The 288,358-nt window shown below is 38.5% G+C and overlaps 12 protein-coding genes and 4 long non-coding RNA genes across 91 annotated transcripts in view; 11 read left to right on the top strand and 5 right to left on the bottom strand.

Moving 5' to 3' along the window:
• usp15 (ubiquitin specific peptidase 15) overlaps positions 1-12,140 on the top strand; it is a 17,787-nt gene extending 5,647 nt beyond the window's left edge. Inside the window, exons 4-22 of one of the 8 annotated variants that reach the window (XM_051891437.1) lie at positions 2,106-2,232; positions 3,397-3,542; positions 3,628-3,689; positions 3,823-3,912; positions 4,802-4,949; positions 5,122-5,295; positions 6,162-6,320; positions 6,915-7,139; positions 7,213-7,296; positions 7,370-7,464; positions 7,542-7,730; positions 7,825-7,937; positions 8,100-8,378; positions 8,456-8,526; positions 8,604-8,719; positions 10,164-10,313; positions 10,410-10,513; positions 10,828-10,916; positions 11,101-12,140. In XM_051891437.1, coding sequence (XP_051747397.1) covers positions 2,106-2,232; positions 3,397-3,542; positions 3,628-3,689; positions 3,823-3,912; positions 4,802-4,949; positions 5,122-5,295; positions 6,162-6,320; positions 6,915-7,139; positions 7,213-7,296; positions 7,370-7,464; positions 7,542-7,730; positions 7,825-7,937; positions 8,100-8,378; positions 8,456-8,526; positions 8,604-8,719; positions 10,164-10,313; positions 10,410-10,513; positions 10,828-10,916; positions 11,101-11,316 — 2,637 coding nt within the window. In that variant the 3' untranslated portion in view covers positions 11,317-12,140. Of the gene's footprint in view, positions 1-2,105; positions 2,233-3,396; positions 3,543-3,627; positions 3,690-3,822; positions 3,913-4,801; positions 4,950-5,121; positions 5,296-6,161; positions 6,400-6,914; positions 7,140-7,212; positions 7,731-7,824; positions 7,938-8,099; positions 8,379-8,455; positions 8,527-8,603; positions 8,720-10,010; positions 10,314-10,409; positions 10,514-10,827; positions 10,917-11,100 lie in introns of those variants that run through there. The other 7 variants (XM_051891438.1, XM_051891434.1, XM_051891433.1 and 4 more) reach the window with 7 other exon arrangements.
• A 1,037-nt stretch (positions 12,141-13,177) lies between these two features.
• Positions 13,178-50,620, top strand: LOC127511058 (neoverrucotoxin subunit beta-like). 7 transcript variants are annotated; one of them, XM_051891416.1, is made up of 10 exons: positions 13,178-13,287; positions 19,918-20,010; positions 20,201-21,898; positions 38,755-40,493; positions 40,691-40,755; positions 41,033-41,297; positions 41,436-41,572; positions 41,669-41,692; positions 41,903-42,176; positions 42,320-43,171. In XM_051891416.1, the coding sequence occupies exons 2-4, from the start codon at positions 19,920-19,922 to the stop codon at positions 38,820-38,822; spliced, it is 1,857 nt and encodes a 618-aa protein (XP_051747376.1). In that variant the 5' UTR covers positions 13,178-13,287; positions 19,918-19,919; the 3' UTR covers positions 38,823-40,493; positions 40,691-40,755; positions 41,033-41,297; positions 41,436-41,572; positions 41,669-41,692; positions 41,903-42,176; positions 42,320-43,171. The 7 variants fall into 7 exon arrangements, with proteins under 7 accessions (XP_051747376.1, XP_051747378.1, XP_051747377.1 ...); XM_051891418.1 differs by lacking the exons at positions 41,436-41,572; positions 41,669-41,692; positions 41,903-42,176; XM_051891417.1 differs by lacking the exons at positions 41,033-41,297; positions 41,436-41,572; positions 41,669-41,692; positions 41,903-42,176; positions 42,320-43,171 and adding an exon at positions 50,369-50,620.
• Positions 50,621-53,064: 2,444 nt separating this feature from the next.
• LOC127511230 (uncharacterized) lies at positions 53,065-56,637 on the bottom strand. The gene is made up of 4 exons (XM_051891999.1): positions 56,205-56,637; positions 54,974-55,027; positions 54,753-54,884; positions 53,065-53,709 (listed from the first exon to the last, which is right to left on the bottom strand). Exons 1-4 carry the CDS (start codon positions 56,635-56,637, stop codon positions 53,423-53,425), a joined length of 906 nt encoding a protein of 301 aa, XP_051747959.1. The 3' UTR covers positions 53,065-53,422.
• A 7,726-nt stretch (positions 56,638-64,363) lies between these two features.
• On the top strand, positions 64,364-193,153 carry LOC127511118 (gastrula zinc finger protein XlCGF8.2DB-like). Of its 27 annotated transcripts, none has more exons than XM_051891691.1 (4): positions 64,409-64,443; positions 91,066-91,217; positions 111,124-111,229; positions 111,693-113,357. In XM_051891691.1, the coding sequence occupies exons 2-4, from the start codon at positions 91,194-91,196 to the stop codon at positions 112,640-112,642; spliced, it is 1,080 nt and encodes a 359-aa protein (XP_051747651.1). In that variant the 5' UTR covers positions 64,409-64,443; positions 91,066-91,193; the 3' UTR covers positions 112,643-113,357. The 27 variants fall into 27 exon arrangements, with proteins under 27 accessions (XP_051747665.1, XP_051747649.1, XP_051747651.1 ...); XM_051891696.1 differs by having other exon boundaries at positions 64,416-64,443; positions 91,083-91,217; XM_051891695.1 differs by lacking the exon at positions 91,066-91,217 and adding an exon at positions 109,218-109,369 and having other exon boundaries at positions 64,429-64,443.
• LOC127511163 (gastrula zinc finger protein XlCGF57.1-like) lies at positions 81,568-87,390 on the top strand. 3 transcript variants are annotated; one of them, XM_051891822.1, is made up of 3 exons: positions 81,568-81,681; positions 82,334-82,536; positions 85,404-87,390. In XM_051891822.1, exons 2-3 carry the CDS (start codon positions 82,458-82,460, stop codon positions 86,732-86,734), a joined length of 1,410 nt encoding a protein of 469 aa, XP_051747782.1. In that variant the 5' UTR covers positions 81,568-81,681; positions 82,334-82,457; the 3' UTR covers positions 86,735-87,390. The 3 variants fall into 3 exon arrangements, with proteins under 3 accessions (XP_051747782.1, XP_051747783.1, XP_051747785.1); XM_051891823.1 differs by having other exon boundaries at positions 81,635-81,681; positions 82,379-82,536; XM_051891825.1 differs by lacking the exons at positions 81,568-81,681; positions 82,334-82,536 and adding an exon at positions 82,567-85,287.
• LOC127511113 (gastrula zinc finger protein XlCGF7.1-like) lies at positions 108,729-221,596 on the top strand. 29 transcript variants are annotated; one of them, XR_007929839.1, is made up of 4 exons: positions 209,678-209,802; positions 211,098-211,249; positions 218,939-219,027; positions 220,143-220,290. XR_007929839.1 is itself a non-coding variant. In XM_051891652.1 (3 exons), the coding sequence occupies exons 2-3, from the start codon at positions 204,760-204,762 to the stop codon at positions 208,049-208,051; spliced, it is 1,197 nt and encodes a 398-aa protein (XP_051747612.1). In that variant the 5' UTR covers positions 108,729-108,763; positions 204,693-204,759; the 3' UTR covers positions 208,052-208,944. The 29 variants fall into 29 exon arrangements, 28 of the variants coding, with proteins under 28 accessions (XP_051747612.1, XP_051747613.1, XP_051747625.1 ...); XM_051891652.1 differs by lacking the exons at positions 209,678-209,802; positions 211,098-211,249; positions 218,939-219,027; positions 220,143-220,290 and adding exons at positions 108,729-108,763; positions 204,693-204,844; positions 206,940-208,944; XM_051891653.1 differs by lacking the exons at positions 209,678-209,802; positions 211,098-211,249; positions 218,939-219,027; positions 220,143-220,290 and adding exons at positions 129,482-129,509; positions 204,693-204,844; positions 206,940-208,944.
• Positions 120,196-159,960, top strand: LOC127511409 (oocyte zinc finger protein XlCOF6-like). The gene is made up of 5 exons (XM_051892219.1): positions 120,196-120,270; positions 121,037-121,158; positions 133,385-134,347; positions 156,980-157,081; positions 158,992-159,960. Exons 2-5 carry the CDS (start codon positions 121,068-121,070, stop codon positions 159,831-159,833), a joined length of 1,998 nt encoding a protein of 665 aa, XP_051748179.1. The 5' UTR covers positions 120,196-120,270; positions 121,037-121,067; the 3' UTR covers positions 159,834-159,960.
• LOC127511197 (gastrula zinc finger protein XlCGF8.2DB-like) lies at positions 141,533-145,682 on the top strand. Of its 2 annotated transcripts, XM_051891919.1 has the most exons (4): positions 141,533-141,606; positions 142,070-142,300; positions 142,527-142,652; positions 144,202-145,682. In XM_051891919.1, exons 2-4 carry the CDS (start codon positions 142,135-142,137, stop codon positions 145,059-145,061), a joined length of 1,152 nt encoding a protein of 383 aa, XP_051747879.1. In that variant the 5' UTR covers positions 141,533-141,606; positions 142,070-142,134; the 3' UTR covers positions 145,062-145,682. The 2 variants fall into 2 exon arrangements, with proteins under 2 accessions (XP_051747879.1, XP_051747880.1); XM_051891920.1 differs by lacking the exon at positions 142,527-142,652.
• Positions 171,168-174,023, top strand: LOC127511090 (protein NLRC3-like). The gene is made up of 2 exons (XM_051891562.1): positions 171,168-171,426; positions 172,140-174,023. Exons 1-2 carry the CDS (start codon positions 171,168-171,170, stop codon positions 173,969-173,971), a joined length of 2,091 nt encoding a protein of 696 aa, XP_051747522.1. The 3' UTR covers positions 173,972-174,023.
• Positions 174,098-183,539, top strand: LOC127511407 (stonustoxin subunit beta-like). The gene is made up of 5 exons (XM_051892218.1): positions 174,098-174,107; positions 174,228-174,420; positions 175,770-175,943; positions 179,323-179,369; positions 181,431-183,539. The coding sequence occupies exons 1-5, from the start codon at positions 174,098-174,100 to the stop codon at positions 181,952-181,954; spliced, it is 948 nt and encodes a 315-aa protein (XP_051748178.1). The 3' UTR covers positions 181,955-183,539.
• A 3,795-nt stretch (positions 221,597-225,391) lies between the features above and the next one.
• LOC127511296 (uncharacterized) lies at positions 225,392-229,340 on the bottom strand. The gene is made up of 5 exons (XR_007929977.1): positions 229,130-229,340; positions 228,818-229,041; positions 228,562-228,733; positions 228,297-228,424; positions 225,392-227,507 (listed from the first exon to the last, which is right to left on the bottom strand). It is a non-coding gene; the product is annotated as an uncharacterized LOC127511296 (long non-coding RNA).
• Positions 229,337-231,169, bottom strand: LOC127511304 (uncharacterized). Its single transcript, XR_007929986.1, has 5 exons — positions 230,529-231,169; positions 230,130-230,255; positions 229,845-229,995; positions 229,550-229,686; positions 229,337-229,425 (listed from the first exon to the last, which is right to left on the bottom strand). It is a non-coding gene; the product is annotated as an uncharacterized LOC127511304 (long non-coding RNA).
• Positions 231,170-241,083: 9,914 nt separating this feature from the next.
• Positions 241,084-266,562, top strand: LOC127511069 (NACHT, LRR and PYD domains-containing protein 3-like). Its single transcript, XM_051891462.1, has 7 exons — positions 241,084-241,597; positions 241,967-242,017; positions 243,880-245,683; positions 246,062-246,235; positions 248,696-248,869; positions 259,732-259,778; positions 265,236-266,562. The coding sequence occupies exons 1-7, from the start codon at positions 241,339-241,341 to the stop codon at positions 265,763-265,765; spliced, it is 3,039 nt and encodes a 1,012-aa protein (XP_051747422.1). The 5' UTR covers positions 241,084-241,338; the 3' UTR covers positions 265,766-266,562.
• LOC127511297 (uncharacterized) lies at positions 245,493-261,098 on the bottom strand. 2 transcript variants are annotated; one of them, XR_007929979.1, is made up of 5 exons: positions 260,678-261,098; positions 257,920-259,476; positions 257,675-257,774; positions 257,279-257,561; positions 245,493-245,609 (listed from the first exon to the last, which is right to left on the bottom strand). It is a non-coding gene; the product is annotated as an uncharacterized LOC127511297 (long non-coding RNA). The 2 variants fall into 2 exon arrangements; XR_007929978.1 differs by having other exon boundaries at positions 257,675-259,476.
• A 121-nt stretch (positions 266,563-266,683) lies between the features above and the next one.
• On the bottom strand, positions 266,684-270,655 carry LOC127511306 (uncharacterized). 2 transcript variants are annotated; one of them, XR_007929989.1, is made up of 3 exons: positions 270,325-270,655; positions 270,114-270,218; positions 266,684-270,039 (listed from the first exon to the last, which is right to left on the bottom strand). It is a non-coding gene; the product is annotated as an uncharacterized LOC127511306 (long non-coding RNA). The 2 variants fall into 2 exon arrangements; XR_007929988.1 differs by having other exon boundaries at positions 266,684-270,218.
• A 10,517-nt stretch (positions 270,656-281,172) lies between these two features.
• Positions 281,173-288,358, top strand: part of LOC127511061 (NACHT, LRR and PYD domains-containing protein 12-like) — a 99,634-nt gene continuing 92,448 nt past the window's right edge. For 3 of the 4 annotated variants that reach the window (XR_007929828.1, XM_051891430.1, XM_051891432.1), the window contains exon 1: positions 281,175-284,152. The gene's annotated coding sequence lies outside the window, so the exon portion shown is untranslated. Of the gene's footprint in view, positions 284,153-288,358 lie in introns of all 4 variants that reach the window. The other variant, XM_051891431.1, reaches the window with a different exon arrangement.

Here is a 288,358-nt window from a genome sequence, read left to right as displayed (position 1 = left end):
GTCAAAGGTAACGACTTTTTTCATATTCATAACTCCTGACGCATAGGCTATTAACAAATTACGGTCACTATAAGAGTAAAACAGAGATCAAAATGTGAAGCTTGAGTCTTAGATCTTTTTAATGATGTATAGTTTGTCAACTGCACATTAACAAAGTATATTAAAATAGAAAACCATTATTTGGTTAGAGACTTGAGACTTCTTGAGATCACAAAAATCATGTTTTTTTTGTCAAGAGTGGACATTATATTTACGTTAATACAGCTGATATGATCCTGTTATCAGAGGGTTTTTTCACATAGCCTACCTGACTGAAAGGGCTCATTATGCGGGTCATTGTCTTCTCAGGTGTGAATCACAGCATTATTCATGAAGATTCACGCCTTCACGCATACTGTGTTTCCTGACAAAAAGTGTCTTACAAAATATTATTTTGTTTATATAATTGTTTTATATGAACGAGTAGGCAGGATAATTTTTACATCATTTTGAAGCAAAAACTCTAGTCTACAACCTCCAATACCCAGAAGTCTTGTGAACACATATATAATATTAGTTTTGTGGCCTTATTTCAGTGACTTAAGTTTTTTGTTATTTCAATAACCACGCATAAACGTTATTCCTTCAAAAAACACAAACACGTACATACATGTTCCTCACATATTAATGGTAGCCTAGTTCCTGCTGAATACAGTGTAATGACACTTTTTCCATTAATATGTTTATGAACTGAAAAAAGCACAAATGTCAGGGCATGTCAAAACTTCTACAGAGCCCCAAAAATCCTCAAACCCCAGAGGGTTAATGATGCCGTTTAAGTTATGGTCAAGTTATGGACATCATTATCACCTGACTCTCTGCATATTTTCTGTGTTAGCTGAGAGATGTGCCTTGTGCTGCACCTGATGTGTGTCTAAATGAATCGATATTGAATGTAATCACACACTGGTGAATGGGAATGAATGGTGAAGTGTGTGTCAGTGTCCGGCTCTAGTGAAGAGAGAAGAAGAACAGCAGTGAATCAGTTCATGCGGCTGGACTGTGATCAGTTTGACTCTTCCGCTCTGGCTCAGATCAGCAGGTGATGATGGCGGCTCGTCCACCGCCCCCCTTCTCTATATATGTGTGTGTGTGTGGTCTGTAAGTGTGTGTGTGCTGAGGGTGTCGGGTGGCTCTGAGCTATTTCTGTGCTGACCGGAGCAGCACATGACCGACCGCTGGACACATGGACTCCAGCATGCAGCAGGTTCGGACACTGCTTCCTCTCTCTTCTGGGCTTTGGGACGAGGTTCGTGCGGGTCCAGGGAAGGTCGCGGTGGCCGAGGGCGGAGAGGGAGGTCTCTGGGTGAAGGAAGGAGCAGGCGTCCTGATAGAGAGAAGAGCGTGGGGTTTTCCTGCCTCGTTTCAGGCCGCGCGAAATAAATAGTCTGGAATCCTTCAGCTGTTGAGCTTCAGCTGCTGCTAAAATAGGCGTTCCTCCAGCTCGCCTGTACCAACACACTGACGTCTGGAGACCCACGACTGAGAAAAACCTCTGATTTATCGCTCTTTTCTGATGTTCTTCATCACGTTTCTGTCTTGAGTTCCAGTACAAACATCTAAACTTGAATCAAGATACTTTTACTGAAGCACAATGAATCAAAACGAATGAGTCTGAACAAATATCTGTCAGTGGAGTCAGAAAAATCATCTTGTTTTCCCTTTGAATTAAGTTTTTCTGATTGGCAGATATTTGTTCTTGTTTTAAGCACAAACTCACTTCATTTTGATGCATTTTTCTTGTATCCTGATTTGAAGAATGTTTAGATATTTGTGCTGGAAAAACCCTGAGGAAGAACATCATGTTTAACAGTGTGACACGCAGAGACGTCACAAATGATCTGAGGACTCGAGTCAGCTTTATTTCTACAGGCTTTATACAGAACAGATCGATTCAGAGCAGCTTCACAGTGATGAACAGGAACATATGATGAAAACTTCCTACAGAAGATAATAGAGTCATTATTCAGATCAATCTGACCATATCAGCAGTGCAGTCGAACCTGTCATGTGACGGATGCTGATTGTCTCTCGTTGTCCTGTGTGTGTGTGTGTGTGTTCCTCAGGTGGTGGAGCAGGGCATGTTCGTCAAACACTGTAAGGTGGAAGTCTACCTCACCGAGCTCAAGCTGTGTGAAGACGGAAACATGGACAACATCATCACCAGACGCTTCAGCAAAGCAGACACTATAGGTACTGAACTCCAGTCTGAGATCCTGTCGATCATCTGATCCACTAACACAGCGTCTGATTTCAGTCAGTAACTGTCACAGGTTCTGCTTGATAAAACTCACTGCTGAAACTCCTGATGAAAATCCTCTCAGAACGCTTTATCTTGAAGTCATTTATCATCTAGTTAGTTTAATCTAAAGCTACTATAGTTCATTTTTTGAATATGGAAACACGTGTTTCAGTTCAGATGTGTGTGTCAGACAGTGATCTGGTTAATGAATGTAATTGTTCATTAAAGTTAAGAATTGTCTTATGTTAGCAGTAGGGCTGTTGATTTAACGCATTAATTAATTAGTAATGGGAAAAATAACGTGTTAAAATTATTAACGTGTTTAATGCACTTACATTTCATTCAGCTGATTGATGACGAATGTGAAGCAGGTCCACAACTCTCTGTGTGATGAAGCCTGTAGAATACAGTTATGACTCTAAAATTCAAGATATCAGGGCAAAAATGAGTGTTTGTGTCATATTTATGTCATGATATAGTTAAACAATACAACACGAGTGCAAATGTGATGCTGATTTCATACACCAGTTCAATAAATAAGTTAATATTGTGTTATATTTTAGACACAATATTGTCTGTTTTTTTTAAAGGTATAGTTTCAGAAATGTAATTTCTGTCATTAATTACTCACCCTCATGTCGTTTCACACCCGCAAGACCTTTTCATATTTTCATATTCAGAACACAAATGAAGATATTTTAATGATATCTGAGAGATTTCTGTCCCTCCATTGACACAAATAAAACACTTCATAAAGAGATGGTAAAACTAATCCATGTGAATCGAGTGGTTTAGTCCAACTCTTCTGAAGAGACACACTCACTTTATATGATGAACAGGTTGAATATAGGTTTTTATTCACATATAAACACTGATCAATAAATATATGCTTAAACAGAAGCTCAGTGTGTTTGTTTGATGAATGTTTGATCTCTTTATGAACGTTTTGAAGAGACAGTGATAGTTGTGTGGACAGAAATCTCTTCATCTGTGTTTCTGAAGATGAATTAAAGTCATGAGGGTGAGTAAATGATGACAGAATGAACTAACCCGTCGTCTTTGAGTGGTGGCTGTCGTCCCGTGTGGTTGAGATCTGCGCTTCTCTGTCCCGACAGACACCATCGAGCGAGAGATGCGGAAGCTGTTCAGTATTCCCGACGAGAAGGAGACGCGACTATGGAACAAGTACATGAGCAACACGTTTGAGCCGCTCAACAAGCCGGACAGCACCATTCAGGACGCCGGGCTCTATCAGGGACAGGTGAGACGCTTACACATGTTTATAGTCCAGTCATAATAAAGTTCGGTGGTGAAATGTGTGTTTTGAGCATGTTTTCTGTTCGCAGGTTCTAGTGATCGAACAGAAGAATGAAGACGGCTCGTGGCCTCGTGGCTCTTCGGCGCTCAAGTGAGTCACTGTGACGTACGGATCGTCACATGGATCATCAGATGCTTTGACTCTGGCTTGTTTGCTTTCTCCTTGATCTCTTCCCAAGGGTTGCGTCATTTCCTGTAACTCATGCTCTTCTTGTCTTTTGAAGGTCATCTGGTGCTTCTTCTCTCTCTGCTTTACCAAAGATCTGCCCTTCATCTCTCACAAACAATCATAACAGCAGCTTCAGCGGCCGCAAGTAAGCCTGTGGGGGAGGGGCTTATGAGTGTGGCTCAGAGGAGGGGCTTATGGGTGGTGGGTGTGGCTTGGGGAGGGGGTTATGAATGGCTAGGCAACGTCGGGTCTGGAGAGGCGCTGTCCTGCAGAGTTCAGCTCCAACCCTAATCAAACACACCTGAAGATACTCAAGGTCTTCAGGATCACTAAAGCTATAGGCAGGTGAGGTTTCTTCGGGATTGGAGCTGAACTCTGCAGGACAGGAGCTCTCCAGGACTGACATGACCTGGGTTAGGCTAATGAATCACTTCCAGTTTTCTCCGTTTCTCTCTTCTGCACTGAATTTCTTGCATCTTTTGGGTCATTATCATGTGGAAACATCCACTTCCAGCTCTGCTCCAGTTCTCTCACAGATGTTCTCCTCAAAGACTCTTCGGTGTAATGTTGTGTTGAGTGTGGGCTCGTTTGAATCCAGACATGCTCGTGTTTTACATCATCAGATTGTGATCAGCTCATGAGAATTAGTGATAGTGATACTGATCCTACTCTCCGGTCGCTCTTTTGACCTCTTGGAGAGACCATGTGACCAAATCAGAGTAGTTTATATAAGGCGTGGCCTTCCTCTTCAGTTGGTGTGCTTCTTTTTAATGTCAGACCCATGATGTAGTGTTAATGTCATTCATCTGTCAGCGTTGGTGAAGTGAATCCAGACGACACTCTTGGTGAGGCGTGATTGTTGTGATGTGTAAGATCCGTCAGGGAGCGGACAGCGAGGCGTCTCTCTACTGATTCTGGTTTACGTTGCTTTCCCTGCATGTTTTGAGCTGCATGATCCTGATCATCTGCTTTCACCTGCTCCTGTAGCTGTATTGGGTTTCTCTCCATGTTCAATTGTCTGCGTGTGTCCGCAGCATGAAGAACTCCAGCTACGGCCTGCCGTCCTACCCGCCGTACAGCAGCAGCTACGAGTACTCGGATCAGGGCCGGCGCTCCGAGAAGGCTGGCCTCTGCGGCCTCTCCAACCTGGGAAACACCTGCTTCATGAACTCGGCCACACAGGTGACCCTGCCTGACCTCCTCATGTCCTTCCAGTTATAATCTGTGTCAAATGACTGATTTAAATACATCCTGAGCAAATGAGTTCATCAGCATTTGCAGGGACATGTATTTCGACAGTATCCAGCTGTGCTTCAGTGTCCATTGTTGATTTGAGTGCATGTTTGTGTCGCAGTGCCTGAGTAATGTCCCTCCTCTGACCGAGTTCTTCCTGAAGGACAAGTACCAGGAGGAGCTGAACGAGGACAATCCTCTGGGAATGAAGGGTGAGATCGCCAAGGCCTACGCCGAGCTCATCAAGCAGCTGTGGTCGGGGAAATACAGCTATGTCACGCCAAGACCCTTCAAGGTAAAGATGAGGGGTTGTTCTGACATCCACAGATACAGATGGTAAGGGTTAACCAGCTGATCCATGATCCGTACGGACCAGGCCCCACGGTTCGACACGCATGAGATTCACGGGTTGATTGCAAAGATTAACTGTCATAGAGTGAAAGTTCGTCATTTGCACGTTTTGTCTTGCCAGTTTACACCTTCAAGCGATTTCAACCAACTCTAGAAGAAGAAGAAGAGGCGAAAGAGAACTGAATTCAGTACTCACACACTGTAATCTGTGCGATAATGCAAACTTCATCTAATATGAGACAAATTCTGCTGTGAAGCAGAGACAGAGTCATTATTCACATCAGTTCAGTTATATATTGAACACATGTGCATTGACAAATGTACATGTTGCACATAGACTAAGTAGATCAAAATAGACCTGGGGCCGGCTGCATAAACTGCTAAGTCTAGTCTTACAAGTTAGTCATCAAATTTTTTTCTTTAAGACTGTTCATAACTTTTTTAAATCAGTTACATAACTTAGATTGGTCTAATTTAATACCGAAAAGTAAGACTGATTACCCCTAACTAACTGTTAGTTCGTCATACTAGTTCTTAAGACACAGTCTTAACATAAATGGCTATGTTTATGCAACTGGCCCCTGATATTATCTTATTTAATTATCTAGAGAAAAATGATTCATGTTATTTTTGGTACCGACACCTGTATTTAATGCAACACTATCACTGACCCAAAAATTACATTTTTCAGCCATTTCCATTTTCTTCTTTCCTACCTCCATTGTTGGGCTGCTGAATGTTTGTTAAACGTTGAAGCACATGTCATTGGTTGTTCAGACTTGATCCCTCGGTGTTTGTGTTTGTTTTTAGACTCAGGTGGGGCGATTCGCGCCTCAGTTCTCGGGCTACCAGCAGCAGGACTCTCACGAGCTGCTGGCCTTCCTGCTCGACGGTCTTCACGAGGACCTGAACCGCATCCGGAAGAAGCCCTACATTCAGCTGAAGGACGCTGAAGGCCGACCCGACAAGGTCCATCATCACACACGCATTAGACACAGGACGACATGAGCCAGACGCTAACTAACGCCTGAGCTCACACACAGATATGGCAAGAACACGCTTTCACTGTCCCTTCATGAAGTAGATATTAGAGTACTGATGAACAGAAGCACATCTGAAGATTTATAAAGTGCTTTTTTATGATCAGTTATGATCTCATTCTGAATATGTCTCAGTTTGTCAAAATTGTGACAAATGTCTAAGTTTTCTCTCATAAACACACCGTCTTGAGTTTAAGTAGATAATATCAGTTCAAAATCAAGGCCAAATGCTAAACATTAGCTTTAAAGCCCAAAAATGGCCACTCAGCTTAAATTGTCCTGTGGATTAAAAACATTTTTCAAGTGAAAGTTGAAGATAAAATCATTTGTCACTGCAGAAGAAAGTGAAAACCAGTGAAACCTCAAAGTGAATTGAAAGACGTAAAGCTTAAAGAGGACGTGAAGCAGTCAGTCAAGATAATATTATTTACTAAATGGATTTCAATCACAGTAAATGTAAAGTTGAGTGATGAGATGCGCTGGTTTCCGGTGACGTGTGACGCTGTGACTCAATCTCCTGCAGGTGGTTGCAGAAGAAGCCTGGGAGAACCACATCAAGAGGAACGACTCCATCATCGTGGACATCTTCCACGGCCTCTTCAAGTCCACGCTGGTCTGTCCCGTGTGCGCCAAGATCTCGGTGACCTTCGACCCCTTCTGCTACCTGACGCTTCCTCTGCCCATGAAGAAGGAGCGGACGCTGGAGGTGTATCTGGTGTGGCTGGACCCTCTGACCAAACCCACGCAGGTACCGTCCGTCAGGATCTTCTCAAGCGCTGTGTGAACCTGTGTTACACATGTGACTGATGTTTCTGTTTCAGTACAAACTGACGGTGCCTAAAGTGGGCTGCATCTCGGACCTGTGCGCGTCACTCTCGGCTCTGTCGGACGTCCCGGCTCAGAAGGTAACCGTCGTCGGCATGAAGAAGGTATTTCATCTTCTTCACCTCATTCACTGTGTTTCCTCTGCCCGTCCAGATGATCGTGACGGACATATACAACCACAGGTTTCACCGGATATTTGCCGCCAACGAGAACCTGAGCAGCATCATGGATCGGGACGACATCTATGTGTGAGTGAGCTCCTGTCATCACTGAGGTCACTGAGAGGTCAGTGCGTGTTTCTGATATCCGTGTCCGTGTGGAGCAGGTTTCAGCTGGCCGTCAGCCGGCAGGAGGACACGGATCACGTGGTGATTCCTGTTCATCTGCGGGAGAAATACAAGCAGTCGGGCTTCAACCACACCAGCACGCCGCTGTTCGGCCAGCCCTTCCTGCTCAGCGTCCCGCGCACCATCAGCGAGGACAAGCTCTACAACCTGCTCCTGCAGCGCCTCTGGTGTGTACGGCTGCCCACAATCACACGAGCGTATCACAGCGTTTGATTTAATGTGTAGTTGATGGGAATGCTTGTTTGTCTGGTGTCGTTTCAGTCGTTTCGTTCGGCCGGCCGCTGAGGACGAGGAGTCGGAGGAGACGTTCTCGCCCAAACATCACTCCATCAACGGCAACGCCACCAATGGTATAATGGAGGAGGGGTCGCCTAGTAAGCATGCTGTTTGACCGCATCCGCTCTCACACACGTCATGTTCATTTCCACATTCACTAACGAACAGAGCGTCCTGCGCCGCCGTGTGTTGACATGTTTAAGAGCTGTGAGATAGGAAACGCTGTGCGCTGCCCGACTGAAGTCTGGCTCGTCTCACAGGTGAGATGGAGACGGACGAGCCGGACGACGAGTCCAGCCAGGACCAGGAGTTGCCCTCGGAGAACGACAACAGCCAGTCGGAGGACTCGGTGGGCGGCGGGGACAACGAGCTGGAGAACGGCGTCCTGCCGGAGAACTGCAGCAAAGGCCCGACGCTCAACGGCCAGAAGAAGCGCCTCTTCACATTCCAGTTCAACAACATGGGAAAGACCGACGCCAACTTCATCAAGGGAGAGGCGCGGCAGATACGCTTCGACGAGGACCACATGAGACTCAGCGGTGGGAGCCGTGTTGTTGTAGAGAGCGTGTGATTTGGTGTTGACCGTGAGCTGACATGTCTGCTTGTTTTCTTGCAGATAGATGCTATCTCTCCTTGGACTGGGAACCAGAAATGAAGAGGAAGTACTTCAATGAATCGGTGGCTGAGGTACATCTTCTCTGTTTCCAGTCAGAAGTCATTAGTGTCATGAGACGCTCATGAATCCTTGACCGTTTCCTCCGCAGGACTTCGATAAGCACGAGAGTATGGAGTATAAGCCTCAGAAGAAGAGCTTCTTCAAGCTGAAGGACTGTATTGAGCTCTTCACCACCAAAGAGAAGCTGGGAGCAGATGACCCGTGGTGAGGCTCAGCTCTGTTTCTCATCTTAACATCGCTTGAGAAACATTGTGCATGTGAAACCTCCAAACAAACTAATAGTAAAGGTGTGGTCACCATTACTGCTGTCATTCTAGTAAAAATCCAACAACCGGGAGTGTAGTGGTTCATTCGGTCATGTGATTACACCATGTTGGCCAACAGAAAGCTGCTTGGTTTTCATTGAATTCTGTGTGAGCTGTGCTTCATGCAACGTTTTTTAGCTTTCTTCTTCTCAACAACATTCAGATATTTAAATCGAATAAATCATCAACATTAAAAATAACTAGCTAGGTCAGCTGATTACTGTAAAAGTCCACAGATACTGCTGTCTGTTCGTACTGCCCTTAAAGGATCAGTTCACTTCAGAGTTAAAATTCCCTGATAATTTACTCAGCCCCATGTCATCCAAGATGTTCATGTCTTTCTTTCTTCAGTGGAAAAGAAATGAAGGTTTTTGAGGATTCCAGGATTTTTCTCCATATAGTGGACTTCACTGGGGTTCAACGGGTTGAAGGTCCAAATGTCAGTTTCAGTGCAGCTTCAAAGAGCTCTACATGATCCCAGACGAGGAATAAGAGTCTTATCTAGAGAAACCATCGGACATTTCCTAAAAAAAAATAAAAATTATATACTTTTTAACCACAAATGCTCGTCTTGCACTGCTCTGTGATGCTCCACGCATTACGTAATCATGTTGGAAAGGTCACGCGTGACGTAGACGGAAGTACCGATCCAGTGTTTACAAAGTGAATGTCAAAGACTAAGTCAAACGACCTTTACAAAAAAGGTAAAACAACGAGGTCAGACGATTTTGAAGTTGGAGGAGAAAATGAGATGGAGTTTTTCGCCCTACCGCGGTACTTCTGCCTACGTCACGTGTGACCTTTCCCACATGATTACGTGATGCGTGGAGCATCACAGAGCAGTGCAAGACGAGCATTTGTGGTTAAAAAGTATATAATTTTTATTTATTTATTTATTTATTTTTTTTTAAGCAAATGGCCGATGGTTTCTCTAGATAAGACCCTTATTTTACTATTACACTACTTTAATGGCCGTCTTTATGGGCAATTCTCAAAACGCCCACAAGATGGAGCCATTTATGAGTGAATCCGATATTACAAAACCGATACCCGATTATAAGAAAATGCTGGAATATCAGGAAAAATATAGGTAAAACTGTTTATCTGTCGATCTCTTAATAAAAACCTGGGCCACACACTTGTGTCTTCATATAATGACAGATCATGATGTCTTATGATGTTTCTAACAGGGCCGATATGAACACATGAGACTGTGTGTGAGCAGTGAGACTCAATGCGACATCTGAAGACCTGATCTGACGCATGAGCCTACAGGATGCCCCTCTCGTCACGTCCTCATGTCCTCTACCTGTGACTGAGCGTCCCGTGTGTGTGTGTTTCAGGTACTGTCCCAACTGCAAGCAGCACCAGCAGGCCACGAAGAAGCTGGACCTGTGGTGTCTGCCGCCGGTGCTGGTGGTCCATCTCAAGCGCTTCTCCTACAGCCGCTACATGAGGGACAAGCTGGACTCGCTGGTGGACTTCCCGCTGCGGTACGTCACGAGTTCAAGCACGTGCTGTACGGCTCAGTGTGACACAAGTGTGTGTGTCTGTGTGTGTGTAAACACTCTTGCTCTGTTGACCCACAGGGATCTGGATATGTCGGAGTTCCTCATCAACCCTAACGCGGGGCCCTGCCGCTACGACCTCATCGCTGTGTCCAACCACTACGGAGGCATGGGAGGAGGACACTGTGAGTATGAAGAGCCTCACCTATCAGTGCACTTCAGACGAGACCGTTAGCTCACGAGAATGATGACGAGACAGTAACACTCGAGCACTGTAGAAGGTTTCGACACACACTCAACTGACTGCTGCTCTCCTGTATGATTTCAGTCTCTTCAGACCTTACTGTAGATGATTCATGAGCTTCTACAACTTCTGACCTCCTAACTGAACTCCTTTCCACAAATTGATCATAGAAATAAAAATAACAGTTTTCTCTTAGTCTGAACAGAGCTGATGTGACGGTACTCACAGCAGAAACTGAACTGTTGATGATTTCAGATACCGCCTACGGCAAGAACAAGGAAGATCACAAGTGGTACAACTTCGACGACAGCAGTGTGTCTCCAACCAACGAGGACCAGATCGTGGTGAGAACCTGACAGGATCCTCTGAGAACAGTGATCGTGTCTTCAGCGTTCACTCGCCCTCATGATCTTCAGTTTGTGTCGTACAGTGACGTCAGAATAGGGTCACAAACACTCGAGTCATGAGGCGAGTGAACGCTGAGGGATTTCATCAGTCCTGAATGACGTTCTCTGTGTGTCTGTTCAGTCCAAAGCAGCGTACGTGCTCTTCTACCAGCGGCAGGACACGGTCAAAGGCACGGGCTACTTCACCCTGGACCGCGAGGCTCCCGACGAGACGGACGCGCCGCGGGACGACAGCGCTGCGGCTCAGAGCGAGGAGGAGGAGGAGGATCTCAACGACAACGAGCAGGAGGAGGAAGAGCTCGGGCCCAACCGCGACGTGTCCATGAACACCAACTGAGCAGGTGACGCGCTCATCCAAAGCCATATCTGCACCCGACGGCGGCACGAATGTACTGACGGGGAAGCCGTTCGAGCCGCCAAAGCCTAGCGTGAAGAAGTGCTGGGATCGCAGCACCTGTACGAATGTAGGCGGCGTTTCTGCTCGGGTCTTTAGTTTCGCATGAGTGAAGAGTGAGAGGTGCCTCACTCCAGTATCTAGAAGAGATTTACATGTACGCTTGTTTGATCCTGTATATAACACTAAATAGACGTGGAGGACTACTGACTGCTCTGTTTCCTGCACAATCACTCATTTGTTTGGCGTGTCAGTGTGTCGTGAAGCGTGTTTGTGGAAGCGGGAGAGTCGAGTCTTGATGTTCTGACACGTTTTCTTTCACCTCAGCCTTAACTATGCTCTCAGACTGTTGCCTTTCTTTGCACAAGTCTCACTGTCCGTAACTCATCTGAGCTCATTACACAGATGTGTGTGTCCTGACGGAGCAGCGATTGGTGAGGTGTTTCCCGCTCTGCCTTTGGTTTAATGAATGTTCTCGGTCGGTTCCTCGCCTTCGACGACGGCAGACACGGTCCGACAGGCTTTGGCTGCTTCGGCTCTATAAATACTGTACATAAGAGTTCACTCTGTGAGTGCACATTTGATAAATCTATTTATTTATATGGACGGCAGGAGATGTACTGAACGTGGCTTTGGTCGAGGACTGGATCATCTGACGTCCTGCATGATACGGGGATGTGGTGTAGCTGCACTTGAGTTCACTCTGGTTTACATTTGAAATGTGCATGTGTATTTATATACAGACTTCAATAAACTGGTAAAGTCTTGTGTTGTGTTGGATCTTTCCTGATCAAGCTCTATCATGGGCACTTCCTGTGAACATGTGACTTGTGTTCCTGTAGATCTGCTGCTAATGTAGTGGATCTAGCAGGGCTTATAGCTCATCTGAGATTTATATGGACATACACATTAAAAAGTGTTTGACCACTTATCAAAATGACCTGCTGGCTTATAATTGTCTCTGTCACCTAACTACTGTTTCATTTACGTGACTCACATTCATCACAGTTCATGTGCTCCTGAGGAATCAAACCCATGGCCTTGTGGTGTTCGTCCCTTTCTTTACCATCTTTAAGGGATAATTCACCCAAAAAAAATGAAAATTCAGTCATCATTTACTCACATTGGTGTTGTTTAGTACACTTTATAACATGAGCAAACACAATGTATGCAAAGAAGAAACAGTGGAACATGTTACTGTCAGAAACATGAGGATGAAAGAGGGATTCTGACTGAAAATATCACAAAAATGCAGTTTAAACTAGTAGATACTCTACAAGATAACTCAGGTAATGATTGTTATAGATTTCCTCTTCAAAATCTTACTAATTAGTGGCAGAGGATATCGAAGGGGAATGGACAATGTCTCGTTCTGCTCCACACTCATGCCAGTCTGGCTGTAATGCACTGGTTCTGCCAATAAAACATCAGAAGAAGAGTCTGAAAACAAACATCAGAATAGGTGAGTCCAATATTCATGCACTAGATTTAATTGTGCAGATGTCATTACAGTATTAATCAATGCAAATGAGTTCTTTACTCTAGTTCACAAATGAGTCAAACATACCAACAACAACGTGTTCAAAAACAGCATATAATATAAAGAATTTAAAGATGTTTTTTTTTTTGTTTGTTTGTTTGTTTTTTTTACTTTTTTATCTCATAATTCGGACCTTTGGTTCTCAGAATTATGATATATGAGATGAGTTATGAAGTCGGAAGTGCGAGATATAAACTCTCAGTTCAGCTTCTCGTCAAGTCCAGTTGGAGGTGGTAATGAACTAAAAACTGTTTTCACTCCGTCATTAAACAAGAGAAGAAGAAGAAATTGAAACTGAAAGTGTGCCTTCATCTTCAAATAAGACGCCATTTTCAGTCTAGCGAAAACCAAAACACATTCCATCCTAACTATTGGTAAGTTCAGTAATGTCCTTCTCATAATAACTAACATGATGTTGTGATGTGTGTGTGTGTGTGTATATTAGATAATCTCTGTTTTTCCTAACGAGCCCGACTGTGTGTTAGATTATGGGAGGCACTTCCGGTTTGGGGAATTTCTACTCAAAAAGACTGAAACAAATCATAAATTTGCTCAACAAATAATCCCCATCTGTCAGTTTAACGGAATGAGCTGTAAAATTTCCTTCATGTTTAGACTTTAGGAGAATGATATATAGCGCTGGAAAATCAGATTTATTTCACTGAATCGGTTGTATGCATGTAGCTTCTGATTGATTCTAGCGAATCGGTTCATCTAAACGGTCCTCCTTAATATATGTGTAGCTTTGGAAAATCTGATTCCTTCTAGTGAATCGGTTCGTTCAGAAGATTCTTAATGAACAGATTGACCGATTCGAGTCCCTTATGGCATTTCAGATCTTTTTCTGTAGCAGAATATTTAGTTCATCATGTCTTATTAAATATTCCAGTTAAATATTCTAGCAGTATTATATATATATATATATATATATATATATTCAAACCTATAATTAATTCAGAATAATTAAATATTTTTAATTAGACTGCACTGCAGCAATATCATTTTGTCAGAATCTATAGTTTCTTATATTATTTTGTTTGGTTGTCTATAAAAGATCCAGAAAATAATCCAGAATCGTGCAGCTCTAAAATAAAGGTATGTATTTTTAATCATGTTAAAATGGTGTTAGATTTATGAATGTGATAATGTACTTATCCATTTCGTTGCGAATGTAAGCTTTTTGTTTTGTTTTTGCACACAAAAAGTATTCTCGTCTCGTCATGACAGCTGCGTGGCGTTCCTCTTCTCATTGCTGCTCCCCCAGGATACCACAGCATAGAAGAGGACGCTAGAGATGACATAACATCTGCAGTAGCTTCTGACAGATATTAGGACCCCAACCTTCTCATATCAATAAACAATATCATATTGAAACACAATAAACTTGATGTTGATAACGATGATAACTTATCTGGAAATTTTTGGGACACACCCATTCATATTGCACATTATAAGCTATTGGCAAAGAAAACTCGACACGAGGAGGAAAACATTTTCTGTCTCAAATTTGCAGGCTAGAGACTCTGGGCCTCATTTATAAAATCATTTGTAGAAACAGTCCTAAATTTGATCTTACGATCATTTCTCAGATGTGCGTACGTGTGATTCATAGAATGAGTGTAAACACGAGTGTACGCCTCTCTTTCAGATGTGAAATCTATAAATCACAAATGATCTTGAACTTGCGCACAGCCAGGGGTTAAACTGGGGCTGAGCCCCGGCACATAGGCTTATCAGGGCTCGACATACGCTTGTCCAGGACTGCAGGACAAGTGGATTTTTTGAAGTGAAAGACAATTTTACTTGCCTGACCAGATAAGTAGGTTGATTAAAATGTCAATAACAACCAAAATGCGAGAATGATTCATTTAGCTTAAGTGGTGATTGATAGTGGATACTTGTAATGTACTGGCAGTGGGTGATATTGCGCTGTTGAGGCTCACGTAACCTCTTGAGGAGGATTCAAAACAAATGAGCTCTGCTCACACAAAGAAACTCAGTTATCATGTTGCAATACAAATTCAATATGTGGGGTTTTTATAGCTAGATATTTACGACATACGATAAAGTTAAGCATCACACGACCGAAAGTGCTGAATTCCTGAATATCACCTCGATTGAAATTGACACTAATTTCATACAACAGTTCAATAATGTCACAGACCCGCCAGGCTCATCCATCAGCCAATCACAGCGCACTCCTTCACCTGAGTTCTAACCACGCGCACCTGATCCCCATCACCACGCAATCACCGCCAGACACTTAAGCACAGCACTCACCTCAGTTCACTGTCCGGTCTCCATTGACACTAGGACTGCTACTCGCATGCTCTTGCATCATGAGGACTACTTACCTGCTCTATCTCAGGGATTCTCCTGGTCTCCGTGTAAAGTGTCTGCGTGTGTGTACTCCTACCGTTCCTGTTTGGTCCGTCCACCTCTGCACTAGCCATCCGCCACGAGTCACTCACCTGCAACAACAAAGGACAGTATTACCCTTCATATCTACCATCACAAGTATCAACTTAATAGTCACTTACCTGGTCATCTGTTCATCCCACGCTGTTGTATCAATAAAGTCACTCTTCATACTAACCTGTTGTCTCCCGCTCCTCTGTCCGTAACAAATAAACAAGTAGTTAATATTAATCACTTACGTTTTAGGTGCAATATTGCCTGTTTTTTGTTATATTGTTGCAGCGAAAATAGTTCCAAACAAAGCAGAATCAGCGCATCTCGCAGCTACACTCAGCCGTTTCAAATGATTCAGCGATTTGAACGAATCGGTTGAGTGAAGATTCAATGGCCCAATCATAAACAACTGCTTCATTCTTGATTCAGCCTTTTGAAGGAATCGTTTGAATAAATGACTCAGTGGCTCACTCATTAAGACGGTCTCTTGCCGCCATCTACTGGCGGTTCAATTTCATGTTTAAAAGTATAAATTTCCCACCAACATTTCTGATTTGCATATTCAAAAATATTTAAAGAATCTCATAACATTATTGAATGCAGTTGTACTTTTTCAGCGTAAATTATTTAATTTGGTAACAGCCCTATTTTAATTTATCAAATGTAAGAATTTGAAATAAAAGATTAAACAATTTAATTTAATTAGATTGGGGAGGAAATGCCCTTTATAAAGGTTAATAAAATACCCCCAGGGTAAATAACATAAATATGCAGATTTAAATATGTCACTGCTGATAAAACACTGATGAGAATGTTGCTTGTTTCAGAATAAATTATATTTAACACACATACACACACACAAATATCCTATTTTTTTTTTTTTTTTTTTTACAGGGAAGCTAATTTTTTACTCTGACAAGTCTTGTCAGAGTAAAAAATTAGCTTCCCTGTAAAAAAAAAAAAATTGGTCCAAAGGACAAGCTCAAAACAAGGCTTAATGTCGAGCACTGTATTTTGTATTTATATTCTCTCCTTTAATGGTAGCATCACTCTTATATTTGATACTGACACAAAGGAGAAGGCACAGGCCTACAGAAAGACTTTATTGTCATCAGATGTAGCTTTGCACACTACCAGCATCTATAAAATGATTTTGATCAGCATTTTATTGTTCATAGCAGAGGGCTCCCTCAACTTGTTATATTTTACAGTTTGTCAATTGATAACATTTTGTAGTCTTTGCATACACATGCACCCCTCAAAAGCCTGAAACCACAGAGCCCCCAACATAACAAATCCCAATTTAACCCCTGCGCGCGGCTGAATGGTTTCAGTTCTCTGCGTTGTAAACCACATCTAATTAATGTCATTTAAATAGGGTTATTTATATATAGATTTCCAAAAACTTGCAGTAATATGACCAGGAAAAGTGTGTACGTCTGCTCAGACCCTGACGTGGCGCTAAGCACTTTTCCACGTCAAAGACCGTTTTTATAAATATGAGCAGTGGCGTGGATTTAAGCGATTTAAGATCAAATCTGTGAGTATGCACGCTTTATAAATGAGGCCCTCTGTTTCTGTCTATCCCCTTACAAGACAGGCTTGTATCTGTTAATGTCTCCGCTTTGCAGGGCCGGTACTCAGAACTTGTTTCTGTTGCTGCCTTCCCTGTGCAGAGCTGCAGACTCAGAACAAGGAGTGTCAGCTGAAAGGGTACCTTTATCCCTTTCCAGTGAGGAGGAGATTGCAATTTGGCACTCCTCCATTCGAGTGCTGCGATTGGCTGCTGGCATCAGAGGGGACAAACACACACAGAGTGCTTCTCATTTCTTATTTGTGCATCCTTGTTTCCTTTTCTCGCTTCCTTACCTAGCGTCTCAGCTCCACCCCGTAGGATGTGAGGGAAGGATGCAAGGAAAGAAAACGAGGACGGAGGAATTGAAGGAAATGTTATTTGTATATTGGAATGTTCTTGATATCTTATATCTTCTGTCTTGCATCGGACTTGCCCATATCAGATCACAAGTTAATATCACTCAGTGTTAACTTAATGGTAGAAAAAATCAACATGGTTCGTTCCATCTCATTTCAGAATATTAAGAACATTGATCTATCTGCTCTTTCTGATGGACTTGAACATTTCTTCAAGAGCGATGCCTTTTCTACTCCGGATGACCTGGTTTCCTATTATAATGATGGACTGTATAGTGTGCACTTGCACCTTTACAAACTTTACACATTCTGCACCTGCACCTACACCTGAACTGAAACAACTTAAAACTAAGGGACGTCACTTGGAACGTCTATGCTTTAAAACTGGACTCACTGTTCATAAAGTTATGTATGCAGATCACATGCTCAATTACAAGAATGCTCTATTAACCACTAAATCTGATTACTATTCTGCTATAATTAGGTCAGATGAAGGGAACACTAGATCTTTGTTTACTACAGTAAATAACATCTTACGGCCTCCTGATACCTTTCCTTCCCACCTATACTCTAGTGATTTGTGTAACAAATTTATGATCTTTTTTATTACTAAAATTGACAATATCTATCAACAATTGACTCCTCAAAATCAGATGACATGTGATCTGTCGTTTCTGTTTTACCATGACTCTCTTCTTTTTTCATTTCATAGTTTTGAACTTCCGACTGTTGATGAAATCCGACAATCTAACACCTGTCAGTCAGATCCAAGATCAAGAAACCGGGTGCTGATCCTAATAACTTTTCCAACTTTCGCCCAATTTCCAATCTACCTTTTCTTTCAAAAATCTTGCAAAAGCTTGTTGCATCTCAGGTTCATGCTCACCTTTTAAAAAATAGCCTGTTTGAAAAATTCTAGTCCGGTTTTTGTCCATTGCATTGTACAGAGACTACATCATAAAAGTTGGTAAAACAATTTGTCCAGCTTAAAAATGTTAAAATATTAAAAATCTGTTACCACTGGTGTTCCTCAAGGCTTTATCATCCAAGCCAAATTCTACTCTTCTGTCTTCCTCTCTCTCGGATTGTTTAGAAGAGATTAAATCCTGGTTTTCACACAATTTTCTCAAGTTTAATACTGATAAAACAGAGGCTCTTCTTGTTGGCACTAAATTTGCTTTGTCAAAATCCAATAGCTTTTCACTTTCCATTGATAATTCTATAATCTTTCTATCTTCTCAGGTTAAGAGTCTGGGTGTCGTCCTTGATAATACTTTGTCTTTTGAACTGCATGTGAACAATATTACTAGGTTTGCATATTTACCGTAAAGGTGTAGCCCAGGGACCTCTGGTTATCTTAATGTGCCCCTGCCCACGCCATCAGGTGCACCCTTACCATGGGCTTTCTCAGGGACACTCCAGGGCCCAATCCCATTTCTACCCCTTACCCCTTCCCCTACTCCTTCGTTTTGTGCGTTCACGTGAAGGGGTAGGGGTGTCTCGATTCTCTTTTGGCTGGAGTGGTAGGGGTAAGGGGAAGGGCCAGATAGCTCTTCAAATGAAGATTTTCGGGGACCACACTTCGAACGAAGGGGTATGAGAAATTTCCCTGCATACACCGACTACCGTGCTGCTAGAATGCGTGTAGTGATCATGGTAGTGATATTTCCACTCAGGATCGATCACTTGTGTGTTACCTGGCTGCCAGTTTCTCCGTAACTTGCTGAACGCGCTATTTGAATGATGTGAACACAAATGAGTGATACAGTTAAAAGAAATATCTGGTCATCCTTCATAGCGCAGTCGCTGTTTGCATCCCGTATCATCTGTAAACTGTTGCGTTACCAAGGCAACAACTGACTCGTTTGTATTACTTTGCAAAGAGCTCCGTTATCACAGCACCACAGTAGAAAACGAAACCATATCCATACCGGCCGGCTCAGCACAAAATGCAACGGTTAAACAAACAGCTTTGCCCGATGGAAAAGCGGCTTCACCAGTCTTGGGAAACTCAAAGGCTCATACGTTTTCTAACTGAAACCGAGCGCCGTCCAAAATACAGTGCAAAACAACGTTGGGAGTGAGTAATCTGTTAAACGTGCTCACGCCTGATTTCTTGATTTCCTGATTTCTGATTTCGTTGATATGCGCACTTCATTGCTGTTCATACTGGTTAAATGTTACAGGACACTAATAAAAGAAACTAGGTAAGATGACGTGTGTAATCGTGTAGTAGTGGTGTCCCATTTCTTAGGGGAATATTTTCACCCCTACACCTTGCCACTCTGTTGGTCACCCCCTTGAACTCCAAAATAAAGGGCAGTTTGGTCAGGAGATCAAAGTTGTGCTTATTCCTATACTGAGTAACAGGCCCATCACTCATGAAGTGGATGGTTGTAAGAGCGGGGTTTTGCTCCTTCAACTTCTTTAAATTTGGCTCAATGTGTGCCCACACAGCTCTTTCATCATGATGTAGGCTGTCTGAGATTGTGCCTTATGATTGACTCCCATCTGAATTAGATTACATTTTAAGGAATTTTAAAACAATGTGAGAACTTAATGAAATAAGTAACAAGCAAAAAGAATTTTAGAATGATTAGTAGTCATTATTAAACTTAAAATGTATAAATATCCCCATTGTTCATTGTTATTTACTGCAGTCATGGCATCAGAGACAATTGAAGTGGCAGCTCTAGGAAGACCTCTGTTTCCTGGTATGCTGTATGACTGCCGCAAGGACACCTTCATTCCAGGTGCTGTAAAATGCTTTTTATTCCCTTTTTCACCCAAATGTGAATCAACAAAACAGTACATGTGTGGTCATTTTGAGACATAAGATGAAGCACACAAATATTAAATTGTTAGTCTTATAACATCAGCATGTTTACTTCAACAGTACACTGTGTCCTCATGCGTAACTGTTAAAGCCATTTCTCATTTCAGGTGTTACTCTGTGGGATAAGAAGTCACTTAGTGAAGATTTGGACAGTCATCAAAAGCCCATGACAGATTTGAAGTTCAGTAGCTCCGACTCTCTCTCTAGTAAGTCCAGTGTCCTGGATGTAAGTGCTTCCCTGAAGGCCAGCTTCTTGGGAGGGCTGGTGGAGGTGGGAGGATCTGCCAAATACCTGCGTGACACTAAATCCTCAAACCAACAGTCCAGAGTTACAATGTATTACAAAGAAACCACAATATTTAAACAGCTCACCATGTCCCAGCTGGGCCAGATCACCTACCCTGCGGTGTTTGAGCAGAAAACTGCGACTCATGTAGTCACGGCTGTACTGTACGGAGCTCAGGCCGTCATGGTGTTTGATCGGACATTTTCAGAAGAGGAAAACAAGCAGGAGATTGAGGGAGAGCTGAATATCATGGTCAAGAAGATTCCTCTATTTTCCATTGAGGGAAAAGGAGCTTTAAATATGACAGATGGGGATAAGAAAGTGACTGAGAGCATCTCCTGCACATTTTATGGTGACGTCCGCCTTGAGAAGAGCCCCACCACATACATAGAGGCCCTGGAGGTGTACAAGAATCTCCCCAAAACAATGAAGGAGAATTCAGAGAAAGCAGTTCCAATAAAAGTCTGGCTCTATCCTCTTTCTCTTCTGGATACAAAAGCAGCTCAGTTGGTGAGAGGAATCACCACACGTCTGGTTTCCTACACTGAAGATATAATAGAGGGGCTGTTAGAGGCAGAGAGGACATGCAACGACCTCTCCAATAATATAGTGGTAAATGATTTCAAAGACGTCAAAGAGAGGCTCAGTTCATTTCAGGGCTCTCTTAACATTTACAAATCAGTGCTCATGAAAGCTGTGGCCAGGGTCTTGCCTGCTATACGAGGAGGAGAGATGGAGGAGAAGTCACTGGAAGACATCCTGAAGATCCACTACAGCTCCCATTTTAAAGCTGACATGCTTAACCAGTGGTTAGATGATGCCAAGTTTGAACTTGACCTCTTGAGTTCTCAAACCAAGAAGCTGGAGGGAATCAAAACTGAAGACTCAAACCGTCTCAAGATCCTCCTCTCTGATCCTGATATTGATGTTTTGGTGTGCTTGACCTTCACATCTCTGAAGTATGAAGACCAGTATCTTTCAGCTCTGAAGAAGTTCCTAGAATCAGAAGAGTTCAAGAAACTAGAAGTGGTAGTGAAAACGTGCTCTAGCATGTTCATATCAGAAGAGTGGTTCAACGATCCTGATGTCATCTCAAAGATGAGAGAGAACTTATCTCTTTTCAAAGGTTTTTCAGAGGCCTACAAAGATGAAAAGAGATACCGATTCATTATTTCTGCCATCTCCGATCCATCCAGTCCAGGCTCCTCCATCTATCTGTATGAAAAGGGGAAGCTGACAGACACACAGTTCCAGCCCGTGTTGAAGCCTCCCCCACCAGAAGTGAAGGATGTGAAGGAGCGCAGTGTGTCCCTGAAACTGCAGAAGTCCCCGACTGGAGAAACTGTGCAGTACAGAGTGGAGTACAAGCAGGTGAAAGAGGAAGAGTGGCATGCCAAAAACACAGCTGATGAAGACTTTACTCTGACTGAGTTGGAGCCTGAAACACAGTACTTGATCCGCTACAGGATTGTGGGTAAAGTGGGAGTGAGTGAAGCCAGTGACACTATCGGCCCCATAGGTAAGTGTCATATTTTGCATTAATCTTTATCTTTTTTTAAATATATATATATATAATTTGCTTCATTCACACAGTCAATGTTTGTCTTGACAATCATATTTTCTAACATGTGTGGCTATTAATAAATGTGTAACATGTTGAAAAGTGTTTCCCATTTGACTGTATATATGACGTATTATTTCCTTCGTTCATGTTGTTACAAACAGTCCTTAAAAACACAGAGTATATTATGTATTTAATGTCAAATGTAGGCTACTGTACTTAATCATATGAAATTCACAATAAACAATACAAAGACTTAAACAAGTGAAACATACATTCTCTGTATGAAAACCAATAGGACATTTAAACATATAGCTAACATAAAAATAATAATAAAAAACAATAAACAGCTCATAATTAAAACAAAACACACACAAACAACAAATAATCAACTTAAAACACAAAACCGTTGACTCTTAAGCCCACTGTGGCATGGCATTTCTGCAGAAAGATTTCAGTCATCCCTGAAAACATAATGATTATTATTAATATAAATAATATATTTACTCTAAGTAAAGGCAAAAAATCTCATAATTTATATTCTTTAATAATAATCATTATTAATTATTCATAATAAAATCAAGGTCAAGTCTTTGATTTAATCTATTGATTAAATACTGTAGCCTATATCTGACATGTCCAGTCTACTTTAAGTTGACACTATTTGTAACAACTATGCATTTGTGAACATGAAGGAAACACTGATCTGTATAAATGACTCTATATAGATCAGTGGAAGGAAATAATATTAGCTTTCACATAATACAGTAAAATGGGAAACATTTTACAATACAGTTGCTCAATTTATTAATATATTTTGAAAATGAAAAAGTTAAAAGTACCCCATTTGTTCAAATCAACATATAATGTAATCATGTAATCAACATATCTACCCAATCAGTATGAGTACAGGCCTATATATAATCACAGTCAAACACACCTAAGGATCCTCGACAGTTTTCAGCATTTGGCACCGCCCTAAGTTCCCAACATGTCCGATGAAGAATCTTTGACCCTCGCGGAATCTTTGCCACAATCCTCTGGCCTTAGGAACAATTATTCTTCGATCCCACGGCATTATCTCGAGGGAGCATCAGCCCAAACAAACGGGTCCCTGCATGCCAAAACGCCGAGGCCTGTCACCACCTTCGAAACATCTGGAGGTGGTGACCCATTGTCTGTGGCCTGTAGACCCTAGCGTGAGGATGCCTCTGCTAATAGCGCAGGCCCAGATGCTTTTTTTTTTTCTCCCCAGCTTCCCTCTTTTCTACACTTCTTGTTCCTTCCCAGGCTCCAGGGCCTGACCCGAACATGAGGCTGCCTCCGCTAGCGGCGCATGCCCAGATGCCTTATTCTCCTTCCCACTTTTCTATCCTCCTCATTTCTCCCCAGGTTCCAGGGGCCAGCCCGAGCGTGAGGCTGCCTCCGCAAGTGGCCTCAGTCCCAGCCATTCCTCCAGCCTGCCTTTCCCGATTTTCTCTTCTCAACATTACTTTATTTATATCTCATGTAAACAGCATTAAGAACCTCCAGCAGACCACTTTTCCAGTCATTTGTTCCACATAGGAGCAGCAACCACAGCTGCCCAAAAAGGCCTTTCCCAGCATCAGATTCAAACACTTGGTCACTGGTCATCAGAAGCTTTTAAGAACTACATCAGATTGCTTCCACATTAAAGAGCACATGTCACACCTCTCTTCATCAGTTTGCATTGGCTGCCAGTAGCTGCTCGCATCCAATTCAAGGCTCTAATGTTTGCCTACAGAACAACCACTGGCTCTGCACCACTATACCTAAACTCACTACTTCAGACTTACGCGCCCTCCAGAAGCTTGCGTTCTGCAAGTGAACGGCGTCTTGTGGTGCCATCCCAAAGGGGCACAAAATCCCTCTCACGGACCTTCTCCTGGTCTGTTCCTGGTTGGTGGAATGACCTACCATGCTCTATCCGAGCAGCTGAGTCTCTAGCCATTTTCAAAAAACTGCTAAACACATATCTTTTTCCTCAACACTTGACCCAGTAATATAGCACTTTTTTTATATTTTACTTTTCGTTTTTCGCTTTTCTATTCTTTCTTCATATATTTGCGTATATATTTAAAAAAACAAAAAAAAACAACAACAAAAAAAAACCCTAGCTACGAGCACTTTACTGATGAAACTGTGACTGGACACGGCACTTACATACTGTTGTACTCATGTTGATTTGATTGCTTCTACTATTCTCATTTGTAAGTCGCTTTGGAGAAAAGCGTCTGCTAAATGACTAAATGTAAATGTAAAGAAGCCCAACAAACACTTATCAGCTAGGTTTTCAGCTCCAGCTCATTCTCTCACACATACCCGCAAGCCAACCATATCCAACTCAACTAATACCATCATTCCAATAAAATGGGCCACAGCAGTGATGTCGCCTCAGCTCCCGCAGGAGCCCAGCTCTGCCTGAACTTGCCCTCATCCAATGTTGCAAGAAATCTCCCGGTCCTTCAAACTAACCCTCCAAACTTCACAGACAACTTAAACCACCCAGTCAAACCTCAAATCAGTCCGGATCCAATCTGGCATTTCAGCAGAGCACTTTTCAGGCCACTCTTTTCACATAGGTGCCGTAACTACAGCTGCCCCAGAAGAAAAAAAAAAAGAGCTCCCATAAGAACCTCAGAATCGGCCCAATTCTATTCTCGTTCGACTCTGGCGGGGCTTACCCGTCCGATCACTACGAGTATTGAACTCCTGTCGGATGGCGCGAGAGCCCTCCCAGTCGAAAATAGCTAAACATTTTGCGTTTACTCCAGCGGGGGCTTACCTGTCCGATCGCTGCAAGTATTGAACTCCCGTCGGATGCCGTGAGAGCCCTTACCAATCTAAAATAACTAAACGTTAACCTCACTGCCAGCGGGGGCTTACCCATCCGATCACTGCGAGTATTGAACTCCCGCCAGATGGTGCAAGAGTCCTCCCAATCGAAAATAGCAAAACATCTTTGTGTTTACGTCAGTGGGGGCTTACCCATCCGATCGCTGCGAGTATTGAACTCCCGTCAGATGCCGTGAAAGACAAATTTTCATCTGCCTTCTGGCCAAAGCTTACCCATCCGGTCGCCGCAAGTATTGAACTACTGTCGGATGCTGTTCTTTCTCGATGTTCTGGCCGGTGGGGTTTACCCATCTGATCGCTGTGAGTATTGAACTCCCGTCGAATGCCGCAAGTGCCCCCGGTCAAAACATCTAAACCTTATAGTTTGCCGGTCGAAGAGGTTTATATTCATCTGTTCGCCGTGAGTATCGAACTCCTGTCAGATGCAGATGCAGGTCCGGCAAACAGCTTTCTCCTTGCAAACACCGCAAACATCAGCCTCGTTATTTCTATATTTTGGGGGGTACAGTTACAGTTCCTGGCTGCTGTCCGTAGCTAACATTTTGCATTCTTTGAGGTTACTGAGCTCGGAGCCCTCTCCCCGGACAGCACGCCAAATACGTTTACCAATTAATTTATCTGACTTATTTGTAAGTGTGAACTCGTGAACTGACGCTTTGCATTGCACTTGGTGATGTAAGGCTTGGATGCAGCTGCTCGGCCATGGAAACCCATTCCATGAAGCTCTCTACGCACTGTTCTTGAGCTAATCTGAAGGCCACATGAAGTTTGGAGGTCTGTAGCTATTGACTCTGAAGAAAGTTGGCGACTTCTGCGCACTGTGAGCCTCAGCATGCACTGACCCCGCTCTGTGATTTTACGTGGCCTAACACTTCGTGGCTGAGTTGCTGTTGTTCCTAATTGTTTGATATGTATGATATGTTGATGTATGATACCACTAACAGTTGACCGTGGAATATTTAGTAGTGAGGAATTTTCACGAATGGACTTATTGCACAGGTGGCAACCTATCACGGTACCACGCTTGAATTCACTGAGCTCCTGAGAGCGACCCATTCTTTCACAAATGTTTGTAGAAGCAGTCTGCATGCCTAGGTGCTTGATTTTATACACCTGTGGCCATGGAAGTGATTGGAACACCTGAATTCAATGATTTGGAGGGGTGTCCCAATACTTTTGGCAATATAGTGTATGAGGGAGAAGGGCTTCTAGAAGCTGTGGCAAATATTACACCCCAAATAAAGCTCTTTTATTGCTTAATTAACAATGTAAGGCACTTCCATTGAAACAAACATTTAGTTTACATTAAAGAGAGAGGGAAAAAAAAAACAGCAAGGATGAGGACAAAGAGGTAGCCGATGTAGACATCAAAGAAGAAAGGAAACCAAAATAATAGGTATTTTGACAATAGAAAATCTGAAACATTATGTTTATCTTTATGTTTTTTGAAGCATTTGAAACATTTTAACCAACTCACATAAAAAATATATTAAGTATGGATAGGATATGTACCCATCAATAAAACAAAATTAATAACATCAGAGAAGGATGAATTTAAATCATGCTTTAAAAAAAAGACATCTTGTTGGGTTATAAAAGGAATTGTCTCCATTTTTACTGACAACCAGCTATGTATATCAAACCAAAATTTAAAAATTTAGAAGTAGCATCACAGTAGAAGAAAAGGTGATCAAGTGTTCAGGAAAAGAAGAACTAAAACCACCTCAAACTAAAGGGTCCACCTCAAAATGAAATCGTTTTTTCAAAAAAACATTAACTGGGTAAATCCTGAACATAATTTTGTAATGAGTCTCCTTGACGTTTGGAGCAACAGGGTATGCCATATAACAGGTAAAAGCTTTATCCCTTAATGAAGTTTCAACATCTCCCAGAAAATAATGATAATCACCAGTGATGATACGTTTAAGTTGTTTGTAAATACGTTTATTACACTTACTGTCTAAAAGGTCTACATTACATATTTTTAAAGAGGGAAGAGAAGCTACAGGTCTAGATAAAGGATCAGAAAAACTGCTTTGGATTACTCTTAACAATCCAGTGGGTATAACACTGCATACCTTATCATAACCTTTTATTGTAATTCTAACCCTGTTTTTATTAATAAAATCATTATGAGATAAGAAATAGCCATTATCATCTAATAAATCATGAATAAAAATAATGCCTTTGTCATACCAATCACTTTTAAACAGAGATTTCCTATTAATAACTACAGCCCTATTGTTCCAAAGAGTAGAGTTATGAGGGGAAAAGTTATGGGTAAATATCATTTTTTCAAAAAAGCAGTACTTGTTTATGAAAGTTTGACACCTTCAAAGGAATTTTACAAAGATCAAGATCACATCTTAACACAAATTCAAGGCCGCCAATGTTTTTAAAAATGTGGTTAGGAATATTGTACCATATTGAGTGTGACTTTGTTAAACATTCTTTCAGCCATTTTATTCTAAATGTAAAAAGAAGATATTCAAAATCAATGGCTCTCAATCCTCCATGTTCATACTCTTTAACCATATGGAATTTATGTAAATAATGTGTTTTTTTTTGTTTTTTTTTTAAAAACTGTACAAAAACAAAGAATAATTAAAGCTGCAAGCAGCGATGAAAGGGCCCTCGCACCCAGGCATACTGCCACCCGTTGGCCACAGGAAAACAGTGAACAGCTAAAAAAAAATTATTAAAGCTAAATAGCTGCCCAACAATTATTTCAAACCAGAAGTTAGCACAATCAAATGTCATTTGGTCAAGAAAAAAAGAGCAGAAAAAGACCACCAAAGAAATGAACAATAATTGTGCAGGGGCTGAGGCTTTTTATGAGGAGAGTGCTGCCAATCAGAATCACACCCACAAAGTTCACTGTAAATAATGACAACAATAATGACAACCCTTGGTGAAGCAATTCAACCAAAAGCTCCCAGCATGGTGTCAAATTATGTACTCAAAATAAATATTAAATAAATAAATAAAACGTGCACATTAAAGAAAACGGTCACAAAAGTGTAGAGATCACACCAAACTAAAGATAATTACATGAGGTTGCAAATGACCGAAACCACTACTACCGCATGGCAACAATCGATTCAATTGATAGAGACTGTTGCAAAACAAAAAAAAACAAAAAAGAGGTTGGTGACAGTAATACAAAACAAATCTAAAAAACACAAATAAACAATAAAGAATTAATACCAATAATAATACCAACAGCTAAAAACATGCACCTCTGTAGTCTGTAGCAATGAAAGAAAGAGGAGGGCTTTTCACCATGACACAGACATACTCTGGGTTCGGCCCACATTCTGAGCTCGGAGCCCTCCTCTGGACAGCACGCCAGACAAACTTTAATGCTGTTAAAGAATTGAAAAATTAGTTGAAAACTGAGGAAGTTATGGTGTTCACAGGCTAGTATAACCAGGTTTGTGCATTGAAAATCACAAGTGTACTCAATTAATGTTTCAGCGATCACAGGTTTTCTAACTTGTGTGAAGTGATCAAATGTGTGTTAGCTTTTGTTGCACTTTCTACCTGTCAAATATGAATGAATTAAATTATTAATAGGTGATACAGTTTTGAATCATTTGACATTTTAGTGATATTGCACAGAGTTGTACTCACTTATTTTGTATACCGTTTTTATAAATGGACGTACAAACAATTATTTCCTTTTCCTTTAACCAGCAGAGATGGAAAAAAGTCAAAAAAAGACAATTAGACTGTGCCAGTCTGCTGTTAAGGACAATCTTAAAGGCTTAAGGGTTGTACGTAACATAAAGAACAACTGGAGCAGTAAAATAGCTGATGGAAGTAATGAAAACCTGCCCATGTTTAAACTCAGCCTGTCTGAAACATGGAAGAACAGAGATGGATTCTGCAGAAGAAGCACATTTGGGAAGAACGTCACAAAACAGAACAAGACCATCATGATGATCGGAGCCACAGGTGCAGGAAAAACCACCCTAATAAACAGCATGATCAACTACATTCTGGGAGTGGAATGGGAAGACGACTTCCGGTTTGTGCTGATAGATGAAGGGAAGCAGAAATCCCAGGCTGAAAGTCAAACTTCAGCGATAACGGCATATCAAATCAATTACATGGATGGTTTCCAGGTCCCTTATTCTCTGACCATAGTGGACACACCAGGATTCGGTGATACCAGAGGAATCTCACATGACCAGAAGATCATAAAGAAGATTCAGGAGTTCTTTTCAGCTCGTGGAGGGATCGACCGCATTGATGCCGTGTGTTTTGTAGTACAGGCTTCACTTGCCCGTCTGTCACACACACAGAAATACGTCTTTGACTCCATTCTTTCCATATTTGGGAAGGATATTGCTGAAAACATCCTTGTGCTGGTCACCTTTGCAGATGGGAAAAGACCTCCTGTTCTTGAGGCCATCAAAGTCTCTGAGGTGTCCTGTGCTACCAATGAGTCTAAAGAGCCTCTTCACTTCAAGTTCAACAACTCTGCTGTGTTTGTTAATAATAATGAACCTGCAGAGGATGAGGACTCTGACTGTGAAAACTTTGACCAAATGTTCTGGATGATGGGAGTTTCTAGCATGAATAAATTCTTCACATCCCTTAACACGATGCAAACCCAGAGCTTGACTCTGACACGGGAGGTCCTAAAAGAGCGACAGCAGCTGGAAGTGCTTGTGGAACGTCTCCAGCCCCAAATCAATGCTGGTCTGTCAAAACTGGATGAAATCAAGAAGACAAGAGCAGATCTGGAGCAGCACAAGGCTGAGATGGATGCAAACAAGGATTTTGAATATGAAGTAGAAGTAACTGTCCCAAAACAGATCAAAAACACCACTGGTTACTACTTGATGAACTGCCAGCAGTGTCACTTCACATGTCATGACACATGCGAAATTGCAGATGACAGTGAAAGATATAACTGTGTGGCCATGACAGATGGAAAGTGTAGGGTCTGTCCTGGAAAGTGTGCTTGGCATGTGCACTTCAATCAGAAATACAAATGGATTTATGTCCCAGAAAAGAGAAAGCAAATCTATTATGATTTAAAAAAGCGATTTGAGGCTGCACATGGAAAGGTCACGTCAAAAGAAAAGATCTCTGAAGAACTTGAAAAGGAGCTCGACATTGTCCAGGATACTGTGACTGGACTAATTAAAAAATCTCAAAATTCTTTGGAGCGACTGCAGGAAATCGCCCTCAAGCCCAATCCTCTGTCCACTCCTGACTACATCGATCTGATGATTGAGTCTGAGGAACAAGAAGCCAAGCCTGGATTTAAAGATCGCATTCAGTCTTTGATGGACGTCAGGAAGAAGGCAGAGATCATCAGTAAGGTTTCCACAGGAGAAGTGCTTCCAGAGGATTGGAAAACATACAAACTCGCAACAAGAAAAAAATAATCATCCTATGAGAGAACAGACCTGAATTATGTTCAAAGATATTCAAAGTGAAACTTTAACTCTTTATCTACAATTACTACGACTATAAACTTAAACATTTTTATTAAAATACTTTAGTACTTTAAAAATATGTTAGTTTAACAATGTTCTTCACCTTCATTCTTCACATGATGTACAGTACATATCTGTATTATTGCAGCTTGTTACATAAAGAGAAATCCATACATCTCAAACTGATTTATATGATACTGAATGAGCTGAATATGAATATTATCACGTATCACAAATGATCAGAATGTATCAGAATGCTGTTTTGGGATGATGTAATTTTACTTTCATTGATTCCAGTTATTCATTGTGCATGAACAAGAAAAAAAAAAAAAAGAAAGAAAACATGCAGGTAAAGTTAACTAAACAGTTCTCCCATTGATTTTCCCCCATTGATCAGTTGTTCCCAGGTGTGTACTGTTAGCCTGTTACTCTTGTGTATGTTATCCTCAGTCAGTCATTCTGTGAAACATGGAGGCAGACAGACGGAGATGATTTTAATGAAATCAAAGCCAAAACAAAACAAGGGAACATGAAGAACTGAGACCTGAGGAACTGCAGTCAAACACACACAACATTAGCTGCAGCATCACTTACAGACAACAGAACGTCTAAAGGGGACCCTCAAAATAAAGTGTAACCTTTTATTTCAAAATGATTTATTTTAATTGTATATTTTTATGATTTCATTAAAAATACACAAATGTTTTCTTTACTTTCAATTTATTTTTTTTTCCTGTTCATGAACTTGTTTTATGTATTTACCACTGAAAATCAAATAATGTATTTAACAATTGCTTTATCTTGTTTCATGTAGTATATTAAAATACTCTTAAGTACAGTGAATAGTCTGTCCATCCTCTCCTGTCATAAAATGAGAAAAAGAAAACACTTCTGAAACATGTTTCATGTGTTGGAAGCAGGGAAACGTACAATCAAAAAGATCTGCGTGACTTTGACAAAGGTCAAATACTGACGGATAGATCACTGAGCATCAGCACAGCAACGTGCAGTGGCTAGTTCTGACCAAAAGTGTTGCCAGAAGGACAACCGGTGAACCGGAGCCAAAGACCAGTGCTGGAACAAAGTACACAAATACCAGATGTAACAGGGTTAAAAATGTTACTGTAAATGTTATGACTTTCACCAAAATTACTGTGTTTTTGTTCATTTATTAATTGTTTGGAGACCCCTTGTGGCGACATTAAGTAATTAGTGGGTCATTTGTCTTTCGCCCCCACCCCCAGCAGAGAAGTTTATCCGATGCTGAGAGGTGGTAGGTAAAATGTGCTCCGGTGAAATAAGATTTCTTTGTAACTTAATACTTGTTTATTTCACAAATACTATTAACGCCCCTTTCACACTGCAAGCATGAGCGTAACTACATCACCGCAGCTGCAGAGACGCACGTAGGGTGACCACCCGTCCCGCATTTTGTGGGACAGTCCCGAAATTGGAAGCTTTGTCCCGCAAGACTTAAATAGTGTCCCGCATTTCCTTTATGTCTGTATTATCATTTTTTTTTTTCATTCCTGAAATTACAATACCACAGTAAGACATATAATAAAAAACTGTGACTGGCATTTAAAAATCTATTTGTCAAGTATATCTACTGGGTGGTTGTTCTGCTCGCCTGATAAATAAACTACAGCTCGTACAAAATGCAGCAGCTAGAGTTCTTACTAGAACCAGGAAGTATGACTATATTAGCCCAGTTCTGTCAACACTGCATTGGCTTCCTGTTAAACATCGTATAGATTTTAAAATCTTGCTAATTACTTACAAAGCACTAAATGGTTTAGCTCCCCAGTACCTGAGCGAGCTCCTAATTCATTATAGTCCTTCACGTCTATTGCGATCTCAGAATTCAGGCCAGCTGATAATACCTAGAATATCAAAATCAACCGCAGGCGGTAGATCCTTCTCCCAAAGTTTAGCCAGAGGAGAACTGCCCCCTCGACTGAGCCTGGTTTCTCCCAAGGTTTTTTTCTCCATTTAAACACCTATTTGCCACTTGTCTGCCACCTGATGGAGTTTGGGTTCCTTGCCGCTGTCGCCTTTGGCTTGCTTAGTTGGGGACACTTGACTTGACATTTGATATTCAACAGTGCTTTGATCTGCCTGCATTGACACTATTCTTTAAGAGCTGCTGTGCAGCCAAACAATGTACCAGTTATCAATGTAAAGCTGCTTTGACACAATCTACATTGTAAAAAGCGCTATATAAATAAAGGTGACTTGACTTGACTTGACTATTTGTGCAGCCGTCATGTTCTAGCTGTGAAAATAACTAACCAACGCAATCATACAGAGAGGTTTTCCCGCTGATGACAACTGAGTGGACAGCGCAAAGTGCGGGCCTCATCAGAGTCGGTAAACACAGTTACAACAGTAGGAATTTCATCTTTTCTTCTCACGTTAATAGTTCATTTAATGTGGAATCTTTGGTGTTATTATAATGAAAAAATGTCGAGAGCGCATTATTGTAACACGAGCGCACATCAAATGCGCGAGCATGAATCTCTCCGCTCACAGGGATTCTGGAGGCGCGCGCTCTCGCTCAGATATTACATGTGCATTGTCCTCCTGCATGTGCAGCCATGAATCTAGAATTGTCTTCTCTCCAGGATTTAATGTTGCCAGAAGCACAACATTACAATGTGGGCACCTGTGGTGTAGCGCCGATTCCTGGGCCCTACGCAAAGACAGTGTGTGGGGGCCGCTTAATATATATAGTATTATATTTTTTTTTATGTCACACTTTTTTAAATAATAGTGTACAATTATACACAGAGCACTCACTGATAGAAAAACAGCTGTACTATATATCATGTAACACTCTTGTGTTTGAATTGTGCTGTAAATAGAGCATCCCAGAAATATTTGACATAAAAATGACAGTTTTGTGTTTTATTAACAGACATTGTGCCTTGTATTCCAAAACATTATAATCTTTCTAAACTATTTAACACTGTAGGTGCCTCTACAAGCATGATGAACACAGGTTTGATATTATCCTGAGCCATATATGTCTGATATTTAAGTTATCATAATATGTGTATTGTTTAAGAATAGCTGCTGTGTACAGGTGCTGGTCATATAATTAGAATATCATCAAAAAGTTGATTTATTTCACTAATTCCATTCAAAAAGTGAAACTTGTATATTATATTCATTCATTACACACAGACTGATATATTTCAAATGTGTATTTCTTTTAATTTTGATGATTATAACTGACAACTAAGGAAAATCCCAAATTCAGTATCTCAGAAAATTAGAATATTACTTAAGACCAATACAAAGAAAGGATTTTTAGAAATAATAAAAAATATTGAACCTTTTCACAATATTCTAATTTTCTGAGATACTGAATGTAGGAAAACACATGTAGGAAAAGGCAGACTCCAGTTCAGCAAGCATCTATTTACACAACATAAACAGCGGCATATAGGTCGCCGTCGCCTCGCTCGAACAATATAGGTTCTCACTTGGTCTCTTTGGAAAGAAATTTATGAGGAATTGTTTTCCCTTACTGTTTACTTTTTGCCTGATCTTAGCTTGAACGACGACGGCGGTGGCGTGATTCGAAGATCACCACACTCAGGAGGCCGGCGTGTCCGCTCTCCTCACAGCCATTCAGCGCTTTGCAACGTTCCTAGACAACCAATCAAATCATGCGAATTGCGTGCATGCTGTGCTTGTAGGGGGCGCCTACACGGACGTGTGCCAAAGCTTGCGAACAGAGAAATAGCACAGACACCATGTATATGCGCACAATTGTATAATAATAATAATTTCAGGATTGTTGAGGGCCCCTCACACGCCAGGGCCCTATGCACTCTGTCACCCTTTTCCCCCCACTTACGACGCCCCTGGTGGGCACTCACCGCCAGAAACATTAATCGGCGCATATGCCAAGTTTGCCAACAAATGTAAATAAATATTTACATAGCGTAGTAGTTGTAAATTTATGTCTCACACGTGTCCTACATTGTCCCGCAAAATCACATCTACTGTCCTGCAACAGATCAATAGCCAGATGGTCACCCTCACACACTGGAAGCGCTTGTACAGCGTCACAGCAGCGGGTCCAAGCTACATATAAGTGAGCATTTCTTTACAAAGACAGCTATAAATTTGTTTTATAAGTTGGTCATTTATAAACTTGATAGCCCTGAAAGTTTGTTAATATATATGCATATAAACGTAATAAATAAATAAAAGCCTTGTGTCATCCATTGCTGCACACGAATGAGGTAAGCTTTCCCCTGAAGCCTTGTTTACACTGCACACGTCTGCGGCGCGTTACGGCTCCGGCGAGGTTTTGTTCCGTCCTCTACTACGCGGTCATCTCACACCAGAAGCATTTCAGAAGCGAAGCGGCTGGATTCGTAAGACCACTAGATTTGCCCGTCTGACGTTTTTTCCTTGATTTTTTTTTGTTTTTAATGGCTAAATTGTTATATTTTGTCCGGTTTAATTGTGTTTATTGCTATGCCATAGTTTATTTTGCTGTAGCCTACAGACGAAGTTAATACACTTAAAAGTCCAGTTATGGACAACAAGAACAAAAAATTTAAAGTTTTTCAACTTCGAATCTCTTGTCGTCAGTTTCTGGCCTCCTGGTGATGTGAAATATGTTATATTATATTAAATCTGAATTATTTAAAAGTAATTGTAACAGTAATATAATAACATTATAGCAATGCAGGCTGCATCTTTATAAATACATTCATAGAACCATACGACTGACTAATTAATACTTATAAATCAGTGTATAATGGATTATGAACATGCACATTGAAAAAGAAAATGCATGACATATAAGTAATTATAAAAATAATAGAAATGTAACTATAACTGTTCTTATAATGCAGTACAGGTCTTAATGAGTCTTTATAAATATGTTAATAAAATAGTAATACTTACTTATAAATAAGTATAAATGGAGCTATAATTGATTATAAGCATGGCAAAGTGTTTTTTTCTTTACTCAGTTTATGTTTCCGTCTCCTCTGCCCGTTTGCTACTGTGTCTAACTGTCCAGCTCAACTACACGCCGCAGAGGTTTTCAGTGTTTCTGACTGGTGTCTGTCATGTTTGGTGGAGGTGGAATGAAGCACACAGCAGAAGGAGTGAGAATACAAACACAGTTTAATAATAGTTATAATCCAAGGTCTTAGTCCATATGACCTATGATCAGTCCGTACATACAGTTGAGCTCAAAAGTTTACATACCCCTTGCAGAATCTGCAAAAATGTTAATAATTTTAACAAAATGAAAATTGCATGTTATTTTTTATTTAGTACTGTCCTTAATAAACTATTTCACATAAAAGATGTTTACATAAAGTCCACAAGACAGAAAAATAGCTGAATTTATTAAAATAACCCCATTCATAAGTTTGTGAACCATTGATTCTTAATACTGTGTGTGGTTACCTGGATGATCTACGACTGTTTGTTTGTTGTGTGATGGTTGTTCATGAGTCTCTTGTTTGCTCTGAACAGTTAAACTGAGCTCTGTTCTTCAGAAAAAATCTCCAGGTCCTGCAGATTCTTCAGTTTTCCAGCATCTTTTGCATATTTGAACCCTTTACAACAGTGACTGAATGATTTTGAGATCCATCTTTTCACACTGAGGACAACTGAGGGACTCAAACACAACTATTAAAAAAGGTTCAAACATTCACTGATGCTCCAGAAGGAAACACGATGCATTAAGAGTCGGGGGGTGAAAACTTTTGAACAGGATGAAGAGGTCTAAATTTTTCTTATTTCGCTTGAATATCATTTTTTCTTCATTTAGTACTGCCCTTCGGAAGCAACAGAAAATACTTGCATGTTTCCCGGAAGACAAATTATATACAATTTACCTTGATGTTCAAATTCAAAAGTTTTCACCCCCCGACTCTTAATGCATCGTGTTTCCTTCTGGAGCATCAGTGAATGTTTGAACCTTTTTTAATAGTTGTGTTTGAGTCCCTCAGTTGTCCTCAGTGTGAAAAGACGGATCTCAAAATCATTCAGTCACTGCTGGAAAGGGTTCAAATATGCAAAAGATGCTGGAAAACTGAAGAATCTGCAGGAGCTGGAGGATTTTTCTGAAGAACAGAGCTCAGTTTAACTGCTCAGAGCAAACAAGGGACTCATGAACAACCATCACAACAACACAAAAAAAAACAGTCGTAGATCATCAGGTAACCACACACAGTGTTAAGAATCAATGGTTCACAAACTTATGAATGGGGTTATTTTAATAAATTCAGCTATTTTTTTTGTCTTGTGGATTATATGTAAACATCTTTTATGTAAAATATCTTACTCAGGACAGTACTAAATAAAAAATAACATGCATTTTGTATGATCTCTCTTATTTTGTTAAAATTATTAACATTTTCACAGATTCTGCAAGTGGTTCACATACTTTTCCTTGCCACTGTATGTCATTAATTATAATCCATTGTAATTAATTCACAATATATGTGCATAATTCCCTTTTTGGTCAATTTGTATTATAATTGATCATAACATACATATAATGCATGATATTGCTGTGGACATATCTCAGGAGTACAGCCAAAAAGTGTTACCCAAGACTTTTCCCCGACTCATCTCACTCCACTGTGCAGAATGAGGTCTCCGTAGGCACTGTCCAGTTCGTCCAACAACACAATAAAACGGCGGTGCGTTAGAGGGCGAGCTCGAGTGAAGTTGACCACAGCGCCCATAACCTCCATGAGGTCTCCATCAACTAACTTGCTTCACAGTGCTCTCTGGTGCACAATACAGTCAAACGCCGACAAATCAGGGGAGATCTTTGTGTTTTCCCATCATTGAGGTGCACCATCAGTAGTGATGGAGACACTGAGGATGTCGGGATGTTCATGTCTTCACACGCTTCACTAAGTGCTCTGTGAATGTCCTTGTTTCTTCAAGTAGCGATTTCAACGCCAGGAAATCTTCCGTAACCTCAAAAGTTCCTGAATTCACACATCTCACCCAAATCGTCTCTGACGTCTGTCGATTCATCCGCTGCTAAACTGAGTGCTGATGCAGAGGCTAGTTTAGTTTGTAGTTGTTCTGTCAAATCCTCAGATATTTCAGAAATTCTGAGGATTTCATAACTTTTTATCCTGCGGATATCTCGCTCTTGTTGCTCAGGTCATCAAACAGACATTGTGATTCCAGAGAACAGTTCTTCACCAGCTCCCCATCACTGAACGGCGTGTTTGGGAAGGAACCACGAAATTTTGACCGTTGCTCATGTCACGGTCTGGGACACTTTTAAGCTACCTCGCATTATTCTGTTCAGTGATGGCTTTTCTTCAAGACTAGTTATCTTGAGATCTCTTTCCTGAGATCCAGGTGGATATTTCTTGTCAAATGTTGCATGGGTGGTATGGAAATGTCTTTTGACATTGTAAGTTTTGCCCAGTGTTTTACTGCAGAGCAAGAGAAAGGCTGGACACTTTTAAAGGGTTAGTTCACCCTGTCATTAATTACTCACCCTCATGTCGTTCCACACCCATAAGACCTTCGTTCATCTTCAGAACACAAATTAAGATATTTTTGATGACAGAATGCTGTCAGATCTCCTATGGAGCTGGAAATATGACAATATGATCTGAATTTGAATTGTGTTCATTTGAATTATTGACATCTAACAGAATTGAATATTGTCATTTTATATAGTTTTGAATTTGAATTTATTATTAAAAGTGAATCCTGGACATTTGATATTTCACAAAATTGAGTTTATGGTATAATTTTCCACATATGTATTTTCAAACAGCTTATTTTTTGTTCTGAATTCTTAGACTGCAGATATTCACTTAAAAATACAGCTTCAAGTTTCAACAAATTAGAAACACCAAATTCAATATTCTAAAATTCAAAATGCAGAAATTCAGATCGTACTGAAAGCAGGTCAGAGGTCCAACTTCCACAGGGAAGAGTAGAGGATCTCGGAAGAGTCGAACGTCACATTTTGGCCAATCACAGAGCAGCAATAATCCTCAGCATGAGACATTGATCCTTTCTGTCTTTCTGGTCATTCACTCCATCAGTATATAGTGTTTTAAATTCTACATATATGTATTTGTTTTATTTTTCTGCGAGTAAAAGCCTAAATCAAATCTGTTCATCATAACAAGCGATCGATTCTCTTCAGAAAATCTGGACTAAGCCACTCGATTCATATGCTTCCATTGTCAAGTAGCGTGGTATCGTCACATGACAGCATTTTGAACCCATGACTTGGCAAGATGAATGAGAAGGTGAACGTTAAATGTCATCTGTGACTCGCTGTATAAGATCTGAAACCTGAATATGAAATCAAATCTCAGCTCTGTTGATTTCACATGATTTTAGTTCATCCTTCAATGGCTGATACAAGAAGATGGTGATATTGACAAGCAAGATGAAAATATGTTTTATATGAATAATAACATGACTGTATCATTTTGATTTGACTATTTGTAGTACAACTATGGATGATTTGGGAGAACCTGGAGAAGAAAACGTTCATGGGTCTGGAGTGCTGGAGGTGAAGGACACACGTTGAAGACCAGTACTGATCAAACACCGGTCCAGAAGACATCTGCTGTCCATCATACAGAAGAAAGTAAGAACTGGGACTCAAGTTCTCAGTGATTGCTGGAGGGAATACAGTACAACACCGTTCATTCATTATCAGCAGAACCACAGACGCTCCTCCATCCACACCCAGCTCATATAAAGAACATATATATCGTTACAGGAGAAACCTCACCAAACGTTCATTACAAGGAAATCTACTGGCTTGGGAAGGATCACAGACATTTACCCATTGACTGCTTAATTCATGACATTAAAAAAGTATATACATTTAAATGAAACAAAACGAGACTTTAGTCATAACTGGAAGAAAGTTCTTCGTCCTTGTGTGATAATCTTTATACTTTCACGTACTGTACAAAAGTCTACTCACCCGAGTTATTGTTATATTTTTTTAAAAACATTGTCTTTTACTGTAAAATGCCAATTGACATAAAAACTGTGTAAAGATCAGAAATTATTCGATTTTGGTTTCGTACATCATACAACCCTTCCACATGAAACTGGAATCTTGCCATTTGACATGTGATGTCTATACTTGTTTATAAGAAGATGAATATTGCATTCACATTCAAAATGAGTAAAGTGTGTCTTACACTGGTACATTCATAGAAATGATAAACAGGCACAAGGTATGTTAAACCAAGTCGCTTCGGTCTGTTTTTATAGCTTTAGTCGAAGTGGAGACACTTTTGAATACTTATGGTCAGATAATAAACTTTTATTGGATCGGAGCACATTCTGCTTTAACTTAGAGACAGCTCCTCCAATTGAAATTGTATTATTCCAATTCAAATAAGTAATTTTATAACTAGGTTTAAACTTTTTATATCTTTTAATTGTTTAGGTAATTTTCCTCTTGGCTTTTACTGTGCAGGGAATTAGTTTGCTGTTGATATGTAAACTGCCCTTCATTACACATACAGCCACCATGTTCAATTCTCATCATCGTGAAAATTATATATAACAGAAGTTAAGGAACAAAAACGAAATTGTTTGCCCCCTGGTGGGCATTATGTTTTATTTCATTTAGCAGTTCTGGACGTAAAACATGTAAAATGTAAAGCATAATTACATTGTTGTGTGAGTCGCAGCTCTGTGGTGTTGTGGGAGAAAGTTGGAGGGAAACGATCTGAACTTTCCACTCAGAGTGAGTTTTCCAGGAGCCAGTGTATTTTCCCCAATAAATTTTAAAAAGTTAACATTTTTATTCAGCAAGGAAATGCATAATAAAAGTATTAATTTCATGAATTAATCAAAATTGTAAGTAAAGACATTTACAGTGTTACAAAAGGTCACTTTTTCAAAGAATCATTTGGCAATACTTTCATTTCTGTTCATGTCACCAGTGTTTGGGGAAATAGACGAAGCTGCATGTGCAGATAAGAAAATAAGTTATGTAACAAACAACAAATGTTATCTCTGGTATTTTCTTAACTTGCTTTTTTCCATCTCATATTTTGAAGCAGAAGTGGGTGTTATTGACCCCCTGTGAGCAGTTTATGTTATTTTGCGATACATCCACCACAAGTACTGTACGCTTACATGAGATTACAGAAGAACCACTTGTGTGTATCGCCGTCATTCAGGCTGTGTTCGAGCACACTTACCCTGAGGAGAGACAGGTAAGGGCCGTGTCTGATCATGACGTTCATCGCGACTGAATGTATGTGTCAGACACATTCACTGGGGTTAAAGATGTATTTCTAATCTGACACAGAGTGAGCAGCAGACGGTCATGACATTGACGTAATGAGGTTAATTCGACATTATGATTGCAGGTGTCATAATAATCTGTTCATTTGTGTGTGTTGTGTTTCAGGATGGATGTACTTGTGATGTTGTTGGTCTTTCCTCTGCCTGGACTGTGTCACGCTGCATTGACAAGTACGTTTAGGGCCGTACAAGTGTATTTGTTACTGACGCCATGTAGTATGTCTTGAAGTACTGAATTTTGAAGAGAAATAGTTCATTGCTGGTCACTAAAAGCTAAAAGCCTGAGCTAGGACACAGGATTAGGTTTTTAACTAGATTAATTGGCATATAATGGCAGGTTATATTCTGGATATCAGGTCATGAACTGGAATTGTTTGGTTGTACAGTGCTCAGGCCTGTTTATTGATGGGTTTTCATTTGAAACTGGACGTATTTATATCATTCCTAGAAAATGTTGCTCTTGGAGCCAGTGCTGTCCAATCTTCCACATACTCTTCCTATGGAATGGCAAATGGAGCTGTAGATGGAAACAGAGATGCAGATGAAATGTTGTGCACTCGTACTTCACTTCAGAATGACCCTTGGTGGAGAGTTGACCTGAAGAACGTCTACCAGATCAGAAGGATCATCATCACTAATGGTGGATTGGAGATGAGTGGCGCTGAGATCCGTATCGGCAACGGATTGACAAACAACGGCAACAACAATCAGCTGTAAGGGTCGTTTTCTCTCTCTCACACTATTCACTCAATTGAAAAGGCTTACAAAATTTATTTTTACTCAGTCAAAAACCTGGTTAGAAAGAACACAAATAGACACTGTATGTTTTCTTCATGTTTCCGTGTGCACAGGGCTGCAGTGGTCTGGTCCGTCCCACCTGGAGGCACGAGAACATGTGACTTTAGGCCTATGGAGGGGCGATACGTCAACATTTTTCTCCATGGGATGAATAGAGCTCTCAGTTTGTGTGAGGTTGAGGTTTTTGCAGGTAAAAGACAGAGAGAGAAGAAACATCTGTGATTTCATTTGTTTCTGTATATATTAATGAGTGAATAACACTTATTACTGTCATTTTTATTAACAGAATATGATCCCACTTGTGTTCCGGGTGAGTGTATATCTAACTTTGAAACTGCTTTTAGTAACACACACACACACACACACACACACACATATATATATATATTCTTAAAAATATTTCAGAAATGTCAAAGCAGTCCAAAAGCCAATACTCCAGAGGTTTGCTCATGGATTTAAGAACAACAAAAGAAAATATGTTCTTTTAAATGTTGTTTTACTTTTTTTTCATGGGATACAGGCAATCTTGCTCTTGGTGCCAATGCCGTCCAATCTTCCATAATAGTTGGACGTATTGCCCAAAAAGCTGTAGATGGAAATAGAGATACCAGACACGAGTCATGTACTTTCACCAATTTCGGCAGACCCTCCTGGTGGAGAGTGGACTTGAAGAAAGCCTACAATATAAGAAAGGTTACCATCACTGTTAATATTAGTACTAGATATATGGAGTTGGAGGGGGGTCTGATCCGTATCGGCAACAGCCTGGAAAACAACGGCAACAACAATCAGCTGTAAGTTTTCATACATGTTTATGCATTTGTTGTCAGTCCTGTCCAGTAGAGGCGTGTCCCATAAATTCAGTGGTATTGAATATGATGGTTAATATTTGGATAAAAGCATGCCTCTGTCTCTCTCTTTCTGTGTTTATCCACAGCGCTGCAGTACTTCAGAGCATTCCTGACGGAGGCACAAAATCGTTTGAGTTCGCACCTGTTAACGGACGATATGTCAATATTGTAGCTAAACTCCCATATCTTGCTCTGTGTGAAGTTGAGGTATTTTGCCAGTGAGAAATACAGAGATGAGAATGTTTTTATATTCAATAGAACAATGATGTTTACATTACATCTCAACTTTTTTGTTTCTTAATTTTTTAAAGATTTATTTTCAGTATTTTTGCCTTTATTTAGACAGTAGAGCAGGAGATTCCTTAAGAAGGAATCATGTCTCTTGCTATTCTTTATTATTTTCTTTCTGTAAATTCTGTATGTATTAAAAGAAAATGCAGTACACCCAGATATACGTCCTCACCATTTAGTCATCTTTTACCCTCATGCCGTCCGAGATGTATACAACTTTCCCTCTTCAGATGAACACAAACAAAAGTTTTTAGAAAAATAAATAATCTCTGAGAATACACTCATGTGTTCCTAAAAGTCCAAGCTTCAAACAGCACAAACAGCAATAACTACAGTAATCCACACGACCCCAATGGATGAATCAGTGTCTTCTGAAGTGAAACGATAAGTGTTTTTAAGAAAAATACCAAATATTTTAAACATTTTAAACTGTAGACATGGGATTCCTTCTTAAAATTCATCAGTGGAAAGATTGAAAAAGGAGAAAAGGAAGAAGAGCAAGAAAAACAAAAAAGGGACAAAACATGCTACTTTCTGTATTTGAAATAAAAAGTTTATTTTAAAAAATGTTTTAGATGAATAAGAAGTGTTGTAAATGTGTTTTGAATTAAGTTGTTTTTCAAATAAAGGTTTCCGAGTCAGTGATATCAGATTGTGTTTTATTGTACTTACCCTGTAACTACACGAAACAAGAGTATATTTCCCCAGTATTTAAAAAAAAAATGGCAATAGTTTTAGTTTTACTTGCCTTGAAACATTTGAGGCCAAACTAAAACATTTATACAGTAAAAAATTACTGTATAAATGCACAGATATGTACCCTGTAATTTTTAAAGCACCTACCCTAGTGAAAAAAACAGTATACTTAAGCACAATTTATTTGTATGTACTTTAGTATAACTAAATGTATTTGTGGCACTCTATAAATTGGTATACTTAAAGTCTGCTAAATTGGAACAACTAATTTTGTACTAAATGCATTTTAGTTGTCCAAAAGCAGTGCTGAAGTTCAACTGAAGTTGTATTAAATATACTTGTTTGTGCTAAAGTGGAACTATTCCAAGTATACTTAAGAACACTTTAAATATACTCTTGTATTTAAGTTTTGAAATGCAGAAATCACTCAGCATAAACTTCAAATGTATTTTGGTGACATTAGAATTGCAATTCAATTACATTGTAAGAGTGTTGAACATACATTAATATTATACTGATAACAAACTTTTAGTGATTTTAAAACACATTGCAATGGCATTCTAAGTTAACTTGTAGTGTGCTAATGGCATCATTATAGTGTGCTTCAAATAGGCTACAATAAAGTAATCTTTATAAATAAAGTTACAGCTTAAGAATATGCCTTTTACAGACAGCCCCAGCATACCAGTAACTTACTTATCCAGTGAACATCAGTGAGACAATGGGAACAGATTTATATGTATATTGAATGCAGGATCCAGTACGGGCTGGAGTCGAACCCGGGTCACTGCCACACAAGAGCACTTGGCTTACCTGTTGCGCCACCACACAGATAAAGTCTACGCTAAACTGGGGTTACTTTGCGTTCTCTCTATAATGTTACAAGTACAGCTATAAGCGCACAGACATTATTAATGACAATTATTAATGACAGCACAAATTATATGGATTAAAAGACTGTGAATCGCCGACAAAATTATTAATATAGACACAGTAATGGGTGAGTGAAAATAAACGTGAAACGGCCTGTTGCTATACAACACGAACGTGCATTAAAATTTAAGCTGTTGAAGGAATAAAACCAGCAGACGCAACATTAAATATCAAGAATGTTTTGCTTCCCTTTTACCTGACGTTATCTGTCATTAACACAACACGAAGCAATTGCATTAACCGGCACATTAGTTTTATTCTTGTGCACGCACTAAAACACAGACAGTTCTGTTCATTGGTGGAAAAATGTGAACGTGCAGAACTGCTTGTGTTTCTGTGTGCGCGGTTGAAATATAATCATCCGTAACATTCCTCTGCCGATTGTCTGCGCGTGTCACGATCACTGTCTGTTCCTGTCAGTTCCTGGACTCCACTTCCCATAATCCTCCCTTCCAATCACATGCACCAATCACCAATTGCCACACACACCTGCAGATCATTACCTGGACTATTTAAGACACACACACACACACACCCTTTGCGAAGTCTTGATTTGCCCCGGTGATCACTTCTGAGCGGTTTCTTGTGGATTGTATTTCTGTTGCCATTGGACTGTTTATTGGACTGTGTTTGTTTGCCGCCTGCCCTGACCATTGCCTGTGACTTTACTCTGCTTGTCTGCCGCCTGCCTCGACCATTGCCTGTCCCTGTTTGTGTCTCTGCCTTTGCCCTGTCTACTCTGTAAGTACTTTTAATAAACAAGCTGCAAATGGATCCTCACGCATTCGACCCATCATTACAGAAGACTTCGCCATCAAACGATCCAGCAGCTTCTACGAGCGCTTCCAACCTTAGCATGGACCCAGCAATACGTCTCGTCCGCCTTCGGCAAGGTAATTGTACACTCGAGGACCACATTCAGAAGTTTTTAGACATTGCCTATTTCTCTGACCTGCCTGACTGTGCCCTCATTGACTTCTTTGGCTATGGATTAAACGAACCATTGAAGGACTACTTACTTATTAATGGTCCCCGAGGGTCGTTCGTGGAATTTCTGGACTTTGCCCTGCTTACTGTTGGTTCACTTTTTACTGTGGGTGTCGCGGAGGAACGCGACACCTCGTCCCCCCATGTAATGGCTGCCTCTAAAGAGAGCCTGCACAAAATGGCGGCCACAACATCATCACATCATGTCTCCGCTGATCTTCCAGAGCCAAGTCAAGTCTCCGTTGATCCTCTAGAATTACATCACGTCTCTGGATCTGTTTGGGAGCGGAGTGGGTTGCGTTCCAGTGTGGCTGATCCAGCGCTGACTTCAGTACGAGCGGCTGGCATTCCTAAGCCTCTGCCGGCCGCTTCACACTCAAGCTCGCCGGTTGCCACGCACTCAAGCTCGCCGGTTACCACGCACTCAAGCTCGCCGGTTGCCACGCACTCAAGCTCGCCGGTGGCGAAGCACTCAAGCTCGCCGGTGGCGACGCACTCAAGCTCGCCGGTGGCGACGCACTCAAGCTCGCCGGTTGCGACGCACTCAAGCTCGCCGGTGGCGAAGCACTCAAGCTCGCCGGTGGCGACGCACTCAAGCTCGCCGGTGGCGACGCACTCAAGCTCGCCGGTTGCGACGCACTCAAGCTCGCCGGTTGCGACGCACTCAAGCTCGCCGGTTGCGACGCACTCAAATTCTCTGGATGCTATGGACAAGATGGCCGCTTTGCCAGTGCCCACGGGCAAGATGGCCGCCCCGCCAGTGTCTGGGAACATAGGGGTCGTTCCAGCCAGTGAGTCCACTCCAGAACCAGCTCCAGTCCGCGAGTCCGCTCCAACCCGTGAGCCCGCTGCAGCGCCCTCAGAGGAGGTAGGCATAGAGCCACCGCCTCAACCATGTAAACGGAGGAGGAGGAGGAAGAAGGCTTCCTCCATCCCTCAAGGCCCGGAGGCCTTCCCAGAGCCTGCTGTAGGCCCGGAGGCCGTCCCAGAGCCCGCTGTAGGCCCGGAGGCCGTCCCAGAGCCCGCTGTAGGCCCGGAGGCCGTCCCAGAGCCCGTTGTAAGCCCGGAGGCCGTCCCAGAGCGGTCCGCTGCCGTCCCAGAGCAGCCCGCTCTTCCTGATACGGCCACGGAGGCCGTCGCTGAGCTCCTCGCCCTGCCGGCGCCACCCGAGCTCCTCGCCCTGCCGGCGCCACCCGAGCTCCTCGCCCTGCCGGCGCCACCCGAGCTCCTCGCCCTGCCGGCGCCACCCGAGCTCCTTACCCACGAAACCGCCACGGCCTCCGTTGAATTCCCCAAGAACTTTTTGGGGGGGGGCCATATACCTGAGGGTGGGGAGCTTGTGGGTGGGGACCCTGCACGGCCGCGATCATCAGCGGCCTCCGAATTGCTTGAGCTTGCGGGTAGGGACCTTACACGCCCACGGTCTTCAACCGCCTGTGAACTGCTGTGGCCGGCTACGGACCCTGACCTGCCGTGGGCGCCCAAGCTACCTGACCTACCGTGGCCGCCTAAGCCACCTGACCCGCCGTGGCTGCCCGGGGCACCTGACCCGCCGTGGCTGCCCGTGGCACCTGACCCGCCGTGGCTGCCCGTGGCACCTGACCCCCCGTGGCTGCCCGAGTTCCTGGACCTGCATTGGAGACCCCGTTCCCGTCTGCCAACAGGTCTCCAATGTACCCACCCCCCCTCCCTATCTGTGCCATTTACGCCGCGAGGACGCGCCTTCCGGAAGGGGGGCGTTATGTCACGATCACTGTCTGTTCCTGTCAGTTCCTGGACTCCACTTCCCATAATCCTCCCTTCCAATCACATGCACCAATCACCAATTGCCACACACACCTGCAGATCATTACCTGGACTATTTAAGACACACACACACACACACCCTTTGCGAAGTCTTGATTTGCCCCGGTGATCACTTCTGAGCGGTTTCTTGTGGATTGTATTTCTGTTGCCATTGGACTGTTTATTGGACTGTGTTTGTTTGCCGCCTGCCCTGACCGTTGCCTGTGACTTTACTCTGCTTGTCTGCCGCCTGCCTCGACCATTGCCTGTCCCTGTTTGTGTCTCTGCCTTTGCCCTGTCTACTCTGTAAGTACTTTTAATAAACAAGCTGCAAATGGATCCTCACGCATTCGACCCATCATTACAGCGCGCTTCATCTCTCAATGCACCACAACTGCTCCTGACAAAAACACAATGAAATGATTTGGCGGTCTCGCATTAAGCTGCGGATTTATATGTCATGCATAAATTAAAATTATTTACTTTTCATGCAGTTAACGTTTCTGGAATTATTTGACATTTTAACTTTCTTTTTTTTTCTTTTTTTTGCTCAGGATCAGTTCAATTATTAAATTTAATAATTCATAATATTTCAAGTCCATATTTCAAAGTGCAAATAAGGGCCATTAGTAGCATTAATGGGAAAAGTGTATTACAGCAGGTGCAGTGAAGAGCATTGGAAATACACAAATGTAATAAAACTTCTGATCAGGTTCGTAAATTTCACCATTTCAAACTGACTATATGTTGTTTTCTTTATTTGTCATAATTACAAATATTTACTTATGTAACTACTTTCTATATGTATGTATATCTGCATGCAAAATTGTGAAAAGTGCTATTGAATTAAATTAAACAATAGCCTACCTTATATACAAAGTGTGAGCAAATTATTAAAAAAGGTAAAGGTCATAATTATAAAACTTATGATTATTTTTTGCAACTCAAAACACATTTCCTGTAAATTTTCATCTAGGGCAATACTATGTTTTAAACAAGTAGAACTCAAATACTGTTCATTGAATTGGACATTTAATCATAACAGGTCAACATAGTATTCAACAAAAATAAATTACTGAAGTAAAAATATAACAAATGAAATCATTTTATTTGCAAATTTCTCATGGTTACGTCTGAGCTGTAGGCAAAAGTTGGGTTTGAAAATTCTGCCCTTACAGCCAGTTAGCAGAAACAAACTAGATGTTTCAGTTCATACCTAATGTTTTCTGTGGTTTGCACAAAAAGAAAGTCTCATCTAAAAAATTATATAGCATCATCTAAAAATAATTTGATCATTCTCAGATATGAAATACATGGTGAGACTTGTGTCTATAGCTACAATGACTTTCTAGACTCTAAAGTTACACAGATTCCCAATAGTGTGCACTCCAGCGAGTTCGGCTGTTTAGCAAAAGTACAGCAAAACCGATTGTTGGTGAGTGTGATGGCACTGGCTTTATGGCGTGTTCAAAACATATCAATCATTGTGGTTCAACCAATAGTAGGACGCTGGGGCAGGCCAATGGGGGTCAAGGTTTAGCTTCAGCAGTTACAGTGTCTTCAAATCATGTCAGAAAGAAAGTATTTAAAATGCACATGAACATCAGCACAACTCATCATTATGAGTTTAGGTTTTCTTAAGAGTTTCCGAGTTAAGTACGTGACGGTGAGAAAACATGTCAGAGGCAATGGATACAGTCTGCCCTAGTGAAAAAACCCTACCAAAATGTATTTAAAATAGGCCTACATTCATTTCACACTAACTAAAAACCCATTAATATACAGTAGTCAACATTTGAAGTGGATCAAAAAAGTTCATCAAAGTTGTCCTTAGAAGAAGTTTTTAGGACAACTTTGATGAAGGGTTTTGATCCGCTTCAAATGTTGACTATTTACTGACATAAATATTTTAATTAAACTTTATTTGGAGTTCTTCTTTATATTGCACAATGTATATTTCTAAATATTAAGCCTAAAATATGTTTAATAAATGTTATAAAATAAATGTATTACAAATAGATTTTAGTATATTTATTTTTCACTAGGGTATATGTGTTGGTACACTTATTTAAAAACGTTACGCAATGTATGTTCTCACTAAATTGCTGCCAAATGTAAGATTGTTGTATTTATTGATTGATTGTTGATTGGTCTGCTGCGTTCTCATGTTATTGTATGTTTTCTTTCCAATAAATAATATACTTTGCATAATAAAAGTATTAATTTCATGAATTAATCAAAATTGTAAGTAAAGACATTTACAGTGTTACGAAAGGTCACTTTTTCAAAGAATCATTTGGCAATACTTTCATTTCTGTCCATGTCACCAGTGTTTGGGGAAATAGATGAAGCTGCATGTGCAGATAAGAAAATAACACGTTGTTGCTGTAGCGCCCCCTATGCCCTGACTGTAACCAGAGCAGTGCACCGGGCTCTTGAAGTGTCTCTCAACTATATGCACTAATGCTATCCTCCCCCTATATCAGCTAGGAAATGTCACTGTATAATGACTTCAATCAACACAATGAGGTAAGTATAACAAAATTAACCTTTAGGTTTATTTATACACAGTAAAATAAAATAAATAAATATGTAAATATGTGTTTAAATCTCAAATGTTTAATAAACTCCAAATTAGGCAAACACTTGTCTTGTGTCTTTCTTATTCTTTGAGGAAAAATATGCAATCAATTCAAATAATTAATTATGACAGATCAACACTTCCTTAATATCTCAAATAAACCAATAATATCAATACAAAATATTTGTCTCAAAACCAATAGTTGAAACAATACCTTTTTGTACCTTTTGAGTGGCCACTCACATACGCACTCCTCACCAGTCCCAACCCCTCCCCGCTGCAGGCCTGGACGTTGCTAGAGATCGTTGGGGCCGTGAAACAACAAATGGCCACTTCACTCTATTGAGCAAATGAAATGAAATAAGATCACCTGAATTCCTCTTGATTAGCAGCATTCTCCTCAGACGCCTCCGAAACTCGAACACGCGCTCTCTCTCTCTCTCACGTGACGATGTTGTAATTGAGGTTAATGATTGCAGGTGTCATAATAATCTGTTCATTTGTGTGTGTTGTGTTTCAGGATGGATGTACTTGTGATGTTGTTGGTCTCTCCTCTGCCTGGACTGTGTCACGCTGCATTGACAAGTACGTTTAGGGTCGTACAAGTGTATTTGTTACTGACGCCATGTAGTATGTCTTGAAGTACTGAATTTTGAAGAGAAATAGTTCATTGCTGGTCACTAAAAGCTAAAAGCCTGAGCTAGGACACAGGATTAGGTTTTTAACTAGATTAATTGGCATATAATGGCAGGTTATATTCTGGATATCAGGTCATGAACTGGAATTGTTTGGTTGTACAGTGCTCAGGCCTGTTTATTGATGGGTTTTCATTTGAAACTGGACGTATTTATATCATTCCTAGAAAATGTTGCTCTTGGAGCCAGTGCTGTCCAATCTTCCACATACTCTTCCTATGGAATGGCAAATGGAGCTGTAGATGGAAACAGAGATGCAGATGAAATGTTGTGCACTCGTACTTCACTTCAGAATGACCCTTGGTGGAGAGAGGACAGGAAACAAAGACTGCGCTTAAAGAAATTTTTCACATTTCATTGTTAGATAAAATGGGACAAGATATAATTTTCAAAACAATAAAGTGCATTTCAAATATCTACTTTTGCATCAGCTGTTTTACACGAGCACAGAACTAATGATTAACTAAAACGACACTCCCAACGTGGTTGATGATGATGAATAATGCTGATGAAGGTTTTGATCACGCCATCAACAGCTTCTCAACTCCATGAACATGCTTAAGCGTCAGGTGACCTGCTGTTTCCACTCTCCATTTACTGATTTTAATGCTGTTCAAGACATCTGACAAACTACATGAATCCAAAAGAGGATGCAATAGACAATAAAATGTTTTCATCATGAAATATTCTAATTTTAGCATAGTCATGTCACTCACGCTTTTGAAATATAGTTATTCCTCAAAGTCACAAACCATAGTCGACAACATATAAAAATGAGATAACCTTTAGAATAATTTTATGAATAAAGGTGGAAAAGGAAAAACAAGTTGTAAAAACAAAACATAATTTCAATCTGTGTCAACTTAAATTCCAGAGCTGTCGTCACAGATATGTTTTGTCGTTTCTGTTCTGAGACTTTGATTAAGAAGGTTTTTTTTCCATGGTTTCTAATTAATTTGTTTCCATAAAAACTGATTCGGTGTCTCATTTAGTTCCTCACCAATCTGTTTCATCAGTTGACTTTCGGTTATTCTCTTTGCTACTAGTTGTGTGTAAAACTGCTGTTTTCTTCCTGTTGTAGTTTATGTAATGAAGTAAGCTGAAGTGATGGTGAAATGAAGCTTTGTGAAACAGGTTTTCCCTCGAGAGTATCGTGAAGTGATTCATTCTTAAAGCTTTTCAGCACACACTAATGACATCTGCTGGTCAAAATGTGGAAAAGCTGCCTTTGCGTTCCAGAGGACCCATTCGTTTATGATAGTTTCATATAATAAAGCACTTTGTGCTTTGACAACTATAAAAGCAATAAAATAATCAGTTTTTCTATGTGTGTCAGTATTGATGTATTTACACAATGAATAAATTCATGTTCTGATATCAGAGATCTCTACAGCCTTCAGATGCTCCTCCAGTGTACCAGAGTATGGTGATTTACCCTAATTAGCTGATCATTCTGATTATGTTCAAGATGGACACATTTCTACCATAGCTCTCCTCTGAGAAACCTAGTGATCAGGTGTTCAATCTCATCTGAAATGAGCAGTGTTTTACTTTCTGATCTAACAAGTAATGCCTTACAAGTAATGAACATTGTAATCAGATTACTTTTGATGTAATAAGTAATGCATTACATCACATTCATTATGTAAACACATAACTTTTTTGATGTTAATGAAAATTACATTCTAAAAACACAGGGTACGTTTCTGTACCGAAGACAGCCTTAAATCGATCTCTATGCACAGTCTGTGTCTATATTTGTTCTTCATGCTAGTAAGAGCTAAACCCCACTTTAAAGGTACAGTAATTACACGTTGATTACTGAACACTTTTTATCGTGTTATTAGCTTCTTTGGTTATTGTATGGCACTTTCCAAATGAACCGTTTTGTATATTAAAATAAATATGAACTTTTCTGTCATTTTGGGGTGAACCAGCCCTTTACGGTAACTTTAGTGCCGTTGAATGACTGCTTGTGATGTGGATGTTCCTGTAATTGTGAATAGTTTGTCAAAACATGCTGTATAACTTGAAATACTGGTCAGTATTTTGTACTTTGGTCAATAGCTCATTCTGTCAAAATTGTGGTGTATATATTGTATTTATTAAACAGGCTCAATATGCATTTATATCATTTATTAATCTTGCGAAAATGTTGTGTGTGTTGGTAGTTTACTGTACGCGCAGAAAATACTGCAGTGAAGCTGAAAATGCAGAGTATTTGTGATGGGGTAACGATCCAACATGTTAAAACCTATTACAACATGTGGAAAAATGTCAAACATGTTATAACCTACAGTTTTCTCTATTATATTGTAACATGTGGAAAACGTGTGATGTGGTGTGAAATGCTGAAAAAGAAGGGCTGAAAACTCCTGTGGACTGATACTGGTCTAGAACAAAGATCAAATACAAGATACATGCAAAGTTATAAATTAAACAAAGAACGCTCCCTTTACAATAGCAGTGGCTGTCAATCAAACTGCGCAAGTTTATCACTGACTTGTGCCAAAACTCCCATTTTATTCAAAAAATCTCTTAGTTACAATGCGTTTGGCAAGGCAAGAAATTGAGTTTCAATGATGAGATCACTGCTTTCATGTCTGTGATCGACTACAATGAATGACTACAATGAACCTTTCATGCCACCATCTACATATAATGCTATAGATCTAAATGTAATGCTATAATCAGCACTTTTCGCGATTAGTTAACCTTGAGAGCGGTAACAGTAAAAATGTGCCAAAAGTTTTTGAGAGAGTAATATTTAGCTTTTTTCAAATGCAAAGATGTCAGCCAATCACAGCAGTGGGCGTTTACACTGAAGTCTCACACAGACACGCCCCTTAAAACAGAGTGTTCAAATCAGAGGATAAAATCAGGGTAGGAAAAATGCCTTTTATTTCTAAATTTGATGTAAAAAAAGCATACTAACATTATAAGTGCACCCCAGGAAAAATGATAAAACAATAAAACAATGCAGTTCATGACCCCTTTAATGAAAACACTTTTGAGTCACGTGATATTCATGGGTCCCATCTGTCTCAGTGCTGAAACTCTTTATACAAACTTATATAGACAGCTTATGAGTATAGTCTATTATACTAACGTTCATACAGTAATCTACTGCAAATTTCAAACATATAAATTCTCATCAATACGTTTATTTTCATCTTAAATCATATGCTAAAGGTTCTGAATGATTGGAATCACAGCTCCTGTTATCTTAAGGGAAACAGTATGTAACCACTGAAAGTGTTGTGATTATTCCCATTATCCTGAATCTTGCCGTTAGGCCGAAGTCTCACGTAGACGACATCTCCAACCTCCAGGATCAACACAACTCCTTTTGAGGAGTTTAACGCACCCTGAGCCTGCTGAGCAAATGCTACAATCGCATGCTTTTCATTCTTCATAAGGTAGGCACTTGCTGCATTTGATTGACTACCATGAGCATGGACAGAGAATTTGAACACGTACGCTCCTTTCACTGGGGCTGTGAAAATACCTGAAGAAAATAAGAGATAAAGAAAAGAATCAGCTATGTCCTGTATGACAGCTTAAAGGGTTAGTTCACCCAAAAATTTAATTACTCTTTAATTACTCACCCTCATGTCGTTCCACACCCATAAGACCTTCGTTCATCTTCAGAACACAAATTAAGATATTTTTGATAAAATACGATGGCTCAGTGAGGCCTCTATTGACAGCAAGATAATTTACTCTTTCAGATGCCCAGAAAGCTACTAAAAACATATTTAAAACAGTTCATGTGACTACAGTGGTTCAACCTTAATGTTGTAAAGTGATGAGAATACTTTTTGTGCACCAAAAAAATCTAGTGATGGGCGATTTCAAAACACTGCTTCATGAAGCTTCGAAGCTTTACGAATCTTTTGTTTCAAATCAGTGGTTTGGAGCGTGAATCAAACCGCCAAAGTCACGTGAACTATTGAAGTTTCGAAACTCTTATGACGTAACGAAACCTCGTTTACTGAAATCACGTGACTTTGGCGCTCTGAACCACTGATTCGAAACAAAAGATTCGTAAAGCTTCGAAGCTTCATGAAGCAGTGTTTTGAAATCGCCCATCACTAGATATTGTTGAATAAAGTCCTTATTTTGTTTTTTTGGTGCACAAAAAGTATTCTCGTCACTTTATAACATTAAGGTTGAACCACTGTAGTCCCATGACTGTTTTAAATACATCTTTAGTAGTTTTCTGGGCATCTGAAAGTGTAAATTATCTTGCTGTCAATAGAGGCCTCACTGAGCCATCGGATTTTATCAAAAATATCTTAATTTGTGTTCTGAAGATGAACGAAGGTCTTACGGGTGTGGAACGACATGAGGGTGAGTAATTAATGACAGAAATTTCATTTTTGGGTGAACTAACCCTTTAATTACCCAGCACAGTGTAATGGTTTTGAAAGATGGCAGATTAGTTAATTCTCTTATTCACGTTAAACAACTGTAGAGAGGTCTGAATGAGGCAGAAGGGTTTTCATTGCTATAAACTGAGTTTTATGACTCCATTTCATTGATAATTACCTGTAATTGGGTTGTAGGCGTTCCCTATGTTTGTGAAGACGTTCCTGTAGGTTAGTGTGATGTCAGTGGTAAAAGGACCGACGTCTCCACTGCCAGATGCCAGCAGTGAAGCTGAAAAAGCAATCTTTCTATCTGTTGTTGAAAAACATAAGCAATATTGTTATATATTACGCAGAGAATGAATACACTGAATTTAACTTCATTCAAACACACTGTTTCACCTCTATTTTCCTTTCTCAACTCTTCCACTTGACTCTGAGAAAGATTTGAAATTTCTGTGAAGAAATAAAGATTGTGTTAAATGACATTTATAATGCTTATTGAATAGGGGTGTAACGGTACACAAAACCGACGGTTCGTACGTAGCTCAGTTTTGAAGTCACAGTTGCTTCTTTTTTATTAAACGTTGGTTTACTGAAAATTTTTTGTCTCTGGCTAAATAAATTCAATTATAATAAACATTTTCTTAAGAATAAAAGAATCTATTTCAGCTAGTGCTGTAAACTATAAAGGAAACCCATACTTCCACATTACTGTATTCCTATAATACAGGTTAAAATTAACAGTAATTTTAGTTGTAATAATCAACACTCAAATAATAATAAAAAAAAAATTATATGCAAACATGTAAATTGCACATAAGGCAGTTTTTACCTTTACAACTGCTAAATCTAATTATAAAATTATTTTTCTTCTCCAATTCATTTTTGAAATATAATACTTTACACAATGGTGGTCAGAAATTGTTTTCATGACAAATTTATCAAATTTATTTAAACATAGTTTAAATAAATAAACTAAATTAAAAAATAATGAATATATAAGCTAATATAGAGCATATATTTAGTAAAATGCTCCCATCTGGAGTTCATTTCTCTCGCGAACTAACAAGCTGTGGACACTGAATGACTTTCCTGAGGTAAATGTAATGTTACATGACATTGTTTACAAGCTGTTTTACTGATGTCTTTCCACCGTTTAAACACTGATTAAGCTATTACACAAGATATGATACATTTCAGTAAGTACTGTATCTTTCAACATACCTTCAGATGTTCATTCATGTTTATCCTGTAACTGAGGAAGAGATGATCGCGTTCACTCGCGCTCCATGCTGACGCATGAACTGAGGCGTCTATACACTGATCTGTCGCGCCACATCACAGAGATTTTGTGATAAAATGGACACAATATGAAAGTTGAGACTTTGACAAGACTTAGGGCTTATTGCGATTATTGGTGTTTAATGGTGGTTAAAACTTACACTGTGTTCGTCATGTACACATGCGTATCGAACCGAAAGACATACTGAAAATTCACGGTGTACTGTTACACTCCTAACAGATAATACAATTTACACAGTAAACTCTCAGTTTTACACTATGCAATGTACTGCACTGTTGATTTACTTTGAGAATCATTGATTAAAGAGTGAATGTTTTAGTCAGGTACCATCATTTTTCTTGTTCAGCTCTTCCAGGAGGAACATCTGCTGTTCTGCGGCTTTCTCAGCATCCATCAGTCGCGTCTCTAAAGCTCTGATGTTTGTTTTCTGCTCTGTAACAGTGGCGGTCAGTTCTCTGTTCTTTTCTTTCTGCTCTGTAACGGTGGCGGTCAGTTCTCTGATGTTTGCTTTCTGCTCTGTAACGGTGGCGGTCAGTTCTCTCAGTGCTGCATGGATGTCAGAGAAGCACGGGTGAGAGTTTTGTTGGCTGTCAGTTGAAGCTTCAGCTCTCAAAGTGTCTGTTTGAGGTGGATTCTGTCTTCTGTCCTCAGAGCTGATCTGTTGACTGATCTCATTCTCATTGAGTCCTCCATCTACCTGCTGCTGGACGACAAACACAAAGGTTTCCAACAGCAGCAGTATACATACTAAAGCCTTCATTCTTCACGGATGTTTGTTTCCAGCTCTTGCCTTGCCATCCCCACAGCCCCTCATGCTATTTTTATAGTGTGCTGATTTACTGTGTTTTGTACCTGATTTTTGTATTGTGTCAGATAAAAAGGTAGTTAAAGTTTATTGTTAATCATAATTAAAGGGTTGTTCCGGGTTCAGTCGATGTTTAGCTCTATTAACAATGTTTGGGCAAAAAGATTTATGCACTTAAGATAATGTTTACAGTGACTTGTTTTACTGTATCATAATAAGAGCTGTGTTTTCACCTCTGTTAATTATTACTTGTTCAAGGTTCTGTCTGTCATGTATGGCTGCAGTAAAGACATGTCAAAGAGATGGAGAACAAACAACAGTATCTCTGTCAATAAGCAATATACACATGCTGTTGAGTGAGAAAACAAGCTGCTGCATCAGCAGATATACATAAATCTGCAATTATGAATGAACATATAGTAGTCTATCCGAGAGATGATGAAGGAATTTATCAGCTTTTCTGCTACAGGAAAATTTAACATCGGATGCAATCTTGTGACGTTTCTGAGATGAAAAATAGATGTTTTGACAGTACTCTGAACGAAAGAGTCAAATGTAAGATTAGCATTGAAAATAATTCAGAGTTTCCTCACTTTACTTTGGGTTTCCAAAACAGAGCCATCAAAAGTCAAAGACAGAGAACCAGCTTTGGAAATTTGATGACGGGAGCCAATGAGCATAACTTCAGTTTTTCCACTGTTCAGACACAGGAAATTATCACTCATCCATGTGTTTATTTCAGTAATACAGCCGGAAAGAATATCAGTGTCAGGGCGTTCATCTGGTTTTGAAAGGATATAAATCTGTGTATCGTCAGCATACAAATAATAATGGAGGCAAAGAGATCTCAAGAGATAGCCAAGTGGTGACAGATAAATGTTAAAATGTAAAGGGCCCAAGACTGAACCCTGAGGAACTCCAGTGAAAACAGAGCTAATCTCAGACCTATGGCCACCCATCGAAATGAACTGGGAACAGTCAGTAAACCACTAAACCACTTCAAAACTGTCCCCGACACACCAAACACTCTTTCAAGATGTGTGGGTAATTGGCTATGATCTATGAAATGAAAAGAGTTCTGTTTTAAGATACAGTGTTGCAGTGTATCTTAGGGCCATAGCCATTAAATCCACGTGCACAGCTGATCCTAAGCGTTGAATCCCCGTTGCACACCGTGAGCTCAGTATCACAGAGTCCAAATGCACATCCGGACCACAGCGTTGATCCCCTGTTCCACCGCAGGATATCCAGGTGGGGTACAGTAGTAAACACAGTAGTCCAGAATATATAAAATAGTACAACCACATAACTACCCCAAAGGGACAAAAAATAATATAACTTAAAAAACAAAACAGTGAGAGGAGCGGCAGCCAAACACGCCAGCATTCCCTATCGACCCGGACGTGTGCTAACAATATAACAATACCTTGGAAAAACAGTTCATCTTAAAAAATAAAGCATATACATTACCCCGAATAGGAAATAAAACTGTTATTGAATAACCATGTTGTCACAGTTATCTTCAGCTTGTTTTCACTAGTCACATGTTTTCCTTTGTTCAGTTTGCCGCCACTCTTTTGTTAACCATGGTCATGTCATTATGAGTTCATTCTGTATCAGCTGTGTATCGTTTATCACCTTGTTATCTGCACTACTCAAGTTCTCTGATGTTCTTTGTCCGGTCACGTTTCAGTCATGCGTGTGTATCCCTGCCTGTTTGGATCTTATTATGAAAACCTTGTATTTGAACTTTACTCATCTGGATCTGGTTATTATGCTGAAATAACTAATATTAGATCTGCTGTGATTACCAACCTTATTCAAGGAGGAAAAACATTAGCTATATATTTTCTGTCAAAGGGTTCATAAATAGAGGTGTGGCTGGTAAAGACGTCTTTAGCTCGCTGGCAGACTAGCTCGTTTGTTATGAATGGAGATTAACATTGTGATGTTAATGATTAACATCAGCATTTTAATATATATATTTGCACTCTTTTCTGATTTCTGGATGAAATTATTTTCAGGTATTCATTGTCAACTTTATTGTCAATTCTACTATATGTTCAGGACATACAGAAGATTGAAATCCCGTTTTCCTCAGACCCACGGTGTAAAACACCAACACATGTCCACTGAAAGATCTGTTGTCAGAAAAGAAGGAATGGTGTTGGAATACACCTTCCAGAAACTAAAGGAAGAGCTCAGCTCAACGGCAATATACACTTAACAACTAACTTTTGTATTTCTACAACTGTTGATCTGCATTAATGTTTAGGTATTTTTCACGCTTGGATGGCATGGTATACACCTTTGCATATGACTTGTTTGTGGGTGTCATGAATAATGATCAAAGGCACAAGAATCTCCACTCATGAATGTCTCTGAGGAGGAGCAACCACTTTTATTACCTTCTTTGACCAATTCCTTCAATTGTCTAATCAGCGGCTTCTTGTTCATCTTCTTCGGGGCATGATGTGTGATCATCAGAGCATCATCTTGACCATGATACTGTGCCATCAAATGTGCCATATAGCTGACACTGCTGGATTCGGTGGGCGAACGGTCCATTGTCCAGTTTGAATAGGTTCAATGAACCAATGTTTCATTGGTTTTGTACCTTTGACGGTGTTAACATGGTGTCACGTGGATGGGAATATGCATGAAAATGATATGCAGATGAGCTGATGCATAGTGAAACTAGGCGTCATAAGCTTCATATATGGTGATTTCAGGGAGGAGCTGGGGTGGAGACGCACGGACACACAATCTTCTGCTGACTGGGATTTTTGCGCAGGTACTGGCGTACGCATGGTTTTATAAATCTGAAAAACTTGAGGATGAAATCTATGGAAAGTTTTATAAATGAGGCGCCTGGTCTGCAGAGGCCTGTGTTTAGAGCAATCTTCCTGTGCGTTCCCATGTCAGTACACACTATTACTTCATAATAATCCAAGTCAGTTTCATGAAGCAACAACTCACTCTGGATGATAACATCTCTACTACTCGCACAGTTTACCGGGTCTCCCTGCATTAGAAGTCAACTGAGGTTGTATCTTTTCATTTAGCTCATCTCTAACAAAATTACTTTGCAGCCTTTAAATTCCAATTCTCACATATTTCTCTAATCTCTTTTAGTTTCAAAACTTGAATGTTCATCACTGAACAGCACACAAATAAATGAATGCTTGAGTATTTTAATTGATCCCAATTGGTCAAGCTTCAATTTTTGACCTCTGATTTACTCTAAGAAACTACTGTCATCATGAGATTTTTAATTTGTGTGGGTGAAAATGAAACGAGCCTCAGCCGCATCCATTGGGAAAAAAATCCTGTGTGATGGTCTTGACAGAACAATGTCCCTCAGGGCTTTCAGTTCAAAAGTGTGCACATTTGGAGAAATATTGATGGATTCTCATGTATTTACTTCAAATCTCTATAGAGAGGAGTAATATTTATTCCATGTTTACCCAAAATGTGGAGGTGATGTGAGCATCATGGAGCTCTAATCACTCTCGTGTAATGTCTGTGAGGACGGATCATGTAGAAATTCCACAAGTGAGACTCAGAGATGCTTAGCCTTAAAGATGTGTCATTGATCTGACAGCTCCTGCTCTGCTAACTTTATTCTGCCCTGGACACTGGACACAATCTTTCCTGAATGGGATGGTCCTAGTGACAGCAGTGGCAGGGAAGATGTTGTTTCTTTGATCCTTACTCCAGTGGATCTCCCATCTGAACCCTCTTACACCCTCCAGCCACCCATAAATAAGAGGACCCTTGAGAAGTCTAAAGGTAATTATGTTTAATCTATTTTGTTGATAAATAACGGTATTGTTTATAACTATATACCAAATATACACAAGCATCTAATGAATTAAGTTCACTTTGTAACTGTGACACTGTTTATGTGACTGCAGTAAATCGCACAAGCATTCTCAGAGCCATGGCAAAAGTAAGTGAAAGTGCAAAGCGAAGGTGTTAATACTAGCAATAACATCAACCAAGAGTTTCCAGTGGCTGTGGATTAGATCTGCACAACCACTCTTCCTTATAGAGCTGTTTCTGGTGTGAATAGCTCTCCAGAGGTCATCAGTTTACAGTCTGCACTGCCCATGTCCAGTTTCACATACACTTTTCCAAACTATGCTCTGAATATTTGAAAGGTATAATCAATATGTAGAGCAATTTAATAATCTGATCAACTCAATAATAGTCTGTTAATAATTTTGACCTATGAAGGAATGGCTTCATGTTCAGAAGATTTCTCAGGTCGGGGCAGGCAAACTTTGATCAAGCTAGTATTTGCACATGATGTCAGCCCAAAAGAAAGCTGTATTTTCTGTGCGGAGCTCTTTCTGCAAGTACAAAGGATGAGCATAGATCTCTCCTCTGAACATATTGAGTGCCCTCAAAAGAACACATGCCTACAGACAGCGACTTCAGTTCCCTCCTCATCCAGTTTACTGTTGGTCTTGATGGAAAACTCTGTCGCAGCTCTGCAGATCCACAAGCACCTTTGCCTCCCACACGAGATACAAGATAATAAAAGGAAAAACAGGCATTTGGGATCTATGGTTTAGGCAACATCCACACGAAACCAGAGCTTTCCCTATCCAATCCCCCTCCAATCTCAAGAAATATCTGCGTACACACGAAACCACTGAAACCGACTCAAAACGATGTAGTATACATGCCAGATCAGTATGTGGTGCAGTAATTCTGTGTCACATCCACGCCTTCCCGGACTCCGTTTCCCAGAATCCTCCTTGTCCCACTCCTGTTTTCACTTCCCTCATCAGCCTTCCCGCCATTTCCCTGGATTCCCTGCACCTGTTGTCTTCGTCAGCACTCCCTTTAAGTTGGACTCACTCCCTGCACTCCTTTGTCAGTTCTTACGTTATCCTAAATGTGTATGGTTGTGTTTCTTGCTCCTTTGTTGATTAAATACCCTTATTATTGTAGATTTCCGTATTTGCCTCGTCTCTACACCACCTACATGTAACATTCTGCCACAGGGATACACTAAAAATGGAGAATAAGACTTGGAGAATGCGCATAAGCCTTGTGCGCTGTATACAAACTTTAGTAAAGCTTAGAAATAAAGCCTTATTTTAGTAAAGCTAATAGACTCGGTAGCTTCTGCAGAACACAAGCATGTAATCCGCTATTGTTGCTGTTACGTGACATAGCGGTGTCTGATTAGGGTCGACACGTGAGGTGATGACCATCGTTTCACAAAATATACAGGCTAAACGCACCCTTTGTCTTGCGCTTTCTGTAAAATGTTCTCTGCCGAGCTGTGATAATCTGATGTTCTGGGTCTGTGTGTTTTTTAACGTAGTGACTGCTGTTATGCATTTTTAGTCAACCCCGAAGGCACCACTTTACTTTGGCCCATTCCTCAGAGACATGCATGTGTCCAGATGCCTTTACCTTCAGACAAATGGAGCAGCCAAGACTTTTGTTTTGCCAAATAAGCCATGGATACTTTTTGTTTGTTTGTTTGTTTCTCAAAATTTGTGCTGTCCAACATTCTGGGAAATCCTCTTCAATATCAGCGTCCCTCTCTCCCTGTTCACTCTTGTCTTCACAGCCTAGTGTTTAGAGTAGCATAGACAACAGTAATTGTAACCTGGCTGCATCAATTCTTTAGATCACACTTTTGGGTTAAAAATAAAAAAGTATTTTTTAAATATTTTTAGTACTATAACTGTATTAAACAAATATAAATTTACAAGTGCTTAAAGAAAGCCAAATTTAACATGGCATCTGGGGTTCTTGGACTCCAAGCTGTCCAGTAAGTCTGGAGTGTTCTGTGAGAAACGGTTTGTAGTATGGTGTTTGAGGATGTGGTATGGAGATGTCTTGAGGGAACGGTCTGGAGAAATGTGAGTTCTGAATAAGGAGGAACTGGAGTTGGATTGGAGTCTGCTTCCAGAGCCAATGTTCTGAATTTCGAGACAAGATAAGCATCATGACAGCTTTATCAGAGAACTGAAAATGATGTTTTCATCACTTCATTTAAGCAGTAAAGACCACTCTTAGTAGTATGATATTGTGCATATCTTAAGTAAACAATGTCAAGAAATTGAAATATATAAAACTATGGGATATATAACCAATTATAGCTAGTAGATGAAATGATGTTCATTGTGTTATAAATCATCACATTCTTAATAGTTATAATCACAAATAGTAAGTATTATGATGCATTTTAATAGTTATGATTATTAACCAGATGATACAACACATTATAAGGTTGTTTATAAGGCATTATGCATGTAGTATGATGCATTATGAATGCAGGCTTCATCCGGTGTTATAATGCATTGTACTCTTAACCACAAATAGAAAAGTATTTTATTATATTGTAACTGTTATAACTATTTATAACATATTATAATGTTGTTTATAATGTATTATGAATAACCTTTTAAACATAAAATTAAAACACACACACCTAACAACAGTTAAACTCTAGTAACAATATTTCATTGAATTATTAAATAAATAATGTTAAACAAGTTACATATAAATATATTTTGTAAGTGCTGTGGGTAAAAAGGGTGGATTAGGGAGTCTTTTTCCCAGTTAGAGTCTTTGACACGGGCGTCACCTGCAGTTTTTGAAATGTATTACTTCTTTGTTTTTGTTTTGTTTTCTTTTTATTATTTAAAATACCTTTTTTTTTTTACTATCATCTGTGGGTAATTAATAGGTAAATGTCTGGAAGGTGAATGTTGTGTGTTTTTTATGTGGAATATTTTATGTAATAAAATTGGTTTTAATTGTCAGAACCGTCTCAGTCCTCTCAGAGAAGAACAAACCTGTGTATATGAGTTATTATATATTCTTGGGTGAAAGCCCCTAGGTGGCGTACTTGGCTATATTTAAGAACTTATTAGAGATTTTTTTTTTTTTTTTGCTAATGTGAACTTTTTTTGCTGCTTATCTTAATCATTTTTCTCTCCACCTTTCCATCGCACCACATTTGCTATCATATTTTTGCCAATTACAGAAATTGAACTTGCATGGCTTTAATCATTGAACTATATTTCTCTTTTATTATAAACAAAATTGATAATATTAAAGAGCATTATTGCTGAAATCAATGAGATCAAAGACAGCTCATATGTTCCTTACAGAAGACAGATTTATTACTGTTCAGTATGTGTCTGTTATTCCACAGAGGGATATTATGAGGAATAAATTATGTTTATTAATCAATTTCCTGTAAACAAGTACCTGTTTTGAATCTGAGAGCTTAAGAGATTAGTCACATTTCAGCGCCATTAAAAAAAAAAAAAAAAGATTTTAACTATTTTAATTTAAGTGTTCCACTCAGTCAAAATCAATATTTTTAAACCCATCATCAGTGTAATCCTTTACAGTCACGGCCACAAAACAAAGATGACATTTAACTTTATTTATTGCCCTGATATTCTGTGGAGAAACTGAGATGGAGTAAGATGGATATATTCATCATGATAAGGATTCAGTTTTAGTTAAATTAAATGGTAGCTCTCTCATCAACTGTATTATAATTGTGATAACTTCACACTTGCTTACATTTAGATATAAGCCATAAGCTTTTGAAGAAAATGTCAGTAGTATTGAAAGCTTTGGAAATCTGTGACTTATCCTTTGAATTAATCCTTTATCTTATCATTTGAATGTGTGTGAACGGGACTTTTATTTTGGTGTGACATGACATCATAAGGCTGCGCCGCACTCCTGCATCTGTGATTCTGCTGAAGAAAGGTTTGTGTTTTTAATAATTTAAAGTGTTTAATTCAATACAACCCTTTCAGAAAATTACATAGAGAACTATGAAATAACACTGTAGTGTATCTAATAACAGTAATGAACATAGTTCATTCAAAATATTCATAATTTTAATAAATATAATCATTTACACTATATACTGGCAGATTAAAAGGGATGCAATAATAACAAAGTATAAATAGCATCTAATTACTATGTACACTTATTGCAAAGAACTGCTACTTTAACATGGTAAATAGAATATATCACTATTTATGTAAACAGCATCTACTACTATGCACTCAAGAGATTTAGTTTGGATAATTATTCTCATCTTAATCATGACAGAGTGTCCAAACACACAGAGAAACTCCTGGTGAAGCAACTGAGATCCACGTGACACACTATTATAAAGATGGAGTTTATTAAAGAGGAGAGTGAAGACGTGAAGATTGAAGAAACATTCAGAGTCAAACATGAAGAAACTGAGGAACAAACAGGTTGGTTTCATTCTCAGTCTTTCTGTGTCATGATCTCTTTATCTTTATTATTTGTCTCGTGACAAAATGAATGACATCACATTAAATTAGTAAAAACAAACAAAAAGCCCCCCAAAATTTTAAATGTTCCAAAATTTCAATGGTTCACCACTGGGGGGCGATGATCTCTGTGAGCCCATGAATCAAGTCTATAGGTTTTACCTGATCTCTGATCAGTTTTATACATTTTGTAGACGTTTTAATTAGACATCAGTAGGCCTATAATTAAAAATAATAATAATAATAGTTAATAGTCTCTTATTAGCTGAGCCATCCATAGAACAAACACAACAAGCCCTCAAAATTGATAAAAGAAGGCATTTTATACAGACACCAAATATTTAATCTTATTTATAGATTTTACTTTCAATAAAACATTTGCAGTGGGTTTGTAAAAGGTGTTTATTTGCAAGAGTTTATATAGTGTTTTGACCAGGATTCAAACCCAGTCCAGAACACTATCGACTCCCCCACACACTTCCTTGATTTGCACAAACAACATGTACGTTATAATTCAACAACACTTGTCTGAATCGTTGTCAAGCTTATTACAGATCAACACGTGCAAGTGACCACTAAGTGTCACCGTGGAGACGAGTGTCGGGTTGTTTCGAAGCCTCGACACAATTCAGGTCTTTTGCTTCAACTCTCGGTGCGTTCCAAATGGGATATATCGCCCTACGAAGGGCACTTCGGAATGAAGGGTACAACTGGACACTGATGGACACCCCATGATCCTTTGTACAGGGAAGTTGTTTGACGTCACAGAATGGGTACAGGAGGCTCGGAGTTCAATTTTACCTATAAATGTATAGTATTTTTCTATACTATAATATTTATATGAGTTAGATTTGGTACATTATTATGGTAAAAATGACATTCAGCCTCGTTTTCTGAAATCGCGTGACTGGCAGTTTGATACATGCTCTGAACCACTGATTCGAAACAAAAGATTCGTAAAGCTTCAAAGCTTCATGAAGCAGTTTTGATATCGCCCATCACTAGATATTGTTGAATAAAGTCATTTTGTTTTGTTTTTTGGTGCACAAAGTATTGCTTAATAATATTAAGGTAGAACCACTGTAGTCACATGAACTGATTTAAATCTTTAGTAGCTTTCTGGACTTCTGAAAGTGTAAATTAACTTGCTGTCAATGGAGGCCTCATTGAGCCATCAGATTTTATCAAAAATATCTTAATTTGTGTTCTGAAGGTCTTACAGGTGTGGAATGACATGAGGGTGAGTAATTAATGACAGAATTTTCATTTTTGGGTGAACTAAACCTTTAATGAGTTTTATGTATATTTAGTTTGTATCCTGAGTATGATCCAATTTTTTAAGGGAATACATCCAGTTCAGGGCATGTGAGAAACAACAACACATCATCACCCTTGACTACCACTCCTTTTATTTCTATAACATCTCTAAATAGCTGTGCCAATGGCTCAATAAATAAAGCAAATAGGGTAGGACTTAGTGGGCACCCTTGTCAGCTTCCCCTTTCTAAAGTAAAATAATCCGACATGTCACCATTAATTTGAATTCTTTCTGTTGGGGTTGAATATAAAGATTTAAAGTCATTTCCAAACCCAAAACATTGCAAAACTAAACATAAGAAATCCCAGCTCACTGAATCGAATGCCTTTTCTGTGTCTAGACTAATTATGAGGTTTAGTTTTATTCTGAAATATATTGTCAATAATATATAGGGTTCACCATGTATTATTGTATGTCTGTCGTTGTTTACAAAACCTGTTTGATCTGTATCTATTAAATCTGGAAGAATGTGTTCTATTGGTTTAGCCATTATGGATGCATAAAGTCTGTAGTCAATATTTAGAACTGTAATAGGTCTATACAAGCTACATTCCATCCTGTCTTTTTCTTTCTTTGGAATTACAGTTATTACCGCCTCCCTCCAGGATCTAGGGGGGGTCACCTTCCTGTAAGGTGTAGTTAAAACATCCATGAATCATTGACATCAGTTGTTCCCTAAATGTTTTATACCAGAAAAACTGTCCATTCCTGGTACTTTAATGGTTTTGATATAGCCTTAGTTATTTCCTCTGTAGTTATATTTTGAGTTAATATTTTGCTTTGTATTGATCGATTGATGGTAAATCCAATGTGTGCATTAAAAATCTTTGTTTGCTTGTAAAGTGAATATCATTTTTCGAGTGTATTTATATATTCTTTATAGTACCTTTCAAAAGCCTGTTGTATTTCAAATATGGGACACAAGCTGTGAGTATAGAGGAGTCTATACTAATCTCTCAAGAAAAGAATTGAGCGAGAGCTGAGCTGTCTCACCGCGTTCTGTCACAGTGAATGCATTCACCTCCCTGAAGAGCCAAACTTGAACTGGCAAGGCAGGAGCCTTCAAAGAGAACACAGCGCAGGGAGAGATAGCTCACAAGCAACTCTCAACCCAGCACATTCTCACATATTGCTATGCACAATTCCATGATTTCAACATATCAATGTGAAATACGGAAGAATTGTATGTGGGCAGTTTGGGAGGAGGAGGTTTATTTAATAATATCCAGCTCTCTACCCATGTCTAATCCCTCAGAACTAGATGCACACCAGGTGGAAGCTGCCACCGAAGCGGGCTTCCTAACCATGGAGCCAACTGGTAGAGCATGAAAAAGGGAAAATTCCTGTCAAACTCATCCACTAGTTTATATCTGCAGTCCCTACAATCCAAACCATCGCACTGCCTCAGCAAACACAAGGTCCAAAATGTGAGGTGCAGATGCTTGATTCTGATCCCTTAAGATAAGAATCAAGTGAGACCATAGCTTCCTCACTATGACTCATATACATATTGCATGTGCATATACAGTTCTCTAAAAAGCTGACAGCACTCACTCTGCACTCAAGCCAATATCTTCATATGCACTTAGACAAGTGGTTCCTGAAGACAAAGAAGCTGATGACGTTCTACGGGTGCCCTTTTATCCTTGCAGTTGCACCAGTAGTACGTCATAGGCTGACGGTGGCCAGTGTCAAGTTCATTGTCGTGTTTTCACACATGCTTCAGACACTGGTCATGCCTGAGGCATTCCCTAAAGTGTCCTCTAGGAGAAACAGTGCAAGTTTCTATTTGAAAGGGAACCCACTTCAATCTTTTCGGAACATTTGTTGACTCCAATATTTTTGTTAAATCCTGGGACCTCCGGTATATTTTTGACCTCACATTCCCACCCGTGGCATAGGTAAAACCGCCTGATCCTGTTAGATTTGTGTTGGGGCCAATGACATCCCAATCCAGTGCTCTACTGTGGGTTTTTATAAGGTCTTTAAAAACTGCCAACTTGAAAGTATTTGGGACGAGTCCTAAAGAAGGCAAAGAACTAACAATATGGATGAGGTTCTGAGATTACAGATTTTTATTTTTCAGTTGTTTAGAGAGTATAGGATTCAGCATACATGTTGTTGGATTTGATATTTTACATGTCTGTATGTTTTATGTTACATGTCTGTTGCTTTGTGCGATTAAACCAGTGTTGACTTGTTTTTGTTTCTTTTCACCCTAGACCTGATGAAGCTGAAACAGAAGAGTCAAGTAATTGAAATGGAAGAGAAAAATCAGTACTTAGTTAGTTACTCACAGACAGAAACTAGAAACCTCCAGATGAGAGTTCACACTGGAGAGAGCCCTTTTACCTGTCAACAGTGTGAAAAGAGTTTTAGTCGAAAAGAAAGCCTTAAAGTCCACTTAAAAATCCACACCGGATTGAAGCCTTTGACCTGCCAACAGTGTGGAAAGAGATTTAAACAGAAGAGAGACCTTAAAGTCCACATGAGAATTCACACTGGAGAGAAGCCTTACACCTGCCAACTTTGTGGGAAGAGCTTCTCAGTAAAAGAAAACCTTAAAATCCACATGAGAGTTCACACCGGAGAGAAGCCTTTCACCTGCAAACTGTGTGGGAAGAGTTTCTCACAAAACGGATATCTTAAGATTCACATGAGAATTCACACTGGAGAGAGACCATTCATATGCTCTCAGTGTGGAAAGAGTTTTAAACAGAAAAAAAACCTTAAAGTCCACATGAGAATTCACACGGGAGAGAAGCGGTTTGTTTGTGATCAGTGTGGAAAGAGCTTCAGAAATAAAGCACACCTTAATTATCACATGAGGATTCACTCAGGAGAGAACTGTTTTAAATGTCATCACTGTGAAAGGAGTTTCACTGACAGGATTCATTTTAAGGATCATGTAAAGACTCACATTGTGGTGAAGCCTTACATGTGCCATCACTGTGAAAAGAGTTTCACAAAAAGAGTAAACTTTGAGAATCACATGAGAATTCACACTGGAGAGAAGCCTTTCACCTGCCCTCAGTGTGGAAAGAGCTTCACAAAAAGAGTAAACTTTGAGGTTCACATGAGAATTCACACTGGAGAGAAGCCTTTCATCTGCCCTCAGTGTGGAAAGAGCTTCACAGTTAAAGGAAACCTTAAGATTCACATTAGAATTCACACTGGAGAGAAGCTTTACAAGTGTCTTCAGTGTGAGAAGAGATTCACAAGCCGAGCAAACCTTGAGGAACACATGAGAGTTCACACTGGAGAGAAGCCTTTCACCTGCCCTCAGTGTGGAAAGAGCTTCACACTTAAAGGAAACCTTAAGATTCATGTGAGAGTTCACACTGGAGAGAAGCCTTACAAGTGTCTTCAGTGTGAAGAATGTTTCACATATCACACAGAACTGAAACGGCATTTGCAAACTCATTCTGAAAAGAGAATGCCATTTTCCTCGGTGTGATAAGAGGTTTAGAAAAAGGAGCAATTTCAACAATCATCTGAGCATTCACTCTGGTCAAAGCCAGTTTAATTGTGATCAGTGTAATAAAAACACACACATATATATATGAAAAGTCATGTAAATGTGATGTGTGATGTGTTTATGTTCTTTGTTAAAGAGTACAGCAATAGAAAATGTGTATCTGTTTGAAATCAAGGCTACTTTCACAGCGCAGCTGAATGTGGGCTTCATCTGATTGTCCACCTTCATGACTACTTCTTTTATGTGTATTATTTTTATTTATATCATTCACCTTGTTATATTTTATCTTTTGTGTACATTTACTACAGTGGCCACACGTGTCCATCTTCTTTGTTATAGTGTCAAATATTAAAGGGAAACCTGGGTATTAAGTCTGGGATGGCTTAATATAACATAAATGATGTCTCTTCCTGGAATATTTAGTAGAAAACGTATGATTGATTTACATTATCTAAAAAATCCATGACATATTTTGGACAATGGGGGGCGGCATTTTGTTTAGGTGCACAGTGCATTCTACGTCTATGACGTTATTTTTATCGCAACACAATTCAGAATATAATATATGATGCCACATTGTGCAGCATTTGGTTGTAATTATTAGTCGATGAGCCACAAGAGAAGCAATGTAAGTCTTCACTGTAAGTATTCATCCACAAGAATGTGGATGAATAAAACTTCCTAAAGAACCACATCTTTGTTCTCTCCACTTCCCAGTTTAACTGTGTGTAATGCATTCAGGTGACATATCAGACGATTTTTACACATCAATCATACAACAGTTGTTCGAATAGCCACAGAGAGATTGCACAATGTTTTCATCATCACTCATTTTGCGCTCTGGCTCAAATTGAAAAGGCGTCAACTGTGATAAACAGACATCCACTCTCACATTGCGTGTGTAACAGAGGCCAGATAAACTACTGCACATTGACGCCCGCTAGAGAATGCGGTGTTTAGCGTCATTGGTTTACCGTCATGGGGCTCACATGCCAGCAGCTATCGGACCGGGGTTCGAGACCGACTTGGAGCAGGGTGGTTAGGATTGGAGAGTGAGTTTAGGAGGCAGAGCAATGAAGAGAGGGGTGTGTTTGTTTGGGTTGATTTTCAAATATCAACAATGTCAAATAGCGTAGTTCAAGATCTACTTACAGCACCTTTAACTCATGACTCCAGACCTATGTGCCATCCGGAAACTTGTGTTCTGCAAGGGAACGACACCTTGCGGTACCATCCCAAAACCATCACAAAACCTTGACTGTTCAAAGCTGGTGGAATGTCATCTTTCACATGGAATTCTTCTCGGGTTCATTTCTTCTGTTCAGTCCGTCAAGGTCAGACCTCCTCAAGTAAAAACACGTGTAACACTCTATATGCCTCTGTATCTAGAGTGCCCTGGGTTTGTTACTGATTCACTGATAGAATTTCTCAAGGAATTTGGATAAGACACAGTAAACTCACAAAATAACAAATTTGTCAAAAGACCGAATAAAGAATCAAATTTCAAATACTCACTTTTTACAACATTTGTGCAAATTAACCACCAAATGAGGTATAAATGACAGTAGAAAATTTTACTTTACTGATTCATAAATCTTTTGTGTATAGTCAATACTTTTACATGTATTTTCAGTCACTTATCAACCTTCACTGGGCCCAGACTCTTTGAAATGTTTGAAAATGTCAAAAATGCTACCAAAAGAAATAAACATAAAAGACAGTGCAGTCCTGAGCAATGCTTGTGTGTGTTGGGGCAAAAAAATGCTATAGCACCACTGAACTCTTAATAGAGCCAACAATAATGGAAAATATTACTCACAAATGTCACACGAAGTCCTTCACATCCAGTCAATGGTGCAAAGCAAGGAGTATCAGGAAGGAGAAAGATGTGCTGCACCTGGCCTGAACATATATATATATATATATATGTATATATTATGTCAGGAAATAACACACAGCCAAAAGGACTCTTTTATTCCTGACTGAGCCTCAAAAGAGACACAGCATTAATGTATTCTTTGTTCAGGGCAAAAAAGCAGTTTTAGGAAACAATCCAATTAATGTCAAAGTTGACTTGTATAATCAAAAAGTAACAAAACCGCCCAGTTGACTCCAATGGGTATCAAAAAAGGACAGGAAGTAACAGAAGAATTCTAAAACATAAAATGAGTTCTTTACATTGATAACTTCTACTCAAAACACCAGATCACACGTCCAGTTTCACTTGAAATAGTGAATTCTTTCAGCCAATAACACCTCAGCATACAAGACAGCATGAACAATAAAATGTAAGATGTTTTTAATATTGTCATGGTTCAGGTTCACTATAAAAGCAGAAGAAATGGGATATTGTGTGTCTAATGTAAATCTAAAGGGCTGTAAAACATCTGATTACATCTGTTCATGGTTTCTGTCTTAATCCTTGTTGTTTGTGTGCTGTTTAGTGACTGTACTGCGGAACCGTCTCAAGGAAGTGTAGAAGAAGTTAATGGACAAGGAAGTGTTGAAGAGGTTAGTAACCGCGGTTTGAACCCATTAGTCTGAATAAATGACCTGTGCATGGTTTTTGGATCATATACTTGTCTAATGTTGTGCTTTTAATAAGAGATGAATGTAAGATGTCATCACAAATAAGGGTGTAGTGAAAGTGCTGCGAAATTATATTTCTATATTAAATTATATATATTGACCCTAGAAATTATAAAATAGTCAGTAGTGAGTGTAAAACGTTTCTGCTTTGACATATTTATTACGTGTTGAATTATTTCACTTTCAATTATTAACTGTTTATTGTGTGAATATTACTGACTGCTTTTGTAGATTTAAAGATGGCCTTGCCACTGTGCAGTTTCTGACAGCACTTCAGCAGCATCCAAGTGTTTTGAATTCGTTCCTCTGCCACACCGAGAAGAAGCTGACAGCGACTGCTTCGGAAAACCTCTTGAACCTGAGAGGAACCCAATGGCAGTGGATTGTAACTTGCTTTTATGCTTCAAACAGGACAAAGTATTCCATGCAAGTTGGGGTGGGTGGAAGAAATTAAATTATGAATAAATTGTGTCTTCCAAAAATATGATATGGGTTGTAATGTAATACGTTTATAATAAATCTGTGCCCTTTTTGAAGTCTGAAAGCTAGTAGATCCACTGTCGTTGTATGGACAAGAGCGAGCAATTTGTGTTCCGCTGAAGAAAGCAAGTCATTTTTGGGTTATTTAATGATGAAAAGAGTGATTAAGCATTTCTAACTTTTTTCAAAATTCCATCATTTATTTATTTTTTTGTCTTTGTAGAACATCAGACTGACGTGCCGCTGGAGAATGTGCTACTGGCCTGACATCACTTCCATCACAACCATGCATTGAGTTTCTTGCCAATTCACCGTTCCCAATGGCAAATACATGCACAAACACACTCAAGTTACCACTCTTAGAGTCATTTTCAGGCTCTCAAGGATTTTGGAATACAGAATTCTCCAGGTTTTGGATGTTTTTAAAGGGTTAGTTCACCTAAAAAAAATGAAAATTCTGTCATTTATTACTCACCCTCATGTCGTTCCACACCCGTGAGACCTTCGTTCATCTTCAGAACACAAATGAAGATATTTTTGATGAAATCCAAGAGATTTACACAACTGACACTGACACTTTAAAAAGTTCACAAAGAGATCGTAAACTAATCCATATGAATTGAGCAGTTTAGTCCAAATTTTTTGAAGAGAATCGATCGCCTTTCATGATGAACTGATTTAATTTAGGCTTTTACTCGCACATAAACATTCATCAGCGAACATAACCTCATTGGTTCTCGCACGTCAAGCAAACATGCTTGAGCTTCAATTTGCCACAACTGTTGTGTGCGTTGATCAGTGTTTATACATGAATAAAAGCCTAAATTCAATCTGTTCATCATATAAAGTGATTGGTTTAGTCTAAATTTTCTGAAGAGACACTCAATTCATATGGATTAGTTTTACGACCACTTTATGTACTTTTTGACGCATCAATGTGGTAGTTGTGTAGCTGTCAATGGAGGGACAGAAATCTCTCAGATTTCATTAAAAAGATCTTCATTTGTGTTCTGAAGATGAAAGTCTATCAGGTTTGGAACATGAAGGTGAGTAAATGATGTCGGACTTTTTAATTTTTGGTGAACTAAACCTTTAAGAAAACTTTGATCAAAATTTACATCCTCCATATTTTCAGTTCACAAAGTATCTCATTCTTGCCTTGTGTGTATTGCATGGTTTAATTTTTAAGTAAGTTGTTCCCAGGTGGTACTCAGTGGTTTCCTCTGTCATTTTTAAAAGAACTCAAGTTCAGAGACCCGCTGTTTCCTTCATTGTGAAGTAGGGTTGTAATGCTTCCTCTGGACACTGAAACTGACTGTGTTCCATTACAAATTCTAAATATCCCTGGATGTTTTTATCACCACATAACTGCGTTGTCAGCCTCGACTCAGGAAAAGCACTTAACTCGTCTGCAAAGCCACAGTCCCTTGATCCATACCTGAAAGAAGTTACATTTCTGTCCCTTGTGGATTAAGTTCTTGCATCAACCGCATAACATCATCACGTCTAACACGCAACTTGTGTTTCTGCACAAGTGCTAACCACGATAGCCGAACAGCTGTCCCGGGCCACGCAGCTCTGCTCTGAAATACATTCTTAACTCTTTCCCCGCCAGCCTTTTTTTTTTTTTTTTTTTAATTGTATTTTTAATAATTTTAACAAACATTCCATGGTCCCCAGAATATTTTGTTGAATGAATATCTGAAATAAACACAGAGCCTCTGCTTTTAAACAACAAACACATTTTATTCTGGCTTCATGCATTCTTTTTCATCAACACTTGAATGTGTGTAAGGTTCATAAAAAAAAAACATTTTGAGCAAAAAGCTGAAAAAATCATGTTTTTATCAAAGACTACATCTGGATGGGATTCAGACCGATGGAGTAGATCGAGTCCATCAAAGCTTCACAGTCCTGTAGCTCGTCCTGGGTCGACATTTCATTTAGTAACAGAGGCAGTTTTGAGTTAAAAATAAATTCACTAGCCATGCATAAACATTTTTTTCTTTAAACTACAAACTTTTACATACATGCTGCTCACGTATTATTGTAGTTTGTGCTGAATACTGACTTTAGCCATGAAAATGTAACGGTAGAAAAGTAATGGAAATGAACCCCAGAGGGTTAACAGCTGTTTTGACACATAAGAGAAGATTTGGGTGACCGGAACATTCAGTTCTTACCAACAAACAAAACAGAGTTCAAGAGAAGGAGGCTAAATACAAGAAAACCTGAGAACAATGTCTAAATACAATGATAAATGCTTCTCTGGAAAAAGTAAAGGCATGTCATATTTTACAGATTGAACTGACATGAGAAATGAAAAACATTCAGTTGATTGAACAGAAAAATCCAGGGAAACAGGTTCACTTCAACTGTAAATATTCTTCTAAAATATTCTTCAGAAGTTTGCTTTCCTTAACCTGTTCGCCTGCACCCCCGTTTTGAACAAACCCAATAAATGGCATAGCTAAATTAAACCAGATACAGTTCATGAAGCTTTGCACAACTAGCATCAGTGTGGTCTCATTTGAAAGCAGACACTTGGCAGTTTGTTACCATGAAGTATAAATATGAAAGGCTTAAATGTTGTAACGGGAAACCAGATTCAGAGACAGACGTGAGTGAACCAGACAGGTATATGAATTATGTCAGGAAACAGGTAAGCAATGCAGATATTGATGATAGGTGAATGACTGAGTCTTTTCTCTCTTCTCTCTTATCTTGTGCGTACACAGGAGTAATGAGACAGATTGTAGAGCACACGACTGATGTCACATTTGACACTGAAGCTTCAAAAGTGTGTATCGAGTTCACAGCACATGAAACTTTCTCATGAAACTCTGTGCCTGAGAGCAAATTGTTTTCTCAGAAACACGTGATCAATGAAAAACGAGCCTCACTTTCTTTCCAGTCATGTGAATGCTTCACCTTGCGTGTTGGAATGTTTGAACCCAGACCACTACTCTGAGTTTATGGGAGTTCAAGTCCATTTACTAACACACACACACATATAGGCTATATACTATACTGTATATTACATTGGTAAGGTTAGAAGGAGACGCTGGAGAGGATTAGGGGAGACCGTCGCTGGAAAACAGATAGCAGTTATGTAGGCATGAGTCCTCGTCCACATTGGGGGGTAAGGAGTGTGTGCTCTTGTAGCCTGGTGAATCCGTGAAAGGTTTTCCCTCAATAAACTCCTGAATCCTGTTTATTGGTAGTAAGTTGTATTTGTTAAGTTCAGGTATTGGGTAGGATTAAGAATGTAGAATAAGGCATTATTATGTGCTTTACAAGAACTAATAAACTAGTAATGTGCATGCTAATAAGCAACTAGTTAATAGTGAATTTGTATTTCCTAATCTAAAGTGTTGCTGGGGAAAAAAATATGAAATTGGCTTTGTTGCTAACTATAAAATCACTGCAGCGAAAAACCACAGGCCTGATTTCTCACTTCTCTTTCTTTGGGTTTGTATCAAATGCAAACCCCAAAAAAGAAAAAAGAAACATTCCAGTGATTTTCAAAATGATCATAAACATAATCGCTCCTGGTAACAGCACAGCATCAAACATGACAATCTATGAGAACAAAACCATGTTTTTGCTTCAAACTCACTTTATAACGTGTTTGACATAACCTTCTGTGATCTCATGGGGCTTCTTGTCACATAATGAGGCCGAAAAATATAGTATTTTATAGTATTCTATGCTGTAATTAATGCTATAATTACATTATAAATATACTCCACTGTCATATGGCATAATAAAACACTCGTGTTTATTGTCTTCATGTTTCATCAGTCAAAACGTCTCTTTCTGCATGTTCTTCAGCTGCCGCGATCTCTGGATGTTTTTGTCCATATCAGGGATTTGTAAGATTTACGGCTCGGTGAGTCTCACTTGTGGACTTTCTGCATGAGCCGTCCTCACAGACATTACATGAGAGTGATTAGAGATCCTTAATGCTCACATTTTGAGTAAACATGGAATAAATATTACTCCTCTATAGAAATTTGAAGTAAACACATGAGAATCCATCAATATTTCTCCAAATGTGCACACTTTTGAACTGAAAGCCCTGAGGGACATTGTTCTGTCAAGACCATCATTTCAACGGATGCAGCTGAGGCTCATGTAAAATCTCATGATGACAGAAGTTTCTTAGAGTAAAACAGAGGTCAAAAAATGAAGCTTGAGGATGATTAAACAATGGGATCAATTAAAATATTCAAGCATTCATTTATTTGTGTGCTGTTCAGTGATGAACATTCAAGTTTTGAAACTAAAAGAGATTAGAAAAATAGAAGAACTGGAATTTAAAGGCTGAAAATTCATTTTATTGCAGGAAGACCTAGTAAAACGTGTAAGTAGTAGAGATGTTTTTATCATCCAGAGTAGATTACGAGGAAGATTGCTCAAATCACGGGCGTCTTTGGTTCACCAGGCCTGCAGAGCATATATTTTTGTAAAAACAAGGAACATATTCATGGGTTTGCAAAGAATGTTCTTGGCTCAAGTCCCACAGACCCACCAGCTCCGCCCTCAATGACAGTAAAATTGACAATTTTGGGAAAGTCCCTTGAGCAACATCTCGGCTCTACGCCCCTTACCTTTCCCTTATAAAGGGAGAGAGCAGGATTGAAAGACACGACTCAAGTTCAACACGACTCAAGGTAAGTTATTAATTAAATACTTAGAGATTGCATTATTTTAGAGTTTTCGATAAAAATGGACACATCACAATAGGCTTTAGTTGCTGAACTTCATATTTACATCTTTTCAAAGATAAAGCAGATTCACGCAACATAACACCTAATGTAAACTCAACGAAAAGAAAGAAAGCTAACAAATTGCTCATGGATTTCTCATTTTGAACCAATCCTAAAGATTTCATAATGCAAACAACATTTCAGTGTGTAGATCCACAATAACCGTAAACTTAGTCAAAATCCTTTATATCTTGTTTAACAGAAGTCAAGAAGTGAAATACGATGGTACATTCAATACTTCACACCGTACTTCATCAGCTTGGACCTAAGCCACGAAATATATTCAAGAGTCATATCGAGCAACATCAGCGAATTCCAGCTCATCAACTGAGACATGCCAGTATACAAGACATGGTGCATTTGATGGTACATCATCACGGTCCCGAAGAAGCTGTGAGGATCACACATTACGCCCTGATGAAGATGAACAAGAAGCCGCTGATTAGACAATTGAAGGAATTGGTCAAGGAAGGTAATAAAAGTGGTTTCTCCTCCTCAGAGACATTCATGAGTGGAGATTCTTGTGCCTTTGATCATTATTCATGCATCCAAGCGTGGACATTTCCTAAACATTAATGCAAATTAACAGAAATACAAAAGTTGTTGCCAGTAGAAAAGTCTGCCTGTGCTGAATTTATAGAATAAAAAAATGCTATATGAAATAATTGAAATCAGTTTTATTAAATATTTAATTGATTTATTTTTAACCAAAAGAAGCTGAGGACATCTCACACCATGTGCTGCAGCAGATTACAGGAGGTAATAAAGAAAAGAAACACGTCAAAGAAAATATATACATCTCTCTTTATATTTCAGATGTTCCAATGCAAGCTGTAAGAGCATGCTTTCTGACCAGTTATTCTTATCATTTCAAGATGATGATGATGATGAAGATGAAGAAGAAGAAGAAGAAGAAGAGGATGGAGAAGGATATGGATATGAAGATGGAGAATAATCAAAATGAATAGGTGGTTATCCTCATCTCTGGTGCCTCTACCCTAATTGCTCATTTAATTTTGAACGTGTAATGTCTGAATAATTGTACAGACAAGGAATAATAAAAATAAATTACTCAGACCCTTCAGTGTGTGTGTGTGTGTGTGTGTGTGTGAGTTTTGACAGCATTATAGTTTAACAGTTTGGTGATGATTGATCACTTCAACATGTGACAGTAATGGCTTAACGATTTTCAACAAAGCTGTATTTATGTCACCGTAACTCTTCAACCGTATCAAAATAATTCAAATGCTTATTACAGTAATGCTTTCCATCAGCAAATCACAGCAGCTTTCAGTGAGAGTGAGACGGAGCAACTGGAGATCTGGGTAAAATAGGCTCCTGAGTGGAAACTGTGCAACAACATAAAGACAATATATTTATTATACTTTAGATCTCAAGTTTGAAGTGTCTGAGTATTTCTAAATAAAAGTCAGTAAAATGTATTCCCAATTTTTGTCTATTTAAAGTATATTTATACTCACCACTCACAGTCACTAAATACCAGGTTCTGGCATGAATCTCTAGATGGAGCAGGCTGATAGGTCTGATAGATAACTCACATCACAAATGCCAGTATTGTTGCAGTTATCAGTCTTTCAGAAGCCCTCCTCCTTCCCCAGCTCCACCTGTGTAGATCTGCTACGGGGTTATTTCATGTATGTGCAGCAGCAGCATGTCTTACATGCTATTATGCATGTTATTAGTTATTGATGAACTTTTCATTAACAAAACATGAATATACATTCATAAATTATTAATAAGTGGTATGCTAATGATTTACTAATGTGCTGTAAGTTATCTTAAAAACAAACAGATCATTAGTAGATGGTTGATAAGTTATTAGTTGATACATTATTTATCACTTATAAATCATTGGAGTATTTATGTCAAAATTGTTTTAGTATCATTATCTCAATAAACAATGGTTAATTTATAAAATTAATAATAGAATTGTTACTTAACTCCCTTTTTGGCCATTTCCTGGAGAAAACAGGATTAATCAAAAATGGTGCCCACCTTCCTACAGCTTCCAAATGAACAAACAAATAAGCAACCAGTAAGATTGTTTTTAACAGCAGAAACAGTTAAAGAGAGAAGAGAAAGGACTGATCAAGGTGAATGGTGACATTAATCTCTACACTTAAACTGTAAGTGTAAATGTTGGAGACACTCTCAACAATCAATAAAAATAATACCATAGAGTGATGTTCGATTCTTGAACGAATCGTCCGGTTTCGAGCGAATGCTGGCGTTGCTCTCCGGTTTTATTTCTTTTAATTTTTGCCCATTCTGAGGATATTTTATGCCCTTTGATTGAGATCTCACCTGACTATTTTTCATCGCTTGCCATGGTTGACCGAGTCGGTGGATCTGAATGTGTGAATCATTCGGTGAATCCAGACTGAAATGTGGTGTTATTTCATCTATGCACTGGTGTGCTGGAGTTCTACTGTTTGTTCTTCACAATACACTGGGCCAGCTAACCAATCTGAGAACATTGCGTATTTCGGTGGGAGGGGCTTCATAGAATCAGGAAGTCAAACCGGCCGTTCAAATGACAATGGATATGACGGTTTTTGTTTTGTTTTGTTTTAAGACATGTTAAAGTGCGCCCCATAAACACAATCAAGCCTAGAAAAAAACACTGAACCACCCCTTTAAGTTATTTTAAAATTAAACAATAACACATGGTCATAACGTAATACTTTAAATTTGACTAAAATAAATTTGTATTATGTGCAAACAAATTACAATGAGGTGGTTGTTTTGCAACAAGGTGGAGATGTGTTGATGAAAGAGTGACAGGCACAAGTGAAAAAGTAAACACACACACACACACACACACGTGAGAGACAGAGAGATATCAGGAAAATGAAGACACTGAAAAGATAAATGGAAGTGAAGGTGTTGTTCAAGAGAGAACCTTTTATTAATTTGTACGGCCCCAGCCTAAGGATTTAAACTTTCTCATGTGATGGTGATGGTCATACAAAAAATAGGGTTGTCCGTGGTTTCAGAATTTGTTGTGGGTGTATGGGACGGCCTGGATGAGTGTGAGTGTGGGATTTTGCTCCAGTCCGTCCCTGATGGACGCTACTGAGACAGCACCACAAAACTCTTCTTCTTGTAAAGCTGAATTTGACAGAGAGAATAACCTAAAGTGCTGGATCTTACGTTCTTGTACTTGGTCTGTCAGCCCAAATAGTTGATGTTTTGGAAAAACTGGAGATGCATTTGAATGGGAGGAAGTGTGAGGCAGAATGATCATGAGTGCTGTAGTTCTGCTGATGAAACTCTTCCTAGAACTGCTCACATCCTTTGCTTTGTCTTCACCTGTGAGGACGGCCTCCTAAAACCTGAATAAAGCGACAGAGTTTGACTGCTTTAGTCAGACTTCACGACTGCAGCGCGACAGTTCGATCTCTGGATCCTGCTGAAGATTCACAGTCTCCTGATCTTCACCAGAGAGTAAAATTATGCTTGTAAATCAATATCCAGTAAACGAGAACCTGTTTGTGAATCTGAGAGCTTAAGAGATGTTTAGTCACATTTCAGCACAAATTCCATACCACTAATTTTTATTAAAAATAATGAAAAGTAAACCAGATTTTACTACCATTTAGAAAAACTGATTTTAGCCGTTTTAAACTGAGATGGAATAGGATGGATTTAGACTTCATGATAAGTTTTAGTTAATACATCAGTATCTCTCTTCAACCATAAACCTAATTTTTAACGACAAATTCTGAAGTTCTTTTCAGTCATTTGTAACATGAACACTGGACTTCATCCTTGTCTGAGAATATCATGATGCTCTGTCGTTGCGATCACCTCACACACTTGTTCATATTTAAATATAAGCCAGTAAAAATTGATATTGATAGCTTTGGGAATCCGCGATTTATCCTTTGAAGCAATTCTTTATCGTTTCATTTGAACGTGTTTTCTGTGTGTGAATTTCTTTTCTTTTTTGCGTGTGAACGGGACTTTTATTTTGGTGTACTGATGTGACGTCATGAGCCTGCGCCGTTCCTGCATCTGTGATTCGGCTGGAGAAAGGTTTGTGTTTTTAATCATTTAAAGTGTTTAAAACAAACTGTTCATACAGTTTTATAGAGAACTTTGAAATTAATAAATTGTTTTTGCATTTTATGCATTTTATAACATTGACACTAGTACCGCCAGGGGTCGTTGTACACTTAAAACCGAAAGCGGGTAAAATTTACCCACGCACATGACTACTGTTTTGATTTGAATAAAAAACCTAATATGTCACTGTATTATGTCACTATCTTCACAAAGTAATGTCTAGAGTCATGAAATGATTGTTTCTAGTCATCACCTGTGTTGATTTATGTTCAAGGCTATTTTAAGCATAATCACTTTTCTTTAACGGTGAATATAGCCTAAACCAGCCTGCAATGACAACGAGAATTAGAAGGAAATAAATACATATTACATTAAAATGTCATTAATAACATATTAAGATAACCCATGTTATTTAAATTACTAAAATACCCTAAATAGTAAATAAAGTGCAATAATAATTCACCACACTGCATGGGATGTATTTGCAATGACAAATTCAAACGCACAGTTTCACCTAATTAATTATTAATTTGTTTACTTGCATCATTTATAATGTACATAGGAGAAAAGCCCCAATAAACTTGAGGTAATCATAAAAAATGTTTTATTTATTACATCATAGATCGGAAGTATTTCTTCACACAAGGCTTGTATTTTTGTGGAGAAGCTAGAGGGATGGAGGTGAAGAAATGATGACATTCCTTCCCACCTGGAGCGACTGAGATCCCTGTGACACTATTATAAAGATGGCGTTTATTAAAGAGGAGAGTGAAGACGTGAAGATTGAAGAAACATTCAAACATGAAGATACTGAGGAACAAACAGGTTGGTTTCATTCTCAAAGTCTTTCTTCAGTCATTCTGCCTCATGATCTCTTTATCTATACACACAACTCGTGTCACAAAAGAACAAAGAAATAGCCAAAACAAAACAACTATCTTGTGTAACATTAAAATCCATAAAAATTACGGATTTTTGAACATTGCCTTTCATGCAGCGTGTAATGTAGCTGTATGTGAATATAAACAGTCTGCAAAGTTGTAAAGCTGAAAGTGCATCATAAATGAAGTCATTGTCTCTCAAAAGAAAGAATCGACTCTGAACCACTTAAACGAGTCGTTTGCAATTCGAATCCCATTTCCACGAAGTTCACACGTCACAAGTTAATACATTTGCATAATAATAGAGGATGGATTTTTTCATTCACGTTAGTGCTGGGCTAACGTACGCACCGTCATCGATACTGTTGATAATACAGTTCTCACATGTGCACCGCGATAAATTAGAAGTAAATATCAGTTTGTTGATGGATATACACTTGTTAATGCTGATGGTGAGGAATTACAGTTCATACATCAATCTGAGTAGTGTATCACTGAGAAACGTCCTGCTCAAGTCGTTCTTGCCATGGAGGTTCTGGCTGAATAATTATTTCTTCCAATATTTTATCATTGGACTCGCACTCCGATTGATATGTTAAAATCAACGCCATCGTTACCGTCTTCACAGTGTGTACAGTCGCTGAGCTTTAGGAAGCCGTAAGCAGTAGACCAATCACAACAGACTGGGCCGTCTGGCCAATCAGAGCAGAGCAGGAGGAATTTAGATTCATCCGAGGAGTTGTTCGAGAATGTGGTGACATGCAGTGTGTGTATTATGAGAAAATTAAAGTGTTTTTTGACCTTTGATACATGTACCCCTGTTGTAGGAGACCTCCAAAACTGAATTTAAAATAGCATAATAGGGACACTTTAAAACCAATATCTATTTCTGAATGATTATGCAACAGTATCTAACAAATACATTCATTTTGCAAAACACAAACCATGAAATGTGAGTGATCAACATTATATTTGTCTAATTTTAATTTTTTTTGTGTGTCATCTTACAAATCACTTTATCAAATCAGGGTTTGTAAACATTACTTTGTTTCCAGGCATACTGATTAAAACACCTTTACTCCTTGAAATAATGACATTTAAAAGGAAATAAGGCTAAAAAACACTTTCTTCTTTTGAGAAAGAAATGTAATAAATGCCGTTAGGGCTGTCACGATATTAGATTTTTCACACCACGGTTATTGTGGCCAAAAGAATTCACGATATCGATATATATATCGCGATATCTATAAAATCCTTAGGGCTTTTTAAGACCTGAAGAAATAAAAATTTATACTAGCATAGTAGCCTATACATTATGGCTGTTACCAATCAAATGAAATCATTATCAACAAAATCCATCTTTGCACAGGTGACACAGAATGAGAAGTGGCATTAATATATTTACACAGCATTTACAATATGTCTACATAAATTTTATTCAATATTTAAATATGGAATTATTTCTAATTTTAACTTTTTAATTGAAATGTACTTTAAATATGAAACTAAACTGCCAGTAGGTGGCAGCAAGTCACTGTCGTAATGAGTTCATTCATTTATTCATTCATTCAACCAATTTGTTCAAATGACTGATTCATTCAGGAAGGAAGCAAGTGACTGTCATTATTGAATGGGTCATTTAATCATTAATTAAACTGATTCGTTCAAAACGCGGATTCAGACAGTATAACAAAAACATTTCTGTCTGTTGCACGGCACTCTTGCTCGTGTGATATTGTACATCATATCATATGATATAAGTTAATGACAAAAACTCATCGGGGCAAAAATGCCCGTGTATCTTGAATTTTGAGGGCATATAACTGCATGCATATCTACATCACGCTGAGTAAGACGAGTAAAGAAAACGCAGTACTTATTAAAAGAATCACCCTTTATTTAGTAATCCGCAGGGTGATAGACACGAAGGTGGGTAAAAGGGTTGGTGGTGTTGCCACCCTTCGCACTCAGGCAAATTCTGCAGTGTTTTCTTTGAAGCCGAAAAACTCCCATACTGTTGAGCTTACTTTATTCGGGTGTGAGCTTGAGTTTCGGTTCATGTATTTTTTGTGCTCAAGTTCACCGAGACGACAGAAAGTGCATCCTGACTGTTTTCATTATTTTACAAAAGCACAACGTTTTGCTGTCATTGTGAGTTTACAGAAATAAAAGTGGACCCTTTACAGTTTGCATTACTCTTATCTGTATGACCAAAATGATGGAGTATTTAGGTTAAATGCAAGTGATCACACCGGTCCGGAGAAAACACTCTCTCCACTCAAACACTTGTATATGCACCAATTAATAGCACATATTTATCTAGGACTCAAGTTTCATGTTTTGCTACTACTTATATGTTTGAAGTGATAAGCCATATTTGAGGTTGATGAATGATAGGCAAAAGTTTGAATTTCCTGCCATTAACATTCTCTCCCTCACGGACTTCCTGTTTAGTTTATTTTTTCTGTGACAAACCGAAAATCTTGGTTGACCCAAGCCTCTTCTAGTCGACTAACAGTTAGCTGACTATTAGGGGGCAGCCCTAGTTTCACTCCTGCGGCTCCCTGGAGATCTACCTTCATCCAGTGCCAATCCTGCTGCAACACACCTGGAGAGAATATAGTCACACTGGAAGTGTTAAATGTATCTTCTTGTTAAATCCCAGGACCTACAAAGAAATAACAATATTCACAAGGTTCGGATAATATTGTTTTCAGTTGTTTAGTGGGTAAAGGATTCAGCATACATGTTAGATTTGATGTTTTACATGTCTAAATGGTGTTGACTAGTTTTTGTTTGTTTTCACTCTAGGCCTGATGGAGCTGAAAGAGAAGAATCAAGAACTGAATGTAATGGAAGACAAAGATCAGTATGAGAAATGTCATGATTTCATGACTGGGGAGAAATCTATTAGTTCCTCACAGACTCATAAAACAAAAACTAGAAACCTCCAGATGAGAGTTCACTCCACCTGCCAACAGTGTCAAAAGAGGTTCACTCGAAAAGAAAGCCTTAAAGTCCACATGAGAATTCACACTGGAGAGAAGCCGTTCATATGCCCTCAGTGTGGAAAGAGATTTAGACAGAAAAAAACCCTTAATACCCACTTGAAAGTTCACACTGGAGAGAAGCCTCACACCTGCCAACAGTGTGGAAAGAGTTTCAGTCGAAAAGAAAGCCTTAAAGTTCACTTGAAAATCCACACTGGAGAGAAGCCCTTCATATGCACTCAGTGTGGAAAGAGATTTACACAGAAACGAATCCTCAATGATCACTTGAGAGTTCACACTGGAGAGAAGCCTTACACCTGCAAACAGTGTGGAAAGAGTTTCTCACTAAAAGGAAATCTTAATACTCACATGAGAGTTCACACTGGAGAGAAGCCATTCATATGCTCTCAGTGTGAAAAGAGTTTTAGACGGAAAGCAGACCTTAATTCCCACATGAGTAATCACACTGGAGAGAAGCCTTTCACCTGCCAACAGTGTGGGAAGAGCTTCACACTAAAAGAAAGCTTTGAGATTCACATGAGTGTTCACACTGGAGAGAAACTATTCATATGCTCTCAGTGTGGAAAGAGATTTAAACGGAAAAGAGACCTTAATATCCACATGAGAAATCACACTGGAGAGAAGCCATTTATTTGCCAACATTGTGGAACGAGTTTTGCATTAAAAGGAGCTCTTAAGACTCACATGACAGTTCACACTGGAGAGAAGCCGTTTGATTGTGATCAGTGTGGAAAGAGTTTCAGATATAAAGAAAGTCTTAATCATCACATGATGATTCACTCAGGAGAGAAATGTTTTATATGTCATCAGTGTGGAATGAGTTTCACTGACAGTAATCACCTTAAGAATCATGTAAAAATTCACACCGTAGTGAAGCCTTACAAATGCCATCACTGTGGAAAGAGTTTCACATACAGCACACACCTTGAGAATCACATGAGAGTTCACACTGGAGAGAAGCCTTTCACCTGCCCTCAGTGTGGAAAGAGCTTCACGATTAAAAAAAATCTTAAGGCTCACATTAGAGTTCACACTGGAGAGAAGCCTTACAAGTGTCTTCGGTGTGAGAAGAGATTCACATATCACACAGAACTGAAACGGCATTTGCTAAACCATTGTAAAAAGAAATAGTCTTTTCCTCAGTGTGACGTCACGACTCAAAGGTTTTGTTATATTTCTGTTGTTTTGTTAGTGTGTGTGTCTGTCTAGGAATGTCATCTGATTGCTGCTATGTCCTGATTGGTGCACAGCACTTTAAAAAGCACGTCATCGCTTCCTTTACAGCAGGGGTGGGGAACGTTGATCCTGGAGAGCCATTGTCCTGCAGAGTTTAGCTCCAACCCTAATTAAACACACCTGAAGCTAATCAAAGTGTTCAGGATTACTAAAGTTACAGGGAGATGAGTGTTTTTTTTTCAGCTAAACTTGGCAGGACAATGGCCCTCCAGGATCAACGTTCCCCACCCCTGCTCTACAGAAACATCTTGTGTTTGGAGAAGATAGAGTTTTTGACTGTATAGTGCAGAGTTTGTGTGTGTTAGGATAGTTTGAATGTGTTAAGAGTATTGCTTGTTTGTTGTATTTGGGAAAGTAAAGAGTCTGCCACTGTTTGATCTGTTTTTGTTTGAGTTAGGTTTGTATATTCTTTTTTCCTTTCTCTTTTCTTTTTTGGGTTAAGGATTAGGAAAGAAGTTTAAAAATAAGAAAGTTTTATTTATTTTGGCCCATTCAGCTCCTAAATCAAGAGTCCCAAATTAAGACAATAAATCATCATTGTTCCAAATTCACTGCATTTTCAGAGTCTTTCATGTTGCACCCTTTTCTCTAGATGGGGCATAACAGACGAGGTTGCCATTTCTTAAGAGTACTTTACAGATCTTTAATAAGACTCGCCGGCTATTGGTGGGACAATGTAGGTACAGCTTCTCTGCAGTGATGTTCACCAAGCAGCTTTCTGAAGGTCTGACCTTAGGTGTCTCAGGCGTCTTCAGTAAGGGTCGATCATTAACCTTGAAGAAGATGTACAGGTGTCTGCGATTACAACTTAGAGTGTCCTGAGGTTACACTCTGCAGCTTGATGGGTTCTTCTACAATGCCAACATCTCTTGTTTGATTGTATCCACTGTATTTTCTGATCTCTGTTCAGTCTCTGGAAACTGGCACACCTATTCAAGGAGTGGTCTTGAGCATTGCAATATGGGCAGAAAATCTTCTTGTCTCTGGGCTTGGGGTCAGCTTTATCTGGCAAGTCACTGTTATCTTTTTCTGTGTCGAGGAAGATACTTGTGGCCTTAGCTGGCTGTCTCGTGTCTCTCTGGTGTTCCTTTCTTTGCATGGGTACTGGCTTACTTGCTGGTGGATAGAACCTGGTACTACCTGGTTCTGTGAGGACCTCAGATGACGCAAACTCTGAATCAACATGCACCATTCAAAATTTTGCTATATATCCTAATCATTGTTAACATGTATTGTTTCTATCTTAAATTAACACATTGTTTAAATTAATACATCATTAGCTAACTGCATGGTTTGTATATGTACATTTCTGATATTACATAATTTGGACACAGTCCCCTCTGATAACAGATCACTTTAAATTGTAATGTTGACATGCATTTCCTGTAAAGCTGCTTTGAAATGACATGTATCTAAAAAGCGCTATACAAACGAATTGAACTATCTTCTTGAACTTGCAGCTTGAACTCTCACTATGCTAACAGATCCAGCAAGGTGGGGATGGGAACTTGTTAAGGATGGATAGACTGTCAAAAACTTGTCTGTAGATCATGCGGAAGTTTACACAACAGTCTTGATGCATGGGAACCACACTCTAGCTTTATTCCCCAGCTGCTGAAGCATACTCAGTAGAATGCAAACTCTTTGGAAGGCTGTCACATCTCTGTGGCCAACATTTGGACCATCTCAGCAATTCTTTGAAGGACCAACTGGTGGGGCTGTGTTGGTTAAGTGCCACCATGGTCTCTGAGAAGGGGTATAACGAGTTGCAGTAGGAGTCGGCAATCAACAGTGCTTCCTCTGACTTCAGGTGAACAACGAGAAGCGTCTGCTGGCAGGATGTTCTCCAGAGCAACACATAGCCTTGAAAACTCTTTTAGATCTGGCTTAACGAAGTTTGGAATGGTGGAAGCTGGACCCCTGTAGGTACTTTCTTGACTCAGAGGAATACATAACTGGGTCGAACCGTAGCCAATTCTGCTATCATCTGCTCTGTTGTAAGATCTCTGGGGGAAAGACTGACTCTGTGTGAATTGGACGAGAGTCGACCGTGATGTCATCTCCAGCTGCCGAAGCCTCCGTTCTAAATCATGCAGGCGATCTTGTCTGAATGACTCTGCAGCACTGTCCCTTGGTCTCTGAGGTTCACAATACAAGTCTTAGGTAATGCTCAGAGTATCATAAGCTACAATAGAGAGGGATTAGAGGAAGTAATAGACTAATAGTATTTCATTAAACTCAATAGTAGAAAGTTGCTGTTGCAGTAGAACAAGAGATTCAGAATTTGCTGAGGGAGGCCTGTAACAACTAACCAATGTCGAGTAAGCACCTTTAGAAAGCTTTTAAAGCTAAAAACTCAAACATCTTGCTGATCGATAGAGCAGTTACCACCCTAGTGTGGAATTTATTCCTTACATATATTGCGATTAACCACCCTTTTTCAAATGATCACATCTGAACAGAGAGACTTTAACAAAACAAAGTTTTTTATTTATTGATCTGATATTCTGTGGAGAAACTGAGATGGAATAAGATGGATATATTCAACATGACAAGGATTCAGTTTTAGTTAATAAATTAAATTTTAGATATCTCCGCAACCACAAACTTAAGTTTTAACTACAAATTTGAATGTGTTTGAACTTCTTTCCAATCCTTTGTAATAAGAAGATCAAGATATTTGACTTTATTCATTATTGAGAATATTACAAATGCTCATTAGTTTGTATAATTATATTTAGATATGAGCCATAAGATTTTGAAAAAATCTCAGTAGTATTGAAAGCTTTGTGAATCTGTGATTTATTCTTTGAGTCCTTTATCTGATCATTTTAATGTATTTTCTGTGTGTGAATTTCTTTTTTTTTTTTTCAGTGTTACACAGGACTTTTATTTTGGTGTGGTGACATGATGTCATAAGGCTGCGCCACGGTCCTGCATCTGTGATTCTGCTGAAGAAAGGTTTGTGGTTTTAATCATTTAGTGTGTTCAGAGTGTTTAAATCTATACAACCCATTAAAACAATTATATAGAAATAAATTATATTTTTTGAATGTGATATTATAATGCATATAACAATATAAATTAACATTTTTAACAGTTTTTTTAACAGTGTATACAGTAATGAACAGTTTTTATGATTAAACGTGTGTAACATTAGAGGTGCATCTCATTTTGCTCCCTATATAGTGAATCAGTTTATCATAAACACACTGTTTGGTCACAGGCAAGTAATGATAGAGAAAATAAGCTTTTCAAACCAAATTCAGATTCAGTTGAATCAAATGATTCAGAGTTTGTAATCGCTCGAATCACTGAATCACACTGACGACTCCTGCAGTTCACCAGTGTAAATACAACAAGAACAACAACACAAACATGTGTAATGACAACTTCTACAAATATACTGTTTTCATGACAGTGTAATCTATTACATATACATTACACATGTAAATCATACATGACTAAATATTAATTGTTTGTATAATCTGTGCTGAAAGAGCTAGATCTGATTGTATTGTTCTGAAACTGACTAAATTTGTTACAATGTTGCATTTTCTTCTTGGTTCGGTTTGCTTTCACAAGGCAATATTTCAAAGCGTACCAAAATGTGTTTATTCAAGTCACATGCATGTACAACTGTCCCCTTATTGGTCAGAGTTTTCTCAGCGTCATCCATTAAAATGACTGACAAGTTCACTTCATGAGCTTATTGTGGATTTTTTGTACTGTCAAGACACATGCAAACACTATATGAATATTATAATGCAGCAAGAGCACGAATCAAGGCTTCGTCAGGACAGCGTTCTTGCACGGATAAGTGCGATTACACAACATTTTAAGATGAAGAGGCGCTCTTTGGTTTTTAACTGCAGTAACTAATGTGCTCACTCACAGAATCAAATACTGCTGCATTTTATAAACACATTTCCCGCTATGAAATATATTGTTTGGTTGTTGGTCCGTTGGGTCGGATTTCTTTCACACCACAAGCGAACCGCTCCAGAGTTCGTTTGCAATCGGGCCTAGACCACCTCGTTCAGGCGGTCTCGGAGCGATTGTCTTGGTGCGGGTCCGAGCGTGATTGCTGTGTTCTCATATGCCTAAACGAACCGAGCCAAGGGAGAAAACGCACCAGGTTCCGAAACAAACGCTCAGGTGTGAAAGCACCCTTAGTTTGGATGTGTTTTTCTTTCTGTTAATTATTCTGATCTTAATCACGACAGAGTGTCCAAACACACAGAGAAACTCCTGGTGAAGCGACTGAGATCCACGTGACACACTATTATAAAGATGGAGTTTATTAAAGAGGAGAGTGAAGACGTGAAGATTGAAGAAACATTCAGAGTCAAACATGAAGATACTGAGGAACAAACAGGTTGGTTTCATTCTCAGAGTCTTTGATTTCACATTAAATTAGGAAAAACAATAAAGAAATAGGCAAAACAAACAATTTATTTTGTGTAACATTATAATTCCCAATATCTACTTATGAATTAAAGTGCCCCTATTTTGCTATTTTAAAGGGATCCCCTGGTGTTTAGACTTGTATGGCTTAATACAATGTAAATGTGTCTTACTGAAATATGTAGTAGAAAACCCATGAAAGATTTACGGTATCTAAAAAATCCATGACATATTTTGGACAATGGGCAGCAATGTTTAGGTGCACAGTGTGTTCTACGTAGTTGACATCAAATGGTTGTACTCCGTGAGCTACTGACGCTACCCTGTTGATATTTTTAGCACAACACAACTCAAAGTATAATATACGATGCCACATTGTGCCGCTTTTGATCGTAATTTCCAGTCGGTGGTCAACAAGAGAAGCAATGTAATTCCTCACTGCTTTACTAGCAATAAGAAGAAGAGAAAAGAATGGGAAGTTGTGAAGAATGTGGACGAATAAAACTTCCTAACTGCCAAAACTTCCATACATGCAAGGTCAAGGTCACTTTCATTTTTTCATAATATACATTGCACATAACCACATTTTTCAATTATTCTCAAACGAACCTGCTTTCCACAAGCCTACTCTGATCTGATTGGTCAGATGGCCCAGTCTTCTGTGATTGGTCTACTCTTGCCCACCACTAACGTGAATAACTGATGTATCATAAACATTTGTAAGCCAAATCTTGCTCCATCCTTTATCTTTACTCAAAGTAGAAAGCATCCTGAAGCAGGTCTCCTACCACACAGACTGCCTAGTGGTAAAGCCTTTGATTTACTGAAATTAATTTTATACCCTGAAATTAGACTAAATTCATTAAATAGTGGCAGCATTGTTGGTGTAACGAGTCGTCACACGAAGTGGGATCCATATGCAGGCTTTATTAACAGATCTCGTAGTCAAACAGGCAGTGGTCAAACAGGGGCAAACAGGAATGGCAGGGAAAAGGCAGAATCGTAGTCTTACAACAGGCAGTAGATCAGGGCAGGCAGATAAGAATCACAAGTCCAGCAAACAGCAAATAGTCCAAGGGCAGGCAGCAGGGAATCATTAACAGGGATTAAACAGGTTCAACAACAGGCAGACAGTCAGAATAAAGAACGCTCAGAAATGTACACCGTGGCAATACAAGACCTTGCAATGATAGCGAGGTTGAGTGTGGCAATCAGCGCCAAGGTACGGGGCTTGTGGGAAATGTAGTGCGTGTGTGAGAATGTGTGTGTCAGTATTCTGGCGAAGGCTCCCTTTGATGGCCAGAGGAGGGAATCACGGAGTTCATCTCTGTGACAGTTGGTATAGATACTTCAGGTGATATAGTAACAGCAGTATACACACACACACATACACATACATATATATATATATATATATATATAATGTTTTTAAGGGTGCTTTGGTGTACAATTATACTGACTCATATCATTTGGTTATTTGGTGTCCTTTTGGAGTCTGCAAGTGTCCTTTTTTGGAAAGACACCTAAATTTACCTTGAAAAAAACTTTAAAAAAAAAAATAGTTTTCTGAGAATTACACTTCAATCTGATGGTTTACTTTGCTGCAAATAAGCAATGATGGCAAAATGGACGTGTTAAACAAGATAAATGGTGTATGTTTAATTTCATGATAAGTGTGCGATTAATCGATAAAAATTGTATCTGTTGACAGCCCTAATATTATTGAGGTAAATGCAAACAAGTTTATTTTCTTCTGAAATTTAAATGGGGAAAAATTAGGATGCCTTTATATTTTCTTATCAGTGTTGCTACTGCAGATGCACTGTCTTCATGAGATGAGCTGTCATCTTGGTCACCTGCTCTTTTATTGAGCCCCTGTTCCATCTGCTGGGCCCGAGTCTGTATTCAATAGAAAATGAGGGTAATACATATTGATATACAATTGACACCTGTTCAGAGGTCCTTCTCATCAGATCCTCCTCCAGTCTAAGAATCTGACCCAGGGTTGGGCTCCTTTCAGCTGAGACACAGATGGTTGAAGTGTAAAGTATCTTTGTAACTTTGGCAAGCTGTTCTGCTTTTCTGAAATCCTCATCAGAAACTCTCTGCAGTCTGAAAAATATAATCAGTTTCATTCGCTGGAATATAGTTTTATGAGCACAATGGAGTCAAATGGAGAGATGTTTTACTGAATGATGTTGCAAATGATTTTTCTAAACTATTTGGGAGGATCAGAAGGGCCTAATTTTCCTGATGTTGTACAAGGCAAATCTGCAGGTCCGGGTAGTTCTAGCAATGTGGTCTATGAAGTTCAATTGATCATCAGTCATGACTCCAAGGTTCCTGGCTGTCCTGGATGGAGTTATGTTAGACAAACCTAGCTGAATGGAGAAGTTGTGATGGAGTGTTGGGTTGGCCAGGACCACAAGCAGCTCTGTTTTTGAAGGTGGTGGTCCGTCATCCAGAAGAAATTGTCTGTCAGGCAGGCTGAGATTCAAGCAGCTACCGTTAGATCATCTGGTTAGAATGAGAGTTAGAGTTGTGTGTCATCAGCATAGCAGTGATAGGAAAAACCATGTTTCTGAATGACAGATCCTAGTGATGATATGTAGAAGAAGAAGAGAAGTGGTCCAAGCACTGAGCCCTGAGGCACCCCAGTAGCTAGATGTTGTGACTTAGAGACCTCGCCCCTCCACGACACCCTGAAGGACCTACCTGAGAGGTAAGACTTGAACCATTGAAGTGCGGTTCCTGAGATGCCCTTTGTCTTGAGGGTTGACAGAAGCATGTGGTGGTTAACTGTGTCAGAAGCAGCAGACAGATCCAGCAAGATGAGTACTGAGGATTTAGAATCAGCTCTTGCCAGTCTCAGAGCCTCAATAACTGAGAGCAGGGCAGTCTCAGTTGAGTGTCTGCTTTTGAAACCAGACTGGTTGTTGTCCAGGAAGTTGTTCTATGTAAGAAAGGTAGAGACTTGGTTGGAAAATGACTTGTTAAATTGTTTTAGCAATGAATGGAACTAGAAGACACAGAAAAAATATGCAAGTTGTTTGGATTGCACTGCCTCCTAGGTGTGACGTGATTTATGTGTGTTAGTAATAGTAGGGATTTGGAACCACATAGTGAAAAAGCAGGTCACGAAATAACAAGTTGTGTAGAAAAGTAGAGAAAGAAAGAACAAAAAAAGTAAAACTCAAGTGCCTTGTCAGTGTCCTTGCTTGGTGGAGTCATGCAGGTAGAGTAGGTAGCCTTTACCCTGTTCGGTGTTCACGCGATGAGGGCTTCACACAAGGGTTGCCGTGGTATACTTCTCGATGATATACTCGCCTGAAATTTCTAAATGGTGTTAACTTGAATTTGTTTCTTTTTACCCTAGGCCTGATGGAGCTGAAGTCAAGATGGAGTCAAAAACTGAATGAAATGGAAGAGAAAAATCAGTATGAGAAATGTCATGATTTCATGACTGGGGAGAAATCTATTAGTTCCTCACAGACTCTTAAAACAGAAACTAGAAACCTCCAGATGAGAGTTCACACTGGAGAGAGCTCTTTGACCTGTCAACAGTGTGAGAAGAGCTTCACTCGAAAAGAAAGCCTTAAAGTCCACATGAGAATTCACACTGGAGAGAAGCCTTACACCTGTCAACACTGTGAAAAGAGTTTTTATCGAAAAGAAAGCTTTAAAGTCCACTTGAAAATCCACGCTGGAGAGAAGCCGTTCATTTGCACTAATTGTGGAAAGAGATTTACACAGAAAAAAACCCTTGATGTCCATTTGAAAGTTCATACTGGAGAAAAGCCTTTCACCTGCAAACTGTGTGGGAAGAGTTTCTCACTACAAGCAAATCTTAAGACTCACATGAGAGTTCACACTGGAGAGAAGCCGTTCATATGCTCTCAGTGTGAAAAGAGTTTCAGATATAAAGAAAGCCTTAATCATCACACGAGGATTCACTCAGGAGAGAAATGTTTTATTTGTGATCAGTGTGAAAGGAGTTTCACTGACAGTAATCACCTTAAGAATCATATAAAAAATCACACCGTAGTGAAGCCTTACATATGCCGTCAGTGTGAAAAGAGTTTCACATACAGAGCAAACCTTGAGGATCACATGAGAATTCACACTGGAGAGAAGCCTTTCACCTGCCCTCAGTGTGGAAAGAGCTTCACTCTTAAAGGAAACCTTAAGATTCACGTGAGAGTTCACACTGGAGAGAAGCCTTACAAGTGTCTTCAGTGTGAGAAGAGTTTCAAATATCATGCAGACCTGAAACGCCATTTGCAAATTCATTCTGAAAAGAAAAAGCCATTTTCCGCAGTGTGACGAGAGGTTTAGAAAAAGGAGCAATTTCAGCAACCATCTGCTCATTCACTCTAGAGAAAGACAATTTTAGTCAGTATAATAGAAATATCACACTTACAAATACATAAATAAAAAATACATCAAGTCATGTAAGTGTGAGAGCCTGTTTGAAATCAGAGATACTTTCTTACCACAGCTGAATTTGGGCTTTATCTGATTGTTCACCTTCATGACCACTTCTTTTATTTGTATTACTATTCTTTATTTATATTCTTAACTTCTTTATACTTTCGCTTGAGGCTTTTTTATTTTATCTTTGTGCATATCAAATCCAGTGGCCACACCTGAACATCATCTTTGCTATAGTTTCAAATATCAAGTGGTTGATGTAGACAACCTTTAATTTAGACTTTGTAGACGTTTTGCTTTGTATGTTTTGCAATGTATTTGTGGGGTGTTTTGAATATGCTGTAAATATGCTGTAAAATGACCCCTAATTTCTGAGAACGGCTCCAGTTGGGGACCAAACGCCCAAAACCGGGACTGCCCCAATCAACCTACTCCACATACAATCCCCTCCATGTTAAAGTTACTGCATGATTTTAAGTTTTTAAGATGATTTAAAAACTTCAGGGGCTGTGTTCACAAAACATCTTAATGCTAAAAGTAGCTCCTAACTTGCCGATTTAGGAGAAACTCTTAAAAAAATGGCTGTGATAATTTGACATAGCATAAAGGTTCATTGATGTAAAGGCAATATGCATTGAATGATGGAGAATAAAACATTGCAGTCAAGTTGAAAATAATGTCCCATCATCTGCGCTGATAAGTAGTCTTGTGGGCAGTTCAGGTGAGCCAAGTTCAGTTCCGGCTCGTGGACCTTCTGCCATGCTTTCCGAGGAGATTGATGGCTCTGAATTTAGCTCAAAGCCACAGTTGTTCTCCTTATCCCCGGCTGAGAGTGAGGAGTTGGGGTGGTGGAGGGATGCAGAATACTATTGAGGTAACTAGGTGAGCCTGTCCCAAACATCCTGGAGCCTCCCCAGCACTGCATGTTTTCCATGTCTCCTTAATCAAACACGCCTGATTCAGATCATCAGCTCATTAGTCGAGACTCCAAGACCTGAAATGGGTGTGTCAGAGAAAGGAGACATGCAAAATGTGCAGTGCTGGGGAGGCTCCAGGAATGTGTTTGGAAACCCCTGGCCTATTGTATATATGCCACCTCTCGAGCTGATTACATAGTGCTGCTCCTGCTGATCTTTGATTATAAAACATCATCTGTTGCTTGAATTCTGCAATCTCTCGTAGATGTATACATGTAAGAGGCTTACAATTAGCTGAACATACACCGATCAGGCATATGAATAACACTGATCATCTCTTCATCACGGCACCTGTTAGTGGGTGGATATATTAGGCAACAAGTGAACATTTTTTCCTCAAAGTTGATGTGTTAGATGCAGGAAAAATGGGCAAGCGTAAGGATTTGAGCAAGTTTGACAAGGGCCAAATTGTGATGGCTAGACGACCAAAACTGCAGCTCTTGTGGGGTGTTCCCGGTCTGCAGTGGTCAGTATCTATCAAAAGTGTCCAAGGAAGGAACAGTGGTGAACCAGCGACAGGGTCATAGGCGGCCGAGGCTCATTGATGCACGTGGGGAGCGAAGGCTGGCCCGTGTGGTCCGATCCAACAGACGAGCTACTGTAGCTCAAATTGCTCAAGAAGTTAATGCTGGTTCTGATAGAAATGTGTCAGAATACACAGTGCATCAGTTTGTTGCGTATGGGGCTGCATAGCTGCAGACCAGTCAGGGTGCCCATGCTGACCCCTGTCCACCGCCGAAAGAGCCAACAGTGGACACGTGAGCATCAAAAGTGGACCACGGAGCAAAGGAAGAAGGTGGCCTGGTCTGATGAATCACGTTTTCTTTTACATCACATGGATGGCCGGGTTCGTGTGCATCGCTTACCTTTTTCGGAGACCATGTACACCCTTTCATGGAAACGGTATTCCCTGGTGGCTGTGGCCTCTTTCAGCAGGATAATGCTCCTGCCACGAAGCAAAAATGGTTCAGGAATGGTTTGAGGAGCACAACAACGAGTTTGAGGTGTTGACTTGGCCTCCAAATTCCCCAGATCTCAATCCAATCGAGCATCTGTGGGATGTGCTGAACAAACAAGTCCGATCCATGGAGGCTCCACCTCGCAACTTACAGGACTTAAAGGATCTGCTGCTAACATCTTGGTGCAGATACCACAGCACACCTTCAGGGGTCTAGAGGAGTCCATGCCTCGACGGGTCAGGGCTGTTTTGGCAGCAAAAGGGGGACCAACACAATATTAGGAAGGTGGTCATAATGTTATGCCTGATCGGTGTACTTGTTTAATTGGTGACACTTCACCTACTTTTTAAAATCTTTATTTGAATATGGCAACATTTTTATTTTAAAACATTTATTTGAATATGGCAACATGACACCTTGCTCTACAATATTTCTATGATTAAATCGCTGACAGAGGCCCCTCTGCCATCAGCCAATCCCTGTGGGCATTGTTGGTAAGCGTGTTGACATTATCCATAGCAAAGAGGTCAACCCCGCCCTCACTTTTAGCTTAAGCTTCTGTCTACTCCTTAGTAAAAGTTGGTCTCAGCAGCTTTGTTAATAGGTCTTAAGTGAAAACTATCAATCAATCAATCTCTATAGCAGCTTCCAACAACCAAAGCTGACCAAAGTGCTGTACAACGTTAACAAAAATAAATAATAATGATAATAACAAATAATAGTACAAATAGGTCAGCAGAGCACATTACAACATTAAAATAACTAATTGTTAAAAGCCATTCTAAATAAGTGGGTTTTAAGTTTGGCTTTGAACAAAGGCAGGTCAGTGATGGAACGTAAGTCAATGGGCAGAGAGTTCCAGAGTTTTGAGAACTGTTTGCACCGGGACCGGGGGACCTCCAGCAGATGTTGCCCAGAAGATCGTAGAGCTCTGCTGGGTCGGTGAGGGCTCAAAATCTCACACAGATGAAACTATTGAGTAAGAACTTTTCTGCTATTTAGGAGAACTTAGTGGTAAGATAAATGTTTTGTGTATATGGCCCCAGAGCATTGGAGAGTGACATGCTCATGTTTTAGTTTTTTTTCTGCCTTCACATTTAATGCGATCTACAGTGAATACCGACAATTATATTAAAGATAATGAAATGTAAATCTGATTTCATTTGATTTTAGCCATTTTAATTTAAGTTTTCCACTCAGTCAAAATCTATTGTTTTAAACCCACAATCAGTGTAATCCTTTACAGTCACGCCATTTTAATTTAATGCATGTTAACAAAACAAAGTTGTCCTTATATTCTGTGGAGAAACTAAGATGGAGTAAGATGGATATATTCATCATGATAAGGATTCAATTTTAGTTAATAAATTAAATATAAGATATTTCTCTGCAACCACAAACTTAATTTTTAACTACAAATTTTTAATGAGTTTGAAAAAGTTTTTTTTTTTTTTTTTTTCAGTCATTTATAATATGAAGATCAAGATACTTATTCATGATTGAGAATCTCACAAATGCTCAGTATTTTATATAATTATATTTAAATATAAGCCAGAAGTTTTTGAAACAATCACAGTGGTATTGAACGCTTTTGGAAATCTGTGATTTATCAGTTGATTCAATCCTTTATCTGATCATTTAAATGTGTTTTCTGTATGTGAATTTATGTTGCGCGCAAACGGGACTTTTATTTTGGTGCAGTAGCGTGACGTCATAAGGCTGCGCCGCGATCCTGCATCTGTGATTCTGCTGAAGGTTTGTGTTTTTAATCATTTATAGTATTTAAATCAATACAACCAGTTCGGACAATTTTATAGAAAACTATGAAATTAATTATTTTTGAAATTAACACAGTAGTGTATTTAATAACAGTAATGAACATAGTTTTTTATGAGTAAAGTGCATAAATAATTGTAATAAACAGGGTTTTTTTGTGAGTAAACATGCGGGTCACAGAAAAGGTGCGTCTCATTTCGCTTCCTATATTGTGAATCAGTTCATCATAAACACTGTTTGGTCTCTGACAAGTTATAAGAAACAGAGTTTTTCGAAACCAGATTCAATTGAATCAAATGATTCAGAGTTTGTAATCGCTCGAATCACTGAATCACACTGACGACTCCTGCAGTTCACCAGTGTAAATACAACAATCAGATCATTTAAGTCCATTAACTCTCACTCTGACTCTCTTACCAGTGTACTGAACTACTGAAATAGATCTGATTGAGACACACTCAGAGATTTAGTTTGGATAATTATTCTCATCTTAATCATGACAGAGTGTCCAAACACACAGAAAAACTCCTGGTGAAGCGACTGAGATCCACGTGACACACTATTATAAAGATGGAGTTTATTAAAGAGGAGAGTGAAGACGTGAAGATTGAAGAAACATTCAGAGTCAAACATGAAGATACTGAGGAACAAACAGGTTGGTAACAAAATGAATGACATCACATTAAATTAGGAAAAATAATTAAGAAATAGGCAAAACAAACAATTTATTTTGTGTAACATTATTAAACCCAATATCTTATGAATTAAAGTTCCCCTATTATGCTATTTTAAAGGTTCCTAATTCTGTTTTGGAGGTCTATAACAGGTTTACATGCATCAAAGGTCAAAATAACACTTTTATTTTTTCATAATATATGTCCTCTTCCGAGGGATTAAAAACACCTCATAACACACATGAACCCCTCATTCTGCCCAGTTTTGTAATTAAAGTCTCTAAACAAAGGGGATGACATAAGATGAATACATAAAATAAACAAAGAACATCAATTCAAAAAAATAAAATACTGTAAATATAAACCTATATACAGGTGCTGGTCATATAATTAGAATATCATCAAAAAGTTGATTTATTTCACTAATTCCATTCAAAAAGTGAAACTTGTATATTCATTCATTACACACAGACTGATATATTTCAAATGTTTATTTCTTTTAATTTTGATGATTATAACTGACAACTAAGGAAAATCCCAAATTCAGTATCTCAGAAAATTAGAATATTGTGAAAAGGTTCAATATTGAAGACACCTGGTGCCACACTCTAATCAGCTAATTAACTCAAAACACCTGCAAAGGCCTTTAAATGGTCTCTCAGTCTAGTTCTGTAGGCTACACAATCATGGGGAAGACTGCTGACTCGACAGTTGTCCAAAAGACGACCATTGACACCTTGCACAAGGAGGGCAAGACACAAAAGGTCATTGCAAAAGAGGCTGGCTGTTCACAGAGCTCTGTGTCCAAGCACATTAATAGAGAGGCGAAGGGAAGGAAAAGATGTGGTAGAAAAAAGTGTACAAGCAATAGGGATAACCGCACCCTGGAGAGGATTGTGAAACAAAACCCATTCAAAAATGTGGGGGAGATTCACAAAGAGTGGACTGCAGCTGGAGTCAGTGCTTCAAGAACCACTACGCACAGACGTATGCAAGACATGGGTTTCAGCTGTCGCATTCCTTGTGTCAAGCCACTCTTGAACAACAGACAGTGTCAGAAGCGTCTCGCCTGGGCTAAAGACAAAAAGGACTGGACTGCTGCTGAGTGGTCCAAAGTTATGTTCTCTGATGAAAGTAAATTTTGCATTTCCTTTGGAAATCAGGGTCCCAGAGTCTGGAGGAAGAGAGGAGAGGCACACAATCCACGTTGCTTGAGGTCCAGTGTAAAGTTTCCACAGTCAGTGATGGTTTGGGGTGCCATGTCATCTGCTGGTGTTGGTCCACTGTGTTTTCTGAGGTCCAAGGTCAACGCAGCCGTATACCAGGAAGTTTTAGAGCACTTCATGCTTCCTGCTGCTGACCAACTTTATGGAGATGCAGATTTCATTTTCCAACAGGACTTGGCACCTGCACACAGTGCCAAAGCTACCAGTACCTGGTTTAAGGACCATGGTATCCCTGTTCTTAATTGGCCAGCAAACTCACCTGACCTTAACCCCATAGAAAATCTATGAGGTATTGTGAAGAGGAAGATGCGATATGCCAGACCCAACAATGCAGAAGAGCTGAAGGCCGCTATCAGAGCAACCTGGGCTCTTATAACACCTGAGCAGTGCCACAGACTGATCGACTCCATGCCACGCCGCATTGCTGCAGTAATTCAGGCAAAAGGAGCCCCAACTAAGTATTGAGTGCTGTACATGCTCATACATTTCATGTTCATACTTTTCAGTTGGCCAAGATTTCTAAAAATCCTTTCTTTGTATTGGTCTTAAGTAATATTCTAATTTTCTGAGATACTGAATTTGGGATTTTCCTTAGTTATAATCATCAAAATTAAAAGAAATAAACATTTGAAATATATGTCTGTGTGTAATGAATGAATATAATATACAAGTTTCACTTTTTGAATGGAATTAGTGAAATAAATCAACTTTTTGATGATATTCTAATTATATGACCAGCACCTGTGTGTGTGTGTGTGTGTGTGTGTGTGTATATATATATATATATATATATATATATCCACATACAATGCTATTTTGTGCTCAGTACCTTTTTAGAAATGCCCCTTATGCCTTAGTGGACAGCCCTGTCTGGTGCCCCTAGCAAGAGGGAAGGGGTCAGACCGTAAGCCATTATCCCAACGTGTTTTAATTTCTTTACATTTATTGTTACACTCTTTCATGTATTTATTAGTCCATTTTGGATCTCCCCATCCCCCATTAGTCATCGAATTTGCACTTTCCATATCCCCTGGTTTAAAAGAATTATCTTGAGGGAAAGGATCCAATTGTATTGTAATTGAGTCCACCCCTTTAAATTTGATAAATATGATTCCATCCAATATCCACAACTATTTCTAAACATCCAATTTCGGGTTGTTTACCCTTGTTTAGGTCTTGAAATCTTTTGACCCATCCTTCACTTAGGGTGTACTCATACTAGGCACTGTTGCCTTGAACTGAGCCAGAGCGCGATTGTCCCCACTCCCCCGCTGGCCCGCACTCACATTGCACTTAACGTTCCAGGCCGGAGCATGCTTAAATCATATACGATGCAACTTTTTGAATGGAAGAAAACATGAAGAAATGCGGTTGTGCTAAGATACTGCCTAATGTATTTATCATTTATGCTGCACAGCGATTTTCACTTGCACATATCAGAGGATTATTACAAAGGCAGCTGACGTTAATGGAGAAATTTGCAGCTTAATTTGCAAACTACAATTCCTGTTCGTCAATAAAGTGAGAAGCAGACCTGTTATAAACCCAAATACACTCGAATTAATTACATGAATTGATAAGTGTACTATCAGAGTAGTAATAAAGACGTTTGCCGTCGTAATGATGACTGAAGCGCACACAAAAGTAGCAGCTGTTCCGTGCTCTGACATGGTTAGCGCTCACACTGCATGTGAACCGCACTCGAGCCCAACCAAACCTGTTGTTTAGTGCTAATAGGATTTAGCATACATGTTGTTAGATTTGCAGTTTTACGGGTCTAAATGGTGTTAACTTGAATTTGTTTCTTTTTACCCTAGGCCTGATGGAGCTGAAAGAGGAGAGTCAAGAACTGAATGAAATGGAAGAGAAAGATCTGTATGAGAAATGCCATGATTTCATGACTGGGGAAAAATCTTTTGGTTCCTCACAGACTCTTAAAACAGAAACTAGAAACCTCCAGATGAGAGTTCACACTGGAGAGAAGCCTTTCACCTGCCAACAGTGTGGAAAGAGTTTCAGTCGAAAAGAAAGTTTTGAGACTCACATGAGAATTCACACTGGAGAGAAGCCTTACACCTGTCAACAGTGTGGGAAGTGTTTCAATCGAAAAGAAAGCCTTAAAGTCCACTTGAAAATCCACACTGGAGAGAAGCCGTTCATATGCACTCAGTGTGGAAAGAGATTTACACAGAAAAAAAATCTTAATGCCCACATGAGAAATCACAATGGAGAGAAGCCTTTCCCCTGCAAAATGTGTGGAAAGAGCTTCTCACTACAAACAAATCTTAAGACTCACATGAGAGTTCACACTGGAGAGAAGCCGTTCATATGCTCTCAGTGTGGAAAGAGTTTTAGACAGAAAGTAAGCCTTAATGATCACATGATGATTCACTCAGGAGAGAAATGTTTTATTTGTGATCAGTGTGGAATGAGTTTCACTGACAGTAATCACCTTAAGAATCATGTAAAAAATCACACCGTAGTGAAGCCTTACATATGCCGTCAGTGTGAAAAGAGTTTCACATACAGAACAAAACTTGAGGATCACATGAGAATTCACACTGGAGAGAAGCCTTTCACCTGCCCTCAGTGTGGAAAGAGCTTCACTCTTAAAGGAAACCTTAAGATTCACATGAGAGTTCACACTGGAGAGAAGCCTTACAAGTGTCTAGAGTGTGAAGAGTGTTTCACATATCACACAGAACTGAAACGGCATTTGCAAACTCATTCTGAAAAGAGAATGCCATTTTCCTCAGTGTGATAAGGGTTTAGAATAAGGAGCAATTTCAACAATCATCTGCGCATTCACTGTGGAGAAAGACAATTGTAATTGGTGTAATAAAAACACAAATACATAAATAAAAATACATCAAGTCATGTAAATGTGAAAGCCCGTTTGTGTTCTGTTTGAAATCAAAGCTACTTTCTCACATTTTTTGTGCATATTTACTCCAGTGGTCACATCTGAACATCTTTGCTATAGTTTCAAATATTAAGTGGTTGAGGTAGATGACCTTTAATTTAGACTGTGTAGAGGTTTTGCTCTATGTCAAATATGTTGGTCAGCAGCATTTTTTGCAATGTATTTGTGGGGTGTTTTGAATATGCTGTGAATATGCTGTAAAATGACCCCTAATTTCTGAGAACGGCTCCAGTTGGGGACCGAACACCCAAAACCGGGACTGCCCCAATCAACCTACTCCACACACAATCCCCTCCATGTTAAAGTTACTGCATGATTTTAAGTTTTTAAGATGATTTAAAAACTTCAGGGGCTGTATTCACAAAACTCTAACTTGCCGATTTAGGAGAAACTCTTAAAAAAATGGCTGTGATAATTTGACATAGCATAAAGGTTCATTGATGTAAAGGCAATATGCATTGAATGATGGAGAATAAAACATTGCAGTCAAGTTGAAAATAATGTCCCATCATCTGCGCTGATAAGTAGTCTTGTGGGCAGTTCAGGTGAGCCAAGTTAAGTTCCGGCTCGTGGACCTTCTGCCATGCTTTCCGAGGAGATTGATGGCTCTGAATTTAGCTCAAACCCACAGTTGTTCTCCTTATCCCCGGCTGAGAGTGAGGAGTTGGGGTGGCGGAGGGATGCAGAATACTATTGAGGTAACTAGGTGAGCCTGCCTACTGCAGGGGTTCCCAAACACATCCCTGGAGCCTCCCCAGCACTGCATGTTTTCCATGTCTCCTTAATCAAACACACCTGATTCAGATCATCAGCTCATTAGTCGAGACTCCAAGACCTGAAATGGGTGTGTCAGAGAAAGGAGACATGCAAAATGTGCAGTGCTGGGGAGGCTCCAGGAATGTGTTTGGAAACCCCTGGCCGGGCTACTGGCCCGTCAGTGGAAACGCAACTTGATTTTGGCCTCATGCTTGAGGTCCAAAGCTATTGGCCCAACACAGCATGTTGTTAGCCCTGGCTTGCACTGGCCCAACAGTGGAAAAGCGGCTATTGTAGTACTGATAGCTATCATTTGAGCTTGTGGTAAAACAATGCAATGTTTGCAATAGGCATTTACCCTGTGAATTACCAAATTACACCTTTGTGTGCGCATTAGCAAAGCAATACCAACAAATAAGTTACACTTTATTCATGCAAATTCTGAAAGCAACCATTAGTGATCACTTGATAGGCACACAGTCCTGTAAAGTGTTCTGTTATTGAAACAGATGTCTCGCAAGCCACACTACACAGAATAACTGACATTTGTTCAATGTGAGAAACATCAGGCGAAAGGCTAATTCTGTTCAGCTAAATGGCATATTATGCTGATGATTCTGGTTAGTACGGCACACAAGTGATTTCTCTCGCTCTTGATCAGCTCCATGTTACGACAGTTCAGTTTTCTTACCGACAATTCCAGACTAAGGTTATCAGAACCTTTCGGGAAAAAGTTAATTTTGGATAGTTTTTGCCTGTGCATGCCTTCTATATTCAGCACCACTAGAATTTGAACTTCTCATTGTAATAACCCATTACCACTGCTCATGTATGAAAATCAAATTCCCTGCTCTTAGCAAAGCCATCAATTATTCAATGTTCGTGCTCGTCATGGTGCGGCCTGCGGCACCCTCTAGTGGTCTTGCCCCCTGGTCAATTGCCTAGTTTGCCAAGTGGCAAATACTCTTGCAAGAGAAAACCAGCATGATGTGTCAGCCTGCAATGCTTTTGTAGCATGGATGGAGGTAAATCCAGGGTGAAAAGAAGGGAAAACCTTCAAGAGGAGGCTGTTCCTAGAAGAGCTGAGGAAATCCATGGTGACCCCCCGATGCAGAGGACCCCCCTTTTGTCAGTCACTTGCATGAGTTCACATAAAGACCTGGTGTTTGTCATTTTGATTTGTTCTTAATTAGGAAAATTTAAAAAATATGAACAGTTTGGTATTGTTGCTCCATGAAATTTTCTTTGTGTGACAGAGTCAGTGTGTTCTTTTTTGTTTGTCACATTGACCAGATTTGACAGACATAGCCAGAGGATCAATGATTTCTTTTCTTCCTAATTAGAAAATAAAGCTTATTGAAATATGACAGTATTGATATTGTCCATAAAAAAATGTTCTCTATATGACAGCATTAATATGTTCTTTCTTTTATGTCACAATGGTCAGATTTGACAGGGAACAGCACAAGTGTTACTTTGCACCCCTTTTCAGAAAATAAAAGCATTTCAAAATACAGGTCCTGTGTTTTGTGATCTTCCAGTTTCACTTCAATGGCCAGTCATTTTTGGGAACACCACAAGTGTGACTCTATACCTTTTGTACAAAATAAAAGCATTTTAAAACAAACTTCCTGGTTAATCAACAGTGCAATTATATTTAATTTAATATTGCCAAAATGATTCACAAATAATGCTTTTTTCACTCAAAAACATGAGGTGCATACGCTCAAATCAATGAGGCCTACGATTATTCAGTCCTAATTGAAAGAAAACAAGTTGATAAAAAGATTCAATCCAATATTTGGTGATGAATATTTAGCATGAAGATTTATTAGCTATTTTTGTTGGCCGGTCATTTTTGACTGGGAACACCACAAGTGTTGTAGGGTTTTCAACACAACACAAGGGTTCAGGACAAAAAATGTAATACATGTGGAAAAAAGGGCCATATCAGTCACGTTTGCAGGAAAAGTAACAATGACAGAAAAACTAATAGTGAAAACACAGCAAAAATGCCCAATGCCCCTATGCTCATTTGACATTGTTCTCCAAACAATGGACAAGGTTGTAATTGATGTGCATGTGAAAATGGGCAAGCAGACAGCTGTTCTTCCATTGTATGTTGTGCGGGGGGACTATCCACCACTCTATAGCAGAGAGTGGTTGCGTCAGAGCAAACTGAACTGGAAAAAAATAAAAAGTCAAATTGAAGACACTAGAAGTTAAACAGTTGAGAGAAATGAAGAGCATTGAACATTGAAACCTGGACACAAACCCAAGTTTTGCCAGCCCAGAGTCGTTACGGATGCTCTTCATCCAAATGTCAAAGCGGAGCTGAACCGTGTCACTGAAATGGGAGTACTGTCACCGGTACAGTACAGTGAATGGGCTACTCCAATAGTCCCTGTTGTAAAGAAAAATGGAGCAGTTTAAGATGGCGGCAAATCCTATCTTACACATTGAACACTATCCGTTACCGCGCATTGAGGACCTGTTTGCTTCATTAGCGGGAGGACAGTGTTTCAGCAAATTGGACTTGACACATGCCTACCTTCAAATGAGGGTCGAGGAGGAGTCCAGGAAGTTCCTCACAATTTCAACACAGAAAGGGCTATTCCAGTACAACCACCTTCAGTTCAGGATTGCTTCGGTGCCAGCCATATTCCAGAGAGCTATGGACCAAATATTACAAGGTCTGCCTAATGTCCATTGTTACCTGGATGACATTCTGGATGACTGAAGCTGAACACCTGGGGACTCAAGGGGACAAAAGGGACTCAAGCTGTCAACCTGACTGGTAATAGTGAACTCTCACCTTTCATCTCCAGACACAATGAGCTGTTTGTCCAAAACAGGTGCTTAATGCGGGGCATGAGAGTCGTTGTTCCCCACAAGCTGTGGAAAAGAGGACTGGAGGAACTGCACACTGGCCAGTCCAGGAGTTGTCCGAATGAAAGCCATTGCTCGCAGTTATGTGTGGTGGCCAGGTCTTGATGCTGACATTGAACTGCAATTGAAAATGTGTCAGTCATATCAACAAATACAGAAAATGCCATCCAAGCAAACCATGGGAGTGCATACATGTAGATTTTGCGGCGCCATGTGAGGGTCACATGTTCCATACTGCCGATTTTATTGAAGAAAATGAAATGTAAACCAGATTACATTACCATTTAGAAGAAATTATTTTAACCATTTTAATTTAAGTTTTCCACTCTGTCAAAATCAATTGTTCTTATCACCAGTGTAATCCTTTACAGTCACGGCCATTTTAATATAATGCACTTTAACAAGACAAAGTTGAAATTTGATTTTATTTATTGATCTTATATTCTGTGGAGAAACTGAGATGGAATAAAATGGATTTATTCAACATGACAAGAATTCAGATTTAGTTAATACATTAAATATATTTATAATAATAATAATAATATTGTTAGTTAATACATTAGTAGATCTCTCTGCAACTACAAACTTAATTTTTAACTACAAATTCTTAATGAAGATCAAGATGCTCGACATTTATTCATGATCTATTCATGAGAATAAATGCTCTGTAGTTTGTATAATTTATTTAGATATGAGCCAGAAACTTTAAAAAAATCTCAGTGGTATTTGATAGCTTTGGGAACCTGTGATTTGTCCTTTGAATAAACTTTTATCTTATCATTTTTTTTAAAGTGTTTTCTGTTTGTGAACTTCTATTTCGTGTGAACGGGACTTTTATTTTGGTGTGTTGACATGACGTCATAAGGTTGCGCCGTGCTCCTGCATCTGTGATTCTGCTGAAGAAAGGTTTGTGTTTTTAATAATTTAAAGTGTTTAAATCAGTGCAGCATGTTCAGACAATTATATAGAGAACTATAAAAATGAATTATTTTTAAATTAACATATTAATGTATCTAATAACAGCAAAGAACATAGTTTTTTTATGAGTAAAAGTGCATAAATAACAGCAATGAACCATTTTTGTGAGTAAACGTGTAACAAAAAAGGTTTCATTCTCTTTCATAAACACGCTGTTTGGTGTCTGGCAAGTAATGATAGAAAAATCAAGCTTCTTTTTATTAATTTGTAGTGCTAGTTTGGAGTGTTTTTAGTCTAATCAGATCATTTAAGTCCATTAACTCTCACTCTGACTCTCTTACCAGTGTACTGAACTACTGAACTAGATCTGATTGAGACACTCAGAGATTTAGTTTGGATGTGTTTTTCTTTCTGTTAATTATTCTCATCTTAATCATGACAGAGTGTCCAAACACACAGAAAAACTCCTGGAGAAGTGACTGAGATCCACGTGACACACTATTATAAAGATGGAGTTTATTAAAGGAGAGAGTGAAGACGTGAAGATTGAAGAAACATTCAGAGTCAAACATGAAGATACTGAGGAACAAACAGGTTGGTTTCATTCTCAGTCTTTCTTCAGTCATTCTGCATCATGATCTCTTTAAATCTATTTATGGACGCAATTTGTGTCACATATTAATTTAGGGGAAAAAAAAAAGAAATTATTTTGTCTAACATCAAACAACAACGAAAAAACAACGAAAATCATTAAAGGCATAGTTCACCCAGAAAAGAAAAGTCTGTCATCATTTACTCACCCTCATGTTGTTCCAAATGATTTGCCGTAGTTCTACTGACATTCACTTTGTTTTTGTTAGTGTCACACGCAGACTACATTATGCTCTTTGGCACAATAACACAAGCTAGCTTTCAGTACAACATATATCTTGAATTTATATATACATTTCAATCACTTTATTTTAGCATGTCAACAACCAGTGCCATTTTTGAAGCGTGCATAAATGCGTATGATGTAAAATGAAGCAGTCCTCAAATGCAATGTTCATTACAGAAACAAAACTTCAGTCTTATACTGTTGAATGTCTCAGTTACGTATGTAATCCTCATTCCCTGAAGGAGGGAACGGAGATGTCTTGTTGGACTGACGAATTGGGATTTAGCTAGAGAGACCAATCTACTTCAAGTGTAACTAAAATGAGCCAATGCACATTGGCATGCAATTATTGCATGATTACCTTTCCTACGCAAAAGTGTACATTTCCCCAGTGTTATCCAAGTTCACTGAGTGGGCAGTGTTCATCTCTCTGCGTAAGCTCTGTCCCATCTACGAGTTGGCCCGGCTGTCTTACACAAGGCACTGGAAGTCGGCAGCATCTGTGGTGCTTTGGTAGGGATCCAAATTCATCTTGGTCCGATGAGACCTCAAGAGTGACCGACTGAAAGGGAAAGTCTCTGTTACATATGTAACCCTCTTTCCCTGAAGGAGGGAACGGAGACATCTCCTCCTGTACCGCTGATGGGCTGCCGGGTCACCAACTTCAGCTCGGCTCCGAAGCGAAAAGATGATATGCGCTTGCACCTGCTGCTCATTTATACCCGTGCTGCGAGGCAGAGCAGCTGAATGAAGTAATTGCATGGCTCGTTTTTAAGGTACGGCCGAAGTAGATTGGTCTCTCTAGCGAGATCCCAATTTGTTGGTCCGACGAGATGTCGAGAGTGACTGACTGAAAGGGAACCAACATGGTCAGACAACAGATTTGTGACCATGTTACTACAGTTTAGGGAAACAGTCATGACTAGCTAGTTAATTTCTACAATGATGCTTTTATTTCCAAAAATCATCGTTAGCTCTGTTGGTAATGACTGAACATGCAACTGTAGTTGTTTTTGGGAAATGTTCAGTTCCTGGAGGGCCACAGCCCTGCTGAGTTTAGCTTCAACTTTAATTTAATGCACATGATCCAGCTAATCAAGTCCTTCAGGCTTATTTGAAAACTGCAGGTGTGTGTGAGCAAGAATGGTACTAAACTCTGCAACTCTCCAGAACCTGAGTTATACACCCCTGTTGTAAGGGAAACCCACCTCAGAATTACAGACATTGCATTCAATTAAACAAACCATAAGATAAATGTGTTCAAATCAAGCACCTCAAATGACAAATAACTTGGGCCCAGTAGTTAGCCTAATAAAACTCTCTCAACTTTTACTAGGTTACAATGGTTTGGCTGCAGCAGAGCCTACAAAACATAATATTAAAACTTATGTGCAATAACACACACTTATATTTGACAAACAACAATAGTTAAACTCTGTGATAACACATTTCCCTGTAGTGTCTTGTTTAGTTTGTGCAGGAAGAAGAGCTTTATCTTCGAAGGAAAGCTTACTTTAACCCAGGAGAACAGATCAGAGATGTCGCCTCAACCCAGAGGTGCCAGATTTGTGTCCGTTGTATGTCACAAATTTTGTATATTTGTTGAAACTTACAAGTGCAATTCTTTCTTAAAAAAAAAAAAAATCAGTAACAACTGGGAAATTTGTCCAAATATCAGACTTTCCATGTTTTGGTTTTGTACAGAAAAACCCCACTTTAATCTTTTCTAAACATTTGTTGACTCCATTCTTGTTAAATCCTGGGACCTGCAGTATATTTTTAACATCCCACTCCCACCCGCAGCAAAGATAAAACCACCTGCTTCCTCAAGATTTGTGTTAGGACCTGCGGGATCCCAATCCAGTGCTCTACTGTGGGTTTTATTAGGGCTTTGATAACTGCCAGCTTGAAAGTATTTGGGATACATGTTTTGCCTTTTTCAGTTGTTTAGTGGGCATAGGATCTAGCATACATGTTGTAGGATTTGATGTTTTACATGTCTAAATAATGTTAACTTGTTTCTGTTTCTTTTCACCCTAGGCCTGATGAAGCTGAAAGAGGAGAGTCAAGATATGAATGAAATGGAAGACAAAGATCAGTATGAGAAATGTCATGATTTCATGACTGGGGAGAAATCTATTAGTTCCTCACAGACTCTTAAAACAGAAACTAGAAACCTCCAGATGAGAGTTCACAATGGAGAGAGCTCTTTGACCTGTCAACAGTGTGAGAAGAGCTTCACTCGTAAAGAAAGCCTTAAAGCCCACTTGAGAGTTCACACTGGAGAGAAGCCGTTCATATGCGCTCAGTGTGGAAAGAGATTTAGACGAAAAGAAAGCCTTAAAGCCCACATGACAATCCACAGTGGAGAGAAGCCGTTCATATGCACTCAGTGTGGAAGGAGATTTAGACAGAGAAAATACCTTAATGCCCACTTGACAGTTCACAATGGAGAGAAGCCTCATACCTGCAAACAGTGTGGAAAGAGCTTCACAATGAAAGGAAATCTTAAGACTCACATGAAAGTGCACACAGGAGAGAGGCCATTCATATGCTCTCAGTGTGGAAAGAGTTTCAGACATAAAGAAAGTTTTAATAATCACATGAGGATTCACTCGGGAGAGAACCGTTTTATATGTCATCAATGCGAAAGGAGTTTCGCTGACAGTAATCACCTTAAGAATCATGTAAAAATTCACACTGTAGTGAAGCCTTACATATGCCGTCAGTGTGAAAAGAGTTTCACATACAGAGCAAACCTTGAGGATCACATGAGAATTCACACTGGAGAGAAGCCTTTCACCTGCCCTCAGTGTGGGAAGAGCTTCACACTTAAAGGAACCCTTAAGATTCACTTGAGAGTTCACACTGGAGAGAAGCCTTACAGGTGTCTAGAGTGTGAAGAGTGTTTCGCATATCACACAGAACTAAAACGGCATTTGCAAACTCATGTAACGACACAATCAGACACAATTATTTGTTATATTTAACAAATAATTGTTTAAAACTCACTCTGGGGTCTGCCCCCCATCTCCTGAGAAGACCAGCCTGTGCAAGGGGCCTCAGTTAAAAGTTTTATTGTGCTGAAGTATGTGGGTTGCCACGTGGAAGAGCAGAGACACATAGAAAACCCTCAAAACAGACTTTCCTGCATTAATATATAGACAGGCTGTTCATAAATGAACATGCATATTCATAGGATATGACATCCATTATTACTGTTTGTGTATTATCTCTTGTTTTTGTATTCAGTACTGTATGCATATTTTATAAGAACCCATGGTTAACGTAAACTCACCTATTACCAAGTTTGGTGTTTACGAGTTTGTATTTTGAAGATTTAAATGATTGTGTATATGATATATTGACACCTGTGCAACATATCAGTATTACAAGAATCTTTAATAGTTTCTTCAAAACAACTCAGCCAGTTTCACTTGCAGATCCCCTGCCATAAATGCAAGGGCTCGTAAAAAGCCCCCACAGGAGGAATATTGTTGCTCCGAAACTCAACCTTGACCTCATTGGTCAGGTAGCTCCATTTCCTGTCCAACTTCCGGTTCACCTCTATCATTGCTCATTTTTACCTATATATATATATATATATATGTGTGTGTGTGCGTGTATGTTATGTGTTTGTTAGTTTAGTTATGTGTTCGTGATTTAGTTAATAAAACTTGTGCACAATAAATATTTAGTTCTGACTCTCTGTCTGCAATAGATTGCCTCTTAAATGATCAGATCTTTCTACAAAGCACTGTAAATGCTAAGAAAGAATTATTTTTCTGTGGCCATGAAAAATACCATTCTCTTAGAATTAATTAATAATCAATACTGAGTGTTCACAGGATGAACTGATTTATTGATTGTAATTTTAATGTAGCTACATCAAGTTAATCTTATTTTTTTATGTTCTTCATCTCCTTATACTTTTCCTTGAGGCTTTTTATTTTATTTTTGTGCATATTTACTCCAGTGGTCACACCTGACCTGACCATCTTCTTTGCTATAGTTTTAAGTATTAAGCTGTTGAGGTAGATAACCTTTATTTTTTTGCAGTGTATTTGTGGGGTGCTTTAAATATGCTGTAAAACTGGGACATCTCTAGGGATGGCTCCAGTTGGAGACAAAACACCCAAAACTGTGACTGTACCCGATCACCCTACTCCACACACAATCCAATCCATGTTAAAGGCACTGTATGATTTTAAGTTTTTAAGATGATTTGAGAACTTCAGAATTTTGGAGTTTGACATGCTTATGATTTCTTCTGCCTTCACATCTAATGTGGATGAACTCATTGATCTGCAGTCTGATGCACTGGTTGCAGTGCACTTCAAGTCAGTGAAATTTTATTTTTCTCTCAAGGGTGAGTACTTTCCACATATAGGAAGGCAAGCTCAGAGGATGTTGGTACGATTTGTGGCAAGAAGTACACTATATTGCCAAAAGTATTGGGACACTGCTACAAATCATTGAATTCAGGTGTTCCAATCACTTCCATGGCCACAGGTGTATAAAATCAAGCACCTAGGCATGCAGACTGCTTCTACAAACATTTGTGAAAGAATGGGTCGCTCTCAGGAGCTCAGTGAATTCAAGCGTGGTACCGTGATAGGTTGCCACCTGTGCAATAAGTCCATTCATGAAATTTCCTCCCTACTAAATATTCCACGGTGAACTGTTAGTGGTATCATAACAAAGTGGAAGCAATTGGGAACAACAGCAACTCAGCCACGAAGTGGTAGGCCACGTAAAATCACAGAGCGGGGTCAGCGCATGCTGAGGCGCACAGTGCGCAGAAGTCGCCAACTTTCTGCAGAGTCAATAGCTACAGACCTCCAAACTTCATGTGGCCTTCAGATTAGCTCAAGAACAGTGTGTAGAGAGCTTCATGGAATGGGTTTCCATGGCCGAGCAGCTGCATCCAAGCCTTACATCACCAAGTGCAATGCAAAGCATCAGATGCAGTGGTGTAAAGCACGTTTTTCAGGGGTTGGGCTTGGCCCCTTAGTTCCAGTGAAAGGAACTCTTAATGCTTCAGCATACCAAGACATTTTGGACAATTTCATGCTTCCAACTTTGTGGGAACAGTTTGGGGATGGCCCCTTCCTGTTCCAACATGACTGCGCACCAGTACACAAAGCAAGGTCCATAAAGACATGGATGAGCGAGTTTGGTGTTTAGGAACTTGACTGGCCTGCACAGAGTCCTGACCTCAACCTGATAGAACACCTTTGGGATGAATTAGTGCAGAGAGTGTGAGCCAGGCCTTCTCGTCCAACATCAGTGCCTGACCTCACAAATGCACTTCTAGAAGAAAGGTAAAAAATTCCCATAAACACACTCCTAAACCTTGTGGAAAGCCTTCCCAGAAGAGTTGAGGCTGTTAGCTGCAAAGGGTGGGCCAACTCCATGTTAAACCCTACGGATTAGGAATGGGATGTCATTAAAGTTCATGTGCATGTAAAGGCAGGCGTCCCAAAACATTTGGCTATATAGTCTATGTGAACCTTTTGGAATTGGTTTGTTTTCTGAATTAATTACGAGATGGTCCTCACTGCAGAACATGAGATCCAGGGGGCGAGGTTGGATCCAGATCCAACTTCTCCCACTTTACATATCCCTAAACTTACCCGTCTCCACCTCCTGGATCTGGGTCCTGGATATGGTGTTCTGCAGTAAGGAGCTACTGTGAATTACTCATAAAATGTCATCTGAACTTCGTTAAAGTCAGAAAACTATAATGACACAATGCACTTAAGTGAACAACCCAAAAAATATATAATCTGTAATGTCTTTATTGAACACATTCCATTAAACATTAAAAGTGCTATGGAAAAAGTGACTGCCTTGTTGATACCTGTGAGAATTCACATCTGAGGGAGAGATGAGAGAAATACAGAAATTTGCATGGAACATCTTGGTTTTCTTTAAATCTGTAGCAGGTTCTGCTGTGGGACACCCAGGAGCTGCTAGCACTCATGCCCGTCCCACATTGATGGTCCATAATACTGTCAGTTATGCTAGAGAAAACCAAAGAAAAACAGGTTTAAATATGAGTTCTTGCCACAAGGTCTTATTGGCCAACATTGCATTGATTTTGTTTTTGTTGAAAGCATTGAGTATGAGAGGGTTGTCAAAGGTAACGACTTTGGTAGCAAATTGGTACAGAAATTTTAAAAATGTGACAATACCAGCATTTCCCCCTAGCATTTTGATCGCTGTTGAGTGGATTCTTAAATGTTCCCATGTGTATCTGTGTAAGCACTTGGTGAAGAGTGTCAACATGTTTGGCTCACGTTGGCAGCGTCTGGGTCCAAAGTTGCAGAGACACCAAACCGACGCTCGACAGCCAGGTAGCATGTCCATTCTGCACCTGCGTAAGATGAAATGACTTTCCATTCCGGTAGGTGGTAGTAGCTATACCTTGGTTACATCCAAGTTGTCTTAACCTTCCCTCGAACTATCATGGGTGCAGAAGAAGAACTTTCATCAATTGTACTTGTTCCAGATTGTCACTTCAACAGTAAGTTCCCACAGCTGATTGAAACAAATGTTCTTGACCACCTGTATCATTATCCCCGCCAAACAGAGCACCTCTATCCCTGGTCAATTGAGGATAAAGGGCATTTCAAAAGCCTTATTTGTTTTAGAGCAACCCGAGTCTTTTCCCTTGCTGGGTGGGCTTCTACTTTGAAAGTGTTCTGACGTCATCCTGGTGTATACGCTCCATGCAGTGGCATTTCCAAACCAATGAAATCCAAGTCTGCAGCTCACCTTTATATATGTTGACTTCTGAGGCCAGATCTCTGGGGGTTTTTTTTGTTATATGTAACGGAGGCCAGCAAGTAGTTGCGACTTGCGACTGACAATTGGGGTTGCGGCCTTTAGCCTTCTTGTTAGAGCGTCTGACTCCCATGCCGGAGACCCGGATTCGAGGCCTGCACAGGGTGGGGCTATTAGGACCTGGGTAGAGGGGTTACATTGGTGCAGTGACCCAGATGGGAGTGAGGTTTAGGGGGGTGAGTGTAACGGAGGCCAGCTAGTAGTTGGTGTGCAAGTAAACCTCACTCCTCTGATCTCAAGAGATCAGAACCTGGGTGGTTACATATATATGCAAAGTTTGTATGACTGGGTAGCTAAATAGTTTTGAAGCCTGCAGTCACTTCTGAGGGAGACAATTATAGGCTACTTGTTGTGACGTGGTATTTATTTTTTAAAGGTGCCCTAGATTGTAAAATTGAATTTACCTTTGCATAGTTGAATAATAAGAGTTCTGTACATGGAAATGACATACAGTTAGTCTCAAACACCATTGTTTCCTCTTTCTTATGTAAATCTTGTTCGTGCAAAAGACCACTGAAAAACAGGCGAATCTCAACATAACACCGACTGTGATGCAACAGTCGGGATCATTAATATGTACTCCCCCAACTTTTGCATATGCCAGCCCATGTTCAAGGCATTAGACAAGCCAGTATTTTCGTCTGGAGCTGCACAGCCGAATCATCAGAAGTTATGCAGGTATTGTGAAGCAAGCAAGGACAATAGCAAAAATGGCAGATGGATCAATAATAACTGTTCAAGATCCATGATATCATGATATATTTAGTGATATTTGTAAATTGTCTTTCTAAATGTTTCATTAGCATATTGCTAATGTACTGTTAAATGTGGTTAAAGTGCCATTGTTTTTTACTGCATTCACAGAGACCAGAGCCATGTCGTTGCTTGCAGTCTGTATAATTCATAAACACATCTTCATTCTTTATAAATCTCTCCAACAGTGTAGCTTTAGCCCCTTTAGCCACAGCATACTATCAAACTCATTCAGAATCAAATGTAAACATCCACAAAATACATGCCATACTTACGTGATCTGATATGCTGCATCACGAACACTTCGTAAAGGCCCATTCTGAGAGTTACATTAGCTGTGTGAACTTATATTCTATTGTTTATGCCATGTTTATTGGGAGTCGCGAGCTTAGGGGCGGGGAGCACGAGCATTTAAAGGTACACACACCAAATCAGCACATTTTTTTCTCCCACCCCAAAATTAAAACAAGGCAGTTAAAACATGAGGGTATCTATGGGGTATTTTGAGCTGAAACTTCACAGACACATTCTGGGGACGCCTTAGACTTATGTTACATCTCGTGAAATAGTCTTCTAGGGCACCTTTAAATGGTAGGCCTATGTTAAATTGAACTCCTATTTGTGAGCAGATGGGCTTTACCGCTTTATATTTTATAAATTACTGAATCTTACATGCTTCATAACATTCAGTTTTAAGGTAAAATACTTATCAATTAACATTAACCGTGTTTCCACTGTAGGGCCAAAAGCAAGTGTGCTAGTGTGTGCCAGAGCCTGTCACGTTTCCACTATCACTTGCCGGGCTTCATCGGGCCTGATATTATTATTATTATTTATTATTGCCATAATAAATTATTTTTTCTGTTTGCGAGCTCTCTCTGTTGCTCTGGCAACATTAATATTAACATTATTACCATTAGAATTATTTTATGTTCAGTCCTAACCTGTGAATTTAATGCCATCATTTTAAAGTAATATAAAAATGTAAAAGCCATTAATGTCTTACAAACATTTATTTGACTGTAAATTTCATCATCACCAGAGCAACAACGTGTCAGTGGCTGATTGTGAATCAAGTGATTCGGAATTAAGTGATTCTGATGACATATCTGAGACCAGCAGTGATGAAAACGAACCTTGTACCTCTCAAAGTCCATGTCTTAGTGACATTCTTGGTGATTCTGAGGAAAAATGGGCATTGAGGGCTTTGCAAGACAGCAAGAAGTTTGCTTGAGACTTGTGACAGTGTAAATTTGCTGGTTAAATCTGGCATGCAATAAATCTACCTTGATTGCAAAGAACTCTTGAAGCACAAAATGTGTCCCCACAGTGGCAAAGTAAGCTTAGGGAATTTAGACATTTCTTTGAATGTCGATGGTTTGCCTCTCTTTAAAAGTAGCAGTCTGTCACTGTGTCGTGTTCTGTGTAAAATTAATTTGTCTCCTTCCTCAGTTTTCCCATTTGCTTTGTGCTGTGGGACCTCAAAGCCTAGTAATCTTGAATTTCTGGACAATGTTGTCAGGGATCTCCGTAATTTGATGGAAGATGGTTTAGAATTTGGAAATGAAAAAATCAAAGTAACTGTACACTGTGTGACCTGTGACTCTCCCGTCATTCTTTGGTGAAAGGTATCAAACAGTATTCAGGGTATTATGGCTGTGATAAGTGTACACAAAAGGTTTGGGGGATGGCCATCACGTAATCTATCCTAATGTCAGTAACCTAAATCTCATAAGAGATAGGTCATTCAGAGAGAAGACGCAGGAGGAACACCACCTCCTTTCAGACGTATCTCCATTTTGCCAACTGTCTATTGATATGATTAAGCAGTTCCCTATTGATTACATGCATCAATGTTGCCTAGGTGTCATGCACAAATTGGTTATCTTGTGGTTGCGTGGTCCAAAGGGGATTAGATTGTCTTCTGGCCAGGGAAGTCAGTAGCATACTTGTGGCACTTCGACCATCCGTCCCTGCTTTGTTTGCCAGGAAGCCACGTTGCCTAGAGGAAATTGAAAGGTTTTCCCAGTTTGCCCATTATACTGGGAAAATGTTGCTAAATGGTCTCATACCTGGCAGATTGTATGACCAGTTTATGCTGTTCAGTGTGGCACTAGCTATTCTTGTCAGTCCTGCCCTTGCCAAGAAAGATAACTTGTATGCTGAAGAACTACTGAATGGCAGTGACTTTTTGGTGTATAACATACACCTGCTAGTACACCTTGCATGTGATGCTTACCACTTTGGCAGTCTTGATGAGTGCAGTGTGTTCAGATTTGAGTGCTACTTGCACCAGTTTAAAAGCTTGGTTCGTTCTGGCAGAAGTCCTGTTTCACAAATTGTCAGACTGCCTGGTGAAATGGATAGACAGGTAAAAGAAACACCAAAACTGGCTACCCCTGTTGAAAAAACAGCATATGCTATTCTATTAGAAAATTTGACCAACACTGTGGAAACAGTGCCTTTAATATGGCTGGAAAAAACACAAGAGGTATTGACTTTTGATAGTGTATTATGCTGGGGTTCTCAAAGTTTAATAATATTAAATTATAATTTATTCTAAGTAACAATAACTTTTTTGGGTTTTGTGTATCTTAACTGGATTTCAAGATGCCTGTTGTCGAACACACACTAAGGTGCTGGAGAAAGTAATTGAGGACTTCATATAAGAAACACTGAAGTTTGCACAACACAGAGATAAGGTAAAGCTTTTGTAGTTTGTAAAAAATTAATAAAGAAAACAATGCAAATTTAATACAGAATATCACAAATGCTCAGTAGTTTGTATAATTATATTTAGATATAAGCCAGCAAGCTTTTGTGGTATTGATAATTGAACATTTCAGTGGTATTGATAGCTTTGGGAATCTGCAATTTGTCCTTTGAATAAGCTTTTATCTGATTTGAATGTATTTTCTGTATGTGAATTTTTATTTCATGACTTTTATTTTGGTGTGGTAACATGATGTAATAAGGCTGCGCCGCACTCCTGCATTTGTGATTCTGCTGAAGAAAGGTTTGTGTTTTTAATCACTTGAAGTGTTTAAATCAAAACCCGTTCAGACAATCATATAGATTAATTTAAATTAACATAGTGACATCTAATAACAGTAATGAATATAGTTTTTTTTTTTTTTTATGAGTAAAGTGCATGAATAACAGTAATGAATAGTTTTTGTGAGTATTCATGTAACAGAAAAGGTGTCATTTCGCTCCCTATATTGTGAATCAGTTCATCATAAACATGCTGTTTGGTCTCTGGCTAGTAATGATAGAGAAATCAAGCTTATTTTTTAATTAATTTGTAGTGCTAGTTTTGAGTGTTTTTAGTCTAATCAGATTATTTAACTCCATTAAAGGGATAGTTCACCCAAAAATGAAAATTATCCCATGATTTACTCACCCTCCAGCCATCCTAGGTTTATATGACAATCTTCTTTCAGATGAACACAATCCGAGATATATTTAAAAATATCCTTAGTCCTCCAAGGTTTATAATGGTTGTGAATGGTAACCCACATTCTGAAGACAAAAAATACATCCATCCATAAAAAAGTAATCCATACGGCTCCAGGGTGTTAATAAAGGCCTTTTGAAGCGAAGGGATGTGTTTTTTGTAAGAAAAATATCCATATATAAAACTTTATAAATTCGAATAACGAGCTTCCGGTTAACTCTCACTCTTTTACCAGTGTACTGGACTAGATCTGATTGAGACACTCAGAGATTTAGTTTTGAGTGTTTTTTCTTTCTGTTAATTATTCTCATCTTAATCATGACAGAGTGTCCAAATCAGATCCACGTGACACTATTATGAAGATGGTGCTTATTAAAGAGGAGAGTGAAGACGTGAAGATTGAAGAAACATTCAGAGTCAAACATGAAGATACTGAGGAACAAACAGGTTGGTTTCATTCTCAAAGTCTTTCTTCAGTCATTATTTATTTTATTTTTTATTTTTTGTCATCCTCAAAATTACTTTATCAAATCAGGGTTTCCTTCTAGGCATACCGATTAAAACACCTTTAAAAAACACTTTCTCCTTTTGATAAAGAAATGTAATAAATGCTGTTTTTAATATTTGTTACATTTTGTTGTTAGGTGCATGGAAGCTGACAATATGCAATATTCTTCTCAAAAACTGTAAAACTGAACATAGTTGAGAGGACTCTATTTGTCTAATATTTTATAGATGAATGGCAGATTTGAGATCCTTCTGTAATTAAACAGTTTTCCTGGGTCAGACTGTGACCCATTCACAAAACATCCATGGGTCTGTCATATAAAATATAAAAATTTCACTGCTTAATCTACATATTGGCACATAGTCCGAACCATTTGCACAGGCTACAGCATTACTATGCCTACATCAGCTCAGTCTTCCTACCAAATCAGCCTTTTGTTTTGCAGAAATAGGCTAAATGCAATAAAACTTACATACAAAATTTCATTTCATTTATAATATAAAAGCATGCAAAAATGTAACTTTCTGAACATCTTTTATAATGCTGAAAATGCAATCGGAATATGGGCACTACCTTACAAAGCTTTTTCAGGATGAAAAATCCCTTAAGACATCAAAGTTCAACTCCTCTGACATGCGCGTCAGATTAAGTCTTTCTTGTACCATTTTTTTTAACCATGACAGCTTTGAAAACGAACATTCTACATATGCATTTGTGACTGGTAACGTTTGAAAAGGCGCTTTTTAAAGATAGTGCTTATAATTTGACATGGTGTGTGGTCGGTAGGCATGGGCAGACTGTGGGTCCAATAGCCAAGATGATTCCAACTCAATTCGGTGCATTTGACAGCTGCTTTCAAATGGTCCCATGTTTATTTGTGTTCATGCTGAGTCTGAAGACTGTTAAAGGCTTACAGCACGATTTGCAGCACTGAGAATTTACAATTTGAATAAAAGTTTTAGAATATTTTTCGCGCTGCTACAAAGAGGACCAGAGGACAGGTAAACAGTGCTGAGTTTCAGACGAGACAACCGCGTTTAAATGTTGAGTGAATCTGCTAAAATATTTACTAGCTTTAAGGTTACAGTTAAAACTACTAAAACTTTCTTTGTTCTGTTATTTTATTTGTGTTGTTTAATGCAATGTTTAATGAAATGCAGCAACATAGAATGCCTAATGTTGGTTTTATTGCTTGTGTTGGTCTACCTAATGTAGAAGATTCAATGCGGGTGCTGGTTGAGTCACGGGTTTTGGGCCCTATCATACACCCGGTGTTTTTTGCTAGTTTCAACCCGGTGCAGTTATCTTTTTTATGTCCTGCGCCACGTTGTTTAAATAGCAAATGCATTTGTGCCCATTGGCGTGCTGGTCTGAAAACGGGGTGTGTTCAGGCGCGTTGTTGGCGTGTTACTATTTTGAGGCAACCGAAATAGACTGCGCCATTGACCAACTGAAACCTGGTCTAAAGTCCATGGCGCAATATAACCTCGCGCGTGAGCAGATCCGTTTCCTCACTATAGACGCATTTCGTTTTTCTGCAAATTCCACCTTGTAAATAGCGAATACGCCATGGCGCGTATAGGGCAGAGTTTGCCCATCCCTGCTCTAGAGACTCCAAACTTGCACTCCTGTCTAAGTCTCAGTTCCCTCTATCAGAATCTAGAGTTTCAAGAAGACACCCCTCCGCCCCCACCCAAAACAACAACAACAACAAAACAAACAACAACAAAAAGGTAACACTTTAGTATAGGGAACACATATAAACTATTAACTACATCTTTTCCCTCAATAAACTCCTAATTTATAGCTTATTAATAGTTAGTAAGGTAGCTGTTAAGGCATTAGGTAGGATTAAGAATGTAGAATAAGGTCATGCAGAATAAGGCATTAATATGTGCTTATTAAGTACTAATAAATAGCCAATATTCTAGTAATATGCGTGCTAATAAGCAACTAGTTAAAAGACCCTAACATAAAGTGTTACCCAAAAAAACTATAAGGCATAAACTGCAGGGACTTGAACCCCATCCTGGTGGTGAACCTGGAGTACCACTACCAGTGTATTTTTGCTTTTTTTGGAGACTTTTGGTGAAACTCTAGATTCTGACAGAGGGCACAGACAGGAGTTCAAATTAAACATATCCCATTCAATACAATGCATGTAACCGATCCCATTTGATACATTGAAAGTGGGATTGGTGTCCAATTGGGCAGGGTGCATTGTCCAGAAGCCTGCGTCCATGAGCTGTCAGACCTATGGTCAAATGTACCCTTGAGTAAACCCATGGAATGGAAAGTGGACAAGAGGTTCTCAGATTACTGTCTACACTTTTTTTCAGTTGTGTAGTGGGTGTAGGACCTAGCATACTTGTTAGATTTGATGTTTTGCATGTCTAAATGTTTTCATGTCTGTTGCTTTGTGCCATTAAACTGTTAACTTGTTTTTTGTTTCTTTTCACCCTAGACCTGATGTTGCTGAAAGAGGAGAGTCAAGAACTGAATGAAATGGAAGAGAAAAATCAGTATGAGAAACATCATGTTTTCATGACTGGAGAAAAATCTGTTAGTTCCTCACAGACTCATAACACAGAAACTAGAAACCTCCAGATGAGAGTTCACACTGGAGAGAAGCCTTTCACCTGCCAACAGTGTGGGAAGAGATTAACTCGAAAAGAAAGCCTTAATGTCCACATGAAAACCCACAGTGGAGAGAAGCCGTTCACCTGTAATCTGTGTGGGAAGAGTTTCTCACTAAAAGGAAATCTTAAGATTCACATGAGAATCCACACTGGAGAGAAGCCATTCATATGCTCTCAGTGTGGGAATAGTTTTAAACTGAAAAGAGACCTTAATGCCCACATGATAAATCACACTGGAGAGAAGCCTTACACCTGCAAACTGTGTGATAAGAGCTTCACAGTAAAAGGAAATCTTAAGATTCACATGACAGTTCACACTGGAGAGAAGCGGTTTGTTTGTGATCAGTGTGGAAAGAGTTTCAGACATAAAGAAACCCTTAATCATCACATGAGGATTCACTCAGGAGGGAAGTATTTTATATGTCCTCAGTGTGAAAGGAGTTTCACTGACAGGAGTCACCTTAAGAAGCATGTAAAAATTCACACTATAGTGAAGCCTTACGTATGCCATCGCTGTGAAAAGAGTTTCACACACAAAGCAAATCTTGAGAATCACATGAGAGTTCACACTGGAGAGAAGCCTTTCACCTGCCCTCAGTGTGAAAAGAGCTACACGCTTAAAGGAAACCTTAAGATTCACATGAGAGTTCACACTGGAGAGAAGCCTTACAATTGTCTTCAGTGTGAAGAGTGCTTTACATATCACTCAGAGTTGAAACGGCATTTGCAAACTCATTATGAAAAGAAAAAGCCATTTTCCTCAGTGTGATAAAGGTTTAGAAAATCTGTGCATCCACTCTTGAGAAAGACAATTCATTTGTGATCAGTGCAATAAAAACATCACGCTTACAAATACATAAGAAAAGACCTTGTTTGAGCTCTTTGCTAAAGAGTCCCCTTACAAAAAAGTTTATTCAAGTGAGCAATTGGTATACTACTTTTAAACAAAAATAAGAAAGTATACTTTCCGTTTACTTTTTATGTACTCATCAGAAATATACTTAATGTACGTAAAAATATACTTACAAATTACACTTAAGTATACTTGGCTTATATCTAGCCTATATTTGTACTGAATTTTTTTATATACTGAAAGTGTAATAAAGTACTCTATGTAAACTTGGCCTGTAGTTGTGTTTACTCTTTTACCTCCGGTTTCACAGACAAGGCTTAATTTAGTTCTGAACTAAAATGCATGTTTGAGCTGTTTTAACTGGAAGCAACTTCTACTGACAGATCTTAAAATATGCCAGTGCCATTGTTTTATCTCAAGATGCATACCAGTAATGATTTCTAGTGTACGTTTATAAAAGTTTCCTAAATAGCCTAATCGAACTAAGGCCTAATCCTGGCTTAGGCTAAGCCCTGTCTGTGAAACTGGGCCTTAATTGAGTTTTAAATCCTGTTTTTCATATAGTTTTAGATACTCTCATAAACGTACATTGTTTGAAAATATTGATTTATAAAGAAAACACGTTTCTGAGTATGTACATTTTTGTGTAGGTTAGTCCACTGGTAGGGTGAATAGGAATTTACTTAAAATCTGCTTAACCCTTTTCCAGCCATTACCTGAATTTTCCGGCAATCCATTTTTTACCGTAGGGGGTGATATTACACATCTTCGCAAAGTACAGAATCTCCGGAACAAAACACAGGTGAACAAGAAGCAGAAACAAGTGATAGAAGCATTGCTAACGCACTTGTAAAATAATGTGATCATCAAACATTTAACAGCATATCAAATCTGCAATCTGTCTAATGTTACTGAGTTAAATGTCAAATAGATGAGGAGGAAATAACTGTGAAGCTTTGAGGGTGTTGATGGATCTACTACATCTATATATTTTTTTTATTATTCTGAATCTCATACAGATGAAGTTTTTGACAAAAACATGATTTTTTTCAGCATTTTGTTCAAAATGTATTTCTTGTAAATGAAACAACCACATTCAAGTGTTGTTATAAAAAAAAAATGCATGAAGCTAGAATAAAATGTTTTTTTTTAAGCAGAGGCTCTGTTCTTACTTTTCATACATTGTATGTTCAGATATTCATTCAACAAAATATTCTGGGGGCGTGAAATTTTTGTGAAAAAGAAAAAATGCTGGCACAACATTTAAAAAAAAAAACATTGGCGAGGAAAGAGTTAAAGTACAGTTAAAGGTATATGCTAAAGGGTTAGTTCACCCAAATATGAAAATTCTGTCATTAATTACTCACCCTTGTGTTGTTCCACAGTCGTAAGACCTTCGTTCATCTTTAGAACACAAATTAAGATATTTATGATGAAATCCGAGAGGTATGTGACTCGTTTTAATGTTAAACGAGGACAAAACAGAGGTCATTGTATTCGGCCAGCCAAATGTCTTTGCCCAGGTCCATTTAGATCTGAGTCCGTTGGCACCGTACTACAAAATGTCGGTACGAAATGTAGGTTTTATGATTGACGACAAATTAAAAATTGAAAACCAAATCAATTCAGTGGTACGGGCCTGCTTTTATAACCAGCGTCTTTTAGTAAAAAGCAAACCTTTCTTATCAACTGTAGATTTTGAAAGGGTCATTCATACCTTTGTTTTATCACATCTTGATTTTTGTAATTCTCTTATGGTGGCATCTCCACCGCATCTCTGGCACACCTGCAATCTGTGCAAAATGCAGCTATGTAAAGCATTTTGGTTCAACCTCGGTTGTTTTTAGTAGTGCTGTATAAATAATCAAACCAAACCAAAACGTATTGATAACATACCAGACACAGTTGCCGGACAGTTCACTGTTTGTTTTTTATTGCAGTGGTCTAAATGAACCACTTTACGCTCATTTCAAAACACACTTCTTGCTGCTCCTCCCAAGGTGGCATTGACCCCGACAGCTCCTCTAGAGGCGGCAACATTCACTATTGAAAATACGCTTTGTAAAACTCTTTGTTCCTACTTTTGACTCTGTTGTGGCTATGGAGGCTGATAATGAACTCCCTGTACTTCCTGTCATGGCCATGGTGTCCATCTCTGAACCCTCTGTGCTATTTCTCAACTTTCTAACTGTCCTGTTATAGCCAGTGAGGCCGTCAATAAACTTTGAGGCTCTGCCTATGCAGTGATGATCACCTGCTCCACTAGCTCCACCTTAGTCCCATGCTCCACTCGCTGTACGGGTCACCTGTTCTGCAAGCTCTGTCCTGGTCACATGCTCCACCAGCTCTTCCATGGTCAGCTGCTCTGCCCTGGTCACCTGCTTCGCCTTGGCTACCTGCTCTGCCGGCTCCACCCTGGTCGCCTGCTCTGCTGGATCCACCCTGGTTGCCTGCTCTGCTGGATCCACCCTGGTCACCGGCTCTGCCGGCTCCACCCTGGTCACCTGTTCTGCCGGATCTACCCTGGTCACCTGCTTTGCCGGCTTTGTCCTGGTCACCTGCTCCACCAGTTCCTTCCTGGTCACCTGCTCTGCCTTGGCCACTTGCTCTACCAGCTCCTCCCTGGTCACTTCCTCTGCCTTGGCCACCTGCTCCACCAGCTCCTCCCTGGTCACCTGCTCTGCCGGCTCCACTCTGGCCACCTGCTTTGCCTTGGTCACCTGCTCCACCAGCTCCTCCCTGGTCACCTGCTCTGCTGGCTTTACCCTGGTGCTCTGCCAGCTCTACCCTGGTCACCTCTTCTGCCAGCTCCACCGTGGTCACCTGCTCTGCCAGCTCCACCCTGGTCACCGGCTCTGCCGGCTCTACCCTGGTCACCTGCTCTGCCAGTTCCACCCATGGTCACCTGCTCTGCCGGATCCACCCTGGTCACAGGTTCTTCCGGCTCCACCCTGGTCACCTGCTCTGCCGGCTTCACCCTGGTCACCTGTTCTGCCGGATCTACCCTGGTCACCTGCTTTACCTTGGTCACCTGCTCTGCCGGCTTTGTCCTGGTCACCTGCTCCACCAGCTCCTTCCTGGTCACCTGCTCTGCCTTGGCCACTTGCTCCACCCTCTCCTCCCTGGTCACTTCCTCTGCCTTGGTCACCTGCTATGCCGGCTCCACCCTGGTCACCTGCTCTGCCGGCTACACCCTGGCCACCTGCGTTGCCTTGGTCACCTGCTCTGCTGGCTTTGTCCTGGTCACCTGCTCTGCCCTGGATGCCCCCTCTGCTTTCTCCACCCTGGCTCCCTGCTCTGTCTCAGTCTCCAAGCCCTCTTCCATTCCACTGGCCTGGCCTTTCATCTCTTTTTTTTTTTTTTTGTGCAGCAACTGAAATCCACTCTTTAAGGGGGAACACGTTCTCCATGTTTGTCATTGGACTTTTGTTAAACTTTCTGTTTTCTGTCCAATGTGCCATTATTTTGTTGTCAGTTTGTAGTTTTTTCACCTTGAGTGTCTTCCCTAGGTGTGTCTTGTTAACTCATATATCAACTCTAAAATGACCTTTTTTACTTTTTTATTCAGTGGCTTCCATAGACTGCTACTGCAGAACTGTCACTTCCTGTCACCAGGTAGACTCCGCTCACTAAAGTCATCTCTGTTTACAAACATCTAGTTGGTCTATAAAATAGAAGACTGACTGAATTGCATCAATAAGCTCTTGTTTTACCTGACAGACTTCGATATCCTTGCCTAGCCATATATGAACATGCTGACATTTACATTTGCCTACATTTTAAGAGAGACAGAACATTGTCAATAAATTACTGTATTTCTCTTCAACACAAACCCGTCCTAAACAAACACGCCTGTGTGCATGTCAAATAAAATCAAACATGATAAATGCCATTTCTTATGTTTGATCCTTAATCATTTCAAATAAAGCTTCTGAATGTTATTTATTTATATAAAATACATATTATGTTATTCATGATAAATAATATCAAATAAATTTTCACAATGCATCTGTTATTCCATAGAGGGCTATTATGGGGAGTAAAAATATGTTTGTATATCAATTTCTGTATATGTTTGTCTTTATACTGTAGACACATTTCAGCACAAAATCCATACTGTAAATTTTCTTAAAGATAATTCAGGGAACTGTAAATCATATTTCATTACAATTTACAATTTACAGTTTACAATTTAAACCTGTCATCAATGAAATTCTTCACAGTCATCGCCCTTTAGTATAATGCACTTTTTTCCACTTACAGATGAAATTTTGATTTGCTCTTATATTCTGTGGTGAAACTGAGATGGAATAAGTTGGATATATACATCATTATAAGGATTCAGTTTTAGTTAATAAAATACAGCCAAAATAGTTAATTTTGATATACAAATTCTTTATTCATTTAAAATATTTAGGTTTATATTTATATATTTAAATATTACATTAAAATATTTAAGTATTGTTATTTTCAAACTTTTATAATATGAAGATCAAGGTACTTGACTATATTATGATTAAGAATATCACAAATGCTCTGTAGTTGGTATTGCGATTACTTCACACTTGCTTACATTTATATATAAGCCAGAAGCTTTTGGAAAAATATGTGGTATTGAAAGCTTTGGAAATTTGTGATTTATCTTTTGAATCAATCCTCTTATCATTTTAATGAGTTTTCTGTATGTGAATTTCTATTATTTTTATTTAGCGTGTGAAGAGGACTTTTATTTTGGTGTGGAGACATGATGTCATAAGGCTGCTCTGCACTTCTGCATCTGTGATTCTGCTGAAGAAAGGTTTGTGTTTTTAATCATTTAAACAAATACAACCCAAAGACAATTTTATAGAGAACTGTGCAATGAGTTTGTTTTTAACAAATGTAACACTGTAATGTCTCTTATAAAAGAACAGTTTTTGTGAGTAAACATGTGTAACAGAAAAGGTGTGTTTCATTTAGCTCCTTTATTGTGAAGCAGTTCATCATAAACACGCTGTTTGGTCTCTGGCAAGTAATGATAGAGAAACTGAAAGTCAATTGAAACAAATGCTTATCAAAACTGTGTAAATGAGAACAAACACAAACATCTTTAATGTCAACTTAAAAAAATCAATTGCAAATGTTTATGGAAGTGCAATTCATTAAATATAACCTAAGAGTTATTAAATACCTAATATAAATCATAACAAAAATAAGATTCTGTATAATCTGTTACTGTATCCTTATTTTTATTTATTATTTTTTTTGTCCAATCAGGTTATTTAAAGCCCGGGATACACTGCACAATTTTAGATCATTACTTTATCACACTGCGACATGGATCTATTAAACTTGGGTACAACATGCATGTAGACTGTATGATGATGACACCTGTTGACTCATAGGCTACGATGCAAGTTTCTATAGAAGAATAAAACGTCATCAGCATACGCTAGTGGTAAACAAAACACCATGTTGAATCACACTTTGGCAGCTGTAGTTTTTATGTGTGCTGAAAAAAAAGGAAGAAGGGAAAAGAGCTTAAGGTAAGCAGTTTTAAGTTTTAGCACCATGTCGCTTTGATTTCATGTCCATTTTTATTGGCTGGTCAGTAGACGTAGGTCGTAGCAGCAGACACACTGTGCAATGATCATGCTGAATTTCTGACACTGTCAGAAAATGATCGTAGGCTATCTGTGGTCACAAGACCGGGAAAACGGCTGTCTTTGAACCTCTCTCACTGTACGACATAGGACCACCGATTAAGAGCCACGATTGTTTCGCCACGATTGTTTCACGATGGCAATCTTTCGTCTGGGACAAGCAAAAATCATGCAGTGTATCCCGGACTTAACTCCCACTCTGGTGACCCCCTTACCAGTGCACTAAACTAGAGCTAATTGAGATGTTTTTTCTTTCTGTTAATTATTCTCATCTTAATCATGACAGAGTGTCCAAACACAGAAAAACTCCTGGTGAAGCGACTGAGATCCACGTGACACACTATTATAAAGATGGCGATTATTAAAGAGGAGACTGAATACATGAGGATTGAAGAAACATTCAGAGTAAAACATGAAGATACTGAGGAACAAACAGGTTGGTTTCATTCTCAAAGCTGAACTCAGTCATTTGATCCTCATTAAAATGTCCAGCTCTACAGAAATGAGTGATATTTTTGAAAAATGTCACATGAGTTTTCTAATTAAAGCACTTTTATTTGACATGGAGGGGGTCGCCTCATGTGGACACTAGACATGTTGAGATCACATGACCAGACTAATACTAATGCTGCCTTAAACCCGAAAAGATCCTACTTTCACGCTGGGCATCTGTAATTATGACATGTCAGGCATTACATTAGGAAAAGTAATACAGATGTAACATAAATAACTATTTTGTGTTAAACCCAGTAAATGCTACTGAATTGAAACCGTTTATTTCTATCACTTACTAATGCAGTGGTATGGAAAAGACACATTTATTTATCATAAATACATGTTTCTGTGCAATGGACATGGAAACTAACAATATTCAGAGCCTCATAAAATTCAGAGGGAGAAAAACATTTTGTTTGCAAACAAATGATTTTCATTGTAACATAATAACAGATCTGCTCTGTTGTTTAGTAGGTGAAACGATAAACCTTCTTATGGAGAACGACATGGCAGCCAGTTATAACTTTTCATAACTTTATTATCCTGAATACCAGTACAGTAACAAGTCAAGTTACCTTTATTTATATACCAACATTATATATAGCAATATTATTATTATAACGCCCGCATCTGAGGCAGTAAGTGCATCGCATTAACAGTACATACGTTGAGATCTAACACCTTACTTAATTACTAGTCATCCCATCTTTTATATCATTAATACAACCGGACAAAACTTCAACTATACGACACAACTATAAGTTAGCAGAGTGTGAGGAAATGTAAAACTGAGTAACAGTGAATGATAATGTCCCTCAGGGGAAGCATAAACAATGAGAAAAGCAGAGGACCCAATACTGAACCCTGTGGCACACCATACTTGTGTTTGATGAGACATGTCTTGATATACAAGTAGTAGCAATCTGGGGTGCATTTCCCAAAAGCATCGTTAGCCAACTAACATCGCAATTTCCGTCATTACTAACATAGTTCAACAATTTGATGTTTCCCGAAACCATCGTTCAAACAAACATTCGCAAACTTGTGTGGTTGGAACGACAGCTCTCAAGCTGTGGTTAGAGTACAATGTATATCTTTTATTTCAAATACACAAATGTCATTTACATATTTTAGTTTGTCAAGAGATTTGAAGCACCATTTTTGAATAGTGCACATGTGAGTATGTGCTCTGGTACGTAACAATGAGCCTATGATTGAATCTGGAAATAAAGCAAAATAACTGAGAAAAATGAGAATTAGTCCTCAGATACTACGTAATTGTCTATAATTTATAGCAAAAAAATCTAGCATTAATTCGATCTTAATGGATTCATTTAAAGAAGTTATTACTCCACCACCTGCATGACATCATTGTTCAACTATGCATCGTACTGTGGTAGTAAAGCATTGAGTTATGTCGTTGTATGGGAAACACCCTAAACCATGTTACCACAGATGCTCGATTGGATTGAGATCTGGGGAATTTGGAGGCCAAGTCAACACCTCAAACTCGTTGTTGTGCTCCTCAAACCATTCCTGAACCATTTTTGCTTTGTGGCAGGAGCATTATCCTGCTGAAAGAGGCCACAGCCACCAGGGAATACCGTTTCCATGAAAGGGTGTACATGGTCTCAGCAATGCTTAGGTAGGTGGTACGTGTCAAAGTAACATCCACATGGATGGCAGGACCCAAGGTTTCCCAGCAGAAAATTGCCCAAAGCATCACACTGCCTCCGCTGGCTTGCCTTCTTCCCATAGTGCATCCTGGTGCCTTGTGTTCCCCAGGTTAGCGACGCACCCGGCCATCCATGTGATGTAAAAGAAAACGTGATTCATCAGACCAGGCCACCTTCTTCCATTGCTCCGTGGTCCAGTTTTGATGCTCACGTGTCCACTGTTGGCTCTTTCGGCGGTGGACAGGGGTCAGCATGGGCACCCTGACTGGTCTGCAGCTATGCAGCTCCATACGCAACAAACTGATGCACTGTGTATTCTGACACCTTTCTATCAGAACCAGCATTAACTTCTTGAGCAATTTGAGCTACAGTAGCTCGTCTGTTGGATCGGACCACACGGGCCAGCCTTCACTCCCCACATGCATCAATGAGCCGCCCATGACCCTGCCGCCGGTTCACCACTGTTCCTTCCTTGGAGCACTTTTGATAGATACTGACCACTGCAGACCGGGAACACCCCACAAGAGCTGCAGTTTTGGAGATGCTCTGACCCAGTCGTCTAGCCATCACAATTTGGTCCTAGTCAAATCCTTACGCTTGCCCATTTTTCCTGCTTCTAACACATCAACTTTGAGGACAAAATGTTCACTTGCTGCCTAATATATCCACCCACTAACAGGTGCCGTGATGAAGAGATGATCAGTGTTATTCGCTTCACCTGTCAGTGCTCATAATGTTATGCCTGATCGGTGTATACAGTATGTTGTTGGTTTTGATGCTTTATCTTGGTTTTAATTTCTGTTGCTTTGTACCATTAAACTGGGGTTAACTTGTATTTGTTTATGTTTTTTTCGTTTTAGACCTGATGGTGCTGAAAGAGGAGAGTCAACAACTGAATAAAATTGAAGAGGAAAATCAATATGAGAAACATCATGATTTCATGATTGGAGAACAAACTGGAGAGAAGCTTTTCACATGCCATCAGTGCGGAAAGTGTTTCCGTCAAAAACATAACCTTACAGTCCACATGAGAGTTCACACTGGAGAGAAACCTCACACATGCCATCAGTGTGGAAAGAGTTTCACTCAAAAAGGAAACCTCAAAATACACATGAGAATTCACACTGGAGAGAAGCCTTTCATCTGCCAACAGTGTGGAAAGAGCTTCACAGCAGAACCAAACCTTAGGTGTCACATGAACAGTCACACTGGAGAGAAGCCGTTTACATGCGGTCAGTGTGGAAAGAGTTTCAGTCATAACAGTAGCCTCATCGTCCACATGAGACTTCACACTGGAGAGAAGCCTTACACATGCACTCAGTGTGGAAAGAATTTCACACAGAAAATCATCCTTGATTACCACATGAACAGTCACACTGGAGAGAGATCTTTCACCTGCCAACAGTGTGGAAAAAGTTTCGGTCGAAAACAAAGCCTTGAAATCCACTTGAGGATTCACACTGGAGAGAAGCGTTTCACCTGCACTCAGTGTGGAAAGAGTTTTACACATAAAAACACTCTTGATTACCACATGAGAATTCACACTGGAGAGAAGCTGTTTATATGTGATCAGTGTGGAAAGAGTTTCACAACAGAACTAAACCTTAGGTGTCACATGAACAGTCACACTGGAGAGAAACCGTTCACATGCAGTCAGTGTGGAAAGAGTTTCAGTCATAACAGTAGCCTCATCGTCCACATGAGACTTCACACTGGACAGAAGCCTTACACCTGCAAACCGTGTGGGAAGAGCTTCACACAGAAAGGAAATCTTAAAACTCACATGAGAGTTCACACCGGAGAGAAGAGATTCATGTGTGGAAAATGAGACCCACATGAGGATTCTCACAAGGGTTTTTTATTGTCATCAGTGTGGAAAGTGTTTCACAGTTAAAGTGTGAAATTAAAGGATTAGTTCACTTTAGAATTAAAATTTTTCTGATAGTTTACTCACCCCCATGTCATCCAAGAGATTCATGTCTGTCTTTCTTCAGTCGAAAAGAAATGAAGGTTTTTGAGGCAAACATATCAGATAAACAGAATTACAGAATTTGTTGCTGTTGTTTCTTTGACTACCCAGGTGAAAAAAAGTGCACTAAAATACAATATTTCAGTACACTTCCATAATGTACTTAAAGTGCTGTATTTTCATGCACTAATTTTGTATTTAATATACTAAAAATACTTCTTTAGTACTTCTTAAGATAATCTTAAGAACATCTGAGTGTACTCAACTGTGCTATTTTGAGACACCATGAATACAAAAATGTGCTTTTAACATACTATCTCCGTATTAAAAAATGTATTTAGTTACCACTTGTAGTACACTTGAACCCATCTCTCATACACTTTCAAATATACTCATCAAAAATAGACTTTTGATGTATTTCAAATATAAGGATAGTATATAATAAATATATACAAAATGTATTTATAATGTATTGTCTACATATTTTTATACATGAAATAATTCATTTCAAATGGATTGTAACTATGTTAATATTCCCTTTATATGATGTAGTTAATTACAGTGGTAGTCAGAATTGTTGGCACCCTTGGTAAAAATGATCAAAGATGACTGTAAAAATAAATCTGCATTGTTTATCTTTTTGATCTTTAATTCATAAAATTAGCAAAAATCTAACCTTTCATTGAAGGAAAAGAATTGAAAGTGGAGGGAAAAATCACATTGTGAAATAAATGTTTTTCTACAAAACATGTTGGCCACAATTATTGGCACCTCTAGAATTTTTTATGTGTAAAATATCTCTGAAGTATATTCCTATTCATATTTACATTTTTTCTATCATATCAGGGTGATCATGAACATGAAATTGTCCAGCCATGACTTCCTGTTCCACAGGAGTAAAAACATGAGGAAACACAAAGGCCAAATTCCCTTAATCATTCATCATAATGAGTAAAACCAAAGAATATAGTTCTGATGTGCAGCAAAAGATTGTTGAGCTTCACAAAATAGAAAGTGGCTGTAAGAAAATAGCTAAAGCATTGAAAATCCCCATTTCCACCGTCAGGGCAATAATTAGGAAGTTCCAATCAACTAAAGATGTTACAAATCTGCCTGGAAGAGGACGTGTGTCTAAATCATCCTAATGTTTGAGTGGACAAAGACTTTCCAAGGATCACAGCTGGAGAACTGCAGAGATTAGTTGAGTCTTGAGTCTCAGAAAGCCTAAAAAAATGATCAAACAGCACCTACATCCCCACAAGTTGTTCAGGAGGGTTTCAAGAAAAATCCTCCTCGCTCATCCAGAAACAATCTCCAGCATATTCAGTTGTCAGACACGACTGGAACTTCAAACGGGACCGGCTTCTATGGTCAGATGAAACTACAAAAAGAGCTTTTTGGCAGCAAAACCACCAGATGGGTTTGGTGCACACATGGATAAAAAGTACCCCATGCCCACGGTTAAATATACTGCTGGATCTTTAATGTTGTGGGCCTATTTTTCTGCTGGAGGTCCTGGACATCTTGTTCAGATACATGGCATCATGGATTCTATCAAATACCAACAGATAAAAAATCAAAACCTGACTGCTTCTGCTAGAAATCCAATAATGGGCCGTGGTTGGATCTTCCATCAGGACAATGATCCAAAACAAACATCAAAACCAACACAAAAATGTGTCACTGAGCACAAAATGAAGCTTCTGCCATGACCATCCCAGTCCCCTGACCTGAACTCTAAAGAAAATGAGTGGAGTGAACTGAAGAGAAGAAGCACCAACATGGATCTGGGAATCTGAAGGATCTGGAGAGATTCTGTATGAAGGAATTGTCTCTGATCTCTTGTCAGGTGTTCTCCAACCTCATCAGGCATTATAGGTGAAGACTCAGAGCTGTTATCTTGGCAAAAGGAGGTTGCAAAAAAGTTTGGAATAAAAGGGTGGCCAACATGTTGAATAATTGTGGCCAACGTGTTTTGGCGAAAAACAGTTATTTCATGAAAATCCATTAAAATAGAACTTGGTGATAACTACATTTAAAAAGTCCACTAAAATTTTATGTAAAGCGTTCAAAGCACACTTTAAGAAATACACTAATAAAATGGTATATTGTTGAGATAGTACACTTTATTTCAATGCACTAAAAATCAATTTCAGTATTAGTGGTATTTAGTATACTTTTCCAAGTGCACTGAAGTAGAAATATACGTTTAATTAGTGTATTGATAGTGTATAACTTTTACAATTTTATTTAGCTCAAAATATAAGAATGTACAACAAATGTACTTGAATGTATTTAAGTATTTTTATTTATTAAGAATTGGTGCATTCAAGTATACTTTATTTTTACCTGGGTACACACTCCACAACCTGCTCAAAACGGTCTTATGACCCACCGGTTGAGAAACTGCATTTTATACATTCAATAAACAATGAGTTAATATTAAGTGGAAATTTTTAGGCACAATATTGTCTATTTTGACTGTTTTTGCTCTATTTAGCCAACAAAAAAAGACTTGCCACCACATACTGGAGGTATTAGTTCATATTTATGGTATAATTTCATCCACAATCACATTACAGTTACTGATAGCAGAGTATATCTAGAAATAATAAATGCTAAAGAGCATTGTCTTTTTGTGAATTTGTGAATATTGAAGTGAATATTGTTTCTTTTTCATCCAAGTATGTTTAATTTCTTAAAAAAGGTTCCCTAAATTAACATTACATAACAAACATTAGTTTGTTTCCAGCTTTGCAGATATGGCTTGCTGTAGAAAGAGTGATTACTTTGAATTCGCGAGGAGGAGAATCTCAAGAGCAGGTGAAACACTGCAGAAACCATCTGATAATTACAAAGTAATAATTCCTTTACTGATGAGATGCAGTAAATATGTCAGGTCTAAAAGTAATGCTCAACCACAAGTAAGGCGAGGGTATTCAGCTGCCAGGTCATTTGGAGTGTATTTGCTGACGTTTATGTAATTTTAACATCACTTTTTATCAGATTTTCTAAAAAACTCAGAGTCAGTGGTTTTGACTCACAGTGGCTTAACAGTTTTATCTGGCTGAGACATAAGAAGGGCATGATATGTTACCTATACCAAAAGCATTGTGCCCCCACGATGCAGCTTGCTACTGGCTTTGTGAGACAGCCATCCACAAACTACAGGCTGGATACCTTAAAACATCATGAGATGACAGCTATCCATAAAGAAGCAGAAGAAAAGGAGAAATGCATTAGAGAGGGCAACACTGAGGATAAAATGACTGTTTTAAAAAAATAGAAAATAAATAATGGTTTTGTGTGTTTAGGGAGAACACTGCAGTGTGCCATAGCTGCACAAGTGGACATGGACCACAGGGCTCTTAAGAATGCCTGAAGCAAAAGTGGCCCCACCACTCCAGCTATGAGCCCATTATTTCCTTACGCAAGCGATTGGGTTGTGCTTATATTGATGGTTTGAATGTAAATACTGCAGCCATTTAATTATGATTGTAAACATAATTACTGTCAAGTAGGTCAGCCTTATTACTTTTCTGCCCCTAGGTCAGTGCCAACACCAAATACACAAGCAGTCATATGACTGATGAAATGGTGGAAATCCTTGGCCAGATTTTGGATGACCAGCTGGTGGCAGAGTTATCCAAGTTAAACGTGCTAAGAAGATGCTACTGCTCTTATGCTATCACAGATATCCTGTGAATCGCAGCACACACGAGCTTTGAGGCAGTCTGTGTCAATGGAGATGTGTTGTGGGCTGCCCTCGTCAGGCTCCACGACAGGGATAGTGCTGGCCTGCCGGATCAGAACCAGGTGACAAATAGGCAAGTCAACCCTCACGTATAACTTTACATTTGAAATCATGTATCTCTAGTTGTAAATTTAAACTGTGTTGTTATTCAGCTGTGATATTTTGCATGAAATGGCTACTTCATAACAGCTAAGGGTATTTGTGTAAAATGTGTTATGGAATAAGTTTTGTTATATTACTGCTAATTTGTATTTTTCTGACCAACAACATTAAAATGAATGAAATGTAGTCTGGATTGTATTATTTTGTGCTCATGTATTTCTCCACAACACTTTATCATGTCTGTAGAAGACCTAAAGGGTATTTTTGTATTGCCATAGTCCGTACCTGATGCCCTTAGATGAAAACCTATGTAGTCTGGTTTAAGTCTGTATGTGATTTTAAGTTTTACTTTCCCTATTGAGTACGGAGTATAGTCATTTTTCACATAGTGGAGAACTGAGCGTTGTATAGATTCAGCTTACATTTGTACTCAGTGAAACTGACTCTACAGTCTGTTAAAGGGGTCTTTGAGTATGATTTGACTTTTTTAACTTTAGTTAGTGTGTAATGTTGCTGTTTGATCATGAACAACATAATGCAAAGTTACGACACTCAAAGTTCAATGTAAAGAGAGATATTTTCTTTTACAGAAACCGCTTTTTAAGGACTACGACAAATGGCTGGTAGGAACTACAACAAGCTTTTTCCAGGGTTGGTGACATCACTAATCCTAAAATTTACATAAACCCCGCCCCCGAGAACACACAACAAAGGGGGCGGGGCCATGTTGGGCTGCTTTAGAGAAGAGGAAGAGTTGTTGTAGTAGAGTGTTGTTGACATGCCGTCATTTTATGCCGGACTGCTTCACAAACGAGGGTCAATTCAACACAAAAGATTAACATGACGGCACATGCTAGTGGATGAGTTGAATCAACTCCACAGCAACTACATAAATTTATCCACTAACCATTCAGAAACATCTAAAAGTTGTAACTTCATCCTGAGTCTCTCCATCAGTGTCGACTCCGGTTTGAACAATGTAAGGCTGAACACCGTTACTGACAATCCTCATTTTGACTGAGTGAGATTCTCCAGCTGTGAAATGCGAGCTGTTAAAGCTCCGCCCTCTTCTGGAAAGGGGGCCGGAAGCAGCAGCTCATTTGCATTTAAAGGGGCACACACAAAAACGGTGTGTTTTTGCTCACAGCCAAGCAGGGGCAAATTTGACAAGTTAGAATAAATGATCTGTGGGATATTATATACCATTGCCGACATGTAGCCATAGTCCTTCTTAACAGCCACCTGTCTTGCTCTGAATGTCTTGTGAACTTTACTCCTGGAGATTTTGAACTTCAGTTCACCAACAGTCTCCCCATCTTGAAACACTGCCTGTTTAAAATATAACATATAAAAATACATTAATTTAAAAAATATATATAATATAACATGCCTGAATGCGGGATGTAATGGCACGTGATTAATACGTGCTATATATTTTTGAAATGTAATTAAACTCACAACAATATTATGTATCTCATGACTCTATATCCCGCATTGAAGCATATATCGGGAGTTTAGTTTAAATATGAATAAATTATATAAATAAATGTTGGTCGTATAGTGATACGAAGGGGGGAATTGCTGAATGAGTAGCTGCGTAGCCTATACTCAGAGCCGATCCTCCCTATACACAAGCTACGCAAGTTGCGTAGGGCCCCCGAACCACCAGGGGGCCCCCCTTGCTCATCAGTATATAAAATAAACATGACGATAATTTACCATAACTTGAATGTTTCTTTATAGCATGCAAATATATGTGTGGTGTCTACTAAACATTGGCGGAGTCATGTGTAAATATTTTAATAATGATTTATATTTATTCAATAACTCGGGCATCATGCGGGAGGCCTAATAACAGGCGTCTTGACATGGCTATGGCTGCAAAACGAAACTTCTAGAACAGATAAAAAGTGTCAAGAATGAGGAAAGTATGTATTTTTGAAATATTTTAATTTCTTATTTAGTCTTGACAAAGCAATAAATTCATAAGCAAGTTGTAAAGCAATAACTCCAGTCCAGATCTCCACAGAAATGCCCCATGATGAAATGTAACTTTCGGTTTGTGTTGGTATACACATCAATAATCAAAATGTTCTTATGCGTGGTTCATAAGAAATAAACATGTTCAGTATTACACGCTGTTGTGTGACTCAATGCCATAAATCTAACAATGCCATAAATCTAAAATTAGCTCACACAGAGAATTATTGATGTATTTTCATAATGTTTACCTAAGCCTTCTTCACTCTTAAAAATGCTGGGTAGTTGATTTGGGTCAAAATGGACAAACACAACCGTTGGGTATTTAATTAAAATATATAACCCAATGATGGGATTTGTCCATATTCGACCCAAAATTTGGGTTTAAACAACCTAGCATATTTTATTATTATTATTATTATTGTTTATCATGCTGTGATTAGTTAGTAAATCACGCATTTAGAAAGACGATTTGGCTGTGTGTTTTAGTTTTTCTGACAGCTAGATGGTGCCACCGCATTACTACTATCAAAAAGCATTTATTTATCTGTCAACGAAAATTTGGTTTTAATTTTACTTAATTGTTTTTACTGCCAATTTAACGTGTTTTAATGGGTTTCCCTTTACATATTTATATGCGTTTTTCATAACTTGCAGTTCGTTTCCTTGATGTTTTAATTCCATTAACTATAGAAAACCGGCAGTGCACCTTGCATAAACCATTGTACTTATTGGTTCATGCAATAATAAAGATTATGGAAATTGTGGGGGGTTTAAGATGACTGACAGGGGCCCCTTCACAAAGTTTTGCTTAGGACCCTCAGAAGTTTAGGATCGGCACTGCCTATACTGTTTGACAGCAGGTGAAATAAAACCATCCTGAGTGGTCTGAGTAGCCGTATAAGCTACAAACAAGTAGAAAATAATTTCTTAACTTGGAAAACAGAAAAGATAGTGATATTTGAAAAAAGAGCATATTTTAATCTAACGTTACCCTTTAATGACTTGTGAAATTGGCTAATTAACCCAGATTCTATTCATTCAAAACATGGGAGCGGATCATCAGATATAAGCTAAAAGCTTTTGCAAAAATCTCATTGGTACTGATAGCTTTTGGACTCTGTGATTTATCCTTTGAATCAATCCTTTATCTTATAATTTAAATGTGTTTTCTGTATGTGAATTTCTATTTCGTGTGAACAGGACTTTTATTTTGGTGTGGCAACATGATGTCATAAGGCTGCGACACGCTCCTGCATCTGTGATTCTTCAGAAAGGTTTGTGTTTTTAATCATTTTAAGTGTTTAAATCTATACAACCCTTTCAGACAATTATATAGAGAACTGTGAAATAAGTTAATTATTAATGAATGTGACATTATAATGTATTTAATAACATTAATGAACATAGTTTTTTTATGAGTAAAGCTCATCCACACACAAGTAACAGAAAAGATGCATCTCATCTCGCTCCCTATATTGTGAATCAGTTCATCATAAACACTGTTTGGTCTCTGGTAAGTAATGATAGAGAAACAAACTTTTTGAAACCAATTCAGATTCAATTGAATCAAATGATTAACAGTTTGTAATCATTTGAATCACTGAATTGCGCTGCAAATTCAACAACAACACAAACATGTGTAATGACAACATAACTGACAATGTTTTCATGACGCACCCAGAATTTAGTTTTGATGTTTTTTCTTTCTGTTAATTATTCTGATCTTAATCATGACAGAGTGTCCAAACACACAGAGAAACTCCTGGAGAAGCGACTGAGATCCACGTGACACTATTATAAAGATGGAGTTTATTAAAGAGGAGAGTGAAGACGAGAAGATTGAAGAAACATTCAGAGTAAAACATGAAGATACTGAGGAACAAACAAAGATGGCATTTATTAAAGAGGAGAGTGAAGACATGAAGATTGAAGAAACATTCAGAGTCGAAGATACTGAGGAACAAACAGGTTGGTTTCATTCTCAGAGTATTTCTTCAGTCATTCTGTGTCATGCTTTTGTTTATTTTATTTTTTGTGATATAATGATGACACACATTCAATTCGAAAAAAAAAAACCTATTTTTTTTTTTTGTCATCCTCAAAATCACTTTATCAAATCAGGGTTTGTAAACATTACTTTCTTTCCAGGCATACTGATTAAAACACCTTTACTCCTCAAAATTTACATTTTCAGTTTTCAGCCGTCTTTTGAATATTGCCAGGGATTCTGTATTCCAGATGAAGGCGGGGAGATCATTCCACCAGCAAGGAACAGTGAACGAAAATGTTCTGGAGAGCGATTTTTTGCCTCTCTGTGAAGGTACCATGAGCTTTCGCTCATTTAGTGATCGCAGACTTCTGGTAGGGGTGTAGACTGTAAGAGTGAGTGGAAGTGATGGTAGTGTAAATGGAGAAGAGAAGGGGTCCAAGAACTGATTCCTGAGGAACCCCTGTGATCAGTTGATGTGCTTTGGATACCTCCCCTCTCCAGGCAACCCTGAAAGACCTTGCTGTGAGATAGGATTCAAACCAGAGAAGTGGAGTACCTGTGATGATGCCCAGTGATGTCAGGGTGGACAGAAGGATCTGATGATTCACCGTGTCAAAGGCAGCAGATAGATCCAGCAGAATGAGAACTGATGATTTGGAATCAGCCTTCGCAATCCGTAGGGATTCAGTGACCGACAGTAGTGCAGTCTCAGATACCTGGTTGAAAACAACCCGTTCAAGTGTTTTTGCTATGAATGGTAGGAGAGAGACAGGTCTATAACTGTCTACAAGTGACGTGTTTAATGTGGGATTTTTAAGCAGTGGGGTTACCCGAGCCTGCTTGAATGGGGTAGGGAAAATGCCAGTGTGGAGAGATGTGTTGATAATGTGTGTGAGTGCTGGTAAAAGTGTAGGAGAGATGGCTTGTAGAAGGTGTGAGGGGATGGGGTCTAGAGGGCAGGTGGTAGGATGACTGGAGAGGAGAAGTTTAGATACTTCTGCCTCAGTGAGGGAAGAGAAGGAAGAGAGAAGATTTGTGGCTTTCTGGGGTTGGTGAAGTAAAAACTTAAAAGGAAATAAGACTGAAAAACACTTTTTAGAATGAGATGTAGTATGCTGTTTTTAATGTTTGTCTCATTTTTGTGTGAAGCACATGGAAGCTGACAATATTCAATATTCAAAATTATTCACAAAAACTGTTCTGCAAAACTTTGAGATTTGAGATCTGTCTGTAATTAACCAGTTCTCCTGGGTCAGGCTGTGGGTTATAGTACCTTGAGTAACGTTGAGCGAGTTGATCTCTGAGCTTGTGTGAGTGAGTGGAGGTGGGTTTATCCGTTTATACTAAATGAAGCAAGGGGGGTGTACTTACATTCAAGCCATTAAGGAAAAACAGGAAAAAATGTTTAAATATGTGAATAGGTTGATTAAAGATGAGTTTTAAGGGATAAAATGATTGACTAAAGGAAGACTTTAATAAATATGTTACAATTTAATATTTTAAATCTTCTTCATTATCATCAATCCCGGGACCTGCCGTAAATTTTTTGACCTCACACTCCCACCCACAGCAAAGGTAAAACCGCCTGCTCCCACTGGATTTGTGTTGGGACCTGTGGGATCCCAATCCAGTGCTCTACAGTGGGATTTTATAAAGGGTTTGATATCTGCCAGCCTGAAAGTATTTGGAACATGTCATAAAGAAAGCAAAGAATTTACAATTTTGAGGTTCTGAGATTACAGGTTACACACTTTTTAGTTGTTTGAGTATAAGGTCTAGTATACATGTTGTTGGATTCGATGTTTTACTTCACTTTTCATGTCTGTTTCTTTGTGGCATTAAACTAGAGATAACTTGTTTTTGTTTCTTTTCACCTTAGATCTCATGACGTTGAAAGAGGAGAGTCAAGAACTGAATGAAACTGGAGAGAAAAATCAGGATAAGAAATGTAATGATTTCATGACTGGGGAGAAATCTACTAGTTACTCACAGACTCTTAAAACAGAAACTAGAAACCTCCAGATGAGAGTTCACACTGGAGAGAGCCATTTGACCTGTCAACAGTGTGGAAAGAGTTTCACTCGAAAAGAAAGCCTTAAGGTTCACATGAGAATTCACACTGGAGAGAAGCCTTACACCTGTCAACAGTGTGGAAAAAGTTTCAGTCGAAAAGAAAGCCTTAAAGTCCACTTGAAAATCCACACTGGAGAGAAGCCCTTCATATGCACTCAGTGTGGAAAGAGCTTTACACAGAAAAAAAACCTTAATGCCCACATGAGAAATCACTCTGGAGAGAAGCCTTACACCTGCAAACTGTGTTGGAAGAGCTTCTCACGAAAAGAAAGTTTTAAGGCTCACATGACAGTTCACACGGGAGAGAAGCCATTTGTTTGTGATCAGTTTGGAAAGAGTTTCATATGTAAAGAATACCTTAATCATCACATGAGGATTCACACAGGAGAGTACTGTTTTATATGTCATCACTGTGGAAAGAGTTTCACAAAAAGAATAAACCTTGAGAATCACATGAGAGTTCACACCGGAGAGAAGCCTTTCATCTGCCCTCAGTGTGGAAAGAGCTGCACGACGAAAGGAAACCTTAATATTCACATGAGAGTTCACACTGGAGAGAAGCCTTATAAGTGTCTTCAGTGTGACATGAGTTTCACATATCACGCATACCTGAAACGGCATTTGAAAACTCATTCTGAAAAGAAAACACTGTTTTCCTCAGTGTGATAAGAGGTTTAGAAATAGGAGCAGTTTCAACAATCATCTGTGCATTCACTGTGGAGAAAAACAATTCAGTTGTGATCAGTCTAACATAAACATCACACTTACAAATACATATAAATAGTCATGTAAATGTGAGACCCTGTTTGTGTTCTTTGTTTAAAGAGTACAGCAATAGAAAATGTGTATCAGTTAGAAGCTAAGGCTACTTTCACACCGCAGCTGAATGTGGGCTTCATATGACTGTCCGCCTTCATGACCACTTCACAATATCTTTGTTGCTGTAGTTTCAAACATTAAGCGGTTGAGGTAAGCAGCATTTTATTTAGACTATCTAGAGGCAGGTAAACACCATTGTACTCCCATTGGTCTGTGGCAATGATGTAATTGGTAGGTGTGGCTCTGAGGCTCTGCCTTCTTTCACATGGAACTCTTCTCTGATTAATTTCTTCTGTTCAATCCATTGAGGTCAAATAAGTAAAAAAATGAACACACTGGAGAGACACTTTGTAGAAGAAAATGAAGCTGTACTTCTGGTGAAACGAGACACTGATACTGTTTTCCTGTTTAATACTGTAAAGCTGCTTGCTTTTAAACAATCTTTTTAATAAAGTGCTGTTTAAATAATTGTGATGTGACTTTACTGAAGTGCCGAATTGCAGAGCTTGTGCAAACATTTCCACATTGCTATAAGTTACATGCTTTTCTTATGCTTTCTTTAAAAAAAGCGCTTGCTGTTTTCTAATATTAATTGCATTTATTTTATTATTGAGAGGAAAGCGTGCAGCACATGTTTACATATTTATCTTACCCAGCATCCCTCCTGATTCACATCTGCACCCTCATCAACACTGCCTTCATATGCCGTTCCCTTCTCCTCACTGTCTGTTCTTGTCAAAGACAAGCCTGGTTACGCAACAGAGTGCTTACTGATCTAATCATCTGAGAAACCTATCTGATTGTTCTTGATCCGTCTTCTGTCTGCCGTCTTCTGTTCCCCTGTGTTGCCTGCCTGGATCTTCTGCTCATCTGTCACCTGCATCACACGCCACCTGCACAGAGAACTCATAGCCAGCTAAGCCTCCAGCAATCTATCATCAACCATTTCATCCTTACCTGTGTTGCATTCCCGCTCTGCTTCCCTCATATCTACTCACCTTGTCTGTCCTCTTCTGTTTATGACAGAAGACCAGACCTAGAAAACAAAATAGGAAATATGAGCTGGAAGCTTGCAGGACAAAAATCTGTCGCCTCCTAGTCATGAGTCCCTTGAGTGATGAGACTGGACCGGGGTTAACTTTGTTGATCCAAGAGAACTCCCTGATCTTACTGGATTGGACTGGAGAGAGGCCATCTTCCCCAGTATGTATCACAGCCAGCCCCAGAATCTCATCCTAAGATAGCTACCGTTCCGGAGTCTTAACCTGTCATGACCGCTATCCCAGTGTTTCATTCTAAGATAACCACCAGTCCAGAATCCTGTCCTAAGATGATGAAGATCTTGGGAGTGGACTCTGGAGCAGATTAGGGGCTGGAGAATTCACTGGACTCTAGACAGGGGCTGGAGCCTTCACTGGACTCTGGTCAGGGGCTGGAGCCTCCACTGGACTCTGGACAGGGGCTGGAGCCTCCACTGGACTCTGGACAGGGGCTGGAGCCTTCACTGGACTCTGGTCAGGGGCTGGAGCCTCCACTGGACTCTGGTCAGGGGCTGGAGCCTCCACTGGACTCTGGACAGGGGCTGGAGCCTCCACTGGACTCTGGACAGGGGCTGGAGCCTCCACTGGACTCTGGACAGGGGCTGGAGCCTCCACTGGACTCTGGACAGGGGCTGGAGCCTCCACTGGACTCTGGACAGGGGCTGGAGCCTCCACTGGACTCTGGACAGAGGCTGGAGCCTTCACTATTAATATTAATGTTAATTTTTTATTTTTTTATTTTAATGTTTGTATATATAATTATACATTATTATACAACATTTATTAATGTTAAATAATGTTAATATTATTGTTAATAATTAAATATATGATACTCCACAAAAAAAAAAAAAAAACATTCAAATCGGGTCAGTCAAATCGATTAATCGTGATTGATCACATCTAACATAAACAATATTACAACTTACATTTGCACAAAACCAAAGGCTGTGAATGCACATGCAAACTTAGTCATGAAGGTGTAACTCTAGCCTTTTTACAAAAAATGGTCCCAAACATAACTCCGGCGTGCTCGCTTCATTTCTTCACGTGTCTGCTGTATGTGTTTTGTGGTTGAGGAGCACACATGCATATGACCTTTCTTAATCCACAATACATAAGTTTCATTGATTACAATATTAATCATATCGTGTGTGCCACAAAGGTCGATTCTTGGTCCAACTTCATTGTATATGTTGCCTCTGGGGGTCATTTTTAAGAAATATGGAGTTAGCCATAATTTTAATCCTGGCCTTCAACTGTATCTTTCCAAAGAGTATAATGACTATTCATCTGTCTCCCTTTTGACAAGTGTTTGACTGAAGTCAAAGGGTGGTTGGCAAATAACTTTCTTCAACTCAATGAGGAACTAATCCTCTTTGGAAAGAGACAGTATGACAAAAGAAAATGGTTGATAGTTGTGGTTCACTGTCTTATAACATGCACTCTGATGCGAGGAGTTTAGGAGTAATTTTTGACTCAGAACTTTGTTTCGATCATCAAATAACCATGGTTGTGAAAGCAGCTTTTTCAGTTAAGATGTCTGTCTAAACTAAGATCTATTCTTTAGACAAACATATACAGTGCCCTCCACTAATATCGGCACCCTTAGTAAATATGAGCAAAGGCGGCTTTGAAAATAAATCTGCATTGTTTATCCTTTTGATCTTTCATTCAAAAAATTCACAAAAATCTAATCTTTCATCAGAGTAAAACAATTGAAAGTGGGGGGAAACTCACATTATAAATAAATGTTTTTCTCCAAAACATGTTGGCCACAATTATTGGCACCCCTAGAAATTCTTATGTGTAAAATATCTCTGAAGTATATTCCCATCCATATTTAAATTTTTTATCACACCAGGGTGATCATGAACATGAAATTGTCCAGCCATGACTTCCTGTTCCACAGGAATATAAACATGAGGAAACTCAAAGGCCAAATTCCCTTAATCATTCATCACAATGAGGAAAACCAGAGAATATAGTTCTGATGTGCAGCAAAAGATTGTTGAGCTTCACAAAAGAGAAAGTGGCTGTAAGAAAATAGCTAAAGCATTGAAAATCCCCATTTCCACCATCAGGGCAATAATTCCAATCAAGTTCCAATCAAAAGATGTAACTAAAGAACTAAAGATGTTACAAATCTGCCTGGAAGAGGACGTGTGTCTAAATCATCCTAATGCGCGGTGAGGAGGAAAGTTTGAGTGGCCAAAGATTCTCTAAGAATCACAGCTGGAGAATTGCAGAGATTAGCTGAGTCTTGAGTCTCAGAAAGCCTAAAAAAATGATCAAACAGCACCTACATCCCCACAAGTTGTTCTGTTTTTCTGCTGGAGGTCCTGGACATCTTGTTCAGATACATGGTATCATGGATTCTATCAAATACCAACAGATAAAAATCAAAACCTGACCGCTTCTGCTAGAAATCCAATAATGGGCCGTGGTTGCATCTTCCATCAGGACAATGATCCAAAACAAACATCAAAACCAACACAAAAATGTGTCACTGAGCACAAAATGAAGCTTCTGCCATGACCGTCCCAGTCCCCTGACCTGAACCCTAAAGAAAATGAGTGGAGTGAACTGAAGAGAAGAAGCACCAACATGGAGCTGGGAATCTGAAGGATCTGGAGAGATTCTGTATGAAGGAATGGTCTCTGATCTCTTGTCAGGTGTTCTCCAACCTCATCAGCTGTTATCTTGGCAAAAGGAGGTTGCAATAATTGGGTGCCAGTAATTGTGGCCAACGTGAAAAATAGAAAAACATTTATTTCATAATGTGAGTTTCCCCCATTTTCAATTGTTTTACTTTGATGAAAAGTTAGATTTTTGTGAATTTTTTTAATGAAAGATCAAAAGGATAAACAATGCAGATTTATTTTCACAGCCACCTTTGCTCATAATTACCAAGGGTGCCAATATTAGTGGAGGGAACTGTATATACACGTTGCTCACATATTATTGTAGCCTAGTTCGTGCTGAATACAGTGTAATGACACTTTTGCCATTAATATGTTTATAAGCAACCGAAACAAGCACAAATGCGGGGCATGTCAAAACTACTCCAGGGCCCCAAAAATCCTTAACTCTTTACTCCTGGTGTTTGGGACAAATATCCAGCTTTCTCCATATGACCACGCAGAGAGTTGGGGAAATTCACAATGACATTTTGCAGGTTAATTTCGATGCATGGTCTTAGCACACTGGGTAGGAAGTTTGGATATCTGACAGTTACAGGATGTTTTTATGGTACTGCAAACTCAACTCTGATTTGCTGAACTTTACTACAACAAACCAAGTCAAAAACATCAGTGTGAGAATAGAAGTTTAACAGTGAGCACAACATTTCTCTTGTTGAGAGACAGAAGTGCTGGATTGAGAGACTATAGTTTGGGTTTTTCTAATTGATCATTTTGAGGTTTAACAATGTCATTAAAGAGGTAAAAAACAATTTAAATATAAGCACTCTGATTCGAAAGCAAGAGCACCCTCAGTTGATACTGTAATAACATAACATTATTGGCAAAACAGATTTGGCAAACGCTTCATTATGTTTTTGAGTTTGCGCAGTGGAGAATGTAAAATTTATCACGATTCCTTTATCCCTCCCTATTCTAGCTTGTACTATCCTGAATGATGGCTGAAACTTTGTATTAATAGCACTTCTTGTGTCTATCGCCTCTTTAGATTAATCATTTGTTGTGTTCCTCAATCGTAAGTCACTTGCACGAAAATGAAAAAAAAAAAAAAAAAAATGTAATTGTAAAAAAAAAAAAAAAAAAAATCAATTAAAGAGTGTTACGGTAAGACTCTTTATTTTCTGAGTTGACAGAGTAAAACAGCATTCGTCGTCTCTTTCTCAGCATATTATGAATCCAAAATCCCTTTCAATATTTCACTCTCATCAAACAGGGGAAATACAATCAAATACAACAGGATCTGTAGTAGATCCGTAACAATTCCAAGACTGTATTTTATTACATACTTTAACTGATACTGATCACTACTGATGATGAGCCAATCAACCAGCAGCATAAAACTAAAATTTTTAAAACTAAATAAAATTCATCCTTGTTATATAACATTTGCCAAGTTAACATGTACAGTATGTCTTTACACAGATATACTCAAATTATAAGGTTGAATCTGATTGCATGAAGTTTCTTCAGACTGATTGCCATCACAGTCAAGAGTCAAATTAAGTTTCTTGTCATGATCCATCATTCCCCACCACATGCCTCATTCTTTCCAAAAGGATTCCAGTTCATCTTCAGCTGCAGAAAGCGTACTTTGAATGATGCTGTCTATGGCTTCGGCAGCAAGGGGCGCACATGGCTGGCCACATCGTTGAAGGAGAGTGGACAGTAGCTGGGAACTTCATCGCCAGGGAAAGAAATACGCTGGGAACCCTGACGACTGATGTGCTCGTATAGCACCCAGACACCACCGCTCACTTTGTGGGAAGAAGCTACGTCACTGAAATCAATGTCTTGAAGATTGGTTTCTCTGCGCAGGGTCACTTTTCTTCCTTGATAGTTGATGTGCTCGAACAGCTGGATTTCAGGGTTGTCCAGGTCATCTGTGACCATCTTGAGGGAAGAAAACTGGCCTTTGTCACTAAGGGTGGCGTACTCTCCTTCCTCAAACACCCGCTGCTTTCCAGCAAAATTCTTGTCATAATACGCTACCCATGGTGCGCCAATGACTTTCATGGAGCAGATGACGTTGTTGAAGCCCTTTTCTTCTAAGTTGCGGACATCGTTCTTGAATTCAGCTGTTCTGCCCTCGAAGGCCTCTTTGCTAAAAACAATGATCCTGTTCATTTTGATTGAAGATTCGAGGAGAGAGAGGCTGGAGAAGACGAGTGTTTCTGAAGCAGCTTCCTGTGGCTCTGCTGGAAACAGTGACTTATTTGGTGTGCAGAGCTGCCTTTTAAAGCACAAATACACCAAAGTGGGCGTTGACTAGCTTATAGGTGTGGAAGCTGAGAAACATGTCAATTCTCAAACTTCTGTTCAGTATCTACAGAAATGTAGCCTAATACAAGGTTCAGAACTCTCTATGAGCCGTATGTGGGGAAAAACAAACAAAAACAACAAAAAATACATTCCGCATCAATTCTTGTCAAAAAACACAGTGTCACCCTTTTCCAGGTTACCGACAAAGAAAAAAAACATCAGTATTTCATCACCCAATGTGAAATCTTCAACTGTCATTTACAGGAATGTCGGCACTGAAAGGTTTCGAGTAAATCTATCAATTCAATGTGACTGATGTTCAAATCAACAGTTTTTGGTGTTAAACTCATGGTATGAGACCCAGAGATGCCACAATTATTGGCCCTCGAGTTTCATATAATCCTTGATTCGGCTTGTTGTCAGTAACTGAGGAGCTCAAACACTTAATTCAAGCTCTTAATGGAAGTCATTGATGTTTGTGATGTCATTCTGTTTTTCCACAGAAGCTAATAAACAATGACTGCTGTATGGGCTAATGCAGTGAAATTCACTTGAACCTGGAATCATATGCCATCAGACGTCAACTTGACATGGCTTCAGAGGTTGGGATGACGTCTCTTGGATGATTCTGCTGTCACATGCTCAAGGGAGGTAGCAAGTTTCCTGCAGACACTGAGGCTTCTAACACATCTGACTACTTATTTGGCTGTACAGGGTAGGAGAAACCGATCCTACACCAGCAGTTACAGGCAACCTTAACTCGGACAATTTATGGACTGAGTGAGCATTACACCTTGAATTTTAAAAAGTGTATATATCAAGGCATGAGCAGGAGAAGAGCACGGTTTGCACAGTGTGGACTATTATGTTAATGCCTATGTCTTCATATTCCACCAACATCCTTCGTGGTGGTTGATGAAAGTGGCCAATATCAACTTGGCGAACAAGTAATGTTCAAAAAATTTAGTAAGTGTCCTCTCACCATGTTTTAATAATGTTCAACGCTCAGTCTGTAGTTTCCTTTAACTGTTTATTATTGTTTGACTGTCATATAAATGTGTAGACATTACTGATATTACTTTCTGAAATGTAATTTACTGCAGTGTGTGTGCTTCTGATTCCTCCACCACCTGCAGTCCAAACCAAGACTTCACAGTTATCCCAGGAAAGCAGACTGTCTTGGTGACTATCAAGTACTTCTACTTCATATCCCACCAGAAGCTGACATGAAGTCAAGCATAATAATGGCTTACTTTCATTCTTTTTTTCCTGTGCTGTACAAATACTGGTCAAATAGTAATCATATGATTGTTTTAAGGTCCATACGACCTGAGCCTGCCTAGTATATGCCGTCCACTTTGTTCTTGTAAATGGACTCCTGGGATTACACTGCAAAAATGCTTTTCTTTCTTAGTATTTTTGTCATGTTTCCACTCCAAATATCTAAAATAAAAAAAAAGATATTTTGTCTTGTTTTCTGGGGGGAAAAAAACAATCTAAATGAATTCAAACAGAAACAAAATTCTTCTTCTTACCCTGTTAGCAGATAATTTTGCTTGTTTTAAGCAAAAACTCCCTTCATTTTGATTTTTTTTTTTTTTTTTTTTTTCAGAAAACAAGAAAACATATCTTATGTCATTTTACTTATCTAGTAAAGGCATCTGGATTTAAGAATTTTTAGATATTTAGACAACATTAGTAATCAACATTTGAAGTGGATCAAAACCTTTCATCAAAGTTGTCCTAAAACCTTCTTTTTAGGACAACATAGATTCTGCACTGCTAACATTACAACTGAAGGAGCCCCGGCAATGGTAGGGACGACATCTGGCCTCGCTCCGCTGGTGTCTCAGAAAGTCAGTGAATGTAGGGGAAAGTGGTTAAGTGCCACTGTATTTTACATCAAGAACAGCTATGTGCCAAATCGTCCGCCAGAAGATAGCTATTTTAGTTTATAAGTTTTAAACATGGATATTTTTCTTACACAAATGCATTGCTTCACTTCAGAAGGTCTTTATTAACCCTCTGGAGTCGTATGGATTACTTTTTTATGGGTGGATGCATTATTTTTTACTTCAAAACACGGCCCACCCATCCACAACCATTACAAACCTTGGAGAACTAAGGATATTTTTAAATACATCTCTGTGTTCGTCTGAAAGAAGATAGTCATATACACCTAGGATGGCTTGAGGGTGAGTAGATCATTTTTGGGTGCACTATCCCTGTAACGGTTGTGGAATATTATCCTGACTTTGTATTTAATCCAGCCCATTTAAACTTCAGAAAGCATTATCTTTTCAAAAACAAGCTATCTGATTTAACACCACCTATATTCATTTGAAATCATTTGCTTCTGTTACATTCCCACCTTGTATCTCATTCTTCACATCCTCCATGGACATTTCCAGAGGGACATTTGGAATCACTCCTCTTAACTTTGCTGCCGTTCCTGGTACATGCACTTTAATCGTTCCCTCGCTGTTGTTGTTGTTTTACTAGTGCTATATAAATAAAATTGACATTGACAAGCCTAAAATATAGGGCTAGCTTGACCAAGTGATCCAACTGTCATGTCCTCTAGGATATGACACTGATCAAATGCGTTTATTCTCAACATTTTATTTCGACACGTTTTTTCTCGAAACACAACAACTTGACTTTATTCTCAGCATTTCGACTTTTTTGTTGACATTTTATTTAGACTTTTTTCTCTAAATTTAACAAGTTTTATCTCAAAACACAACTTTATTCTCAAAATTTAATGATTTTAATCTCACATTATAATGACTTTAATCTCGAGATGGTTTTATTTTTTTATTATTGCTTGGCCCTAATCTTCTTTCGTATAAAAGCATTACCACTGAAATCAAGAAATGTAAACCAGATATTTTTACCATTTAGAAGAAATGATTTTAACCATTTTAATTTAAGTTTTCCATTCAGACAGTCAAAATCAATTGTTTTAAACCCACCATCAGTGTAATCCTTTACAGTCACGGTCATTTTAATATAATGCACTTTAACAAAACAAAGATGACATTTAATTGTATTTATTGCCCTGATATTCTGTGGAGAAACTGAGATGGAATAAGATGGATATATTCATCATGATAAGGATTCAGTTTTAGTTAAATAGTAGATTAAATGAAATAGTAAATCTTTCTCTGCAACCACAAACTTAACTGCAAATTCATAATGAGTTTGAAATACTCAAAAGTTCTTTCCAATCATCTGTAATATGAATACTTTGTTCACGATTGAGAATATCACAAAAGCCCAATATTTGGTAATACAATTGTGATTTCTTATTTAGATATGAGCCAGAAGCTTTTGAAAAAATCCTTATAATTTTAATGTATTTTCTGTATGTAAATTTTTATTTCGTGTGAACGGGACTTTTATTTTGGTGTGGCGACATGACATCATAAGGCTGCGCCGCGCTCCTGCATCTGTGATTCTGCTGAAGAAAGGTTTGTGTTTTTAACCATTTAAAGTGTTTAAATCTATACAACCCTTTCAGACAATTATATAGAGAACTGTGAAATAAGTTAATTATTAATGTAATAGTTTTATGTATCTAATAACATAGTTTTTATGCATTCACACACGAGTAAAAGAAAAGGTGCGTCTCATTTCGCTCCTTATATAGTGAATCAGTTCATCATAAACACTGTTTGGTCACGGGCAAGTACATTTTTGAAACCAGTGCTGCCGACTCACACACAGCTGACACACATTCATATTCTCCCGCAGTGAAAGAGAGGAGTGTGTGCGGTCAATCCAGCCGCACTTTCCCCTCTGCGTGTCTAATCGTGCACTTACGGTATGGGTGCTGGGAGCGGTCAAAACTGATGTAAATGCGTTTTTTTTTAAACATTGATACCATTCAAACATTTGTGGTAAGGTTTAAAAAGAGAGAAATTAATACTTTTATTCATCACGCATTAAAGTGATGAAAAGTGAGTGAGGAGTGAAAATGTTACAGAAGATTTCTATTTAATAAATGCTTTAATAAATGTAATACATTTAAATATATTTGATAACTGCAAATAAATGCTGTTCATTGAGCTTTCTATTCATCAAAGAATCCTGAAAAATCACAAAAATTAACATTGATAGTCATAAATGTTTCTTGATCATCAAATCATCATATCAGAATGATTTCTGAAGGATCATGTGACACTGAAGACTGGAGTAATGATGCTGAAAATTCAGCTTTGATCACAGGAATAAATTACACTTTACTATATATTCACATAGAAAACAGCTGATTTACATTGTAAAAATAAAGTTTATCTGCATGTTTTTTGGATTCTGGGGGAAACCAATGATATGAACTGATATGATGAACATTTAATATAGCTGCAGATGAATCTTAGTCTAGTTTATACAGGTGGAGAAAATATTTAGACTCACATTTATTTGTTATTTATCCACATCTCATCCTCTATTACAGCATTTAACTCCTAATTCCCAATTTCTTTTACAGTTTTTTGCTTTGGCGCAATTTTCACAAACAAGTGTTATAAACTCACAGATCATCAAAAGTGCACTTTTTTTTAAAAAACATTTTGGCATATTTTTAATTGTGTTAGTACAATGCACAAAATCACAAAGTATCCTTTTCACTACACAAAATAAGTGTTTCATCTATATAAATGTTTCATTCATTCTCTTGATTTGCATCTCTTCTCATTCAGTTTAATATATTTGTCTATTGTTTAATCCAAATGAACTTAATGTTTAATCAATGAATCATTTGGTAGATTTCTATAGATGCAGATTCTATAGATATAGTTTCTACTTGTTTGCAATTTCCGATATGGATGACCAAATGTAATTAATTCTTTTTACATTATAAGTGATTTATCTTAGATGATGACCCCTATGTTTTAGCATGTCTAACGGCTAGGTGATCAGTCTTTATCATCTTGCTCTCAAATTTTCCTTTTTGGAAGTATTCTTGTGTCTCGTTGTTGTACTCATTCTGAAAAAATCTGATTATACCTGAATTGGTTATGTAAATAGTGATTTATTGCAACAGTCTGATGGAGCTTAACTTTCAAGTGTTTGTCATCTAATAATTAGTAATTGCTTTGAATTGTTCACTCAAAAATGAAAATTCTTCCTTTCTGCCGTGGAACGCAATAGAAGATATTTTGAAGAATGTCAGTAACCAAACTGATTCCCATTGACTTCCATAGTATTTTTTTTTTCATACTATGTAAGTCAGTGGGGTCCATCAACTCTTTAGTTACTGACATTCTTCAAAATATCTTCTTTTGTGTTCAGCAGAAGAAAGAAACTCACAGGTTTGGAACAAATTGAGTCAATGATGACAGAATTTTCATTTTTGGGGAAACTTTCCCTTTAATTTTAAACTTCAATAATAATAGAGCTCCCTGAATGTTCACAGAGAAAAATGAACATGTAGCTGCTGTGCCTGATATTTATCCAAATGAACCAATATTGAATCAAGATCAGAATCAAATCGTAATTGTATCAAGTTGTCACTAAACTTCATTGAAATTCTGTTTAGTTACCAAATGTTTTGACAATCACAATACACTTTTTGTTTTTGTGTTTTGTGCCCCCTACTGACATAATTCTCACTCCGAGCTAAACTCAAATGTTGGCAGCCCTGGTTTTTTTTTTTTATTATTATTTGGATGTGTTTTTCTTTCTGTTAATTATTCTCATCTTAATCATGACAGAGTGTCCAAACACACAGAAAAACTCCTGGAGAAGCAACTGAGATCCACGTGACACACTATTATAAAGATGGAGTTTATTAAAGAGGAGAGTGAAGACGTGAAGATTGAAGAAACATTCAGAGTCAAACATGAAGATACTGAGGAACAAACAGGTTGGTTTCATTCTCAGTCTTTCTTCAGTCATTCTGTGTCATGATCTCTATTGAATTTATTACACGCAACTCGTGACATAATGAATGACGACACATTAAATGAGGATAAACAATAATGAAATAGCCAAAACAAAACAACTCTTTTTTTGTAACATCAAACCCAATGTTTACTTCTGAATTCAAAAATTTTGATTGAAAGTCGTTAATTTCTATTACTAAATTATGCAACAGTATCTAACAAGTACATTTATTTTGCAAAAAGCAAACTGTGAAATGTGAGTGATAAACACATTTGTTGTCTTGTCACCACTTTATGCATCCTGCATGAGATAAATCAGATATATTAAGGAATGCACAAAATAAGCAATATTACAACTTACATTTGCACAAAACCAAAGGCTGTGAATGCACATGCAAACTTAGTCATGAAGGTGTAACTCCACAAACTCAGGATCAAAGCCTGAGTTGACAAAGAAAGTTGATGATAAGCAACATGGTACCAACAAAGCCAGATTGGAGTGGTTTGGTTTTGTCAACTCAAAACTAATCCTATAACCCTGAGTTTGTTCAACTATCATCATGGTACAGGCCCCAGCTTGTTCTTGGCCCGACCACCACAAACTACATCTTGAACAAGTCTGTCTTCTACTATAGTTTAAAAGTGATTCAAGCTTTATCCTGTTCGTCTATGAATGGAAGTGCCTCTCCGGGTGTGTAAAGAAAACAGACTTTTCTATTTTGAATCTTTAGGCAGTCAGGGTGGACCAGGTAGCAGGTGGTTTACAGCTCTTTCATCGCTTTCAGGTGTGGAACCATTTGTTTACACCTTTTTGCAAGATCCAGACTCATGTCAGGAAAGATGTTGACTCTTTTCCCGTCCACATCTATTTCTCCCTTTTGTGTAGCAAGTCATAGGATGTTTTTCCGGTCTTAGTGATGGAGCAGTAGAACCAGGAACTCGGGGTTTTATCAGGATTCAGCTGTTCGGCCTCATTCACTCAGCCTAGAAGGCCAATCATAGTGGAGTGCAAGTTTAGGATGGAGCTTTGTAAATCTGCTATTTTAGAGTCTCATGTTATACTCAATTTCTTTAAGGAGAACCACAAGCTTACCGATCAGATATCCTAATAAGCTATCCTTGACAAGCTATCCTTGTCCAGCTTGGCATTTTTTGCTGCATCACCCCTAGTGAATTTGGTGGTTTTCAGAAGACCTTTCTTAGGTTTAGAGAGACAAACCATTACCCAACAGTGAAAGCAAGCATCGGGTAGTTGAAAATGTTGAGTGTAAGCTCATTCAGCATTGTTTTAAGAAATAAATAAGAAGACAAGTATAGGAGCTTGGAATGCAGCATTTGCTCAGCTCTTTAGCATGACGTGAAATCTCCCAAAGGAAAGCTTACTTTGACCCGGGAGAAAGAATCAGAGATGTTGCCTCAACCCAGAGGTGTCGGCCCAGATTTGTGCCCATTGTTTATTAATAATTTTGTATTTGTTACCACTTACAAAGTCCAGTTCATTACGGTTTTCATTTCAGTAACAACTGAGAAATTTGTCTAAAAATCAGACTTTCTTTGTTTTGTTTTTGTATATTGAAAAAATATTTCAATCTTTTTTCAACATTTGTTGACTCCATTACTCTTGTTAAATCCTCTACTGTGAGTTTTTATAATAGCTTTGATAACTGCCTGCTTGAAAGTATTTGGAACGAGTCCTAAAGAAAGCAAAGAATGAACAATATTGACAAGAGGTTCTGAGATTACAGCTTACACCTTTTTCAGTTGTTTAGTAGGTATAGGATCTAGCATATATGTTATTGGATTTGATGTTTTGCATGTCTAAATGTTGTCATGTCTGTTGCTTTGTGACATTAAATTGGTGTTAACTTGTTTTCATTTCTTTTCACTCTAGACCTGATGATGCTGAAACAGGAGAGTCAAGAACTGAATGAAATGGAAGAGAAAAATCAGGATGAGAAATGTCATGATCTCATGACTGGGGAAAAATCTTTTAGTTGCTCACAGACTCATAAAACAGAAACTAGAAACCTCCAGATGAGAGTTCACATGGGAGAGAGCCCTTTGACCTGTCAACAATGTGGAAAGAGTTTCAATCGAAAAGACGGCCTGAGATTCCACTTGAAAATCCACACTGGAGAGAAGCCGTTCATATGCCCTCAGTGTGGAAAGAGTTTTACACAGAAAAAAATCCTTAATGCCCACTTGAGAGTTCACACTGGAGAGAAGCCTCACACCTGCCAACAGTGTGGGAAGAGTTTCTCGGTGAAAGGAAATCTTAAGACTCACATGACAGTTCACACTGGAGAGAAGCCATTTGGTTGTGATCAGTGTGGAAAGAGTTTTAGATATAAAGATAGCTTTAATCATCATATGAGGTTTCACTTAAGAGAGAAATGTTTTATGTGTCATCAGTGCAAAAGGAGTTTCATAGACAAGAATCACCTTAAGAATCATGTAAAAATTCACATTGGAGAGAAGCCTTTCATGTGTCATCACTGTGGAAAGATTTTTGCAAACAGAGCAAACCTTAAGAATCACATGAGAATTCACACTGGAGAGAAGCCTTTCACCTGCCCTCAGTGTGGAAAGAGCTTCACTCTTAAAGGAAACCTGAAGATTCACATTAGAGTTCACACTGGAGAGAAGCCTTACAAGTGTCTTCAGTGTGAGAAGAGTTTTACATATCTTGCAGACCTGAAAAGACATTTGCAAACTCATTCTGAAAAGAAATAGTCATTTTCCTCAGTGTGATAAGAGGTTTAGAATAAGGAGCAATTTTAACAATTATCTGTGCATTCACTCTGGAGAAAGATAAAAATGTCACACTTACAAATACATATTAAAAGTCATGTAAACGTGAGACCCTGTTTGTGTTTGTTAAAGAGTACGGCAATAGAAAATGTGTATCTGTTAGAAATTAAGGCTACTTGATTTCTAATAACACCCTTTTTACCAGTGTTGGGTAAGTTACTTCAAAAAAGTAATTAATTACTAATTACATCATCAATGTTGTATTTAAAATACTTTTCTAATTACTCTGTCTGAAAAGTAATTTAACTACTCAATAAGTAACTTACTAATTACTTCTTAAAATCCCTATAAACCTTGACCGGATAGACAATAAAAAGGAAGCTCTTTTAAGTCAAACATGGGATAGTTTAGCCTTTTATAGCTTTTTAAAACATTTTAGCTTTATTAAAACATACTATAATACATTTTTTAGTAACAAATAGGGATGTCACGATACCAAAAATTTATTCGGTACTGGTAGCCTATACCACCAAAAGTGCACAATACCAAGGTAAAACTATTTAAAGATACAAATAAAACAATGCTATTTATTTTTTCAGGTAGGTCAAGTAGTAGTAAGTAAAAATACCACAGAAATTGAATAATTAAATATAAAATAACTCTGCATAGTCATAACTGTATAAATTAAACATAAATTAATCCTTATTAAAGCTTTTCTTTTGTTGTTTGATTATCATATATAGCCTAATACAGACCAATAGTAGGCCGTAGAATGTTTTAAAGGCTCCTGTCACTAGACCTGGTGGACGGAGACAACATGCTGTTTCACATTCACATAACCAACGCAAATATACGCCAAAACGGGCATTTTGACATAACTGTGTGTGTATTTGAAATTGTATGTGTAACAAACCGCGAAAATTGACACTCGCAAGAGGCGGCTATGTGTGCGTGCTTTGGCTGAATGAAGACGTCTCTGAGAGAGCATGCGCAGTTTTTTCTCCCTAGGACATAGCTTACATTTTACCGTAATGTTCTTGCCTACCTGTGTCAAAAAAGTGAAGTTTAAATGATAATGAGCTACTGTTCACCCCACCCCTATCCTCCGTGGGCGGGCTGTAAACACTATTTGGCAGGTACTGCATTGAACTCACCATTCTTATTTATGCAGTTATAAATGCTCAAAAATGATTAAAATACATTTGAAAATTACTTGTTAGTCATTAACTAACACCTTTATAAACCTTATTGTAGTGTTACCATGTTATCTTTACATAAAATGTACACAGTTTGTAATAAGACAATCGCCTTAATGCATTGTTCATTATAAACGTGCAGTTATGAATTACAGTGAGATGGTTCTAAATAGAAATGACGACATATGTTTTTTCGACTGTATTATGAATAATGAACCAGCTGTGATGTCACATTTGCAGTGCTTTGTTGTGTGTGCGTGAGGCGCCGGCGCGATCAAACAGCAGTCTTTGCAAGGGACTTGCCTCATCGTCATGGCAACGGTTCGAGGCCAGGTCAGATTACGTCAGAGTTTGTTGTTGTTTGTTGGAAAATCATACCACACTGCTCAGACATTCCCCGACCCAACAAACGCCAATTAAACATGTTCAGTCGGGTGAAAACAAACTCCGACCAATGGCAACAGACGCCGACAGGGGTGTCACATTAGCTGCGTCTCATTTCGGAGGCTGCGTCCTAATCTAACAAACTCCAACAGACATGTTTGTTGGTGTTTATCTGTGCATTGTGAACTGGCCTTTAACTTTAGCTGCATTTGTCGTGGAACTTGATAACTAGCACATTATTAGGAAAGGCGATTTGCAAAGATTCATAAAAAACCTATAACGTTACTCACGTCTTCAGGAGGTGAAGCTGTATCACAAACAGTTACTGATCCATCCTTCAGGAACTTTTTAGAAAAACAAACTTTTTAGCACAGACATAAACTCATATAGGTAGATCCGGGGGTGCATTCCCTTCAAAAACAAAATTAATTCAATGTGTCTTCAGTGGCTCAGATGTCGAGAGTAAAGGACAACTGCTATGTTCATTCTTATATCCAATAACAAAACAGTTACTTTGGAGACATTCTTGTCTACACCTGCGCGGCGTTGAAACAATGGCGGACTGTCTGTTTACAGCTCCCTCAGGGCGGGTCTATGCTAAAACGTCAGTGTCCGTCAAGAGTTGTGGGAGGAGCCTGTGCAAATTTACATCACTTTGCCAAGAATCTGTGAAGGGCTTAAGTGCTTATGATTTGTGGGGATTAAAAAAAATGTGTTTTTAATGTGCTGTAAAACTGGATCTCCAGGGATGGCTCCAGTTGGGGACAAAACACCAAAAACCAGGACTGTTCCGTGGTAGATTTTCTCCTACGCACCTGACTTAAGTTAAACAGGGAGTCCCAGACACCTATGAATTTATACTCTACTAAGCATAGCTTCCATACCTGTTCGAGTCAGTTGACGTCTCGACCCTTTTTGAGCACTATCACTTGGGAATAAGATCTTTAGTGCTCCACTAAACACTATCACTTGAGTATGGAAGTAAGATTCTCTAGTGTCTAGTCTGCTGCGCAGCCAAAAAACCAAACAGACTCCAGACTATGCCTTAGAATATGCTTTAATCACGGCTGGAGGACCTCGTATCAATCACAGAGAATCCCACCAGCAAGAAGAATACAACAGTTTATATAGGATAGGAGTATGGCAAATCATTCTACAATATGATTGGTTCTTCATATGTCAAACCCTTATGTTACTAGGTAAAGCAAGATCTGCCCAAATCATGTGTTTATTAGTTCATTTGTTACCCTGTATCATGGGTCTATTATATTTAGATAGTTGTCTAGCTGTCCCTAAGTTTTATTCCCCTTTTGTTATATTCAGATATGATTCAGACACACACTGACTTTGGCCCAAGTTTTGGGAACATTTAGGTTTCAAAAGCATATAAATGTTAATCCTGCAAGGAAAAGAAATGTTAGTTATGAATAATTAAAAAATTCCATCACACCTCTGATCACCCTACTCCACACATACTCATCCATGTTGAAGGCACTGCATGATTTTAAGTATTTAAGATGATTTGAGGATTGAGTGACATGCTAATGATTTCTTCTGCCTTCACTTTTAATGTTGAAGGCAGAAGAAAATAATAAATTGATCATGTGACATGATAAGGATTTTGGTAAGTTGTACTGTATCTTTCGACATACCTTCAGATGTTCATTCATGTTTATTTCATGTTGTAACTAGTAAAGTGGAAGAGATGGTCGGTTCATGTGTGCTTTTCTTGAACTGAAGTGCTACAGCAATCTGTCACACCACAGAGCACCAAGAAATATCACGACACCTCGAGAGACGTCTAATGGTCTCACTCCAGTGAGATGGGAAAGTAGCCCATTTACAATTCTTTTGAGATTTATTTTGCTTGCAATTTCACCCCGACCTCCCACCTCCTCCGGAAAAAAACTCTTCGGATCTACACGATTCACATAAATTACATATTTTGATTGAAAATGGTGAATTTCGCTGAAAAGTATCTAGTTTGCAAGCATGTTATATTACTATTTGTATCCCCAAATTTATTATTATATATAATATATTTACAGTGCAGTTGTCACGGAGACACAGCCAACGCCCACCAACACTAATGCATCGTCACCAGATCTCCACACTCCGCTCACTCGTTCACTCTCCCCTGAATACGGATCACGAGCACCTGCACCTCATCATTACAGACACTATAAAGACTCTAGCTCCCCACTGTTCATTGTCTGGTCTCGCCAAACATACCTGGACTACCTGCTACTTACCTGTGCTCCTGCTGTTGCCTCTCCGTCTCCTGTGTCCTGTTCTCCGTCTTCGCCGTGTTCTCCATCCGTTCCTGTAAAGACATTCCAAAGATTACTCTCCAGCTAAGTGTCTGTTTGAAAGTGCTTGCATCTCTACTCACAATATTGACTGTCATCTCCTGTGTTCGTGCCTCTGTTAATAAACATCTGTTATCTTACCTCTCTGTCTCCGTCTGAGTCTGACAGCAGTATTAATGGTCCAAAAAAATTATTATTTTTTTTTTTTTTAAATAACTTAATGTACAATATACATTCCCAAAAACTCAATACATACAAACCAAAAAATGCAAAGTAAATAATTAATATATAATTATATTAATAATATATTAATAATTAATTATATGTGTTATTTTTTGACACTGCATGTCAAAAATATTATGTAGAAAACTGATACTCTTGTAGTTCATAGAGCAATAATAATAACAATAATTCAAAGTCGGCACATTCAGTGTTGGTTAGCTTAACATATTTAATAGCTCAAAAGGGTTTCTGTAGCAAAACAACCAACTTCTAACCAAGTTGTACTGGAGTATACTGTATAAGCAAGTGTTTTGAACTTTTGAAGAAAAGTGCATCAATGCACACAGTATATAATAGTATTCACAGTATATATTACACACTGAACACATTTAAAATGTCCAAAACACATATTCACAAACTTGTAAAGCTACTTTTAAAAAATGTTCAGCACTGTTATCTGAGAACCAGATCAGAATGAATGTGTGAGTTGAGGTTTGACTGACATAATTCTCATTCTCACGTATTGTCCTGAAAACAGTTGTTTGTTCAGTAAATGTGAAAGAAATTCCAGAGCTGCTGTTCAACACGACAGTTCAGAGGAGAAAAAAGACAGATGTTTTAACTTTCTTTAGTTGTTTTCAGGTATGTGTGTGTGTCATCTTATGATGTGTCATTGGTCACTTTGTGCTTCTGAGACTTTAATGCTGTGCTGAAACATCGTTCTCTGAGACATAAACCTGTTTTTCAGTGTTTTCCAATCAGTGATCAACAAGCAGACATGATCATTCATGAGTGACGGACAGGTCTTTAGCATGATAACGTGTAGCTGTATATTCAAGGGATCGCTATGCCAAAGTTTCATAAATATACAGTTGCATCTACAGTGAAGAGCGAGAGAGTGACCTAACTCTCAAAACATGGATTGCACATGTAGGTGGGAGATGACTCGAAGGCTCTTCATAAATATAATTAACTCTGAGAGCACAGTTGAATTTTAATCGAATATGGGGCGACTCCTGTCCATCGTCTGATCAGGACATCTGCATATTTTAACCAGCAAGACTGCACTCTACTGGTCCCTGAAAGCTGAAAGAGTCAACGATTAATCAGTTTTGACTGTGCTAAGGTCTGCATAATGTTCTACAAAATGTACTTCACAAAAGACGTACTGTAGTTCTGTCTGAAGTTAAAGCGCAACACAAAGGTAAGCACATTCTTGTTGCTCTTTTTTTTTTTTGTCGGATTACCAATGAATGACACATTTTGGCTGTGCATTAACGTGTTTGAAATGCCTGCTAATTATGTTGCTTATTCAGATCGCTTATATTGGGCACTTTTTGCACTTACATTGGTTTATTCTTACTGTTGACAAATGATACATGAGGTTTTTGCGAGGGTTAAAGTCATTGGTTAATTTCTTGATTGCTGTTTTGATTTGCTAATGCTCTTTAATGTATATGCCCTGTTTTGATCTGTTTTACTAGGAAATTTATTTATTTTTATTTTATTTTGTCATCATTATTTTGTTTTAAGGATATAAAAATGGTGCTTATCAACCTTGATTGACATGGCAATAAAATTCGATCACATTATTTTGGCAGTTAAAGTTTTGGGCAGGTTTTTCTTGAAGTGGACGGTTTTTGGTGAGCTTTTGGGCTGGAAATCGTCCACCCAATCTGGCAACTCTGCCTGCTTTCTGGAAACCCCTCCAGCTGTAAACAGGCCTGTGTGTGTGTGTGTGTGTGTGTGTGTGTGTGTGTTCTTGTATATATGGTTTATGAGGACACAAATGTTTTTTTGAAATTCAAAAAATGCAGACAGTTTCCTGTGATGGGTAGGTTTAGGGGTAGGGGTAGTGTAGGGGGATAGAACAGTTTGTACAGTATAAAAACCATTATGCCTATGGAGAGTCCCTGTAAACCATATATACAATTGTGTGTGTGTGTGTGTGTTGAAGAATGGCTGCGACCTTTACTCTTATGAATGATGAAAAACCTGTTTCATTTTATTTTTTTTTAATGGTCCTGGTTCAACTGGTTCTGAACGAACATGTTTCTGCAGTTTCTTAGTAAGAACATATTCATGCATCTTTTCTACACATTCTCTCCATTTTACTATGTTCATCGTGTGTCACATACAACGAAAAACTGTAAGACAGTTTACACTTTTAACTTTACACTGATACCACTGAGTTTTACTGAGCGGTTCACACAATAATTAATTTCCTTACCTGCACAACCAAAAAAAGAAGCTTTGTCATCACTGCTCAGGTTTTTGTCTGTCATCACATCGCTCCACCTTGTGTTTGCCATATCAATGTTTATGCTTGTGTTTTGTCTTTGTCTCTCTGCAACAACAACAATAGCGGACTACATGCTTGTGTTTGTGTTGCAGAAGCTACTGAGTCTATTAGCTTTACTAAAATAAAGTTTTATTTCTAAGCTTTACTAAAGTTTGTATACAGCGCACAAGGTTTATGCGCATTCTCCAAGTCTTATTCTCTGTTTTTAGTGTATCCCTGTGGCAGAATTACTGCACCACATACTGATCTGGCATGTATACTACATCGTTTTGAGTCGGTTTCAGTGGTTTCGTGTGTACGCGGATATATCTTGAGACGAGGAAAAAAAAAGATCGGATAGAGAAAGCTCTGGCTTCGTGTGGACGTAGCCTGAGTGAACTAAGAAAGAATGCAATGACAGAAATATATCATTTTTGCTTGTAGTTTATTTAGAATACAGTTAAATATATAAATGAGAGTAAAAGACACATTTTGAGTACACAGTTATACCTGGAAATAAATCCTGTTCAAAGATATAAGTGAACATCACTTACCTGGCATTTGGTGTTTGGTGCAATGGAGAAAATAAAGAAAAAAGAAAAAGAAAAAAACTGTCCTGCTTCCAGTCAGTGATCTCAGTATCATATGCATGCAGTCCAATGTGGCCCAATATCTAGTCACAATGATTCTCAAATCTGTGAGACAAAAGTAAAAACCCTCTGAGCATGCTGATAACAGGATCATATCTGCTATTGTATTAATGTTAATATAATGTCCACTCTTAACAGAAAACATGATTTTTGTGATCTCATGCATGCACGTATTATTGCACATCATGTGAAAAAAATTTTGTATAGACCTATTATATTTTAAATTACATTACTGGTCAAAAGATTTGACACATTACTATTTTTAATGTTTTTGAAAGAAGTTTCATGCTCATAAAGCCTGCATTTATTTGATCAAAAATACAGAAAAAACAGCAATACTGTGAAATATCATTACAATTTAAAATAATGGTTTTCTATTTGAACATACTTTAAAGTATAATTTATTTCTGTGATGCAAAGCTTTCATCATTCCTTGCGAAAAAAAGTTTAATTGATGTGGCACTATATAGGCTATTTTACAGTAAACTCTTCATAAGCTATGACATTTTATGTATCTTATTTGTTATATTATAGAGCCTATAAATGTTATTGTGCAGTTTAATATTTTGGGGTCATAACACTAACGCATTTTATTTCAGTATTTATTACATATTTCAGTCGATTTCACTTATCTCAGTATAGCAATATTTTTTGGGCAAAGCCAATAAGTCATGTTTACTAATATAAGTTATGTGTAGTAGCTAAACAAAACCACGCGTCTGCCCGAATCATTCACACAGAGACACAGAACATGCAGGATTCATATTTAAATATTCATATTTTTGTGGCTTAATATTGACAGACACTAGTCAATATCACGATTAGAATAAAGAATTTAGGAATAAAAAACTTAACATTCACAATCCTCAGCTTGATGAAGTTGATCATCGAAATGAAATTGAAACCAGTCATACTCTTCCTCTGAGGTAAATTCTTTTAGACTTATTCCTCAAAACGATGAAAAGTACATGAATCTGACTAAGCTTGATTCATTTTTTTTCGAGCTGTTGCAGGCGTTCACTCTTATGCATCGATCGCCTCAGAATTTGCGTTTGAATGCGGTGCGCGGTCCGTGGGCGTGGCCGCATTAGTGGATAATGAGCTGAATCGTGAACGACTGACATCTGTCTCTTTTCAAACAGATTACATGAACAGAGAATATTTGTTTTCATTTTTACTTGCATGATGTAAACCTGGTATTTTAACGTTTCTTTAGATATATGCCTCATCATGATTAGTATTCACTAAGTCAGTGGTTCCTAACCTGGGGTCCGCGCCCCCCTTAGGGGGGTGCCAGAGTTCGCAGGGGGGGCGCGAGAGTTTATATGCTTTGAGGTCAAACATGAATATGAAAAACCTTTTTGTATAGTTTCTAGGAATGCACCAAATGATTGGCCACTTATCCGAAAATGTTGTCAATTAATTCCTTTGATTCTATACATGGTCTCTCAGCTTGCCGATCACATAAACCGATCACATTTTTATGACACAAAAGACGCGAGCTTGTTCACAATATTGTATACAATACAGTAACGCAGTGAAAACATGTGTATGGTTCAAACTACTTCATTTTTTTATTTTTTTTTTAAAAATCAGTAATTTTTCCACTCTCATCTCTTCTTTAACATGGGAGCCTCATTAGAGCTTCAGGTGAAGGGTTGCCAGTAGTAGAGATGCACCGGTCTATCCACCATCAATTGGAACCGGCCAGTTCTGTTTTTTGTCCCAGACTTGCACACAAAATGCATTGCAATAATTTCCCAAAATGAAATTTGTGTGGACGTTAATAGAGGCCAGAGATGGGACACGCTGAAGACGGACGCAAAGAGAAGAGCAGAGAAAATACTGTACCAACTGGGTTAGGGTTAGGGTTAGGGTTAGGCTAACCCTAACCCTAACTTACTTCACAAAAGTTTCGATGTCATTTTCTTTTAGGGCCGTTCACATAACGCGACTTTTCCGCGTGTAAGTTAATTATTTAAAATGTAAACGCAGGGCAGGCGCGCTCATAATGGAAGCGATGCGGTCACGATGTGCATGCAGTGCGTTTTCCAGGTGCATCGAGATGACATGGGGGGGGGGGGTCCTCAGGGTTTCTTATATGTATGGAGGGGGGGCTTCATGGACAAAAGGTTGGGAACCACTGCTCTAAGTTACAGTTCATTTTCTGAGGGCTATCAGAATGGACTTCATCACGCATCATGTTAGTTTTATTTATTTTGCAAAAAGCACAACATTTTGTTTTACTCTGAGTGTACACAAATAAAAGAAGACATTTCACAGATTAGAATGATGTATAACTCTTAATTGCATGTCCAAAATTGTCGGAGTATTTTGAGTCTCTTTCGCACTGGAAAAAAAAAAACCGAGGTGGCATTGCCGGCATGACGGCCGGCTTGAGGGCATTAACTATCCTCATTTACTTGTGTATTTAAGTTCCCTTGGTTCAGTTCAGTGTTGTCTGGTCTTGTCTCTGTGATGGTTGTGTTTGCTTGCCTGCTTATGTTTGGATTTACCTGTAGATACGATTAAAGACTGTCTTGGATCTTCATCTTCTTTGTAGTGTGTGTAAATAGAGATGTCATACCGCAAGACTCCACAAGTACTAGGAGATAGTTGCTTTTCTCTCTATCTTTGGGAGATGTCATCAAAAAGCATGGCATTAATTTTTTCACTGTTGCTGATACTCAGCTCTGTATTTCTTCGTGCTCTGACGAAACTTACCAGTTCACCAAATTAAAAGAATATTAATCTAATAAAATCCAATAAAAAATTGGATGACTAGTAAATTCCTATTACTAAATTCAGAAAAAAACAGAGATTCTATATATTGGACCAAAAACCTCCACATGTAATAACCTAGAATACTGTCTAACACTCGATGGCTGCTCTGTTAAGTCTTCGTCGTCAGTTAGGAACCTGGGTGTGCTCTTTGATACCAATCTTTCATTTGAAAGCCAAATTTCTAGCATCTGTAAAATCACATTCTTCCATCTTAAAAATATATCTAAACTATGACATATGCTCTCAATGACAAATGAACAGTTAGTTTATGCATTCATGATCTCAAGGCTAGATTACTGAAATGCTCTACTGGGTGGTTGCCCTGGGTACCATCTTGTTGCCATACCCAACAGTCACTTGCGGGGAACCCACAAAGTCAATCTTTGAGTCGCCATAGCCACAGAGTGAAGCAGAGGCTGTCGAAAATGGCAGCGCTTTGAAAAAATTTGCGCAAAAATGTGTGCATGTTCAGGAGAGACACACTGGCACCAGTGTCCAAAAGCAGTGGGATACACACATCATTTAGGCGCACTGAGCATGCTTTAAATGAGACTGGTCCAGTGTAGACATTGTGAATGTTAGTGGGTGCTTGGGCTGACTCAGCCGGAGCAGAGCAATATACTGAAGCAAAATTATTGCGTTTACCACAGTTGTGGCACGTTTGGCCACGGGCTTGCCAGTTCTGTGCTCTAGATGGATAAGATGAAGATGAACAGTAATCACAGGGTCATGATGCTTGTGTTTGTGGGCGTGGCAGAGACTGCTGCTGGTTCCTCAGTAGCATAACTGCAGAGGAGCCTGCTGCTACCAATGTGTCATTCTGGCTGGGCTGTAATATTGATGGGGGCATGAGGCAGGGGGCTGGGCAGTCCATGAATGTTTGCTGTTTAGTCAGAGCCGATGCACATGCAGCTGCACTCTCTATTTGTAATGCAATTGTGATTGCTCGGGACAGTGATAAATCATCCGATTCTAATAGCAGAGTTTCACACACTTTTGCGTTGTTGGTATGTTCAATTAACTGGTCGCGAATCATTTCGTCCTGCAATGCACCGAACTTGCATGTACTGGCCAATCCCTGCAAGTTGGCTATGTATTGTTGCACAGACTCACCGGGCAGCTGGTGTCTTTGGTGGAACAGAAAACGGTGCAAGAGCACACTCTGTGGGGCTGCAAAGTGTGTGGTCAGTAGTTCCACGGCTGTGTCATAATTGCTTGTGGTGCCCGACTCAAGAACACTTGTAAGAAAACACAACAACAACGTCATTAAGTACAGACAAAGTTCACCTGCCATGTTTTTTGTTGCTAGAGCTTCTCGGTGGATTCTACAGTGTAATAATAGATGAGTTTGGATGAGTTGACTCTGAGAGTCCTGATCCAATCACAGCTTAATATCATAATCCAAATAACATTTGAGTGTTTAGGTACACGTTAAGAGTGAAACTACTTCAGTTCTTTTTCTTTTTGTAGCTGTGAATCGGTGAAGGACGATGGCATCTCTAAAAGAGCACCTCAAGGACTCACTGAAGAATCTGGTGAAAGATGATCTGAGGGAGTTTCAGTGGTCTTTAAAGAATGATCATGCGTATATATCAAATTCTGAAATGGCGAACGCAGATATCTTAGACACAGTGGATAAGATGGTGGCGTGTTTTGGACCAGAAGAAGCTGTGAAGATCACAGTAGAGATCCTGAGGAAGATAAACCAGAATAATCTGGCTAAGCAGCTGGAAAACATTCTAAAGCCAGGTAACATTTAATTTACTGTGACTGTAACGGAAATGATTGTTTAGCAGTTAGATGGTTTGACTTAAACTTTCCTCTTTACTCTGCTGATGTGTTTGAGAGATTTATGTTTCCCAGTGAGTGATGGGGTAAATAACAATCACTGCCTCAACATGGAAAATATAACAGCAAAAAACTATTACAGGGCCAAGCAGAACAGCTGTAGAGATCATATAAAAGAGTGTCTAGTCATGGTTTTACAAATGGTTTACAATGGTTTAAAACCCTTAAAACTTCTGCAAGCAACTTCTACATGCAAATGCTCTTTTCAATAACCCTAACCTAATGCTAATACAGTCTCATGTCTTGTTTGGTGTTCTAGATGTCAATGGTTTGATCAAAAAGCTTTTAATAATTTTGGTCAGCATGAACTGAAGTTGATTCGAGTCTAACAGTGACAATCCAATAAATGCTCTGGAAGGAATTAGTAAAAGAAGGTTATACAGAAATTTTAAAACTGAAACCAATTGTATTTGAGTCTGCATCACCATCATAATCAACTTCAGCATAGTCAATGTAAGATGTGCATGTAAACACTATTGCAGTATGAGTGTGATTATTTTAATTTAGTAGTTATTTTTTGTAATGAGAACTGCAGACAAGGTTAGAATTTACACATAAGTTTTATTATGAATTTATGTAAAACACAATCACTTAGTCTTTGTCATCTGCAGTAGAGCCTTTAAGAAAGACGGAAAACGACAGCAGTCAAGCTGCTCTTCATGGTTACACAGAGATCAGCCTCAGACTAAAGGACAAATTAAAACAGGACTACAAGAGGATATTGGTTGGTAATTCACAGACGGGTCATAAGAAATACCTGAACGATATCTACACTGATTTATATGTGGTGGAAAATGAGACTGGAGGAAGAGTGAATGAGCATGAGGTGATACAGATCGAATCAAATCACAACCGATTGACTGCCAAGGAGAAGCCAATCAAGTTTAATGACATGTTTAAAGTCCAGTGTGGCACAGGTCGACAAAATGGAATAGTGTTGACAGTGGGGATTGCAGGAGTGGGAAAAACTGTCTCTGTTAATAAATTCATCCTTGACTGGGTTGAGGGAAAAGAAAATCAGGATATAGCCTTCATTTTCCCTCTGCCGTTCCGTCAGCTAAACCTGACTACAGAGAACTGCAGTCTCATGGGACTGATTCACGAATTCTTCTTTAGTGAACCTAAAGAACTGCCCTCTCTACCTGAAGATAATGGTAAGGTCTTGTTCATTTTTGATGGGCTGGATGAATGTCGCTTCCCTTTGAGCTTTAAAGATGGTGGCAGAATTACAGATGTTCACAAAAATACAACAGTAAGTAAAATAGTTACAAGCCTGATCAAAAGACATCTGGTTCCCTCTGCTCTCATCTGGATCACATCCAGACCAGCAGCAGCCAGCCTGATACCCCGAAACCACGTTGATCAGGTGACTGAAGTGCAAGGATTTAACGATGAGCAGAAAGAGCAATACTTCAACAAAAACAGCAATTCTAAGAACATTTCTGAGAACATCATCAATCACATCAGGAAATCCAGGAGTCTATACATCATGTGCCATATCCCAATCTTCTGCTGGATCTCTCTCACTGTTCTTCAGCCTCTACTGGCTCAAGAGAGCAATGACAAAACACCCACAACTCTCACAGGGATGTACACAAGCTTCTTAATTTCTCAGCAGCAAAACATGGAAGAAAAATACTGTGATGATCCTGAACCTAAAGCCAATGCAAGGTCTTTTGATCAGATTATTCTGAAGCTTGGGAAACTAGCCTTTCAACAGCTGGAGAAAGGAAACCTGATTTTCTACAAAGAAGATCTTCAGGAATGTGGACTAGATGTCAATGAAGGGTTGGTGTACTCTGGGTTATGCACTCAGATCTTTCAGAAGGGAACAGTTTCAAAAAGAAACGTTTACAGCTTCGTACATCTCAGCGTACAGGAATTCCTTGCTGCTCTCTATGTGTTTTTTATTAACAAAGACAAGAAAGCAAACCCATTTCTTCCATCCTGGAAAAAAATGGCACAGAAAATTTCCAAAAAGCCACTGTTTCAACTTCATAAGGCTGCAATCAACAAGGCTTTACAAAGCGAGAATGGACACCTGGACCTTTTCCTCCGGTTCCTCCTGGGTCTCTCACTGGAGTCCAATCAGAGTGACCTGAATGAACTACTTCCAAAACTGAAACTGAAAACAGAGAATGTTAAAGACACTATTGACTATATCAAAGAAAAAATAGAGATGGAGAAATCAGTGGAAAGAACCATCAATCTCTTCCACTGTCTGAGTGAACTGAAAGATGACTTTGTGGAGGAAATCCAGAAGAATCTAAGCTCAGGAAATCTTTCAGCACAGCATCTCTCCTCTGCTCAATGGTCTGGTCTGGTGTTTGTGCTCCAAATGTCAGAAGAGACTCGAGAGATGTTTGAACTGCAGAAATACAGAAGATCTGATGAAGCAGTGATAAGACTGCTGCCAGTGATCAAAAACAGCAGAAGTGCACTGTAAGAGTCTTCTTTACATCAATTTATATAACTCATTAGTTGCTTTAATTGGGTGTTCATTTTACACGGGTGACTTTTTGGCTAAGACTGTTCAGAAAAATTAATAAATGTAAATGTATCAGTGTGTGTGATGAATACTGGTGTGATGTTTTATGAAGAGAAAAATGTTTTAGCTTTGCTTAAATTACTACAGTCAAAAGGTTTCCAAGTTATCTATGTTCCAGATTGTAAACCCTACATAATAAGCATTTATATTGCAGTTTGTTGTTCTCTACACAGGCTACAGTGCTGTAATCTCACTTCTCAGTGTTGTGAGAGTTTGTCTGCAGCTCTACAATTCTCAATCTGTTTCCTGAGAGAGCTGGACCTGAGTAACAATGACCTGCAGGATTCAGGAGTGAAGCTTCTTTCTGATGGACTGAAGAGTCCAAACTGTCATCTAGAGATACTGAGGTATATGGTCTTAAAATAATTAATGAAACTATCACAGTAAATTATTTTGTCACTGAATGTGATATCTGCTCTCAATGGAATGCCAGGTTCATTTAAATTTAATTAACATTTAATTTCAATTCAATCAACTCATGATGTTTACAGTGTTTCAGAGCAGCTCAATTCACAGTAAATCAGTGGTCTCAAACTCAGATCCTGGAGGGCCACTGTACTGCATTAGATCAGACTAGAGCCAACCAGTTCCAAAACACCTGCCTGGAAGTTTCTAGTAAGACCTTGATTAGCTGGATCAGATGTGTTTAATGAGGTTTGAAGTAAAATTATGCAGGGCAGTGACTCTCCAGGAGTTGAGTTTGAGTCCACTGCAGTAAATAATGCTCCACATGAACTCTTGCAAGTGAATTTGGGCCACTCATAACATGGATCTGAAAATGCAACATGCGCCAAACAATTCCCAATTTTGTAATTCGAATTTACTGGTGTTTTATTGTCATTAGCTCCCTGAGGCTAAAATAAAAGCTTTATTTATTTTCAACTTGAGCCCGGTTTCACATACAGGGCTTAGCCTAAGCCAGGATTAAGCCTGAGTTCAATTAGGATATTTAAGTAGCTTATATAAAAGTACACAAGAAAAAAACATTGCTGGTGTGCATCTTGAGGCAAAACAATGGCACTGACATGTTTTAAGATACGTCAGTACAAATCGCTTTCAGTTAAAACAGCTCAAACATGCATTTTAGTCTAGGACTAGCTTGCCTTGTCCATGAAAACCGGGGTTGAAGGTACATAAAAAAGTATTTAAAGATATTTAAAGGAAACAAAGAATTTCTTTGCAATTAGATTTCACTGTAAAGTAATGCATTGGAACTAATAGCAAGTAATATTTTATTTTAAAATATGTACACATTCACCCTTATTTGTATGCCTTATTTGTATGCCTTACATTGTAAGCTGAAAATCATCTTGTCATACTCAATTACAAATAACATGAATCACAAAATTATATTATCATTTCAAAACAATGAAATATGAAAAAAGTAGTCACTGGAAATTACTGACTTTTAAATGGTTAAAAATAAATAATACCTAATGAATGGCTGAAATAGGTATAAATGTTCAAATGTTTCTACAATAGAAAATATATAAATGTATGTTGACTTCACCACATGTAGAAAAGTACATGAACACTTTTACTCTGTTACACTTTCACAGATATTTTTGTAACTTTTTTTTTATTAAATTCACAGAAAATAACAGCTGCAAATACAAACAGCACAGGTCAGTGTGCGATAGTAATTTCTGATTGCCAAACTAATGATCCTGCGGACTGTTGCTTTGTGTTTTTGCAGATTATCTGGCTGTATGGTGACAGAGGAAGGCTGTAGTTATGTGTCTTCAGCTCTGAGTTCAAACCCCTCTCACCTGAGAGAGCTGGATCTGAGCTACAATCACCCAGGAGATTCAGGAGTCAAGCTGCTCACTGATACCCTCAACCATCCAAACTGCACACTTGATAAACTCAAGTATGTTGAGCAGGATGTGTTTGATTTTATTTCTTTCATATGTTTACAAAAGTTCTTACTGAGAAACAGAGGTTTAGCTCTAGTTATACTACAGGGCTTGAATATTTGATTCTGATTGTTTGACAAACATCCTAAGGTGTGCAATTATTTCCAGTAAACGCACAGTATTTCCAGGCAGGTCTTGACTGCATTAGAGTTCCATATCACTTCCCCAAATAATTTCAGTTATTTCAAAGGTCCTTACAGAGTACACCAGCAAATGAACCAAAACCCTCAATGACATTGACCAAACAAATAAATATAACAAATAACAGAATAAAAAGACAAAGTATTTTTATGATTTTCCCACAAAATAACATTTCATTATCTCTGAAAAGCATGCTTTCTCCCTTTCTCTCTCTCACACAAATGAACACACATACAATACTACAGACACACACATACACATGCAAAGAAACTTGTCAGTGCTGAAAAATGTACTGTATTAGTTGATATCTAGCTTTCATTAAGGTGTGTTGGTCAAAACACAGAATCCAATCAGCTTTATCCTAAGAGGTTTATTTGTTCTTAAAACAATGGTAGCTTTCACTGAGGCTGTACACAGGCTTTACAGAGTTAATCTGTATTCTCCACAGGTGCGGGTGTGTACATATACAGGAATATAAATGGGGTTTGTGTATGTTTGGCCTACAAAAGAAAGAGAATAAAGATATCAATTATTATCTAAACACATTATTTACATGAACAGTTTACGTAATCTGTGAAGAAATTCTCAAGTTAAATGAATTAAACTATATAAACAATGGAATCTTATACCACCACCTAGTGATTAGAAATGGTAAATGCATTCAAACACAGAACTGTTTATGAGGTCAAAGTCATTTACTGTCATTTATTGTGTACAAGTTACCAAGAACAATGAAAAACTTATTGAATGCTACTCCACAGACTGTAGACAGACAAAATACAGTAAACATCACTGCTATATAAACAAAAAATGCATATATACAGAAATTACAAAATAATTGCCAGGCAATAAGATAATCAGTGACAAAATAAATAAGACAATAAGTGACATAAGACAATAAAGTGAGACATTAAATTGACAATATTGACATTTTGACATTATGAAGTGTCTTACCTAATCTTATCTAACATTACCATAAGTGTTAAACATTATTGTTAGTTCTGTCATGACAACTCTCAGGAAATTGGTATGGTAATGGTCATCGCAGTGACAATTCTTCTCTCGCTTCGACTCCGCCCTGGGCCCCATCCTGGCTGGCCTCTGACCTTACATCTGGCTCCTCCCACCCTCCACTCCCTCATGGACTTATTCATTGGACTTATTTTGGTTTTGCCCCTCTCCTGCTTCACACCCCCCGACAGAGTCCCCCGCCCTCCCTCCTCAGTTGGACTTACCTTTTTTTTGGGGTGAAGATGTGCCTTGCTGGAGGGGGGCAATCTGTAACATGTATGGTCTCTTGTGTTCTCTGTGACCCAGTTTTCCTATATTCTGATTAGTTAATTTGGTTCCACCTGTGTTCTGTTAATTATCTCATTAGTTCCTTTGTTTGGTTCCTGCTTATAAGTCCTCAGGTCTCCCTCAGTGTTTAGCGGTTCTTGTTTATATTAGCATGTGTATTACTCCTATCTGCAGTTTACAACCCAAATTCCGGAAATGTTGGGACGTTTTTAAATTTGAATAAAATGAAAACTAAAAGACTTTCAAATCATATGAGCCAACATTTTATTCACAATAGAACATAGATAACATAACAAATGTTTAAAGGGAGAAATTTCACACTTTGATCCACTAAATGAGCTCATTTCAAATTTGATGCCTGCTACAGATCTCAAAAAAGTTGGCATGGGGGCAACAAGTGGCTGAAAAAGTAAGAATTTTTTTTAAAAGATTCTGCTGGGAGAGCATCTAGCAACTAATTAAGTTAATTGATATCAGGCCTGTAACATGATTAGCTATAAAAGGGATGTCTTAGAGAGGCAGTGTCTCTCAGAAGTAAAGATGGGCAGAAGCTCTCCAATCTGTGAAAGTGTGTAAAAAGATTGTAGAAAACTAAGTTGCTCAATGTCAAATTGCAAAGGCTTTGCAAAAATCATCATCTACAGTGCATAACATCATCAAAAGATTCAGAGAAACTGGAGAAATCTCTGTGCGTAAGGGACAAGGCCGAAGACTTTTATTGGATGCCTGTGGTCTTCGGACCCTCAGACGACACTACATCACTCATCGGCATGATTATGTCAATGACATTACTAAATGGGCCCAGGAATACTTCCAGAAACCACTGTCAGTAAACACAATCCGCTGTGCCATCTGCAGATGCCAACTAAAGCTCTATTATGCAAAAAGTAAGCCATATGTGAACATGGTTCAGAAGCGGCGTCGTGTCCTGTGGGCCAAGGCTCATTTAAAATGGACTGTTTCAAAGTGGAAAAGTGTTCTATGGTCAGACGAGTCCAAATTTAACATTCTTGTTGGAAATTACGAACGCCGTGTCCTCCGGGCTGAAGAGGAGGGAGACCTTCCAGCGTGTTATCAGCGTTCAGTTCAAAAGCCAGCATCTCTGATGGTATGGGGGTGCATAAGTGCATACGGTATGGGCAGCTTGCATGTTTTGGAAGGCACTATGAATGCTGAAAGGTATATAAAGGTTTTAGAGCAACATATGCTCCCCTCCAGACGACGTCTATTTCAGGGAAGGCCTTGTGTATTTCAGCAGGACAATGCAAAACCACATACTGCAGCTATTACAACAGCATGGCTTCATCGTAGAAGAGTCCGGGTGCTGAATTGGCCTGCCTGCAGTCCAGATCTTTCACCTATAGAGAACATTTAGCGCATCATTAAATGAAAGATGACCACAAACTCTTCAGCAGCAAGAATGAAGAATCAGGCAAGAATGGGACCAAATTCCAACACCAAAACTCCAGAAACTCATAACCTTGATGCCCAGATGTCTTCAAACTGTTTTGAAAAGAAGAGGAGATGCTACACTATGGTAAACATGCCCCCGTCACAACTATTTTGAGATCTGTAGCAGCCATCAAATTTGAAATGAGCTCATTTTGTGCATTATATTGTAAAATGTAAAAATTAATTTGCCAATGATGCCATAGTCTTTAGTTTTTAGTTTTTAATTTTTTTTAAGATATAATTTTGTTAGTCTGTTCATTTGTTTGGACAGCTCCACCTGACATTTTGGGGGTTTAAGAGTGTGTGTGTGTGTGTGTGTGTGTGTGTGTGTGTGAGAGAGAGAGAGAGAGAGAGAGAGTGTGTGTGTGTGTGTGTGTGTGTGTGTGTGTGTGTGTGTGTGAGCGTTTACTGATTAACTGTGTCACTGTGTGTGTTTTCTAGTGTGGATCATGGAGGAGAGATCAGGATTACAGCAGGACTTCGAAAATGTATGTCTCTACACACACACACACTCACACACACGTCTGGTTTTCTATCCTTGTTTTCTATCCATAGATGTAATGGTTTTTAAACTGTACATTCTATCTCCTACACTAACCCTAACCATCACAGAAAACTTTCTGCATTTTTACATTTAAAAAAAAAAAACTCATTCTGTATGCTTTATAAACTTGTTTCCCCATGGGGACCTCAATTTACACACACACACACACACACACACACACACTCATTTATCTAGTAAACTGTACTGAGACTGCTGATATATTGAACATGAAGAGTTCAGAATTCCTGATTAAGGGGGCGTCTTACAGAAAGATCTTAAAGGGTTGGTTCACCCAAAAATGAAATTTCTGTCACTAATTACTCACCCTCATGTCGTTCCACACATGTAAGACCTTTGTTCATCTTCGTAATTAAGATATTTTTCATACAATGGCTGCATCACCAGCAAGACAATTAACACTTTCAATGCCCAGAAAGCTACTAAAGACCTTTTTAAAACAGTTCATGTGACTACAGTGGTTCAACCTTAATGTTATGAAGCGACGAGAATACTTTTTGTGCACCAAAAAAAACAACAACAAAATAACGACTTTATTCAACAATATCTAGTGATGGGTGATTTCAAAACACTGAGCACATTTACATGCACACCAGTAAGCTGATAACTCACAAATATTAGCTTATTGAAATAACCAGTTTTCCCCGTTTACATGCAAACCAGTAAACTGACAACGCAAGTAAACTGCAAGACTTTATTAATAAATCGGGTTATTTCCCTGTAGTGACATCAAAAAACATATTCCATATGTTATGGCAGTTGTGATGTTAAATAAAGCTTGCAACATGTCAGCAAGAAACTTATGGCTCATATATTATTCTCTCATGCAGTTAGATGCAGCGTTTTGACTGAACCACTTCTACTTCTGCTTCACGAGGGATGAGAACACATTTTTACGATTTTCTGGGTCTTGAAAGAGTCTGCGTTTGCGATATATTTATTTCTTCCTTTCCAGCAAAACACTCGCTCTGTCTGGATGCGTTTAAATCTGCACTAGGATGCGTTTCTGTCACATATCACACTTGCACACTTCAATAAGCCGACAGAAAACAGGTTAATGCGTTTACATGCCGCACAAAATCGGGGTAAGAGCCAAAAAACTACCTGTTCTGACGGGTTTATGCTTAAGCCGTTTATGACCTTAGTCCGATAAAAGAAAATGGGTTACCACGTTTATATGACCATGTTTGTTGTCGGATTATTAAGCACTCTAAGCTTTATGAATCTTTTGTTTTGAATCAGTGGTTCGGAGCGTGTATCAAACATTACTTCATAAGTGTTTCAAAATTTCAATGGTTTACCACTGGGGAGCGTGACGTTGGCAGTTTGATACAATAAAGTTTGATGAATAAAGTCATTATTTATTTTTTATTTTTTTTGGTGCTGAAAAGTATTCTCGTCACTTCATAATATTAAGGTTTAACCACTGCAGTCACATGACTGTTTTAAATAAGTCTTTAGTAGCTTTCTGGGCATTAAAAGTGTTAATTTTCTTGCTGGCAATGCAGGCCTCACTGAGCCATCGGATTATATGAAAAATATCTTAATTTGTGTACGAAAGTCTTACGGGTGTGGAACATCATGAGGGTGAGTAATTAATGACAGAAATTTCATTTTTGGGTGAACTAATCCTTTAACTTTAGAATCCAATCTTATCTTTTTGGTAACCATGGCAATTTCAGTTAGAACCTCATTTAGGACAAAAATCTATTACAGAATGACATTTCTTAAATGTATTATTATTATTATTATTATTATTGATTGCTTGGTAACAGACCTGAGAGTTGAGTACCAAACTCAGCGGAGCACTTTAGAATTTCCTAACTACAGATGAGATTTTGTAAGATAGGATAAAAAATCCAAAATCCTAAAAGATTTGCTTCTGTAATACGAATTTGTGAAAAAACCTAAATTAACTTGTCAGATTTTAATTAGACTTAAGATAGAAATTATCTGTAATAAACCTGATGTGTTTTATCTCCATCAGATTCCCATCAGCTCACTGTGGATCCAAACACAGCACATAAACACCTCCGTCTGTCTGAGAAGAACAGAGTGATTACTGGCACTGACACAGAGCTTCAATTGTATCCTGATCATCCAGACAGATTTGATGAGTGGTATCAGGTGTTGTGTAGAGAGAGTGTCTGTGGACGCTGTTACTGGGAGATTGAGTGGAGTGGATGTGTGGACATATCAGTGTCATATAAGAGCATCAGCAGGAAGGGAGGTGGTAATGAGTGTTGGTTTGGACGTAATGATCAATCCTGGAGTTTGTTCTGCTCTCCCTCCAGTTACTCATTCATACACAATAACATACAGACTAAACTCCCTGTAAAGTCCATCAGCAGTAGAATAGGAGTGTATGTGGATCACAGTGCAGGAACTCTGTCCTTCTACAGCGTCTCTGGAGACACAATGAGCCTCATCCACACAGTCCAGACCACATTCACTCAACCGCTCTATCCTGGGTTTTATGTTTGGTCTGGATCATCAGTGAAACTGTGTTGATGAATCAGAATAGACTGTAGAGTGATTCTACCCATAATACTTTGAGCTGCATGATAAATCAGTAACAGTGAGATGTTATAGAGTCTCATATAGAGAGCCGTCTTCTCAACTTCTTAATACTAGGGGTGTAATGGTAAACAGAATTCATGGTTTGGTACGTATCTCGGTTTTGGGGTCACAGTTCGATACGAGTTCGGTACAGGAAAAAGCAACAAATCCCCAATGCTAGGTTTCTTTTCATTTATTTTAAACAGACAGTAGTGCAAATTACAATTTGCTCCACTTAGCAGCATTTAGTCCACCCTGAGGTAGTTGGTAGAGTACAGCCTTCTTAACATAGCATATTAAGCACTAAGCAGTAAACAAAATTCACTCTTGCAAAAGAGTATTTGGTTTTAGTATTTGGTATTAGAGTTCATTAGCATGCCGTGACTATGGCAGATGCACAAGTTCAATATTACCCTTTTTCAAGAAATGGAAGGAGAAAAAGGGCCTACTTCACCTTTACACGAGGAGACAGCTAATGAAGCGGCACTTGGGGCCAGAGGTGGGTAGTAATGAAGTACATTTACTTTGTTACATTTACTAATTTTTGGAAAATTTGTAACTGCCTCAGATGTGCAAGCGATACAAGTGTAATAATAAGCAGTTCATTCATAAAATTGAATTGAAAAAATTGAATATAAGGTGTAATTTGCATTTGTACAAAAGTAAATCCTCTTTTGGCATTAAAAAAAACTACTGTCTGGATTTACTAAAGACACGCAGTGCAAAATTAGTGCTGAAAAGTCTTGGACAGGGTTGTTTTTGCGGGTGACCTTATTGCATATGCATTTGTAAGAGTTTCCATTTCAGATTAGTATGTACGAGATGTTTCTGTGTTTCTAGTAAACTGGTTATTGCATCTTGTATCTAGAAACACAGTGCCATCTAGTGGCTTTCTTGAGTAACAGGCACAATCAATGGATATCATTACAAGTCCAACCTAAAACTACACCAAAACCTATTTGCTTTATGCCTCTACACTTCATAAACATGAGTCACAAAAGGTCCTCCACCAATTTCCACCAACAACACAACAATAAAAACAATACATACTAGATTGCAATAAAAATATAGCAATGTAGCAGTCAAGCAGTGTACTCGCAACTGATTAAAATAGTTGAAGGCAGCGGGAGAACTGTATCTTTCCACTCATGCAGACACTTGCATGTGAGGTCCTTCTCAAATGCCAGCTGAATGAGCTGGGCCTTATGTGTGTGGCGCAAAGAACTTCTGTGAATACATTCCTCAAAACTGAAAATAATTTTTCACACATTGCGGTTAATCCGGTCTTCAAAGCTGTCAGTACACTTAGAATTGCTACTAATTTTTTGTGGTACTTTGAAAGGAGATTCTGTGTTGTCAATTTCACGTTGTCTTCTTTTTTTATTAGTGTAGAAATAAACTGTTTAGCAACAATACATGCTGTCTCAACAATGGTTGATTTTGTTAATGACATGATGTGCTGAAGTAACTTCGGATTCAAAAATGTAATCACTCTCTGGGTTCAAAGCAATCAGCGACTGTGCAAGCTGTGTGTTGCGCTCACTAAAGCGATGGTTGATTTCTCAAAGAAGTGCGTCAAGTGCACTGTAATAAAGCCTTTGAAGCTTTGACTTGTCATTGTCTTTTGTCCTGTTGTTTCTTCAAGGAAATACTGGTGTAAATTCTATTTAGGGGGCACGGCCCCCCAATGCCCCTCCTTGGGGACAGGCCTGGAATATGCTATCATATTTTGGCCAATTAAAGATAATGGACATCTATGACTTCAAAGAATGAACTGTATGTCTTTGTATTTTAAACAAAATTTTAAATTATGTTTTCCATTCAGACAGTCAAAATCAATTGTTTTAAACCCATCATCAGTGTAATCCTTTACAGTAACGGCCATTTTCAACAAAACAAAGTTGAAATGTTATTTTATTTATTGCCCTTATATTCTGTGGAGAAACTGAGATGGAATAAGATGGATATATTCATCATGATAAGGATTCAGTTTTACTTTAAAATAAAAATAAACACTCTGCTACTACAGAACTTAATTTTTATCCACAAATTCTTAATGAGTTTGAAATGCTTGAAAGTTCTTTCTAATCCTTTGTAATTTGAAGATCAAGATATTTTGAAAATATCACAAATACTCAGTATTTGGTATTATAATTGCGATCTCTTCAAACTTCCTTTATTTTATAATTTGAATGTATTTTCCGTATGTGGATTTCTATTTCGCGTGAACAGGACTTTTATTTTGGTGTGGCGACATGATGTCATAAGGCTGCGCCGCGCTCCTGCATCTGTGATTCTGCTGAAGAAAGGTTTGTGTTTTTAATCATTTAAAGTGTTTAAATCTATACAACCCGTTAAGACAGTCATATAGAAAACTTTGGAATGAATTCATCATTTTTTGATGTAACATTATAATGTATCTAATAACATTATGAACACATTGTTTGTGAGTTAAGCTCATCTACAGGCGAGGAACAGAAAAGGTGCGCCTCATTTCGCTCCCTATATTGTGAATCAGTTCATCATAAACACGCTGTTTGGTCACGGGCAAGCAATGATAGAGAAACTGCGCTTTTCTAAACCAATTCGGATTTAGGAATCAATTTAGGAATCAAATGATTCACTGTTTGTAAGCGCTCGAATCACATTAATGATGTGTCGTTCGTGAACGAGTCGGCTCCCTTAAATGAACGAAATGAGTCGACTCCCGTCTGAGGGCCATTTCTTCAGATGGCTCTCTGCGGGTTTTTTTATTTTATTTTATTTTATTAATACAAGACAGAATGATGGGATGATTTTTTTTTTTTTTTTTTTTGCTACACTGCTTGTTAGCCACGCGCACTTTATGTACTGACTTTGTACCAGTTATCAATGTAAAGCTGCTTTGACACAATCTACATTGTAAAAAGCGCTATATAAATAAAGGTGACTTGACTTGACTTGACTTGACTTTGTATGACTTTGAAATTGTATGTACTGAATGTTGCACGTGTGACTATTCTCGCTCGTGATTGGTCGCACGCACATACACAAGTTTAGATTCAATGCGAGTTTAGTCAGTGCACAATGATACAACGATATGTTCAATGCTTACTAGTGCTGGATGGCTGTTGTTGTTTTTTTGTTTGTTTGTTTTACATAAATTAAAGTGTATGCCAAAAATAATGTAAAATAAATATTACAAAAAGATTTGAATTTGAATTGTGTAATTCTGAATTTTAGACATATAGACACTGAACTATAGGCATTTAACAAAACTGAATATTACGTGGCATTTATAGAGTTTTGAATTTTAATTTTAAAGTTAGTCGACTAGAAGAGGCTTGGTCGACCAAGAATTTAATAATCGGTTAGTCAAAGAAAAAAAAACTGCACAGGAAGTGGTGAAGTCACACAGTCTGTGAAGGAGCGATCGTTAACGTCAGGAAATCCGAACATTTGCCTCTCATTCATCAACCTCAAATATGGCTTATCACTTCAAACATGTAAGTAGTAGCAACTTTACAAGTCCGCTCGCTGTTAGCCTAGTCCTAGATAAATGTGCACTATTATTTGCCGCATTTCCAAGTGTTTCTACTGTTTAGTGTTAATCACCATCTAACTCAGCCAGTTAAGAGCTACATTTAGCCTTAGATGTTATATCAAAAAGGTCCCTGGAGCATATAGGTTTTCCTGTCTGCTTGAGGGGATTGTGTTTGTAGCTCCGTATAGCTGTTTTAAATATCTATTTTCTATCTTGCTGTTTATATTGCTTAATATAACTTAATCATCACAGAATATCTGATATTATCTAACATTGTCTGTCACATTAATCTGACATTGCTAGCACAAAACTCTAGCATTTCGCTAGCCTGTTAACCTGCCATCTTTTTATGAGTCCATCAAACAACTGTGGTAAGCCGGAATGTGATACATGCGGGGAGGCTGATGGAGAAGATTTCAGAATTAGAGACAAGCTTCCAAACTTTAATTGAGGATAGTAAGAATGTAAGGGCTTTAGATACTGTTTTGAATGTGACTAACTCAGCAAACCCCATAAATTGTTCGGTTCAGGCTGTAAAGCCCGTGCAGCAGGGCAACTGGGTGACCGTGAGATGGCATAGTCGCGAAAAACACCGCTCTTCGGTTCCGATTAGAACACCAAACAGGTTCTCCCCACTCTGTGACTCACCCACTGAGAATCCTGTTGAAAGTGCCCTAATTATTGGTGATTCTATTACACGGAACGTGAAAATAGAGACACCAGCCACCATGGTCATTTGTTTGCCGGGAGCCAGAGCGCCTGACATCAAAGCAAATTTAAAAGTGCTGGCTAATCGTAAATCGGAGATCACTAAAATTAACATTAAAGAGGGGTGTGAACTTGCAAGTACGATGTCAGACACTGTAATTTGCCTTGGCCCCCTTCCTGTTCGCCATGGTACAACGAGCACACAACAAGCCCTTAAAAGAGCAGCCAGCAAAATGGAGTGCAGCTGAAAGAAAACAAAACTAGAGGTGTTTCACATTTTGTGGAAAGATAGCACTATTGCATACAAAAAGGCCTTAAAAACTGCTAGATCTTCCACTTCACTCACTAATGCATATAGTATGCATCTGATCTAGGCAACACGTAATTGAGAGCATTCTGAAAGACTGCTTGTGTGTGTGTTATCAACATGTCAATTTATTATAAGCAACACTTTAACAGCCAATGACATTTACAGCTGGAGAGACTGGACTGATTTTCTACTGTATGGTGTCAATCACCATCTAACTCAGCCAGTTAAGAGCTACAATTAGACGTTATATGAATATGGTCCCTGGAGCACAGGTTTTATCAGCTGGCAATTTTCAATGCACATTTAAGAGTACAAGTGACAACTATTATTAACAATAATGGAAAGGTGAGGCTTATCAGTATGATAAGCCTCAATCACCCTGTTTGGACTTTGTTTTCTGTTTTGCACCATTTCCTGCCAGTCTGTCATCATAGTTACGCATTGCGATTCACAAGCTTGCAATTCGATTAAATATCAGTTATTTTGGATATACTGTATATCAGGTATAGTACATGGCAAATTTTCTCAAGAAAAAATCTCAAGTAATGCTGTAAAATATACATGGGAATCAGTTGGTGACCCAGTAATATTGAAGGTTACAATGAACTGATTTGTATACAAACTTAAATTACATTTAAGAAAATTTTTATAATTACAAAATTATAATAGGCCTACCAACTTTAAAATTATTTCTAATCCAATTTGTTTTTTGAAATATAAACATTTAAATGGTGGCTGTCAACTTGACAGATTTATTTAAACATGCATTATATAGGCTATTAAAGAACATTAAATATTATAATTAATATGTAATATAGCATATATTTAGCTAAATGCTCCTCTAGAGTTCATTTTTCTTGCTGCAGCATCTTTGACTTAATCTCTGCAGCCAAAAATAAAGAAAACATTATCAATAAATTATTAAAATGTTTAGACAGTCTCCTTCTGTTTTTCACGACAAACTCATAATCATTACGTTTTCCGTTGCACTTTGGCAAATTTCATGCATGCGCTTGAGCACTGATTAGGCACTCATACCCCTTTTTCCACCAAGGCAGTTTGAGTGCTGGTTCGGAGCCAGAGCCTAGTTTTAAACCAGTGATTGTCTTTCGACACCCAAAGCACCAGCTCTGAACCAGGAAAAGTGGTTTGTAAGTAGCACCAAAACATTGCTGGTCTAGAAGAAAGAACCGCTTGCATCAGGGGCTGGGGGCGGGGTTACCATGACCAACAAGTAACTTATGACCGCCATTTGATGTCATGCACTGCGAGAAGCTGATGCATCTCGAACAAGCCAGGTGTGTTTGTGTTTGGCGCTGCCACGCTAGCTTTGCTGTGAAATATGAGATGTATACAGTGACGTAAGACCTGGCTCTGTGCTGGCTTTCTAGCCCGTGGAAAGGCAAACCAGTTCTTAGAAGGCTCGTCAGTTGAACCAACTCCGAACTGGCACTAGCACTAGCTCTGAACTAGCACCTGGTTCGTGCTGGTGGAAAAGGGGTATCAGAGATTGTTTTGAGTGTTTTTAGCCTAATCAGATCATTTAAGTCCATTAACTCTCACTCTGACTCTCTTATCAGTGTACTGAACTACTGAACTAGATCTGATTGAGACACACTCAGAGATTTAGTTTTGAGTGTTTTTCTTTCTGTTAATTATTCTGATCTTAATCATGACAGAGTGTCCAAACACACAGAAAAACTCCTGGTGAAGCGACTGAGATCCACGTGAAACACTGTTATAAAGATGGAGTTTATTAAAGAGGAGAGTGAAGACGTGAAGATTGAAGAAACATTCAATCATGAAGATACTGAGGAACAAACAAAGATGGCGTTTATTAAAGAGGAGAATGAAGACATCAAGATTGAAGAAACATTCAGAGTCAAACATGAAGATACTGAGGAACAAACAGGTTGGTTTCATTTTTTAAAGTCTTCAGTAATTCTTTGTCATGCGTTTATCTAACTATATACTAAACCCATGCCAAAATAAATGACAAGTCAAGAATGAAATTAGGCAAAATAATAAAAAAGATAATAAAATATAAAAATAATTTTGTGTAAAAGAAGGATAGTGACTTCTGAAATTAAATGATTTTCATTTCATTTCATGGTTTGGGGCAGCTGAATTGCAACTTTACACACAACTGCCTGCCTGTATGGAGAGGTTCTTGAGACTCCAGTGACATCAGCAGCTTCAAATACCGTTTTTTTTTTTTTTGGTTTGGTTTTTTTTGATAGCTGCCATACAATTAACAGTTATCTACAAAAAAAAAAGAAACAAGATACAGTGTATATCTTTAATTTCATTTAAATATATATATATATATATATATATATATATATATACATTTCAATCAATAGATTTTGATGGATCAAACATCAAATAAAATTGAACCAAAATGAATTAGTCCTCAGATGCAATGGTTGCAATGCAATGAGAACGGTCAGAGGTGTCACTTTTGTGTGTTTGTTTCAATGTACAAAGGCCAATTCTTTACAGGAACAACTGGGAAATTTACAATTTGTCTGAATACCAGACTTTTGTACAGTAAAAAGCCACTTTAATTTTTTCTGAATATTTGTTGACTGCATTGTTCTTGTTAAATCCAGGATCCCAACACAAATGTGTGCAATGCAGTGCTCTACTGCAGGTTTTTTTATAATGGGCAGTATTTGGGACGTGTCCTAAAGAAGGTTAAGAATTAACAGTGTTAATAAAAGGTTTTGAGATTACAGGTTACAACTTTTTATCAGTTGTTTAGTGGGTATAGGATCTAGAATACATGTTGTTGGATTTGATGTTTTACATGTCTAAATGTTTTTATGTCTGAGATTTTGTGCCATTAAACTGGTGTTAACTTGTTTTTGTTTGTTTTCACCCTAGACCTGATGGTGCTGAAAGAGGAGAGTCAAGAACTGAATGAAATGGAAGACAAAGATAAGTATGAGAAATGTCATGATTTCATGAATGGGGAAAAATCTTGTAGTTACTCACAGACTCATAAAACAGAAACTAGAAACCTCCAGATGAGAGTTCACACTGGAAAGAGACCTTTGACCTGTCAACAGTGTGGAAAGAGTTTCAGTCGAAAAGACAGCCTTAAAGTCCACATGAAAATCCACACCGGATTGAAGCCTTTCACCTGCAAACTGTGTGGGAAGAGTTTCTCACTAAAAGGAAATCTTAAGACTCACATGAGAATTCACACTGGAGAGAAGCCATTCATATGCTCTCAGTGTGGAAAGAGTTTTAGACAGAAAAGAGACCTTACAATCCACTTGAGAGTTCACACTGTAGAGAGCCCTTTCTGGACACAAGGCCAACTGCAAACACAAGGCCTTGAAGACCACTTTAAAATCCATGCTGGAGAGAAGTCGGTCGTATGCCTTCAGTGTGGAAAGAGTTTTACACAGAAAAGAAACCTTAAAGCCCACTTAAGACTTCACACTGGAGAGAAGCCTCACACCTGCAAACTGTGTGGAAAGAGTTTCTCACTAAATGGAAGTCTTAAAGTTCACATGAGAGTTCACACCGGCGAGAGGCCATTCATATGCTCTCAGTGTGGAAATAGTTTTAAACAGAAAAGAGACCTTAATGCCCACATGACAATTCACACTGGAGAGAAGCCTTACACCTGCAAACTGTGTGATAAGAGCTTCACAGTAAAAGAAAGTTTTAAGACTCACATGACAATTCACACGGGAGAGAAGCCGTTTGTTTGTGATCAGTGTGGAAAGAGTTTCAGATGTAAAGAATACCTTAATCATCACATGAAGATTCACTCGGGAGAGAAATGTTTTATGTGTCATCAGTGCGAAAGGAGTTTCTCAGATAGGAATCACCTTGAGAATCATGTAAAAATTCATATTGGAGAGAAGCCTTTCATGTGTCATCACTGTGGAAAGAGTTTCACAAACAGAACAAACCTTGAGAATCACATGAGAATTCACACTGGAGAAGCGCGTTTCACCTGCCCTCAGTGTGGAAAGAGCTTCACGCTTAAAGGAGACCTTAATATTCACATGAGAGTTCACTCTGGAGAGAAACCTTACAAGTGTCATCAGTGCGAAAAGAGTTTCACAGACAGGAATCACCTTGAGAATCATGTAAAAGTTCACATTGGAGAGAAGCCTTTCTTGTGCCAACACTGTGGAAAAGGTTTCACATACAGAGCAAACCTTGAGTATCACTTGAGAATTCACACTGGAGAGAAGCCTTTCACCTGCCCTCAGTGTGGAAGGAGCTTCACGGTTAAAGGAAACCTTAAGCTGCATATGAGAGTTCACACTGGAGAGAAGCCTTACAAATGTCTTCAGTGTGAAAAAAGTTTCACAATTAAAGGAAACCTTAATATTCACATGAGAGTTCACACTGGAGAGAAGCCCTACAAGTGTCTTCAGTGTGAAGAGTGTTTCACATATCACATAAGCCTGAAACAACATTTGAAATCTCATTCTAGAAAGAAATAGCCATTTAACTCAGTGTGACGAGGTTTAGAAAAAGGAGCAAGTCCAGCAATCATCTGTGCTTTCACTCTGGAGAAAGACAATTCAATTGTGATCAATGCAATAAAAACACATATATATGAAAAGTCAAATGTGAGACCCAGTTTATGTTCTTTGTTAAAGAGTACAGCAATAGAAAATGCGTATCTGTTTGAAATCAAGGTTACTTTCACACCGCAGCTGAATGTGGGCTTCATCCTTCCACCTTCATGACCACTTCTTTTATTTGTACTGTTATCTTTTAGTTATATCCTTTATCTTGAGGCTTTTTTGTGTGAATATATTTACTCCAGTGGCCAAACCTGACCATCTCCCTTGCTATAATTTCAAATATGTTGAAACGCTGCTGAAAGTTGCTTGGACTGAGCACCACAACAAACGTGTTGCCAGTCGGCTTGAGTGGAGTAGAGAGAGTGAGCAAAAGGGGATTAAAAGAAAGACTAGTAAGAGAGATGAGAGACAGTACAAAAGAGATAAGCTCAGAGGAAGATCACTGGAAAATGAAAGGTTATGATCAGGCAAGAGCTTTAGGACCCTCGTTAATATTAGAAAAGCTTTCCAGCGCTAGAGAGACTTAAGTGGGAAACCAGAAGACGGATGCAGAGGTTGCGTTGTTTCTGCTCCACACGTGAGTAACACTAGTTTTGCGGTTTCACAGAACCAAGAAATGCTGTTATTGTAATGTAAGCTATAGTAACAGGACAGTTTTGAGTTTGTCTGGAGCTGCTGTGCTGCTGGCAACCAACAACGAACTCTTGCTTGTATATACTCACGTGTACAGTGTTCATTTTTTGTGCTTACTTGTCGTTAGTTCATCATCTTCACTTCATTACTCATGAAGCATTATTTTGCTTCACGTCTGCTATTATAAATTGACATCCACTCTTGGATGTCAATTAGTAGTGAGAGCTGTGCAGGTAAACTCCCCTGATCTCAAGAGGGCAGTTAGGACCGAAGGGGTAACGTGTTTGTGAATTTTGGAGGCAGAGCAATGAAAAGATGCATGTATTTATCTGGGTTGATTTCAAATATCAACAGTGTTCAACAACAATTCTGGGAGAGCACATACTGCACCTTAAGCAGGTGAGGTAGAAGCCCTTTAATTGATATTATTTTGAGGTGTTTCTCTATGTCATGTTGGTCAGCTTTTTTTGTGATGTATTTGTGGGGTGTTTTGAATGTACTGTAAAAGAGGGACATTTCTGGGGACAGCTCCGGTCGGGGACAAAACACCAAAAAACCTGGACTGTCCCAATAAAAGGGGTACTTTCCACACCAAAACAGACTGAGAGGATGTTGGTATTGTTTGTGTCAACACATACAGTGGAAAGAAAAATTTTGATTTGAATTGGTTCAATGGCATGTGTACAATAAAGACATTACATTTACAATACTATGGAAAAAGTTACTACCTTGTTACCTGGATCACCTGTTCATGAGTCCTTTCTTTGCCCTGAGCTGTTAAACCATCCACTGTGATTGGGCAGGACCTGGAGGATTTTTCTGAAGAACATTCTTTGGTTTTCCAGCACGTTCTGCATAGTTGAATCCTTTACAACACTGACTGTATAGTTTTGAGATCCATCTTTTTTACACTGAAGACAACTAATGGACTCACACAATAACTATTACAAAGGGTGAAAACATTCACTGATGCTCAAGAAGGAAACACAATCCTTTAAGAACAACAGCATGTAAAGTTTTTGATCAGGATAAAAAAAACAAAAAAAAACCAAATCCTGTTCAGAAAGTTTAAATTATTGTATCAACTGAACAGATCAAATAAAATTATTTTATATTTAACAGACTGTATCTCCGGACACTCGTTCAATGGCTAAAGCATTGCAAGTATCATACATTTAACTAACTAAACAAAGGTTATTGTAAGATATATATCCCTTTTAACAAGGTGAATTACAAAACTGATGGTTCTTTCAGATGGTTAACTTGACTCTTTCCATAGCTTCATTCACACTTCTTTTTTGGTTTAATTCACTTTTACACTTTTACTTTACCCACGTGTGTATGTGTGATTTGTGTGTATGTGTTTGTTTAGACTAGTTATGTGTTTGTGATTTAGTTAATAAAACTTATGCACAATACACATGAGTATTTGATTATGATATACTGTTTGCAAATCAAAGTCACTTTAATGATTCCTGATCTTGCTACATGCTCTAGTAGTACTCAGTTACTCAGTTGCCATGAAAATAACCTTTCTGAGAATTGATAAACAATTAATACTGAAGGTTCGCTGGGCGGACAGGTTAATTGATTGTAACCTTGTAATAATTGATTGTAATATTAATTCTGCTGCCTAAAGCTAACCATTTCAACTGATACAAATATTTATGATTAATTATAACAAGATATTATTTCCCCTATTGGCTCATTTGCTACATTATTAAATAAATATTTGAAAACAGTTCATTCACAATTTTAAATAATCTCAATAACTCATTATTTATCATAAATTGTAAGAAAGTAATATTTACCTCCAGTTATAAAGTTTTGAGAAACAAAAGAGGTTAGGTCAAGATTCATTTTGCTTTATATTTTTTTCCAGAATTTCCAATTCCTCAAGAATTGATATATAGTTTACAGTGTTGTGCAAGTGGAAGTACTCTGGAAATGTAATTAAATTACTGATTACTCATTTTTAAAAGTAATCAAGTTACTGTTCTGATTACTTTATTTCAAAAGTAATTTAAGTTACTAGCCCCCCATTCCACCCCCTCATGAAAAAACAAACAAAAAACAACATAAAAACTCTTTAGCCTGCTCATCAATTAACTTTATTGGGACATGCATACTCACAACACAAACAAAATTAAGCCAGTCTCTTCTGACGTTTAACTCCAACTTTCAAATATTTTACTTGCTTTTCTGAATATTCCACTTAGAAAATAAACAAAGCCAGTCTCTCCTGACTTTTTAGCCCTGTAACTAAAAAATAATTCTCTTCTGAGTTTTTTGTAATTTTTTGTAATCTTTTAACTAATGCTTCTGCATATTCCTCCATCATATCAAAAATAAAAAAAGTAAAGCAATGTTCTCCTCTGACTTTAACAGCACTAGATCAGCAAACACTGGTTTTACAAAACATAAAATGTTGCCAATGAAACAGTGGTTGTTTTGCATTAACAGAAGCTTCTCAAATCTCTTGTCAGACAGTCTGTTCTTCTAGGCATGAGCACCAAACCACCCAAACTAAAAAGCCGCTCTACATGTGTGTTAGATGGAGTCAGAATGTTGTACTTTAAGAAAATGTTCTTGATGTTTGAGAACTGTTTCAGTATCTCAAGCTCATATCCCCCTGGCCTCAAGTAGTCCATGACTTATTTTTCTGCAGAGTAGCTCTCCTCAGGCTCAATCTCAAATCCAAAAAAGTCCATCCCATCACCAATAACATCAAAAGTGTGTCTGCCTTTTAATCTCTTACATGCTATAGCAGCTTTGTTACGCTTCAAAGTTCTTTTCATCTAGTGAAGCGTTACACCCATATACACGATCAGGCATAACATTATGACCACCTTCCTAATATTGTGTTTGCTGTCAAAACAGCCCTGACCCGTCGAGGCATGGACTCCTCTAGACCCCTGAAGGTGTGCTGTTGTATCTGCATCAAGATGTTAGCAGCAGATCCTTCAAGTCCTGTAAGTTACGAGGTGGAGCCTCCATGGATCGGACTTGTTTGTTCAGCACATCCCACAGAATTTGTATCCAGTCTCTTACTGAGATTACAACCTTGCTTTAACAAGCTCATTTTTCGGCCTAAATGAATACATGATGTTAGCTAACTGAATGATTTGTATTATCCTAGAATTGTACATTTCTGAAATGTTGTTTTTGAAAAGAGATTGATTCTTGATGAATTTTGCTTTATGTATTAAGAATGTAGCAAGAATTAACATAGTTTACGATGACTATTTGTATTCTTCTTAATCTTTCCAAATAATATACGTTTATTTCCTAACAAAGGCTATGACAAAACTAACTGAACTGAACATGTACCCTCCTGGTCACCGTAAAAGACACAATTATTTTGGTCAATGTTAAATCGTAGACTCAGGATGTCAGCAAGAGGATAAACGTCACTTAAAATCTTAAAATGAATCTCCTTTGCTTGAGGTATGTGTGAACTCAAATGTAAAATCATAGTAAGTGAGGCTGTCACTTTCTTTTGTCTGTGATGCTCTTGATGCTCCTGTCCCATTACTGTAATTGGTGCTGATTTTTGATGCGGATCAATACCTGAGTTAAGTGTGAATGCAGCGGCTGAAGGTGTGACTTTCCCTGATCTCTATGATAATGAGTGCTGTAGTTCTGCTGATGAAACTCTTCCTAGAACTGCTCACATCTTTTGCTTTGTCTTCACCTGTAAGGACGGCCTCCTAAAATCTGAATAAAACCACAGAGTTTGACTGCTTTAGTCAGACTTCATGACTGCAGCGCGACAGTTTGATCTCTGGATCCTGCTGAAGATTCACAATGTCTCCTGATCTTCACCAGAGAGTTTCCTACAGGTGTAACTGGATATTGAAACTATTTTGATCTCTCATTTATGGATCTTGAGAGAGGAAATGTTATTGCTCCCTATGCAGCCCTCACGGAGCCATCGGATTTAAACAAAAATATTTCAATTTGTGTTCCGAAGATTAACAAAGGTCTTACGGGTCTGGAACGGCATGAGTGTGAGTAATAAATGACAGAATTTTCATTTTTGGGTGAACTAACCCTTTAATGTAGTTCATTGATTAAACAAAAGTGCTCATGTAAAACAGCATTACAACTGAAAGACAAGACAGCTCATGTTCCTTATAGAAGACAGATTTGTTACTTTTCAGTATGTATCTGTTATTCCATAGAGGAATATTATTAGGAATAAAATTATGTTTGTAAATGTGTACCTGCGTATGAATCTGAGAGGACTTTTATTTTGGTGTGGCGACATGATGTCATAAGGCTGCGCCCACTCCTGTATCTGTGATTCTGCTGAAGAAAGGTTTGTGTTTTTAATCATTTAAAGTGTTTAACTCAGTACAATCCTTTTGGAAATTTTTTTTAGAGAACTTGAAATTAAATGAAATGAATTAATTATTTTTTTAATGTAACATTATAATGTATTTAATAACATTAATGAACATAGATTTTTTTTTTTTTACAAGTAAAGCAAATCTACACAAGTAACAGAAAAAGAGTGTCTCATCTCGTTCCCTATATTGTGAATCAGTTCATGATAAACACGTTGTTTGGTATCTGGCAGGTAATGATAGAAAAACTGAGCTTTTCTAAACCAATTCAGATTCAATTGAATCAAATGATTCACAATTTGTAATCACTCGAATCACTGAATCACACTGACGACTCCTGCAGTTCACCAGTGTAAATACAACAAGATCAACAACACAAACGTGTGTAATGACAACTTCTACAAATATACTGTTTTCATGACAGTATAATCTATTAAATATAATCCATAAACCAATACATTACACATGCCTAAATATTAATTGTCTGTATAATCTGTGTTCTTTTATTAATTTGTAGTGCTAGTTTTGAGGGTTTTTTTTTTTTTTTGTCTAATCAGTTGCATTAACTTTCACTCTGACTCTCTCACCAGTGTACTGAACTACTGAACTAGATCTGATTGAGACACACTCAGAGATTTAGTTTAGATGTGTTTTTCTTTCTGTTAATTATTCTCATCTTAATCAAGACAGAGTGTTCAAACACACAGAGAAACTCCTGGAGAAGCGACTGAGATCCACGTGACACACTATTATAAAGATGGCATTTATTAAAGAGGAGAGTGAAGACATCAAGATCGAAGAAACATTTAGAGTCAAACATGAAGATACTGAGGAACAAACAGGTTGGTTTCATTCTCAAAGTCTTTCTTCAGTCATTCTGCCTCATGATCTCATTATCTCTATTATTTGTCTTGTGACAAAATGAATGACGTCACACATTAAACAAGGATAAATTTGATCTATATAGTCAAGTAATTGTAAGGAGGGTCTGGTGGCATCCTCCCCCAGGATAAGATTTTTGTGATTTTAACATGTAAACGAAGCATTCTGGTGAACTCTGAAAATAAAATAAATGGAAAATTTGTAAAAAATAAAAAAAAAATAAAAAAAACAACAACCCACAAAACAAACAAACAAAAAAACATTTATTGACACTATAGGGCTGGGCGTTGACAAATTTCACCATTGGATTTGATTTTGATCCGAATTTGATTTCGATTTGATTACCTTCGATTCATTATTGATTAATTTGGGGCCTATCAGGTACAGTACATGGAAAATTCAATCTGTATCTTTCAACATACCTGAGGATGTTCATTCATGTTTATTTCATATTGTAACTAGTAAAGCAGAAGAGACGATTGGTTCACATGCGCTCTTCTTGAACTAAAGCGCCACAGCTATCTGAATTATAGAAGTAGATAATGGTTTGTGTGTATGCCAGGTTAAAGAGATGTGTTTTTAGTCTATATTTAAACTGACAGAGTGTGTCTGCTCCCCGAACAGTGATAGGAAGACTGTTCCAAAGTTTAGGTGCTAAATAGGAGAAGGATCTACCACCTGCGGTTGATTTTGATATTCTAGGTATTATCAACTGTCCAGAATTCTGAGATCGCAATAGACGTGAAGGACTATAATGCATTAAGAGCTCGCTCAGGTACTGGGGAGCTAAACCATTTAGTGCTTTGTAAGTAATTAGCAAGATTTTAAAATATATACAATGTTTAACAGAGAGCCAATGCAGTGTTGACAGAACTGGGCTAATATGGTCATACTTCCTAGTTCTAGTAAGAACTCTAGCTGCTGTAGTTTATTTATCAGGCGAGCAGAACAACCACCCAGTAGAGCGTTACAGTAATCTAGCCTTGAGGTCATGAACGCATGAACTAACTGTTCTGCATTTGTCAATGAGAGCATATGTCGTAGTTTAGAAATATTTTAAAGATGAAAGAATGTGGTTTTACAGATGCTAGAAATGAAAGATTGGTATCAAAGAGCACACCCAGGTTCCTACCTGATGACGAAGACTTAACAGAGCAGCCATCAAGTGATAGACAGTATTCTAGGTTATTACGTGAAGACGGTTTTGGTCCAATAATTAGAATTTCTGTTTTTTTCTGAATTTAGTATTAAGAAATTACTAGTCATCCAATTTTTTATATCAGCTATGCATTCCGTTAATTTTTTGAATTGGTAAGTTTCGTCAGGGTGTGAGGAAATATAGAGCTGAGTATCATCAGCGTAACAGTGAAAACTAACGCCATGCTTGCTAATGATGTCTCCCAAGGGTAGCATGTACAGAGTGAAAAGCAACGGTCCTACTGATCAGTCAGGTACTGATACAAACTGATAACGGTCAGATAAGTATGATTTGAACCATGCCAATGCAATTCCTCTAATGCAAACATAATTTTCGAGTCTATTTAAAAGAATATTGTGATCAATAGTGTCAAATGCAGCACTGAGATCCAGTAACACTAATAGAGAGATACAACCACAATCTGATGATAAGAGCAAATCATTAGTAACTCTAATGAGAGCAGTCTCAGTACTATGGTACGGTCTAAATCCTGACTGGAAATCCTCACAGATACCATTTCTTTCTAAAAAGGAGCATAGGTGTGATGATACTGCCAATCAATTGGGAAACAACCTGGTCATTAAGTTTCTCAAAGAAGGTTTCTCAAGGAGGTTGAATCCTCTCCACCATGCTCAGGTCTCTTCTATGCCCTCCCTTTGAGCCGCTCGAGTCAGTTGACCTTCAGGCCCTCTCACTTAAGACTGCCCTTCTGTTGGCTTTAGCATCAGTCATCAGTCAAGACATTTCTGTCTGGATTTCGGTCCCAACGACAGTAAAGTTGTCTTTAGGCTGAGAAAAGGTTACGTGCTAAAAGTGCTTTCGACCCCTTTAGAATGCAAGTAATTGTGCTGTCAGCTCTTTTACTCACGGAAGATGAACAGGCACCCCATCCACTCTCAGAGTGTATATTGAGCACTCTAGCCAGTATCAGCAATCAGAGCAGCTTTTTATCAGCTTTGGAGGTCGCACTAAGGAACTGCCAGTTTTGAAACAAAGACTTTCCAGATGGTTTGTGGATGCGATAATGCTGGCTTACAAGTTGGTGGACTTGTTGTGACCCTTGGGAGTTATAGCTTACTTGACTAGAGGTATGGCCTTCTCTTGGGATTGGTCCAGCGGAGTCTCCATCGCAGACATCTGTGCGGTGGCTGGCTGGTCAGATTTTTCAACCTGGACATCCTTGCACTTCAAGCATGTGTGTTGTCAGTCTAATACATTCTTGTTTTGAAAGTTTCTGAACTGACGGCGTCCTAGTATGACTGATATAGGCAGTCAACCCACCCCTTTTGGCAGGCTGAAATGCTATTTGTCTGTGCATTTGCACAGACCTGAACCAATCAGCCTTCAGGATTCAGAGAAAACAGGAGTTTTCCCCGTAGCATCAGCTAACTGATGCAATGCTTGTTCCCTGTGCTCTAAATCACTCACAAATCTTATGATAATCTCCGTTCAGTTTTAGCAAAATATTAGTTGTTTCATTCCTTTTGCATAACATAGCACCATGTCATGCTTTTCATCTTCAGAAAGAACTGTGACTTGCTTAATGTGGAACAATCTCTAAGTTTTAAATATTTCAATCAATAAATTTTAGCATGCAAACTACCAGTGGCATTTTTGAAGAGTGCATTAATGTATGTAAGAGGGAACCTGTGATGGATCAAACATCAAATAAAACAAAATTAGTTAGTCCTCAGATGCAACGTTTGCAATGCAATGAGAATGGATCAGAGATGTCGCCTCAAACCAGAGGTCCCAGATTTGTGTGTGCCTATTGTATATCAATGTGCATTTGTTTTAACGTACAAAGGCCAATTATTTACAGTTTTTTTTTTTTTTCTTCAGGAACAACTAGGAAATTTGTCTGAACACCAGACTTTTGTATAGTAAAAACCCACTTACATTTTTTCTGAACATTTATTGACTCCATTCTTCTTGTTAAATCCTGGGACCTGCGGTATATTTCTGAACACCCGCAGGATCCCATCACAAATGTGTGCAGTGCAGTGCTCTACTGTGGGTTTAGGATCCTAGATTACATGTTGTTGGATTTGATGTTTTACATGCCTAAATGTTTTCATGTCTGTTATTTTGTGCCATTAAACTTCTTAACTTGTTTTTGTTTCTTTTCACCCTAGACCTGATGGCACTGAAAGAGGAGAGTCAAGAACTGAATGAAATGGAAGAGAAATATCAGTATGAGAAATGTCATGATTTCATGACTGGAGAAAAATCTGTTAGTTACTCACAGACTCATAAAACAGAAACTAGAAACCTCCAGATGAGAGTTCACACTGGAGAGAAGCCTTTCACCTGCCAACAGTGTGGAAAGAGTTTCGGTCGAAAAGACAGCCTTAAAGTCCACATGAGAGTTCACACTGGATTGAAGCCTTTCACCTGCAAACTCTGTGGGAAGAGTTTCTCACTAAAAGGAAATCTTAAGACTCACATGATAGTTCACACTAGAGAGAGGCCGTTCGTATGCAATCATTGTGGAAAGAGTTTTACACAGAAAAAATCCCTTACAATCCACTTGAGAGTTCACACTGGAGAGAGCCCTTTCACCTGCAAACAGTGTGGAAAGAGTTTCAATGAAAAACAAGGCCTTGAAGACCACTTGAAAATCCATGCTGGAGAGAAGTCGGTCGTATGCCTTCAGTGTGGAAAGAGTTTTACACAGAAAAAAAACCTTAAAGCCCACTTGAGACTTCACACTGGAGAGAAGCCTCACACCTGCAAACTGTGTGGAAAGAGCTTCTCACTAAATGGAAGTCTTAAAGTTCACATGAGAGTTCACACCGGCGAGAGGCCATTCATATGCTCTCAGTGTGGAAATAATTTTAAACAGAAAAGAGACCTTAATGCCCACATGACAATTCACACTGGAGAGAAGCCTTACACCTGCAAACTGTGTGATAAGAGCTTCACACAAAAAGAAAATTTTAAGACTCACATGACAATTCACACTGGAGAGAAGCCGTTTGTTTGTGATCAGTGTGGAAAGAGTTTCAGATGTAAAGAATACCTTAATCATCACATGAAGATTCACTCGGGAGAGAAATGTTTTATATGTCATCAGTGCGAAAGGAGTTTCTCAGATAGGAATCACCTTGAGAATCATGTAAAAATTCATATTGGAGAGAAGCCTTTCATGTGTCATCACTGTGGAAAGAGTTTCACAAACAGAGCAAACCTTAAGATTCACATAAGAGTTCACACAGGAGAGAAGCCTTTCACCTGCCCTCAGTGTGGAAAGAGCTTCATGATTAAAGGAGACCTTAATATTCACATGAGAGTTCACTCTGGCGAGCAGCCTTACAAGTGTCTTCAGTGTGAAAAGAGTTTCACAGATAGGAATCACCTTGAGAAACATGTAAAAATTCACATTGGAGAGAAGCCTTTCATGTGTCATCACTGTGGAAAGGGTTTTGCATACAGAGCAAACCTTGAATATCACTTGAGAATTCACACTGGAGAGAAGCCTTTCACCTGCCCTCAGTGTGGAAGGAGCTTCACGGTTAAAGGAAACCTTAAGCTGCACATGAGAGTTCACACTGGAGAGAAGCCTTACAAGTGTCTTCTTTGTGAAAAGAGTTTCACAATTAAAGGAAACCTTAATATTCACATGAGAGTTCACACTGGAGAGAAGCCTTACAAGTGTCTTCAGTGTGAAGAGTGTTTCACATATCACATAAGCCTGAAACAACATTTGAAATCTCATTCTGGAAAGAAATTGCCATTTTCCTCAGTGTGACAAGAAACTTCAGGAAAAATTTCAGCAATCATCTGTGCTTTCACTCTGGAGAAAGACAATTTAATTGTGATCAGTCTAATCAGAACAGCACTCTTAAAACTATATATGAAACGTCTTGTAAATGTGAGACCCAGTTTATGTTCTTTGTGTACAGCAATAGAAAATGTGTATCTGTTTGAAATCAAGGCTACTTTCACACCACAGCTGAATGTGGGCTTCATCTGATTGTCCACCTTCATGACCACTTCTTTTATTTGTACTGTTATCTTTTAGTTACATCCTTTATCTTGAAGGAACACTCTACTTTTTTTGAAAATAGGCTCATTTTCCATCTCCCCTAGAGTTAAACAGTTGAGTTTTAACCGTTTTCAAATCCACTCAGCCGATCTCCAGGTCTGGCGGTACCACTTTTAGCATAGCTTAGCATAGTTCATTGAATCTGATTAGACCGTCAGCATCTCGCTCAAAAATGACTAAAGAGTTTCAATATTTTTCGTATTTAAAACTTGACTCTTCTGTAGTTAAATCGTGTACTAAGACCGACGGAAAATGAAAAGTTGTGATTTTCTAGGCCGATATGGCTAGGAACTATACTCTCATTCCGGCGTAATAATCAAGGAACTTTGCTGCCGTACCATGGGTGCAGCAGGCGCAAAGATATTGCACAGCGCCTGTGACCCCCTGTTTGCACAGGGAGCGTGCCTTGCAGCCTGGAGACATTTGTGAGAGACGCTGCGCAATATCATTGTGCCTGCTGCACCCATGGTACGGCAGCAAAGTTCCTAGAATTGTACATTTCTGAAATGTTGTTTTTGAAAAGAGGTTGAGTCTTGATTAATTTTGCTTTATGTATTAAGAATTCTGCAAAAAATAATATAGTTTGCTATGACTATTTGCATTCTCCTTAATCATTCCAAATAATATACGTTTATTTCCTAACAAAGGCACATGACTAAATTTAATCCACTCTAAAACCTCCTTTACAAACTGTTTGATTGTATGGGAAAAGAAAAGATGATCTGTCGTTTTAGTATAATTACTTGAAAAAACATATATTCTCCTGGTCACCGTAAAAGGCTCAAAAAAGTCAGCAAGAGGATAAACGTTACTTAAAATCTTAAAATGCTTGAGGTGTGTGTGAACTCAAATGTAAAATCATGGTAAGTGAGGCTGTCATCATCTTTTTCTGTGCGTCTCCTGATCTTCACCAGTTTCCTACAGGTGTAACTGGTATATTGATCTCAAAACAACATTTACTTCACTAATATCATAACATGTATGTATATATTTCTGTACTCCTGTGCTGGATATACCTCTAGAGTTACAGTGTTTCTAGTAAACTGGTTATTGCATCTTTTATCTAGAAGCTGAACACCTTTAATAAGCCTTCAATAAGGCTAGATGAGGAGTAACACCTGAATATGCTCTCATATTTTTGCCAATTAAAGAAACTGAACACTTAAGGCTTTCAATAATTACTTGTATTTCTTTTTATTATTAACAAAATTTCTCATATTAAAGAGCATTACTGCTGAAATCAATAAGATCAAAGACAGACCAAATGTTCCTTATATAAGATGGATTTATTACTTTTCAGTATGTATCTGTTATTCCATAGAGGGTTATTATGAGGAATAAAATTATGTTTGTAAATCAATTTCCAATAAACAAGTACCTGTTTTGAATCTGAGAGCTTAAGAGATGTTTAGTCACATTGCAGCACAAATTCCATGCCTCTGATTTTTTGAAAGATTATGAAAAGTAAACCAGATTTAAAAGATTTCCATTTAGAAGAAATTATTTGAGATGGAAACTGAGATACTTCATCATAAGTTTTAGTTAATACATTAAATAGTAGATGCAACCATAAACCTAATTTTTAACTACAAATTCTTAAAGAGTTTGAAATACTCAAAAGTTCTGTACAGTTCTTTGTAACATGAATCCTTGATTTCATCCTTGTTTGAGAATATCACAAATGCTTTGTAGTTGGTTTTAGTTTTTTTAGAGTGTTACACAGGACTTTTATTTTGGTGTGGCAACGTGATGTCATAAGTCTGCGCTGCGCTCCTGCATCTGTGATTCTGCTGAAGAAAGGTTTGTGTTTTTAATCATTTAAAGTGTTTAACTCAATACAATCCTTTTGGACATTTTTTAGAGAACTTTAAAATGAATTAATTATTTTTTAATATAACTTTATAATGTATTTAATAACATTAATGAATATAGTTTTTTATGAGTAAAGCAAATCCACACAAGTAACATAAAAGGTGCGTCTCCTTTCGCTCCATATATTGTGAATCAGTTCATGATAAACACGTTGTTTGGTCTCTGGTAAGTAATGATAGAGAAACTGAGCTTTTCTAAACCAATTCAGATTCAATTGAATCAAATGATTCACAGTTTGTAATCACTCGAATCACTGAGTCACACTGACGACTCCTGCAGTTCAAGAACAGCACAAACATGTGTAATGCCAGCTTCTACAAATCAACTGTTTTCATCACAGTGTAATCCATTAAATATAATCTACAAATCAATACATAAATGCCTAAATATTAATTGTCTGTATAATCTGTGTTCCTTTATTAATTTGTAGTGCTAGTTTTGAGGTTTTTTTTTTTTTTTTTTTTTGTCTAATCAGTTGCATTAACTCTCACTCTGACTCTCTTACCAGTGTACTGAACTACTGAACTAGATCTGATTGAGACACATTCAGAGATTTAGTTTGGATGTGTTTTTCTTTCTGTTAATTATTCTCATCTTAATCATGACAGAGTGTCCAAACACACAGAGAAACTCCTGGTGAAGCGACTGAGATCCCTGTGACACACTATTATAAAGATGGAGTTTATTAAAGAGGAGAGTGAAGACATGAAGATTGAAGAAACATTCAGAGTCAAACATGAAGATACTGAGGAACAAACAGGTTGGTTTCATTTAATTCTCAAAGTCTTTCTTAAGTCATTTATTACTATTTACTGCAACTTATGAAAAATTTAATGACATCCAAGGATGAAAAAGTTCATAATCAGCCAAAAAAGCTCATATCAATTTATTGTACAGAGATAAAAAATAAATAAATAAATAAACAAACAAAAGGAAGAATAAATAAGAAAATTGCAGCAAAATGTTTTCAGGTTTAACCCTTCCTCAGTGCCTCAATAAATGACTATTAATAAACGATTGTTTTTTGTAACATTATTAAACCCAATATCTACTTTTTCAGTGTTTCACTACTGCCGCTCCCACAATGTGTGTCATTCCTGGTATTCTGTGCCCTTCGGACATCATAAAATGTAGAAAATCAAACACAGTTTTTAAAGTAACTTTTTGTGTAATCATGATAGGGAGATGTAAATCATCACAAAAGGCAGTGAATACCAGGAATGTGCGTGTGTGTTTGCATTCCCACCTGCACCTGTAACATTGATACAGCTTGTAGAGATAGTGAAGAATTTTCACGAATGTTAGGGCTAAACCAGGAGCCTCCAATCCTGTCCCTGGAGATATACCTTCCTACAGAGTTCAGTGCCAATCCTGCTCCAACACACCTGCCTGTAATTATCAAGAGCTCCTGAACCAGTTGTTACAGCCCATATAGGGCCAGGTCGCAACAGAAATAAGTCTTAGACATAGGCTTAGTTTGCAGTGATTTGCAGTTAGGCTCGATCTGTGGCTGACGTAGTTTTTTTTTTGGTGTGTTCTGTTGGCTCTAGTCGGACGCCTTTTTTTTTTTTTTTTGGCCAATTCAACATGTAGAATCGGCTTCGGGCCGCCGGTGAGAGAGAGAACTCTGATCGTCTGTTCAGTTTAGTGAACGAGTCAGCACATGAGAATAAGAGCAAAAGTAATGAAAGCGAGCAAAGAAGTCATGACGGCACAGACAGAAGGGTGTAGTCCTTTCAGTGTGTTCAAGCAGATTTTTTTTCTCCGGTGCTGGCGACACAAGACGACAACCCAGTCTGCTTTCATCAGCGCTAGTTCTTTGGCGTCGGTTTGGTGTGTCCCTACCCTTAGGCAAATGGGCACATGGAACTCAAGTGTTACCTGTGTGGAGTCCATCCATTTCATGGCAACACATTTACAGAGAGGACTGCTGCTGGAGAAGTTGGAGATGCAGGAAGGCCTTTGGGGCTAGACCGAGACACATATAGTTTAAGCATATTTATGTTTACAGACACAAGACTTTCTCTTCCTCTCAGGAGTATTTATCACATAGTCCGTTTCACTCAATTTCTCCTCAATAACACAGGGTCCTGAAAACTTTGCATGAAGTGCCAAACCAGGCAAAGGTAACAACAGAAAAGCCTGGTCTCCCACGTGAAATGGCTTACATATTTCTGATCATACAGATTTTTCATTCGGGCTTGAGATAAAGACTAGCGACCGTCTGGCAAACTCCCAAACAGCATGCAAATGTTGACGAAAAGTACACACATGCTCCAACATATTCTTACTAGAGACTGGGGCCTGACCTGTGGAGAGAAGGTGTTCTTGTAAAATTTTCAATGGGCCACGAACAGAACGTCCAAAGACTAGTTCAGAAGGGCTAAAACCAATGGACTCCAGCACTGTATTTCTGATGGTGAACAGAAGAAGTTCCTCATCCCAGTCATTCTCATGGTCTACACAATAGGCTCAAAGCATTGTTTTGAGTGTTCGTTGAAATCATTCTACAACCCCTTGTGACTGGGGATGATATGCACTTGGTAATTGGTGTTTAACTTTTAATTCTTTTATGTCCACCTGAGCTTCCCAAAAATGACTTCAAATCAGCTGGACCACCTGAGGGTGGAGTTCGCAAACCACTGGAGTCACATGGATTAATTTAATGATGTCTTGGTAGTTGCATAGCTGTCATTGAAGGGACGAAAAGCTTTCACTTGTGTTGCAAAGATGAATGAAAGTCTTATGGGTTAGGAACGACATCAGGGAGAGTAATTAATAACAGAATTTTCATTGTTTGGTGAACTGACCCTTTAAACTTGTGTTAACCTAAATTTTGTTTCTTTTCACCCTAGGCCTGATGGTGCTGAAAGAGGAGAGTCAAGAACTGAATGAAATTGAAGAGAAAAATCAGTATGAGAATCATCATAATTTAGTGACTGAGGAAAAATCTACTAGTTACTCACAGACTCATAAAACAGAAACTAGAAACCTCCAGATGAGAGTTCACATTGGAGAGAAGCCTCACACCTGCAAACAGTGTGGAAAGAGATTCTCACTAAAAGGAAATTTAAGTGTTCACATGAGAGTTCACACTGGAGAGAAGACGTTCATATGCTCTCAGTGTGGAAAGAGGTTTAGACAGAAAAGAGACCTTAATATCCACATGAGAATTCACAGTGGAGAGAAGCCGTTCATATGCACTCAGTGTGGAAAGAGTTTTAAACAGAAAAAAGACCTTAATGCCCACATGAGACATCACATTGGAGAGAAGCCTTACACCTGCAAACTGTGTGAGAAGAACTTTACAGTAAAAGGAAATCTGAAGACTCACATGAGAGTTCACACAGGAGAGAAGCCATTCATATGCCCTCAGTGTGGAAAAAGATTTACACAGAAAAAAAACCTTAATGGCCACTTGAGAATTCACACTGGAGAGAAACCTTTCTCCTGCCAACAGTGTGGGAAGAGTTTCACACTAAAAGGAAATTTAAAAATTCACATGAGAGTTCACACTGGAGAGAAGCCGTTCATATGCTCTCACTGTGGAAACAGTTTTAAACTGAAAAGATACCTTAAAGTCCACATGACAATTCACACTGGAGAGAAGCAGTTTGTTTGTGATCAGTGTGAAAAGAGCTTCAGAAATAAAGCACAATTTAATCTTCACATGAGGATTCACTCGGGAGAGAACTGTTTTATATGTCATCACTGTGGAAAGAGTTTCACACACAAAGCAAGCTTTGAGAAACACACGAGAATTCATACCGGAGAGAAGCCTTTCACCTGCCCTCAGTGTGGAAAGAGCTTCATAAGTAAAGGAAACCTTAAGATTCACGTGAGAGTTCACACTGGAGAGAAGCCTTACAAGTGTCTTGTGTGTGAAAAGAGTTTCACATATCACACAAACCTGAAAAGGCATTTGCAAACTCATTCTGAAAAGAAACCGCTGTTTTCCTCCATATGACGATGTGCTAAAGGAGCAATTTCAGCAATAATCTGCCCATTCACTCTGGAGAAAGACATATCAATTGTGATTAATGCAATAAAAACATCACACTTGCACATAAATATGAAAAATCATGTAAATGTGAGACCCTGTTTGTGTTCTTTGTTAAAGAGTTACTGCCTCATAAGTTGTAATCCGTGTCTTCCATGGACAAACAAGCACACAGATGGGTCCAGGATGTAACCATAGTGGCAGAGGTGGAGGTTGTGGGGCATCTCAATGGGGAGTAATGATGCGGGCCGTTGCTGCTGGTTGTTAGTAGGGATGGAGAAATGAAGCCTCTTGAATCTTTGAAGCATTTCTCTTACTGTTTCAGGGAAAAGGTTCGAAGCATTAGGATTGTCAAAACAGGACAAAATTCTTAAATCTAAAGTAAAAATTATTGTCTTGTTTTTAGAGAAAAAGTCAAAATTAAGTGAGTTTTTCCTTAAAACAAGGAAAATAATCTGCCAATGGGGTAAGTAAACTAATATTTTGATTCAGTTTGAAATAAGATTATTTTGCTTGTCAAGTTTTTTTTTTTTTTTTTTTCTCTCTTTAGTCGCTCTAAAAGGAACCTCCTTTTGGAGTGGGAGGTGTGACATCCCTGAGTCTACTCCTTATTCTATTGGGGCAGAATGTGGGAGACTGGTTCCAACATGCTAATTGACAATTAGTTAGAATGTGAAAAGTGTTATGTATTGTTTCTCAGGAGTGGCTCATTTTTGTGTTTTACCTTACACATGTAGCTTTAATATTTTGTTATAGTTAGTTTTGTTTGTTATCCCTTTGTTTCCATTATATCCCTAGACTTCTATTTAATACTATTCATTGTATAATTTGTTTAATTTAATAAATATTTGAATTGACTTGATTTCATTGTCTTATTATTTTATGTTACGGCTTGGAACGATTGGGTCGTAACGCTATATTTCTTATTATAAACAAAATAGCTCATATAAAAGAGCATTACAGCTGAAATCAGTAAGATGAAAGAAGACAGATTTGTTATTTTTCACTAGGCATCTGTTATTGGCTATTATGATTGATTATGTTTGTAAATCAATTTCCAGTAAACAAGTTCCTGCTTATGAATCTGAGAGCTTAAGAGATGTTTAGTCACATTTCAGCACAAATTACATACCGCCAATTTTATTAACGATAATGAAACTTGAACCAGATTTCATTACCATTTAGATGAAATTATCCCACCATCAGTGTAATCCTTTACAGTCACAGCCATTTTAATATAATGCACTTTAACAAAACAAAGATGACATTTAATTGTATTTATTGCCCTGATATTCTGTGGAGAAACTGAAATGGAATAAGACAGATATATTCAACATGATAAGGATTCAGTTTTAGTTAATAAATTAAATAGTCTATCTCTCTACAACTAGAAACTTAATTTTTAACTACAAATTCTTAATGAGTTTGAAATATTCAAAAGTTCTTTCCAATCCTTTGTAATATGAAGATCAAGATACTTGACTTTATATTATAATTGTCATCTCTTCACACTTTTATATTTTGTGAAAAAATCTCAGTGGTATTGATAGCTTTGGGAATCTGCAATTCATCCTTTGAATCAATTCTATGTCATCATTTGAATGTATTTTCTGTGTGTGAATTTCTATTATTTTTTTAGAGTGCACATGGGACTTTTATTTTGGTGTGGCGACATGATGTCATAAGGTTGCGCCATGCTCCTGCATCTGTGAAGAAAGGTTTGTGTTTTTAATCATTTAAAGTGTTTAAATCAGTGCAGCCCGTTCAAACAGTAGAACTGTGAAATTAATTCATTATTTTTTAATGTAACATTATAATGTATCTAATAAAAATAATGAACAGTTTTTTATGAGTAAAGTGCATAAATAACACTGATGATGAACAGTTTTTGTGAGTAAACGTGTAACAGAAAAGGTGCGTCTTATTTCGCTCTCTATATTCTGAATCAGTTCATCATAAACGCGCTGTTTGGTCACTGATGAGTACTGATAGAGAAACTGAGCTTTTTGAATCCAGGGCTGCCAACTCTCACACAATTGACACTGTTCTCATTCTCTACACCTACTTTTACTGTTCTACAGGAAAGCCATTAAATGTCCATGTTAGTTAGCTAGAAAAATTAACTATAGAGAGGATTATTTTGCTTAACATATGCACTATTTCACATATTTATTTTATTTTTACTTTTATATCATTAAAAATATTATAACATTATTATAAAAATGGCATTATATTAATATGAGTTGTTAAAGGTATAGTTCACCCAAAAAAAAAAAAAAAAAAAAAAAAAAAAAATACCACTGAACACAAAAGAAGAAATTGTGAAGAATGTCAGTAACCAAACAGTTGATGTAGTATTTTTTCCCCCATACTTTGGAAGTCAATGGCATCAACTGTTTGGTTACAAAATATCTTCCTTTGTGTTCAGCGGAAGAAAGAAACTCACAGGTTTGGAACAACTTGAGTGTGAGTAAATGATGACAGAATTTTAATTTCTGGGTGACCTATCCCTTTAATTTTACCCTTTAATAATAATACCAGCTGACAGGCTCCCTGAATGTTTACAGCATTAGTGTAAAGCAGTAGTGCACCTGATATTTATCCAAGTGAATCGATATTGAATCAAGATCAGAAATGAAATCATGAATATTTTGTCAAACACTTATAAAAACAGTACCAGTTATGTTGTCACTAAACTAAAATGAAATTCTGTTTAGTTACCAAATGTTTTGACAATCACAATACACTTAATGGTTTTTGTGTGTTTTTTTTTTTACCTATAATTCTCACTCCAAGTTGGTAGCCCTGGTTATAATCAGTGTTCTTTTATTAATTTATAGTGCTAGTTTTGAGCGTTTTTATTCTAATCAGATCATTTAAGTCCATTAACTCTCACTCTGACTCTCTTACCAGTGTACTGAACTACTGAACTAGATCTGATTGAGACACATTCAGAGATTTAGTTTTGATGTATTTTTCTTTCTGTTAATTATTCTCATCTTAATCATGACAGAGTGTCCAAACACACAGAGAAACTCCTGGAGAAGCGACTGAGATCCACGTGACACACTATTATAAAGATGGAGTTTATTAAAGAGGAGAGTGAAGACGTGAAGATTGAAGAAACATTCAGAGTCAAACATGAAGATACTGAGGAACCATCAGGTTGGTTTCATTCTCAAAATCTTTCTCCAGTCATTCTGCCTCATGATATCTTTATTGAATTTATTACAAGCAGCTCTTGACAAAATTATTGACGTTACCAATTAAATTAGAAAAAAATAATAAAGAAATAGCCAAAACAAAACAATTATTTTGTGAAACATTAAGCCCAATATCCACTTCTGAAACTTCTGTAATTTATTTTTTTGGTAATAAAAATTGACCTAAGCAAACAATACCCTTTAAATGTCTTACACATAATAATACATAATTACTTAATGACTTAATCAATAAATAATCAATGACTTATATAATAACAATGAACCAATACTACTTGGTTCAAATGTAGCAAATTAGCTCAAAAGAGAAATATGTATAATTAATTATAACTTGTTATATAATTATATATATATATATAATTTTTTGTTTTCTTCACCCTAGACCTGATGGAGCTGAAACAGGAGAGTCAAGAACTGAATGAAAACAGAATGAGAAAGAAAAATCAGTATGAGAAATGCCATGATTTCATGACTAGGGAGAAATCTATTAGTTACTCATCGACTCATAAAACAGAAAGTTCTCCAGTTCACACTGGAGAGAGCCCATTCACCTGCCAACAGTGTGGAAAGAGTTTCACTCGAAAAGGAAGCCTTAAAGTCCACATGACAATCCACAGTGGAGAGAAGCCGTTCATATGCCCTCAGTGTGGAAAGAGATTTAGACAGAAAAAAAACCTTAATGGCCACTTGAGAGTTCACACTGAAGAGAAGCCTTTGACCTGTCAACAGTGTGGGAAGAGCTTCACTCGAAAAGAAAGCCTTAAAGTCCACATGAGAGTTCACACTGGAGAGAAGCCGTTTATATGCACTCAGTGTGGAAAGAGATTTACACAGAAAAATACCCTTACAGTCCACTTGAGAGTTCACTCTGGAGAGAAGCCTTACACCTGCAAACTGTGTAGGAAGAGCTACACACGAAAAGAAAGTTTTAAGACTCACATGACAATTCACACTGGAGAGAAGCCGTTAGTTTGTGAGCAGTGTGGAAAGAGTTATAGATATAAAGAAAGCTTTAATGATCATATGAGGATTCATTTAGGAGATAGCTGTTTCACAAACAGGAATCAACTTAGTAATCATGCAGAAATTCACATTGTAGAGAAGCATTACATACGTCATCACTCTGGAAATAGTTTCAAACACAGAGCAAACTTTGAGAATCACAAGAGAATTCCCACTGGAGAGAAGCCTCAAATATGTCATCAGTGTGGAAAGAGTTTCAGACACAAAGCACACCTTGACAATCACATGAGAATCCACACTGGAGAGAAGCCTTTCACCTGCCCTCAGTGTGGGAAGAGCTTCACGGTTAAAGGAAACCTTAAGATTCACATAAGAGTTCACACTGGAGAGAAGCCTTTCACCTGCCCTCAGTGTGGAAAGAGCTGCAGGACGAAAGGAAACCTTACGATTCACATGAGAGTTCACACTGGAGAGAAGCCTTACAAGTGTCTTGTGTGTGAGAAGAGTTTCACATATTACACAGACCTGAAACGGCATTTGCACACTCATTCTGAAAAGAAATAGCCACTTTCCTCAGTGTGACGAGAGGTTTAGAAAAAGGAACAATTTCAACAATCTGTGCATTCACTCTAGAGAAAGACAATTCTGTTCTGTTAATAATCTTGTTAGTTCCCTGTGTATTTATACTGTGTTTTCCCTCATTTCCTGTCTGTTCTCGTTGGTGTTTTATGATGTATGTTGGATTTAGCCCTCTGATCTCTGAGTTTATCATTAAAGACATTTATCCTGTTTCTTCTTCATTATCTTGAGTTTATATACATGCAAACCGTGACAGGAGAACAGACCAAACAGTGAATTTTTTGTGCCATTTTTTTCCCTTTTGTTTATTTTTTGTTTTTTTTTCCTTAGGAACCTACCAGCCTTCCAAATTCTTCCAAATTCTGTCATCTGCCGTCCCCAGGGTGGTGCCTGTGAAGCCTCCACCATGGCTCCTCCTGCCTTCAACTCCACCCTGGGGCCTTGTCATGGCTGGTCCCTGGACCAACATCAGGCTACTCCTGGTCCAGGCTCCCCCCTTGGCTCTTCCCGTCCTCCACTCCCCCTTGTAGTGTTTGGCAATATGCTCAATTTTCATATCGTCCAATCGTCAGCCTGTTTGATCGGTGATACACGATATTATCGTGCATGGGGGGGTGGGGGAGTCTTTACTTGTTTATTTAATTATTTATTATACGTATTATGATCACGTAAATTGAGAATCTTTATCATTTTATCATCTATACTTCTGCATGAGATGAGAACACATTTCAAGAAAGAGTCAGAGTTTGCTACCGCACGAAAAGCTCATATAGTCATACAGCCTATCACATAGGACTTTAAAGTTAAGAATGACTCTCTCTTCTTCACTCCAATTGTCATGTTTTCCATCGCAGTTTTACATTTTTCCTATCATAAGAAGAAACGACTGTTTATACATTGCACAGTGTTTCCGTGACTGCCCAAAGCTTGTGAATATAAGGCACGCGATTGGTTGTCGGTTGCTAAGCGTCTAGTTGTAACATTCTAACACTGCATTGTTTCACACTGTACAACATTGGCACCTCAAAAGCGAAGTTAACACCGCAAAAGCAGTGCTAAACCTACTCCAGAGCAGGGTTTCATAACCCCGGGTAAAAAGCGGTGCTAACCCCGCATCTGAATTACAAGTGTGAAACGCTCCTTTACCCGGGTTAAAAGCGGTGTTTAGCACAGCGGTAACCCGGGGTTAAGCGCGGTTTGAAAAGCCTTAAAAAGAAATGGAATGCTTCCAAACTAACCCTGTTACTACTCAGTATGAGAACTTGCAGTCACAAGTGACATTTAATCCTAGAAGGAGTAGTAGAGTGTGTAGATCGCCAGTGTGGTTGAAGGAGTATGAGTTACAGTAAATTTAAAAGGTGAAACAATTGTACCTGCATAGAAAAAAATGCATCTTGTGCTGGTTATGCTATGTTATGTGCACGGTTTTAATGGCCTAAATACTTGAAACAGTGCATTATAAGTAATGCAGTGTCATAAGTCTGTTGTAAGGTTAGTGACAGTAACAGTACACAGTAATGTTTAATAATTTTTTGTTACTTAAAAAAAAAAATCAGAACAGCAAGAAATGAAGATATGAAGAAATCTTTCAAGTAAGAGGTGGAAATGTGATGTTCCGTAGTTTAACCACAAAGTGGCAAAAAAAAAAAAAGTGGCGTGTAATGCTTGAGTAATCTCGAATGGAAGAGAGTGCTCCAAGTGAGTGTGTGTAGCTTGTGTTGAAAGGAATTACTCGATCTGTGCTCAGTACTGCAACACACAACAGTTTGGAACAGTTGTTGAATAAACAATTGAACTGATCAATTATGTCTTCCTACCTGTTTGACTAACAGTTTTATTTATGACTTAGATGGCATTGACTTGGAATGAAGTCGGTTCAATATAAAAATGAAATTTAAAAAATAGCTTAGATGTAGTAAACTACTTTTAGCTTCTACATTTCCCAGCTTCAGTGTAGTGAATCTTTATTTAATGAATCTCAGTGGTATTGAAAGCTTTGGGGAATCTGTTATTTATCCTTTGAATCAATCCTTATCATTTGAATGTGAATTTCTATTTTGTGTGAACAGGACTTTTATTTTGGTGTGGCAACATGATGTCATAAGGCTGCGCCGCACTCCTGCATCTGTGATTCTGCTGAAGAAAGGTTTGTGTTTTTAATTTAAAGTGTTTAATACAACCCGTTCAGACAATTATTATGGAGAACTGTGAAATGAATTAATTATTTTTGAGTGTAACACTGTAATGTTTCCAATAACAGTAATGAACAGTTTTTATGAGTAAAGTGCATGAATAACAGTTTTTTGTTCAAATCAGTTTTTGTGAGTAAAATGTGTAACAGAAAAGGTGCATCTCATTTTGCTCCCTATATTCTGAATCAGTTCATCATAATCACTGTTTGGTCACTGACAAACCTTTTCAAAACCAATTCAGATACAACTGAATCAAATGATTCAGAGTTTGTAATCGCTCGAATCACTGAATCACACTGACGACTCCTGCAGTTCACCAGTGTAAATACAACAAGAACAACTTTGTGTGTGTCTAATCTGGTCATTTAAGTTCATTAACTCTCACTCTGGCTGACTGACCTTACAGTGTGCTGACTAGTTTTTATGTTTTTTCTTTCTGTTATTTATTCTCATCTTAATCAAGACAGAGTGTCCAAACACACAGAGAAACTCCTGGAGAAGCGACTGAGATCCACGTGACACACTATTATAAAGATGGAGTTTATTAAAGAGGAGAGTGAAGACGTGAAGATTGAAGAAACATTCAGAGTCAAACATGAAGATACTGAGGAACAAACAGGTTGGTTTCATTCTCAGAGTCTTTCTTCAGTCATTCTGCATCATGATCTCATTATCTCTATTATTTGTCTTGTGACAAAATTAATGTCACCCATTAAATGATAAACAAAGAAATAGCCAAAACAAAACTATTTTGTGTAACATCAAACCCAATATCTACTTCTGAATAAAAAACAATGAATATTATTCATTTATATTACTTAATTATGCAACAGTATCTAACAAATACATTTATTTAGTAAAACGCAAACCATGAAATGTGAGTGATTTTTTTTTTTTTTTTTTTGGTCATCCTCAAAATCACTTTCTCACATCGGGGTCTTTTAAGCATTACTTTCTTGCCAGGCATACTGATTAAAACACCTTTACTTCTCGAAATAATAATAAAAGGAAATAAGACTGAAAAACACTTACTTCTTTTGAGAAAGTAATGTTGTTTTTAATATTTGTCAAATTTTCATGTGAAGCACACGGAAGCTGACAATATTAAATATTCAAAATTCTTCACAAAAATTCTGTAAAACTGAACATGATTGAGAGGATACTATTGATCTAATATTGTATATATGAATGTCAGATTTGAGATCTGTCTGTAATTAACCAGTTCTCCTGGGTCAGAATGTGGGTCAGAATGTGTGCCTGGTCTGATAATTCACGTTTTCTTTTACATCACGTGGATGGCCGGGTGTGTGTGCATTGCTTACCTGGGGAACACATGGCACCAGGATGCCACCTACCTAAGCATTGTTGCAGACCATGTACACCCTTTCATGGAAATGATATTCCCTGGTGACTGTGGCCTCTTTCAGCAGGATAATGCGTCCTGCCACAAAGCAAAAATGGTTCAGGAATGGTTAGAGGAGCATGACAATGAGTTTGAGGTGTTGACTTGGCCTCCAGATTCCCCAGATCCCAATCCAATCGAGCATCTGTGGGATGTGCTGAACAAACAAGTCCGATCCATGGAGGCTCCACCTCACAACTTACAGGACTTAAAGGATCTGCTGCTAAGATCGTGGTGCCAAATACCACAGCACACCTTCAGGGGTCTAGAGTCCATGCGTTGAATGGGGAGCTGAAAAATGTAAATAATCTTGTCCAGTTAGATTAAAAATTTCTCCAAATATCAAAGATACCACTTTCTTTTAACACAATATTAATAAGGATGCACCGAAATTAAAATTCTGGGCCGAAACCGAAAATAGTAGACCATGTCATCTGAAATTTCTCCCTCAGTTTCTCCAGCTGCTTCACTACAGCAACAAGTAATCCCCTCTCAGCCATGTCTCGCATCGCTTCTGTCGCAGAGTAGTAGATGCTTACACCGTCTTTGTAGAAGACAGGCATTTTGGCAGGAAAGGGAGTTTGGAAGTGTATCCCTTTTCTTTTAACATCTTCTTTACCTCTGCATATTCTCTTTGCTCCTGACGCTTAGTAATGATCAAAGTTTATTTGCTTGCCCTTCCAAACAAATCTTTTGTTTTGCCACACAGTTTTATTGATTCCTTCTTTTGTTCTGTAGTTTAGAAATCTCACAATAATAGACCACGGTGCTGATCCAGGAGGTGGTAGAGGATTAAGAGGTCTGTGGGCTCTCTCAGTCTGCAGATTCATGTCCGTAGGGAGTTGTACATTTTCTGTTAACAACTGTTCAATGAAGGCCATCACTGATGGGTGTTTTTTCTCAGATCCTTCAGGTACAGAGTAGATTTTTATGTTATTGTGCCTATCATGCCCTTCCTGATCGATTTAGCCTTGCTTCAAGTTGGCTGTGAAGTTTTGTCATCTGGGTCATTACTTCCTCTGTAACCTGTATTCGGTCCTGCATTGTTGTTATCTGTTCCTCTGTTTCTTCAAGTCTTTGATTAGCCCTGTTGATGTCCTCTTTGAGCTCTTGGAATTGTTTCTTGTTGTCTTGACGGAACTCTTTTAGTTCTCTGAATATCATCTTCAAGTCCACTTCTGTGCCCCCTTCTTCTACTGTGATTAGCTAGCATTTTGGCGTCACTAGCCTCAGAGGCACTTTCAGTGTTCTGCACAGTTTTCTTGCCTTTAGCTTTATTTTGTCTGTCTTTTGTCATGGCCAAGACTTTTTCTAGTCAAATTAAAATACAGTAATACTAATCATTTAGACACTTTTCATCACTTTGTCGGGAGCAACACATTCTCATGCTGCCGATCTGCTATCGCCCAAAACATAAGTCCCAAATCAAAATAACTTTTTGTGTAATCATGATTGGGAGATGTAAAACATCACAAAAGGCAGTGAACACCAGGAATGTGTTGTGTGTTTTTGCACTCCCGCCTGCACCAGTAACAGCTTGTAGAGATAGTGAAGAATTTACACAAACGTTAAGGCTAAAACATGAGTACCCAATTCTGTTCATGGAGATCTACCTTCCTGCAGAGTTCAGTGCCAATCCTGTGTTACGTCCAGAGACGCAGTCTTTATTGATTTATCAGAAAAGCTGTTTTCTTTCATGTGTTTTTGTGTTTTTTTTGTTTCTTTCTCTGTTTCCTCTTTGGCTCCTCCTACTCAATCTGCCTGGCAGGTAGCTGACTGCCCCCTGCTGTACCTGCTTACCAGTTAAGAGTGAGCCAGTATAAAAGCAGAGCAGCAGCTACCAGAGTTTGAGAAAACGTTCCCCCAGAGCTTTCTCCAGAGCACTGTCTTTGTCCTGCCTAGCCTGTTGCTGCAGTTTACAATTTTTGGTTGTTGAGCTGTTTAATATTCTACTCTGGTATTGTAGTTTTGCTTTTTTTATTTGTTTGTTGTGAGTTTCTCCAACACTTACTTTTGCAGTTTAAGTGTGGAGTTTCATACTACCCCTCACCTTTATTAGTTTTGTTTACCTTTTTTGGTTTATAGCTGCTGCTGTTAACATCAAGTTTAGCAGTTACTTTAATATTTGCTTATTTGTGTTTGTTTGTTTTTGTTTTATTTGGAAGCTGTAGGGAGGTGGGCGCCATTTTTGTTGAATCCTGTTTTGGGGCCAGGAAGGGAGTTCAATTTTGTTCTTTTCTTTTCTTTTCTTTGTTAGTTTAGTTAGAGGTTTAAACTACTCAGATTGTTTTTTTGTTTATTATTTTGGTCTTGCTCTCTCCTGAAACTATTGCTTCCCTTTTCTTTTCTCTTTATTTTATTACAATACCTTTTGTATTTGTTCCACGAGCTGTGAAATAAAAATCTTTATTGTAAGTTGTTGCTTGTGGTGCTGTGGCAGGACTCAAATCAACACTGTTTAAAATACTTGTTTTGTTGCGTCCGCTTATACCCCTAGACTTATGCGGTAACACCTGCTCCAACACACCTGCCTGTAATTATCAAGTGCTCCTGAACCAGTGCATCTCAGAACATCTCAGAGATCATGTGGGTATCAAGGGTGTAGCCCTTAAATGCTTCTCCTCATATTTGCAGGACAGGACATGCTCAGTTAGGATTGGGACCTGTGCCTCATCATCTACAGTATTAATATTTCTTGGGGGATTCCACAAGGGTCGATTCTTGGTCCAACTCTTTTTTTTTTTCCCCATTGTATTTGTTGCTTCTGTGGTTAATTTTTAAGAAATACGGAGTTGGCTATCATGTTTATGCTGTTAACCTGCAATTGTATCTTTCCATACAGTATGATGACTATTCATCTGTCTTTCATTTGACAAGTGTTTGACTAAAGTTAAAGGGTGTTTGGCAAATAACTTTTTTCAATTCAATGAGGATTAAACCGAACTCATCCTCTTTAGAAAGAGTCAGTGTGACGAAAGAAAATGGTTGATAGTTGTGGTTCACTGTCCAGTAACATGCACTCTCATGTGAGGAATTTGGGAATAATTTTTGACTCAGAACATCATTTTGACCATCAAATAAACATGGTTGTGAAAGCAGCTTTATTCAGTAAGGATGCCTGTGTAAACTAAGATTTATTGTTTATGCCAAAGATAAGAAAATTGTAATGCATGCCTATTATATTGCCCCCAATATTGGACTATTAAGTAATGCCTAGGCATAAATGAGTCCTTGATTGACCACCTCCAAAATGCTGCAGGAATGCTGTTAACTAACACCAAGAAAGGTAGCATATTACACCTGTCTTTTTATCTTCTCACTGGCTTCTGGTGAAATACAGGATCCAGTATAAGGTGTTATTATTTGTTTTTAAAGAATTGCATGATCACACTCATTTGTATTAAAAAGATGTCATATCCATATTAATCACAACAACTTCTGCTTTCCACTGACCAGATGTGTCTAATTCAGTGGTTGTAAACCATGTTTCTGGGCTTTGATAACAGCCAGCTTGAAAGTATTTGGGATGTGTCCTAAAGAAATCTGAGAATTACAATATCGATGAGGTTCTGATAGTTAGTTGTTTAGTGGGTATAGGATCAAGCATACATGTTGGATTTGATGTTTTACATGTCTAAGTGTTTTCATGTTTTTGTGCAATTAAACTGGTGTTAATTTGTTTTTGTTTGTTTTCACTCTAGACCTGATGTTGCTGAAAGAGGAGAGTCAAGAACTGAATGAAATGGAGGGGAAAAATCAGTATGAGAAATGTCACGATTTCATGACTGGAGAAAAATCGTTTAGTTACTCACTGATTCATAAAACAGAAACTAGAAACCTCCAGATGAGAGTTCACACTGAAGAGAAGCCTTACACCTGCCAACAGTGTGGAAAGAGTTTCAGTCGAAAAGAAAGACTTAAAGTCCACTTGAAAATCCACAGCAGAAAGAAGCCATTCATATGCCCTCAGTGTGGGAATAGATTTACAGAGAAAAAAAACCTTAATGTCCACTTGAGAGTTCACACTGGAGAGAAGCCTCACGCCTGCAAACTGTGTGGGAAGAGTTTCTCAATAAAGGGATATCTTAAGATTCACATGAGAATTCACACTAGAGAGAAGCCATTCATATGCTCTCAGTGTGGAAAGAGTTTTAAACAGAAAAAAGAACTTAATGTCCATTTGAGAGTTCACACTGGAGAGAAGCCTTACACCTGCAAACTGTGTGGGAAGAGCTTCACACGAAAAGAGACTTTTAAGACACACATGACAATTCACACAGGAGAGAAGCCGTTTGATTGTGATCAATGTGAAAAGAGTTTCAGATATAAAGAAAGCCTTAATCATCACACGAGGATTCACTCAGGAGAGAAATGCTTTATATGTCATCAGTGTGGAATGAGTTTCACAGACAGGAATCAACTTAAGAGTCATGTAAAAATTCACATTGTAGAGAAGCCTTGCATGTGTCATCACTGTGGAAAGAGTTTCACAAGCACGGCAAACCTTGAGAATCACACGAGAATTCACACTGGAGAGAAGCCTTTCACCTGCCCTCAGTGTGGAAGAGCTTCACGGTTAAAGGAAACCTTAAGATTCACATGAGAGTTCACACTGGAGAGAAGCCTTACAAGTGTCCTCAGTGTGGATTTAGTTTCGCATATCACACAGAACTGAAAAGGCATTTTCAAACTCATTGTGGAATGAGTTTCACAGACAGGAATCAACTTAAGATTCATGTAAAACTAAACACTGAAGAGAAGCCCTGCATGTGTCATCACTGTGGAAAGAGTTTCACAAGCACAGCAAACCTTGAGAATCACATGAGAGTTCACACTGGAGAGAAGCCTTTCACCTGCCCTCAGTGTGGAAAGAGCTGCAGGACGAAAGGAAACCTTAAGATTCACATGAGAGTTCACACTGGAGAGAAGCCTTACAAGTGTCTTCAGTGTGACATGAGTTTCACATATCACACAGAACTGAAAAGGCATTTTCAAACTCATTATGAAAAGCAACTGTCGTTCTCCTCAGTGTGATGAGAGGTTTAGAAAAAAGAGAAACTTCAACTATCTTCTGTGCATCCACTCTAAAGAAAGACAATTCAATTGTGATCAATCTAATAAAAACATCACACTTATAAATACATATGAAAAGTCATGTAAATGTGAGACCATTTTTGTCTTCTTACAAAAAAGAAGTGTATTCAGGTGTGCTATTAGTATACCTCTTTTAAACTAAAAAATAAGATAGTATACTTTCAGTATACTTTTTATGTACTTCACAGAAATATACTTAAAATGACAAGTATACTTGATTTCTGCTGACAGAAAAGTCAAAGTATATTTGGCCTATACATGTACTTAATCTTTTGTTCGATATATACTGAAAAGTAAAAATAAGCATTCTAAGTAGATTCCCTACATGTAAAGTAAAACATTTCAAAAGTTTTTTTTTTAAATTTTTATGACTAGAGCGTACAGCTCATGAAAGTCCAAAATCCAGTATTTCAAAATATTAGAATATTTCCTAAAATCAATCAAAAAATGGATTTGCAAAACAGAAAAGTTAAAGTTCTTTAAAGTATGTTCTTTTGTGCACTCAATACTTGATCGGCAGGACATATTACAGCAAATGACTTGCTCCTAGCACAAATTACTGCATCAGTGAAGTGTGGCATGGAAGTGATCAGCCTGTGGCACTGCTGAGGCACTATTGAGCCTTCAGATCATCTGTATATTGTTGGATCGACTGTTTCTCATCTTTCTCTTGAAAATATCCCATAGATTCAGGTCAGGCATATTGGCTGGCCAATAAAGCACAGTAATATCATGGTCAGCAAACCACTTGGAAGTGGTTTTTGCACTGTGGGCAGATGCTAAAGTCCTGCTGGAAAAGGAAATCAGCATCTCCATAAAGCTTGTCAGCAGATGGAAGCATAAAGTGCTTCAAAATCTCCTGGAAGATGGCTGCATTGACTTTGCACTTTATAAAACACAATGGACCAACACCAGCAGACGTCACGCCCCCCCCAAATCATTATTGACTTCAGAAACTTCACACTAGACTTCAAGCAGCTTGGATTCTGTGCCTCTCCAGTCTTCCTTCAGACTCTGGGACCATGATTTCAACATGAAATGCAAAATTTACTTTTATCTGAAAAGAGGACTTTCGACCACTGTTCACTGTCCAGTTCTTTTTCTCCTTAGCCCAGGTAAGATGCTTCTGACATTGTCTCTGGTTCAGAAGTGGCTTGGTAGTCCTTTTCCTGAAGATGTCTGAGTGTGGTGACTCTTGATGTGCTGACTCCGGCTTCATTCTACTCATTGTGAAGCTCTCCCAAGTGTTTGAATCGGCTTTACTTGACAGTATTGTCAAGCTTGCGGTCATCCCTGTTGCTTGTGCACCTTTGCCTACCCAATTTCTTCCTTCCAGTCAACTTTGCATTTAATATGCTTTGATATTTCACTCTGTAAACAGCCACCCCATTCAGTAATGACCTTCTGTGACTTACTCTCTTTGTGGAGGGTGTCAATGATTGTCTCCTGGACCATTGCCAAGTCAGCAGTCTTCCCCATTAGTGTGGTTTTAAAAAACAAAAGATACCCGGATTTTATACTGTAGGGATGGTCATTTAATGAAACTCAAATGTAAATATTCTAATATTTTGAGATACTGGATTTTGGACTTTCATTAGCTGTACGCTCTAATCAACAAATTTACAAAAAAAAACTTTTGAAATGTTTTACTTTACATGTAGGGAATCTAGAATATATGAAAGTTTCATTTTTTAAAATAATTTACAATAAAAAAATGAACTTTTTCACGATATTCTAATTATATGACCAGCACCTGTAGAAGTGGTTCAGTCAAAACGCTGCATCTGCAACTGGATGAGAGAATAATATATGAGCCGCAAATTCTCGCTGACATGTTGCAAGCTTTATTTAACATCACAACTGACATAACATATGGAATACACGGAGTCAGACACGCAAATCATTATTTTTGTCGTCACTACAGGGAAATAACCCGATTTATTAATAAAGTCATGTAAACGTGGTTTACTTCCATTAACTAAACCATTAATTAATTATTACTGCAACAGCAACTAATAAAGAGTCAATGCAGGCAGATCAAAAACATTGTTGAATATGAGCATTTTGTCTTTTTATTTCATCTTGTGTCAAATCTTGAACCAATCACACATTCAACTGGTTCTACTATTTCCCACTTGTCAGTCATAAATTTTGATCACTTGTATTCCGAATTTAGAATTGTGAAAGGATCTCTAACCCCTCAAAACACGCCTCAACTTTCTTGCACATTTCCGTTTCGCTTTCATTACTAAATACATGCTTTATCACTGTCTCTTTAGCATGCTGATGGATATCTTGAACAATCTCTTCCATGGAAATCACTACAGAATTCAGTGCACTTTGACCAACACCTGCTGCCTTTAGATAAGAAATTACAGTTGAACAACTATTTAAAATGTATGGCAAAGATAACTGTGACTCGGCCTCTAAATATTCAGTCGACTCTTCAACATGAGAAACATTACTTGTATTGACGGTACTTTGAGGATATGAAAGATCATATTCTACAGAATCAACTAAACTGCTTCCATGGCACTTATTAAGATGCTTACCCCGATTTCGCGTGGCATGTAAATGCATTAACCTGCTTTCTGTTGGCTTATTGAAGTGCACATGTGTGATACATGACAGAAATGGATCCTTAGTGCAGATTTAAACGCATCCAGACAGAGCGAGCATTTTGAAGGAAAGGAAAAAGGAAATATATCACAAATGCAGACTCTTTCAGGACCCAGAAAATTGTACAAATGTGTTCTCATCTCTTGTGCAGCAGAAGTAGAAGTGGTTCAGTCAAAACGCTGCATCTGCAACTGGATGAGAGAATAATATATGAGCCGCAAATTCTCGCTGACATGTTGCAAGCTTTATTTAACATCACAACTGACATAACATATGGAATACACGGAGTCAGACACGCAAATCATTATTTTTGTCGTCACTACAGGGAAATAACCCGATTTATTAATAAAGTCATGTAAACGTGGTTTACTTCCATTGTCAGTTTACTGCTTTGCATGTAAACGTGCTCATTGTTGACTTCAGACACACCAAAGCCCCACACCAGCTCTTATCCATCAGATACGGAAGCTGAAACAACACAGAACTTCAGATTCCTGGGCCTGCACATCTCCAGCAACCTCACATGGTCATTGAACACCTCCTCCTCAGTAAAGGAGGCCCAACAGCGTCTGTATTTTCTAAGAAGGCTGAATAGAGCAGGGATGACCCCCTCTATCCTCACTGTCATTGAGAGTGTACTAACCTGCTCTATCAGCGTCTGGTATGGAAACTGCTCCGCATCTGACAGGAAAGCCCTACAGCGGGTAGAGAAGATGACACATCTTCCTGCCACTGAAGATCTCTACAACACTAGGTGTTTGAAAAAGAAAACCTCCATCATAAAGGACTCCTCTCACTCTTCCCACATCTGGTTTAAACCCCTCCCATCTGGGAAGATCCAGGCCAGAACATCCAGACTCAAAAACAGTTTTAGACTTCAGAACAGCTAGTCTGAGTGCATCATCATGTAGAATGACATATAAGGAAAAGTCAAAATTGCAGTTAAACATTAACCAACACAACAGCATCAACTGAAAATCAAAAATAATCAGACAGCTTTGGAAATAACCCGGCAGATAATAGGCAGTCATCTCTTCCATGGTAAAAGTCCATGGTAAATAAAATGGTCATTTTTATCATTATTTGAGAATAAAATTACATTTAAGTATATTTTAAATAGAAAATAATCTCTCAAAGTATTTAATTACAAATTACACATTAAAATACTGCCCAGCTCTGATCATGTGCCGGTCACAGACTGAATGAACTAAGAATGAACAGCATAATGCTAACGCTGAGCTCAGACAAACCTCTGCAGACAGTGCTGTCTGTCTGTTTACAGTAACATTTTAGTTTAGAGACCAATTCTCACTATTAACTAGTTGCTTATTAGTATGCATATTACTAAGATATTAGCTGTTTATTAGTACTTATAAAACACATATTAATGCATTATTCTGAATGACCATATTCTACATCCCTTAATCTTACCCCATACCTAAACTTAAATGCTACAACAACCACATTACTAACTATTAATAAGCAGAAGCAAAAGTCATAGTAAACAGTGAATATGTGTTCCCCATACTAAAGTGTTACCCTATTTACCTGTCTGTCTGACATGGAAGTGGAGTGTGTCTGTACACTAAGGAGTGTTGGTGTAACAACGTGATTGTGCAGGACAAAATAAGTACTTCAGATATTGAAATGCTTGTTCTTTATACCTGCCTGTTCTACCTACCATGTGAGTTCCCTCAACTATACTTTCTTGTTGTGTATGTTCATCCACATGAAAGAACTGCAAAGCTGATTTGAGAATACGGACTGGGACTTATTTTTGAGCGAGAGTTCAGACTTGAACGAACATGTTCTTGTGGTGTCTGACTACATAACCTGTTGTGTCCTATCTGTTGTGTAATCTATTATACCTGCCAAAAGTCTGACTGTGTTTCCTAACAACTAATCATGGGTTACCTAAGAGTTTAAAAATATTCTTAATATGAAAAAAGGGTATTCCTATCAGGGACCAGTGAAGAAAAAAAAGATAAACAAGGAGGTTAAAAAAGCAATTTGATCTGGCACACTAAATTACAGAAATAAAATAGAAGAAACATTTGTCCGAGGAGATATGAGGGCTGTTTGGCATGGAATTAAAAACATGTCAAGTCAAGTCAAGTCACCTTTATTTATATAATGGTTTTTACAATGCAGATTGTGTCAAAGCAGCTTTACAGTGATAACTGGTATATAATTTTGGCTGCACAGGAGCTCTAGAAGAAAATGGGGTAACACTTTACAATAGGGGTGCACTAATATGCATTAATTCATGCTTAACTAATGCACATATAATCAGGTGTTAATGTATGACTCATGAAGAACTAAACCATTAATTAATTATTACTGCAACAGCAACTAATAAAGAGTCAATGCAGGCAGATCAAAAACATTGTTGAATATGAGCATTTTGTCTTTTTATTTCACCTTGTGTCAAATCTTGAACCAATCACACATTCAACTGGTTCTACTATTTCCCACTTGTCAGTCATAAATTTTGATCGCTTGTATTCCGAATTTAGAATTGTGAAAGGATCTCTAACCCCTCAAAACACGCCTCAACTTTCTTGCACATTTCCGTTTCGCTTTCATTACTAAATACATGCTTTATCACTGTCTCTTTAGCATGCTGATGGATATCTTGAACAATCTCTTCCATGGAAATCACTACAGAATTCAGTGCACTTTGACCAACACCTGCTGCCTTTAGATAAGAAATTACAGTTGAACAACTATTTAAAATGTATGGCAAAGATAACTGTGACTCTGCCTCTAAATATTCAGTCGACTCTTCAACATGAGAAACATTACTTGTATTGACGGTACTTTGAGGATATGAAAGATCATATTCTACAGAATCAACTAAACTGCTTCCATGGCACTTATTAAGATGCTTTCTTAAACCAGAAAAACTACCAAAAGAACGTGAGCATCCTTCTTGACCACATTTCAGAAAAAGAGTCCTGCCTGTACATAGCCCATGAATTACCTTAAAGTGCTTAACAAGGTTGTTTGGACTTCCATGGTCACTTTTGCAAAGAAAACACTTCATAGCTTTATCTCAACTAACGCACCATTCTTGTCTCCTTTGTTTCCCCCATGTCGATGTTATAGATGGTTGTTTGCACAAAAGTGAAAAAGCTACTCAGGGAAGAACTGTATGATGTACCAAAGACGTAATGGGCTTTAAAGAGTTCATCAAAAGCTCCAACTGAACCTGTTGCCTTGCATGGAAGTGCATGCTTATCAACCACAATGAAGTAGGAGTGAATGGTGCTCTGTGTGGATCCCTGGGCGAGAAGGTAGGGCTGACTGCTTTGGGTGATGTTGTCTAGATGCTGCTGCACACTGGTTCCAACCTACAACAAAACACATTCAACAGAATTGTTTTGGTGACTAACTTCTGACAATAGATCAGATCACCTCCAACTGTGCACAAGATTGAGGTGATGTAAGATATATTTTAAACAACTGTTAAAGAATTAGTTCACTTTGAAAAATGTTTTTGCTGATAATTTACTCACCCCCATGTCATCCAAGATTCATGTCTTTCTTTCTTCAGTCGAAAATAAATTAAGGTTTTTGAGGAAACATTCCAGGATTTTTCTCCATATAATGAACTTCCATGGTGACCAACGGTTTGAGGGTTCAAATGAAGGGTCAAATGTCTGTCTCAATGTAGCTTCAAAGACTCGATAATCCCCGCAGAGAAATAAGGGTCTTATATAGAGAAACGATCAGCTGTGTTCAAAATAAAAATAATATACTTTTTAACCACAGTTGGACCTTTCACACAGTTGGAATGCGTGGCGCATCTTGATATTCTACACGTGCAACACGTGCAATTGAGGTATTTTTATTTTGAAAACGACTGATCGTTTTGCTAGATAAGAACCTTATTTCTCTGCTGGGATATCGAGACTTTGAAGCTACATTGAGACAGACTTTGAACCCTCATTTGAACCCTCAAACTGTTGGTCACCATTGAAGTCCATTATATGGGGAAAAATCCTGGAATGTTTTCCTCAAAAACCTTAATTTATTTTCAACTGAAGAAAGAAAGACAAGGACCTCTTGGATGACATGGGGGTTAGTAAATAATCAGCAAAAAAAAAAAAATTATAAGTGAACTAACCCTTTAAGCATACCTTTTGAAATCTGATGAGCTGATCTACAGCTTGATACGCAGAAAGCTTTCCCAGCCTCTTTCTACCTTGTGCAGATGGTGGTAGCAGATGTAGCAGCAGCAAGATGGCAGACATGTCACTGTCCCAGCCTACAAATAAGTAAATAAAAACCTGGTTAACATTATGCCATGGCATAGCATTCAAAATGACAACTTGCACCATTATGAAAATGTACACTACACACCTACATAACCCACAATAACAAGTAAAACAGTTCCATTCATACCATTCTCAACTTCAGCAGCTGACTCAGCATTGCGCATCAAATCCAGGAGTTCTGTGGTGGGTACAAGTCCATGGCTTTCCTTTATTACTTTTGCTTTAAAAGTGGTTGGCCACTTCTCTAAGAATTTGTTGGCCGTGGCCTCACCAAACATAAATCTGAAATCTTGTTCTATCTGCAACGTAACACACAGAAGTGATGAGTGATACCTAATGCTACATTGGATATTTTGGCGATGCTGTGAATTAAGATGTCATACCAGTCCTGGTGTGTCCAGAAATCGTGGGAAGACCAAGAAGACATCTGATGATTTGGCTTCATCGTTGACCATTGCTTGCCGATATATGAAGGTCATTTTCATCTTCTCACGGACAGTCTTTTCATCAGCAGAGTGTCTCAAAACAGCAATAGCTGCTTCCACATCCTCATCAGATGGCTCTCTGTCAAAGGTGAAGGGCTGACGAACACGACCTGGCCCACCAACTTAAGACAAAGTAAAATGTTAAAAACTCATTTCTGTACAATTCACAGGTCACCAATATAATCACATGTCACTGATCAGTAAACATACCTTTAGGAGATTTGCTGACTGAGGCACCTCTTTCCTCTGCTGTTTTTCTTTGTATGGTCTTCAATCACCATGCAAGGTATCCTGAACCACTTTCTGGATCGTAGTAATGTTCCTAAGTGATTATAAATAAATTATAAAAGAGTACTATTAACATTTCAAAGAGTGAATATGTGCATAATGTTGCAATAACCTATTTACTTTCATATCCATGTTGTGAGTATGGGTCTTCTAGATAGGGAAACAAAGCTACTATCCCCTGTGCATACATCACTCTGACACTTTTGGGGGGGGATGTCCTAGCATATGAATTCAAAGTTAACATCACACTCAAATGACATTGCACAACACAATTTACATAATTAATATTTGTAAAATAATAACAATGTTTATTTACAGCCCAGCTATATGCTTAATGCTTACCCATGTGTTTCTGTCATCTCAGCAGCAAGTATGTTAATCATCTGTCTTCTGGTGGCATCTGTCAGGGATTTGGTTTTTCCATACTCTTGCATAATTCGTTCACCACCAGGCTTTGATGTTAAGATTTTTTCAATCAACTATAGGTGGAATAAAATGTGCTTTCCGTTATTGTAAAACCATACGTAATAATGATGGAAAAAAATTGTTATCTAAAGAACACTTCCCATGGTGAAACAACATTCAGATTGGACTTAACAATTTAAGCAACTTGGACTTAGCAATTTCCACCACTTACCACTTTTGCCTTGTAGTTTATGTGGCATGGCCTTTTAGGCTGGCTTCCTTCGGCAGCGGCTTCTTCTTCAACAGGGTCACACATCGTGAAATTCAGGATGACGGTGTCATCAGATGTACCCGAGCATGATTATAATTAAATTGAGAGGCACCTGTTCATTATGAAATTGGTACAAAATATAGAAACATATTACAAGAAAAAGTTACTGGTATTTTAAGACAATAAATGTTCTTATTCCGGCCTTTTAACTAAACAAACTAATTTGTGAATTGTCTGAATGAATACCTAGTCCTCCATCACCCAGCATGATTCTCAGAGTTCCAGGTGACTCCTTCACTATTTCTTCAAAAACTTCCGTGTCAACTTCTGTGTCTGACTGGTCATACACCTTAATGTCTGGCCGCCTGCTTTCTGGTATGTTGAATTTTAGACACGCGGTTTAAAAAAAATAAAAAAATCATGCATTCCCTTCTCACAAGAATCAAAGTTCATATTTAAGTTTGCCTCATGTATTCACTAAATGATGAAAGACAAGTATCTGCAGCGAATTTTATGTAACTGAAAATATAAAGCACAACAGAAATGATTATTGACCTAACTAGATATCATAACATAATTGGTTAAAGCTGTATTATTTTGTCATTGCGTGATGTATAGGCTATAGCTTTAACCTAATGTACCCACCTTCTTTCAAGAAAGCATTGAATGTCAGCCCAGACAGCTTGACGTATTTCTGCTCTTCCCCGAATTGAACACGCAACAGCATTTTGCCCCTGTTAAGAAAGAAAATATATATTCAAAATCATAATTTAGGGCTGGTTCAACTAAGAGTTACCTATCCATTTCTCTCATGCACTATGCATTACTTAGCTGTTACACTGCAATTACAAATGGCGGCTGAAGAAGACAAAGTTGTGCTGGTTGAATATAACGTTAGGCTATTTTCTGCAGCAAATTAGGCTAGTTAAAGTTAAGAGGCATGGTGTCCAATTAGCTACCAAATAACTGTGCCAAAGTTAGCTAGCTCATTAGCTATTTTAGTTCGAACAGTAACCCGTTAAAATTGTTAAGCCATGTTAAACAAACACGTCATGCAATCAGTGATCTAAGTTATCATTTTATAAGACCAACATTAACTATCAGATGCATGCTAACATTACCAGTATATATAAAAAACCTTGATTAATGTTGCCTGGGAAGCTAAAAAATACATTAGCTAAGAATAGCTATTAACTGTATTAAATCTTTTGTTGTTATAGTGACCGAGTTAACGTTATTTTACGCATAAATCATTCTGACCAACTTCATTCGTGAAAATATTGAAACACATAAAGAAACACAGTTACCGATACAGATTGCTGTAACTTGTAATATGACCTCAACTAATATCAGCACACTTTTAAAATTATGTAAAGTTAAAAAATACCGTTTTGGTGTGGACAACACAGGATGTTACTTACCTGGCAATATCAGTGGACCTAGCGTTGCTCCTTCGCAATCTTCCTCCACCGAAATTCGTGCCAAACATTTGACAAGCACAGCAGAGTGGCGGGTATTTATTACTGTTGTAGAGTTGAAATTGTCACTGGGTTTCTGCAGATTTTTACACTCACTTTTAACTCCACTGATATAGCAACTTTACTCCCCAAAATGTTGAAAATACTCTATCTGGGTTAAAATAACTTTACTCTGAAATATTAACACCCCATTTTTTACTGTGTAGTTGTCGCAATCTCTGCTGACACTTCTGGGCTGCTTTGTGGTCGTGTCTAGGCACAGGTCCTCCATCTAATCTGGATACGGCCCGGATACAACTGACTACAGTAAACCTCAGGATAAACAGAGAGACTAATATTAGCATAGATGCCATTGTTCTTCTGATGTAACGAGTACATCTGGCGTTATAGGAAGTGATCCCGGTTCCGGCTGACCTAATTTATGCAGCCTAACAATCCTTTAACAGATTTGAAAACATAAATTGATAATGTGTTATGTGTATGCCAGGGTAAAGAGATTTTATTCTAGATTTAAACTGACAGTGTGTGTCTTCTTCCAGAACAATGTTAGGAAGATTGTTCCAAAGTTTAGGTGCCAAATAGGAGAAGGATCTACCACCTGCAGTTGATTTTTTTATTCTAGGTATTATCAACTGGCCAGAATTCTGAGATCGCAATAGATGTGAAGGACTATAATGCGTTAAGAGCTTGCTCAGGTACTGGGGAGCTAAACCATTTAGTGCTTTGTAAGTAATTAGCAAGATTTTAAAATCAATACAATGTTTAATAGGGAGCCAATGCAGTGTTGACAGAACCGGGCTAATATGGCCATACTTCCTGGTTTTAGTAAGAACTCTAGCTGCTGCGTTTTGGACCAGCTGTAGTTTGTTTATCAAGTGTGCAGGTAAAAAACACCCAGAAGAGCGTTATAGTAATCTAGCCTTGAGGTCATGAACGCATGAACTAACTGTTCCGCATTTGTCATTGAGAGCATATGTCGTAGTTTAGGTATATTTTTAAGATGGAAGAATGCGGTTTTACAGATGCTAGAAATGTGGCCTTCAAATGAAAGATTGGTATCAAAGAGCACACCCAGGTTCCTAACTGATGACGAAGACTTAACAGAGCAGCCATCGAGTGTTAGACAGTATTCTAGGTTATTACGTGAAGACGTTTTTGGTCCAAAAATTAGAATCTCTGTTTTTTTCTGTATTTAGAAGCAGGAAATTACTAGTCATCCAAAATTTTTTATATCAGCTACACATTCCATTAATTTTGTGAATTGGTAAGTTTCGTCAGGACGCGAAGAAATATAGAGCTGAGTATCATCAGTGTAACAGTGAAAACTAACGCCATGCTTCCTAATGATATCTCCCAAGGGTAGCATGTACAGAGTGAAAAGCAACAGTCCTAGTACTGAGCCTTGCGGTACTCCATATTGAACTTGTGATTGGTGTGACATCTCTTCGTTTACTACTACAAACTGATAACGGCCAGATAAGTATGATTTGAACCATGACAATTCAATTCCACTAATGCCAACATAATTTTCAAGTCTTTTCAAAAGAATGTTATGGTCGCTAGTGTTACGTACACAGAAGGGGACAGCGACACAGGAATACAGGTATTATGAGCAACCAGAATGTGACAGAGTGCAGGTGAGTGAAAACAGGTTGATACGTTGACTGGTATAGCAAATGAACTGATACTTGTCTTGGTTTTGCAGGATGGGCAGACGGATGGCAGACTTGAAGCTTGAGCAGACACAGATGAACTCACAGGAGACGAGGAGACAACGAGGAGTCGAGGGAACACAGGAGACAGGTAAGTATCTTCAGAGGAGTCCTTAAGGTAAGCAGAATGGTGAGTACCAAGTGCAAACGAGACCGGACAGTGACTGAGTGAGAGCGTGGGCCTTTTGTGCTGCTGGTGATGAGGGTGCTGATGAGCTGCAGGTGTGAGTGATTAGTATTCTGGTGATGACGTGCGCTGTGTCTGTGAGAGTGTAGAGCCTGGCGTGTCTGTGACATTACCCCCCCCTCCACGGCCCGCTCCTGAGGGCCGTGGACCCCGACGTCGTGGCGGTCGGCCTCTGCCACGGGGTGCTGGTCTCTCTGGGTGAGTAGCATGGAAGGTGTCAAGTAGGCTGGGGTCGAGTATGTCATTCCTGGGGACCCATGAGCGCTCCTCGGGGCCGTAACCCTCCCAGTCCACCAGATATTCGAGAAGACCACCACGACGCTGGGAGTCCAGGATCTCTTTCACCAGGTAAGCAGCTTCATCGTCCACGATGATAGGAAGGGGGGGTTCCTCGGCTGCGCCAGGCTCTGTGGAAACAGAAACAGAGGGGTAGTGAGGTTTCAACAAGAAGACGTGGAATGTGGGGTGAATTTTGTATTCAGGTGGGAGCTGGAGTTGGTAGGTGACCGGGTTGATCTGCCGCAGGATGGTGAACGGGCCAATGAATCTGGGACTCAGTTTCCTACAGGGCAGGTGCATTCTGATGTCCCTTGTGGACAGCCAAACCTTCTGTCCCGGTTGGTAATTGGGAGCATTGGATCGCCGAAGGTTGGCTGTTATCCTGCGCCTGCGTAGGGCTCGTTGGAGCTGGTGGTGCGCGGAGTCCCAGACCCTCTCGCTCTCTCGGAACCAGTAGTCGACCACAGGTACGTCCGACGGCTCTCCTGACCAGTGGAACAGTAGGGGTTGGTAGCCGAGTACGCATTGAAACGGGGTGAGTCCGGTGGTAGGCTGTCGCAGGGAGTTTTGGGCGTACTCGGCCCAACCCAGGAACTGGTTCCAAGAGTCCTGGTGGCCGTGGCAGAAGGTACGGAGGAAGCGGCTGATCTTCGGAGGAATGTCCAACTGCCCTGTGCTTAGTGAGGTCTGATCGCACTCTGACAATGGAAGTGATGTCTCGCACTCATTGAAGCAAAGTGCGAGAGATCACTTCCGTCATCAGAACGCGTTTTTTGACCTCACTAACCAGATGCTGAAAGCAGTTGGACATAGAGGTGTATTAGAGATAAAAAATTATATAAATACTGTTCAGTTTCTCGCACAAACCGATCGTTTCGTATCTTAGGATATCAATGTGTCGTCACAAGCCGCAGGGTTTAATTTGGATTTGTCTGTGCATGTTTATTTTACTCGTGTAGATGGTGTTACCATTTCAACGCATTATATGACTGACAGACTGCAACGGTTGGAGTTAAAAATCATCATTTGTGTTCGACTGAAGAAACAAAGTCACCTACATCTTGGATGCCCTGGGGGTAAGCAGATAAACATCAAATTTTCATTTTTGGGTGAACTATCCCTTTAAGACTTGTTCAAAAATCACTGGTTTACTTTTGTGCCATCCATCTTTGTAATCTGATTTTTTAAAGGACTCTTAATGTTCTTTTTATTTTTTTTAAGGTCTTTGTGAGTGTTTGAATCTATTTTTGAAGCATGTTGTAATACTTATTATGTGACTGTTTTAATATGGTTATGTGTGTTAATTAGGCTGTGTTATGTTTTATATCTAAAATGAGCTTGTTGTGTGCTGTTCTACACCCTACTGTAATTGCCCCTTCTGGGATTAATAAAGTTGGACACTTAAATAAAAGCTCGACTTGACTTTTGAAAAACTGGTTCTATTAGTTTTCTGAAAAAGTTCTGTTATAACATGTTTAAGTTCTGAAGAAAACTCCTCCTCCAACACTCCTTTATAAAAACGCAGAACTGAAAGGAGTTTCAAAGTAACTTCTGCTCAAGACAGTTCAAGTTCAGTGGAGGAACAAGAAACATCTACACCGTCATTATTCATGGTTAGTAAATACTGCTTCATAAAATACTGACATATATAATTTAACAGTGTTATGAATCCATTCACATTGATTCTAGACTTATCAAACAGCATTGACACATTATGTATAACTTTTTTGATTGCTAACAAAACTAAAAGCAATTATTTGATCTTTTAGAGCAATTTTAGCTGATTTAAGCAACAGCTTTCTGATGTCTCATGTCTCTCAACTCAGGTAGTTTCTAAGTTCTCTCTTCATAAATAAACACTTTTATCTCACAACCTTTATTTCAAATCATTCATTTAGATAATGTGAGAGTATATTATTTATAATTCAGTCTGTCTACAGTCACTCATTCTGTCAAACCTCGGCTTGCACATCTGACTACCTCACTTTGAGCTTGTTGACGTGTCTGTCTGCTTTTGTGTGTTAGTGTTTTTGTGTGACTCTTGTGTGGGGAATTGCTGACTCTTTAAAGTCCCTGTAAAGTCAATTCTGAGAGTTGTTTCTAAACACATTATAAATGTTACAAATGTATTGCTGAAACACATTACAAAGACTGTGAACTCTGTAGTACTTAATTTTGGAGTTAGACCGTTAAACAGTTTTTCACCAATTCTGTGTTCAGGATAACACTATAATAACTGTCGATGATGCACTAGAGCCACAGAGCATGGCCCCACCCCAGCATAGCACCAGTGTCTTGCCCGCTCAATCGTGGGTTACTGTCGTTGTCATTAGTTACTACAGCTTACATTTTGCTAGCGAACTATGCCATCGTCAAGCAAATGCATATTACCTGGTTGTAATAATATACAAAACAGCTTGGTCTCCTTATTTAAATTTCTTATAAACGGTGACATGAAGAAGAGTTTTTTTTTGTGAAAAGCCATCTTGATGGAGAGCTGACAATCAACACCAACACCCTCCTCTGCAGTGATAATTTAACAGTAATAATTTAACAATAGTTTTACAAACTTTAATCAGAGACAGCTGGGATTCATTGATAATCCATTGTTATTGGTGAATGGGGCTGAACAGACTATCTCTCGCCTCGGCCTTCATCTTCCTGTCCTGCCGACAACCGATGATATGGGGCCGGACAGAGTCTTTCCCGTCCTGGCCTTCATCCTCCCATCTTGCGGCGCCAACATCTGGTGCCACAGTCGGCAGTACGTGCCCACCAATGACTGTAAGTTGCCTTGTGTGCTTATGTACCTAATTAGTAGGTAGTCCACAGTATTTTGCAACCCTGTAACATGATTCTTTTGTTTATATGCATTAGTATGTTTGACTAATGAAGTAAGTTGAGAGAGACGGACAGTGGACACACCCCCAGCACTTGAGAGCAGAGAATACTGCTTATTTTTTCAAGATTTTCATAACATATTTGATTTACTTGGTGGTTTTTCTGTGGTGTGACAAACTCAGAACACATATTTTAAGATAGCTGTACATGGACTTTAAATCAGAGGTATTCAACTAGTTTGTCATGGGAGCCAGTTCATGAAAAGCATCCCAAATTAGGGGCCGGAGAGATATGGCTTGCAATGATGACAAAACAGCAATATAGGTGTCACAGACACGCCAGGCTCTACACTCTCACAGACACAGCGCACGTCATCACCAGAGTTTTAATCACTCACACCTGCAGCCCATCAGCACCCTCATCAACAGCAGCACAAAAGGCTCACGCTCTCACTCAGTCACTGTCCGGTCTCGTTTGCACACGGTTCCTAGCACTCTGCTTACCTTAAGGACTCCTCCGAAGATACTTACCCATCTCCAGTGTGTTCCCTCGTCTCCTCGTGTTCTCCTCGTCAACCGTGAGTTCATCAGTGTCTGCTCAAGCCCCAAGTCTGTCATCTGTCTGCCATTTCTGCAAAACAAGACAAGTATCAGTTCTTCATCTATATCTGCCACCGTATCTACCTGCATTCACTTACCTGCACTCTGTCATCTCTTCTGGTTGTTCAATAAACATCATTACCATTATTCCTGTGTCGCTGTCCCCTTCTGTATTTGTAACAGAAGACCGGACCTCACCGCTGAACACCAGAATGAGCACCCAGGATCCCTTCCAAGAGCTTTTGGACGCATTGTGCCGAGCACTCACCGGTACACCGCTAGCATCTGCACCAGCGAGCACTTCCGCATCCACCGCTGATTCTCCTTCACCACCTGCCGTCGCCAGTCCCATGGCACAACCGGCGCCCTTCTCTGGTTCGGCGGAGGATTGCAACGGATTCCTCTTGCAATGTACGCTGGTCCTGGAGATGCAACCGCACCTGTACCTCAACGACCGCGCCAAGATCGCATTTATAATCTCTCAGCTAGAGGGCAAGGCTCTTTGCTTGGCTGAACCACTGTGGTCACAAAAGAACCCCATCACACAGTCTCTCTCCAGTTTCATCGCCCACTTCAAGGAAGTTTTTGGAAGACCTGCCTGGGATTCCTCGATCGGTGAGCAATTATACCAACTCAAACAAGGTTTAATGTCCGTTAACGATTATGCCCTCCAGTTCAGAACCCTCGCTGCCTCTAGCGGATGGAACGAGCAAGCCCTCATTACCACATATCGTCAAGGGCTGGATCCACGCGTGCAATTGCATCTCGCTGCATACGAGGATTCCATTGGGCTTGAATGGTTTATCCAACTCTCCATCCGCTTCACCACTCGTATGCAGTCGTGTCTTGAAGAACACCAGGGCCAGCCGTTGTTCCCATCGTCACTTCGCCGACCAGAATCCGTCAGCTCCCCAGAACCAGCCAACGAACCCATGCAAGTGGAGAATACTCGTCTGTCTTCGGCTGAGCGGCAGAGGCGGCTGACCCAGAATCTGTGTTTATACTGCGGATTATCTGGGCATTACATCTCCGAATGCCCCACTCGCCCAGCTCGTCCCATGGTGAGTGTCATCGTTCCCTCTCTCAATAAGATGAAACCACTCACCACTGTAGTAAACCTTACAGCTGCCGGTTTGTCTCTTCCAGTTAGCACCCTTCTCGACTCTGAGTCAGCCGGCAGCTTCATCTCCGGTGCCCTCTGCCGCCAGCTCCGCCTCAAGACAACAGCCACGCCGTCGACTTACGAGATCCACTCGGTAACTGGAAAACCCCTTAGCCGAAGACAAGCTTGTCTCAGTGCTGGACCCATCCAACTTTAAGTCGGCGTCCTACACGTTGAACAACTCCATCTGCTGGTTCTGGAGGAATCCACCTCTGACGTGATTTTAGGGTGCCCGTGGTTGGAGCAGCATAATCCTGTCATCTTCTGGAAGACTGGGGAGATCCTGAAGTGGGGTGACAACTGCTTCCTGGACTATTACCTGGTTGTAATAATATACAAAACAGCTTGGTCTCCTTATTTAAATTTCTTATAAACGGTGATATGAAGAAGAGTTTTTTTTGTGAAGAGCCATCTTGATGGAGAGCTGACAATCACCACCAACACCCTCCTCTGCAGTGATAATTTAACAGTGGATAGTTTTACAAACTTTAATCAGAGACAGCTGGGATTCATTGATAATCCATTGTTATTGGTGAATGGGGCTGAACAGACTATCTCCCGCCTCTGCCTTCATCCTCCTGTCCTGCCGACAACCGATGATATGGGGCCGGACAGAGTCTGCCGGTTTGTCTCTTCCAGTTAGTGCCCTTCTCGACTCTGAGTCAGCCAGCAGCTTCATCTCCGGCGCCCTCTGCCGCCAGCTGCGCCTCAAGACAACAGCCACGCCGTCGACTTACGAGATCCACTCGGTAACTGGAAAACCCCTTAGCCGAAGACAAGTTCGTCTCAGTGCTGGACCCATCCAACTTCAAGTCGGCGTCCTACACGTTGAACAACTCCATCTGCTGGTTCTGGAGGAATCCACCTCTGACGTGATTTTAGGGCACCCGTAGTTTGAGCAGCATAATCCTGTCATCTCCTGGAAGACTGGGGAGATCCTGAAGTGGGGTGACAACTGCTTCCTGGACTGTTTTCCTGAGTTTCCCATTCCAAGCCCTCCTCACTCTGAAAACTTACCAGTCTGCGCCACGTCCATCCAAAGCCCCCTTGAAAACCGCTCCGTGGACATTCCCCAATGTTACTCCCACTTCAGTGATGTCTTCTGCCCCAAGAAAGCCTCCACGCTGCCTCCACACCGGACATGGGACTGTGCCATAGATCTGCTGCCAGGTGAGCCAGTGCCCAAGGGAAAGATTTACTCACTTTCCATCCCGGAGGAGAAGGCCATGGAGGAATACATACAAGAGGCTCTGTCACAAGGCTACATCCGCCTGTCTACTTCCCCTGCTGCTTCCAGCTTTTTCTTCGTGGCTAAGAAGGACGGAGGCTTGCGGCCCTGCATTGATTACAGAGCACTAAACAAGATTACAGTAAAGTTCCGTTACCCACTTCCTCTCGTCCCATCCGCGCTCGAACATCTCCGGGTTGCCACTGTGTTCACCAAGTTGGACCTCCGCAGCGCGTACAACCTCATCCGGATACGTGAGGGGGACGAGTGGAAGACCGCATTTGTGACCCCTACTGGCCACTATGAGTATTTGGTCATGCCGTATGGATTGGTCAACGTCCCCTCCGTATTCCAGGATTTCCAGTTTCCGCATTCTGTACAAGCTCCATAAAGGGTAAGACATCTTTTTTCATAGCATGCAGATAGCCCCAAATATTTACTTTCCTTTTATTCAAAGTAGAAAGAGACATTTTGTCTAACTAGGAATGAAACGAACAAAAGTTCTCATCTATCATTGTCCTGTCAGTCATCGCGTCTCATGGGATCGGCTGCTCGCACCACTTGCCTAACGTAACGTGACTCATGCTCTGTGCTGCAACTGCATCTTGTGTTGCATGGAACTTTATAACTGTAGGGCCCGTTGTCTGACTGAACTAAATTTATTCTAGAGATGTCTTTTTCACACTAGGATACTTGAAGGGCTGAAACAAATTACCTCGGGGGTTGGGTTTGGCTCATGGGCCACCAGTTGAATAGCCCTGGTTTAAAGGATGCTTTTTTAAATGTTCAATGTTCAAATGTGTTTATATGTGTAATGTTGCTGTTTGAGCATGAAAAAGGTCTGCAAAGTTGCAAAGCACTTAGTCACTCCAGTGGGAGTTATTCTCTATATCAGTGCACACTGTTTCTGAACTCCCTGAAACGCCTCCATTGTAATCTTGAGTTTTCTTCCAGGAACGAACAAGTCACAATATTCCTCTGTGTTAAGCAGGGTGGGCTGAGAGCTGTGGAAACTGAGCAAGCCCGGTATTGTGAGTGTTAATGAGCGCCACCTGTGTGTCACACTGGTCTCGAAGCCCACGCATATTATATACGCATGTATATTTATATGCAGCAGTCGTCCGTGAGGGACTGCTGCTTTACTTTGGTTTTGTTTTTATGTTTATTTTGTTATTAAAATTATGCCTTAAACCTCACTACATCCTCATTTAAATAATTCCTACCCAAGGTGTACAGGGCCTGGTTGAGTTGCATTAGTAGCATGTTGTTGCAAAGTCCAAGAGATGTTGTTTCACAGATAATATAATATATATGTGACATTGGGTAGGTAATATACTAATATATATATGTGATTTCATTCCCAGCTGATTATGTTCAGAGACATAACCAATTGTTTTTGTGAACTTTTTGTGTTTGCACTCAGAAAGCAGAATATCAGAAGCATAATTGCCAAGGCTTTTTAAACAAATGCAAAGAAAAAAATTTATTATGACCACAACAGAGATGATAATCAAAGCCAAACAGATGTTTTATTTATTGCTGGCAGAGCTGAGGCACGAGTTGTGAAGGCTCTGTCCACTTCTGGAAAAAGGGTGGGGAATAGACACACACAAAAACATCATTTTTATGCTTCTACTCAAAAAGCAGCATTTACAAAATAGCAAAATTGATTTAATTTACAAAATAGCATAATTTATCTGTGGGGTGTTTTGAGCTGAAACGTCACATACACATTCTATGGGAGACCCTGAGACTCATATAATCTTGAATTATTATATTATCTTGTAAAAAGGAGCATTATATGAATTCTTTAACATATGAGTTTGGATGAGTTGACTGAGATTTCTAATCTGATCACCGCTTTATTTCATAATCCAAATTACATTTGAGTGCTTAGTTCCAAATGTTCGGAGTTAACTACTTCAGATCTTTTTCTTTTTGTCATGCAGCTGTGAATCGGTGAAGGGCGATGGCATCTGATAAAGAGCTGCTCAAGAAATCTCTGTATGAACTGGTAGAAGCTGATCTAAAGGAGTTTCAGTGGCACTTAGAAAATGATCATGAGTGTATATCAAAGTCTGATATGGAAAATGCAGATAGGTTAAAAACAGTGAATAAGATGGTGGACCGTTTTGGATCAGAAGAAGCTGTGAAGATCATGGTGGAAATCCTGAGAAAGATGAACCAGAATAATCTTGCTAAGCAGGTGGAGAACAAACACAAGCAAGGTACGTGTTTCTGCCTTTTCTCAAGGCTGAGGAAGCATGGTAGTGGGCTTGTGTTTTAGTACACACTTTATTCTACCAGGCGTTATTTGTTTTTCTCTTATTTATTTAAAAACAGATAATTGATAAAGAAAACATCAAAAATCATCTCTGACCCATTCCATAACTCCTGGCATCTGTAATTCAATCCATTTATACTCCCTTTATGACTGATACAATTTTCATTTTTTTTCTTTCTTAATTGACAGATTAAATTAAAAACATAAGATAAATAATATTATAATATTGTAACAAAAATAAGAAACCAAATACATTTTCTTAAATGGCTACAACAGTATGTTTAATTTGTTGTGACTGTAATGTAATTGACAGGCAAAATGAAGACATGTGCTGCTGTTGGAGCTCATTCAGAAGAGATACGGGGTAAATAACAATCACTGCCTGTACATGGAAACAAGAAAATATAACAACAAGCAACAATTACAGGGCCAAGGAGAACAGCAGAACAGTGTCTGATTTTACAAATGGTTACATGGTTTCCAATGGTCTTAATTAAAATCCTTAATTAAAACTTCTGCAAGCAACTTGTACAGACAAAGGATCATTTTAATAACCCTAACCCTAATACAGTCTCATGTCTAGGTTGGTTTGCTAGATGTCAGTGTTTAATCAAAAAGCTTTTAATAATGTCAGTCAGCATGGGCGACATTTAACTCTTGAGTTGAGGCAGAAAAAAATCGAGGCTTTTTGTACCTGCATTAGCAAACAAGTTTAATTTTGCTTCTTACTTGTTTACTTACCTACTCGTTTATTTACTTGTTTATTTACTCATTTATTTAGTTATTTACTTAATTTTATTATCACGGGAAATGACGCGCACAAAATGTGAACTATAGTCCATCATTTTGCGAGCAACTGGTGATACAGAAAAATGCCACATCGCAATATTGAAAATATTTCCATTTTAAACCGTGAAGGCAAGCCAGTGGATATCACACAAGCAATGTGCAAACTTTGCGTGAGAGTTATGCCGTTGAAGAAGTCTCAAATGCCAGTCAATTATTCATTACAGAAACTGAAAGTAAAACCTGACTGAGCGTCTGACATTTGATACTGCACGAACGGCACATATTCACTTAGAGACAATTGGGAGATTAATCGAATTATTTTTTATATATATAATTCTTTTGTGGCCCATAGTGAAAAAAATTAGTATTTTCATAAATCAAGAAGTATTTTTTGTTAAACAAGTTGTTTTTGAAATGTGGAAGCTAAAACTAATCTTTTATTATCCTAGCAGCACGTCGGTTATCCGGTGATAGGCTACACTGTGAATTTATTGCAGGGCAAATGAATTGTAATTTTAATTTAATAGCCTAATAAAAGTAGCTTAATAATAATAATAATTTAATATCCCCTGGGCTAAACGGCGTCCATCAGGCACGGCATCAAAGAGATTATCTGTTTTATCCAATTCCACAATTCCACATGAATGGCCAGTTCAATGTTTAGTAGTCTACTGCTGCAATGTCCGAGAGTCTCACTTGTCTAATGGTGTTTCTCATGTGTGTTTTCAGTTGGCGCAAGCAAGAAATTTTTCTTTTATAAGATGCGATGTTCATCAGTACAGACAAGAATAATTTAAAGAGGTTGCCAACATCTATTAGACTGTGAACTGCTTTGACTCTCTGAACAGTGAGCTTGTGCCCCGAACGGGCCATTCATGTGGACTTGGATCTTGCTTAAGACGCTCGTTGTTGTGGACACCTGACTCAATCCCAAAGTATAGGCTACTTCAGCTGTGTGATGTAATTTTCGCCATCAGGAGCATCTGCGGACATCTACACACCCGGTACCCGGTACCCGGGCCTTAACCGCTTCAAACTGTAGCAGAGCTCACGTCGGAAAACTTACATGACTACAATAAATTTGGGGGGCGTCCAAATTTGATCTGAGTCCGATAGTGACAATCCAATAAATGTTCTGGAAGGAATTAGAAAAAGAAAGAAAGAAATTTTAAAACTGAAACCAACTGCATTCAAGTCAGCATTAATCAAGGTGTCAACTTCAGCATAATTAATGTAAGACGTGCATGTAAACACTATTACAATACGAGTGTGATTAAGTTGAATATAGCAAAAGTGCAGTTTTTATCACGCATGTGCTGTAGTTATTTTGGTAATGGGAACTGCAGACCAGGTTACAAATTACATATAGGTTTTATTAAGACTTTATGAAAAACATGATCACTTAGTCTTTCCTTTTTTTCCCCCTCATTTTTAAAGGCTTAACTGCAGATGACAGACAAGATACTCTTCATAATTACACAGAGACCAGTCGCAGACTGAAGAACAAATTAAAACAGGACTACGAGCAAATATTTGTTGGTTGTTCACAGTCACAGACGAGTCATAAGAAAAACTTTAACAATATTTACACTGATTTATATGTGGTAGAGAATGAGACTGGAGGAAGAGTAAATGACCACGAGGTGATACAGATCGAATCAAATCATAAACGATATGATGCCAAGGACACACCTATCCAGTGCAAAAATATTTTTAAAGTCAACAAAAACAAAAAGGTGCTGACGTTAGGGATCGCAGGGGTAGGAAAAACTGTCTCTGTCAATAAATTCATCCTTGACTGGGCTGAAGGAACAGAAAATCAGGATATGACCTTCATTTTTCCTCTGCCGTTCCGTCAGCTAAACCTGATTACAGAGAACTGCAGTCTCATGGGACTGCTTCACGAATACTTTTTTAGTGATCCTAAAGAACTGCCCTCTCTTCCTGAAGGTGATGGTAAGGTGTTGTTCATTTTTGATGGGCTGGATGAATGTCGCTTTCCTTTGAGCTTTAAAAAGGGTGGAAGATTTACAGATGTTCACAAAAAAACAACAGTGAGTAAGATAGTTAGAAGTGTTATCATGAGACATTTGGTTCCCTCTGCTCTCATCTGGATCACATCCAGACCAGCAGCAGCCAGTCTGATACCCCGAAACCACATTGATCAAGTGACAGAGGTGCGAGGATTTAACGATGAGCAGAAAGAGCTATACTTTATTAAAAACAGCAGTTCTGAGGTTGCTGGGAACATCATCAGTCACATTAAGAAATCCAGGAGTCTGTACATCATGTGCCACATCCCCGTCTTCTGCTGGATCTCACTCACTGTACTTCAGCCTCTACTGGCTCAAGGGAGCAATGACAAAACACCAACAACTATCACAGAGATGTACACAAACTTCTTAATTTCTCAGCAACAACAGATGGAAGAAAAATACTGTGATGGCCCTGAACCTAAACCCAATGCAATGTCTTTTGATCAGGTTATTCTGAAGCTTGGGAAACTGGCCTTTCAACAGCTGGAGAAAGGACAACTGATTTTCTACGAAGAAGATCTTGAGAATTGCGGGCTAGATGTCTGTGAAGGGTCAGTGTTCTTTGGGTTATGCACTCAGATCTTTCAGAAGGAAAAGGTTTCAGCCAGAAAGGTTTATAGCTTCATTCATCTCAGCATGCAGGAATTCCTTGCTGCTCTCTATGTGTTTTTTATTAACAAAGACAAGAAAGCAAACCCATTTCTTAAATCATGGAAAAACCTGACATGTAAACTCTCCACAAAGCCACTGCTTAAACTCCATAAGACAGCAGTCAAGAAGGCTTTGCTAAGCGAGAACGGACAACTGGACCTTTTCCTCCGGTTCCTCCTGGGTCTCTCACTGGAGTCCAATCAGAGTGACCTGAAGGAACTACTGCCAGGACTGGAACTCAAAACAGAGAATGTTATAGACACTATTGACTATATCAAACAGAAGATAGAGATGGAGAAATCAGTAGAGAGGACCATCAATCTCTTCTACTGTCTCAGTGAACTGAAAGATGACTATGTGGAGGAAATCCAGAAGAATCTGAGCTCAGGAAATCTTTCAGCACAAAATCTCTCCTCTGCTCAGTGGTCTGGTCTGGTGTTTGTGCTCCAGATGTCAGAAGAGACTCAAGAGACGTTTGACCTGCAGAAATACAGAGGATCTGATGAAGCAGTGATGAGACTGTTGCCAGTGATCAAAAACACCAAAAGAGCACTGTAAGAGTCTTCTTTACATTCATTTATACACTGTTGTTTTAATTGGGCCTTAATCTTACACAGATGATTTGATGGCCAAGACTGTTGAAAAAATGAATAAATGTAAATGCATCAATGTGTGAGGTTATTAAATGCCAATGTATCTCCATCATCAGGCAAGCTGGGTCAGGTGTCAGGCAGATGCTTTACCCATTTTATTATTCTTTTTATCGTATATTAAATCAATTTAAAATACTAGTTATTTTATAAAAAGATCATTTTTTAGCTTTTCTTACATCACTTCAGTCAAAGGTTTTACCAAATGATCTGTGCTCCAGATTATAAACCCTACCTAATAAGCATTACAATTGCATTACAGTTGTTTTGTTCTCTACACAGGCTACATAGTTGTAATCTCACTGCTCAGTGCTGTCAGAGTTTGTCTTCAACACTAAAATCCTCAATCTCGTTCCTGAGAGAGCTAGACCTCAGTAACAATGACCTACAGGATTCAGGAGTGAAGCTTCTTTCTGGTGGACTGAAGAGTACGAAATGTCAGCTGGAGATACTGAGGTAAATAGTTTTTAAATAATTAGCAAAATACTATCACAATAATTTGTGAATAAAATGTGATTTTGTCACAGAATGTGTCATCTGCTCTCAATGGAATGCCAGAACAAGAGACAAAAAAACATTTGCTGGAATGTGATATTTTTCCATATTTGTACAGACGTTCATATATTCAGAGTTGAGAAGTCTGACCCATGTGGACCACATAAGTCTGAGAAAAATATTGTTGGGGTGGAGGGACGGGACTGTATGAAGATTAAAATTGCAAAATAGCCTTAAGTACTAAAACTGCAAAATGTTGCTTTTACAAATACATCTATTTCATGCATGGTTTGCTTCCGATAGCACTGAACCAGCTAGTAGCACCATCTAGTGGCTGTGTACGGAACACCGTTTAAGACAATGGGATATGGCTTAGTATGAATTTTAAAGGTTGTGATATAAATATACATCACAATATTATGCTATGTCATCACAATATTATGCTATAACATAATATTATGTTATAGCATCACTATATTATGCTCCACATGAACTCCTGTAAGTAAGTTTGGGCCACTCATAACATGGAAATGAATATGCAACATGCACCAAATATTTTCCCAATTTTGTAATGAGAATTATTTATAAATCTTCTCAACAACTGAGAAGCATTAAGGTGTTTCACTAGTGTTTTATTGTCATAGATTTTAGTTTTCTACTAAAATAAAATATTTAGTTATTTTAAATTTAAAGTAATTTAATAACGTATTTAAAAGTATTTGAGGGAAATTAAGTTTTTTAGCAAATAGAATTCAGTGCAAAGTAATGCATTTCAATGATTTGCAAATAATATTTTATTTTAAAATATGCACGTTCACTCTTTTTATGCCTAATATGCTGATAATGTTTCCTGTCTCTTCTTATTTAATTACATGAATTACATAAATTATATTTTCAATTCAAACCAACAAAACAACACACAGTTACATAAATAATACCTAATGAATTGCTGAATTCATTAGCACCGAATCGGCACTCTTAAGAGTCACGAATGATGTAATGCTCACCACTGATACCGGGCAATCTATGGCTTTGGTCTTGCTAGATCTTAGCTCTGCTTTTGACCTGGTCAACCATGACATTCTCATATCACGCCTAGAAGCATGTGTGGGCTTTCGGGGTACGGTGCTACAATGGTTCCACTCATACTTAACTAATAGGAGTTATTCTGTCTGCATCAGGCAACAGTCTTCGTCTAAAATGCAATTGGGTTCTGCTGTTCCTCAGGGCTCTATTCTTGGCCCGGTACTGTTTAATCTTTATATGTTCCCTTTGGGTTATATTCTATCTAGATATGGGGAATCTTTTTATCTGTATGCTGATGACACACAAATTTACCTGCCTTTAAAGCGTGATGATAAGCTTGCCTTAGCGCCGATATTGGACTGTTTGGATGAACTAAAACTCTGGCTCGCTAGTAATTTCTTGAGTCTTAATGAGAGCAAGACCGAAATTATCTTGTTTGGCTCAAACGATCGCAGTACTCATGACTTTGATCTTCATATGTTGTTACCATACAGTACTACCTGTGTTCAGAACCTAGGGGTTTTACTTGATAACAGCCTTAAATATGATAAGCAGACAAGTGCTGTAGTTAAGTCCTGTTTTTACCATCTTCGTCTTTTAGCCAAGGGTTAAGCCCTGTTTGTCTACTAGGAACTTTGAGACTGTTATGCATGCTTTTGTAACATCACAATTAAGATTATTGTAATTCTTTATATATTGGTGCTCCTCAGACATGTATCACACGCTTGCAATTAGTTCAAAATGCCGCAGCACGGCTCCTTAAAGGGAAGCGTAAAAGTGAACACATTACACCGGTTTTGATCTCACTCCATTGGTTACTGATTAAATACAGAATTGATTTTAAAGTTTTGTTATTTGTTTTTAAGTCTTGCGGAACCAGGCCCCTCAGTATTTATCTGAACTACTACATCCACCCTCACAGTCAAGATCACTCAGATCAGGGGACTCTGATCTACTATCTGTTCCTAGAACTAGACTGAAAAATAGGGGTGATCGTGCTTTTGCGGTTATCGGCCCTAAGTTATGGAATAGCCTACCGGCTTACGTCAGATCCGCCCAAACTCTGTCAATCTTCAAATAAACTTTGAAAACTTATATTTTCTCAACTGCTTTTATTATTCCTTGATTTTCATTAGTACTCAATCATTTTTGATTTAAGTATTCTTAACTATTTAACCTTAGTCCATATGTTATCAGTTTCATTATCTTTTATTCGTTTTAATGTTTTATGTGTCTTTATTTTATTGTTTGTTTACTATGGTTCTTGTAAAGCACTTTGTTCAACACCAATTGTTTTTAAATGTGCTATATAAATAAAATTTGTATAGTATTGTATTGTATTGAAATAGGTATAAATGTTCAAATCATGTGGACTGTTGCTGTGTGTGTCTGTAGGTTGTCTGGCTGTATGGTGACAAAGAAAGGCTGTGGCTATGTTTCTTCAGCTCTGACTTCGAACCCTTCACACCTTAGAGAGCTAGATCTGAGCTACAATCACCCAGGGGATTCAGGAGTAAAGCTGCTCTCTGAAAAACTAGAGGATCCAAACTGCACACTGGACAAACTCAAGTATGTGAAGCAGAATCTTTTGATTAAACAACTCCAAAAACAGTATTACCATCTTCACTTATCACAAATCATTTTGACTTTATTTCTTTCATATGTTTACAAAAGTTCTAATTGATAAGTTTAGCTCTAGTTATACTATTGAATGCTTTATTCTGATTGATTGATGAACTTTCTAAGATGTGTAAATATTTTGCGCTAAACCCTTAGCTAAAGTAGTTCATGTCTTGACCACATTATAGTTCCATATGATTTCATTAAATGTTTTCAGTTATTTCAGCCTTCACCTTACAGCTTATAACAGCAAAACAAACAAACAAACAAACACAAAGACATTGACCAAACCAAATAAATATAACAAACCATAATATAAAAATGTTCTATTTCCATGAACTATTTCCATGATTTTCCTACAAATTAAAAAAAAAGAGGCTTATTTGTTCTTAACACAATGGTAACTTTCATCTATGTTGTACACAACACAGCTTTACATGGACTTTACAGGGTTAATCTATTCACCATAGATGCATATATACATATTCAGGTATATGTATGGGATTTGTTTGTGTGTATGTGTATAATCATAATCTTTGAAGAAATTCTCAGGTTAAATATTATAAAAGAATTAGGGCCAGATTTACCAAACAGGGCAAATTAGTGTGAGAGCGCAATTCCAAAAAAGCGGCAATGGGAGTGGAAAGTTCAGTTCGTGCAAATTGAACAAAGACGCAGCCGGATCGTTTCCATAATGACCAACACAATCTACCAAGAGCAGCGCAAATTAGCGTCTGGTTTAAGACATGCTTTTTTGGGGTGGTAAATAATGGCACAAATAATAGTAAATTGACTAGCTCAAATATTAGTAAATCACCTTGCATGATTCATTTAAATACTCTCCTCCCATAAATTTTGCATCTGAAAGGGAAACTCCGACAAATGTGTATCAGCCGCAAAAAATAATTGCGTACGTGTACATGCCTTTTCTCACTGCCTGTCATTAGTAAATCCTGACAGTAGTTTTAATGCCAAAAGAGGGTTTGCGCTACTGCAAGCTGTTAGTAAATCTGGCCCTTACACTATGAAATCTTCTACCAATACCACCACCTAGTGGTGAGAAATGGTACATTCATTCAAACCCAGAACTGCTAATGAGGTAATTTACATAAACTGGATGTAAGCCTAAACATCTTGTATATAAACTTTGAATAAAAAGACATTCAGTTACAAAAATACAGTATTGGATTACAGAAAATAACATCTTATATGAAAATACAAGTAATGCAGAATATCATGGCAAGGTACATTTAATTACACATAACAGTATGCAATATATGGCTGTAACACTAATAAATGGTTATCACTTAATGCAGGGGCGCAGGATACATTTTCAAAGTGGGGGGGGGGGATTGTTCTCCCGCGGTAGAAATCGCGTTCCAGGGGGTAGTAATGGGAACGCGGGGGCACCGCAATGCGACCGCAAAGGGCACTTTCACGATCAAAGTGTACGCCACTGATAAGCATTGTAAATGCAGTATTACAGTATACACATACCAATTAAATGCGCAGGTCTCCACTGTGTCACTAGTCGAGGCAATAATCACTTTCGTTTCACTTTAAGATATCTCTTTTATAGATGCCATCAATGCTTTTACCTTTCTAGATGTAATTACCGAAATCAAAACAGTCCATAAACTATATCCTCACGAAAACTTCAGTCAAGCCAGTTCGCGTGTCAACATGAGAGATTAGCCTCCTTACCTTAAAGTGTCAAATTTCTCGATTTCTGAATGGACGGTTTGGCTTGATTGACAAACGCTAACATTTGGGCATGATTTATATACCATCGACCTATCCTAAAACGTTAGCACGCTTTGATCGATTGTTTGGAGATCGCGTTTTTCTCCGTTCGAGAGCGCATTTCCTGTTCACATCCGCGACAAAACAGTTGATTATTTACAAACGAAAGCTCACAGAAACGTGAAAATGGTCTCATTTGAAAGAAAATATCCTAAGCTAAAAGATGATATAGTGTGACTGATTAAAGCAGCCCTTTTTTTTTACTATAATTACATTGCATAATTTATGTGACGTGCTGATATCCCAATTGTAGGTCAAACCATCATTAAATATGACAAAATTATAAAAGCCAGATGTGGTGCATGAGATGGTGCACTTTTCGGACAATGGTTACAACAGTTCTCGAGTCACTTGAGCTCTGAACTGAGGAAACAGTTCAGACTCTTGATATGTCTACTAAGAACCAATATGCTGCTAATATAAACATGTGAACCAAGCAGTTGACTTGTATGAGAGGGTGAAATGATAGTTTTTAAAATGATTTCTCATGGTTTATGTTAAAAGCTGAGATGATTAAAGCTAGTTTATTCACTTTATATTCTTCAGACATGTCTTTATTGGGTTCATTAATAATATAATTGCATGATTATGTAAACAAACTGGTGCATCTTTTTTTTACTGAAAGAGCCAGCTCACAGAAAAAGAATCAGACTTTATATCAGTAAAAGAAAGATCACTAAAATAGTGGTGGAAATTTTGATTTATCTTAGTGACTTGAGTCATTTGATTCTTTTCACCAGAAAAAGTCATTCAAATTCATTCACTGATTCGTTTAGTTATATTGCATATTCATGGCAGTAGGTGGTGGCAAATGAGCATCTTTTATGTCATGAGAGAGTCATTGCAACAAGCCTTATTGTCCTTTGAAATTTGCATACAAATCATCTATACTAAGTGTTTTCCTCACAAATGTCACATACATAGATCTATTATCCTTGCCTCTCTCGTTCATTTAAAGTTGCTTTATTTGCATGACAAGTATTTTTACATTCTTATTGCCAAAGCATTTGCAGTATTCCAAAAGTCGATCAGTAGCAGAACCTTACTAATGTGAACAAGACGACTGATTCAGCAAAGCTGGGTGTATTTGTTCTGTAGGTCCAACCCAGTGAAATGCTCCTTCACAGCCCACACTTGAATACTGCTGGCTCGTGCTAAAGTTAGCCATTACAGACAGAAGTAACTAAAGACTTAAAAAGATTCATTCAAATACATAATTTCGCTCACAATCATCCCGTTTTAAATCCCTATAAATAGAAACCAACTCTCATGTAACATCAAATTTTGTGCACTAATTTTTAAATGGGCATTGAGACACATGTAGACACTCATCATACAAACCTCAACAATTGTGACAATCAACAAAATATTCAGATAAAAGAAAACCAAGCTACTAAAAAGTCAACAACAACACAACAATAAATAAAAATAAAAGCAGAGATTAATAATCTGTATAATTTATTCGGGCTGCAATGCATGCTGGGAGTAATTAATGAGTTTTGTACCCTGCTGTTACCCAGCATGCATCGCAGCATGAAACTTTTTGTTCATTGTGACCATGAAGAGTCCTGCCCTGCCCCACACCCGCAGTTAGTAACAGTACACCCGACCCGATATCCGACAGAAACACTAATTTTAGCCCGTACCCGACCCGACCCGTTTGACATAAAAAACGCGACATGACCTGCACCCGCGTTAAATCTCCTACATGAGCTAGACAAAAATTATTTTCTCATGTAGCCTAAACCAACATTAGGCATTCTATGTCACTGCATTTAATTAAACATTGCGTTAAACAACACAAGTAAAATAATAGAACAAAGAATGTTTTAGTAGGCCTATTTAACAAGCTTAAAGTAAATATTTTAGCAGATTCACTTGGCATTTAAACGCGGCTGTCTCTTCTGAAACTCGGCAGTGTTTACCTGGCCGCTGGTCCTCTTTGTAGCAGTGCGAAAAATATTCTAAAACTTTTATTCAAATCATGAATAGCCTATATTTAATACATAAAGTGAGCAGAGTGCGCTACCTTTAATATAATTTCTAGCTTTCAATCAGATGCAGCGCGATTGGCTAAAATGTTCAGCGCTGCAAATCGTGCTGTAAGCCTTTAATGGTCTTCAGACAGAGCTTGAATACAAATAAGCACGGGACCATTTGAAAGCAGCTGTCAAATGCACCAAATTGAGTACCGCACCCCGACACCTAAATATTATTCCACCCATTATATTAAATTTGGCGGGTCTCCCGCGTGCAGAACTCTGGTGACCATTGTTAAGTTTTATATGCTGATTCTTGATGTCTGTGTATGTCTGATCGATACAATAGCTCAAAACTTTCCATTTTAACATTTTAAAAATCATAATAAGTGATCACTACAACAATGCTGGATCTCATGCTGTAGTGTCGCAGAGTTATTAGTGCAAAATCTGAATGTATTAATGACTGAACACATGAATGATCAGTGATTAAACTTTAAATGACCACTGAATCAGGCAACTTTATGATGGTGATTGTTACCATCAATAAGTAATTATAATCATCATTTTAACTGATGATCATATTTTATTTTGTTTTCTTTACTACAAAAAGCATTCAACAGAGTTGTTACTAAAGAAAAACAGACATTAGAAATCAGACATTAGGGGCCCTCTTTTAACAATCTAAGCGCATGGTCTGAAGTGCATGGAGCAGGTTCACTTACGATGTGTCCGAATCCTAAGAAAAAAAAGGTTGGCATGGTCCAAAAGGCTTGTAACTAGTGTCTTAATGAGTCATTGGTGTGTTTTGGGCGTAACGTGCAAAAAACCATTCAGAGTTTCATCTCTCATTTCTTTTAAAAGCCAGTTGTTGTTGCACCATGGCGGATTTGTTATTTACATGGCGGAATTTGCAAGCAAAAAGATTGAACGCTTCTCCAAAAAGAAATATTTTTCATATTTAAAAATGTTTTTGTTGTTGTGTATTCCTGTGTGTGTAACAAGCAGAGTGTACGTGCATTGTGCACCAGCCTATAGCATATTACTAATGCGCCCTTTAAATAACAAAAAAATAAATAAATATTGTTCCATTGACTTTAGACACGGTTTTTGTTGGTCAATGGCGCAGTTGTTGCGCCTAAATACACCTCGTTTTCCTTGACACCTTGACAAGCATGCCCATTATTATTATTTTCAACTAAACTGATAAAATTTGAAGACAATGTAACGTCTAGGTTATTATTGTAACCCCCATTCCTGAAGGAGGGAACAGAGACATTACGTCAATACTAACGTAATGGGGTCTCGCCTTGGAGTGGTACAAAACGCCTCCAAGTGGTACAAAATGAGCCAAACGAGATTGGCCAGTGAGATTTACATGCTGAGTCACACCTACCCAGCACGTACGGGTATAAATATGACCGGCATACTCACTTTATTCATATTTTGCTGAGAAGCCGAGACAGGGAACCCAGCCATTCAGCGGTGGTTCCTTCCTTCAGGGAACGGGGGTTACAGTAGTAACCTAGATGTTCCCATTTAGTCAGTCACCTTCGGCATTACATCAATACTGACATAATGGGTTCCATATGGAAAACACCATAATGACTGAACCGTGTTACAAGTGTTGGACGCAGATGCTGGCAAGCCGCGGCATGCCCAATAACTCCCGCGGCAATAACTGCCGCTCGTAACCTACACAGCCCCTGAAGTAAGCCAGAGAGAAGTCCTCCATACCCTAGGGGATGGAAAGGACAGGATTTTACTCAGAGGATATACAAAGCTGCTGTTCCGACCCCAGGAAAGAGGCCTTCGGAACTCAATTCCCACATTATCAGCCAGACCAAAACACCAGGGAAACGTTCCCAGTCCCAAGGGAGGGGAACACTATGGAGACCACACCGTTTCCACAGGTAATATGTGGAAATACACATATGGACTGAACTGTGGGGCAGTACTACATATGGAAGATCTTTGGGGTTGGTCCTACCTAGCCAGGGAGGAACGCTACAGCACAGAGACAGGGCAGAGCAAAGCCGCCCAAGGAGAGCCGCCCAGGGAAAGACACAGGTTTACCATCAGTGAAACAGTACTGTGGACAATACACATATGGGATTATCCGCAGGGAATCACGTCATATGGGCATCTAGCCCAGTACAAGGGCTGACTGACCGGTCATGCACACGAGTACTGGGCCTGGCGTCGGATGTAAGACAAGGCTGGCTCGAATTCAAGGCACAAATCGCTGACCGAAAATGCTTGCAGGTCTCCCACCCTCTTGAAGGAAATGAGTGCGGTCAGGAGTGCTGTCTTCAAAGACAGGCTTTTAAGCTCAACTCACACTAGGGGCTTGAAGGGAGCTCTCTGTAGCTCCATGTACTGGTATGCTTGCTTCCCAGAGGGCAAGGTCAGTCAGCATGTGCAGGTCCTCAATCAACCCCAGCTCAGAACTACCCCACAGATGATTCCTCTAAGTGGCAGCACTTTGCGCAGTCCACCTGACAGTCCTCCACCAGTCCACCATAAATCTCAAAACAGATTATGGCACTAATGTATCTCCATAATGCCAAAGCTCTTCATGCACTTCCAGAAAGCCCGAGCCCAGAACCAATCCTCCACCCACGATCGCTCAGAACGAGTCTGAGCGCGCGGCGGCCCGGGCAAGCATGGCTATCAACTATGAATCTGATTCAGCATGAGCAAACACTGCCGAAGCGGGAAGCTCAGCGTCATCTTCCTCTCCAGAGGATGAAAGCCCTCTCACCGATGCAGCTATCAACATCTGATCCTCATCCGGAGCGCCCAACAACATACTGGGTTGCAACACACGCTGTCAGCCGGCAGCTCACTGGCACACGACACAATGAGGTACGAGAGATCCACGGGGTACAAGTCCAATGTCTCTGTAAGTTTGTCTCGCTTTGCTGTTTGGTCTCCTGCAGCATTTCCAAAGTGTATGTTGAGTTCTTCATACGACATCCACACAGTCTTTATAGTACGGAAGCTGCTGGCCCCCCATTGTGTACTTAAAACTGCCAATTTTCATGACTTGTGAGTCCACTTCTTGCACTGCTTCCAGAAGTGACTGTAGAGATTGTGGATCTTCTCCATGAACACTTTGAAGTGGTTGACTGCCTGAACCTCATCCACAGCATCAGATACAGCAAGTTCCAAATGGTGGTTCATGCAGTGTCTTGTAAAGAAGTTCGGGTGCCTTGCAGTCAGCCTGTTTGCCACACCAGAGTTCTTGCCTAACGTGGCACTGGCTCCATCAGAAACAAATGAGTCCCAGTTCTTTTGAAGTTTAAAGTTTAAAGGTTTTGAAGGCAATACAATTTGTCAGAAAAATGATACATAAATAGACGTTTTAGCATGTTTATAGCCAGGGTTTGAAATTAACTTTTTATGTTAATTTCATTAAACCATTAAAATAAAATAAAATAGAAATAAAAACAAATTTCTGTGACCTCTTTTATAATTTGAACTACTTTTATTTAATTGTAAACTCTAAATAAAGCTCACTCTAAATTTATGTCTAATGGTAAACATGTTGAATAATAGCAAACAGGCTGTTGATTCATTAAGTGTGCAGCTGTTTCTTTAGGCTACAGAAGTCAAAAAAGCCAACCAGTTTTACTCCATGATAATAATAATAGGCCTAATAATAATGAAAATCATGCCCAAAATTCACACGCCCTTCGCATCAGTATTGACGGCAGCTGTTTTACAATGAAAGCCATGAGCTTACCTGCGCATATAAAAACTTTTTTTTCCGCAAAATAACATACAGAATAACATACAGAGAAACATGCAGCATTTATGAGAGCACCTCTGGGACATCTCACAGGCCTATCGAACACCGCTCCTATCATTCTGTACTTGTGTTCAAGGCAAATTTAATCACCATAGAGGAAAAAGTTCAGTTCAAGAATGAACAAAGTGGCATCAATGAGTTCAAATTAAGGGAAAAAAACTTGAAAACGGAAAGAGAAAAGGCTATATAGCCTAATATTTCTCTAGTTACATTAAGCATAGACTTTATTCATGCCACAAAAGCAAACCTGTAACTGAAAATACAGCAATGAATTAAAGATTTAGTTCACTTTGAAATGAAAATTAGTCCAAGCTTTACTCACCCTCAAGCCATCCTAGGTGTATATGACTTTCTTCTTTCTGATAAACACTACATTTTAACTTGTTTTAGCATGTTGCTAGCACGTTTGTACCTTTTTTAAACATGTTTTAGCATTGCTGGTTTGTTCTACAGCGGTGCTAGGGATGGTTGTTAGTGTGTTACTGTATGGTTGCTAAGGTACTCGGGGTGGTTGCTAGGCAGATGCTAGGTTGTTGCTAGGTGGTTGACATGTTTTTCCTGGTGTTGCTATGCAGTTAGCTAGCATTATTATCATGTTGCTAGGATGTTTTAACACATTTCTAACATGTTTAAGCATGTTACTAGCATGTTTAACCTAGGGATGGGCTTTTTTTTTATCAAAACCTAAAGGAAGCATAGCCTATGTCTTGAGATCATTTTGCGATCTGATAAGGTATTATCTTGACTTACAGCTGTGTTTACCTGCAGTCGTGAATGCAGTGATGCACAGCTGTCTTTCCTCATTTGACGTAATGCCTCGTGCCCGAGGTGCAGGTCTGTCTGACTGTGGGATCCAAGATGTCGTGGGCGGCTACCCAAGATCTCTCCTCAGGCCCGAAGTCCTCCCAGTCCACCAAATATTGGAGCTGACCCCCTCTACGCCTAAAGTCCAGTAGTTCTGTCACCTTGTATGCTGGTGATCCATCAATGTCCAGCAGTGGTGGTGGTTCTTGGTTCTCCGTGTTGGGGTCAGCAGATGGGTGGACTGGTTTGAGAAGCGATACATGGAAGGAAGTAGAAATATGGTAATTAACAAGAAGATCTAATTGGTACGTGATCTCATTAATCTGTCTCAAGATTTTGAATGGGCCTACGTACCTGGGGCTGAGCTTCCTGGTCGGTAGCCCCAACTTAAGATACTTTGAAAAGAGCCAGACCCGTTGTCCTGATTGGTAAAGGGGATGTCGGCAACAACACACTGGAATGGGGTTAATCCGGTAGATAAATTTGTTAGAGAATTTTGAGCACACTCAGCCTCCGGTAGAAATTCCATTCATGAAATTCTGTTAATGACTACAGTATTAACGCAGGTACCTGCCAATATCCTGATTTAATCTTACTACCTGTCCATTCGATTGGGGATAGTAGCCGGAAGTGAGACTGATGTTGATGTCTAGATGTCTGCAGAAAGCCTTCCAAACTTGAGATGTAAACTGAGTTCTTCTGTCAGTTAGGGCTGTGCGATATGACCAAAATCTTTATATCACAATATAGTTATTTTTTCTTTAAATAAGATTTTTATGATATCAAAATTTTCCATATCATTGAAATTTCATAATTATCATCAATTTCAATATAATTTAAAAAAATAATACTAGCCTAAAAAACTTAAGCATACGGAAGACAAATAAACTGTGATAAAGAAATAGAAAAGAAAACAAACTACAATAGAACAAAGACAGACGAAATAGACCTACATGAAAAAACTTCAAGCACTAGAAAATGTATAAAATAATCAAAGGTATAAAAAAAACAATGCATAGTCTTTACTGTGAAAATTAAATATACATTTATTCTTATTAAAGTTACAAAAGCAAGCAGTGAGAGATTTTCTCTCTTTTTTTGTTGTTTGATTAGCATTAATAATGACAGCAGGTAAATTTGGATGCTGTCCCATTAAGACTGACTGCACCGATCCATTAACTCGAGTGAGATGCCAGGTTGGCCGGAGCTCAGTGCTATGATGGCCTGCCTCTCCACAGTAGAAGCAAATATTGTGCATGCGTCATCATAGTTTTTCTTCTTCAGAGAGTTTAGTGAAACCAAGTGGCATGGGCTCTTGTATGGGCTGGTTTTCAGATGGGTTTGTAGTTGATGAAACTTGGCTAAATGACCGTGATGTTTGTTTGGCTGGAATAAATAGCTGTGAAAAACGCATTGGTCTTTTTCTTAGAGCATTTCTCATGAGATTGTCAATTTTAATAGCTAGAGTCACATATTCAGAAAAGGAACAGTTATCCCTTTTGCAAGTTTGTAATTCAATGTTCAAGCTTTTCTGAAACACAGCCTTTAGCAAGACATCATTCCAGCCGCTCTGAGCAGCGAGCTTTCGAAAATCAATGGCGTATTCGGCAGCTGTGCGGTTACCTTGACTCATATGAAGCAGCTGTGAGGAAATAACTTTGCCTCCCGCAGGATATTCAAACACGGCCCAGATTTGCTAAAAAAGTAAAGTAGCTGTAAGATGTCCAAAAAGATCTATCAGATTCCCAAACCGCTGGAGCCCAATCAATAGCTTTGCCCGTGAGCAAAGACATGAGAAAGGCACACTTCTTTTCATCAGACTCAAACTGATCGTCTTGATTATCAAAAAAAAAATTAAACTTGACGAATAAACCCTCTGCATTGCTCCGCTGAACCATCAAACTTATTAGGTAAAGCAAAGCTTACCATCTTCGGCGTGGTGGCTGGAAGCGACTGGATATAATGCGTGAGGTATTTGTTAGCAGACTGTAGTTTATTTAGTTGCTCTTGGTAACCTTGGAGGACCTCGCTTTGATAAAAGAATGCCGCTTGAAGCTTGGAAACTTCTGCTGGATTTATAGGAGGCGGTGCCAGTGTGGTGTTACACTGATCCACAAATGCACATCTTCTTTGTTGCATGCACAAATTATGATACACTAGAACAAAGGAAAACATTTATATTCGCAAATATTCACAAAAAATGTCTCTATTTGTACAAATTGCTGCACAGTCTAATTTCACCCCATATAAATCATACAAAATTATGTTTTTTGAAGATGTAAAAATGCAGAAAGTTTTGTGTGATGGGTAGGTTTAGATGAAGGGTTGGTGTAGGAAGAGAGAATATACAGTTTGTACAGTATAAAAAACTTTTGTCTATGATTGATTGTGTCACTGTGTGTGTTTTCCAGTGTGGATCATGGAGGAGAGAACAGGATTACACCAGGACAACAAAAATGTACGTCTACACACACACACACACACACACACACGCACACACACATACAGGTTTGTTTTGCTATCAAAGTGAGGACATTCCATAGGCGTAATGGTTTTTATACTGTAAAAACTGTACATTCTATCCCCCTACACTACCACTACTCCTAAACCTACCCATCACAGAAAACATTCTGCATTTTTACATTTTTAAAAAACATTGTTTAGTATGTTTTAAAGCTATTTTAAATATGAAGACTCATGAAATGTTCTCATATTTCATATTTATGTTGTAATACCAGTGTAATACCCATGTCATTATACAAATTTGTGTCCTCATAAATCACAACACACACTCTCACACACACACATTTCAGGTTTTACTATCCTTGTGGGTACCACACATCACCAAGGTAATTCTCGCCTACTCTTTAAAGGTGGGGTATCCATTTTTTCAACTACACTGTTGGACATTGTTGATATTTGAAATCAACCCAAACAAACCCACCCCTCTCTTCATTGCTCTGCCTCCAAAACTCACATTCCAATCTTAACCACCCTGCTCCGAGTCAGTCTCGAGCCCCGGCCCAATCGCTGCTGGAATGTGAGGCGAATGCACTACCAATGACGCTAAACACCACGTTCTCTAACGGTCGTCAGTGCGCAGTGCTTCACCTGCGCAACTGTCACTAGCTAGCCACTGTTACACACGCAATGCGAGAGTGGGTGTCTGTTTATCACAACTGACGCGCAACAAAATGCTTCACGATAAATAAAGCGCAGTTGATGACGAACGACAAGGAAGCACAAAAAATGAACGTACAGTACACAAGAGTCTAAATACAAACAAGTGTTCGTTGTTAATCACCAAGAGCACAGCAGCCCCAGACAATTATGACACTCGAACCCAGTTTTACTCACATGAAAAGCGGGTTCAAAGCAGCCTCCGTGTCTGTTTTCAGGTTCTCTCCAGCGCTGGAAAGCTTTTCTAAAATGAACACAGGTCCTAAAGCAATTGCTCAGTCATAAACCTTCATTCCAGTGAGCTGTTTTGTATTATGTCTCATCATTACTCTTTCTGCGTTTTTTTTTTTTTTTCTTTTTTTTTCAAATCTCCCTCTTGCTCGTTCTGTCTCCACGACCGTCATACGCCCCCTAATGCTGATTGGTTAGATGATTGTTGTTGATATCGGCCCGACTAACCTCCAAACAGTGTAGTTGAAAAAATGGATACCCCACCTAAGAAGCGATAGAAGGGTTAAATTAATGATTGATGGTTCGTTCTGATCTGGTCTTATGAAGTGCCTATATTGCCAAAAACTTGGGATTTAATCATTTCACTCTCTTAAAACTCATTCTTTCCTCACTTCCTTTCTTTCTGCAATTCATGTGAATGATGAGTGTGCGTGTGTGTTTGTGTTATATATTAGCTTGTGTTAGAATAATCAGTGAAGTCTCATTTAGATTTTTAAAGAGAAGTGTCTTATGTTATGTGCTTATGAATTTAATGTCTTAAACTGCCGATATTTGTTACCATGTTAATGAATAGCATTTTCACTGTAGTTGGATATTTATATCCACTAGAGAGCTGATAGTTATGGCCTGTTCGACTGAGCGCTGGACGAGTCATTTGCTCGGTCATGAAATAAGTGACTCTTTTAAAATTCCCTATAAACTAATGAATAACTACACAGGAATAAATGAGTACTGCATTATCAACGTTATAGTAACTACTATTAACTAACAATTAACTCTGATTAATAAATTAGTAAGTAATAGTGCTCAGTTGAATGTGGTAGTTCACTATTAGCTAATCAGTAACTACTGTTTTTTTCATACCTCCCAGAGAACTACAAAGAACTACTATACTACTATATGATTAAATTCATTAATCAGAGTTTCTTGTTAGTTAATAGTAGTTACTAGAGTGTTAATGCATTACTCATTTGTTCCTGTGTAGTTATTCATTAATGAAGGATCAGTATTCTAAAGTGTTACCAATAATTCCCTTTAAGGTAAATTGACCCTGTGTCCCTTACAAAAGCAAGACTATATGTTAACAAAAAACATAGCACTGTGTCCAAAAGTGGCAACTATGGGATAACAGAAACAGCAATGCAACATGTTCTATAAGATCATCATGTTTGTAGCGTGATCCAGGGGATTAAAACATACAATATATATTTCAGACCTAGTGGAGTAATTACTATTATTAGTTACTATTACTCCATGAGGTCTGAAATATATATTGTATGTTTTAATCCCCTGGATCACACTACAAACATGATTATCTTAACTTTTATTTAATTATTAATTAATTAATTTACTATTAGTAAATGTGTAAAGTTGCATAAAATGGAAACACTTAATAAAGTAGGCTAAATACGTTACCTCAAATGTGTACTTAATGACTGGATTCCACAACTGATAATATAAAACATACACAAGACAATACAACATTTACTGTAGGTGTCATAAAATTTACTTCTGATTTGGCTGTGAGATTCGCCGATTTTGGATGATGGATTCTGTTGTCCAGTTGGCATTTTCACCCCAAAATGGCGGCCATGCTACTGAAGCACCACCTAGTGGCCGTTACCAAAAAAGCATTAGAATTTCGTCTCTTGGCTTCTATAGTCTTTGATTATGGGAGACTCCATCACCCAGAATCCTTTGTCCTGGACTCATCACTAATCATTGTACACAGCTGTATTCGCTCATGTTGTTAGTTTCATGCCTGTTCATACCCGGTTTGTTTCAGTCATTATCATCGAGGTTTTACTATTGTTACATGCACATCTGCACTCATGTGTTTTGACTCTTGCCTGGTGCTGTACTATGATTCTGGATATCCCAATAAAGCTGCACTTGGATCTTACTAAAGTCTCAGAGCAATCTGTGACATAAACCTTGATCAATTCAAATCCAGCAGCATGAGAATCTGGATTGCTTCCCCAACCTCTAAGAAGGAGCGGAAGGCACGACATGAGACCTTCACTGCCCTACGTCAGCAGGGGATGCAGGTGGGTGGTCTGGCTCAGTACTTTTGGACTTTAGCAGTGGGGCTGGAGTAAATGACTCGAAGCTGATTGAGATTTTAAATAACTGTTTGGATTACCCTTTGCCTTCATGGGAGATTGAAGGACTTAAGACTCTGGATTTTTGGGGTTCATTAATTATCTTCAATCCGAAGTCGTATTGTTGCTCCTGGGCAGCTGGTGCCTATTCGCAACATGGCCGCCACATCAGAGCCTATGTTCAAGATGGCCACAGAGCCAAAGCCATCAGCCAAAATGGTCACCACGCCAGAGTCTTCAGCCACCATGTACACCACACCATAGTTCCCGGTCGTCATGAACATCGCACATGAAGCCATTAAGGTGGGCCCTAGGCATTTGAGCCCATTAGTCCGCTCCAGAGCCCACTCCAGCCCATTAGTCCTCTCCAGTGCCTGCTCCAACCCCTAAATCTGCTCCTGAGCCAGCTCCAGCTCATGAGTTTGCTTCGGAAACCCACTCCAGCCCAGGAGTCTGCTCCAGTCCATGAGTTTTTTGACTGCCCAGCTGTGACCAAGGAGGTCAGCCCTGAATTTCCTGTCTCCTTTGATATGACCAAGGAGGTCGCCCTAGAACTCCCTGTTCACCTTGACACGACCGCAGGGGTCACACATGAACTTCCTGTTCACCTTGACACGACCGCAGGGATCACACATGAACTTCCTGTTTGCCTCGGCGTGACCACAGAGGTCATTCCTAAACTCCCTGTTCACCTTGACATGACTGCAGAGGTTGCACATGAACATCCTGTTTGCTTCAACGTGACATCAGAGGTCATTCCTGAACTTGCTGCATGCATGAGGTCGTTCTATCAGAAAGACTCGAGAGGCAAGATAACATAACAATGACATTTATTTATTAACAGACCAGCAAATGAAAGCAAGATATTGTATGATAAAGTTTTTTGGCATAGGCCCTGTCCGTTGCGGACTCTGCATTTCCTGCCTGAAGATGAAGGCAGGGGCGCATCATCATCTGCAAACTCAAACATGTGTAAGTACCGATCTTTTATACCCCAAGTGTTAGATACTGATTAGATAGATCTAAATGTAATGGGTGACATAACATTTGAGTCATCCTGGCAGAACTTAGAGCTTTAATTTCTACTGTAGTCAGAGCTCCCTGCCTGTCCTGTTACGGCCCTAGTGGCCAACCCTTATTTCTCTGTGCCTTGTGTTTCGGTTTTGCCTAATCAGCTGGACTCTAGTTACACCAGATCCACCATGGGTCTTCAGTTCCATCTGCACGACTGTGGTGGTCGCCTGCTCTGCCGTGGGGGTCTTCAAGCCCGTCTGCACTGCTGTTGTGGTTGTCTGCTCTGCTGTGGGGGTCTTCAAGCACGTCTGTGCTGCTGTGGTGGTCGTCTGCGCTGCTGTGGTGGTCATCTGCTCTGCCGTGGGGGTCTTCAAGCCCATCTGTGCTACTGTGGTGGTCGTCTGCTCCACCCTGGCCACCTATTCAGCCTGCTCCGCCCTGACCGCCTGCCCGGCCTGTGCCGCCTTGGCCGCCTCCTCAGCCAGCTCTGCCCTGACTGCCTGCCCGGCCTGCTCCGTCGGCTGCGCCCTGACTGCCTGCCCGGCCTGCTCCGCCATGGCCGCCTACTGAGCCAGCTCCGCCATGGCCGCCTACTGAGCCAGCTCCGACCTGGCTGCCTACTGAGCCGGCTCCGCCCTGGCTGTCTGCTTTGCTTTCATCTCAAGTTCCCCTTCCCCTCCACGGGCCTGGCCCACCATCCCTCCCCCTGTTCCTCCTCCGTTCCGCCTCCCTCCTGAATGTTTTTTTTTTTTTTTTTGCCTTTGTTGGAGTGTCTGGAATCCACTCCTTAGAGGGGCGGTAATGTCATGATCACCCTTTGGAGTACCCTGGTTAGCCACCAGAGGGCACTACACCCCAAACTATTGCCTCACTATATCAGACTCCATCTGATATAGTAATATAGTAGGGAAGTATGCGGTTCTGAACGCAGCCACACACTCACACTCTCTCTCTTTTTCTCTCTCACACACACACAAACACACACACACACAATCCCTCTCTCTCTCTCTCTCACACACACACACACACACACACTCATTTTTACAGAAAGATCTTAACTTTAGAATCCTATCTTATCTGTTTGGTAACTATGGCCATTTCAATCAGAAACTCATTTAGGACAAAAGCTATTACACAATGACATTTCTTAAATGTATTATTATTGGTTGCTGGGCAACAGACCTGAGAGTTGAGTACCGAATTCAAGATTTCCTAATAACTACAGATGAGATTAGATTCTGTAAAATAGGATAAGAATCCTAAATCAAGTTAAGATTTGCTTCTGTAATAAGAATTTGTGAAAAATCCAAAATTAACTTGTCAGATCTAAACTTAAGATAGAGAGTTTCTGTAATAGTGATACACCTGATGTGTTTTATCTCCATCAGATTCCCATCAGCTCACTCTGGATTTGAACACAGTGAATAAACGCCTCCGTCTGTCTGAGGAGAACAGAGTGATTACTGCCACTAACACAGTCCAGTCGTATCCTGATCATCCAGACAGATTTGATGAGTATCAGCAGGTGTTGTGTAGAGAGAGTGTGTGTGATCGACGCTGTTACTGGGAGTTTGAGTGGAAGGGGATTCAAGTGTTTATATCAGTGTCATATAAGAGCATCAGCAGGAAGGGAGAGGGTAATGAGTGTGTTTTTGGATGTAATGATCAGTCCTGGAGTATGATCTGCTCTTCCTCCAGATACTCATTCAGACACAATAACATAAAGACTGATCTCCCTGTAAAGTCCAACAGCAGGAAAATAGGAGTGTATGTGGATCACAGTGCAGGAACTCTGTCCTTCTACAGCGTCTCTGGAGACACAATGAGCCTCATCCACACAGTCCAGACCACATTCACTCAACCGCTCTGTCCTGGGTTTATGGTTGGTCCTAGATCATCAGTGAAACTGTGTTGCTGAATCAGAATAGACTGGAGAGAGATTCTACCCATAATCCTTTGAGCTGCACGATAAATCAGTGACTGATAAATCATAGACTTGACTAGATGATCCAAGATAAGAGGCTTGATGCAGAAAGACGATGAGCACATATTTAATAAACATCACCATGAAACGTTAACACAAGACAATGAACATAAGGTGATTGATAAGATGACTTTAAATACACTAGATAACACGAGACTGATGGTGATAATCATTGTCATGGTTACAAACAAGTGTTAGTATGGAACTGAAAACCAGACACAAGAAGACAAAAGGAATTCAAAATAAGAGTCCATGAAGACAGAGACATACAGGTAATCATGACATTAACAGTGAGATGTTATAGATTCTCTTCATTACATTAATAATAAAGCTGAACTTCTGTCACTGAAATAACATGTTCTGGTTCTGGTTCCACTAGAGCCGTATTGGTTGTGTAAACGATAAGCTCTCTTGAAGTTTATGTAATATACCCTGCTAAAAAAAAAAAAAAGTCAGAGAACGTTTAAGGATGAGTGAGAGAAACAAGGTGAGGAGCAAGAGAAACCTAGTCAATGATACTAACAGAGAAGAGAGAGGAAATATGAGACAGAAGAAGATGGAGACACAATGAGACTTACTGCAAACATGCCTGGATGATACCAGAAAACCCAAGACTTTCAACTCAAAACCGAATTTAAGACATTAAAAGATGATCTCAGAAGACAAATGGAGAGTGAATCTGCAGAGTTTAAAGAACAACGGAAGAAATACAGGAACAGAACATCAAAGTTGAGGGAATTATAAATTTAAAAGAATCACACAGTTTGATGATCAATTTCTATGTAAATTAAGGATCTTAACAGAAACCTGTGTTACTTCAACCATTTTTATTTTTTTTAATTCAGTCATTTATGTAGTTGTCATTTGATTTACAGCATTTATCATGTTATTATGATTATTATCAGGGTTATGTGTAGTTTTGTTTTGTTTTTGTTCATATGTTCCTTGAGTTTCCTCTTGATCTTAATCACTCTGTTTCTGATTATTCTCAGCTGTGTTCACTCGTGAAGTTCAGTTCATCACCTCAGAGAGTCACGCACACAATGTCAGGACTGTCTGATGGTGAGTTTCACAATAAAAGCCCTCAACAACTCATATATAACCTGTTTTGTGTATAAATGCAGATAGACATAAGAATGAAACTCCCTGTTTCCACAGATCAATTTCACTTAAAGGGCTCCTATTATTCTTTTTCACTTTTTCAACTTTAGTTAGTCTGTACGGAGCCCCAAATATGACATGCAGGAAAAAAAGTAAATCGTGCACACGATTTAGTAAATCGAGAGAACGAATGAGTAAATTGTGCGCACGATTTATAAATAGAGGGAACGACTTAGTAAATAGTGCGCACAATTTTGTAAAACAAGGGAACGAATTTAGTAAATCGTGCACACAATTTGTAAATCGAGGGAATGACTTAGTAAAGCGTGTGCATGATTTAGCCTTTTTTTTTTTTTTTTCCTGCATGTCATATGCTGGGCTCCGTAAGTCTGTAATTTTGCTGTTTGTGCATAAATTAATTGCTCGAAATAGGTATGGCAAACTTGACGCTGTTGTTAATATTTACACCTGAGCTGATGAAACTTGCGGTTATGTTAATGGCCGTGACACTTCCTGAACACGCTTTAAGCTGTTTGTCAATCACAACACACTGGGCCAGCTATCCAGTCACAGCACATTTCATATTTTGTAAGGAGGGGCTTCAATGAAACAGGAACTAAACAGGTCATGCGAGCCAGACAGGGAAGAGAGAGCTATAATAATGTAAAATTTGTGAAAAATAATGTTTTTTGAAGAATCAACCAGGAAAACCTAATCCAGTACACCCTAAAAATATGATCAAGAGTTCGTAAAAGGGCATAATAGGATCTCTTTAAGAATAGTCATATGATATATTATGGGGCTTTTATTTTGAAACTCATCATCAGACAGTCCTGACTCTGTGTGAGTGACACTCTGAGGTGATTTACTATCATTCAGAACTGAAACTAGTGGAAACAGTTTTGAATTTACAGTGAATTTAGTGAATTTACAGAAGAAAAACAGCATATAAACAATTTCAGAAGGCTTTTATTTTAAAGTTCATCTATCATTCTGTGAGTGAAATGTGATGTTTGGCTTCATTAATGTGGGTAAAAATAATAATAATTATATATATATATATATATATATTATAAATCTGTTACTTCTTTCACATACACTTTCACATATCTTCATTCATTAACCACATTTTTAAGGTGTAATTTCAACAACATTGTGTGACAAACCCTAATCTGAAAATACAAAAGTGAGGAAAACATTGCAAATAAAAGTCTTATTGCGCTTATGTTCTAGATTCACCATTGGCTTTTTTTTTTTTTTCACGTTGTTCACTTTTGATATTACTGCTATTATTATTTTATGTATTACGACTATTAGAAGTAGTAGTAATACTAGCGTTTTATGTATTTTATTATTATTTGTTACGTACAGAAGGGAGCGGAGACACAGGTAAGGGTTAACAGGTTTATTTCAGGTAAAGCAGAGCGTGAGCAGAGTGCAGGTGAGTAATGGCAGATGATAAGGTCGATGAGCCGATGAACTGGAACTGATACTTGTCTGTGTGTTCTAGGAAGCGTGGATCCCGGGAGATGTGGAACAGATGAACACACAGGAGATGCACAGGAGACGAGGAGACACAAGGGATCACTGAAGACGCTGGAGACAGGTAAGTAGTCGAGCAAAGGGAGTCCTGGAGGTAAGTAAACACTGGCATGTGTAAACGAGACCGGACAGTGACTGAGTGAACTGGCGTGTCTTTTATGTGGCTGTGGTGATGAGTGTGAATGAGCGTCAGGTGTAGCTTGTCAGTACTCAGGAGAGGGAGTGCGATGTGATTGGGTGAGTGTAGAGCCTGGCGTGTCTGTGACATTATTATAATAATGTGTTTATTTTTTATTATTATGATTCTTTCTTTTTAGTTTAATTTTTTTCACCTTTATTGTTTAATTATTACTGTTATGTTGTAATGTATTTGTTCTTTCACTTCTTGTGAACGTATTTTGAGAAACGGCCTGAAATGAAGAGTTAAATTTACACAACTATTATATAGGCCCGTCGTACTGCAGAGACAAATGCTTATTTCAAACACTGTATTTCCTATCAGTAATGAGTAAACGCATAAATATAGGTAAATACATTTATAACTAATGATTTTCTCCTTTTTTTTATGTGGCGGGGGTTCGAGGGCAATAAGGACTTTTACTTTAAATACAGTGGGAAACTAACAAGATAACAATCTCACTCCGACTACGCCACTTTGGGAGTCTCACCCAAAGAACTAGAATAGGCCACCTACAGTGGCATACACAGGTTCGTGTCACTTATTAGAGTCAGGGACAGGGGTAACTGTACAAAATTTCTTCTTTATTAACATCTTCATTAAAAACATTAAAATAAATAATTAAACATTTGTCCCAGCCAACGGGCCTCTTAGAGTTTAGAACCAGTTGAGGGCCAGGGACTAGAGCTTACCAGTAAAAAGAAGCGGATAATCAGACCACACCACTTGTAGGTGAATCACTGCACTTCACTGCGTACACGGACGCACACGCACGCACAAACACACACACACACACACAGTGAGGTGGTCACTGCACACTTATGAGGAATATACCACCACCGAAAAAGCAGTCCTCTGCCCCTGGTGCTCAGGCCCTGCCAAGACAAAAATGATATGAATCAAGTACACAGTCCCTTTGGAAACTGGGTCGTGCAACTCAACCAGTCAAGAACACAAATAAATAGAATTTTTGCAACAAATGAATAGTTGCTTGAAACAAAAATCACAATTTCAACAAAATACAAATAAATATAACAAAAGAAAACACAGAATAGACTTTATAAACACATAATATAAGTCACAAAAACAAAATCTAATGCAACTGGAGAAAATATACAAAAATATAATCACAAAAATATAAATCAAAATTGGAAACAAAGACAATTCAAACTCCGGAAACAATACGGAAATCTAATGCAACTGAAGAAACAGAAACCAACTAAATCACAAAGATATAATTAGAATTGAAAATGAAATAATCCAAACTTCAAAACAGTCAAGAAAGAAAAATTAACCAAAAAAATGAAATTGGAAACAGGACAGCACTGCAGCCATAAACGAACACAGCGCACCCCGACTGGAATGCAGTTACGTGCCGTCACAACACCTATAAATAAAGCGAGACTGTTACTCTGTTAGAAATACTCTCCCATCCTAATGTGTGCGTGCATAAATACCTACCAATTGAAGGGATTAATGTTTTATGAAGAGCCAACAAACTGAATCTTTTCCAGCAAAGGCCAGTACGGAAAACAGCGATCCAGCAACTGCGTCAGGTTCTCACAGCTAAGAAAGGGATTAAGTTAGCAATGTACTCAATTCGACCGGCGGCTCCTGAATGTAGACGTCGCTTAACGCAGTTAACAAGGAATTAGCAGAGCATTCGACCTACCTTCTTCGATGTCTATACCCAATATACGTAAACGATAATAAACGACATTGCAGCAAAACTCTCGAGTCAGGCAGGAGTGCTCTCCAGCCAAGTCACCGTCTCTAAACACATTAGACAGAGAGTGCACCTCTCGTAAACACATGCCATAGCCAACAAAACTAGCAGCGCGTTCTTACCGTCTCGAGCACTCGCATCCAGTTCCGGGAAGTGACGGAAGCGTGTTAATGACGCAACAGTTCACCAAGTGACGCATCCCAGGTAATGCACATGTTCCTGTTTTTATAGCCCAGCGACACTGCCAATAAGCTAAAACAGCACCGTGACGTAAGCAACAATCACCCCTCCTGCCACATTTACATATGCAAATGTTAGCATTAGTAATTTGTAACATAAACTGATTGTATGTCAGCAAAGTCGCTTCACTTGGCAAAAGTCTGTTCACTCGGCGGCAAAAACTGCTTGGCGTACTCACAATTAAATAACATATTTCAAATCAGCAACAAAATCTGACATGAACAGTCCCATAAATGTTGTGTCTTATGCTCAAATAGCGTTAAAAAAAGCTTATTTTTTCAGGCTAGACGAGCCAATGCGCATGTGCAGTCCCAAGCGCAAGTCTCAGATTTCTTTGGGAACCGGAGCTTCTAATGGCAGCTGCAGTGACATAATGACTTTATTAATCAGCGATTGGCTCTTTTACTTAGAAGGCAGGACGGATTCCGCCATATTACGCATTGCAGTTTCTATAGCTTTTACAAGGGCATGTAACGTTATAGTTCTTAAATGTTCTTACATTACAACAGTGTGGCATAGACTCTAACAACACTGTATACTATAATGTATACACCAACTATAATCTGCAAGTTTTGTGCTCACATAATTCCTACAAAGAACATGTTTGGATTTTACCAGTGGGCTCTGTAGGGAAAAAGCAAGGACAATAAGATTTATTCGATATATATTTACTTAAGTCAAAAATAAAAGAAAATTGTAATAAACAGTTGAAACAAACTTAGCTGATACAACTCTTTAATGTCATGCTGGATGTTGAAAATCTGGATTCTGATGCATCTAAGGCATTAAGCCTATTGAAAATGGCATGAAACTATGATACTAGCATAGAAATATTGTATAATACATGTTGAAGCACACTCACAAGTGAAACTGACATCCATATTCTTTTCTTTGTTTGGTAAAAAGTTTCATCTGGACCCCTGTATTGTATGTTTGTACCGTGCCTGAAACTTTAAAAATAAGACCTATTGCACTTGGATGTTAAACACCACAAGGAAAATCATTTGAAATGTAGGTTTGTCATAAGAAAAATAATCTGTTATCTGGTTTAGTATCTAAAAAAAAACAAAAACAAACAAACAAAAAAAACGTTTTTCTTAAAAACATTGCGTCAAACGTGTTTGGTAGCATAATTCTCTTGTTTCATCATGTATGAACTATATTTATCAAGTAACTTGATCCTTTGTAGAAATAAGAAAAGTACATTTATAAACAAAGAGCACCAATTAATGACATTGTGTCAGAAAACAACAGGTATGAAGATATGTTTGGTTTTAATTTAAACTTTAAAGCAAGATTATCCTTTGAAAAAGTGTAATACAGTATTTGGTTCTGGGGAAAAGTTGGAAAACTAGCTTACATATGTAGTGTTTTCACCCATTGACCTGAACCGTTGACCTTCCTTAATAGTGAGGAACTGTTTGTAGCATGGTATTCCCTATTTCTTAAAAAACGTTGCAGCAAACATTATTCTTTTGTTTTATTTTATCATATTTACTAGGAATTGAATTGATATTGAAACTTTGTAGAAATAAGAAAAGTAAAATCATATACATCTACAAGAAGTGAGTTTAAATGTAAGGTCTTTTAAAACATATTTAACACATATTGTACACTTGGTTTTAGCAGTGTCAATTTTTTCAGGACATCAGAGTCTGGTGTGGACATGCCAGGTAGGGAGAATTCATGTACGCTTTTCATTTAGCGTAATCTTTGGTTTTTAAGCTCAATTAAATACTCTCAGGAGATCGACTGACCCCGGGAGTCACGCCTTTTGAAAGACCTCACGTGTGTAGATTCACTCAGTTGAAAAATGTTGTATTGTAAATAACACAACTGAAATTAATGACTTTAACACCCTCCAAAATCATTGGGGTCAAAGGGCATTCTTCCTGTTAGTGTCATTAGCTCTCCCCAAAGTCTGTTAATGCGGCAAACTGTCACATCAACATATGGTAACTTTTAAAATACTGATTATTCTTTTTTTTATTTAATTTTTATTTGAAGTTTAAAGTAAGATCATGCTTTGAATTAAGATGAGTAAAATTAAATATTCACTCAAGAGAATCTTTTTCATGGGATCATCACAGAGGAACATCTGGTCTGTAAATCACTGATATCCTGAAGCTATCATTGATGATTGTTGAGGACCTCTCTCTACAAATGTGTGGTGATTTTCTTAAATCAGTGGTTCTCATCCTTTTTTCCCAGTGGGCCGCACTAAGGTCCAAGTGCAAATCTCACGGGCCGCATATCATTTACATATGACGTCACCAATGAAAACCCATCAGATTTAATGCAATGGTATTAGATAATATTATTATTACACCTAGATGTTGCACACACAGAAGAGGTGGTGTTTTCTGGTGGCACATACAGTATTTTATTTCTGTCACACTCTGCAATATCAACAAATACTATGAGAAATTAGTTTTTGTTGCACAGTGTGGCAGTGTCCCAGATTGCAACAAAGTTCTGGCTTGATTCTGGCATTGGTTTTTTTGTGTCAAACAGCATTAGGCTGAGTTCTGGCCTGAGTCTGGCCCACCAAAAGAAATAAAAAGCAAAAGGCATCATTTTGGCTTGTACACTAACTCTACCCATAAACCTACCCATCACGGAAAACTATATTTACTTTTTTAAAGGAACACTTAATACTAATTCAATTAATTTATAATAAAGTTTGGTGTCAGGCGCTTAATAAATGACATTTTCCAATTTTCTGTGACCTAATCTAAAGACTACTTACGTTGTTAACAAAGCATAATAAACATTAACTAACTCTTTACATATGAGCTAATTAAACAATAATAATTGTGTTAATTCCACTGAAAATGAATGAAGAACTCACTATTTGTGTGTAGCCTATTAAAATATTAACAATGTAGAACCTACAATACAAAACTAATAGTTTGCAAATGACTTGAAAGTACTTTATTACTGTATACTTATTATAAAGTGAGTAACACTTTAGTATAGGGAACACATATAAACTATTAACTATGACTTTTCCCTCAATAAACTCTTAATTTTCTGCTTATTAATAGGTAGTAAGGTAGTTGTTAAGTTTAGGTATTGGGTAGGATTATGAATGTAAATTAAGGTCATGCAGAATAAGGCATTAATATGTACTTAATAAGTATTAATAAATAGCCAATATTCTAGTAATATGCATGCTAATAAGCAACTAGTTAAAAGACCTTAAAATAAAGTGTTTCCATAAAGTGTTACTGAAATTAGGTGGGTATTATCTATACAGAATCAATCAATGAAATTACCTCCATTTAATGTCCTTGGAGGCTTCATGACTTTCTTCATGACACCATAAAACTGAACCTTGGAGAAGAAGGTCTCACACCTGCCTTTTACCTCAGAAATGTATCGGCAATTATTTGGCTCAGTGATTCTCCGCCGTTCATCCATTGCCTGAGAGAAATGATTATTGAAAGTAATAAAAATCATCAACTTGTATGTCTGCAGTTAGGCGGATGATACGGGACATTTGTCACTCAGTCTAAATTATGTCTCAGTGTATACCCACATGGTGCAGTTCTTTGAAGCACGGGTATGCCTGTAAAAATTTTGTGGCTCCTTCAAAGCATTTGAGTCAATGAAATTTCTTCTGGATGGGAACTCCAGGTCTAATAGATGAGTTACAGCAGCTTTGTTTGGCTTCTTTGCTTTGTACATTTCTTGTAGAGTCCTGTAATGTCATGTCTGTGTTTTCTGGCTGTCAAGGCTGTTGTCTGGACCGTCGGCTATTCAGCCATACAATATAATTAGAACAAGGTGCACAAAATCAACAATTCAAGAATATACAAAACATAAAAATAAATGAGGCAGAATTAGGCTTACATACAGTATATTGCCAAATATTATGTTATTTACTGCAAATACTATACTTGTACATTTTGTAGTAAATTTGAATGTACACACATACTTCATCAATGCTGTCATTTTCTTGCCGTGGGGTGCTTGATCTTGAAGGTGGTGATGGATTAACTGTTGACTGGAATCAGCATCACTTTCCACTTTTCAGTCACTGCAGCAGACGTACTTCATCCAGACGTGCTCTCTTGATGGAGGGTGTTTGGCCTTCACAGGACTTCAGATATTTGAAAGTTGTTTCATGAGCTTTTTGGCAACAGTGTCCTGTACAACAGAACAATGAATAGTTTTGAAATATAATGGTAGCAGTAAAACATGTTTTGACTATAAATATTCAAGCAAATTAAGTCACCCACTCATGACTCGATCCAGTTGACTTATCTTTTATCATAGGGTAGTATTCCACTAACCGCTTTGCCATGGAAATAACTTCATGTTTAGTGGGATATTTGTAGTCATATGAAGAGGCTCTTGCAATAGATATCATATTTGTCATTGTATTTCGGATGAGTCGACAGAAGAACTCCTTTGATAAGGTGACTTCACCCTCTTTTCCAAGACGCTGCTGCTCGAAGTATGCACGTCTTACGTGTTGTCGTTCACTATCAGTGAAGATGGCGTATTCTAGGATGGGTAACTTCAATAACTTTGAAGTTCTGGGGTCATCTCTTTTTGGACTTTCATTATGTTCGTCATCTGCTGATGAACCTTGGGCTTCAACAGAAATGGTGTACCCCTAAAATACATATTTATACGTTAATCAAATCAGACATTTATCATGTTATTCCAGAGGGTCTCTCTTGTATGTATAAGTGTTAATCTTTAACCACACCAACTTACATATAAATCCTCTGTACTGAAAATGTAATTTCTGATAACAGGTTAAAAAAAACACCAATATTTTAACCTTAACTGTCACTGCCCCACAGGTGGGACACTTCGTGCTCTTTTTATATATTGCCTCTTTTCCTATAACATATTTTAGTAATCATCATCATTCGAAAGCTTATAAGCTCAAGATTCAGCCTGTGAAAACCATTTGAAATCAGATGTTGCGTTACCATGGAAACGGTACTTTTAGTGCACTCCTCCCCTAGTGGGTTGGCTCAGGCTTCATATTACAATATTTATTTTAGCTACTTTATAGTCAAAACCTTTTCTAATCTTGACAAAACACATATCGTATGAAAGGTCTGAGTCTTACGGTTCCATATTTGCCAACTGTTTGTGAAAGAAGTGAGATTTGGACAGAAATTTATAAATTTGTAACAGGAGAATGCATAAAAAAAATTCAATAGAATGTCGGTGACACCTGGTGGCAATTTTGGTACCTTCACCTTCAAATTTGGAACACAACTTGGTTAGATATATGGCTTTCATTTGATAGCAATTTTAGAGTAAGATATATTTGATAAAATATAAATTTTATATAAAATTTATATTTTATAAGTTTCATATAAAACATTTTTTTTTTTTTTAATTTTTTTTTATAAGAAATCAGAGAGAAAAGAACTACTGAACAGTATCAGTAGTAGAGATTTCTGCATTTTTTGTATATGATGGGACTATATGACACTTGGCTTGTGGTGCTCAAAGGGCCCCAAAAAAAAAAAAAAAATTAAAATACATTTGAAAAACTCAACAGCTGTCTCTTTCCAGAAATCATGACCCAGTTACCCAAGATAATCCACAGACCTTATTGTGTTTCATGTAGGACCTATCGGTAGAAAGAAAATAGTTCCTACGTGAAACTGCTCACAACAAATCTGTGGACAACTTGACACTTAAAAATACATTAAAAATGAGGAAGACATCTGTGGCACAAGGCTGCAAAAATAATATATCAATAGAATAAGAGTAGAAAAAGACTCAGCTGTTAATAATCTATGGTAGCAGAGAGTCAAAATTTGTGCAGAAATCGTCCCTTACACCCAACAATTGTTCTGATCTCTATGTGCAGACGGCTGAGAGAGAGAACCGAAGGGACCGTAATACACTGTACTGTAGTATAACAATCAGGACAGCAGTGATTTGTAGCCTATAGTTTTAGTTTGTAATTATTCTTATATACCTGTTCAGACTTAAAGTGTTTTGTCGAACTTATGTCTTTAAATATTAGTAAAATTATATCTTAGGGATATTGATTTGTGAACTTGAAACGTGATGTTTACTTATATGCTTCGCTCTATGTATGTATTCATATTGGGGCTGTCCATCTACTGTTAATTTAGTTTGATTAATTAAATAAAAGATAACTCACTTAAAATGAATGAGTTCAATCAATTCATGAGAGAGTGTGAATGTTATATTTAAAGGGAAATTTTCTAATGTCATTTGCAGGCTCTTAACAGAGGTGTAAAGTACTTGAGTAAATGTAATTAGTTACTGTACTTAAGTATCTTTTTGGCTATTTTGTAGTTGTACTGAGTATCAAAGATATTGGCAACTTTTACTCTCTACTTGACTACATTTTTGAGCAAGTAAATGTACTTTTTACTCCACTACATTTGTGATGAGTAATGCAATTACAAATTACATTTTTCATGGCAGCTAACTTTTTCTGCAGCAGTTTGTTTCTGCTATAAAGAAGCGATATCGCCATCTAAGGGCATTGAAGGTATCTTGGTAAGGTGCATTTTGCCTTTACTCACCCAAAACTTGTCAACAAGGATACTTAATGTGAATGTGAGTGCATTAGCAGGTAGTTGCTGATCGCAGAAGTTTTATTTATTAGATGAGGAAATGACTGCAGCCGGTGATGAGGCTCAAACCAGCACATACAGACTTTGACTATTTAATTTTACTTAACATTGTTTTATTTATCCGCTATATTGACAAGACCGTTTTGATGGATATTGGTTTACTTATGGCCACTTGAGCTCAACTGAGACTTGAGAGTTTGTAGATGTTTAAAAGGTTGTTGTGTCGACCTTGATTTATTGCAACATTGAGGTGTTCAGTTTTATTTTTTGAAAATAAACTTGATTTCTCATCTTACAAATCAATTATTTCTTATATTCACTGGTATGTCTCTCAGGACTAGAGCATCTCTGAGCCTACATTCAGCATGAGTAAAATACTTACGTACTGTTAAAATCAGATACTTTAAGACTTTTACTCAAGTCGTATTGGAATTGGTTACTTGTAACTTGTAGTGGAGTCATTTTCGATGCAAGGTATCAGTACTTTTACTCAAATATGGTTTTCAGGTACTCTTTACACCTCTGGCTCTTAACATGTTAATGATGGGTTCATTGAGTTTGGCACTTCGTGAACAGAGACAGCGGCCATTAAGTGTTTGATATTTCAGCACATCTTGATCAGGGACAGCTGCCCTTAGTGTAACACATAAATTCCACGCTCCTGCGCATGTGCCTTGTTGGCCAACGAACGTGAAAACTATTAGTTAGAAAACACTTTTTTTATTCAGTTGAATGAATCACAGCAATTTGCTTAACTGCAAAATTGTCTCGTAAATAGTAACAATACATTTCATTAATAACTACTTGTACAATAAAAATAGGCATTTAAAGGGTGTTCACTTTTTAATGTATTAATCTATAAATAAATGTACTAAATGACAAAGTAATTAATGTTTTGATATTTTAATAGATAATAAAAAGAAATTTAAAAATGACTTTAAATGCGATATTAAACTATCAATAAGACTTGTTAAAATTAAAAAAGAATACAAAAAATAAAACAACACAAGTACACCATTAAAAAAATGAATGAATGCGTTTATAATTAAATAGGGGAATTTCATGTTGAAAATGCAATTTCAAAATAGAAATTAATAACTGGATTTACAAAATGAAAGACGATTTTTTTCTCTGTCTACTTATATAGAGGGACATATGGTTCACCCTATGTATAAATAATTATGATTTATTATTATAACATTTGATATTAACTTATTAAGAGATTTTTCTGTGGTAACTAAATGGTCTTGTCTGCAACAATAATGAAATGTATCTTATATAATATATTTTGGGAAGATCCCTCAGCAAATATCAATATGCAATTACTTGTGAGTTATCAACGTCAATTCAGTAACAAGATATGTAATCAAACTGATGAATAATTTTAATCGATGGACAGCCTAAATTCATTTGTTCAAGTGTTTTTTTAAATTGCCAACTGTACACATGTAGTGCCTACTTCTCTTATTGCCAAAAGATTTTACTGCACAAACTGAATGTACCTTGACGAAAGGTTTGAAGCGTTGTCTGTTCCCTTATTCCTAGATTAGAGAGGAAATTTGACACAAAATGGGTAGAGTTAAAAAAGGACAGAGAATTGCGAGGAAAGACTTGTGTGCAATTGTTGGTGGAATGGATGCTTTGGTCAGAACAATGAGGAGTGTTAACATTTCAAAGAGAGATACAGGTTACTCCTCAGAAATCTGGTCTGAACTCTCTCAGACTCTGTTTGGTCAAGACATAAGAAAAAACGTCATTGGCTATGAGTGATGTGGACCACAAATCGAAATGGAGTAAAGGACTTGGTTACTAAACAACAGACAAATGATGAAAAAGAGGAAACAAAAAACAATGGAGAAAGATGCCATGTATTATACAACAGTTTCAGACAGAAAAATCCCTGTTGTATCCTTGCCTTCAAGAGCCAGCATAATAAAACTCCTCACAGACGGCAAATGAATAGTCCATACTTAAATATTACAGCAGTTTGTACATTCCCTTCCTGCAGTGCAAGATACTTCTTTAAAAGGAAAAAGGAGCCAGTGGGAGACAATCCGGTTAAGATCTCTGTGCTACAAAGAGGACAAACTGCAGACCACGAAAATTCAGACCAGCATCAAACACAAGAAAAGGGAGAATTGCAAGAGCCCTACACAAAGGAGTTAGTCAATTCTTCTACATTAAACTTAAAAAACACCAGTTCCTGAACTAATTTCAGGAAACATAACCCAAAGTCTGAACAAAAATATTCTAAAAGTGATTAGTTCAGAGTTTAGAAAGAGTAAAATAATTCATGATGACATGTTCATGGAGATGTACCACACTCAAAATATTATGAAGAAACGTGACATCAAATTTCACAAAATGCCTGGGTACATACAAAACTTTCAAGTGGACTCCTTTGGTGTACATATGAAGTTATTAAATATTTTTCATTAAGAAAAATCATAAAAAAATATGCAAAAAGACATTTTTTCCAGAATAAGTGTTGTAGTATAACTATCAGGACAGCAGTGATGTGTGAACTGAATTTGGTGACAGTACAGTGTATTACAGTAAAGATATTGACTGTTTTTGTAGTAACGCTTTTCAGGTTTTGCACTTTGCAGACGGTCACTTTGAATCCGTCTCTCAGCCGTCCGCACATAGAGATCAGTTTTTCCACTGTGGAGGAAAGCTGGATTTGAGGAACATAAGATTGTAGTTGCTTGTCTATGTTACTACGATTGAAAAGAGGTGTTATTTGTGTAGTAAAAGCGTTTAGCTCAAGAGTTATTGATCCGGGATATTTGAATCTGTGAATATGCAGCCAACTTTACTTAAGTTTTATACTAGATTAGTCAGTACACGTTTTTTAGTTGATGGCTGCTCCGTATCACTCACACAGCAGGGGAGAAAATTACGAAGCCCAGCTAACGTTACTTAATCTTAAAATGAATTTACTCTACCTTTGCCCTAATCCACGACACTGTAATTCCTCTGGTTAATGGGGAGAATCTATAGCAGGGAAAGAGAGAACATTGTTTGCACTAAGAAGAGCTAAAGTTACCAGATAATGACCATTTTATTTCGAAATGAGGCTCCAAAAACATTTCCGACGGTGTAGCTAATGTCTCAACTAAATACGGTACAATTAACACTAACCAACTTCTGTTCATTTCTTGTTTAAAAAATGAGTGCGCTCAAACCTACGCGAGTACCTTAACCACTGACAACAGAACCTGCAACTAATGCTATTTGGTTAATACTTTTAAATTACATGCACTATCATATAAAAAAAAAATCAACAACAACAAACGGTCATTTAATTGACAAAATTTGACATTTCAACACTTGCCGCTGAATCTGTTGGATGAGACCACGGAGGAGACGAGAGAGCTCAGATCACACAGCGCACGCAAAAAATTTACAGTAGTTTCCTGTAATTGCCCCGCCTGCATTATTTTCACAATAAAATTCTGAATATGGTATTGTGAAATATCACAGCTGAATCCTGTGAAGGAATAATAATGTAATTCACTGTGAAATATTACAGTTACATCTTGTGAAATCCTGGAAATAATTCACAGTGTGACAAATGTCTTGAAATAAATTATTAGAAAAATAAAACTCACCCGAAGTGGTAATGCAGCCACGACAGGAAGCCAATAAAGGCTTAAAATATAATAAAAGGTTCATATTAGTAACTTAAGGTATGTATTGCTACTCTAAGTTTCTAATATGCACATTTTAGGGGTAAATAAGGTACAAAGATGTCTGTTTAAGGGTACTGCCCCAGTGACAAGCTGTTGTAAAGGTACAGTTTTTGCTCATTTATTCTGAGTTCGAACCGAACTGTTTCTTTCAGACACTGATAGCACACGTACATCTCTGAGACGTCTCTCTGATGTGTGTGTTCACATCTGGAAGATGTATTTTAGAGTGTTTGCTCATCTGCAATACGTCTGTAGGACGTTTCCTGTCAGATGTCAAATAGATGTTTAGAAAATGTCTTTAAGATGTTTATGATTAATAATGTATGTAAAAGTGACATCTTAAAGACGTCTATCAGATGTTTGTGAACAGTAGATTCTTTCCAGATGAAGTGATCTTTAACAGACATCTTGCAGACGTACGTGTGCTCTGATGCTGATACTATGAGCACGGGTGAACCGAGGACTTGAATGAGGGGGTGAATTTGAGGAAATGTACATTTATTTAATAACACATAAATGTACTGGAATATGCATAGTAATCAAACAACATTTTTATTAGAACATGTAACAACTGTTCAGTCAAAACATGTATACCGATGTCATCTGCCTTGATGAAAGCAGTTCAGTATCAGGTTTGTACCGTAAGGTTTTGGAGACATAATTCAAGCCTCATGGACTGTTTGTTAATACATAATAGTTGTTCATTATTTAATACTATTTGTTACAGTTTGGCTCATAACTGCAACAAAAAGGGCGATCACAAAATATTTACAGTTGCAAAACATTTATTTATCACAAGGTTCTAGGGGAAAACATAATGAAATATAAAAAATAAAGAAGACAAAAACTAGTTCAATCATGGCCACGAGGTAGATGGGTCAAACCAGGATCTCATGATGGTGGAGGTGTTCAAATACAAGAGCATCTGCCATGAGCTCATTCCTGCTAAACGCAAGAGAAGAACAAAGAGCATCGAACAACCCCACAGCTCTACTGGTTACTGAACAGGAACTTAAATACCCACAGCCCATCCAGACCAGGTGTTCACAATAACACAATCACAGACGGACAGTGATGGATAACAGATAGAAAGCAAAACCAAACCAAAAGAGAATAACATGGTAAGACCTTGACACTATTATTTAGGATGTGCTCCATTTATTTATGTATTGCTTCCTTATTTTTCCAAGGAATCGATGAAAGTGACGTGGACTCTGATATGGTCGGTTCATGTACTTTTCATTTTTCCTTTTTTAACTATGACTAGATAACAACAATTTCATTAAAAAAAAAAAAAAACCAACAACATTTTGAACAAAAAGCTGAGAAAACCGTGTTTTTGTCAGAGTCTTTGTCCAGATGGGATTCAGAATGATGATCAAACATGGAGTAGATTGAGTCCATCAACAACTCAAAGCTTCACAATCGTTTCCTCTTCATGAGTTCAACATTTGATTCTGTAGCATTTGGCAGTTTTTAATTATATACTGTTGAATGTCTGATGATTGTGTTATTTTACTTGTGTGTAAAGAACTTCTATCTGCTTCTTCTGGTTTATGCAGGTCTTCTTCTTTGCTTGTTTTTGGATCTGGAGATCCTCCACTCTTTCTGATTCATACGATCACTCTCTCTCGTCATTATTTGTCTCCCTGCCGCTGACCACAAGCAACAGACTAAACCTCTTACTTCTGGTTGCAAACTTCCGGCTTTAGTAGCAGAAACTTCCTTCTGTGTAAGTATTGAGCAATAGATGCAAGACATGGGCATGAATAGCATGTTTAAAGTGTGATATTCTTGCTCACTGTACGTGTCACTTGCTCTTCCAGCAATCTGATAATGCTGTGAGAACTAACTGATCCAGCCCTAAAGCTTCAGTGGATTACAGCAGTAAATCCAGTGAATCCAGCGGGAGGAAAATGCTGTCGTGTTTGAAAACATGCCTCTGATTGGGAGCATTAAATAGCAAATGTATATGGGTCATTCTACAGAATTGGTGCAAAGTCAGACGTTGGAAAATATATATTTTTGCTATTTAAAAAAAAAAAAAAAAAGTTTTCACAAGTAAATCAATAACAATTACAATTTTAACTATATTTCAAGTGTAATTTATGAGATTTGTTGTATTTTGAATCCAGTCTTTCTTTGTAAAAGTCATAAAGTTTATCATACTGATTTCAAAGTGAAGGATTCATTAGTTTGAATATACATTGAGCCAAACACTATAATAACATCTTAGCTGATCATTCAGTATACTTTATTTTTGACAAAACATCTCATGTTTCAGTCATGACTGCACATTTTTGGTAGTGACAGTAATGTGTTGGTAGTGACCACATCACATTACACAATTTAACTCACATACTAAAACATATTAAAACATTAAAATACTAATGATTTGCATAACTGTACTAAAATTTTGTTTATTTCCGTCAAACTAAATGATTATGTGTTCCCTTTTGTCACTATCAAAACAATGATGACATGTTTCAGTCGTGACTGTTTCAGTAGTGGCAATTTTAGATACTTTTGAGCCACTCAAAGATGATAATCAGCACATGGTTAGCTAACACAGTTCTGAACAGTTGTACACACATAAAAACAAAATTTTATGGAAGAACACTGTAAAAAGTTTGCTTAATTGCAGAAAAAAGGTATTTGTTAGTGACGTTCCTTAAAGTTACACAGATTTTTTTTAGACTTTTGAACACATTTAACTCAAAATGATGGACCTATTTACAATGAAAGAGAGGCATGTAACATGACATGAAAATTTGGGAACAACAATGGAAAAAATTGCAAAAATTATTTTAGTATCATTTTCACAAGTTGAAATTTAGGGCTTAGGGTTCAGGACAGCCACCTCCCAATTAAAGGTACCCAATAAATGATGATTTTATATATATTAATCTTACTGATATTTTAAATATTATTGTGGGATTCAGCAGATAATTGAAGGATCTTAGTAAACATCTAAAATTTGAATACTTAAATGCTTTTTAAATGTGTTTTTTGGTTGTGGGACAGCAGTTTGCACCAATTCTGTAGAATGGACCATATAGTATCTATAAATATTCAGGCAAATATATACAGTGACAGGAGATTGAATGTGTGTGCTGACGTCTGACTCTCATTCTTCTGATTCTTATGTCTCTTCCTGTTTCACTTTACGGAAGTGAAAGAAATTTCAGTTCAACACGACAGTTCAGAGGAGGAAAAAGGAAGATCTACAAATACTACAAATAATCTGTGGTGAGTGTTGCATCTTTCTTTAGTTGTTTGTGTGTGTGGGGGTGTGTGTGTTGTGTTACAATGTGTCATTGGTCACTTTGTGCTTCTGAGACTTTAATGCTGTGCTGAAGTCATATTGATGATTTTATTTGAAGTCCCTTACGTTGTGATCGAACAGATGATCAAGTGTGTCTTGGTAAGTGAATCACAGAAGGCAGATATTGTTGTCACATGCTGTGAAATCACTGTTTTCTCTGTTGTATTGTGTTTATTAGTGAGTCTGTGATTCCTCAAACAGTATTTCTTATCATGCGCAGAAACTCACTCATCATCTTCCTGTCATTTGCAGACAGTTTTGATATAATACTGCCTCCTTCTGTCTATATGAGGAACTCATAACAGAGTCATTCATTGAAACCAGCAGCACTTAAATTAACTGTAAGTGTTGAACACAACAGTGTGTTGTGTGTGTGTGTGTGTGTATATATATATATACCTCTCAAATATCCCATTGCAAAAATAAAGCAACCATAAATATATACAATTTGTTTGCTTTTGAATGCAGATCCGCAAAATGTGTGATTGAAAAAATATGCATAAAAAAGCATGATCTGTGCTTTTACATGTGCTGAAGACCTATGAAGATGAGGTGTTTGTCTAAAGTAAAATAATACTGACAATTGTGAGATAATCCACTACTTCAATGAAAAAACACCAACATTTTGGTCATGTAATAATAACAATAATAATAATAATTTTTATTTATATAGCGCCTTTCAACACACAAGGTCGCTTTACAGAGATAGGTTAAGGAATAGGACAAGATAATCATCAACATAAAAGCACAACACACAGTCTCTTACAAGGGTAAGGTAAAGAAAGAAAGAAAGAAAAAAAAAATTATTTACAGACTATGAGCAGAGGAATAATATTCAGAAAAATAATGTGTTTTTAAGAGATTTTTGAGGGAGAGAAGGGTGGATGCTTGACGATGTCCTGAGGAAGGAAATTCCACAACTTGGGAGCCACAACACTAAAAGCCCTAGCTCCCATAGTCACCAGACTAAACTTGGGGGTGACTAACAGTCCTGCACTAGAAGAGCGTAAGGAACGAACTGGAGCATAAGGCTGAAGTAAGTCGGAAAAGTATGTAGGGCCAAGGCTATGAAGAGCTTTGTAAGTAAGAATTAGTACCTTGAAGTTTATACGCAGGGAGATTGGAAGCCAATGAAGATGATATAAGATTGGAGTAATGTGTTCATTCTTTCTTGTATGCGTGATCAGGCGAGCAGCAGAGTTTTGAACGTATTGTAATCTTTTGATATTTTTAGCTGAAAGGCCATAGAGTAGTAAATTACAATAATCCAGTTGAGATGTGACAAAGGCATGTATTATGGTTTCAGCATCCTGCTGACTAAGAGAGGATCGAATGCGAGATATATTACGTAGGTGAAAAAAGCTGTCTTTACCACTTTACTAATGTGGTCATTAAATGAAAGAGTGGAATCAATGAGAACACAAGATTGTGAGCAGTCGTAGAGGGCGTTATCAAGTCACCATCCAAATGTATCTGTTGACCGGAGAATTTAGAAACAACGGATTTAGAGCCGATCAATTTTACCTCGGTTTTATCTGAGTTAAATTTAAGGAAATTTCCCTCAAGCCAATGCTTGAGTTCCTAGATACAGATTGTTAGTGAAGGTGGTGGAAACACTGAGGTGGGAGGTATGCTAAAATAAATCTGAATGTCATCAGCATAACAGTGAAAGTTAAACCCATAACGTTTGATAATTTGTCCAATTGGCAGCATATAAATGGTGAAAAGAAGAGGGCCCAAAACAGAACCTTGAGGTACACCAGAACTGATAGATTTGGTGGATGACTTATGCTTCTGGTTTACAACAAATTGTTGCCTCCCTGATAAATAAGAGGAAAACCAGTCAAAGGCTGTGCCAGAAATCCCAATTGCTGTAAGCCGTGACAGGAGTATCTTGTAATTTACAGTGTCAAAAGCTGAGCTGAGGTCTAACAGAAGGAGAGTGCTAAGAGAACCAGAATCAGAAGCTATGAGGAGATCATTAAGAACCTTAACCAGGGCTGTTTCAGTACTGTGTAGTGGACGAAAGCCAGGCTGGAAAGGCTCATAAAGGTTATGTGCTGTCAGGTGGGCCTGTAACTGAGAAGCAACAACTCTTTCCAGTATTTTAGAGAGAAAAGAAAGGTTTGAAATGGGCCTGTAGCTACTTAGAGACGAAGGATCAAGACCATGCTTTTTAAGAACAAGGGTGACAGCAGCAATCTTAAGCTTAGATGGTACAATTCCAGAGGACATTGAAGTATTAATGAAATGAGTGATTGGTAGTGAAAAAGCAGTCAGGCAATTTTTCGGTAAAGAGGTAGGTGCAGGGTTAAGAAGACTAGTAGAAGAATTAGATAGCCTGATTATCTCATCAACCACTGTAGGGACAATAGGGTCAAAACTAGAGAGGCTGTGAGTAAGGCATGAAGAGAGTGGTTCAATAGTGGCAACAAAAGGAAGAGGTTGATGGGTCTGAAGTGTTTTACTCTGAAAAAAGTTCAGGAAAGCATTGCAGAATTGATCGGCACCTTCTAGAGACTGTATAGGTGGCTGAGTTAATTTTTTAATCGTAGTAAATAATGTTCTTGGCCTGTTTTTGGACTTATTAATAAATGTTGAGAAATAAGAAGATCGAACCGCATTAAGAGCTTCCCTGTACTGCTGAATGTGTTCAGTATATGCCAAGGAATGAACAATAAGGCCAGTTTTCTTATAAAGCCTTTCTAAACGACGGCCCATGGTTTTCATTGCCCTAAGGTCAGTGTTGAACCAAGGAGAAGTGCGAGAGGATGGAACATATCTAGATTTTAAAGGAGCATACTGATTCAAAATAGTCGAAATACTTTCATCATAAACATTATGAATGTCTTCAGCATTGGAAAGGCTGGAACAGGTAGAAAGGTGGGAGATACTGATAGCAATCTAAAATGACAGAGGATCAATCAACTTCCATGCATGATAATAAATCAAAGATTTCAAGCAAATCAATATGTTGCTGCAGAATAAAACAGTCCAAGACAGACATAAATTCATGAGCATGTACAGTACCAGTAGCAACATGAATATTGAAATCCCCTAGCAATAACATTGCTGTAGATTGAGCAGAAGCAATTGTGAGCAATTCACACAAATCTGATAGAAATTGGATGTTCATTCCAGGAGGACGGTAAACCAATATTATAAGCAGGGTGGAGTGGCCAGTGATTTTAAAAGCCAAATATTCAAATGTTGTCACATCATGGAAAGCAGACAGTTCAATATGAAGACTCTGGCGATAGACCATCGCCAGGCCCCCACCCCTGCCTCCAATCCGGGGCTTAGTCAAAACACTGAAACCAGGAGGAGAGAGCAAATTGAGTTCAAAAAACGTCATTTGATATTTGCCAGGTTTCTGTGAGCATCAGCATATCATAGTTTTTATCAGAGATGAGGTCCCGGAGAAATGTTCCTTTACCAGTCAAAGAGCGAGTAAAATTACAAACACTGCTGCACATTCTTGTTAAGCACAGAGTCATTTCTAGTCTTTTCTAATGACCTTAGAGCGGATAAGCAAACTCCGAGATGTGTGTGTAGAGGACGACTTCCGAGTGCTTAATCTGTGGGACCAGATGGAGGGAATGGAAGCAGACGAAGTCCAGTTTATGTTCAGGAATCGCTTTGACGAATGATGAATATAGCGGGGCCGACGAGCAATACCAATGGTTTTACACAGTCCATATGTAGCAGAATCCAATCGGGAAAAACAATTCAAATGACGCAACTGCGCCGATGTATAGAAAAGATCAATTTGCACGGAAAAAAGCACGATTAGCAAAAAAGCACAAAGAGCCATCGGTCTCATGACCAAGTGAGTTTTATTTGAGAAAACCATTCTATACATGGCAAGATGCACAACACTCACCACTACGGTACACAGAACACACGACACAGACCCACGTTAGCCAGGCCAGACAGTGATACACAGGGCACAGCACAGCGAGAAGGTGCAAACCCACTCAACTGCGGCGCCCAAAATAAACACAGGGATAGATCCGGGCCGAGGGCTCGTGAAAGGCTGCGAAGTGTGTGGTTATGTACCACCACATTAGCCAAACCTGAGACAAACGATAAACTATATACCAAGCACGATGAATCAACGAGAGAGTGGA

The sequence above is a fragment of the Ctenopharyngodon idella genome, chromosome 4 (assembly GCF_019924925.1).
Source record: "Ctenopharyngodon idella isolate HZGC_01 chromosome 4, HZGC01, whole genome shotgun sequence".
NCBI classification, from domain to species: domain Eukaryota; kingdom Metazoa; phylum Chordata; class Actinopteri; order Cypriniformes; family Xenocyprididae; genus Ctenopharyngodon; species Ctenopharyngodon idella.
Note: the sequence above shows the minus strand (reverse complement) of the source record. Positions and strands in the feature narration are given on the sequence as shown.

Bases quoted from the DNA above. Each gene is read 5' to 3' on its own strand.
- LOC127511058 (XM_051891412.1), top strand. From the start codon at position 19,920: ATGGCATCAGAGACAATTGAAGTGGCAGCTCTAGGAAGACCTCTGTTT. The intron at 20,011-20,200 runs GTGCTGTAAAAT...TTCTCATTTCAG, and splicing joins CAAGGACACCTTCATTCCAG to GTGTTACTCTGTGGGATAAG. The intron at 21,899-28,513 runs GTAAGTGTCATA...TCCTTTAACCAG, and splicing joins TGACACTATCGGCCCCATAG to CAGAGATGGAAAAAAGTCAA.
- LOC127511230 (XM_051891999.1), bottom strand. From the start codon at position 56,637: ATGAAGGCTTTAGTATGTATACTGCTGCTGTTGGAAACCTTTGTGTTT. The intron at 54,885-54,973 runs GTGAAACAGTGT...TTTCAACAACAG, and splicing joins GTTGAGAAAGGAAAATAGAG to ATAGAAAGATTGCTTTTTCA. The intron at 53,710-54,752 runs GTAATTATCAAT...TATTTTCTTCAG, and splicing joins CGCCTACAACCCAATTACAG to GTATTTTCACAGCCCCAGTG.
- LOC127511163 (XM_051891822.1), top strand. From the start codon at position 82,458: ATGGCGTTTATTAAAGAGGAGAGTGAAGACGTGAAGATTGAAGAAACA. The intron at 82,537-85,403 runs GTTGGTTTCATT...TTTTCACTCTAG, and splicing joins AGATACTGAGGAACAAACAG to GCCTGATGGAGCTGAAAGAG.
- LOC127511118 (XM_051891688.1), top strand. From the start codon at position 109,285: ATGGAGTTTATTAAAGGAGAGAGTGAAGACGTGAAGATTGAAGAAACA. The intron at 109,370-189,429 runs GTTGGTTTCATT...TTTTCACCCTAG, and splicing joins AGATACTGAGGAACAAACAG to ACCTGATGGTGCTGAAAGAG.
- LOC127511409 (XM_051892219.1), top strand. From the start codon at position 121,068: ATGAAGATGGTGCTTATTAAAGAGGAGAGTGAAGACGTGAAGATTGAA. The intron at 134,348-156,979 runs AATGAGACCCAC...TGAGATCCACGT, and splicing joins GAAGAGATTCATGTGTGGAA to GACACACTATTATAAAGATG. The intron at 157,082-158,991 runs GTTGGTTTCATT...TTTTCACTCTAG, and splicing joins AGATACTGAGGAACAAACAG to ACCTGATGATGCTGAAACAG.
- LOC127511197 (XM_051891919.1), top strand. From the start codon at position 142,135: ATGGAGTTTATTAAAGAGGAGAGTGAAGACGAGAAGATTGAAGAAACA. The intron at 142,301-142,526 runs GTTGGTTTCATT...TTACATTTTCAG, and splicing joins AGATACTGAGGAACAAACAG to TTTTCAGCCGTCTTTTGAAT. The intron at 142,653-144,201 runs GTACCATGAGCT...TTTTCACCTTAG, and splicing joins TTTTTTGCCTCTCTGTGAAG to ATCTCATGACGTTGAAAGAG.
- LOC127511090 (XM_051891562.1), top strand. From the start codon at position 171,168: ATGGCATCTCTAAAAGAGCACCTCAAGGACTCACTGAAGAATCTGGTG. The intron at 171,427-172,139 runs GTAACATTTAAT...CATCTGCAGTAG, and splicing joins GGAAAACATTCTAAAGCCAG to AGCCTTTAAGAAAGACGGAA.
- LOC127511407 (XM_051892218.1), top strand. The intron at 174,421-175,769 runs GTATATGGTCTT...GTGTTTTTGCAG, and splicing joins TGTCATCTAGAGATACTGAG to ATTATCTGGCTGTATGGTGA. The intron at 175,944-179,322 runs GTATGTTGAGCA...TGTGTTTTCTAG, and splicing joins TGCACACTTGATAAACTCAA to TGTGGATCATGGAGGAGAGA.
- LOC127511113 (XM_051891641.1), top strand. From the start codon at position 196,842: ATGGCATTTATTAAAGAGGAGAGTGAAGACATCAAGATCGAAGAAACA. The intron at 196,927-200,299 runs GTTGGTTTCATT...TTTTCACCCTAG, and splicing joins AGATACTGAGGAACAAACAG to ACCTGATGGCACTGAAAGAG.
- LOC127511069 (XM_051891462.1), top strand. From the start codon at position 241,339: ATGGCATCTGATAAAGAGCTGCTCAAGAAATCTCTGTATGAACTGGTA. The intron at 241,598-241,966 runs GTACGTGTTTCT...TGTAATTGACAG, and splicing joins GGAGAACAAACACAAGCAAG to GCAAAATGAAGACATGTGCT. The intron at 246,236-248,695 runs GTAAATAGTTTT...GTGTGTCTGTAG, and splicing joins TGTCAGCTGGAGATACTGAG to GTTGTCTGGCTGTATGGTGA.